Source organism: Lytechinus pictus, chromosome 4 (genome assembly GCF_037042905.1).
Source record: "Lytechinus pictus isolate F3 Inbred chromosome 4, Lp3.0, whole genome shotgun sequence".
NCBI classification, from domain to species: Eukaryota; Metazoa; Echinodermata; class Echinoidea; order Temnopleuroida; family Toxopneustidae; genus Lytechinus; species Lytechinus pictus.
The window spans coordinates 13,403,106-13,691,463 of record NC_087248.1 but is presented as its reverse complement, the minus strand read 5'-3'; the positions used below and the strand labels follow the sequence as shown (position 1 = coordinate 13,691,463).

Sequence of the window (288,358 nt, the reverse complement as noted above, 5' to 3'; positions counted from 1 at the left end):
CCCATCCTACTGGAAGTATGTAGATGACCTCACATTGTTGGAGAGTAGAAAATCGTCCGCTCCATCTAATATCCAATCAAGTGTGACCGAGTTAGAACAATGGACTCTCAATAATAATATGAAACTGAATCCCAAGAAATGTTCAAATATGACAGTAACGTTCATGCGTAACCCTCCTCTGCCAATCATTTTATTAATTGAGGGTCAAGAAATTACTCAAACAGATTGTATAAAGTTACTAGGGGTTAATATACAGAGTGATCTTAAATGGTCTTCACATGTAAATGAAATGGTAAAGAAGGCAAACGTGAGACTGCACATGCTGCGAAATCTAATCAGGTTTCGACTGCCAATTGACGATTTGGTTAAAATCTATGTTTCTTACATTCGACCGGTGCTCGAATATCGGGCTTAACTTCTACCCAAGTTGTTCAAATTGAACGTATTCAGAAGCGCGCGTGTCGCATGATTCTAGGATTTCAGTACACTTCCTACGAGAATGCTCTCCAGCGGTGCCGTTTGCCCACTCTGAGTCACCGCAGTGAATGCCTCTGTCTCAGCTTCGCGCAGAGACTCTTGGGTCCTAGCGCGAGGTTCAGACATTGGCTTCCCCAAACACGCGGTGAATCACACTCTAAGAATCTCAGAAACAATAACAAATTCACCGAAGTGCAATGTAAAACTGTTAGGCATAGAAATAGTCCTTTGCCATATCTAATCCGACTATTGAATGCTCACTGTAATTAATATATTTTCAACCACATGTAGTGAATCAGCTTGCAGTGCATGCGTCTTTCTAATTCTCTCATCCTTTTTACGTTTGCATTCCTTTAGTCTTTTTTTTTTTATCCACTTAATAAGTTTCCATCTTCTCTCTTAATTCGGTCTACATTTCTGTCTGTTCTTGGTTTTTTTTCTTTCTTTTGGTTTCCTATTTCATTCTTTTCTTTCCCTCTCTTTTTCCAGTTTTCATTAACTTAATTCTTTTAATAATTACTAATGTTTTTTTTTTCTACTCTCTGTTTTTTTTTTTCGTTTCTCCCTCTCCTCCATTTACTCATCTCTTTCTTTCTTTTTTTTTTCTTTCTTTCTATCTCTCTTTCATTCTTTCCTTCTTAAGCTCCCTGTCTTTCTTTCTTTCTTTCTTTCCTTTCTCTCTCTTCCTAGCTCCATTTCTTTCTTTACCCTTCTCTTCCATTTTATCCCTTCTACTTAGCCTTTTATCTATCTATCTATCTCTACTTTCTATGCCTCTTTTTAACTTTTCTATATGACGCATTGTTAAGAATTCATATGTTAAGACTGTTTTACGTGCTTTTGTCTTGCCCTTGGTTACAGGATCCATTTCACAGGCCTCTGTAGCTGTACATTAGGTTCATTTACATGACTGGAGTTACGTTGTTTTGTAAATTCTCAAATTTTATATAGGAAGTGCAATCAATTAATAACGTATCCATCTGTTGTACAATCGCAATCTCTCTCTCTTTATGACAATCTGTCTTTTTTTTTACTATCTCAATTCACCTCGTTGCTTTTCTCCTTCCTCTCTCCATCTTTCCCTTCATTTCTCTCTCTTTGATTTTCGCTCAATTTCCCTCTCTTTCTAATTCCTATTGTAATTCTCTCTGTCCTTTGCTTTGAGTAAACAACTTAAGATGATGAACCATATTATTTTATTATAACATTTTTAATCAGGTTATTACGGGAAAGAAAAAAACGAGTCTTGCCATTCAGATGTGAATTTTTTAATTAATCTGTACGATTTTTTTTTTTTTTTTTTTTTATTTTTTTTTTTTTTACAGCATTTTACAACAAATGCATGTACTATCAGTATCAATTTATTATTTAATTTAATTTATATCGTGATATAAGTGTATTTAAGATGTAGAATTTGTGTAAATTCAGTTGTTCTTTGTTTGATATTGATTGTATTTTTTATGTAAATGATTGTAAAGGGTAATGCAATTCGGCTTTTCAGCCGCTATAGACACCCTTGTTGAATTAAACCGCTTTAAAAAAAAAAAAAAAAAAATTCAGGACCTAATATTCCAATGGCAAAGTCAGTTGATAATTGTTGCAATTCGAAATTTGCTTTTCCAAACCGTTTCTAGAAATGTATTTGCAACTTGACTTTTAACCAATCAAAGGCGCATATCTGCGTTCGAAAGTTAAGAGTTTAAACAAATTCTTTGTGTAAAGGAAACAAATATGAAATATTGAATAAGTGAAATATTGATTAGTTTTATTTACCACAATCATCTGAGATTTACTGGAAGCTTTCCAAATTTTGAGATTACTATCTCTACCAATTTGGCCATTTTTTAAAATTCCTTTTGTGAATTGTGTATGATTCTTGTATTCCAAAATTGCTCATTTCTTATATGCACACGCTGTTTCGGTTTTCTTACACAAAAGGTATCCTAGGTTATGTATTGTAAATATGCTGGCATTTAACAAATGAAGTATATTTTCTTGAAAAAATATTAATATTCACCTGTACATGCATCGTACCAACGACCTAGAAGTCCCTCGCCTCCTCGTGGCCTATTGCCAGCAGTAGAAGACCAACATCGTTCATAATCATCGTATATCAACTGGCAATTCTTGTTGGCAATATTGCAAACTGTAATGAAAGATAAGGGAAATCGATGAACGCTAAAAAGCAAATATTATGTTATGCTGGGTCCGCTGGGAAAACAGCTTACAGCTGAGGGTGGCTACCCCGGGTAAATAAGAGTTTTTATCATTTTCATCACTGTTGCTGTTGTTATTATTATTGTTATTATTTTTATAATTAATATTAATAATTATTATCATCATTATTATTATTATCAATTTTTATATTATTATTATTATAATTATTATTACTTTTGTTATCATTAGTATTATTATTATTATCATCATCATTAGTATAAGGCCTATTACACGGCAAACACTTGGGTGTTGATTAAGCACCAACACCGGAACATATTATGTCCACACCAGAGAAGTGATACACAACACCAGTTTGGTTTTGGTCTAACATCAGATAGGTGATTATACAACACCATTTAGTATTAAAACAGCATCGGTATGATGCCAAACGTGTGTTGTTTCAATACTTCTCTGGTGTGGACATACAGTATATAGATACCTGGCTGGTGTTAAATTGACACCGGCGTTTTTGCAGTGTATTATCATTATTATTATCGTCATCCCCAATCATTCGGTCATGCAAAGTGTATCAAGTTAGAGAGTAGCCCCTAGAAAAGTCAGAGGGCATCAGCCCGTTAAGCCGCCATTACCCCCCTCGCTCACGCTACACTCTTAAAAAGGATTGAAGGCCTGTTCAAAATAATCACTGTGTTGGTATGTGTTCGAACGCCAAACACTGTCACAATTGACCAATTTATTGTTTAAATTTAACCAGAGTTTGGGTTGATATTGATCATTTTTATCGGTACACTGCAAAAACTCGGGTGCTGATTTAACACCAGCCCGGAATCTTTATATGTCCACACCAGGGAAGTATTGAAACAACACCAGTCTGGAATCAAACCGATGCTGTTTTAATACTAATTGGTGTTGTATAAACACCTATCTGGTGTTAGACCCAAACCAAAACGGATGTTGTTTAACACTTCTCTGGTGAGGACATAATAGATTTCGGGCTGGTGTTAAATCAACACCAGAGTTTTTGCAGTGTATGACACATATTATATTCACCAAGAGATTTGGTTACCATGGTTACTTTGACCGATCCTTGTTAAGAGTATCCAGCTGTACATCAACAAACTTAAAAAAAAAAAAATTTTGTTCATGATCATGATCATAATCACTTGTCGACCATGTTTTCATAATGAAATGTACTTTATGCGTTTCCCTTTCAAATTTGTAACATCGCAACTGGTCATAATTTTGAAATAGATAAATGAAGCGCTTGACAAGTAAAAACCTATAATCTAGTTCAAAATGGTTTTAACATGGGTCTTGATATCGTTTAAAAATAAAATAATCAGAGAAAAATCAAGAAAAAAAAAGCACCCGGGAAAAGCGCAAACATTTGCAGGCAGCGGTAAGCTCTTACATCGCATTTTTTTTTAAAACCCGACATCAGGGTTTACAGTAAAAAATGCCCCCTTCCAGATTTTGACGCTTATACACCAACAAACATGCCGAAAAGTTTCCATCCCCTCCCCTTTTTACGTTTTTTGCGGGCTTTTTTGCCACTTCTCCATTACTGCAAATCATCAAACTACCCACTGCTTTGTAAACGCAGAAATTTGTTACCCTAATATTTTTACACCATCGGTGTTAATTTGTCATGTATACAGTCTTCAGCTAGAATTTTCCCCCACCATGATACTCCCGATGAATTGCACGTCTGTGTCAAGTCCCCCTCATCCCCCATGCACTCCTGTCCCTGCAACCCCCTTTGCCCTCCTCCTTCACCCCCTCTCTCTTTCTAATTTTATACACGCTGTGTATAAATATGTACATATTTTATATTCTCTATGTGTGTCAAATCCCATTTTCATTGTACTTTGAACACATTGTTAACATGGATATAATCAAAGTTATTAATTGCCAGCCAAACAGACAAACCACTTCAAATGGCTTCCTTTTCAAAATTCAAAGGCGGATGGCTTAGGAGAATGAATAGTATGATATCATGATGTGTATAACCAAGCAGAGAATATTGTGCCAGTAAATAATGGGAGATTGAGGTCTCACACATTCGTTCGGTACGTCCTTACCCATTCGGTCAAAGGAAAAGAAAACCCTTATAGGAAAATGAATTGATTGAAAATGAAGGATATAGAGAGCAAAAAAAAACCCCATCAAAGTCGGTTCCGAAATGAGGAAGTTATAAAAAGTCAACATTTACTTTTTATGGCGATCCTAAATTGGCAACGTTGCTTCAAAGTAAAATGTGACTACTCTCCACGCATGTTACACACATATTTTTACATTTCCCCATTATCTCCCCAGGTGCAAATCGTCTCATTCATGTTATATTCTTATCATTGTGAACAAGTATTGGTCTCATGAAGACAGATAGCATCATTATAATAATATAGTATATTAAGGCCAGTTTGAGAATCGACTTTGAGAAATTAAATTTCTGGTCTGTATCGACTCTATACATTAAAAGGGATATACCCCCGATATTCTATTCTCCTTTAAACATGTTCAAAGCCAATGCCAAACGTACACATCATGCCCCCCATACCAGACCTCCCTCTTTTCACCTTCTCTTATTAGAAGGTGAAAAGAGAGAGGACTGGTATATTCGTGTGTATACTATCATGACTGGTAGTAATAGTATCATGACTTAAAAGAGTGAGTGTAGGGTTTTCCGAACGAATAGAACAAATAACTACTAGCGTCTAGTTCTAGGCTAGAGCTGTATCAAAGTTCGTCTACGTTATCATGGTTATGACATGCATGACAAGTTCCTGATCAATGCTTCCATTTCCTTGCATACTAGAAGAGTATTCATTGCAATCATGGCGTCAACGTCTGCTGGCCAAAAATCATATTTTGTGGAAAATAACCAAATGATTAGTGAACTCGAGGATCAAATCCAGTGTGCTATATGCCAGGAACGACTGAATAACCCTCGGGTCCTAGATTGCTTGCACAGTTTTTGTGAGGATTGCCTGAAACGCAGTCATAGATTGTCAACTCGCGAATTTATGGACTCGGATTCTGAATCCGATGAAATTGATTACCCGGTCATCAAGTGCTCATACTGTCGTGCAGTAACTGAGTTGCCAGAGAGTGGAGTTTCGGGTTTAAAAGCAGACTTTCGTGCAAATCGGATTAGGGAAATACTGGATGCTTTTGAGAAACGAAAAAGAAAATTTGCGGAGAGTGAATATTGTTGTGAGATATGCCCGTCAAGTGGGGAATCGGCCCCTGTTCCAGCGTCGGACTACTGCCAGAACTGTGGTCAGTTATTCTGTGAGCAGTGCAGTAGAGTACACAGAAGGCTAACAGATACGAAAGATCATTTCGTGGTGAAAGTCGCCGATCTCATGGTGGGGAAGGAGAAACTTCGGAAAACTGAGCACGAAAATGCGACTTTCAAGATGTGTCGTCAACACGCGGGAGAGCTGCTGAAGTATTTCTGCCGAGTTTGTAAGATCCCCGTTTGTTTGCTCTGCTCTACATTTGGAAATTGTATATCCCACAAGAAGGAGGTCAGTCAGTTAGGTGAAGCTGTCACGGAGATGTCGGGTATTGTTGAGATACTTACTGACCAGCTGAAGCACAGGCAGCGATTGATTAAAGAAATGCTGACTAAAACAAATGCAGTTATCATGACCACAGAGAACAGAAAGAAGGAATTCATTCAACAAATGATTGTGAAACATCAAGCATTTATCAGTCAAATAAAGCAGAAAATGCAGAAAGAAGTGGACCAAAGGGATAGGCTTTTTAATGGTAAAATTAGTAAAGTCCGAGGCATAGGTGAAGAGATACAGAAGATGAACAAAAAGTCAGATGATGCGCTGCATCTTGTTGATAATATTCGAAGGGAACCGAATGCCCATGGAACTGACCTAGTCACGGTTTTGGGATGTCTACAAGGGGCCTTGCAGATCATCACTTCAGAACAGATTAATGCAATGAATCGAGACTTATCCAAAGTTGAAGATGATGTGCAACAGATGCGTCCAACGCATATGGCTTTGCGCGAGCCTACACGAGGCGCTGTGGAAAACATGGAGCAATCTGCTCCAGGGAGAAGGACGCCATTAACTAGATCAGCTAATGATCAGGGCCACCAAGCTCGGGAGGAAGCAGCGCGAGGATTTTTCCTGCATCGGTTACCTTACTCTGTTGGGAACACCCAGAGTTTGAACATCCAGCATCCGTTTGGTGTTTCACGTCCTGCTCAAGAACGGCAAAGCGAGCCTGAGGTAGCTACTATCTACCAAGGACCAGTGGGCATTGGCACAAGACCGATGGGGCGACCGTTACAGGCGCGAAGAGTTCGCTCCATTTCAACGATTTTGAGCGGACCTGAAGCAACATCACAATCAGTTGATAACCCAACCCCAGAAGCTACCAGACGGTTTAATGGATCTAGCTTCACCTCTCCACAAACCATTGCAGATGACTTGCATCATCGACAATCAACAGCCCCTGTTGAATATTCCACTGCTCCTTTTCAGATTCCTCTCGAACCTGTCTCTTTCCCCAGTTGTTCTCCTGCTCCTCATGCTCCGGGATCACCTACTGTAAATGATGCATCCCAATCATCTGTTAATGAACAGCAACTATTATATTCTGGTGCAGTTGCTCCATTTGGGCAACTTCCTCATCTTGAAAGAATAAGGGACATACCGGACATGCCCGATCTGGGTCCAGATCTCTCATTCTAATCCTGACATAACCTTAAGATACAGTGGCAACATATTTCCTGCATTTTTATACGGATTTGATATCTTGTTAACCCAATTTGGTCTCTTTACCTCAACACCAAACTTTCGTACAAAATTTCCATGATATCCTTGTCTTTGGTTAGTCTGTTAATTGTCAGGGAATGATAAATTGACAATTATGACAAGCTTTATGAAATGGTGACCAGGATATCAGTTGAGCACCAAGACCTTGTCTCTCAGTCTCTTGTGGAAAACAAATCAGCTTGCTGACTTTTTGACTCAGTAGATAATCTTTCAAGTGTTGTCCTGATCCAAAGCCGGCTTTGGATCTCAAAAACATGAATATTGTCCCATTGGATACATTACTTCGGTGATAACCATTGTTATTCACACTCTCATGAGAGTTTCTGTCACCAGGTTTTGGTGGCCTCCTTCATTTTTTCCTTAAAATTATTAAGGATAGTGTAGATTACCATAGAATTCCTACTTATGGTTAGATTGATATCGATTGGTAACCTCGTTGATTTGCAGAAGCAATGTCCTTATATTTCACCTGAGTATTACAGGATTAAGTAATTCAAAATTCACATTCAGTATAACCTATATTCACGCTATTGATTACCTTTGGAAATTCCAATAAATAACTAGCAATCCAGACGCGTGTAGTGTATTGTAATTTCTACAGACATAAGTATAGTCTATATAAACTACATGTATAATAGTTGATCCGTTTACCGCTATCTGCTACTTGACTGTGTATACATAATTAAAATATTCCTTCAGTGTAATGGCACTAGAGTTATTGTAAATTCCAACATATGATATTTAGTACATTTATTTAGTACATTTAGCCCTATTGTTCTTAATTCAAAGATAGCATGGGAATATTTGGCATAATATCACATGCGATTAATTTCATTATTAATCAATGTTAATACAATTTGACTTCAGTCATATCTGAAATATATTGATTATTTATTCAAATGGGTAGGCCTATAGGAGTATAGGGCAAGTTTTTTTATTCATATATTCATAATTCATTCATATAACAGGTGCCACAGAACGGGTTTGAAAGTAGGAGGCTAAGCCAAAGTGGGGGGGGGGGGCTTACCATGCAAAGAAAAATCAGATGGTAATTTTTACGTTTTTGTACACGATTTTGGAAAAAAAATAGAGGGGGGGGCTGAAGCACACCCAGCCCGAGCCCACCCCCCCCCCCCCGTTTGCACGGCCCCTAAGTAATACTTGTAATCTGTAGGAAATACCCTACCAATAATTTGGAACAAAATACCAACTATGCGTTTAATATAATCCTATTCAGCTTTTAAAAATGACCAACACTTAATTTGTTTTCAAAGTATAAATGATAATTAACCCAACCGTTTTCTTCTTTGTATCTTGTACAGTGTTTCTTTGTCTCTTTGCTCGTTGCTTCTTTTTTATCCCCGTAACTTTCTGATGTAAAATATATCAACATGAAGTATATATATTTCTCTAGAACCTTTATTTTGCAAAGCCATATAAGATTTTTTCCAAAGGTTATCATCCTTTTCAATTATTAATCTACTGTAAATGAACATTCTTTATGTATTATTGTACACATTTCGAGATTTTTACATACAGTGTATATATACATTTTTTTAATACTTGTGGGAATATTTTAACGAGAATGAAATAAATAAATAAATACAGTTACTATATGTTTATGTTTCCTCATTCTCAGCCTTCATTAATGCATCTGTGCATGGACCTACTAGTAGGTCCATGATCTGAGTTAGTTTTCATTTAAATGAATAATTGCTTTATAAAGGAGGAAGTACGGGATAAAAAATATTATGAATGATTCAACCAGCCATCCATACAACTCACATAAAAGAGAAATAAGTTATGTATTCGTATGTCATTGGAAAATTCCCGCAATCGTTACCCACGGCTCCCGGTATGTCGCATTTCTCTTTTATATGTTTTGTCTGTTTGATTCAGTAAATGGAATGCATTTTGCCGTAGGTTGTTTGATGTTTATCTAAATATGATTTGGGATAATTCAGTATTTTTTTTCTCTGCGGGCGATGGAAATTGCAATACGAATGTATGATGATTAGAATAAATACTTTAAAAATCGGGATTGATCTTAATGTATATGGTACATTTTGTGCACAATGGCATAATTAAACCTAAATTGTTGGTATGATACGTTTGTCATGCACATTCTGAAAATAGGTTGTTTTAAAGATATCATTCCAGCTTCTTAATGTTTCAAATAAATTGTATATAATGCGGTTACACTGTTGGTTGGTTCTTGTCAATAATTCTAATAGGTTATATTCAATTAGAGTATGAGCCTGGTTTTAGTAGGCGAGGCAAGGAAAAATAATATCAAAATTTATAGATTGGATTTAAAATTGAAATGTCAGTTTTGTTTGTTTTTATTACTGCGTTCAAGATAATACAATAAATAATATCAAATTTGCTTACATACACAATTTACACAATCCATGATATAAACAATATAGTCACAATACAAAATAAATCCAAAATAACGATGTGAGCATAAAGTTCCCTTTTAACCAAAAAAAATAATTATATATATATATATATATATATATATACACATGTATATATATACATAATGCTTGATTTATTTACGCCTATATATATATATATATATACATATATATATGTATATATATATATATATATATATATATATATATATATATATATATATATATATCAATTAATGAACGCAGGAGACCGCGTAGATTCGAGTTGAACAGTATGACCATAGTAGGATCCATGGTATGACAATGAACATGGTCACAATGACATATTGATATCTGTTTAAATTGTATTCATCACATGTGCCCTGAAATAATTTTCAAAATGTTATTTCGTGAACCTACTCCACTGTCATACACGCAAGTAACTGGCCATTGTCATATAAGGGGGGGGGGGGGCGTCAATCAAAGACAAAAGTGTTTTAGCTTATAATCAAATAAAATGTTGGAACGGTTCCAAAATGATAATTGAGGTGACATACTCCCTTTTATTTGTAAATATTTTAGGGTTTAGTTTCCTCTTCCTTTTTCTGCCCTGGTTTGAAATTCTAAACTGAACATCCTTCATATCAGTTGAGGGTCTCATCCTGTTTTTAATCAGTTCCGAGGGAAAGAAAATATTGGTAAAATACTTCACACAATCCATGTAATACACAGTAAAAACGCTGTTTAAGATTTTATACAACGTTGTTTACTATATGAACCTTACAGTATTTGTTTAACCGTTTAATCAATCATTTTTAATTTGTTGAAGATTAGATATTGAAAATTAACCTTTGTTGTTTAAGATTCAAACACTTGTTTAAACTGTTTAAACAATTACTGTTAGGTTCATATAGTAAACAGCGTTGTATATTCTTTTTACTGTGTACCTTTATAATAGCTTGTGATTTTGTAGTCTTATTCTGTGTTAGTCATATACCTTGGTCACATTTGTTCTACGGCGGCCGTACGGCGAGTCGAAAACAGCCGTTTTAACATTTTGTGTACCAACTACATATAGGTGGTTTGAATTAAAATTAATCAAACGGCTGTTTTCGACTCGCCTTACGGCCGCCATAGATCAAATGTGACCAAGGTATTAATGTTAAGGGGAAGTTCACCCTGACAAAAAGTTTGTTGTAAGAACAACAGAAAAAAATAATACAAAATATTGCCGCAGGTATGAGATAAATCCGTCAAAGAATAATATGTTATTAGGATTTTAATTATTTGATATATGACGTCATATGCAAGCAGCTTTCCTACATATCTTATGGTAAAAAAATCAATGACATGTCATTTTCTCAGAAAATTTAAAATGATTTTTACTGTATCTTCATTATACAGTATCAATAGACACATTATTTCACACCCGTTCCTGAAACGAAAGCAAAATAAGTCATCACAAACCATTTTAAAAAATGCATGCGTTTTATATCCTTGTCATTGATGTTGATCATTCAGCCCATTTTACAACGACGTCATCATCCGTGCAATTTTTTATCCATACGATTTTGTCCATTTAATTACACGCGCGCACCGAGACCCCAGGCCAGCCCCGGGGCACCACAAGTAAAAACCATGGTAAAAACACTTGTTTGCAGCGCCGCGGTATGTACACGACGATAATCAAGAGGCCGAGCTCACACTGTGCAAAAGAGCATATTTTGCATCAAAATCCATAAATCTAAAATGACACGGATCTTATTTTTAGGTGTCATATACACCAAATAAAGATTTTTTTCGTTCGTGGAAGTGATACTTCATTCGGTGAAAGGTGAAATGAATGATCCATTTAACTCGGCTATGCCTCGTTGAATGGATAATCTTATCTTTCACCTCATGAAGTATTCTGTCCATTGCACGCATATACATTAATTATTTGTAGAACATATGGGACAGCTGCTCGTTTATGACATCAAAAGTCTAAAACTTGAAATTCTAATAATTTTTTTTATCTTTAATGGATTTTCCTCAAACCTTCACCAACATTTTTTTTAATGATGTTCGTGCTATATTTACAACCAACTTTTCTTAAGGGCGAAGTTCCCCTTTGGAAATAATTTCAAAACAATATCGCCTGAGTTATCATATAGGCCTACGCTACTGAAATGAAAAAAATGTGTAAAAATAGTTTTGGAATAATAATTACCAGCATTGATGATGTCGACATTGTAGCCCTTTATAGTTCCTGATGATTCGTCTCTGTAAATGCATACAAATTATTGTGGAATAAACTACAAATCAGTTACCATAATTTTGAAAAGGGCTATCTATTTGAGTAAGTAAAATCTCATTCAAATAAGTGCTATGTTTCTATTTATCGGAGTGGTTTTCATTCGTTTAGTGCAGATGATCATACAACATACTTTGCCATATTTTATATATATGTATGTATATACATATCTTAATTACATGATCATTTGTGCTATTTATAATACATGCATGCAAAGTAAAAAAAAAAAAAAAAACCTTACAAGTATTCTCGATTGACACCATAATGACCGATGGCAAATGTCCATACTCTATCGTTGGACCAAGGAAAACCACCCGGGAAACCTGCATGGAATAAAAAACAAGAAAGCTAAGACTTGAGCTTACTATCGAACCATAATATTTATCAAGGGGTATATAATGATGTCCTACAATAGGCCTACATGTAAACATATCCTTAACGTTGACATTATATACCCGGGATTCTCTATTCAGGTGATTAATGGAGATCCTTTTTTGGATGCGAACATCAATGATAATGGTTATTAGGGCTTAGCAATTTGACTTGACGGTTCATCGCTGGAATAAAAATCAGTCAAAATTACTAGTTAATCGCGTCAGCTGGATGAAACTGTTATTCTAGTCATATTTAACTATTTTCTTGTCGTATTTCACTAGAACAGAGCTATTTCTGACTAGAAAATACGCTAGATATGTGACTAGACATATCAGTTGCACCCAACTGACTATTGATTTAGTCAATTTGACTTTGTTTTTTGTTTTAATAGTTTTGTTTTAACCTTTACCGACATTTATCCCTCCAATATTAGTGGATCAAACGTAGGCCCATACCTTTGTGAAAGTTACGCATACTCCAATTAATACTTAATTCACAAATCAAACTTATTGTCTTCTTAATTTCTGTTTCGACTTGACTCCATATTTTCATAATTCCCCGGGTATATCTATTACACACAGGCACACACACACACACACACACACCCTTACAACCACCCTGCCAGCCCATCCTCTCAAGCACACGCGCGTGCACACACACACACGCACGCACACACACATGTTTGGTTTGAAACACATCTTTTATGGTGATAATCATCATTGGTACAAACAATGATGAACAAAACTAAGTACCAAATATTAGAAAGTTCATGACGTACTCTGTCCGTTAAACTCCTGTTCATATTCTACCTCCAGATGTCCTGGTTTGGCGAGGCTTACCAGGGCTAAAACCAACGCCCCGACGGCGACCACCACCACCACAACGACGATGATATCCTTTGCTCGCTGGCAACCCTGATCGGGATACGACCTCCTCCTGTTGAGGTCATCGTCGCTTTCAAGCCGGTGACGGGGTAGATCCGAGAGAGCTGTGGTAGACATGTTTGGTTATCAACGGACTGACTTCAACGTGCAGAGTGATGTGACGATCGAAACATAACCATGAAGATGAACTTAACAATGGAAACTATATTTTACCCTAGGATGCCCTTCCGACCTGGATACGGATGGTGCCAGGGAGTGCTATTAATTACAGAGGATGTTAAACCCGACCTTTGTACAACTTTCTTCTCGTCCATTTTATTGTTCAATTTGTTTCGATCGCTAGACGTTGTTTTCTTTCTTTTTTGTTTTGGTTTAAGCAGCTAGTGTTTTTTCACACCTTTTATTCGATTAGTCCCCATCCGGTCATTTATCTTAAACTTTATTATTTGTATGGAACTCTTTATATTAAAACTGATAATTCGTGTTAGGTTTCGAGATAAGTATAAACATCAACCACTCCTCCTCTTAAACATGTTGCTCCACTTGAGGTTGCCCCCCGCCCCACACAATATTCTTTTTCTTCAGCAGCCCCCGTGTTCTTGGTTTCCGTGAAATCTGAGCGGTATGTGATTCTTGTTTTGTTTTGTTTTAATGTCTTGTGGACTTTGTTCTCATGTTGTTAATCTTGGATACAATGAGGAATTCGAAACCAAGACAGTTCAGAGTTCTTCTTTTAGTCTGACTAGCAGTGATTGCAATTGACCTTGTTTATTTTACTCTTACTTTCTTTTGTTTATTTTGTATATAAATGTTAGTAATTCTGTGTTTGCTGTTATGCAGGGCCCCCATCTAAAACGGTATTTCGAGCAGTGATGAAGCTACCCCGCTGAAATAAAACTAAATAAATAAACAAATGAATAAATAAATGTATCAATACACTTTTACGAAAGATAGGATGTTGGATTATTACTGAACATGGTGAATGTATTCAAACTCGATCATAAGAGTAATACAGCCCTATAATGAATTACAGACAAAACGTATTTTATGTTTTGACATTGGACATGACAAGGCTTTTTTTCCCCATGTAACTCGTTCTTCTATAAAAGCAATACACCAAAACGCTCCCTACCTCATGTACTTTGTGTTGATGTATGGATTATACATCTTCAATCAATTTCATTTTCTAACCCTACTGTATAGAATAATTTGCAAAGTGATTTGAGAAACATCCACAGTTGAAAAAATATTCAGCAAATTGTTTAAAAGAATGCTGCTACAAGAATATGAAAAATAAGATAATATAATATACTGCCTAAACAAATAATTTCTTTATAAAGATTTTGAGAATAATTAAGATCTTTTCTCTGTATATAGTGTTAACATCACGTTCGTTAAAGATGACTGCAATTATCTGATTCAGTTATAAGTATAATTGATCCTAATTTGATGTAAAAATATTTTGATTAAGTTGAATTATTGTTCAAACTGTAAATGGCATTAAACGGAGCTAACCTCGATAAGCAGTTTGCTATCATGTTAGTTCCAATTATCAAATGTTCTTGTCATATTCTGTTTCATGTAGATGTACTTGACAGCGAAATTTGGTTATGAATGAATTCTAACTTCAAATTTGTTGTTTACCCTCTACTGAGAAGTCAGAATCCTGAAAAAAACCTCATTAACCACAAATGCATATTTTTAAAATTAAATATTTTGTAAACAAGGATACCTTCCGTGCTTCCACGTTTTTGAAGAGTGTACATTTAACCACCTCTATATGTACAAGTATAAAACGGCTCAGTTTTAACAAGATTATCCATAAAATAAAAATAAGTGCATGGAGCAGAGTCTCGATAACTACTGAAAATTTATTACTTTTTTACAAAGTTATTCTGCTACTTATCAGTCAATGTGTATGCGATAAATTTGTATAAGGGGGGGGGGGGAACTGGTCGTTCTATCTAAATAACGGAAAATTCTAGAATTTAACTAAAATAAAAGAACATTTTTTATGAATGTGGATATTCATGGCCTTGGAAAGCGGGGATGCTGGGGGTTCTGATCGAAGCAGAACTAAAAAAAAACCTTTGATGGGTTTTCACAAAATGAAGATGGAAGACGGAAGATCGTGTACCTCTTTAAAGCTGGGTTGTAACCGAGGAGAAAAACAAATAAATACTGATATCCTGCATTTACCCAACTCAGTCAAGGTGTAAGCATGACCTGATATAAAGGGCAGTTAAAATGACTGTGATTTACTTTTAAAGGGAAAAGGGTATTGTAAAAATAGCACCAAAAAAAAAAAGAGTAAAAATTTTGTAATGGTTTGAGGAAAATCCATCATAGACTTCATTCGATTTTTTTTGTTTGTGACGTCATATGCGAGCAGCTACAGGGCCCTGGGAACGATTTTTTAGTGGAGGTGCTGATGTAAATCTGTAAATATAAAATGAAAATAGATTTCGTTGTGTCTTCCGTACATTAACAGAAAAATTATTTTCCTCAAAGAAGTAAATTTGTATTAGTTTCACTGACGCCATAGATTGCGTTTATAGAGTATTCAACATGAAAAGGGTTTACCACTTTCCTTTCTGACAGAAATAGTTTCACCCTGAAATAATCAATCTAATTCATGGTATTTGAATGATTATACTCATCTTTTATTGCATTATTCCGCTCCATCATTATACGATTCATCCCCGTCATGATCTCTCTACTTTTCGTTCTCTCTCTTCCTCTCCAGCTCCCCCTTCCTCCTCTCTCTCCTTCTCTCACATTGTATATTTGACTATCGAACCAACATCGGTACAGCGGTAGAAAAATAACAACTACAAAATATTTCATAAAATTCCACCTCCTTCTTTTTTTATTTGCTCCCTTCATGACGTAACTGCCTACATTAGTATTTGGTATATGTACAAAGGTTTTATCAAAATCAGCTAAAAATTGATATCACGATATACAATATACATATCGGCAAAAAAAACCTTCATCGCAATGTTTTGGTACAGCTTGGGCAGAAAAAAAATACCCCTACATTCTACAGGCATGTGATGGCAGCATATCAGATATCATCCAGAATGGATTTTCAAACTGTCAAGTTTGCTCATATTTTGACTTCCTATGTAACTTGACTACCGATACAGACATTATATTAATAAAATGATGATTAAGTAATATATCTAAAAGTAAAAGTATACGAAAATATCACGCAAATTAGTTACACATGCAACACTGCATGATATCCAAGCTCCCAAATAAAACTCAGAAAATTCAGAGAATTCGTTATTCATATAAGCTGAACGACCTCAATTTCCTTTGAAATGGTAGCCAATTGCATTTTCTTCATTTAAGCGAAAAGTCATGAAGATTTTGATGCTCACATAATCACGAGCAAGTAGCATCACAAATATGATTATAATCACTATGGTATACATCTACATGTATAATAAGCCTACAACCTCCATTCCACAGAGAGCAAGACCTCTGAAGACTGCTGTAAGACCATGAAACTTGCTTGATCTTTCAAAAGTCTTTCAACGAACTTTCAAAGGTCTCCGAGGTCTTTCAGGATTCCTGGTGGATCTCTCAGTGGTCTTCATAGTCTCCATGAGCACCAAAACTTTTTTAAAAGGTTCATAACAATTTTTTCAGCGGTCTTACAGTAAATTGGTCTTTTGGTGGTCTTTCAGCAGTCTTTCAGTGGTCTTTCGATGAACTTTCAAAGTTCTGATTAGTCTTTCCATGATCTTTCGACAGTCTCTCAAGATTTTTGCGGAGATCACTGTAAGGCTCATGAGAGATCATTGAAAGACCAGGCAAAGCCCATGGAAAGAATTATGAAAGATCACTTGTTGCATAAAAGATCTCTGAAAGACCATTGAAAGATCTCTATATAAGACAGTCTAAGCCCAGTAAGACAAGAAGTACCAATCCCTTCTTCAGAGTTCCTTGATGGGTCTTTCTGAGCCATTCCACAGAGATGACGAATTTCAGTAATCTAGGAGACTGCTGTAAGACATTGCCAATTTTTTGGTCTTTCGAAGGTCCTTAAAGGTCTACCCTCTGTGGAATGGGGTGGTAGTACAAAATTACAATAAAAAGCAACAAAATATGTTGGCTAAAAAACGTTAATGGCCTCACAATGCGTTTTCCTTTCTTATTCAATGTGAAGCAAAACATGTATTCTTCAAAGCATGCATCATAAATCTTAGTTCCGGGAAAGATATCCATTTTATAGCCATTACCTTCCTTTTTTTAAAATACATTAAAATCACTTCATATTTACAATTATTCGAAAATAGTACAGGTGATATAAATAAAGAATAAAAAAGTTGACGACATGACTGAGCACTCGTCAGATCGATGGACATAATGTAGACGGAAGGAGATAATTAATTGGCTTGGGTCCACAGCATATGCATGGAGGAAAACGAAAACTATGTTTACGATTTGCCGATTAGGCTTGCATTTTTCAACGCTGCAACGCAATTCAACTGCTGAAGTTGTCGGCTATAACTGGATCTGAGTTTAGGTTTGTAGCAGGAAATCACGCCCTCTATGTTTCAGTTTTAAATCTATCATAGACAAACTGCCTACGCATGAAGCTATGTATGATTTTATTCATTAATTGCTGTATTTGTTATCGTAATTAATTATTTTCTATTCTTTCGTGTCAATGACGGGTATCATTAATATTTTGTACAGGTTTCCATGGTAACTTTGAAGCGGCTTGCGTTTATAAAAAAAAGAACATCTTCCAAAAACATAGCATATAATCATTATGTCCATAAATTATGCTCACATATTGTACATTATTTACCCCCCCCCCCTCTTTACGACGTACATAATTAGTATATGATTTATGCACTTAAAACGAATGAATTAACCGGCATGAATAGACGTCAATTAGTAAGTTTATAATAATTAACCAGTCACTTAAATTTCATGGAAATCCGAATTTGCTTGCTCCAGATTATCGACTCTGAAAGAAAAAAAAATCAAGGGAATGAGTAAAAAAAGAACATTTATTTCATTTTCAATTTCAATTCATTCAACAATAGAAAAATCAAAAATCATACGCTTTACATAAGTAATGGATAAATACAAAATATGGCTAAGACCATTGAACAAATCAAATTGCTTTAGAGAATGGCACAAAAAAGAAAAAATATAGTAATTCAGATAAGGCTATTATAACGGATATTAAACAAAATTGAAGGTAATATGAATTTCAATTTATATGAGAGAACAATATATTGGGATAGAGATTTACAAATATCTGATAGGTGTATGGTTCAATCCATGGTCTCATTATAAGTAACCCCGATAAATTTTATATTCTTCAATTTAGAAATTACAAGATTTATCAATTATAATATGTAATAAGTCATGTCGCGCTCTCTTGTTCCTTGATCTAAATATAATATAGTTTGTTTTGGCTACATTCAGAGATGATTTATTATTCATTATTGATAATTCATATATGTATGTTTTATTTTATTTATCTATTTATTCATGATGGAGTTGGAATGTGGAATAAATATGTTGGGTGGAATGCGGTGTTCAACGCGACACGCACAGGTAAACCTGCACGTTGAATATCTGGCTTCACGGGCCTAATCACTAGAGGCAGGCCATAGATATTCATTCGAGCCAACCCATTGCTATTTTTTTTATTTTGATATGGCTGATTGACAAAGTGTATGCATATGATTGTCCATCTAACACTGATTCTATTTTTGGTAATTACTGAACTTCCTTTTCCCAAATTGGGAAGAAATATCACCAATTCTGGACTATATTCTGACTGGCGGAAGGATTAGGGCTATTTTGCTGTTTGAGGTGATGAATCTGCTCCCCCCGACGGTGTCTTCAAACACGCCAATTTATTTTTAAAATGAGCCGGTCGAGGGACCCTTTTCTGGTCAGATATGGATTGCCAGACATATATCCTATCCACTGGTAGTAAACATTCGACCCCCGAATTTCATCCTTATTTTTTATGAATTTTTTAAAGTGCCAATTTAACACACGAGTCTATGGGGAATGAATTAGGCCTGTGATACCTATAATATAAGCCTTGACCATAGCCTACAAGGGGAATTCCCTAGTTGATGAAATATCTGCCCAAAAGGGGCCCAAACTCTTCAGTAGCAGATTGCTTTCACTAGTATACATGTTTCAATCATCAAGAGGTCCAAAACTGAACTTCATGGCTATATAAGGCTACATAGGGGGTATAACAGGTAACAAATTGTGATTAGTAACTCTGTGTTTGTGTACCTATAGGCTAGGCCGTGTAGGCTGTGTGTTTGTCTCTGTGATTCATGTTGTTGTGTGTTTTCGTATACCGACGAGCGCTGATGTAAATCTTGTATAGCACCCATCACAAGATGTAGTACACATTAGATAGCCCTTGCATCAATTGCACTTGTGAAATTGGTTCATGGGGAAGGGAAGGAGAAGAGAAAACTTTAGAATTTGGCTGAAGAGTGGTGGATTCAATAGGGAGGGGGGGGGGGTAGAGAAAAGCATAGTTAGTATGTTTGGTGGGGGGGGGGGGCTGAGAATGAGTGCTACTGCTATCTTGTTCAACTTTTACTGACTTCTAGCCAGACTAGCCCCCATCCATTTAGAATACAAGCCATCTAACCCCCCTCTCTCCCTGTCTCTCTCTCTTACATCCCTTGGCTTGGGCCCTTGTCATAGGAAGATGTGAATGTATAGTATGCTTGTATGTTGATTCTCATTTCTTTTTATTGTTATCTAATTTAACTCATGTGAATCTGGTATTTATATTTTGGGCAGATCTTGAATCCAGATATGCACACTATTCATATCTACAATTTGCATTATAGGATCTGGGCCCTAAGTTGCATCCATTGTTGAGCTACATATAGGCAGGTAGGATGTGTGTAAATCCATAGGGCACTAGACATTAGGAGTAACATTAAAATTGGTCATTACATAACACATCTGTATATTTCATGCATTTCTTTGTGATAAAGTGAGTGTACAGATGTTAAAGAAAAGCCAGGAAGGTAAATTAAAAAGAAACCTTCATGTGCCATACAATACAGGCTTCACGGGCCTAATCACTAGAGGCAGGCCATAGATATTCATTCGAGCCAACCCATTGCTATTTTTTTTATTTTGATATGGCTGATTGACAAAGTGTATGCATATGATTGTCCATCTAACACTGATTCTATTTTTGGTAATTACTGAACTTCCTTTTCCCAAATTGGGAAGAAATATCACCAATTCTGGACTATATTCTGACTGGCGGAAGGATTAGGGCTATTTTGCTGTTTGAGGTGATGAATCTGCTCCCCCCGACGGTGTCTTCAAACACGCCAATTTATTTTTAAAATGAGCCGGTCGAGGGACCCTTTTCTGGTCAGATATGGATTGCCAGACATATATCCTATCCACTGGTAGTAAACATTCGACCCCCGAATTTCATCCTTATTTTTTATGAATTTTTTAAAGTGCCAATTTAACACACGAGTCTATGGGGAATGAATTAGGCCTGTGATACCATCTACGCAATCAGGTATTTGTTTAAACTCTCAACCCCCTCCCCCTCACCTCTCCTCGTCTCAACCTACCTAATAGAAAATGATAGGCAGGTCATTCCTTATATCAGACTGTTCTGTGTTCTATATCCGTGATACATGAACATTGGTTATTTCATCAGGATGACCCAACCGGGCAGCTGAATTATAGGGGAAGGCGGCGTAAGTTGAGCATAGGGGCAAATTAAGCCACCAGCCCCAGGTCAATAATGAATGAGTCAGACATTGTGGTGGTGTCATGTATTGATGACCCATTGCATAACCCCTAACCCCACTACATTGCTTTCAACTTTGAAAAAAATAGTACTTATTTAGAGGGAAAATACATATTTCAGCCAAAAAAATTAAAAAGGGTGTGAAATAGATAATTGCTTTTTACACACACACGTCTTTAAATATAATAAGGACATGAGAACAACATGTAAGTCAAAGTATGGATCTTCATCCATGTCATAGTCGTTTACATGATGGATGCAAAAGAAATGTGTGGATGCGAAATTATCGCATTAAGTACGGAATGGGGTAAGTTGAGCCAGCCAACATGGGGCAAGTTGAGCCATGGTAATTCTTATGGTAATGTATATAAAAAACAAACAAACCTTAAAAAGCCATCGGTTTGCAGGCAGTAAGGAGCAGATTTACATGAATGTTCTTGTCCTTTTAGAGGATGTTAGTATTCATAGAGAATTAGCAAGTGAAAAGACTTTAAATAAAAATTGACATGCTGGTTCTTCCCCCATACATTTTGTACATAGTTTTTGTGGCTCAACTTACCCCAGAAGGTGGCTTAACTTACTCCACAGATGGGGCAAGTTAATCCCTTTGACATCTCTTTTTTTCAAAGGTGACAATGACTTTCAGTGTCGGGGTAGAAAGTCATACATAGGTGAAAAATATTTCAGAAGAATTAAATTTTAAGGCAAGGTACATATTTCTACAAGATTATTAATCTAACAATTCCAACATGCAAAAAGCAAAAAGTGTCACAACTTACCCCGCCTTCCCCCTACCCAGATTTGGGATTTGAGAAGATCAGACTGCACTCGTCAACAACACATGCAACCCTTGCAGCAACAACAGTCTACAACCCGAGTAATCAGAGATGATCTACAGGAAATAAATTTACCAAATTTTCTTGATGTTGTAAGGAAGGAATTTTATCTCTGAATGAGATGTTGCTTACCAAGCAAATTCTCCCTTCTGTATGCCATCGATTACGCAACAGGTGAAGACCATTGTCAGAATCTGAAGAAGTCAAAAGAGGAGAGAAATAGATACTATTATCATTATGGTATTTGTATAGAAATAAATGTTTCTGGTGTAAACAAAAGGAAAACCATATCAATTCAATACGCCAGATAATATCACATAGCAAACTATCACTATCGTTCCACGTCGCTCATTATATACACACAATCTATTTTTTACAAATTCCATAGTACCTTTAAACTCAATAATAGATAATTGATTGGGTAAAAGGTCATTAACAAAACTGGAACAAAAGGGGGAAAAACCCGGAACGCAATTGTGACTATATGGTATTTATGTACAAGTTATTTTTCTTGTGGGCTGGCCCCTACAGTGTTTCTTCCCCTTTGGGCGTTGCTTTCCTCACTTTCTTTGGTCCATATTATGTAAATTGTTAGAGATTGATTTTATGTATTTTTATATTTTGTTCTCTTGAGGATATAAATACAGGAAACTTGACAAACCTGAACCAAACCATCCCAGTAAAACGAGACAGTGGAGCCAACAGTACTCTAGATTGCAGGGCAGTTATCCTACTCAAAGCTTAAAAAGTAGAGGGCCTGACTCCTGAATTCCCTTACCCAGAGCCAATCGCTTCATCTCCTTTTGGGAATTAAGCCCTCTGAGTTAGGATTTGGAAAAAACATAACTTCCCGAAGTTACCAACGTCTAATCTGGACTAGGCTAACACAAACACCAGAGTGTGAGTAATTTGAGACTTACCTCAAATACCAAAAGAGCCATACAAACTGCGCCAATGAGAATAAAGTTGTCCTGAACTATTTCAATTGATGCTTCAACGCAACCCTAACAGAATTTGATAACAATAATATACAACGATATTAATCATTATCACGATGATATGATATTAATAAAATGATCATAGAAAAGTTAACTTTTCAAATAATGACGAGAATAGTCCGCACTTGTACAGCACATTATCGCCATGATCGCGTTATTTTTAAAATGTCTCTACGTGCTTACGAAGGGCTTTGGATTTTATTACTTTGGCTTTAGTCTGATAAGCCATTACGCAACCACTGCGCACAGGCATTTCAAAGAATTTGAAAAATTCTGTTAGGTTCCATTCACATCCCATGGGTCTAGTGCAGTACAATGTGGATACATTTCTTGGTGAAGGAATGAAGGTCAATGCTGGGATTCGAACCCACCACAGTCTCATTAAGAGGCGAGAGTCAAAACCACTAGACCTCGACGCTCTTACAACTTACAAAACCTCTTCCAAACATTTACTAACAACACATCCATGTGTATGAAACAAAGAAAACATCCATCCTTAAGTTTTCCTTTGACCATGTTCATGATATGTATCTTGGTCTTCTAACCAACTTTTCCTCATTTGATTTGCATGGAGACATACAGGATGAATTTCCACTTTCTCAGCTAATATGCTGTACTAGATAGCTGCATTTCAATATTCAAGATCATATCTACCGGTGTGCCACAACGAAGTGTACTCGTGCGGGCCAGAATTCTTCCCTTCATTTATATTGAAGAACTGACTTCCCAAGTAGAAAATGACCTTTACCTATTTGCTGATGACTCAACCCTGCATATCAAACAACTCTTGGTATTCTAAAAGAAAAACACTTACCACGCCATAGACGAGATCTGGATAAAGTGGCACACCTTTTGGACCAATCTTACATTGCACTAAATCTCCGCCGTCCTCTACTGGTATGCAGCACGACTCGGGTACCGCTTCGTTTATAGGACAGTTCTTGCAGCCTAGGTAATCATCGTATCCACTCGCACCACAACACTTCGACTGAAATAAAAACAAAGAGAAGAGAGAGAGAGAGATAGAATGCAATCCAAACAAAGAAAGTGCCTTCTGCCGTAAAAACTCATCTACACCCGGATAAAGAATATGCAAAAGGGGAGGTTGAACGTCTGTTCATCTGACGGTCAATCGGATCGGGTTCGCCCTATCCACTTCCCCGACTCCTAGGTCTACTGGTTGATGTATAGGCATTCTTAGCTGGAGCCTCGGTTCGATATTTGTATGTGTAAATAAAAAAATATGTGCCAAATATATCTCTGGAGAAAAATGCGTAATTGGTGAGAAATGAGCAAAATAAGCACGGAATTCCAATAAATGGGTATTTTTCGAAGCAATATTGATACACTGTTCCGCATATGTTTTTCTGTGTAAGTGATCATCAGAATTATCAATTTTGAGCTAAGATTTCATGATTTTCCAAAAATAAGTTTACATCAATGTACCAGAAATAGATGTATGATAATATTTTGACAATTAACCTTGATTTAAAAGACTTTCTCGTTGAAATAATTGTTTGCTGCATGCAACTACTGTATTTCATTTTTAAGCATGATTAATGCAAATTTCGATGTATCGGTTTCGAATTTTGCATTAATCATCTTACCGCTTCTTGGACACCGTCTACTGCTTCCCTAGATGCTTCTGTTTCTGGATAACTTTCATTAATAGTTGTAGTCATTCCTTTCAACATGCTTTCTTCAATCTGCAAAAAAATGGATGATACATTTTCAGGTAAAGTGACTAATACCTTCAACATGTTCAAAATAAAACACTTTGAAATTTGTTTTTAAAGGTATATTCTAAAATTGTATTCTGATATATTAGTCCTAGTCAAAATTGGAGAATGGGCTTTGCAAAAAAAATGATTGTTCTTAAGCCGGAGAACATTTCTTTTTACTTTGATTTTTCCTTGTAATTATGCCCATGAATATGCAAGGCATGCGTTTTATGATATTCTGTTCTATTTCAGCTGACAAATAATTGAGAATTCGAATACGAATGCTTGGATTTGCCAAAACTTGATCAACCCCTATGGCAGTTACCGGGGGCAGTTAGTATTCCTGTGATCTTACCTGTTCATTGTAAACGAATGCCAAGACACCTGCAGTAATCTCCCCGCAAATGATTAGCAGCATCAAGAACCAGTACTGCCAAATAAGAAGATTGGATTGAGGCAATGAGAGGTATTTTGAATTAGAAAACTATAACTTGATTGACTTTGTGGGGTAAAAAAAAATAACCCTCACCTTAAGCACCAACACACATCACACACTCGAAAACAAAATCATCTCGCCCACACCCATAACAATATATGTCCAACGATGTACCAAGAGTGTTCAAACAATTATCTTTACACTTTACCCACATGATGCACACACACACACACACACTCCCTAGCTTAGCGAAGATTTAAAATCTTCTATCAGAAAGCATCCTTTTCTTAAGATTAGATGAAAAAATGACACATAAATCATATATAAAAGGAGGCTACATGACGTCACGCAACATTGTTTTACTCCACTCAGAAGAGATTGTTTAACATTGACGAAGAAGGGAGATGGGTGACGGAGGTGGAGGTAGGAGAAGAACTTGGAAGAGAGGAAAAGGAGTAAAGGGGGAGACATCTGTCCATATTCAGTATCTTTTTTTTTACACAGAAAGGAGTGTTGTCCCAGCCGACTGATTTTCGGGTTAAATCTGAACGGGAAATTAGTAAGAATTTACATAAAATTTCAAGTAGAATTGGATTAAAAAAAATGCATTTATATATAAATATATATTAATCAACAATTGGCTGTTTTAAATTCTACCTTATGTTATGATCTAGAATATTATCACTTTTAGGAGAGTCATGCCGCCTTCATAGTTCCACAGGGACCACTGCAGCCAAATTTTGGTACCTCTTGGTCCCTTATCCCCCTTTTTTCAATATTCTAATCATTTCCCCAACTCACCAATTTCAAGAGGCAGACGCCTTCTTTCATTGCACCACAGCACCCGCAGAATCCCACAATGAAAGTGAAACATCCTATGGCTATTGTCAAAGCACAAACAATCACCAAGGTGTCCTCCGCAAATAGCTCTTGATAGTCTGCCTGTTTGGCAGTCACGTAGGACCCGACGGTTATAAGGGCGATACCGGCTGCCTGAGGAAACGATGATGCAAAGGTGATACTGTTAACATAGTTCATGGCGATGTCCAATTTAACAATGCCGTTGGTATTTTTGTCAAAGTGAACCAACATCTCGAGTAAGCCTGGGGCCCGCAACACAGAGTTTAATAGCAATCATCATAGAAGAATATATACACTGTAAAAAAATGAAGTGCTAATTTAGCACTTACAGTGCTTGCATAGTGACTGCACTACGAGTGCTGATTTTCTAGTTCAAATTTAAACTAGAACAGTGTATTTACGATTGATTGCATTGACTACATTGAGCAATCAATCGTAAAAATTAAGTGTACGGTCAATCGCTAACGTTTGTGTTTACGGTACCCTGGATGGGCTTGTTGATTAGAGGGATTTTTTTCGTTTATGATAATAATGGCAGTAGATGAAATAATAATAATGACAAGTTTTTCATGCATTTAAGGCAATAATTCCATATTTTCACAGTTCCATCTTCAAGGCTCTGGTTATGCTAGTAGTCCAGGATAGAAAAAGCATAACCTTGTTTTATATATATATATACAATATTTTATTATGGTTTCTTGTCAATTCGAGGGTGCTGATTATGAATCTGAGTGATGCCACTTGTGTAACCTTGAGCATTTTCCGCAAATTGGCAAAATCCAATATGGCCGCCAAAATATGCAAATTACCCATGTAAATTGTCCGCACATTGGCTATAAAATACATGAAATTGTGTGGCTGGAGTGAAATACTCTCTGAAAAAATAATCTGTGACAATTTTTTTTTTCTGGATATTCAAAATGGCCGCTGTCGGCCCCTGTATACTCTATTATCATGATTATGTACAATATGAATGGGAAAAACAAATTTTCACAAAAATGAGCACTTAACTGCAAGAAATTGCGATGTATGAACGAAGTAATGTATGCAAATCATCATTACTAACGAGATATATCATTAATTATGTCATCTATTGATATCTAAAATAGCCGCCACTGGCCCAAACAGTATTATAAAAAACAAGGTTTAGTCAATTTTCTATGGGGCCTATCCCGGACTATAGGGGATTTTCGGAAATACAGTGTATGTTTTGGTGTTGTTGTTGTTTTACAAAATTATGTTATATGTTTATATGTTATTATGTTTCTGTTATAAACTAATGCTATCTGACAATATCAATCAATTTGCCTAAGAAACATATTAAACGCAAATATTGTCAACCTTACTAACTCTACATCCACTTTCTTTCAAATAATGAATCATAAAAACACGCAACCATGTCAACATTATATTCAAACATAACAACTAGATATATGAATACAAATAACTCTATGAATATCACTATTGCCACTTCATTGAAAACAATATTATCAGCTCAAACTTACCCATATGCTAAAGTTGAAGATGAATAAGAAAAGCTTGGCGATTTTTGGTCCACAGCCGGCAACCATTTTGAATTTATTTCTATACTTACTTAGCCAAAAAAATACAATGAATAGTCGAATACAGACACACAAATTATATAGCTTAGTGAATAGCACTCCCAGTTCTGAATGAAGTAATTATCACAGACTGTTGTTTGGGTTTTTGCTTTCTTAGGGGCGTTGTTAGGGATACGGTATGTAGAGATATGACTCAAGAAGGTCACGTACAAAAAACGCAAACCACATGGGCGTTTCTCCACTACATTTTTAATTATTAATTTTTAGTGTGAATTATTGTAACTATTTTCTTCTTTGTTCCCTAGTTTCTTACGATAATTTACAACGGAGACCCGAAAAAAATCATCGACTTCAAAATTGTATGATTTCTTTTAAAAGAACAATGAGCAAATTGAATGTAGGAATAAATTAACCCATACAATAAATGCAATTGCTTATAATTTTTCTCGTTATCAACGAACTTTTACCTTTGCCTAATAAGATAGTTCGGGGTTGTCCATATCTTTCCATTTTCGTTAATGATTCATCTCCGTCAAGTGTTTGTAGATCCATACAAAATTAATATTTGATAGATGCATTAAAGAAAGGGCATATTTCCCCCATATAAAACATGTAGATTACGCGAAGGAGAAAGGTGGGGTGACGATTAAAATTAACTTATCAATTTGGTATGCTGAAGTAGAGTATCATGAGGTTTTAGCCTACACTCTGAGATCAAAATAATGTTCAATACCTTGTAATATTCTTTTTAAAACAGGTCAACTCTTGTGAAAATGGCGTCAAATTACATTTACTTTGGATGATTGTGGTAAACAACTATGAACAGAGGAATAATGTGGCACATATCCCGGGGAAAAAATCGTGTTCTGCATGTTCTGCAAGTGGAAAGCAATAACACGCTTTCACCATAACCCCCTTATTAAAAAAAATCATATCTAAGTCTTTTTTTATTCTTTTCCCCCTTTTTATTAAATCCTGCACTCTAAAAACGGTTTACCCAATATCGGGTAAAATGGGAACGTGCATGTTGGTTGGGTAAAAAGATACTAAATATTTTGAAAATTTTACCGCAATGTTGCGTTGAAATTTACTCTTAAAACATGCATTTTGCCCAATATGGGCTAAAAAAAATACCCAGCAAACATGCATGTCTTCTTTCTACCCACTATTGTGTTAAATTTTACTCAGTGTTTTAGAGTGTGACTGTTTTGCGCCACTGCAAGTGTAATATTCTAAAGGGGTTCAATGACTCCTTATTTTAAGAAGAAAACAGACAAATTAAATACATATGTTATATTGGTTAGGTTGGAAAATAAGTTAATTTGTTTTTATGAATGGCCGCCTCCCTTTTAACATGTAACAATTTCTTCTCCGTCGCTAGACCTACCCATTACACATTCATCTTATCATGCTAATATGAAATTTATCAAACCAAATATTGAGACAGTTATTGGTATGCCAATTAAATGGGTTTTACCGAACTGTTCCCCCCATTCCGACATGCATAGCCTCGAGATTCGCTCTGACGTCACACGATAATGATCATGATAATGCAAATATATTGTTAGAGATAAGATTTTATCAGATTTTGAGAGATGTTTTTCATATGAAATTAGCATGCACCAAGGTAACAATCGAGACATGCAGCGTGTCTCATTATACCTAAAGAGTATCTTGGGTCATCCGTGTTTGCTACCAACAGACAAGGGACATCGGGAAGGTTCACTGCCCTAAAGAAACATTAAAATAGTAATGGTTGATAGAGCGTGAAGGAACACACTCTCTTAATTGCGAGGAGGTACACTATGATATGCTACGTACATGAAGCTCAAAATCAACATTTGACCATCTTTACATTATTCTTTTAGTATTAGTAGTAGTATCGCCATCACCACTATTATCATAATCGTCATCATTATCATTATTACTATTCACACAAAATAGTGAGCTTTAAGTTTAATCCCCGCTCTCACCTTCTGACCCCTCGCAAACACGCACCCTTTTTTTAACATGTTTTTTATCAAGGATTTCATTCAATTAAATTCAAGATAAGTACAACGAAATTGACAAATCTTAATTTTACATCAACAAGACAATACGGAAATATTTACCAAAAAACTAAAGCAAATAAGGAAGGAATGAAATACCTTTAAAAAAAAATGTACATAAAAGATTAGCCTAGCCCCGACCCTCTATGTAACCTAATAATGATTTGCAGAAAAAAAAAATTATTGTTCCCTAATCCATTTTATATTAAAGTATACATCCAAAGAATCAAAAGTATTTCATAATTACTTTATGTGGTCATCATTGTAAAGTGGAAGTATTACTAATCAGATATATAACTTCACTTTTCAAAATAGTGATCAGAGATTGCAGAAATCAGCTCTCAAAAATGATTTATTTTCATGCCATATTTCTGCCTTCCACCGGTCCTCTTGCGAGCTCCAGCTGAGTGACGTCACACAATGAGCAGTGAGCAGCTGAGCTGACAGCAGCCCATTGGAGACGATCTTTCCAATCAGCGTTTTTTGCTCTTAGAATTGTTTATTCCTCTTAAGATTGGTCTTGTTATATAGATAAAAGTTTGAATTTACTGAACAGTGAAAAAAAGTGCACATTTAACGTATTTTGGTAACCGATATTTAGCTTAGAATTTTTTTTCTTTTTCCAAGAAATATATGTGAATAAACAAAGCATTTTTTCACGTAGAAATCACACTTGCGTCACATTAATGTTATAGTCAATATAAAGCATAAATATTCTTCTTTATGACTGAACAAAAATTATGAAATTTCATTAAGTAGCAAAGTCAGGAACCACAAAAAAAACACGGCAATATCCATCGCGAAATGACTGAAATTGCAGTTGAATTGCCGAAGCATTATTAGGAAACAGCGGCGAGCGGACTTTCTTTCATATATCTTAAAAATGCCTCCCCGTTAGGGCGATGGTCTGTGGCCAAATGCGTTGGCCATTGTTTTGTCATGTGTGAGGACCCTGGTTCGAAACTCGGATTTTTTTTTTCTGGGTATTTTTTTTTTATTCCTTCCCCGTCCCTACCCATCTTTTTTTTCTCTTTTTATTTTCTTGTGAAATTCTATTCAGACCTGTATTTATCAAATCTTGCTTCTTAATTGCTGCTTTTTACGGAACTGTTAAAATAGTAATTATATAAATTTGAATCAAAGTTTTTATGAAATTTCCTGCAATATATTGTTATTTTTCTTTAAATTCAAATGAATTTTTGATTGCGTGGACTTCTCCTTTACTCTTAATGTAGGGAATGCATAGCAAAATTTATCCAGAAACAAAATTGTCTTAGAATATGCAAATCAGTAATTGGACACATGTTCACTTTTCTTTCATCCAGGCCACTTCCTCACATCCACCAGGCTTTCAGTCTTATAACAAAAATGATGAACCATCACACAACATTCACAGTGCTTCACAATAAATATTTCACTTCTGTTCATACATGCAATAAATATTGTGGAAAACAAATAAAAGGCGTACCCATATTCAAATACCGTTTAAAAGGACAAATATATTATACCTTTCGAGAAAAATCAGCACGTTAAATATCTGATAACAAAACATAATTATGGGGCACTGCAAGAAACTTATGTTCAATTGCAAATCAAGCGTAAGTCTTAAATTCAAATTCAAGCGTAATAAGGTCGAGTTGCAATCGCAATTCAACTACATGTTTAATCAAAGGACTTACCCTTGATTTGGGACGTGTGATTGAGTATAACATTTCTCGCAAAATGCCCTAGTAACATTAAAATTGTTCTTTCGTTTAAATTGTGTGTTATTATTTTTGACAAGCTGTATTCCTGTCCAAGTCAAATTTCTTAGTTCTCTCCAAAACTGTGCTCAAAGTTGTTTCCAAGATTGATAAAGAAAAATGTTCTTTTGTATCATTATCAGTCCACAACTTGCAAACCGTAGGTCCTGGAAAGAGTGAAGAAAAAAATGGCTATACCCAAATCATAGTAAAAGGACATGATGGAATCTCCCAGATTGAGGTAGCAAGCAGAGACCAGAAGTCACCAGAGTCAGCAAGTGTGCAGATCTATGTGTAGAAGAGAGAAAAAAAGAAATAGTTTAAATAATCAAATCAAAGTATGAATTTAATTATCGTGATGATTGATGACGTGCGGTGGCATGTAATTCCCGGTCAACAACAAATGATAGTAGGTTTAGACACCTGAAAAGTTCCACTCAGAACACTGGTGCTCTACCTCAAGTGATTTTTGTGTAGGCCCCACTCCACTTCACTACCGCTACACTACCGTACATGTACGCCACACCTACCCGGGTAGGTGTGTAGCGTAGTGTAGGCTGTAGCAGTACTCCAGTAGTGAAGTGGAGACTACACGAACATCACTTGAGGTACGGTGCTCTCTGAGTCTCTGTGTCATTACAAAGATTGCATTTATCTTCATTGTTGAAGGCATTACGCATACATATATGCAGCAACACTCTAATCAGAAAGAAACACCAGACTCTAATTTTGGCCCACCCAAGGGTTCATTACATGCCGCCGCGCACAGAAAATTCAAGCCATAGAAGTCGTGGACCCAAGAAGTGAGATCCCAGCACGCGCGACCCACTAGTTAGAAATCCACTGCCAAACGCGGTTCGTGGTTAGTATACTAATACTAACCTCGCAATACGTGTGAGTAATTTTGGCCAGGAATCAGGGTAATCACTGCTGAAAATTTGTCTGGCTTCATGACATCGGCATCATGGTGATATAATTCTGTGTATAATAAAAACTTAAACATTCCTCTGAAACAGCAGATTTTCAGCCATGGTCCATACCACTCAGTGCTCCTAAATAATTTAATCGCCTGCCTGAGTCCTGACCAGTTTTAGAAATCTGAAGAAAAAATCTGCTGGAATTGTGCCACTCACACGTATTAAGTATACTAACCTCGCACCACGAACCGCGTTTGGCAGTGGATTTCTAACTAGTGGGTCGCGCGTGCTTAGCCTGGAGGCGTCTGGGATCTCACTTCTTGGGTCCACAACACACGACTTCTATGGCTTGATTTTTCTGTGCGTGGCGGCATGTAATGAACCCTTGGGTGGAATTGTGCAAAAACATTATTTCTAAAATAAAAACTTTTTAATATTAATAGTAGTTATGCCAAAATGCATGATTCTAAACTTATATCAGATCTGTATCTGTCATCTGACCTGAATGCATCGTCAGAACAAGTACAGTTTCCAAACATGCTTACCTTGACTTTTGACTGGATCAAACAGCGTAGCCTGCAACATGCATCGGGAGCAAGTGAATGGGACCGTGCAGCTTGGAGTTTTTCAATAGTTAGTAGAGGCTAGAGCAACACAACGAAGACTGTCGAGTGGACAAAATCGATCTTTCCAGTTCACAATTCAATAAAAAACGGGCAAAATAACACAGTTCTGGTTCCCTTATAGTCTGAAGTTGTCGAAAACAGAATTCGGATGTCACATTACATGAAGAAAACGGTAAATTCGGAAGATATTGAAGAGGTCAGTAAGGTGATTCAGTGTATTATGCACAGAGGGATGATAAGCTCGATGATTGTGTGACGTCATTATTCTCGACTGTTTTCACTGCGTGAACTGTCGGTCTGGGGGCGGCTGGGGGGCTTAGAATGGTCTCTAATAATTTCATTTCTTGCATTTCCACGACATCAATAATACTTTTTAGTGACATATTTGTGTATAAAAAGACAAGACCTTTCCATTCATATATAATTTGTCTATAATCATCACTTTCGTGAATTTTCTTTGGATGTATACTTTAAGCTTCCACATATACAAAAAACACGCACACACATCCATGAATAGCCCAGCACACACCCACATAAACTCACACACATATACCTTTAAATGCCGTCTACCGTCGACTTTGAAATTCATCTGAAATTCTAAAGCCAAACGAGGACCCGTTAAAGTAAAATTTTACTGGCTTAATGTAGACACCTCCTCCGGTGGGTGTAATATCACTTTCTAACAGTGGACTTGCCACTGCAACGTTATTATTATCGTTATTATCATTATTGTTATCATTATTTCATTCTTTTCTCTTTTTTTTTTGCTTCTGCCATATGCACGTGCAGCCTATTTGCATTCGTTTGCACTATTGATCTTACCGTGGACAGTTCAAGGCTAAGAGGTGTCCTCGATTCCAATGTGGTGTTTCAGATAAGTCGTGTTTTCGATGTTTAGTAATGCAAAGTTTAACCTTATACATGTTATAATTACGTAATTTAAATTAAAATATAATATACCCAATATCATTTTTCATCAGTCATTTACAAATCTATTTGGGGGATGAAACATCAGATGTCACCCCCCCCCCCCCAACAAAGGATAATCCTGTGCCCCTACGCCCATGTATCTAGTTCTTTTCCTCCTTTGGGGCGAGTGTGAGTCGGAAAGTTTATCTAATTCACTTTTTCGGCATCAGTATATACATTCACATCATTCTCCCTTCCATTTTCTCCCGTTTCTCTCCCTCTCCCTCCTCTCTCTCCCCCTCACCTTCTTCCTCAATTCATCTCCTCTCCCTTTCCTTCTTCCTCCCTCCATCGCTCTTTCTTTCGGACACAACAACGCATCACCCATCACCACAGCTCTCTTCCCCTGCCCCCCGTTTTTTGTCTCACGCTAACGTATTCTCCTCACCACTCTGGCACTCTCAAAATGCTCACTCTCCTCTATCCCTTTCCAACTTTCCCACCTTTCATGCTGTCCTCCCGTGTGTGTATAATATTCCTCAATCGACAATGTATATCGATCGTATATTAACGCTCAAGAACAATAAAAAAAAAATACAGAAATAATATAAATGCGTTGACTGAAATGTGTTAACTCGAATATTTGTATAAAAACTCAAGTTTCACTATTTATAAATAAGAAACAAGGAATTAAAAATGAAAAATAATATTGTTTCCTTTTCAAGACAATAGAATTATTTTAATACGTTGAACATTTTAAATCCATATAGAACCCATCAAATAGAATGAAAGAACAAAATATATTATTTACTTCTAAGCTTGTTTAGGTCAAGGATAATTCATGTTCACTTACATTTAACATGACTTTGTTTTCTAAGATTCTGATCGATTTAGCGCTGAAGTTGTACTTTTGATTTTAAAAATCAACATACACACGATATAGAATTATAGAGGAAAGGTTAAGCTAATATAAAGGTAAAATAGTGGAGCAGGTTGTAATTCTTTCAAAGTCATTCCTGATTTTCTCTTGTTCTTCAAATAAAGTAATATAAAAAAAACAAAATGCAAAACAAGTTTAGGTAGGAAAATAATGTTCCTTATAATAAGAAATGACGAGTGTTTCTAGTATCTGTCAACTTTTAACCTTTTAAACTTCATTTCAAAGTTAATTTTAATTCCCCGAATTCTTTACAAAGCTACAGCAATCATGATTATATCAACAACAATGAAAACATTAATTTATCCATTCGTAGAAATACAGCAATGTATAGTTTATAACATTAAGACTATTGGAAGAGTGGTCCTAATTTCTATGAGCCATTAGCAGAAGCAAGAAATGATGTACATCGGCAATTTTTTCCCAGTATATATTACATTGTTATCTTGTTTTCTATGTACGTTTATTTTTTATTTTTTTAATCTGGCTAATCTAACATTTCTCCTGGGTTGTGTGATTATTATAATAGATATATCGTATTTGGTATACATTCGGGTTATTTGACAGATTACGATATTGTACAAATTCCGACTCTGCTTGTGAGCCAATAAAATAACTTTTTTATCTTCAAAATGATGCCATATTTATAATCTCAAGTAGCACAATTGACCTGATCATGACCAACTTCAATCGAAAAAATGGGGATTTATATTAGAAATATATCACTACGAGGGGCAATGAAAAGGTACAATGCAGGGCCCGCTGGAACAACATACGAAGGGGAACGTATTATTGGAATGGTCCAGTAATACTTGGATAAATCATATAAGGAGATGGGTTTAACATAAACTTTGTCTCCGATCCAAGCTTGGTTGGAGTTCCGTTTATATTCATGATATTTGAACAGTTCTATCTTGAGGCTTCGGTTTTGTTGGTATTTTCGACCAAGATGAATGAGTGGGACTGTATCACCAACTTCCAAAATGAAGACAAAAATCCTTTATGCGTATTTTTCATAACTGTTGTCGATTCCTTTTATGACACAGCAAGCAAATACCATTGTTATAATCTGTAAAATGATAGGGAGAAAAAAGAATAATGTAGTTTTAGCAAGATTTAAGTTGGGTAAATGAACTTGAAGGTCCTTTTTATCATAATCAAATTCGAATCAGTTAAGGAAATGTTTGACAAGATTGACGCGAGGTATTTCAGTCTTTTAAATTGTTATGTAGGCATTTGTTTCGGATATCAATATTATTTTTGTATGAATGATATAGGCCCTATTCACATAATTTTATAGATTATTTTTCTCATGATGTGTTTATTTACAAGAGCAGCAAAAATGAATCAACCTGCAATGAATCGAATAACAAAAAACGACAGTATTTTTATTATGTTTATGAAGTGCTTGTCCGGCCTATAAATTTTCACATTATTAAAATGATCTTCTTTTGATGTATAATAGCAAATACCCCAACATTCAGATATTTAGATCATTTACAATGATTTGTTAAACAATATCTTTATCTCTGTCTTAATTGATCACGTTAGTGGTCAAAAATTCATTCCTTGCTATGAATATCATACAGAGTCATGGCAAAACTTATTTCAACACTAATATTTATCTCAATTTTTGTATGAATATATTTGATGAAAATACATCCCATATTGACAATAGTAGCATCACATTATGCGTTAATAATTGTAGCTAAGTTTGCAAAGCTTTACAATTATATCATAACTCCTTTCGCCAATTTGTCACCAAATTACTTCTTTCATTCTTCTGTTTTTATCAAGATTTTAAATGGAAGAAAAACTGGTAAATGATACCTCAAAAATAAGAAGACCGAACGCTGCTCCTCCTATAGCAAGGTAATGATTCTTGATGGTGTCTTTCGTGGCATGCACACAACCCTTTCAGAAAGAGAAATATATATATAAATATATGTTTTATAACTATGATCAAGAGACTAGAAATAGTTTATCACGAAGGTGGAAATAAGGTTTTTAGCTAAAAATTAATGACAGGTCGCGTAATAAAACGATCTCCTAATGGTTTCAGACATTGATGTTGAAACAATATTTTTGATTGGATGGTATATAATCAAACCAAATTTAAACGTACCAGATTCCTCTTTTCAATACTCGGCTATCCTCCTTATTCCATTTGCCCCTTAAATCTCTTCATTTTTTCTTCTTCTTTACCACTATTGTTTTTTAATCTGTTCTTACGACTTAAAAACCCTGCCTCCTGTAGCACCTCACCAACTGTATTACCAATGAACTTCTTGGTATTACTCACTTCTGTCCAGATTACATGTTGATTATAAGGGTTTCCTTTAGGTCCACTGGTATCGCACCCTGGCTCTTTACAGCACGATCCTGGTACAGCTAATCCATTCTGCAGGTGCTTAGAAGTCATGTAATCCCCGTATCCAGTAGCACCGCAGCAATCAAACTACAAAAATGGGTAAGAAATGACAAAGTACGTTTACCCTTTTTCCATATTACAACTGTTACTTGCTTTTCCTGACCAGTGTCATAGCTATAGATATTTTAAAGGATGATAATATAAAAATTCAAATTATTGATATTTCTTGAAGAAATGTGATAGTTTGCATTATATATACATCGAACATATTTCGCCAGTGCAGCATATACCTCGCCTCTCAAAAGTAGGGGTCAACAAATCAAAAGAAATATTAGATTGCCCATTTTAGCATATGACGTTCAATATTAAAACAATGATTGAAGCAAAACTTGACATTAGTATTAAAGAATCTTCTACTTTCCAATTTGGAGCCCTAATACAGGGGCGGATCCAGCCTTTGCCAATAGGGCGGGGGGGCCGGAATTTTTTTTCAGCCATATTTTCCCCGATCGGCCGCTCGAGGATGATCTTTGGTTTCTTTGAAGGGGTAGTCCTAATAGTCACTTCTTAGCTTTATTCTCATGAATGAACATAAAGATATAATATTATAATCCTTATCTATATAATGCGAGCGCGAAGCGCGAGCTAAATTTTTTGGAAATATTATGTATATGTTCCAAAAATTTAGAACATTCTGGGCAATGTTTGCTATCCTGAAAAAGATGTGTATGCAAATGAATAATGACTACGAACGTGAAGCGCGAGCATGAACTGATGGAAAAGGTATCTGTTAAAGAGTGTTTGCAGTTAGCCATGAAGACGTTACATATTTAAAAAATCAAATAATGCGAGCGCGAAGCGCGAGCTGAAAATTTTTGACATTATTTGTACCTAAGGAATGGCAATTCTAAGCAATTTTTGTAACTTAAACAGAATTGGTATATAACTAAACAATTGATGCGAGCGGAAATTTCGAGATTCAGACCTATTGAACGAGATACTCTGTTCAAGTTTTGTAAATCATGAAAAGGATGAATAATTGGGGATCTTCCTTACATTAATAATGCGAGCGCAGAGCGTGGGCAGAAAATTTTAATATACGTTTGAACTGATCGAAGTTCAAACGATCAGCCATGAAGACTTTACATATTTAAAGAATCAAATAATGCGAACGCGAAGCGCGAGCGGAAAAAAATCGAGATTTAGACCTAAAAACGGGACACTCTATTCATGTTTTGTAAATCATAAAAAGAATGAGTAATAGGGAATCATCCTACATTAATAATGCGAGCACAAAGCGCGACCAGAAAATTTTTGATATTGTGATCTGAAACTGGATAATGATTTAAATAAAGAACAAGTTGAGTATCTGAATAAACATGCGCGCGCGTGTTTCATATTTAGACCTAGAATCTAGGCATTCTAAATAAATCATTTATCATGGAAATCAAAGCGAGCGCGAAGCGCGAGCATTAACTGATTGATATTTCGATCTGAAAAAAAAATCAATTTCAGCTCTATATTTTAAGCACTTTGTAGGAAAAATGTGAGGTGGATATGGATTGCACTTAATAAAGAGCTGTTATTTTTCATTATAATTATTTTGAGTTTTAACGTAGGACCGGGGCATCCTTAGGACATGCATATGAAAATGATGACTATCTCCCTATTCCTCTTGCTAAGCGCGAGATGAAACAAAAGGGACAATTTAATTATTAAATTAATATCTTATTCATGAATACCTAATGAGTGCGCGAAATCTGATATTATGGCCTAAAAACTGGGCATTTCAAGCACTTGGTAATTATGAATAGGATGCATCAGTTACTCTATTTATTTCAACCATTAATGCGAGCCAAAATTTTTGATAAACTGTCATGAGAAGGGGATTTTAAGTAGTTTGTTGTATAATCAATTTTTGAGACATACATAACTCGCCAATCAAAATGCGAGCGTGCAGCGCTAGCTAATACGTTTTGACAATCAGACCTAAAAAGGGATATTTTGAAAACTTTATGGAATACGTGAAAATAATAGGTATCTGATAAATCAAAATTTGCGAGCGCGTAGCTCGAGCAGAAATGTTAATATTCTTACCATAAAACTGAAATTTTTACAGAAAACTTTTTAAAAATCAAATTGTAAATCACACAATATAATGAAAGTTCGATTTCCGAGGTGAAATATGTTATGTATATTGACTTCCAAACTTGATATTAAATCTCCATATTGAACAAGATATGAAATTTACCTAACAGGCAATGCGAGCTCGAAGCGCGAGCGAAAATTTTATATAGCTATAGTGACATGAAATATTTTTTATATTTTACTAGTCTTCCCCTCATCTTATTTTATTCACTCGTTTTCCTCCTCTTCTTTTTCTCCTCTCTTTCCCCTCTTTTCCCCCTTTTTTCTTTCTTTCTTTCCTTTCTTTTTTTTTTGTTCTGCCAATACGGGGGGGGGGGGCGGGCCCCTCGCCCCCCCCCCCTATGTAATACTTCCCAAAGGCGAGGTGGAATTGCAACTTAGACGAATGAAAGTCGTAAAAATTAATGGAAAGTTAATGAAAAAAATTATCATTTTGAAAATCACATGTTAAATTTCCTCAAAGTACTATGGAATTCGATTCAGAAAGATGTAGTTAAATTGAAACAAGATGATGTTTTGGTTAAACTATTTTGCCAACTGGAATGACGATCTTGAATTACAATGTTAGAATTTATTCAAATTTACCTTCAGCAAAATGGCTAAGAAATAAAACATTTCTGATTTTTTTATAATCATAATTTTTAAGTTACTAGATAAATCTCAAGTTACATTACCGTTCTCTGAACGTCATCGATCGCTTGGGTTGTGCCTTCTTTCAAACCATAATTCTCAGTAATAGACTCCTGCATGCCCTTGGTCATACTATCCTCAATCTAGAGAGAGGGAGAGGGGGGGTGGGAGAATGAGGCGGAAGGAAAGAAGAGAGGGGTGTACGTGGGAATGACAAATGGAGAGAGAGAATTACAAACAAAGATGAAGATGGGGAGGACGAGAAAGAGGGAAATATTAAAAAAGAAAGATTTTAAAAAACAAATGAAGTGAAAACGAGGATAAAATGAGATATTTGAATATTTGCAATAATGATCATGATGATGACGATGATGATAATAATGATGATGATGATAATAATAATGATAATAATGATGATGATAGTAAAAATAATAGTAATGAATAATAATAATAAATAGGATAAATAAATAGCAATAATACTAATGAAAATAATAACATGGTAAAATAATAATGATAATAATAATATCAATAGTAATTAAAATAAAAATAAAAATAATAATTAATAATAATAAATAATAACAATGAATACTAATAATGATAATAGTGGAATTGAGATCTTATTTATTCAATGAAAAGAATACATTTATTTTAATTCAAAATAAGAGGAAATCAGAAACAATATCTATTTTGTAGATGATTGCTTGATATGCCCATATTAACGTGCTGGTATTTAGAGAATGAATAATTCTGTGAATAGTTTTGATTACAACGAATAACAAAATACTTACATCACCGCTAAACACAAACGTAACGATCCCCAAAGAGCCTTCAGCCAATACTATCAGCAGAACAAAGAAAAAGTACTGCAGAAAGATAATGCAATAAGATGAGGCATCTTTGGTTAAAAATTGTAATGAGAGATTTTTTTTCCAATATTCAAAGAAACTTGTAAAAAAGAAATGTACATTACTCACGTGAAAATTGACGAAACAATATTAACCATACTTCCTTTCACATATATTGGGTACATATCGGATGGATAAAGACACAGAGCAGCTACACCATGCAAATAATCGTTATCATTAAGATTAAGATTAAGATTAAGATTTTATTTCCGTTCAACAATTTTTTCAAAATATAATCAAAGTAACAATATATATTCAATATAATCGATAATACAGACAAATCAATGAAATTTCGTAACAAATGTTGAATATAAATTAAACAAAACTACAATTTGTTGCAGTAATATTATCAATGAAAAGAAACAAGAAATGAACGGAGGGACTTGCCAAGAAAAGCAAAAGCTTGTAGAGAAGGCAAGCCCCTAAACTTATTGTGATTGATATCATCAGCTTCACCAAAGCTTACCCACCAGCATCACTATATATACCAACATTATCACATGACCACCAAATTTGTCACAATATATGGTTGTCGTCTTTATCATGTTCATGGTCATCATCATGATCATCGTCATTATCCTCCTACTCCTCCTCATCATCGTTGCCATGCACTTGATCATCATTATCCTCATCATCTTTATCATTATGTCCATCAATCTTGCCATCACTACCGTCAGCATCGGCATAAACAATTAAAAAGATCAAAAGGGAGGGAGCGAAGAGATCGAGTTTGGCACTTAATCATTTTGTTAATTGAAACTGAAGGTATTTGTTTACAACTTTGGTGAATTTATTGAAAATTTGTAGTGAAAATTTTTTCCAAAATTTCGGGGGGGGGGGTGGAGGGACTTGCCCCCTGCCCTCAATGCAGCGTCCGGCCATGCCCCCCCCCCATGACGTTAGATGTTCAAGAAGGCATTTGTTTAGTGTAGATTTGCTAATTATCATTCTTACCAGTTTAAGAAGGCAAGAGCTCTCTTTCATGGCGCCACAACATCCTGAGAATCCGACCACAAAAATGAACAAACCGATACCGATAGCGATCCACGATACTGTCAGAATGGCGTTGTCTGCAAAGAGATCTTCATAGTCATTGTGCTTAGCAGCGACATAACTTCCCCCACCAATCAAGACGACACCGCATAGCTGTTAAATTGAAGAAAAAATGATACATTTATTATAAGTCCTTTGGATTTTCCCAAAACTTTCTGCAAATCGATTCTTCCTCTGACTTCTGTGAGTGTGGCAGACTCCATAATCGTGTTTGAATGGATTAACATTTTTTTACCTGACTGAACATAAATCAAGACTTCAAAAAAAGGACAACACTAATCTTAAAGGGATGCTCCGGGCTGGAAATATTTCTATCTAAATAAACATAGTAAAATCCACAAAGTAAAGTGCTGAAAATTTCATCCAAATGTGATAACAAATAGCGAAGTTATTGAATTTCAAAGTTTAGCAATATATTGTGAAAACAGTTATATGCACATCATCATGAATATTCATTAGATGGCCTGATTAAGTCACGTCCCCACTTTCATTTGCTTGTGTTATTACATGAAATCAGAATTTTTAACTTTTTTTCATACATGTCTGAATGACATGTCTCCCTTGTAATGAAATACGTTGCAGCAATGAATATCTAATGCACATTTAATAAGTTGTTATTCCAATATTTCTGGTTCTTGAAGGAAAAAAAAAAGAATAAACCTAATTTCATAGAATAAAATACAAAGAACAAGTAGGGATATGACATCATCAGTTTGCTCTATGAATATTCATGAAGACGTGCCTAGAACTGTTTCACCAGAATAATGCAAATTTTTAAAATGCCATAACTTTGTTGCTTCTTGTCCGATTTTGATCAAATTTTCAGTGTTTTGTTTGTCTGATTTTTCTTTAATTGTTCAGATCATAATATTTTCAGCCTGGATTACCCCTTTAAAGACGTCTACAACCATTCATCCGTGACAAATTAACGTAATCCAAGATTTTGAAACTGAAACACAATGAAGGGTAAATCATTTCGAGACCTCACAACACAGGTGACGAAACGGGCATTTAGGGAGTCTTCAATTCAATGCTAGAGAAGAATTCTGAACATTTTGATCGTCTAAAATTGTTTTTAGAAATTCATTGTTAAGGTTAGCTTGTGAGTAATCTCAGTGTTTTTATTATATTGTTGGATTGAAAACTCAGGGCTTATAAACATTGTTTAACGAATACTAACACATGGCATGCAATAGGAACTGATTCTGCTGTCACATTTCCTCTACGGTAAGTCGAAAACGGCCGTTTTATTTATTTGTAATTTTTTAACGGCCCTTTTCGACTCGCTGTACGACCGCCATTGGGGAAATACGACGGCGCCATAAATGACCGTACATGACGTACATGTAAGCCACTTCAAGTAAATGCCATACGTAGCCATAAGAGTACTGTAACTGCATTGTTGATTTAAGTAAACCTACATGATATTAGTGAAAGTATAGGCCATACTCACCCAGAGACAGAAGTTAAAGATGAACAGGAAAAGCTTGGCAATTTTTGGCCCACAGCCCACAACCATTTTGATTTTCAAATCTAGAGCGGCGACTGGAACAATCAGAAAAGAATGAGCATCACAATGACCTCCAAAGTTGTCTCAAATAAAGCAAGATCAAGTGTCACTGTGCCAGTTGTTTCGGCGAGCTTCAAACAACGATTCACATAGTGTGACCTGCTGGTTATGAACACCTTGTTACACTTAGTTCCAATGCACTATCGGTCTAGGAGAGCGATGATATCGGCATGTAATGGCGATGATCGGGTAATTCGATGTTGGACTGTTTTTTTTTTCTTTTCCACTCGTGAGCTCTGTAAAAACTTCTCCTGATAAAAAACAGGGGGAATCAAAAAGGATTAGATAACCCCAGCCTAAACGTGCCAAATTAATGACATTATTTTATCAACATTATTTTGATTCCCCTTTGATTACCCTTCTTTAGAAAAACATGTATACCTTCCGCCTGTTTTTTTTTAAGTTGGTATATTTACTATCGTAATGTTTAGGGGTAACATCAAGTTGCGTGTGACTGGGGCTACATAAATCACGAGACACAAAAAAGCTGTCATCATATGCCGCATATGGAACACTGTGTAATTACAATAAACATAATTTTGCACGAGCCACTATGTTAATATTTGACTTATATTGTCGCAGACCTTTCAATATCAGAAATGCAAAGTACAAAGATCATCATTTATGGATATCGTTGTGTTCTGCAATAAATGATGAATTGTTTACATGTAAGGCTGTGATAGGGATAATAATGTAGAGAAATAAAATAAAAATTTGCACTATGGATTTGCTTAATGACCCCCCCCCCCTTGCCCACACGTACACATTTTATTAAATCTTGTTTTATATGCAATTCTCATGAGCCATTTTGATAACATATAACTGTATAATAAGAGTTGTGAGTGTCCGGCTGTGCGCGTGAATGGGGATGTGTGCGTCGAATTGTGTATGTGGGTTAGCTGGGTGTGTGTGGATCAGTAATTTACTGATTTCTTCTGTTTATTTTGTTTTGGTTTGAATCAGGGTTTTGTGTATTGGGAGAGTTTGAATGTCGTTAATATATCATCTACAAGTGTTTTTATTAATAATGTATTTGGGATTATACAAGTAAAGAAATGAATGATTGCACCCCCGCATTCATAAAATGAGTTCACTTACTCTTATGCATGGGAAAAATATAACTGGAGATCTATATTGTAAGGATGCTCATCCATTTTGCCCCATGCTGTTCTTTCTTTTCTAGTGATTGTTCGTGTGTTTTATCAAAAAATTACCTTCCCAGTCAATAACGAGATTCGCAAATTTGGAGTCCTGTAAAGCATATAGCATTTTATACTAAACTTTTTACCATATCTTGATTCTCCCAGTGCTCATTATTAGTGAGTTCCCATCAGGTTAATAATAAAATCAACAAAAGAATTAATTGCAAACCTAGATTACAATCTCGATTTTATATTATAGAATACTAATGCACATAATAAATATAGAATGAAATCACTGGTGAATATGATAAACCATAACCTCGTATCTCTGTCATCTGTGAATACTTCATCAAATTTGACCTCGATCAAGCTGCCTTTTTTTCTTTCTCACCCACATCCACCCACCCCAAAATCCAACTCCCTTATATGTCTCTCACACACACACACACTAACATCCAAATATATACAAGCACAACACACACACAGGGTCCCGATAACTATTTTTTTTGGGTGGGGGTTCAAAAGTTTCACTAAAAAAATGAATGCCATTTTCGTTCCAAAAAAATTGACAACCCCCCGAAAAAAATAAATAAATAAGGGTTTCAACACTAAATTTTTACACACCTACCGGAATTCTAGGGCCATACACACACACACTTTCATTCTTTTCTTCCCCCTTTCAAGCACATTTCTCTTTCCCTTCCCTCTTTCTCCCTAGTTCCTTCCTTTTCCTTCTCCCATTTTCCGTTCCATTCGTGAATTCTGATGCTATTTTTGTCACCTTTCTCTTGGTTTTATATATTTTCATGAACCAACAATGCATTAACCATGTTAACTTAAGGTAAAATACATAAAAACAGCACATACCAACCACTATCTTTGCATCATTTGAAAAAAAAAATATATTGTCAATCTCGTTTTCTTCCAAACAGCTAGGCTAATTGTTATTAGGATTTGATTTTTCATTGATTTTTTTTATCAAAGACATTCGTCGCAAGTACATTAAAAAACAATTTTGATTAGGATAAAATTTTACTTTATACCGTACATGGTAAATGATTGCAAAATCAATTGATGTGATCTAAATAAATTAATCCATCCTCGTTTAGATCTGCTGGTAACAGGGAAACAAGAACATCATTTATTCCCCCAATGGGAAGTAGAAATAACAATTACATCTTCACATACATCGTTTTTCTTTTTTTTCAGACAGTGCTATACAAATTAAAAAAAAATCTCAAATGTACAAATTCTAAATTCTTTCATTTCTAAAGAACAGATACATTTGTTAATCAGAATTTTGGGCTCCGTATTCTGTTTTCTCAGCTTGGTGCGACAAATACATCTAAACTATATATATATGCAAACTATATTATATGAAGTCAGACACTGCTGTGTCCTAGTCAAAGCAAATTAAGAGACTATAATGTACATAGACGTTATGATCGACTAAAATAATAGTTGCACACAGACAGTTAAGCTACTCATACCTAGTTTCATTTAAGAGAATGAGATACTTCATATCAAAAGTAGCTTGGGGGTCCAAAATAACAATCAAATTATCAGTTTTATTGGCCCGTTTAATTCTATATTGTCGTAAATTCTGGTTGGTACCTTGTCAGACTTTATAAATATTAATTTGTTATGCTGGAAGCGTAGATTTTGTATGTCACTATTAAACTTCTTACTTTGATATTCATACACAACCTTTATGTAGGTTGTACATTTTTAGCAAGTAAAGAAAGACTGTAAAGGATTACAACTGAACATGCAGCATATAAACATTAAAGCATTTTTAATGTAAATCAATTCAAATTAATTATCATCTGGTTCCATACCTACAATGATGTCGATAAAGCAAGACACAGATACAAGGGTTTAAACACAATTTGCATCCACTGTCCTTTGCACAGACATATTTACAAAGACTTTACAATAGTGTTATTTACAGAACCAAAATGAAGTGACAAGTATCTGCATTATAAATCTCAACCAAAAATAGCTATATCAATAAAAAAAAATATTGATGTGTTTGACTTACACTTATACAAATCCAACTTTTTTGTGTAGAAAAGAAAGCATTACCATGAATAAACATCTTCTACTGAATGTGTGTATACGCAAATCAACTTTAATAAAATAATACACAAATTTTTCGTAAAGGGCGTGTATCTTCTTTGAATGAAACGTAGCTTGTTTAAATCGCATTTTCATAAATGTGTTGTCTGGCGTTTATCGTATTCCAAGCTTCAGTTCATTTACTCTTTGTGAAATGCCTGTAAGAGAATACTGATTGCACCCTTAAGTCACTACTTTATCTTGTTTTTATTTTGAGAAATCGTTTTGTTCCAGCTGTAGTTTTAAATTTACAGAAAAATTTTCCAGTAAAACAAAACATTTCCAAAGTTTTTGAGACCGACAAAGATTGTGGAAACCAGGGGACCGTTTCATCAACATCTTTGTCCAACAAGTTGTCAGATCTGACATCTCTTCTTGATTCTGATTGGCTGAAAGGAACTGTTACTATGGTAACGTCAGGTCGTTTCATGAAACGCTCCCCCGCACGATCCTTTATCAACTCGATGTGAACGTCTTTGCCGACAGTCGATCTCCTTGATATTCTTCTTCACATCTTCGGCTTCAAAGAAGTGGAAATATTTTTCTATGCATATTTATCATATCCATCCTTGCTGATGCCACCAATGACACAGCAAGCAAACACCATAGTTAGGATCTGTAGAAAGAACAATTATAAAGAAATAAGATTATTTCAAGTACGGTAATGTTTTGATTGGATTTGATTTTAATTTATTTCTGCATTAATATCAGAGATATACAAGATATACAGAGGTGTTATAACAAATATTAACAATACTTTGGTCATAAAACAAGCAGTGAAAATAAATAACATAACATATCGCTCATTTAACGAAATTATAATTTAAAGCTTTCAAGGAGTATATTGTTGAGCACGATTTAATATTGCCTGTAAAATTGTTCCAAATATCGGGACCATAATGTCGAATAGATTTATAGGTTATATTTTCCGCATAGTAAATCCCATATCTTCCAGCCTAAAGAGTCCAGTTATCCGACATCATAAACGTAAAAAATCATAATATAATTGACCATAGAGATATACATCTTCTCCCGAGAAAAAATATATGGTCGTATATTCAACTTGACCATGATTACTAAAATGCCTATCTATTACAGATGTGCGTATAAAATGGACCAAAAAAAAAAAGGCAAACAAATTTCAATTACAAGGGCGTAATGAATTGTATCGATTTTTATTAAATTTCTCAAAACATCAACTTTGATTTTTGCTACAAAATCATGAGTGATTGTTTTGAAGACATTCTTTTTCTTCCATTTTCTTTTTCCTTGTATTCCAATAATTTCATCTATATAAGACTGAATTACTCTCTCAATGAAACTTATATATTTCCCGATTTTTACCATTGTTAGATTGCATTGTCGACACCGAATGCCATCCGCTTATCGGTTATCATTTTAAGTGGAAAAACTCTAAAGGCTATTTAGTGCAATTGGTATGTCTGTTCACTTCGTTTCTATATTCCAGTCAAGAATTGATGTTCTAGTAAAAAATGACTGTAATAGTCCTAACATGATAGTCATCCAACCATTATAACTAGTTTGCGTTAAGAAGGGAAAGGTGGAAAATGGGGAAAGACAAAGTAACATACCTCAAAGATGAGAAATCCGAAAGCAACAGCTCCAATTATGATGTAATGATTCTTTATCGTTTCTTTTGAAGCGTCCACACAACCCTTGAAAAGAGAAGAGAGAAAACAGTAATAAAAGTTAGTGATCATGGTGATGGGGGTGCATCTTGTCAATTTTACCGTTTAAAAAGCTTCTTCCTTACTTTCATAAAATTTGCGTTTTCTCCTTATACATTTAGTTCTTATGAATACATATGAACTGTAAACTCTTAATCAAATTGATAGTAATCTTCGTTCATTAGAAATACCAACACAGCCATGCACCACCAATAGAAACTTTTTTGCAAGTTAACAAGGGTGAATCAATTAACAAATTGACGAATAAAATTTGTTAGAGAATGCTTTATATAGCACCTTTGTCCCATATGCCATGTTGTTCACATCAATATTTTGTCTCATTACGCGACTGCTCACCTGGGATGTATGCTGGCAACATGATGGTAATCAATCAATGGTCACTGTTGTAAATATTGATTCATTCAATTAAACAGTGCCAGGTAGGAATGACAGAGGTAACAATGGCCTAGGTAAATTTGGCATGCTACATCGACAAGGAAAAGAGTGAGCCTTTCCCGTCAATGTCAGTCATATTTATCTCGATTTTTACAGGCCTTTCAAGATTGTGAGTAGACGTATGATCAATTACTCTACTTAATGGCAAATATACCAATTAGTAAATAAACAAGATACAACTCACATCTTTCCAAACAAGTTTAGGGTACGTTGGTTGACCTTTGGCTCCCATCGTGCAGTTGGCAATGATTCCTGTGGTACTATTCTTAACGCAGCATGATTCGGGTACTGCTAGTCTCTCTGAAAGATGTTCCGAGTACATGTAGTCACTATATCCTTTGGCACCGCAACATTCAAACTGAGAAGAGGAATGGATAAGACATTAATAAACAAACAAATTGGTCATGAAAGGATATTAAACATTCCAGAACAGGCACTTGTCATTATCATCTATGATTATCGTCATCATCATTATCGTCTTGCTCATCACCATCGTCGTCGTCATCATTATCGGCATCATCAGCAGCAGCATCATAGTCATCAGCCTCATCATCATCTTCATCACCATCATCATTATCATCATCATCTTCATCAACATCATCATCATCACCACCACCACCAATATGATTACGGTCTATCACCAGCATCACTATTGTTTGGATATTAGTCCTGGCATACATGTAGATGGCAAATGAAAGTAGCTATTGGGGACTTAATCGTATAAATTACAGGACGGGAATCTTCCTGATAAAGCCAAATTCTTCTTTTCAACTATTGAACAACCGTTCCTCTTCAATGCATGAGGCAACGATGGTTTGAAGTGCATTTCATGGCGTTCATATAACTAAATTGTGTTGGTTCGGTGAGGAGAAGGAGACATCACAACCCTCTAATAACTTGCATTTCATACATTACCTGTATAGGTATATATGCTCCATAAAATTATATATTGAAATTCTATTTAATGTTTGGTGTTCCTGGGAACATTCACGTCCTGTAACGTTAAATTCCTCATATTTTAAAGGGGCCATACATAATTTTAAAAACATGTTCGTCTTACCAATCTTTGGATGTCATCTACAGCTGCCGTAGCACCTTCCTTTAGACCATAGGTTTCGTTTATTGATTGCAGCATACCATCTTCCAAACTCTGCTCAATCTGTAATATGACAATGAACGATGGATAAATTACACACCTTTCACAACTTGCAATACATGGAAATCCATTACATTGGGAGGATGACCCATTAACTATATCAAAAGGTTGTTGCTCCGCCTAACTACGTTGGCTACACTCCCCATTACATAGTAAAATGCCAGGAATTGTAATAAATCCCCAGAAAAGAGGGTTATTTATAATGTCTATAATATTTTTCTCTTCGCCCCAGGTTTCTTCTTCTTTTTATTCTCTGCCTGTCTCAAACAATTCACTATTAAAATTTTTACAAATTTAATTAGTCCTGTTGGTCAATATTACCATTGAATATAAATTCCTTAAATTTCCATTTTTTAATGCTTTGCGATGACTTATTTTTTTGTTTTCTTCTGGAACCTGGATTTGAATGAAGAGCCATATGATAAATAATGGATGCACAAGTGTATTCATTCTTAATTCTCTGAGAAAATTGCCTTTTATAGAATTTATATGACGCTACCTAGGGCGGAGCTACTCGTATATGACGTCACCAAAGCAACAATTATGAAGAAACCTAACGCGGCTAATCTCTGGTGGATTTTTAGAAATTCCTCATCAATACGTCTCTGTTTTTCTGCTTTTATTCAAACAAACTTCACACCGGGTAAACTTGATTTCCCTTTAAATGAATGAATAAATAGACTAACATCATCACTGTAGACAAATGTCAGTATTCCCAAGGCAGCCTCAGCAAGAACGATGATGAGAACAAACATGAAATACTGTAAACAGAGAGAAAAAAACAAATAAAAAAAAATGTAATTCCTCTTGTCAAAATGTTGCTGACGTCATACAAGTCCATTTATATTAGATCTAGATTAATTCATTTTTCTGGTTAACAAAATACAACAAAATGAAAAATAACAATATCAACATGATCATTTTAATCACCATAATCATTATCTTCATCATTGACACCATCATCATCATCACCACTGCCATCAACACCACCATCTTTATCATCATCATTATTATTATCACCACCATCATCATCTCCATCGTCATCATCGCCATCATCATCATCGCCATCATCACCATCATCGCCATCATCATCATCATCACCATCATCAATATCTTCACCATCATTATCATCATCATCAACATCCATCATCTTGATCCCAATCATCACCCTCATCATTATTTTCATCATCATCATCATCATCGTCGTCGTCGTCATCACCATAATTCACAGTGTTCATTATCAGCATCTCCATCATCATCATCATTACTGTCATCATCATCACCATTACCAGGGTCATCACTATGCGTCTGTTTTATTTGAATTGGTTACGCCCCTTACCATTTTCAGAAGACACGAGTTCTCGCCGATGGCCCCGCAGCATCCCGCGAACCCGACAATGAAAATGAAGATCCCGATCCCGATTGTCGTCCATGATACAGTCAGGATGGTGTCCTCTGAGAAGAGATCCACATAGCGATTGTACTCAGCGGTCAAATAAGCACCTCCAGCGATCAGGGCAATACTGCAAATCTACAAAGAGCATTGAAATAACATTTACATTACATAAGTATCCAAGTACACACTTATCTATGACCGTACCAAGCCCCCCCCCCGGAAATTTTGAAAATCCTTCAATTCCACTTAAGAAAATGCAAAACCGCCCCATGACAAGCTTGGTTGCTTCACTCCCTCGCTTTCGGGTTTCAATCATTATTATGCGTCTTGCCCCCCCCCCCCCCCCCGAACAAAAATTATGCATACGGCCATGCAATTGTCTACTTCCCGGTAGTTTTCTTGTGATAGAGATATAAAGGCAAATGACAATGTAATTTCTAAGATGTTTTATAAATTTAAGATCGATTTTATGTTTTTTATTTTTTTTTGTTTTTTATGTTGTATTTAATCTCTCTGTCACACACAAGTGCGCACATATATTCTGGAGATTCAACTTTAACGTAACACTTTCAAATATTGTGTGGTAAAGTGTGGGTGGGATGGGTCCAGTAGGGGGTATAAAGCCTATGTCAAAAATAATAAAACAAGGGAAATAGTTTACATTTGTCAAAGATACCAAAAGTGTATTGTACAAAAATCTCAAGTTTGTCTGTGTTTTGTACAGTTACTGTTTCCTTCCTACAAGATAAGTAGGTGTGTTAAGACTAACCTGCCATTATATGTACATGTAGGTCTGTGTGTTTTAGAGACCTATGTGTTCTATGTATAGTGCTGCTGAAGTTAGATATAGTGTTTTTTTGTAATAAAATAAAAAAAACGAACCGGAGTGTAAGGGATATAATGGTAAAGACCATCAGAAAAGCTCTTCATTAAGGGGTGGATTCACCGTTTCACCCCACCGCCACAACCTGAACGCACTTACACCCACGCGCTTTTTTGCACGTCCTGCTGGAAGAGTGTTCCTCGTGACTCGGTAAACGATGGAAGTGAAACTAAAAAATAGACCTCGTGATCGTTCATAAATTCTATGACGTCACCAAAACACATCAAACAATCCTTGATTAGCATAATTCATGCAATCAAAGCCAGAAATGGAGGTCTATTATTCCACCTTAATGATTCAAAGACCTTAACGCCAATAGTGGAAAATACAACCTAATAAAGCGAACAATTACTATTATACATAGTCCTACACAATCATTTAAAAAAATGATTGTAAAAAAGTCAATGATTTCATCTGGGTATACTCACCCAAAGGCAGAAATTCAAGATGAACAAAAAGAGTTTAGCGATCTTCGGTCCACAACCAGCCACCATTTTGATTTGATTATGATATTTCTACTCCGAAGTATCAAATGTTCCAGTGCAGCTACAGCCTTCACTCTTTTCTGTAATGTGTATGTAGGCCAATATTAAACTATGTCTATGATTGGAAACGAATGTGACTGGAGTTAAAAGGGCGCGTAGAAGTCCTTATATACCAGCAATACCTCACAGAATCACGATACAGCTCCTGAGATCAAACAGTCTGAACTACAACATGTAGCTGATGTAATTTCCCTATATAGGAAGCGATGTAATGACCAGCGTGACTATGATAATATACACATACATGCATGCGAGGAATAAGCATATATATTACTCGAGTTCAAAGTCCATGTTTGCCAGGGTAGATGTCAAAGTGAAGATTAAAGACATTATCTACGTGTGATTAAATGGATAAGTCTTGGTATGATCACGACAATTGGGGAGTTTTGCACCGCAACGCAAAACGAATTTAAGAACACAGTAAATGCATTGATTGAAAAGGCAAATGCAAATCCCAATAAACAACTGGGAGGTCTTTGTCGGAAATTGGTGAACCGTAACAGGAATCTCGAAGCTGACGAAAATATATTGCAAAATATATCGCTAGTGTTTTGATTCACCAATTTTCGACAGAGACTTCTTGGGTGTTTTTTGTCGTGAAAGGCATTTGCTATGTTCTTGAAAGCGTTATATGTTTTAGTACGAAAACTCCCTACTATAATAGATAGATATAACTTCAAGACGCCATGACTTGTGACATACATGGTGATATGATCTGTATATTACAGATAAACCCTATTTATGATAAGATTTTCCATCTATACACTAAAAAAAGTCCCCCCTTAAACAAACATCCACAATTTCCGAACCACTGGGATTTTTATATATTTTTTTTACATGAGCGTGTAGGTATTTTTATAAGCTACCCTCTTTGTGAATGTTACATACTTTTTTTATGTCATGCTTCAGTGAGCACCGCCAAGGGCAAAATTGCCATTCTTTAAAAGTCACAAGCAAAATTTCATGACTTTCATTCCAGTTTATAGGAACGAATTCCACATTCTCACCATGAAAAATAGTCAGAAGGCCCGGGTCAGAAGGCTTCTAAAAGGTACCTTCTAAAAGATGATACAACCCTTTTTGGCTAATTTTCACGGTTGAATAAACACAGTCATTGATGAAAATGATCGAATATGGTGACAATTATTTTGGGGAAGAGTATCTTCAATAGTATTCATCATTTCACGGCTCAATGAGTATTAAAAAAAATTACGAATTTTAAATATCATTGGCAAGTAATGTTTTAATTTGGTTACTGAAATGATCTTTTCTCAACCTTTTTCGCGATGTTCATGACCAATAACATGTTTCAATGATTCAGAGGTGTTTAATTAAACATTCATGCTTGAATGAACATGTGGAACATGATTTTTTACGTTATTGGAAAAAAATGCAATTGCTTATTATATATCTGTTACTTACAAACCTCCCTGCATAGTTCATTTGATTGGATTTTTATGAAAATTCCGATTTTTAATGCTTCAGTGAGCACACAATATTCGAAAATTATGAAAATGAGATGAAAGTTCAAGGCCTTTGCCCCACTCTGTGCCGTATCGAATGCTTATTTTGGTGGGCGTGCCTTTTGGATAATGCCACCCTGAAGCCATCTGCGAAGTTTCATGAGAGAACTATTGGCATAACTAACAAAAACCGTCTGTGAAACAATCCTTATTTCAATTTTGTTAAAATTTTGAATTACTCTCTCATAGACATTATGGACACCTTGGGTGCACTTGTTTGAGAATAAGTAACCCCTCATTCAATATGGTGGAACTTTTTTTCAAAGCTGTCTTGACCAGTATCATTTGGCAGTAATATTTATCAACCTATAGGCAGAATTCTATGCAATCGATTTATTTATTTATGGATAAATGAGCACGCCTCAAAGGAGGAAAAGGGGCATTTTCAATGTCACAGACTCACTTTAAGTGGTTATAAAGTGAATAATGGGGGCAAATTTGGTTTAAAATGTAACTTATTTGATGTTGTTTTTATCATCCATCATTCTTATCACCACACACTTTCCAAACTTTTTAAACTTTCATGGTTGAGCGAGCACACTCGAAAACTTGGGAATTAATACTCTTTTTACTGCATAAGACTGTATACTTTCCTAACAATTTCTTAGGATCAGTTGAATTTATGGACAAATCGGTGTTTTATCCAGAATTTTAAAGTGGGGAGGTGCCGAGAAATTGGGGGAGGGGAGCCACTAACATTTTCTAATTCTAACTTGTTTTAAACAAGTTAAAGGGGATACTACCATAAACCCCTATGATGATACGTCACAAAAAGAATGTGCTCACTCAACCATGAACATACGTTATCAAAATCTTGTGTGGAGTGTCTAAATGCTGGATAGAAAAACAGCGTTAACACCATAAAATTCACCAAAAAAAAAAAAACCTTTGCCCAACTTTGTCATGTTTGTATTTACACAATCTGAAAAACGACTCTTGTGACTTTCAAAAGTGGTCATTTCTAATTCAGTCTTTGATTACTCATGCATGACCCAACCGATCAATCTCATTTTTCTCCAGGAGTTGCTTAATGCGTGTAAAAAAATACCTACGAAATATTATATTTCAAAATCATTCCGTTCAAAACTTACAGCATTTTTATTTAGGGGGCCCTACTTCTTTTTTGTGTATATATACTGAACATATGTACATCCATTTAAACTCTACCCTATAACCCAGATTAAAATCAAATTGACCCCCCCGCATATGTGGGTCTGAAATAGCCCAGTTAAGATAGGGTTAAAGGACGATACAACTTCTTTCTTAATTTCACGCTTGAAGCACGACTCAGAATTTGCTAGAATTGCATTTTTACTCATTTCTATTGCAAGAATATGATGACATTTAGTGAACAGAAAAATGCAGTTATCAAGTTTCTTGGGCAAGTATTGTTTCATTTTGAGCGCTGGAATTCTCTCAACTTTTTTTCGTTTATCTTCATGACCACTTTACATGCTTCAATGATTCTAAGGCATTTAATTGAACATTCACGCTTCATAGAACAAAAACTCTTTTTACGATTTTTTTTTTTTGGGGGGGGGATGCAACTACTTATATTGTTATCTATCACAGGCTTTCATGCATAGCTCATTTGATTTGCTTTTTATGAAAATCCCCGATGCCTAATACTTTAGTGAGCACACAATATTTGAAAATTATGTAAATGAGAAGAAAGTTTGAGACCCTTTAGACATACTCTGTGCCACAGCAAATTATATATTATTTTGGTGTGCGTGCCTTTTGGATAGTTTCACTCTGAAGTCACATACGAAGTTTCATTTAAAAACAAAACCTATGCAGAAGTAACAAAAATCTTCCATAAAACCTAACCTTACTTCACTTTTGTAAACATTTTGATTTCCTCTCTCATAGATATTGTGTATAATGTGGGTACATAATTATGTTCAAGAGGAAGTAACCCCTTATTCAATATAATTGTTTTTTAATTTAAAAATGTCTTTAGCAATATTGACAGTGAAGTTTATCAACCCAAGGGTGAAATTCTTATCAAAAATGAAATTTGTTCGTTTATTCATGGATGAGTAAGTACGCATCAAAGTGGGAAAACATCATTTTCAAAGTTGACAGACTCATTTAGATGGGATGTCAAACGTAATTGGGGCGAATTTCATTTCAGCTCAATTGTTTTTTTCATCCATCATTTTATCACCACACACACAGACACACTCCAAACTTTTTACACTTCCATAGTTGAGCGAGGACACCTGAATTTCTACTGTTCATATTGCATAAATTATGCATTCTTTATTGGCAATTTCTCAGGATCAGTTGAATGTATGTACAAATCAGTGGTGGATTCAGAATTTGAAAATGGAGAGGGGGTCCGAGTAATTGGGCCGGGGCGCCTCTAACATTTTCCGATTTTCCTACGATTGGAGTATAGAGGGTGCTACCCAAAAACCTCGTTGACGATGGTATCACGCGCGTAAAACATTCCCCATAGACTTATATGCGTTAAAATGGCACTTCAGAAAAATTCATAAAAAGATAAATGTGAAATTAGAGGGTTGAATGTTTACTACCTTTGGATAGGATATATATCTAACATTCCATATCTGTCCAGAGAAGGGTATCGTAGCCAGCTCATTTTAACAATAATCGCCATTAATGAAGATAACTGTGATGGGATCAAATTCATCAACTGAAACAGTAAAATAGCCCCAATTCTTCCGCCAGTCAAAAAATAGTTCCAAATCATTGATATATCTTCCCAATTAGGACAAAGGAAGTTCAGTAGTTACCATTTCTAGAATCAGTGTTAGATTTTGAATCATATTCATACACTTTTGCCAATCAGCAATATCAAATTGAAAAAATCGAATGGGTCGGGTCGAACGAATATCTTTAGCCCTCCTGATGTAATTAGGCTCGTGGCACCCGATACAAAATAAAATAATGTGCACACTCGAGCATGTACATATGCCTATACGTTTTCAATATATCTTGTGGAGCGGTTAAATGATGGAAGATGAAACAAAATAGCACCATAACATTCACAAGAAACAAATTACCCCAAACTCTGTCCAACCCCCGAACGACTCTTGGACTAAAATAATGCAAATTTTGACCTTAACCTTTGAAAACTCACGCATACCTCAATCAATTCCATTTTTCACAGCACTTGCTCAATGAGGGTAAAAAAAACTACTTGGGAGATTTTATATCTCACAATTATTCTGTTCAAAAGCTACAGCCTTTTCATTAAGGAGGGACTTACTTTTTGTTGATTATTATGATACCCATGCATATGGGACCCCTATTATTATATTTGTTAATGACCTACCTTCCATCTAAAAATACTATGAATTACTATAGTTTGTAAGCAGATAATACGATGGTTTGTTGTTCATGCAAAAGCCCCACTGGAATAACTTATAAGATTAATGAAGACCTAGCACATCGTTTCTCAACCTTTTTTTTTTAATCGAGGACCACTTTCTTTTTCGAGGCCCATCTACCAACTACCAATATTTTAAGAAAGCGTCAATTTTGATGAATAAATGTTTCGTGAGATTTGTGCACAAAGCTCTAAACAAAGCCTCATTAAAATTTAAAATGATTTCAGATTCAAATTGATAATACTCCATTACGTAATGTAGATGACTGTAAGTATTTAGGTGGCATTCTTGATTCCAATTTTACATGACACAATCGCATCAATTATGTGCAGAAGAAAGTTAAAAGGTGGTAAATTCATGCTCAAGTCTATATAGAATTTCGTTGACGAAAAGGATTTGATCATTGTTTATAATTCTGTGATTATGTCACATTTTAACAGTGATCATGTATGGGGTATGGGGAAACTGTGGCTGAATTCATGATAATGGTATCTTCCAAAAAACCTAGATAGTCTAGATTCTAGATGTTTAAGATAAGGACAGGACAGACACCGACAAACCGAACTGACAGATTTTAATAGTGATTTCAAGTACGGTGTTGAAATCTGGTGTTGCTGTACCCATGATATTGTATTATCTGTATTATGCGTATCATACTGTTGGTATTTTGTATGTTTTTAAAAAAATTTGCTTATATATTTTGTGCATCTCTATTGTACAGTCAACACCTCATACATTTAAGCTGGCACCGTGCCAACTGGAAATTCCCCGCTCACGTTCAGTCACACCAAGAAAAACGACTTCCAACGACCGATATTTGAGCCATTTGAAATAACATAATAGCAATGATCGGTTTGGATATTAAAGGTGTGGGTGATGAGACTTATTCAGCAAGAGCGTATTTCACTGCCATACCACGTTTTCAACTCTATTCTATTGTTTGGTTGAGAAAGCAATACCATAAACGAACAAAAAAACATGTCTGGTTATTTATTTGCTCGGTAGGCATTTTTAAAATAACATGTGAATTATGGTAAAGGAAAACCTGCAAGCATTGATCAAGCAACTTCAAAGCTTGTGACAATTTAATTGCGAAAAATGTGTCACACGGAAAAGCTCCAGCACAAAAAACATTAGTAAGTTAAGATTTCCATTTTTATTTTAATATTAAAGTAGTATAATCCAATGTGTATGTTGATTTACATGCTATGTTGATTGTGATTAATTGACTATACTTGATTGGAAACAAAATTATGACCACTGGAAAATAATTTATTTAGATATCTAGACCTATGTATAAAACACTTGAGCCTACAAAGAATTTTAGGAAGGCTTTGGCAAACCTGTTTTGAAAACACTCCAATGTAAAACTTGATAGATCATCATTCTAACCATCCTAATTAATTCTAGTAAATCGTAAATGTAGCAATATTTCGTATTGATTTCAATCATAAGCTAGTCAACAGAGCCTCTAATCGATGCTGTTTAATATTTTCGTTAATGCCCCCCCCCCGCGGGCTGGCGCCGCACTGAGGGGTGGGGGGGGGGGTCGGGCAAGATCACATAATGCTGATGTCATTTTTTCCGAGTTGAGTAATAAGGGTACTCTCAGTTCTTATAAGTGTGCTCATTACCAGTTGCGGTCGTCCACCCATTTCAGTATTTCGTTTGGTTACCCACTTTTTCTTTATATTAAGACAGGGCAAAAGCGATTTTGTGTCTCGCCCACTCATGAAAATAACCAGAAATATCGTGATTTGTGAGGGCAGACAACATAATTGTATCAAAACTCCATTGTGAAATGACTGGGATCATGGGATGGAAAACACATAAGAGCCTTGCACGTAAACTTTAATGTTGACCTGAAAATGACATTTGACCTTAATACCACGTGACCTCCGACTGCAGCATAACATGCAGGTCGCCTAAGTACATCTACTATCCAAGTTTGGTTGAAATATGACTTACGGTTGCGGAGTTAGGTGTCATAAGAGAGTATTGCATGTAAACTTTAATGTTGACCTGAAAATGAGCTTTGACCTTACAATGTGACCTCCGACTGCAGCATAACATGCAGGTCCCCCAAGTCCATCTACCATCCACGTTTGGTTGAAAAGTGACTTACGGTTGCGGAGTAAGGTGTCATAAGAGAGTCTTGCATGTAAACTTTAACGTTGACCTGAAAATGACTTTTGACCTTATCATGTGACCTCCAACTGCAGCATAACATGCAGGTCCCCCAGTCCATCTACCATCCAAGTTTGGTTGAAAAGTGACTTACGGTTGCGGATTTATGTGTCATAAGGTTTGTGACGGACGGACGACATTTGGATCCCTAGGGTTCGATCACCTCTGGTGGGCGAGACAAAAAGAGACCAACTTCTTCTTGGTTCGAAATCTAGTATCCTTAGTAACAAAATCACATTTTCCAAAAGACAAGGAGACCTGACAAAAAAGACTTACCGTCAAGTCACTCTGGAATATCAATTTTAGTCTGTAGTCTAGCTATACGTGGAGGAGCCGTGGTGTAGTGGTTCTGACTCTCGCCTTGTAAACAGAGGGTCGTGTGTTCGAATCCCACCGCGGTCTAGCGTCCTTTGGCAAGGCGTTAATCCACACTTTGCCACTCTCGACCCAGGTGCTAAATGGGTACCCGGTAGGATGTGAAAGTCATTGTAGCTTGTCCAGTACTGTGTGCACCTCACAGGCGACTGACGGGAATACTCCCCAGGGAGTGGAGGATGTGCACACATTGTGTGCGGGAATGACTGATTGAATCCGACGACCGGGGTAATAATATATCTCTAAAGCGCTTAGACACGTCGTTCCGATGGATTAAGCGCTATATAAAAGCGGATTATTATTATTATTATTATTATACAGACTTCACTCTCGTTGCGTTAACACCATGCAGTAGCCCGCCTTACAATGAGCTGCGATTGATACAAACGAAACAAAAAAACCTGAACTGTATGGAAATCCATCAGTATCATATTTTTGAAGGGGGGGTCTGAGGGCCTAATCCCTAATAGGATACTTTGCCATTTTGTATATGCTGTGTTGGCGTAGCTTCACCCATAAAGGTTTTACATGCATTTAAATGACGTGTAACAGATTTGCGTGACGTAGCGGACAAAGCCAAATATGAGGTAGGGAGAGAAATCACAAAGTATGAATCTAGAGCCACAATGCAAGCCCCCGTTCATTGACGTACCCAACATTGCTTGTGATCTCATTTTCAAATATGCGTACTCGCAATCAGAAAAAGGGAAATAATGAACTTCTCTAACACAACTCCGCTTAAACAAGATGGCGTCATATACATTATATAGCCGCTGAGTGGCGCAATAGACACAACAGAACCAGCTGTCGAGGCGAAAGAATATGAGTGATCTAAATGCAAGTATCGTCCAAGGCGGGTAGGGCTTGAAAATGCACGAAACCTGCTAACTTGTAATTTCACTTTTGCTTCGAATAAGGTCTGTGACAATACGTTTTTTTCTCTTCCATTCATTTGACTCATCAAATTCCTCTGAACCAGCAATCTTGAATTCCGGATCATTTTTAGATATTAAAATGGGTTGAATAAAAATATTGTTATTCATTTCAGAACGGAAACGAACCCATCAGACAATTCATTCGTTCCAGAACACCATGTATTGATGATATTTTGGATACTACGCAGCTCTTGATATTTTCATGTTGTGAAGAAAGGTGATAATCATTTTGACACGATAGCAATAACCATAACTTAGGATTTTATTTTAATTCAACCAAATGTATAACATTTTAAAAAATAAAGCGAACACATTCATAATTATGTTGGGTTACATGTCCAAAAATAAATAATTAAAATAACTTAAACTTGCACAGCGCTTTTCATGAGATCCATATCAAAGTGTATAATGTACAAAAAAAGAACTAGAAATTATAAAGCCAAAAGTAAAGTATTAAATAACTTTAGATAGAGTTATGTTGAATAATTTTATGCTTTTTTCGAAGGTAAGATTTCAATTTTATCTGAAAAATGTATCGGGATAGAAAGAATGGAAAATGGAAGAATATAACACAGACGTGGGGCCTTGAAAATGACCTATCACGAAATAAAAAGGTTTTTGATAATTAAGAAATATTGATTTGCAGAACGAAGGGACGTACGTACGTTTTTTCCTGGATTAATTCAGAAAGATATTTTGTAGCATGACTATGAACAGATTAAAATGTTAAGAGTAGATTTTTGAACTGTATGCGAAATTTGATGGGTAGCCAGTGCCATGGTTAAAAGTTATTGTAATATGATCATGTTTTTAGTTAGGGAAACTAGACGGGCTCTAGACGTTTGTTTCAAATGTTAAGAAGTGAACTAATAAGTTCAGGAAATGGGGACTTCAGTAGATGGTTTACAAAGATCTACGAACTTTACAAACTTTTTCTTCGGGCAAAGGATGCTTTACAACAGATACTGTTGACATGGAGATGCATTGAAAGATCTTTTTTTATCAAACACAACGTTTTAGCATAAATGTATTCTGGTCTGCTTCATTTAGCTACAACTGAAGCAATTTTTACTCTGTTGAAGATAACTGTAAATTAGAAGAAAAGAGACACCGACAGTAAAAGTCGATTATTCTGTGCTACTTTTGCGTCTTTTGATTTGTCATTTACAGTCCGTTGGTTATCCCCTCTTCTTTTCAGGTAAACTGTTCTCAGGATTCAGCATAAGGTTTGTCATCCTCTTCGAAATAGGTAATATCATCTTATTCAAAGTACAAATAATCAGGTGACCACGTTCGTGTCCCCAACATCCCAGATATTCCAACGGTACTAAAATACCTGGAGGCTGTGATCATCTTGAACTTTGACATTTGAACCTCTGTTAAGTCCGCAAATATAATTTAAAAATCCCCGTCGTTATACGTCATTTCAGCTTTATCCATCACTATTCTATGAAATAAATTACGATGGCAACTCTAAACACTTTTCTTGATTCTGTTATTTCCGATGAAGTTGAATGTGCAATATGCCTCAGTATGTTGGAAAGACCGCGAATACTGGAATGCTTGCACAGCTTTTGCGAGAAGTGCTTGGAAAAGTACTTTAAAAGCTCGAAAGATGACTCGTCCGGGTCTGGGAAAGGCAACCTGAAGTGCGCCATCTGCTGTGCACATACTACACTACCTGAAAACGGTGTCCTTGGATTGAAACTGGACTACAGAGCTACTCGTTTAGTAGCAGCTCTTCGGGAAAAGGAAACCAGAAAGAGCAAACTTGTGAATTCAGGCAATCACTGCGAGGTTTGTGGATGGACTGCAAGTGTAAAAGCTTCTTCGACTGAGGATTCGAATTTTACTTTCTGCAGCGATTGTTGCCAGGTCATATGTAAACGCTGCACGACAGTACACGCTGGTTTACGACTCACCAAAGCACATGAAGTTGCTAAGATATCTGATCTGCTTGCCGGAAAGGTATCAATAAAAAATAAAGACCACCAAATTCACTGTCCAAAACATGTCGACGAAAAACTAAAGATTTTCTGCGTGACCTGCCTTGAACCCGTCTGCCAAGATTGTACACTGTCTGACCATGCACAAGGAGATCACACGCTTAAATTACTGAAGGATTACGTCCCGACTATCCGCGAGGAGCTGAGCTCACGCCAAGTAATGGTATCCAAGAAATGTGATGAATTTACAGATTTTCTCAATTCGCTACATAAACTCCGAAATGATATAATAGACAACTCTAAGAAAAAAAGCAAAGCCATTGAGAAAGCTTCTACTGAATTTAATCGAAGGGTGAAAAAGACGCAGTTGCAAATGGAAAAGGAAGCACAGGACATTCTTGATGACCAAGAAAACCAGTTAGATCGACTGATGAAGAAAACAGAACACATGAGATCACTGGCAGATAAGAGCTTGTCTATGTCGAAGAAGCTTCTTGAAAACAAGGAGGATCCTGTTGGGCTGGCCTCCATGTACAAAGATCTTAATCAGGCCATGGATAGAACTATAGCTGATAAACCGGATACGGATCAGTTCCAACAGATAAAGAAGTCAAACGATGACTTGCACTATCATGTAAAAACAATAGAGGCGAAATTTGGGAAAGTCGTAATAAATTGTGACTGCAGAGAACACAACACTCTGACAGTGGAATGTATTGATGGACCAATAGATGTTCAGTTCTCTCGTGACGGAAGAATTTCAGCCATTGTCAAAGCTGAAGGCGTCACAGATGGACACACGAAGTATAAACCATGTGATGGTGCATATTGCATAAAGTGTCGCGATCGTTGTTTAAACACTTATTCAAAGACAGTTAGGAATACTGATGTGTCTACTGTTATTCGACAGACGGCTACAAGCTTACCTCACTGTAACGATTTAAGTTGGACCCGTTTCCTCGATCTGGAATACCAAAGCATCAGATGTTTTTCTTCTTTTTCAGACCAATACTTCATCATCGCAACCACTGATGCGAAGTTGTACATCCTTGGGGATAAACTGGACCAGATAGATGATAATTTACCAAATGGACGAAATATCTCTGGTTTGGCAACAGACAGTGCTGACAATATTTACATCACTGATCGCGACAACCATAAGATATATGTTCTTCGGTCGAGCGGTACACTGAAGGATACAATCGATGTGAAGGATATTTCACCGACCTGCATCGCTGTCCCTCATATAAAACCAGATTTGATTGCGGTCTTGCACGAACCAGCAACCGTGTCCATTCTAGACCAATCCGGAAAGGCACTTCGCTCTATCCACGACGATAAATGGAAGGAGGTGGCCATCGGGTGTGATGCTAATCGCTTACTATATGTATTATGGTCAGGCGAAGACACGAAGAGGACACTGGAAAGGTACTCCTTTCAGGGGTTGAAGGTGGATACCCTGTTTCAGGGAGAATCACACAGCTGTAATAGTCTCATTATAGCAGTTCCACCAACGGGAGAGTCTGCAGCCGCAGTGGCTACTGAAACTGGTAAAATAATGATTGTGACTCCCGACATGCCCAAAGATTCAAAGGTAAATTAGGTTCCTGATATCAGGAGGTGGGCAGTCAGTGGTTTTCAATGCCACATGTGTACATGATTGTGCAAACCTTCTACGCGAAAAAAAGAAGTGATTAAGCGAGTGCTCTGTCGGTTTTCAAAGAGCATTTCAATTGCACTTATGCTATACGTGTCCGTTTATCACTTTTCAAAAGTGAAATCCACCGAGTGATCCAGTAATCGGAATAACGTTTTCTTTAGAATGCAAATGAACTTTGTATACACGCCATCCTCTCTCAAGTGGAATATACATTCCCATCCCCTTGGATTCATTATTAGTAAGCAAGCGACAGAGCGACATTTGATGGTAATCATTTAAGCTTCATCATTGTTGATTTCTAGACTAGAGGTAGGGGCGGGTAGTGTTTGATACAGCTGTTGGATTCATTTCAGTTTTTGTAACCTTGGTTTATATCATAGTAGCAGCGAACACAATAACATTTATAAAACTATGTGCCCATTTAGTCGAGTGGAGCGACCGACCTACTTCCATAAACTAAAAAAAAGCTCTAGTGATTCTAGCTGCGTTGCCATGGTGATGTTCATTTCCCCCTTATGGGTGGTGTTGAGAGTATCATGTAGGACAATTCTCAACCGGCATTATCATGAACATGTGATAATTTGTCGGCAGTAACATCAGCCCTACTTTCTGTAACAGTGGGATGTGTTCACCTTCAGTTGTGCAAATCAACATCGTGCACAAGAAATAAATGCCTGAATCACTCGTCAAAGTGAACATCTTCACCTCAGTCGACAATTTGCTCATGATCGATTCACCGTCTTATGAGTCAAAATGAGTCAATCGTGTCCGATCCTCTCAACGAAATTGATTTTCCATTTCTGATAGCAAATACGCTTGCCCGTTTCGTTTGAAAAATCACGGACCGACAGTCTTGCCAATGTGAAAGCAACCTTTCAGCTACTTCAGGTAACAAGCCAACATTGGCTCAACGTTGGAAACTTGAAGTTGAAAGTCGTTGGACTTTGGAAAGACATGATGGATTAACGTTGAATCGACATTGGATATTAGATTGATGAAAATATGATTGACACCAATGTTGCACCAACGCTGTAATTGATGACTCGGCCTACATTGGACCAACGTTACTGGAAAACGTTGGAGCACTGATGGTGGACAACGTTGGACCGAAGTTGGAAACATTGTTGGTCTGACGATGCATGCGCGTGCACTCCTAATAATGTTGCAACGTTGCATACCAACGTTCAGGCAACGTCAGAAATATATATCTTCTTAACGTTGTTCCAACGTTTGTCCAACGCTGTAATTCAGCCAACATTGGAATAGCGTTGACAGACCACATTGAAGCATTGTTGCCAGACAACGTTGATATACATCGTCGTAAACTTTGTTGGACTGACGATGTATGCGCGTGCACTTCTATCGATGATGCAACGTTGGAGAAAAAATCCCAACTTTGTTCCACGCTGTATTGTTACCTGGGGTACAGTAGTCTTACTCTCGTACAGTGACACACATAACAGTGGCACACACAATCATACATTATTTTCACCTCTACTTACATGTAGTCCTACTACTGGTCATACATAGCCTAATAGCCAGCCAGAGCTAGAGTGCAATTACCCTCTAACAAGGGGGCAATTACATGCCACCAACACAAAAATATAGACACACCTGCCCATCACCAACTGGCTGTACTTTAGATGTTGTGGTTACGATCCCATTTCGCCAACAACACCCCACAAGATGTAGATGCCCTTTTCAACTACCAACCACCTGAATATGTAGACACCCTGTACACCCACTACCTAGATGTAACAATTCCAATCGATATTGATGCCCCACCAGACCTCCATCCACATGCCGATGTCTGCGCCCCATCCAACAAGTCGCCATCTACTAAGGATGTCCTCACCCCTCCGATGATGAGAACCCCTGAAACCCATAACCCTCTTCGCCCCAAAGTAGGGACCAGCGTATCCTCACCCCTCACAGCTCATGTTTTAGTTGTGATATTACAGTTTCACTCAATACCCTCGTGATGCGCTTCCCTTCCAGCTTATATGCCCCCCTGTCTACCCTTGACTCAATATTGTCCCCATTGTGGAGATACGCCTGTACTGTTGGAGCCGTTAAAATTCGTTGAATACAGCAGACAACCGTCCCCCAGTTTCGCGTCCCCTGAACTGTAGCCCCCCCCCCCACTCTTGGCCCCATCCTCCCAGAGTGCATGCCTTCCCTCCTCATCAGGCACTTGTTTGACCCCCCCCCTATTCCAATCATAGACTCTGTTTCAGTGGCGTACCTAGGATTTTCCACAGGGGGGGCAAAATCGGCCGCCAAAAAATTTGACAAGCAAAAAAAAAAAAAAAAAAAAAAAAAAAAAAGGTCTTCAAGCTCTTCAGGGGGGCATTAAAGGTCTTCAAGTTCGTCAGGGGGGGCAAAAAAAGGTCTTTTAAGCTCGTCAGGGGGGGCAGGTATATGTCTTTTGTATGGGTTGTGGCTCGTCATGGGGGGGGCAGAGTGCCCCCTCTGGCCCCCCCCCCCCCGTAGGTACGCTAGTGCTCTGTTTACATTACTATGTAATGACTTTTTTTTTGGGGGGGGGGTCATGTTGATTTTGTTACAATATTAATTGTATTCATTTTTTCTAAATCTCTTATACATAGTCATTTATGAATGTTAATGGTAGTTTCTTCTTTGACAATATCCTGTTTAGTTGTTGTAAATCTTTATATTAATACACAATTTACACCAATTTATTCTGTTTTTATGTGATGTGGTGTGTGTCGCTCTGAAATTGTACCTGCCGATTTGTTTGGTTGGTATGAACATGATGAATATGTTTTTTATTGCTGTATAGAGTGAGAAAATCAATTTGCTACTTGGTTTGCAGGTTATATGGTTATCATTTCATTCTTAATCATAATATTTTCCATGTTTTTGCCCATTGTTGTAAATTGTCTATATGGGTATTCATTTCGTTACATGATAAGCAGACCATTAGGATATAAAAATTATTGCTCTGCACTGTTAAAATAATGGTGGAAATTGAAATGACATAATTATTTGATGGATGATATATGCATTCGTTTATTTATTATGTTTTTTCTGTTGATGATGTTTAAAAGGTATAGATTTTTTCAACATTTCTTCCCCACGTGTATTCTCATATGTCATATAGACATCGTTCAATGTATTCTATTGTTTGATTCGGTGTCAAAGATAAACCTCAACTTCAAGTTCGTCTTAGCGGCAATACTGAATTCACATTACGCGAATGTATTGTTTTGATGCGATTTCTTCCATATTCTTTGCACTGATATCTTAGTAGTAATTCAAACAGTGTGTACAAGAGCCAACATATTTTTTTCATGTACAGTTTAGTTTTGTTATAGTTTTCATTCAGAAAAAAGAAACAATATACGGAAACATGTATAAGGATAGTAATGGAATTGTATCAGTGAAAAACTGTTGGGCTGTATTGTATATTGAAGATAGGTCTGTTACATGCTTCAGTGTGTCAACGTAACATTTATTTACAACGATGCATTTAGTACTTAAAGGGTTAATTGCAGTATTGGTAATTGTATCATGATAATCTAACAGCGTCAGCAAGTCCAATATACATGCAAATACATGCATAGAGAGTGTACTAAAATATCTTTGTTTTTTATTCATTAAGTATATTAGGAAACATGTTTATTGGACTAATTCTTAATGTTGAGGGTAAGTTGTCTGTGTCCGATTCGTTGGTAGGTATAAATATGTTTTTTTTTCTGTAAGAGAGAGAAATGCTACTTGGTTTGCAGGTTTTATGGTTATCATTTCGTTCTTTGCTGATGTTTTCCATATTTTTCCCACTGGTGTAAATTATCTATATGCGTATTAATTATGTTACCTGATAAGCAGACCATTGGTATGAAGTATAGCTCTGCATTGTTAAAACAAATGAAAATGCTGGTCTCCCGCGTTTATCAGTTAATGCTGTTTTTTATTATTACAAAGTGACGTTTATGCTCTCATCGAGTTTTTTTTATTTTGTTCTAATTATGTATTGTGATTATATTGTATACATTATGGATTATTTCGTATTATTGCAAAAAATGTAAATACTTTTGATAATATATCATTTTGAATGCATTAATAAAAATAAAACAAACAAAACAAACACATTGAAAAGACATTGAAAAGTTATTTGATGGATAATATATGGATTGTATATTGCAAATAATATATATACTTTTGATAATGTATCAGTTTGAACGCATTGAAAAATAAAACAAACAAAACAAGCACATTGAAAAGTTACGTGTTTCCCTACATATTATGTTATGCATTGATACTTTGGTCGTAATTCGGACAGTGTGTCCAAGAGCCTATATTTCTCAATGGTTAGCCATGTACAGTTTAGTTTTGTTATGGTGTTTATTCTGAAGAAAGAAATGAATAAGGATAACATAATTGTATAATGTGAAGTTGTGTGGTTGTATTGTATATTGCAGATAATCGAGGAGCCTGCTAAATGCTTAACTGTGTCAGTGTCACATGTGGTAGTTGATAGGCTAATTGCAGCGATTGTAATTGTAACATAGTAATCTTACAGCGTGAGCAAAAGAAAAATACATACAAATAGATGCATAGAGAGTGCACTGAAATATGTTAAATGCCAACTGTGATATGCAACGGTGTATTTTGTAGTTGAATGGTTAATTGCAGTGATTGCAATTGTAACATGATAAACTTAGCAATACAAAAATACATACAAATAGATGCATAGAGAGTTTAATTTGCTTTTTTATAAGATAACATGTTTATTGGACCAATTCTTAATGTTGAGGATAAATTATATGTTTCATGCATACTCTGTCACAGTATATTGGATCGGTTGTAATACAGTTAGGGTGTTGAATGCATTTGATGTTACAGGACTCGTTAGACATGTTATATAAGAGTTTGACACCTCGAGGTTAAGCAAATGCGTTTGAGTGATTTTAACCAAGATTTCATAGGTTATTATTACTAGTTCGTGATAAATTTCACCCATAAGTGTTTCTTTGTAGGTTTTTAAAAAAAATAGTTATATCTTGTCAGTTTTGATGTTTACTCTATATGGTCTTTTATAGCTATTAGTTTACAATTGTCTTATTAAGAGGATAAAAAAAGAAACGAAGGATATTAGCCGCACCATTGTTTAAGGTTGTTAATGGATTGTGTTTTCGATCCATTCAATATCCCTGCAATCCTGTGGAAGTGCAGTGGTCTGATTGATACCCCTTTCAGTAACTCGTTGGTCCAGATCAGGCCTCGGCTGAGTCGTAAACTTTTGAGTTTATGAATGGCGCGGTCTAAAAAAAGCCAGCGCCATGCCCGGGCTATTTTGATGCTGTTTTTACAACACCAGCCAAGCGCCATTGTAAAAGTAGAGGGAATCTCCTGCAGTTCTTGAACGCTTGTGCAGCGGACCAAAAAGTCATGAGTTACTGAAAACGGTATGATGCACCTAATCCCTGCAGGCTATACGGAACTACATCCGTAAGCAAAGCATTTTTCCAATAGTGCTCTTTCATCCTACATTCTATAAATTATATACACATTTGGTTTTAAAAAAAAGAAAGGATAATGGACGATCGGTCTTCTCGGCCATTTACGTTAATAAAACACACATTACGTTTCTATAATTCGCCTGGAGTTACTGGAATTCTTCTTTCACCCTTGCTTAGATTAAACTCGTATATTCATAAATAAATCTTTCAATTTAAAGTGCGGTAAAGGTGACATGGATTTCGAATATTGAGTGAGATGGGCGAGTGAATTTTATCCGTATTCATATCCATCGACGCGTTTTTCTACTCCAATATTATTACAATTGATGTCCGGATAATATTAATCATTATAATCATAATGATATTTTTTGAGAACTCAAAAAATATGTAACCCTTGCATAGGTTAAACCCGTGCTATATTCATAAATAAATCATTCAATTTAAAGTGCGATAAAGGTGGCATGGATTTCGAATGCAGAGTGAGATGGGAGAGTGAATTTTATCCGCATTTCATAGCCATTGACGCGTTTTTTTTATCCAATATTATTACAATTGATGTCCGGAAAATATTAATCATAATCATAATGATATTATTTGAGAACTCCAAAAGGAAGTTACACAATATATGTACAAAGTTAAAAAAACAAAGAAGATGAAATAGCACAAAAGGTATTGCCTTAACAGGAATTCAGAATGTTAAGATAATATGTCAATACATTTCTAAGCTCTTTCACATATTTTAACTTTGCAATTAATTTTATACATTTTTTTCCAACGCACTAGAAAAGGTTAGGTTGAGTCCAGTCTACAAAATATCATACACGGAACTAAAGACCATTGCCATTTTTTTTTTATTCTAAGTAAGATATTTGACAAATTACTCAAGTATTTGGAATATTTTTTTATAGAGAATAATGGATGTACGATATAATCATAAATATTCTTTCGACATAATCATAGCACAACATCACTGGGTTCGAAATCAAGATGATAAGAAAGTAACAGGAGTTTTCCTTAATTTTGCGAACATTTTTGATAATATTATTCATTCTACATGTTCTATACACATTTCTAACAGCAGAATTATGGTATTCGTGGTTGCCACTTGCCTCGTTCAGGAATTATATCTTCAACAGAGCACAATGGCGCCATGCCTACTTTTAAAGTGACCTCGTGTGGTGTACCACATGGCTCTGTTCTGGGACCAGCACTGTTATCAGTATTTATATTACTTACTAACAAACAACTCTAACATTTTAATAATCATCGATTATTTTGCGAATGCCTCTGATCTCGAATAAAAAAATATAAAGTGACTATAATCTCTAATATTTTTCATTCCCCCCCCCCAAAAAAAAAAAAAAAATCTAAAATAACAGATTATTTACCGCATGTAATCTAATGGTGATATGCAATTAATCAAAAAAAAAATCTTACCACTATTAAAAAATGATGTGATTATTACGGAGAGTTCAGTTGACTTGGAAGGTTGCACTCTTGAAAGATAAAACACAATACACTTTATGTTGGTATTTCTCCAACAGATTTCTTGGAAAAATCTTGTAATCGGAACCTCGTTAATGAAGTTGTGTTTCTCATAACTGGTTTCGGTCTTGCGTCTCATTTTATGCGGTGCACTTCCAGTTGAGAGTGATCAAGGCTGGGAGCATTTGGTATATGCATCATTCTACTTGGTGGTATTTTATCATGCACGAATTCCACATATGTGCTCATTCATTTTTTTGGGGGGGAAATGGAAAGTTGACGTTTGCCTGTCATCATTACAAAATGAATGATCAGGTTATCGAAACCACGGTATAAATTTATGTAGAGTTCAGGAAAATGCATTTAGAAATACACGTTAAAGAAGAAACAAACCTTTAATGAGACGGCAATCTTAGAAGTTACATTAATTACAGGTATAGAAGATGCCATGTATATTATTCAATCCATCAATATTATCAGAATTGAGTATGTCATGTGTAAAGTCTTGGTCCTGTGATACAGCACTTTATAATGTACACACACACCCTAAGAAATAAAACTTCATGTTTACGACGTGAATGAAACTTGCAATCGTGCATCCGAAGTGAAAATATGTACATTTCTATTCTTGTTTGGACTCGGAAATGTTCCTTTTTCAGTGAAAATGATATTTAGTATATAAAGATTGCAAATTTTAGCCTTCCTTAAACTGTATATTAGGGTGCTTAATGTAGCCATCTGCAACATTAAAGGTGCGTTTAAATGCAAAAAAGCAGCCCTTTGACCCTTGCTATTGCGTGATGAACTTTAAAGGTTAACTGAATCGCCATTTCTTAGGGTTAATTAAAATTACATGTGTATATATATATATATATATATATATATATATATATATATATATATATATATAATGTATATATAGTTGACGCCAAAACTATACATACACTCGTGAAATTCAGTGAAATTTGTTCGCTTGCCAAACATCGTAAAATTTACTGTATCTTTAGAAATAATACAACCATGACGAATTTGGTATCTCTTTCGCATTGACTGGGATGCCATTGGGATTAAAGTATATTTCAGGTGGAATTTTCTTTGAAGAAACAAAAGTAACATTGGTACCGAATGTGTTCTATTGTTATTATATTCTCAAACATCGTTTCATAGAAATATATAAATGTCAAATATATAGTGTACATTACGTTTTCTATCATATATCACCACTGAACAAAAAAGTGTTTTGTGTTGAGAAGTAACTAGCACAAATATGAATTGTTATTGTCAAGTTTTATTTTTAATTTGTCTAAAATATGAAGATTTGGAGGAAAATGACACCTAAATATTTTTCAGCTCCTTATGACAAAGCAATGCGATGAAGGGGCATGACATACTCATTTGTTTGATATCAAATTCGTCATGATAGCACAAATATTTTGTAAGATACAGTAAATTTATGATGTTTAGCAAGTGTCAACTTTTCTATGAATTTCCTGGGTGTATGTAAACTTCTGGCTCGCGCGTGTGGGGGGGGGGGTGAAAACTTATTTTACGAATTAGCCTGTCCTACGAGGATAGGGATAAAGGGGGTTCAGCTTTGTAATTGCATAATATTCAGTATAGGAAGTTCAATCTATAATCATATTCCATATCTCCTTGCTCATATCACAACGATTCCTCGTGACAATCTATGCAAACACTGGCTGGTATCTTATGATAGACTCAAAGTTTACATACGACAATCACTTTGCGTTGTGCATATACAGAGCGTATCAAAAAACGGGACAGATTTGAAAAGTCTATAAAATTTTTGTTTCAAATTATGATGTCTATATTTTGGTGTTAATAGGTGCTCTGAAGTCTTATTTTTCAAATGCAATTTAAAAATATTTAGTTTCGTTCATGCTTGAGCGAACACGGAATGTTTTTGTCTGGGGTTAAAAAGGAGGCTTGCGCCCAAATGGCATAAAATGATAAATATGATGATCGGACGTCTTGCTAATTAGCCGATTTCCTCTTAACCTTTTCATTATCTTTGCCATTATTTTCGAATTATGCGGTCAAAATTCATTTTCAAATCTGTTTATTTGCTTGAATTGTTCTGTTGTTGTTTCTTTTTAATATGTTCTCTTTTAGCTTTGAATATTTCTTCTTTAAGCAGAAACAAACCTTTTCAACCGAAGTATGGGAGAGCGTGTATTTTTTTTTCAAATCCTTTCATTGTGTGCTACAAAGGCTACGTTGCCTTTAAACAGTGGCATACAGGTGGGCGGGGGCTCGGGGGTGCTCCCCCCCCCCCCAATAAAAAAAATCATGACCAAGAAAAAAAAGGGGGAAAAGAAATAAAGGGAAAGATAGAAAGTGATATATGATTTTCTAAATATTATGTCAAAATCTATCACAAAACTATCAAAAATGTGAAATTTTTTGCTTGCTCGATTCGCTCGCTCACAACTTTTTAATACATTTTAATGATTTTATCCGATCTGCCATATCTAGCTCCTTCAAAATTGACTCAATACACCATTGCCATTGAAAAATATGAATCCCTTCCTGTTTGTCAAGCATATAATCAAACTTGGTCAAGGAATTAATAAACCCTTGAAAATAGGATTAATGTCTTTTAAAGGTACCATAACATAATAGTGCCACATAATAAAAGGATTTAAACAATTACAAGTTCTCCCAATTAATAATGCAAATCTTCTTGCTCGGGTTGACAAAAAGTCTTTTTTTTTTAACTTATGAAGGAAAATTCAAAGGTAAAAGAAGTTTAAATAAAAAAAAAAATTCAAGTAGATAATGAAATTTGACAGCATAATTCGAAAATCATTGCAAAGATAATAAAAAGGTTAAAAGGAAGTTTGTTGACTAGCAAGAAGTCTGATCATCAAATTTATCATTTCTGCCATTTTGGCGCAAGCCTCTTTTTGAACCCCCGACAAAAACGTTCCGTGTTCACTCAAGCATGAACAAAATTTATTCTTTTAAATGGCATTTCAAAGATAAGATTTCAGAGCATCTGTTAAAATCAAAATATATATATCATAATTTGAAACAATTTTTTACTAGACTTCAAAACTGTCCCGTTTTTGTATACGCACTATATATTGTGTGGATATATATCACATGCATATTTTGTAGGATAGTATTCTAATCATCATCATCATGACAATTATAATTTTCTCAGCCTCCTCCCCCACTTTCATCTTCCTTTTCTTTTTTCTTCTACTACATATACTTCTGGTATTTCTATACTACTACTTCTTCTTAGTTCTTCCTTTTTCTTATGTTTTCTTTTTCTTCCTCCTCTTCTTCTTCTCCTTCTTTATTGTTGTATTTCCTTCCACTCCACTTCCTACTTGTGCTCTTCTCATTCATCTTCATCACAACCATCATTTCCCATTACAATTATCATAAAATGAAGTATAATTACTCGTGGTAGTGGTATCAGTGGTGGTAGTAGTAGGAGTAGTAGCAGAAGTAGTAGGAGTAGATATGTAGTAGTAGTAACAGCAGCAGCAGCAGTAGTAGTAGTAGTAGTAGTAGTAGTAGTAATTGTTGTTATATTAGCAGTAGTAGTAGTATATTACATTTTACCTACATTTTCAATATAACAAGTGTACAAAATAAGAACCCCGGCCCGCGCTTACAAACACCGTGGGTTAAACTAGAGTATTTACCTACAGCTACTTTAATCTTCTAGATTGGTAGTTATTTCCTATTAGTCACTGTCCTGTGATCGTTTTTTTTCTTATGTAAATACTGAAAGGTTTGGCACGTATACACACACAAAGCGGTTTATTTACAATCTGATTAACTTTAACTTGAAGATAGGAATATTTTACGTCATAATTTGTTGTCATGAAAATAACTCCAATACGTCATTGTGTACTTTTGAGAATAGTATTTTCATTACTTTTCGTCACTAATGGCCATGACCGTGTGACCATCAATTTGTGTTATATGCACGTTCAGCCCGAGATTCAGTTAACCCACACCCCCACTCTTCCAAATTCGTTCAGCGCCTACAGTATGTGTATTGTACGTTAAGTATTTTCCTTCATATGGCTTCATGATTTCATTGAAATTTTCAACTTTTACTGATTCTTGTTCTAAAGACCACCCTTTCGTCATATTTTCAATGAAAATCGATCTCTACATATTATATCAAATATGGGTATATCATTACGGCTACGTTTTAATTGTCGGTCGACAGTAAAAAATTGATATCTTGATCCATTCTTCATATATTTTATGAAATTTCTCACAAGCTCAGTATTTTTGTAAATTAAGAAATGTATTTATAGTGTTGATCCCAAAGGTGAATCTTTTCTATCGGGCAAAACTATTTTAGCAGCCTTTTGGTCTGTTTTAAAAATCATTGGCAGAAATGTGGTAATAACAGTTTTTAACTTTTACCCGGCAAGCCCCGAAAGATTGATCCAATGCAATTTTTAAAATAATTTTACCAAGGATTTTTTTCCTCAAGGGGAGGGGCTATCTATAAAAAAAAATATAAGAATGATAACATTTTATTCTATTCAATCCATTATTATTAAAAAAGAAGCAAAAGGGATGCCGTGGTCAGGCTTCAAATCCATGACTTTCATGTGTCTTGTTATAGGCGCCTTATTAGACCGACCTTCCACGTCAACACCTCGGAAATAACATAAAAAAGAGAAGCTCCTGGTCTATGTGAGGCTCAAACTCACGACCCTCGCGTTATTAGCACGATGCTCTGCCGATTGAGCTAACAGACCTCAACTCATGTCGCATATGATGATATATCCATGACCCAGGGAAGGGGGGGGGGGGGTGCTGAAGCACACCCCCCTTAAGAAAAATCCTTAGGGGTGCTGCTTGTATTATTCTCCATAGGCAGCACCCCCGGGTATTCTGAAAGATGTGTAAAAAAAGGAAACGTACAACACCAAAATGACCTTAACTTATAGTTAAATGCCCCCTTTTTTTATTATTTACAACTTTCTCCGAACCGATTTTACCTCCAGTTTGTAGTGAAAACCTTGGCACCCTCACTCAAAAAATCGTTACCAGGCCCTGGATATATCTATTGTATATTAATCAATGGCCTAATGAGCCAACAATGGTGAGGGGGTCAGACACGGCGTATTTGGGAAAAGTTGTTTAAAACTCTAAAATTCTGACCGTTTTAATGCAAAATATTAATCAAAACAAGAGAAATTTAGACACAATATTTAAAACATGGTATGATATTTTAACCTTTTTCCTTTCTCTTTCCTTTTTTTTCTTGGTCGTGAAAAGTTGTGGGAGTCCATGGGCACCCCCCCCCCCCCCATCTGTACACTAGTGATATTAAATGAACTTGATTTTCCCAAAGAGTGTGGCTAATGTTACGGTAGGACTGGTGACAAGCTGTATTTTTGTTCTATGCAACCACTTATTCCACCCTATTAATTATCATGTTTTCTAATGTTGTGGTAAATTTCAGGGTCCCTGCAAGGATACATATCTTTGCAAGTAATTATACAGGTGATTTTTACAATTGACGACCTTGGTACAATTAGTATCTAGTCTGTGTGCTGTGGGACCGATAAGTGGGACCCAGGTTTACCAAACTCTTCATCAAACTGGAGTGGAGTTGGAGATTGTGAAGAGCGCCACCATATCGAGAATTGCGATTAATATAACCAATTACTTCACTTTTATCAATTTGCATTTGTATTATTTTGTAAAAAAGAATGATAATGAAATATTGTAAGATATTTGAAACTGTTCATTTTGAAGAAAATACTATAACAACCGCTACTTCTACTACTACTACTACTACTACTACTGCATCTACTACTACTATTGTTACTACTTCAACCACTAATACGACAGCTACTACTACTAGTACTACTTAACTACTACTACTACTTCTAATACTACTACTACTTCTATACTACTACTACTACTACTATAGTACTACTACTACTACTACTACTACCATCACCACCACCACCACTACCAAAACGGATAAAACTAAAAATGGTAGTACTAGCAGTAGTAATTATAGTAGTAGTAGTAGTAGTAGTAGTAGTAGTAGTAGCAATAGTGCTAGTAATAATATTAATCATAATTATGATGATAGTAATAATAATACTATTAGTACTGCTGCTACTACTATACTGCTACTACTACTACTACTACTACTACTAATAATAATAATAATGATAATAAAACTAACACCTTCAACACCAACGTGGCAACTAGGGATCCTACTATATTTACCTTAACTAATACTACTTTATATATGTCTTATTCTGTTGCTCTTATTCTTTTATTAACGTAAGATTATTATTATGCTCCATTGGCTAATCTAGAATGTCGTTTGGGGTATACATGCATGAGGTCTGTATTCTTAGACTGTAGAAATTCACTTCATCTCTAATTGGTGCCATCTCATCCACGTTAGTTTAAGTCTCGGAAATCATTTTGATCATGAAACTTCTTTGATCAAAGGGGTAATTTCAGTAGGTCGATGATTCTGTTGAAGAACAAAAAGAAATAAATCTAAGGCTCCTATCCTGTCAGTAACATGAGGCAAGTCTTTATTTTTTTAAGACGCAACAAGCATTCATTCCACATAGCCCATTCCCAAGATTTGTAATTTGACAAAGCTAAGTTGACGAAAGCATATAGGAATATAATTCGCAGTCTAACATGTCTTAAACTGTTTCTAGGAAGGGCAATTATATCATGTATATGGACTTCATCTGCCCAAAACCCCCCACCGCCGCCATCACATTACCCACAACAAGATGACTAATAAGACCACGAATGACTCTACGAATTCTCTAGAAAATATCTTACTCCTTCAGAAACAAGGGTATTGCTAGCGTGAAGGGACCTCCGGCGTTCCATGGCAAGTTGTAATCCAGACTGGACCATCTTCATCGTACCAGATGAGTCCCGTCGACTAAGGGCTCGAGTTTGACCTAGAATCACATCCAAGACGTTCTGTAGCGTTAGGAATCCGATAACAACCTGGAAAAGGGGAAGAGCATGAAAGGATGGGGAAGAGCATGAAAGGATGGAGAACAAGATTGCCACTTTCAAGCGTTTCAAAATGATACAGGACTGGATCGATGGGTAAAGCGAATCACGCTGTAGTCAATCAGGTCACTGAGCAGAAGGGGGCTTAAAGCAGAAAGACAGAGGAAAATTGGGAAAGAATAAGATAGATGGAGAGAACGATAAAGGAGAAGAGAGATGAAGTGAGAGGGGTAGAAGGATCATTGAAGACAGGCAGAGATGGGAGCCCCCAAGTGGTATCCAGTCTTATCAGTAGACTATGTCCCCCTTTTCAAAACATAAAGGTTCCGTCAATGCAAAGCGGCTGTGGCGCCTAGTGTCGCCAATAAGGTGCCTATTGGCGTGCAGTGACTCAATTTGCCTCCAACTGACGAGTGCCGGATTACTCGTAACAGCACCAATTGAATTTGGCACGCCAATAGGCACGTTATTGGCGAAACAACGCGCCACAACCGCTTTCCTTTGGGAGCGAACTGGCGCTGCCCAAGTGGACTCCTAGCATTAAAATATTTTAATTCTATGTGAAACGGGCACTCGTTTCATAAAGACTTTTAACAATAGCAAATGGCCAATGTCTATAACGAGTTTACTTTCAGCCAATCAAATTGAATGGCTTTATTAGCGTTTAACTGTTATTTAAAATTTGTTTTAGTTTTATGAAATGAGCCTCAGGTCTTGAAAACTTACCTCTGTGTCATCATCAAGCACGGCAGCTATTCGGTAACGCCCAAGGTTCATATCATCGAATATATCATATAGAGGTCTACTTGACGGAATGAAATGGAGAGAACGACCGAATCTGTTGAACGACGTAGAGATTAGCTCTTGGTCTTCGGGGTCGAGGAGAATTAGTTCCTTGATCACAAACTCGCCTTGGACGTTTTTACGGTGGTTCTTATAGACTGGAACGTGCGAGAATTTCTGTGTAGCAAGCTACTGAAGTAGGAGAATGGACAACAAAGAATCAACGACATTTGGTAAAATTTGTCATTTTGATTATGCTGGTATTATTAATATAATGCTTGTTGAAAACACTCTGTCGAGCTGCCACTGAAATGAAAGTGATTTTTGAAAGGTTGTTGCAGGCATGGCATTTGAGGCAAGTGACATCAACAATTACTATAGTGACTTTCTAGTAATAATAATTTTCAATACATCGTTACGAAACCTTCCAATCACCACAAACTTCTTCTATAACAAGTAAAAATCAAGAAAACGTCAGTCCTAGTGGTTACTCCCAACAAACATCGTCAGCATGGACAGTGCGACATATTTTTTTCATAAACTCTCTGATCTCCATTCTCTATCACTTACGCGTCGCGACGCTGGTATCAGTAATGCATAGTATTCCATTTACTTGCTGCGAGATACAATAGCAATGTAGATAAAATTCCTTGCTCATGGGCTGTGCACGGAATTAGACTCTGGTCTCTCTCATTATGTAGTCAGTCGCCATGACCACTCGGCCACGACACCTCCCAACACGTCACTTGATACACGTCTACACTTTGCCAGATCAACACACACACATACATAAACACACCTACAATCAAGCACACCCACGCAATCACAGAAGCAAACGCACACACACGCACATCCCCACACAACTCACCTATTTTCATCCCCCATCATCGAAACTATCAACAAAGTTATCCCCAACCGTTACAAATGCACTCTACTGCCGCCATCACCTACCTTCCTCACCACTACAAACCTTGCACAATTTACCTACCAACTGCATAGTCTTCCTGTCAAAAACCCCATCATAGTCCAACATGCTAACGTTATCCAGTGGTATCATGGCGTCCATGGCAACCTTACTCTCAGCATCCAATGCTCCCTTGATAATGTGAACTTCGTCATATGTCAGGGTATGCTGTTCAGCTGCAGCGTCTGGTGATGTCATCTGGAGCTCTATCAGGGCCTTGAGTTCTGAAGATATAAATATTCACTCTAAAAGATTTTAGAACATTTCTTTGTCCCGTATGTGGAACCTTTTAAGGTTCTCCAAGGAACCCTTCTATCACGTTAATGTTCAACATCGTAAGGGGATCTTGATAGTGTGAAGACCCCCACCAATTTTGTATAAGGTTCTGTATACATCCTATGGAGCTTTTTACACCACCAAGAACTCCATAGGATGTATAAGAACCTTAAAGGATTCTTTGCAGAGCCAAAAGTGCTCAAAGGACTGTTTAAAACTTCTTTCTTCTTCTCTGAAGAACCTTAAAATGTTCGATGTACGGGACAAAGAAAGGTTCTACTCGACACATTTTGTTTTTAATGAGTGTTCGATTCTTGTATATGGTACTCGTGTCTATATGATCTTGTGTTCCAAAATGACGTCCCCGACTTTAGCATCATCTCTAATTAGGTACTTCAATTAAGGAGTAGGCTCCCATTCTTCGTCAGCCAAAATAGATATGAAACCATTTCGGGAGCAATGTAAGTCAGTGTTGCCAGGCCAGGTCCACGCTGAAGAAATCACCAAAAGGTACTTGAAAAAATCTCAAAATTGGACCAAAAATTCCCACCTTTTCAAATCACTATAATTTCTGAAAAAGAAGACTTATGAATCATTATTTTTGTTATTGCCCCTAACTAGTAATTGTGTGCTCGTTTGTTCACACTAAATTCTTTTTAGTAGGTTTCGATGCAATGTAGATTGCAACAGTACCATTGTATCGAACAACTAAGTTCAGTTTACTTAATTGATCGGTTGAATTGCGTAAGACATGCGCTGAAGTCATAGTGGATTTTATCCACTATTGCTGATTCTATACATTAACTCTTTACAGTAGATCTGAGTATTAGCGTTATATTATTGAAAAAATGCGAATGTTATTGCTTGTCACCAAAAATCCCCTAAAATGGAAAATAAAAACCCAAATTTATCTTTAATCCCCAAAGATTTTTTTTTTCATTCCCATAGACATCTAATCCCCAAATGGCAACGCTGATGTAAGTTTGTTAATGATGGTAGGCCCTCCAAACTATTGGACCTAATCCGGGTAGATCCTATCACCTAATCTTTATGGTACAGACTGAGTGAGTTTTGTCCTTCAATTTCTTTCTAAAGACGATTAATGTCCATGTGAATATGAACTAAAAATTTTATCACGATCAATTTTTTTTTAGCAGAGGTACAGTGGCTCAGTGACTCTTTACAGAGTATCTAAATGGATTTTGTACTATATGAAAATTACAATGTCAGAAATAACGATGGAATACGGATGGATATATGCCTACATGCGGTACGCTGAATAGGAAGAGAAGAGGAAGAGGAACATCGGACGGTCTCTAACGAATACATTTGGCGGCACTTTCTTGACTCATGGAACGTTCTGTTTTAATCATAAATTGTCTTGTAACCCCATTTTAGTCGATATCAATTCACTAATAACGAATAAAACGCAGTTTTCCTCATTAATCACGCAAAAGCCAATATCAACTCTTTGAGGGAGGTACTAAATATCCATAACATGTGTCTTTGCATGTTCAGGTCCAAAATAGTTTGATGGACACCTTCATTTATGCTAATATTCCTATCCATTGTGATAATCCAATTCTTTCTTACCTGCTCGCTCGTAAAATCTGTCTTTCCTCTTCACGATTAACACTGATAGCAGCATGGCAACAGGCCAAGCTATGATGAAAAACACTGCAATTGATATATAAACGAACCTGGAAATGATTGAAGAAATTAATAATCAATTAATAATTAATTAATAATCATTCTTTGAAATATTTTGTTAACAGATTTAATCATATCTTACATGCATAATTTTGCTTATTGTTTCCATGATAGGTTCTAATTTCATTCTTTGAATCTAATTGATGAAACCTTATTAATCTTTGCTAGACGAAAGAATCCATACGTTACCATTATGTATTGCATTATCTGATTATGGCGAAAACTATCATGACTATTCTTTCACATTAGCCAGATGAGCTAGACTTGTAACATAAGAAACCTAATGTTGTTGATAGACAGGATAACAAAACAAAACATCAACGTTATAGGTACCAGCAATATCAATGGACATTAAATAGCAAGAGCGGGTAGATAAGGGGACATGGCCTTCCCATCTTGACGAAAATTACTTGGTTTAAGAGCTGATAATGAAAGACTTCCCCATTTGCCCACATTCACCTTTTTGTATTTCTTCTACATTATATGAACCATTTCATTATTTTGTCAACCACTCATAGTTATCAACTAACCCCCCCCCCCCTTATTGTTTTGACGACGAGAGTCCGTTAACCGCGGGATCGTTTAAATTTTAATAGTCACATCCCGTAAAAGTTGAGGGTATTTGGTAATATATATCAGATTAAATTTTCATATCGATACTGAGCTTTTTTTTTCAGTAAAGTGAAATTGATCCTTAGGCTTACATTCAAATTAGGAGATAGGCAAATTAATTTTTTATAAATTTATTCTTACCATGCCATATTTGCGGCAAGAACCAATCCATGTCGATCACCAACGAGCTGAGGTAATAACCTAAGAATTAAAAAGGAAATAGGAACACCCAAATAATTTTCATTACACGGCAATATTTCTAACGGATCATGCTGTTTACAACTATATTAATTTTTACAATTATTGGTGGTAATTTTCAGATTTAGATTTGATAATTTTGCTTTTCAGAAGACAATGTATAATGGAAATCAAGTTATTCACTCGCAGCAAAACAACAGACTTATTAAATGTATCCGACAAATGCAACTGGCATTCATAACTTAAAAAACAATTCCATTCGAGATCGCCTTTTTTCGATTTCTTGTGTCATATGTGTTGCCGATTTTATGGCAACTCTCCTTTGAGTCACGCCGCCGCCTCCGGTAAACACAATATGGCACGATAAGATCTATGTCTTACTTATTGAAGATGAAAACAGTTATTGCTGAAACAAGAACGGACAGTATCGGGCTAATAATGTAGGCTAAGACGATTGGCTGGCACACGATGGCGGCTACGTTACCCATGTTGAGCGTGACAATCAGTAAATTGGGGTACTTCAGAAGCCTCATGACCCGGGAGGCGTTGACCTTTTCGCTTCGGGTACCCTGGCGAAGACATACCTCAAGCCTGGTGAGGTCCTGGGAAAAGAAACTTGTCGTCAGGGCCGAGTATAGACCTGTATAATGAACGCAAATAAGTGATTGGGTTTTAAGAGAGCGGTAGTTTTGTTCATGATTCTGGACGCATTGCCGCTATGAGCATGAAGACTGTTGACGATGGGCGGTAGGAAAGTTAGCAAATTCCCATTTCTTCCTAAATTTTGTACTGCAGTAGAAATGACAGAAAAACTCTAAAGTAGTATCCCCCCTCAGATTTGTAGCATGGCTATTCATAACGGATTCAATGGTACAATAACACACACCTAAAATGGGTCAAATACTAATTTATGTCACGACACTGTGAAATTTAAACAAATCATCCTTATACCAAGACCATATACGAACCGTATATACAAGGAAGGTAAACCGACAGTGTTGTAGATATTTTCATCACCTTTAACACTGTTTAAGATTAAACATGTCTCATGCCTAATAAAACCGTGATTTTGAGTAGTATTTAAGTTGAAGGTACCGATGGTGAGCCATGCAAGCAATTGAACTCTCTTATTTTGAAATTGCTACTGTATACCGAACAGATGTGACACCGATCAGCAGTGACCAACAGAATGTAGATTAACATGCATGATAAATGAGTATTTTCTACCAATCACTTACCAGAACCAAAGGTGAAGATGGTGAAGAGTATCAGATTCACCCAGAACCATCCCTGATCGGGATCTTCAACAACAGGGGCAATCGGCACAACGGAAATATTGCACGTTGGTTCTCCAGAATGTTCCGTGATCTCACTCACGTTACCGAGATCTATAGTAGATGAAGACATGGCAGCTGTTGCCATGGAGCCAGGCGCAATTGTCGGTGAACTTCAGGCATAAGATTATGACCAATCACAACTCACTTACAAATTGCAAAGAGATTGTAGTATACTGTTCAGGTATAGAGGAACAATGCGAAACAGACAACCCGCAAAGCAGTTGAAATAAGGTCAGAGCGAATGACACTGCTGGTGTTCATTAAATGAAATTTGACAATGCCATCATTTTATTATCCAAGAACGTCTGAAAGTTATATGGATAAACTACCAGTCTTTATCATCACTTTAAAACTGTGACCTCTTTTATTATAACAAGTCTAAAGTATAATTTTTTCTTTGTCAACTAAGCGTCGGAAATCGTAATACCTTATTTTCCAAAGAAAATTACACACCGCCGTTGTTAAAGACAGGCATACAAGGTCGGTTTTGGAGTGATTCTCATTCTGAAATCTTAAATATTTTGATTTTCAATGAACTTCATTTTTTATACTTTTAAATTAGTCATATAGTTGCTGACAGAAAAAAATAATCATATGTCTGTTGTACGCTAGAATCCCTTTTTTTTACGTTAAACATGTGCAATATAGTTAATATCATTTGAAAAGACTGCATGGGGAATATTGTCCGTCTTAGGCATTCATTATTCAGTTGATAATTCAATTTCAATTCAAAATATCATTTTCAGTATTATCTATACAAAATCATTTGTAATATTAGATTATAAATATATATTTGAAAAAAAATCAGAAGAAGGCGTACGTAATTCCCCACAAAAAAAAGATTCACATCGTTCAATTTATCCGCTATGTTTTTCTTTGGAAAGGAATGTGCTTTATGTAAAATTACCAGCATATTTCTCAAATTGATAATTAATTTTATGGAGAAACTGTGTAGACCATATTGATAAAAAGGCGGTGTGCCGTACGATATACCGTACAACCTGGCTTGTGAACGTTTGAACTGCTTATCAATCAACGAAGTTTTGTCTGTAGACGCTTTATAGTAAATAAATGGACAAGATGACGTACATTAGACATGTTAGAAAAGGATTCGCACATTCTGCTAAAGTGATGACGTCACACATTTTCTTCAAATGCAGTGTTCAAATGCAGTGTTTTCGTCATCGTGTGTCGAATAAAGTCTAAGCACAAAATGGATGGGTTGGGGGTTGCCGCGTGAACAATACTGGTATCAAATTGGTCTTGTTTGCAATAATTACAAATATGGTTTAAGGGTGAAAATTAGGGATTTTGTGGCCATACTCAGGGTCCGGCTTTGATTGTATACAAGGGGGTGCTAACCATAAAGCACAGATTGATATTTTTCACGTTTTTCTCCACGTTCCTTTGAATTAGATTTTTAGGGAATATTATACCCACTCAAAATCCAAACTGCCGCTTTATCGCAGTACCCTCAATAAATTTAATACCTCACTCTCCCCACCTTCTAGTCCCATCCCGTCGTCTCTCTCTCCCTATCTATATCTTCCCCTCTCTTCTACCCCCCCCCCTCATTTGTCTCTCCCTTCTCTTCGTAAGCAATTCTTTTCAAAACTCTTCACACGCTGCATTAAGAGTTTCTTCACATTCAATAAAACTGTGAATCACCAGTCATCTTCATTTTCATTCAGGATAATAAATCATCATTTTATTTCCATCGCCATAATTTTTGTTCCATTTGTTAGAGCATATAAAATTATTTTTCAATTACAAGACTAAATATGCTTGGTACTTGGATATTTGACACAAAATAGGGATACCTCCCAAATCAAAACATGATTTTCTTTTTTTACTACGGGGTCTTTCTAAAAACCCCGATGGTGCTAGAGTCCCTTGTATGACTCCTGAAGGATTAAGACGCGAAAGGCCCACAACAGAGATTAAAATCCGAACAGAATTAAAGGCCAAGCGCATGTCGGTTGATATTCAGGGGCCGCGGAAGCGGGGGGGGGGGGGGGGGGGCTTCAGCCCCCCCCCTTTTTTTCCAAAACCATGTACAAAAACGTAAAAATTACCATATGATTGTGATTTTTTGCATGGTCAGCCCCCCCCCCCCCCCCCCCCCCCCACTTTGAAAAACCGTTCCGTGGCCCCTGATATTGGCCCGTTTGTGAGACTGGCATTTTGAAAATGTAGCATAGCACTGTGTGACTTCAGTAAAGCTAAATCATTACACTATTCTCATTAAACATGTTAAATATAAATATAAATTTTCCAAAGAGCGACTTAAAAGCCGAAGGACTAGCTTTACCTCTAAGTACAAACACGATATACAAACAGTCGGAATTCTTTCACTTGACCTTTAGTCAAACAAAGATCTAGAGAGCGAGGACATCTCAATGTAGTCCTTTGTGGGAACGTTTTGCATTTACGTTTATTTTGGCATGGTGGGCATGGTGGGTGAACCATGGAAATTAAATATGTGTGCATGTACAAATTTTGGTAAAATTCTAAACAAAGATTCAATTTATTATATGTGTAAATGAAAAAGACAATACGATTAACTTCATCCGTCATGTTCAAGCATGTAAGTGTGTCTATGAATTTATGAAAATATTAATGATCCCCGAAATCTCAAAATATAACTTGAAACCATATCTTCCCAAAATTAATTCACCTGAACTATTAAGTACATTATTCTGACAGGATTTTTAATTTGATGACCTAACGTTGTGATTATTTAATTGATGAATCTTGAAAAGATAATGAAGTCACATATTTCCCGTAACAAATTCCCTGTTCGCTTATGGTCTTAATGATTCTTATTTGAATTAAAACTTTTCATTTGATATTAAAGTCATGATACTCATGGTTTATTCTTGATGACCGAAATCTCTCTTTCTTCAAGAGGTTCATCAGCGACAAAGTGATTCAGTGGTTAAAGGAAGAGAGAACTTTCAATTACTAGCAGGAAAATACTCTCACAATATTTTTCCTAGTTCATTAGCAAATTAAACGAAAAATTATAAAATCCCAATCACCTGAATCAAACAATATTGGTCAGTTACTTCCAGTTACCATTAGTCAACAATTGAAAAGGGCATACACGTTCTTATGCATACTTTCAACAACCAAAACAAATATCCATACCTTATACATATAAACGATGACTTTTAGTGTGTACACCTGTTGGTACAATGGAAGCCTTGATTCATTCAACTACGTTTAAAGATAAATTCCAGTTTTGGTAACGATCTAAAAATGACTTTTTACAGAATCTAATATAATGACCACCTAAGTGTCTGTTTGTATGAATAAAAAATATGTGCCAAAGGATTCTGGAAGAAATTGTGTAATTGCTGAGAAATAAGCAAAATAAGCGCGGATTCGGTCACTTCCGTCGGGTCTTTATTTTAGCAATAATAATACAGTGTCCCACGTGTGCCTATCTGTGTTGGTGATCTTCAGTGTGAACATTTTTCAGCGTAGATTTCAAGATTTCACAAAGTTCAGTTTATGTAACTGTACCAGATCTAGATCCTCGATGATATACTGACAATTAAGCCTTGTTTTACAGACTTTCTCATGAAATCAGTGTTTACTGCAAATACTGGAATTTCTCTTTAATATAGTATAAAATTACATTCGATACATAAATATCACTGTTCACTAATCTCTTTTATATCTCCTCTACGATGTTATACGCTAAAGGACGGAAGCGTTCCAAAGGCAAGAACGCTAAATGCTTAACTCAGAATTCAGTCAGCATGCACATACAGGTAATGTATGAAGTGCATGCAAATCTGCCTGCACGTTGTTGATCAGTTCTGTTCCTATTGATACTAGCAGTATTCAGCGTTCTCGGGAATGTACCCGTCCAAAAAACGTAATGCCCCTATGATATCAATCATATCGAGCAACCTATATAGCCCCGGCTTATCACTAGTTGTAACGTTTAGAAATGGGTCTAGCCATGAGGGCCGGAGTACTGTCATTCTACTATGTTCGACATGATTAGTACTGGTAGTCCATTATTGAGAGGTGATCGGTCTGCCGTATCAGACCATGTTTCCTGAAGACAGAAGTGGTGTGTTTTCTGCACTATTCGGCTCGGGCTACAAAAAAAAAACGATTAGAAAAAGACATGTTAGTAGGTGGATTAGATGTAGAGAGAGGAGGAGTATCAAAGACGCAGATGGTAGGAAAGGGACTATCATGGTTCAACATGCAATCGCTGCCGGTAAATAATTGTCCGCTCCGAATAATTGCAGCTTCTAAATTCGCCACTGGCTGCAACATCGTCATCAACCAATCAAGGGTTTTCTGTTCTAAGTATTATTACTCATTCTCTCATTGTACCATCATTCCTCCCTGTTATAATAATGAGTCACTAGATTTTTATGTTGATTCAACTCGGAGTGTCGTCTCTATAAACTACAAGGATCATAGACCCTTTTCGAATCTCATCTTCAAATTACAATCCCTCCAATGCATCATGTCCATCAAACTACAATCAACACCATAGTAACCATTGCAACCCGTCTATCACCAACGACTTCTCGGGTGTTTGCCACACCATACATGCCATACTTACCGTTAGTGGAGGTGGAAATGAGTTGATGGAGCCTGTATTGCTTGCCGTGATAGCCGGAATCATGCTGTGTGACCGGACCAGTTTAACCTTACCCATCTGGACCTTCTGGCGTACACTGGCGTAGACGTCATCGGATGATATGATTGGCTCACCCAGAACCACCTCCAGGACATTCCACAGCGTGATGAAGCCGATAATGTCCTGTTGATGAAACAGTTATTAAGAGCAATTATCACCATTGGATGCAATGGCCGTGCCTGAAGGAACGGGCTTACGACGCTAGAATTTATCACATAGGTAGGATAGGTACGACTTCATCGTTGAAGTCATCGTCATCGATCATACTCATATAGACGTCATTATAACAAAATTTGTCGCTGAATTCGATGATATTACTGTAGAGTTACCGGTTCGCACGAACTTTGCGAATTTTGCTGGCCATTCCGGTAACTCCGGTCGTAAATCTGACCGGTGACAGCAAGGAAGATTAGCAAACAATATCGTCAAACTTCGAGACAAAAAAAAGTTGCAAAGTTCGTGATCAGAAACATCAAATCCTCAGCAATAAGACCTTTTAACAACCTAGCCTGATAACTTCCTAGGGAATTGATATTTGCAAACTTTTTTTTATTAAGATAGACTTATCAAATACGATGGCTATGAGAGCAAGTGGAATACTAAAGTGTAACCCTTAGAATATTACGCCATTAACAGACGTCTTTAATAATTCTTTGGCCGAAATAAGGGATGTTACTTTTATTACTTCAAGGGTTTTATACCATTATCTTAATCATCATCGTCATCAGCAGCAGCATGATCATCATGATCACCATGATCAAGATCATGACGATGTTGATGATCATCACCGCTTTCACAACTATAAGCATTACAATTATCATCACCATCTTCATAACCACCACCATCATCACCACCGCCACGATCACGCCATCATAACTATCAAAACCAACCAATATCTCCTCCAGGCCAGTAAAGTTACGGGTGTATATAAACAACTCCGAATTATCCAAACACATCTCCTACCATTCCAGGCTGTGACGTTGTAGTTGGTAGTGTTGGTGTACTTGGAGCGTTACTGTCAGCCTCGTCTATGGTCGGCAAGATGGCCGGAGTGTCGTAGATCGCCGCCATGCGATATTTCCCATCCATCATCTCGTCTAGAATGTTATACAGGGGCTTGGTAGCCGTTATGGAGTGGAGGGGGCGACCGTATTTCTCGAGAGATGCCGCGATGGGTTCGTTATCATCTGGATCGAGGATGATAAGGTTCTTGACCACAAACTCCCCTAGGATGTTCTTACGGTCGTCTTTGTAGACGGGAACGTGCGAGTATCCGTTTGCCATGAGCTAAACACAATTTGGAAGATTAAGCAACGTTTATAATTTAAGTTCTCCAAAATAAACTGCAGATACATGCATTGTCAATCATTAACAATTCAAATTTTAATTCAGAAAAATACGTCACTCCTGCAATTTAAGTGTAGGCATCATTGCTTTCTTTTAAATTATTAAAGGATTACCAGATGTGGAATATAAAACAAATACCACCGTTTTGTTTCAGTGGATGAGACGAACCATTACTTCATCCGTGATATGACGCTATTTTTCTCAATTTTTCTTCGGAAAGATAGCTACATCCATATTTATACTAGAATTGATAGTTTGACGCATCACCTTCACAAAAGGTAAATACCTTAGGTATTCCACCAAACTTTACCCCCAAACAGACCCTCTTAACCCGATAAATGTGAAATGCGTTTATTCCCAACCTGCTCCATGATCTTCCTATCAAGTATACCATAGTGGTCCAGCATGAAGGTCTTATCAAGAGGTATCATAGCATCCCTAGCAACCTTGCCCTCGGCATCTAGAGCACCCTTGATGATCAGCACTTCGTCCTGTGTCAGGGCGCTATCCTCTGCAGCAGCGTCGGGGGAGGTAGCCTGGATATCAATTAGTGCTTTTAATTCTGTTTAGAAAATTGATAGAGGGCATATTTTTAACCTGATAAGAATTTAACAGTAGGTGATCACGAACATTCAAGGTAAGCACAAAGGTTTCCAGAAGGTTAAGCAACATTTTAAAGAACAAGGAAAACGAGAATGGTGAGCTCATCGCCTGACTTGGGCCCACTTCCACTTCAGTGACTACAGCCTGATGTCCCGTTGAATTCAAACCTCCAAATAACATTCTTACAAATTCGTTATCTATCGCGATTTTTGTATGGGTTTTTTTTTTGCAACGGTTGATACCAATATTCTAAACATGAAAAAAAATCAAAGCCATATCTCAATGTACGAGATCTCAATTCAATGCCGTATTCCATCTGAAGTGCAGGGAGTTTCGTTGCGCGTGTCTCGCCGGATGATTTTTTGTTAATGTTTTAATAACATCGTAAAAGGGTAAAAACATGTTCTTGGTTTCATAATATTATGATAAAACGAAAGTGAAAACCGGGCACAACTACAGACCTGATCTCCGGTAGAAGGTCCCCGTTCCTTCTCCTAGAAGTAGAGTCAGCAATTTGGCGATTGGCCACGAAATAACAAAGGTTAGGGCAATGAGGATATACACAAACCTACAGAGAAACGGAACAAATAGTGATGCTGGTCAAATGGCTCAATATTAAAATGTTTTTTGATCGATTACATTGACTTTAAAGATTTTTAGAAAATGTCGCAGATCTTGAATGAGTAAAGATTTACAGGTGATTTTGTGAGGCCCCCGCATTCAAGTCGTTTAGATTTAAACATCTTAAAAGGCTTGCATGCTGTCATTCTTTTAACAGTCATTGATGTCAGACCATCTGGCAAGACTTATCAGTTCTATAAAACATGGGCGAGAGCAAAATAACACTCTCTGTTTGTCAGGTATAATTGTATGAAGATGACGTTGTTCCGCTTACTCTCCTTTGGTTTTCAAACTGATTAAAAGTAAGAAAAGAAGACCGAAGAAAAAAAAGACAATTTGATAGGGAATTAAGAATTAAAAAATAACAATTAGACTACAATAGTGCCCATTTCGGTTAAGCGCCACGCACACTTGAAAGCTCGTATACCGCCTTACATAGGGCTAGACTCAAATAATTCAGAATTAATAGTCAACATCACACGATGCGATGCTAGGTCAGAATCATATCCTTGTAGATATAGAACATACCATGCCATATTTGCTCCAATAGCCAATCCGTATTTTGAGCATATAGACTGCGGCAGTACTCTGTACAGGAATATAATAAACAACAATATAATAAGGGAAAACAGTATGAAATATAATAACTATAAGTTATTCAATATGAAAGATAAGGACTATAAAGAAAATGATATGGAAGATAATGATTCTAAAGAAAATGATAAGATGCAGGTATCAATGGGAAAGAGTGCTTAATATTGCAGTCAGTCAGAAGTTCATTGGGATGCGTAGTCCCTTGCATATCGTAAAATATATGAATAAATTAAGTCGTCATCTCTATACATTCAAAGAACTCTTCGATAAAGATCAAAAGTACATTGCTTTTTGGAAAAAAAGGGGGAAAAACAAAGTGTAACAACTATGGTTATGATGGGATTTATTAGTTCAGAAGCAGTAGAGTGTTGATTTCTTTTCTTTAGTGCTTTTTGCCAATCCAGGAAAAAATAGGAGGACTGTCAGACAGTATTTTGCGGGGGTATATAGGGGAAGAAGGTATGATTGATGATGGAAAAAGACTGGTGCACAGGGTTCAAGAAGTTCTCAATGAATTAACAGAGCGCGAAAGCCCCAAAAGTGACTTTTCCCAGAAGTGGCTTTTCATCACGAACCTTGCTATAATTAATTGACTCGCAACGACGGCCCGGGGGCAAAATGAGTTTGAATAATACAACTTGAATCCCTTAAAAGGGCACCGAACATGATTATACATGTGGGGCGTCGTGGTCTTGGTCTCGTGGTTAAGACTCTCGTCTTTCAATCTGGGGGACGCGAGTTCGATTCCAAGCCAGCATATTTTTTTATGGCGTGTTTCCTTCAGCATGAAATTTACCCACATTCGACTGCACTAGACCCAGGTGAGGTAAATGGGTACCGACAGCAAGTAATTCCTAGAAAGGCTGTGAGAACCGGAATCGGTATAGACTAGGAGCGCCTTGAGCACCGAACAAGGAGGGTACGTGCACTATACAAATTCTATGTCATTTATTTCTTTTTTATTATTCATACTCCTGCATTTTGTGAAAGGAAGGTCCAACAAACTTACTCTCCGAAAATGAGAACCGCCGTTACGGATACGACGACGGCGATGATCGGGTTGGTGAGGTGATCGAGAAAGATGGGCATAGACTCAACGGCCGCGGCGTTGGCAAGAATGAGAGTGACGAGAAGGAGATGCGAGTTCTTGACCAGTGGAAGGATACGGGTGGCATAGACCTGCTCACTCGGGGTGCCGGCCGTCGAGAGAACTTGTAAAGTAGTGATGTCCAGAGACAAAAGACCAAGGGTCAACCCAGCCATCAAACCTAAAAGCAATTTGGGAAGAAATTGTCTGGTCGAATTCGGACTTCTGCCATCACTAAAACGTAGAGGCATATATTGAAGATCGTAAAAATTTCAGGCTTTTGTCATCTTTTCTTTCATGAGCAGCGATTTTTTTTTAATCAAGGCAGGATGGGGTGTGAGGACACTTTCCTACTGGTTTCCATAAACAATTCGAAATTCTAGGAGGACACCCCCACCCAAGACGGCCGCGCTAATGATGTATTTTGGCATTGTTGCATTTAAACAAATGGGATTTGGGAAATAGGAGATCACAACGACGGTGATGCGCTTCCAATTTTCTTCCATGAAACGGAGGCACAATCATGATAATGAGTCAGATATGCATAAAAAGTAGCAATTGCTGGAAAGGAATTGCTAGCCAAGCAAAAGATCATGAATTAGCAATTGCTTTATTTCGTATGCATCGGCCTAATCCTTTACTTGTGCTTAAACCCTTTTCTTGCCTTCAGAGAGCAAAATTGCTAGCGGTTTTAACAATAAAAGTGACGTCACCTGGTGCGAACACGACACAAATGCTGGACTCGAATACTAGAGGTGTGGCAGTGCAAAATACACCTCCCATGTAACATCTTTTCCTTAGACTTGGTGTCAAACTATTCCCTTAACTTGTTTCTAAATGAAATTCATATAGTTTGTATTTGGTTTTGCACTTACTAGGAAAAAAAACATATATTCATGTATTGTAGGCTACTGTACACCTTGGAGTTCTCCCTCAGGTGCATTAACATGATTATAAAACGCGAATCCCCTGATCAAGCAAACGCTCAAGCTGCTCTGACGGAGCTTGAAAAACACAAGCAAATGCTAAATGTTCACTTTATGCTTACGCTTTTTGGCAAAGCATTAATTTTCTCGCTCATTTGATTTACATACGGAATCAAGCAAAAGCCTAGCAAAAGCAATTGCTACTTTCTATGCATCTGACCCAATGAAACAATCTAACCAGGAAGTAATCGCCGCCCGGAATCGCCGAAAGCTTCGTCTGGGATAATGGCACCTGAACATTAGTCTGCTGTGCAAACCCTTCACTCGAGTAAAGGGTCTGAATTGCAGCCTACTCATGCCTTGTGTACTGAAGGCCCTCTTAAAACAGCAAGTTTTGTATGTGTCTTTGCGTGGAGACCATGGGTGTCGTTCGGTATTCTTGGTTGGGGGGGATGATTGACACAAATGTTCTTGTGGATGGGATCTTTCAACATTACCCCCACTAAAATAACAAGTTAGGACATTTGTGAGTGGTTGATATGCATGGTGTTCTTGCAGTGGCGTACCGTGAGTCACGGCATTGGGGGGAGGGGGGCACCAGCAAAAATTTTGAGTCACTTATACCGTGTTTACACTTAATCGGCATTTGAATCGGCTTTTTCATAGCGTGTAAACGCGAGCAACTTGAATCGGCTCGCGGTTCAGAACCGGCAATTTGCACCACCAAAGTAGTAGGTTCTGAACCGCGAGCCGATGCAGAATCGGCTTTTTTACTACGTGTAAACAGAAAGCCGATTCTGCATCGGCAATTTTGCGCATTTCAATTACTTTACCATTGTGACGTTACTGTAAGCGCACTGATCCAGCGTTGTCTTTATTATGACGTATATTGTTGGTATGCGTATCATTTCAGGTTTTTGCATCGGCTCGCGGTTCTGAACCGCGAGCTGTAACAACGTGTAAACGCAATCCAAATGCCGATTCTGCATCGGCATTTGGTTCAGAACCAAATGCCGATTAAGTGTAAACACGGTATAAGTGTAAATACGGTATAGCGCGCGAAGCGCGCACAGTTGCCAGGTATACTGACCTAATAGGGACATTTTAAGGACAGTGCCATTAAACGGATATGTATCTCACTGCTCAAATAATGCGAGCGCAAAGCGCGAGCTGAAAATTTTTGATATGCAGACCAAAAAAGGACATTATAAGCAAATTTTTGTAATCATGATACATACCTGTCTAGCTAAACAAATCCATAAAGAGTATACATATCTCACCATAGTCATCTAATGCGAGTGCAAAGCGCTTGCTGATTTTGCTACATCTAAACACATGAAGCACTTTTTGTAGTCATTGTAATCATGATAATACGCATCTCACTCATCAAATATTGCGAGCGCGAAGCGCGAGCTGAAAACTTAGGATATTCAGACCTGAAGAGAGGCATTCTAAGGCCTGTTTGTAAGAATTCACTAAGACCATACGATACGTATTTCAATAAACAAATGATGCGAGCGCGAAGCGCGAGCTGAAAATTTTTGATATTCAGATCAGAAAAAGGGACATTTTAAGGACTGATTTTTAGGAATTCATGAAGAGCAGACATATCTCACCAATCTACTAGTGCGAAGGTAAGCACGGACAGGAAATGTTTTATATTAACACCTTAAAATGGGGCAATCACTTTAAGTAGTTATGAAAAAGAACCATATGTCACTACATAAATCAATAATAAGTCGAAGTGCGATGAAATATATTTGGTGTATATTGACTTAAAAACGTTAAACAGACAATGCGAGTACCGGGAATAATGAAGACATCTAGGCCTGAGCAAAATAAAGTTATGAAAAATGTTTCTTATGTATTATAACATTATTATAATATAACATTATAATGAACAATAATTTCTCCATTCCCACTACGTTTCTCTTCCTTTCTCCTATTCTCCGTTTTTTCTTTGGCCAGCCGATTGGGGGGCACGTGCCCCCATGCCCCCCTCCCCCCCCCCCCCCCGTAATTACGCCACTGTGTTCTTGGAAATTCTTTCATTGTTGCAGTGTACTGTACTTGTATAATTTTTTTGAAAATTCAATTTGTGTTACAAGAAAGCCTATTCTAAACTCATACGAAAGAAAAAATGACAAAAATTGTCTGGACCATGTACAAAGTGATCTGTTTATTGAACATGATGTATACAACTTCTCTCTTAAATCTAACCCGACTCGCAATATCTTTTTTCTTCTAAATGCATGATGATAAAATGCAGATTCGGACAAATTAAGACTAGCACAAATTACAAACTGTGTGGCTTCTCGCGCGCCATCGGGCTTACCGTCATTCCTTAGACGATTTTAACCCTGGATTTTAATATGTTTTAAATGCTTTATAAGTGCATGAAACAAAAAACAAACATAAAAACAATCAAAACTCAACTGTCTTGTTATGATATTTCTCCAACATTTTCTTAAACCATCAGTGTGTAATATCAGCTAATATATGTGTTAAAATGAAATTTACGTACCGCATGAGTGTGCTCATATAGAATGCAAAACTGTCATCCCTTTCCAAACTTAAAAAAGAGATTTCTTTTTGCCAAAATAAGAAAAAAATAATCAAGTTTAGTTATTCAAGTCCATAACAATAACAAGAATAACATGGGAAAAAAAATCCGATGTTCATATCCGAAGATACGCTTTAGAGAGAAATGAATGATTATTCTTTCTGAAACCATTAATTGATTTCACTTATTAAAAAATTGTAAAAATATGATCATATTACCACTGGTGGGATGGAACACCCTATCAACAAAAGTTGTTTTTCGTCGGGGTCCTTTTATGTCATGTGTTAAAAAATATCATATACATAAACATTTCATTCTTCTTCATTTTGAACCTCCATCCATCTGTTTAAAAGTCCTGGAAAGGAATGTTTTTATTTAATAACAACATACACAAATTGCGAGGGAAACAAACTGATTGATGGCATACTATAATCATCACTATAATCATCATGATCAAACTTTTCATTTTTTCATTATCATTATTATAAATTTTATACCCTAAATTATGGGGGGGTGATAATACAGGCCATCCCCCCCCCCCCCCCCGTGATCGACACCCATGGTGGAGACACACTTGTTGATCAAAGTTTCAATCAGGGTTTGTGCCTGCAGACTACCTGAACATAGCCGGAAGGATGTATAGTTCTTCAACATATACATGTCTTTGTCGTGCTTGGGAATCCAAGTGAAAAAAAAAACCTGTTCCTTGAAAATTCGACATCATGCCATTCTAATTTTAATAATCAAAGGAATTTGAGAGCAAGTCACAAATATCTTGTAAATAGTTTTTTGACTCGAATGATCCAATACGGTATTTTATTGTTTATATTGATCAATAGAGATGATAAAAAGAGGCTGAAAAATATTGAAAATTTTAATAAAGCCAAAATAGGTATAAACAAATAACTAAATTAAATTTATATTCTTATTTCTAAAGTTCATGAATAAAAAAAGGAAGTAGCTGTATAAAAGAACGCACAAATATAATCAACACAGCAAAAGGAAGTACAATACTTAATCAACAAGAGAAATACTATGAGGATATATCACGTTATTACAGCAGTCATTAAACAGGCATATTCGCTTATCGCCAATATTTTAATTAGCTTGGAATAAAAACGGATAGAGTGAAGCAGGAGGATTAATACTAATCCCGAAAACTAATAATAATCAGCCAGGGTAATAATATCCAAGTCCTTTGGAAGCGCATAGGGACGTTATGGCATAATGTGATACACGCTATATGAGCACGGTGTTATTATTATTATTAATCAAGGCAATGATAATCCTAGCCGGAAAATAAAAGTGTTTTTTTTTTTTTTTTTTTTTTTTTTTTTTTTTTTTTTTTTGGGGGGGGGGGAATACACTCCACCTCTGTAGACCGATAATATACTGCTGCATGGTACCACATCCCCTCCGTGCCCCCCCCCCCCCCGGGCTACCCCATCCGACACTCACCGGCAAAGAGCATCAGTGCGATGTAGACCCCTATGTAGATCCAGAACTGAGGTTCATCAGGTCCAATGGGCGCCTCGGGTAACTGGTAATCAGTTCCATTGCATTGGACTGTGGTATCATCGACTACCGTGCAGTTGATAAACATTGTGTTTGCCTGATGAAAAGGGATTATGGATGAATTTACATGATTCATGAAACAGCAACAACAAAACATTAAAAACCCCTAAAATAAACCACAGACAACACTATGGACTAACAACCATAATAAGTTATAACAGGAAGGAAGGGGGCTGGACAAACTGTGATCTGCCAAAAGAAAAGAACATATTACGTCATTTTAATTGGTAGTAATGTTTATGTGTGTGTGTGATAAAATTTTTCAATCAATAAATTTCTTTAATTTATCACTTGACATTTTTGTTTTGGTAACAATGGCATCTTTTTTAACGAAAAATATCTTCTTTTTTTTTAGAAAAAAAAATCTTTAAAAAAAAGACCAGATTTATGTGCCCTGGATCCATTTGCCTGAACCGCTATCCTTTGATGGAATTTAATATTTCCTTTCAGAACGTTCTGTCCTTACACTTACAAGGGCTTACAAGGAAAATAATTTATAATCACTGCATTGCCGCGGTTTTTCAAACATCACAATCAATTTCTAGTACACTGTATATGAAAGAATTCAGTGAAATACATTCATCTCACACAATGCGGTCACAATGATCATCCTCCTTCATTATACGTCCTTCAAAATACTGATGAAGACGGGAACACTTTTTCCCAAGAAGCAATCGGCCGCAAAAAAAGCAAAGCACGAGCTGAAAATTGTTTATATTCCGAGCTGAAAAATTGGCCAATATACAACATAATGTATTTCAATAAATAATCTGAACGCGGAGCACGAGCTGAAAATTTTAGACATTCCGACCTAAAACCTGGACATTTTAAGCCCCCTTTAAGCCCCCCTGGACATTTTAAGCCCACCCTCCCCCCCAAAAAAATGATATTCCTATCAAAAAAGGGTGAATTTAAGCACTATTTCCAGCACTCAGTAGGAAAATTCTGAAGTGGATATGGATCGCAATTAATAAATGATGCGAGCGCGAAGCGCGAGCTAGTATTTTTTCATTATTACTTTGACCAAGGAATGGGACATTCACATCGTATGAAAATTATAAATATCTTTCTATTCCTCTTCCTAAGCGCGAGATGAAGCTTGTCGATATTCCGTTCTGACAAAAGGCACAATTTGATTATTAGGAATTCATGAAAATGTTATTCTATCTTACTTATTAATCTAATAAGCCTAATGAGAGCGCGAAAAAAAGTTGATATTAAGACCAGAAAACTGGACGTTTTAAGCACTTTTTTAATTATGAATAGCATACATGGGTTAATATATTTTTAACTGAAATAATGCACGCGCAAATCGCAAGCCGACATTTTTTATAAACTGTCATGAAAGGGGGATTTTTAAGTAGTTTGTTAGAATTACTAATTATAGGTATACATAAATCACCAATTGAAATGCAAGCGCACAGCACTAGCTGATACATCACAATCAGACCTAAAAAGAGATATGTTGATAACTTACGAAGGAAACAGGTACTTGACAAATCAAACAATGCTAGAGCAGCGCGCACTGAAAATGCTGATAATTATTCAGACCAAAAAACTGACATTTTACAGAACACTTCTTTGAATCAATTTCTAAATCAAACAAAATAATGAAAGTTCGATGTCCGAAAACGGTTTTGTCTATTGACTTCAAAACTTGATATTTTTAAGCTTCATATCAGCCTATTGAGCAAGATATGTATCTTAAAGAACAGGCAATGCGAGCATGAAGCGTGCAAAAATTTCATATACACCTGTAGTGACATGAAAGATGTATTTCCCTCACCTAATTTTTATTCACTCGCCATCCTGATCTTATTTTCCTCTTTTTTCTCCTCTCTTTTCCTTCTTTTTCATTTGTTTCTTTCTTCCCCATTTCTTTCTTGTTTGTGCTCCTTCCACAAATAATGTGTGTGTGTGGGGGGGGGGGGGAATTTGATACTGTGTCTCCCCCCCCCCCTTTCCAAAGAGTGGGGAAACGCGTCCCCCCCCCCCTCAGATTTCCATCCATGCATCATACAATGTGAGTGCAGGCGAATTTTTTCCTTCATAATGAGCTGAAATCTTTCTTTTTTCTAATTATCCACTCTTCTTGTTTCATTCATTTTTCCATCTTCTCCCCTCCCTTATTTTCTTCTATTTTTTCTCTTTCCTTCATAATTTCCTTTGTTTTTTCACTGCCATTAGAGGAGGGGGGGGGGGTCTCTACCACTACGTCCCCTCCTTGGATCCACATGACTAGGAGAAATATATTTTACATTAAGACTTCATGGAAATATATTTCAGATGATGAAGTGAGCATCTATGAAAATTATATTTCACATGATTTAATAATCAAGATAAAACTGGCTAAAATCCCTAATGTGGGACTGATCAAATACCCTGGTACTGTCCCTGTATAATATCAGCATAAATATACTTAATATGGAAAACATAGAATTTTGTCTCATTTTACTATAAAACCAATCAACCAAAACTAATATTAGAAAAGTATAAATAGTATGATTTTCTTAATGATTTAATTATAGTAAATCAATGCAAATTGGAATGATTTAAGCATACAAGTGTTTAATGAAGCATTGCTTAGAAAATGTATAAAATGCATGACTACCGACAATCAAACTCTGAAAATTTGAGAAGTGTGTTGCTTACCATCTTGCTTGTGTAAATAGGCCCTTCTCCACAGAGATCCAATCGAAACCTTCTTTTCACACCCCTATTAAAGGATAAAATGAAATATTGAAAAAAATATGAGAAAGGAGTAAGTGAAATAGTCAACTAAACATGATACATCTTTTTCTAGTCATCCTAAAGTTACATTTGATATATTTTGTACCAGCATACCTAGTTCAAGGATAAATTGTAATTGTGATTAAATTTTATTGAGTGAGAAACATGATAGCAATAACTTATAAGGCAATTGGCGGCAACCAATCCCCCCCCCCCCTCTTCCACCGTGCAAAATAATAATTCAATTTTTTTTCAGTTTGTACTAGCAATCAAATAATTAAACAATGATAATTGTTTAATTATTTGATTGCTATAGCACTTTTACAATGTTAATATAAGCACTGCATACTGACATACTCTAGCTGTCTTCAGCAAAATAAATATTAATGACATCAGAGTTTGAATCAATTAGTACATTTTCTTCAGGGATTAAACAAGCAGGCGCAGATAGCACAGAAACAGGGAATAGGGGGGGGGGGGGGCAGTGGGACGTCCGATCAGGTTTGCCTCTTCCGGTCCTTTTGAGGCCTCCATCAAATTTAAGCTCAAGATGACGGTCTCACATATTTCTATGATGATCAGTGGCATACAAAAAAAATCACGACCAAGAAAACAAAGAGAAAAAGAAAGATATAGAAATGAAATATGATATTTCAATTAAATTCAATTTATTTTCCACATATTGAGTAAAAACATACAATATTAGTACAATCAAATACATACATAGATGATTACAATACACTTATAAATAGTTACTATATATTGCATAAAAAAGACATAGAAGATCAAAATGTGGAGGGGATTGATAAAGGCCATATTGGTATATCAAGGTTGACCAATCCACAATTTTTATATGAAGTCAAAATCACAAAATTAGATTTTTTACATAAACATTTTGAGATGTTTGCTGTTCCCCATCGCTCGCTTTCAACTTTTTACAATATATATATTGTCCGATACGTGATATCTGGCCCCCTCAATTTTTTTTTGGCTCATATTACACCACGTACTAGTTATTATTGTTCATATAGGCCTACATGTTTCAGCAATTATATTTGACTAAACTTTTTAATTAGAAAAATAAATGCTATGTATTTTTTATTATTATAATAAATAATGGACGATTATTAGTGATCATGTTCATTGTTAAGTGATGTTGAAAATGATTGTAGTTGCATACTTTTGTTATTAAAATGTGGAGATAAAATCAAATAGTTTTTTTTTTTTAAATAACAAAATACCCGGCAAAATACATGCAGGGAGGCTAGGGATATCCGGGATTTCGAGATCGAGAAAAGACGATCGGTACATACATTGAACACTAGATGGCGACAAACCGAAACGTCACATGGTTGCCATATTTGCGTTTCAAAACAATGTAATCGCTATGCTCGCAACGCCGAAATACCACAGGGCTTCATAGAAACTGTCTCGGAAAATCTGCGAAAATGTCAAAATGAAACGATTTACTCGGCAGGAAAATATACGTGAAGTCAAATAATCGTAAGGTATGCTCACAACATTAATGAATATTGCTATCTCTTTTGAAAAGGTAACCTTCGAATATTGCGAAATGCCAGTTTTTAGAGAAGAAGTCGATGCTCTGTCGATATGTTTTCAAGGTTGACCACTCCCCGTGGCTAGCCGCATAGCGATCGAGCAGATCTTCGCTGCTGTTTCTATTTTAGTGGACAAAAATAAAATTGAGTGATTTTCGGAGCGTTTACTTACCTTATTGACTTTTGGAAACGTCTTTAGAAGCTTTGGATGTCAAAGAATCATATTGCTCGTATGTGGAATGGTGTTTTGTGCAGATTGATGAAATTATTGTGAGTTGTTTTTTGCTCAAATTGGTTTACTCAATTTCCAGTCTTCCCCGGTCGCTGCAAATGTGAATTGTTCCGTGTACGTTTCCGGTTGAGCGATTAAGTCACAAAGTGGATATGGATGGATTTTTTTTTTGATTTGCAGATGGGCTAATCATGCTCTGATTTGAAAAGAACTACAGACATAATGCTGCTTTGCCATGAATATTTTTAATACCCCTCTCCTTGTTGTATTTAATTAAACTGAGCTGAGACTGAGTTATAATATATAACAAAAGCCAAGGCCCCAATTTCTTTACATTAATCATGACATCAGATTCAGACATCACTCACTCAGTCACCTCGCATGTTGTGTGAGTGGTCGTCAGTGTGATTGTCTTGTGTGGGTTGAGGTTGAGAATTGTTACATTATTGATTCAGTCCATCATGTCCATTTCCACCAATCTACTAGCTCAGTAGCATTACAGATCAAGGTGAAGAAAATGTACATGCATGTAGATCTACATCATACATGTAGTTCATACATACATGTACTATGTAGATGTAACTAAGTTAGACTTAGAGTTTCATAGTCATACTGGTACACTGCTACTGGTTTTGCAAATAAATCGAAAAAAAAATAAAAAATGGTGATCATTGTCATAGTAGGCCTATTTGTGATTGATGATGAAGTTGATGGTGATGATGATGATAAAGATGATGATTACTGCACTTGCCTCTTGGGAATGTTTGTTAAAATCTTTACATTGTAAGTAAGATTAAAATATTTCCTGGGCCCTGGCCTTGGTCTGGTACATCATTCATACATGTATAATAATAGACAGTGTCTTTGAAATATTACTTTTTTTTTCTTCCTTTTTTGCTTAGTTGTGGTACATGTAGATTTCCATTTTTATTTTTCTTACATGTGATGTAATCCTGTAACTACTGTACAATATGTAAAAAAAACCAGTCATTGTCTCTTATTCTGTAATTATTTAATTTGTTTTATTGTTAAATAATATAACTAATATGTATTAACATTTTTTAATTTAAATTATCATTATTTATTATTATTATTATGTTTCATTATCACATTCAACTTAAATTTCCGACTGTTTTATCATTTTGTTTTGCTTTTTTGTCTTCCAGAAATGCCAGCAAGATTTGAATACAATATATAAAGTGATGAGAGACAGTTTTTCATTGCTTTGATTTGAACAGAATATGACCTCAAATGCGATTGACTCATTCTTTGACTCTGATGGAGATAGAGAAGAACCTTTTACCTTGAAAGGAGAATACCATCGGGGCGTCACCCCGCCCACCCAATTTTCAAACTCGCCCCACGACGACAAACCCGACTCTGGGAGCAGAAAAACAGGGAAAGCCTCGCCCCATCACTCCCGATCCTCAACTTCTGGCAATTTCACAGGAGAATCGGACACCATGTCGAACAAGAGAGATTCATCTGGGTCATATCATGACCGCTCAAGGTCGAGGTCAAGGTCACCTTCAGCTAGTTACAGAAGGTCAAGATCAAGGACACCTGACTATTCAGACTCGTTTGACTCGGAGGATTCCATGCAGGATTCAAGAAAAGCGTCCCCGGCGAGGAATAAAAAATCAACTCGGAGAACCACTGCAAATGCACCTACAAGCAGGTACAGCTCAGGGACCAGCAAGGATAGTAGATCAACGTATCGGTCGTATGGAAGCAGCTATACAGCCAGAACAACCAAACCTAGTGTAAAGAAAGGTAGGCTTTTTTTTTCTTTAGCAGGTGATGAGGAGTCATTCAGAGATGTTAATGATTCATTTATGGGGGAATAGAAGTAATAATTCCGGTAAATAATGATAAAGATTTTCTTGATGGTTCTCTTTGTGTAGATAATGTGGCAGATGTACTGTACAGTACATGTAAGGATGAACGGAAACCACTTGCATGTTATCTGCTGATCTATCAATGGATTGCCTACATATGCTGGGTGTCCATCCATTTTGCCCTTTTTTTATTTCCCGAATATTATAATTGAAAACAAAAGCGAAAGGTTAAACCTCAATGAAGTAATGTTCTTTCCATTACATTCCTTTTAATTTGAAGGTGCTCCAAAGAAGAAAGGTGCAGGAAGATCACAAAGTGTGACTGGCTTACAGCAATCTCCAAGGAGCACAGAGGTGACAAGAAGAATGCTATCTGCCAAAGGACACACCATCAACAAACTAAGGAGTGACTTTGATGATTTGCGGCGAAAATACGACGATGCCATCAGGGAAAATAAGTTGATGAAACAACTGCAAAGGCGCCAAGAGGCGGCCCTTGCGAAGTTTGAGGACAAAGATGAGGAACTGCCTCAGTTGCTGCGGAGTCATGCAGCGGAAGTGGACAATCTCCGAGAGAGGCTGCGGAGGACACAGGACAGGGAGAAGGATAAGGATAGGAGATTGAAGGACAAGAATGAAGAGCTGAATAGGTTGAATGATGAAGTGAAGAAACTTAGACACTTAGCCGAGAACAATCACCTCCTTGACAGGGATAAGCTGCAGAGGAAAGTTGACAAGCTTCATGATAACTTGGATGAGAAGGAAAGAAGAGTAACTGTGAGTTCAAAATTTTGTTACTCTGTCTATGCACTGTTCATGTTTGTTTGGCAGGATCCTTGATGAATGAATGAATGACTAAATGACTAAATGGATGAATGAATGGATGAATGAATGAATGAATGGATGAATGAATGAATGTATGAATGATGAATATGACACCATGACAAAATGAATATGTGAACAGATGAAGACAAAATGAATGGATACATTATTAAGTCAATGATTGATACATGTATATAAATGCAATTGATAGAATTATTTGAAAGAATAGTGAAAAGAAAAACATTTTGAGAAAGGGGGACCGAGAGTCAAATTCAAAGTAATTTGAAATAGAAAGTGAAAAGAAAATGTATAGTTTACATATTACTGTAATTATATGAACATTGCCTAAAAAATAGAAGTTTGAACGATGTTATATTGCAATGAAGCAATTTGTGAGGACCAAAAACATGCAGGACAGTGTATTTTGTTTGTTTTCTGAGAATGAAAACTTAACACACTGTAGTGTAAACATCCATTTTCACTAACATTTGATATATTTGATCGTAAGAAGATAGCAGTTACATGTACATGTACATTGTCATTGTTTACCTTTATTTCCATGACTTGAATGAAATTTCTTGCTGTACTGTAGGTCTTTCAGTTTGACATGTCTGGTAATATTATCACGTTAGGACCCACTGGAAGAATAGTTTTTTTAAACTGAAGTGGCTACCCTTGGTAAAATGTGAAATTCTGTTTGCATGTACTTTTAATAGCAATATTAACCTCCTTTATTTTTCCTGTCTTGTCCTCTCTCTTAGGAGCTTGAGAAACACATTGAGAATGTCAAGAAGAATGTCAAGCATGACAGTGAGCAGTGGAAGCAACGTGAACGGGAGTACAGAGCCAGAGTTTCCTACCTTGAAGATGAAAATCAAACCATCAAATTCCAACTCAAAGTTAGTATCACTGGAGAAGTTTGTGCAAATTAAAGTGAAGTTGTCTAAAGTTTGGTTGTGCAAGAAATTATGAATTTATTATAGATAGCATATTTCGGGTTTAAAGTTGTCTATGTTTATCTTTGCTTGTTTTTTTCGTCCAAAATAAATGACATTCCTTTTTTTTAGGATCAGACTTGTTTTCCCTTCCCTTCTCTTTTCCTTTTCTTTTGTTTGTACATGTATGTCTGGAAATTCTCTAATGATTTAAAAATATGTCTGTGACCCTTCATTAATATGAATTCCTGAATCTGCTTCGTAATAATTTTCTATCAAAATAAGCAACTATATTTTATTTCTCTTTCATTCAAATTTTGTTCCATAGGAGAAAGAAAAAGAGCTTGAAATCAGGAACATTTACAGTAACCGTGTGATGAAGCCTCCCGCAAAACTCAACGCCACCTTCGACTCATCTCCAAGGCCGCTTGCTCAGACTCGAGCCACCTCAAATGACGACATCAAGAACTCCAAACCAAAGCCAACCATCAAGAGGTCATCATCGGCAGAGGAAAAGCGAAAGGTGGACCATACACCAAGGGCGCCCGAACCAGAGGTGAAGCAAGAAGAAAAGAAGGTTTCCCCAAGGAAAGAGAAGAAAAAGGAGAAAGAACTCTCAGAGCATGAAAAGATCTTGATGGATCTGGATGGCGGTTTCAAACCTGCTCCGCCCAAAGCTGGGAAGGACGACGATGTCCTCAAAGATTTGGACATTGAGATAAAGAAGAGAGAAAGGCAGGAGGAGGAAAAGAGGAGGGCAGAGGAGAGGAGGAAGAGAGAAAAGGAGGAGGAAGAAAAGAGGCGGAAAGATGAAGAAAAAGAAAGGAGGAGACGGATAGAGCAAGAAGAGGAGGAAAGGAAGAAGAAAGAAGAAGAAGAGCGGAAGGTAATGTTTTGGTCTTGTGAGATATCTCTTAAAGATATTTATGTCATGTGCTTGTAGGAGCAACAACGCATTTGACAAATTGTTTCAGATTTTTGTAAAGCTTATTTTCATTTGTAGCTTATTGATCCAAGTATTGCCTTACAGCTCTCTCATACCAACACTTTCTAACAGAACATTCTTTCACTTTAAATGAACAGGCAGACAAAATATATATATAATCATGATAGCTTTTGACAGATTATTGCCTACACATAGTATGCAATTTCTTTCAATTCTAATGAATCCCTAAATTCCCATCCATCCATTGTTTCTTTGGACAAAATGCAATTGAAAATTTTGGTAGGTTATATTATTTTCCGTGCCAATTCAATGTAACCTTTTTGGGAGCTGTCCATTAGTCCATTGCACATTTGCGATTTTAAAAAACTTCCTCATTTTCTGTTGGACGTTCATGAGACTTGCTGCAAACTTTGGTCTGTATTGCCATGGTAGCAGTATAAGGATGTTCAGGCCTTCAGGGATATACATGTAATATGCTTTTAATAGTTACAGTAAAAGTAGTCTCCTTTCTTTGAGCTTCGTGTTTGTTGCCTAGTAGATATAGTTTCAACCAACCTTCATACTGTTCATTTATCTCTGTAGATCACACTGTATACATGTAGTAGTAATTGTTTCTTTTGCTTTTTGTCTCACCTGCATAGCAGAGTGAGACTATAGGCGCCGCTTTTCCGACGGCGACGGCGGCGGCGTCAACACCAAATCTTAACCTGAGGTTAAGTTTTTGAAATGACAGCATAACTTAGAAAGTATATGGACCTAGTTCATGAAACTTGGCCATAAGGTTAATCAAGTATTACTGAACATCCTGCCTGAGTTTCATGTCACATGACCAAGGTCAAAGGTCATTTAGGGTCAATGAACTTAGACCATGTTGGGGGAATCAACATCAAAATCTTAACCTAAGGTTAAGTTTTTGAAACGTCATCATAACTTAGAAAATATATGGACCTAGTTCATGAAACTTATACATAAGGTTAATCAAGTATCACTGAACATCCTGCTTGAGTTTCACATCACATGACCAAGGTCAAAGGTCATTTAGGGTCAATGAACTTTGGCCGAATTGGGGGTATCTGTTGAATTACCATCATAACTTTGAAAGTTAATGGATCTGATTCATGAAACTTGGACATAATAGTAATCAAGTATTACTGAACATCCTGTGCAAGTTTCAGGTCACATGATCAAGGTCAAAGGTCATTTAGGGTCAATGAACTTTGGCCAAATTGGGGTATTTGTTGAGTTACAGCCATAAATTTGAAAGTGTGTTGGTCTAGTTCATAAAACTTGGACATAATAGTAATCAAGTATCACTGAACATCCTGTGCGAATTTCAGGTCACATGATCAAGGTCAAAGGTCATGTAAGGTCAAAGAACTTTGGCCACGTTGGGGGTATTTGTTGAATTGCCATCATATCTCTATAAGTGTATTGGTCTAGTTCATAAAACGTGGAAATAAGAGTAACCAAGTATCACTGAACATCTTGTGCGAGTTATAGTAGTTTTCAAAATCAGCACTGCTGCTATATTGAATCGCGTGATGCAGGTGAGGCGGCCAGAGGCATTCCACTTGTTTATAGACTACATTACATGTATATTGCTTGCTTCATCATATACTTACATGTACATTTTGCCTATCTTCTTTCTCTTGGCATGCGTCACGGGGAACAGGGTCAGCTAAGCTTCTTTTCGGGTCCTAAAAATCCTTATCAATCTTCCAAGACCAAGGCAAAAACCTCTGCTTTCGAGCCTTATTTCCCGTCAAACAAAATAAAGAGCAATGCCAACACCTCAAAGGCCCCGGGATCAAACTCTTCCAATGAAACGGGGTCGTACAAGCCTTCTTTTGCCAACTCCTCTAAGCCTCGGGTCATAGACCCTCCCAAAGAAACTGACTCTTACAAGCCGTCATTCTTGCCATCGACTAGCACATCCTCAAACAGGGAAGAAGTAGCAAAGAAGGAATTTGGTGGGGGTGGGAGGTTGGGAAGACAAGAAGAAAAGAAGCCATTTTGGTTGAGGACTGATGAGAGGAAGGACAGTCCCAGAAGAACGAGGGATATTTCACTGGTAACTCCTGCGTTACATGCTTTATTTTCAATGTTATGTGGTACTTGAAGTGTTGTGATTGATCTAATATGGGTTCCTTGATGAGATAGGGAATTGAAATATCTCATCAGTATATTGTTTGTGCGGAAAGTGCAACAAACATACATGTACTGTTGTAAGTCGAATTTTTAAAAAATCTTTTTTTTTCTCAATCATTAAATCTACTTTGCAACTGGTAAGTTTCAACAACAATAAATTTGATGCCATACTAATTATCAGTTTTTACCCCCATCAGACATCCTCAACAGGCATCTATAATTGTTGAAAGATCATATTTCAATTATTGAAAAAAAAAAGAAATAATTTAGGCTGTTATCGCATCCGTCAAAGATATTTACATTTATTTTCAATCTACCTTCGTGAATCACCCACTGAAGCTTGTGTCTGAAGAGGCATGGAAATTAGAATAATGCTTTTTTTCTATACATGTATGTGTGTGATATGACAGTAGACTAATGCATAGTTTTGATTCCTCCATAATTTCCCCTCAGTCTTCTTTCCTATAACCAGAATTCTGTGGTGTGCTATTATTTTCCTTAAATGATTTTTTCCCTTGATTCTTTTTTTTTAATGATTTTTATTACATTTGGTATTTACGTGCTGTAATTCTAGATTCATTCTCAATGGCTTTCTTTTTCGAATTGGACGTAACATGTATTTTCACATGCAATAAGAGTATTCATGTATATATATTTTTTTTTTGGGGGGGGATTCATACAAAATGATTTGCCTGCCATTGATTGCTAAAAGGCAGTAAATGGAAAGAAAAAAAAAATGTTAATTTATGCTCTTGTTCTCCACAATTTTCACTAATGTTTTCGTGTTAGATACCCCTGTCTTCCAAAATTGTAAATAATTCCTTTATCGTTTGCAATGACAATGGCAAGGGGACCTTTTTTATGGTAATCGTTACCCATTGATTTGTTTCACTTTTTTGTCAAGTTTCAGTGTTTTTTACAGTTTTTGTGTGATGGAGTTTACTGCTTTTTGTGTGGTACTAGAATAAGCTGAACTCCTAAATTTTATTTCATCACAGATAATATCTGCTTGCAAAGTAGACAAAATAATCTTATTACATTTTTCTTTGTTTTTTTTTAGGAGAGAGAAAGAAAACAGAAAGAAGAAGGTAGGTGTCAGCGTGTTATTGTTATTGGTTCATGTATCTTTTGATTTCATTATACAAATATTTGTATACTTGTACATGTAGAAACAGCTTTTCCAATATGTAATATCAAGTGACACTAGTAATGTTTATGGACACATTCAGGGACCTGTTTCATAAAAAATTTGATATTATAAAAAAAAATTGAAATAACAGTTAAAAGCTACTGAAATCTTCAAGCTGATTGGGTGATAGTATATTTGTTATAGAAACTGTTGATTAATGAAACCGGACCCTGATCTCACAGCGCATCAATGGTATACTCCATTTGTCATTTACATGTACATTACGTTGCATACATTTGCAAGTATGGCACAGTTCTTCACGACAATATTTCTAGTGATTCCATTGAAAGATAGCGGTACTTCTAAATAACTTAATCTTTCCAATGCCATGGCACACTTTCGTTGAACCTGAGATCTCCATTTTTCAATCTGAAAACAATTGTCTCTGTCAGTATTCTTTCATTTCAAACAGTTCATTAGTCAATCATTTGAAAAGTCTTTACATTTCCATTACATTTTATTCACTTATCCATCTTCTACATGTATGTACAGAGTGTTTATATTTATTTAGAAACTGTAGCGTATCAACAACCATCATAGTTCATCTTCATTTACACTATGCAAGCATTTCAACATTAGTTCAAGATGTATCAGAAACTTCCATTTTTAATCCATGGCACATCATTTCTTTCCGCTTCTATTTGGGACAATGTTATGTAAACCGTTGCAACGATGAAGATATGATTGTAGTGCAATGTGTGTAGCTTTTTCGGTTATGTGAAAACTGGCTTACAGATGTGTAATGTGCTTCATTTTTAGGGGCTGTTTTGATAAAAAGAGAGGCAAGAAATAAAAGGCAGCTAAAAAAAGGTGCAATAATGAAAGGGTTTTATAGAGGGAAGCACATGTTATTTTGATGATTCATATATTTGATTTTTGATTGACCTGAAGAGATTTTAGTGCTGAAAGTTTTCCTTTAAATACATTTTGAAAAAAAAATAAGTGTATCATCAATGCAGAGGCACAGTACTTTCTAAAACAAGATCATTTCTCTTTACAGTTGAATTCAATGCATGTTGTTGATTATTTTGTTAGGTTAGAAAGCATTTTAAAATAGAATAATTCAAATTTCATGATTCAAGTATATATTTCTTTCATTGAAAAAAATACTTAACAGGAAGTACATGTGTACTGTAGAGCAGTTAAAAAGGAAAGTATAAACTACTAGTATTACCTCCCATCTCACACATTCTAAAATATGAAATAAAGCGCACACATTTTTAAAATTGAAATTCAATAGGTCTGTTTCTACAACTTCATTACTTCCAGCTTAAGTTAGCATACAATTTTCTTTCAGTATTAGCTTGCGATCTTTAAAACCCTGTGACATTCATCCCATATCCAAAACACCAAACCGATATATATTTTATTTTATTTTTTTCCCCTCTCTATTTCTTCACCTTCCCCTTCAAAACACCAGCACTTGTCAAATCTTCCACTTTCATCACCAAGGACAACCCCTCTGCTCCCAAAACGCCAATCTTTGATGACGCCTCATCTGATGAGGAAGATAACATTCCTTTCTTTGGCTCCAAGCCTAAGAATGCCCCACCCTCCAAACCTAAGGGTGCCCCGCCCTCCAAGCCCAATAATGCTATGGCCGCAGTCAATAGCGTCAGAGACCTCCACAAGTACTCCAGTAATGTTCGGCAGAATAGCGGCAGTAGCAAGCCAGACTCAAGAGAGAGTGGCGATAATAATGGTAAATAATAGCACGTCTTTTTGCTGTTCATTGCCTTGGTGAATTATTCATTAGTGCATGTGTTTCCTTTCTGTAAAACACATTTCCTTTACTGATTTTTGCTACTTTTATATGACTTCCTGAACAGAACAGTCTGTTTTAGTTTCCTTGTTCTCTTCTCTCTTTTACTAAAAATTTGTAGTATTCAATTTCTTATCAGTGTGATTAGAATTTGTTAGTTTGCTCTTTACTACTTTTCTTGTTTTCTTCTCTCTATTATGTGACTATGTACAAGAATTTAACCTCTTTTGTGATCACTTGCTTATTCATTTTCATGACATTATCATATTTTTTCTTGTCTTTAAGATTCTTGCACTGTTTTTTGTCATGATATCACATCAAAGCTTTGAAACTTTGGAAATTGAAATATTTTTTTTAATTGGTCTCGAATCTGAGTTGGCTTTATAGAATGCTGCTCATTACAGAAATGTCTGTTTGGTTACATGTAGATGCAGTTAGATATCAGTTTTAGACTTGCATTTTATCACAAATCAAATGCTGTCTGTGTTGCCTTGTTTGTTGCCAGTTTGTTTACAGTGCTGTAATGGTACACCAATATTTCTGTGTGAAAGTTATTCTTAATGGCATATTGATTGTATCTATGAATCATAAATGATTAAGGTTATGTAAGCATTGTTTCCTTCCTTTTTTACTCTCAATAGAATAATGTAGATGGAATTTAAAACACTTTTTTTGTTCAAATGTTTGTAAAACTTTACCTGCATGTTGTGGGGGCGTTGTGGTCTAGGGGTTATGACTCTCGTCTTTCAATCTGAGGGACTTGGGTTCGATTCCCAACCATGGCATGTTTTCCTTCAGCAAGAAATTTACCCACATTGTGCTGCCCTCAACCCAGATGAGGTGAATGGGTCCACGGTAGGAAGAAATTCCTTGAATGCTTGAGCGCCCACATGGCAGCTCAGCTACAGCCGGGACAATAATACTATGATACCAAATGTAAAGCACAGTAGAGTATACTAATATACAGTAGTAGCTGCGCAATATAAATGGTCCATATTATTATGTACCTGTACGTAGTACGTTATCAAGAAAATGAAGAAACATGCGATGAAAATCATTGATTACACAAACTCTGTATACAAGGGGTTAAATTTGTTGATAGTTATGTTTTAAACTTTAAAAATAATTCATTTTCTATCTTTTAATTATATGTACTCTTTGATAAACCCTGGGCTACTGAGATTCTTTTTTCCTTTATCTGAAAATAGAGAGAAAACGAGAGGAAGAAGATCTGGCGTCACAGAGGAAGAAGCAGAAGGAGGAGTCTGAGAGGCTTGCTGAGGAACGTAGAAAGAAGGACCTCCTCCTTGCCAAGATGAAAGAGATTGATAACAAACCGGAATCAAGGGGCAGCAAGAAAGAATACAAGTAAGTGATAATCAGTGATGGCGACTAATCAGTTTGTATCTACATGGTCTATTAGGAGACAGTCCAGGGCCCGTCTTACAAAGAGTTGTGATTGATCCAATTGACTTCAACTATAGAAAGCCAGCAATGTCAACTTCTAAACTGAATGCTAGTTCAAAATATTTTCTAGATATGATGTATATTCATATTCGTCATTTTCTTAAAAATTCAGTGTGCTTCTCTTTGTTTACAACGGACATTGTAAACATAGAACTCTTTAAACCGTCTCTCAAAACTCACTTATTTCGGCAGATGTGTAGTGATTATTGGATGAGCCTGCGTCTATGAATGTTTTTAACAGATATATGGTGCAATAAAATGCTGTGGATCATCATCATTGTGCAAATTTCCTGTAGAAAAACAAATTATGACACTGATGGATTTCCATATATCTTAGGTTGATCGAATCAATCGTAACTCTTTATATAAGACGGGGCCCAGTTGACACTGAAAAGGTTCATCTGATTGGTGTGTGACATGGCAAAATTCCACAATCATGAAAATTTACTTTTACACTAATTTACATGAAGTCGGTTTTAGGGGGTAAGCTTTTTCTTGTGAGGCTGCAAGTTGCTGTAGACCATCATAGCTAGAGCTGTTGCTGGAGCAGCACAACGAAAGCTTACCCCAAAAAAAGGGGTAAGTTTTTGTGATTGTGGAATGAAGAATTTTTTCTCAAGTCCAGTTGTCAGATCTTCTGCTGCCACCATCACTAAATCCACTGGCCTGTATTCTGAACTCTGGTTTAATAGCGGTGGATCGCCAATTGTGTCACAGCTCTCTGACAGGCCTGGTTCAATTTACAAACAAATTTATTTTAAAAAAATGTTTATGATATTTTCCTCTCCATCAAACCCTAGGGAAGAGCACAGTTATTATAATAAAATATATAATGTAAACAAAATGTTGACATATTCGGCTCCCCATAATTTTAGCACAGAGTTAGACTGTTGCCTGAGTTAAATTAGATTTTCAAAATATCAGCCAATTGGATAACAATCAGTTTGGCCCAATTGCTATTCAGTCTGTCTCTTGGTCTAATACTCACTTGGTTTAACTGTCATTTAATCTAATGCCCAAGTGGTCTTCCTCTTTGCCTTCATATTTCTTTTGCACTTTATCATCTAAAAATTTGGTTTGTAAAAATTATTTTCGTGATAAAAAAACTGATCAAGAATAAGAAATAGAATTGTGCATTCATATTTGAAATCTTTCCAAACCTTTGTTTTCGGGGCCTGGATGTGAGAAAGGCATTCTTTCTGGGTGCCTTCTATTTTTTTAAAGGATAGACCTAATTTTCAGGGAATAGATTCATGTGTACGTATTTCATTTTCTTTTCTACTTCCCAGATTCACCCAGCCAATTGAGAATCTACACAACGGTAAGCCTTCCCATCCAGATCTTTTGGGATCCCCTCAATCAACACCAAAGAAAAAACCTGCAGCGGACTCTGACACTTCGTTTGGAGGTTACGCCCCTTCCTTCGGTCGACGTGCTGCAGCGGGGGATAAATCACCCATCAAGAAAGGCGGGTTGTTTGAGGATGATGACGACGACAGCGACGATATCTTTGCAACGCCAAAACCGAAGCAGGCAGATAAATCCAAGGACTTGAGGTCTAATTTTTTTTCGGACAATAAATCAACCACACCAAACAAAGGCAGAAATTCTTTTGAGGGTTCCATCTTCTCGACGTCGACAAAGGCGAAGCCGGTCGCAGACAGCACCACGTTGCCGTGGGAGAAGAAGACGCAACAGGGCAGTCTCTTCAATCAATCGAACAAACCAAACGGCTTGACCGTCAACGTGCCAAAGTCCAGTTTTGATGACTTTGACGACGATATCGAGGAAGTAATTTTATGATGAGGTCATGAAAGAGACTAATGCAGACAAATTATTGCATCAATCTGTCTGTATGCAAGCGAAAACAACTCATTTTAGTTTGTTTGCAGCAGTGCAGCATGGTCTTTCTCTGTAATGATAAGAATAAATATTCAGACATCTTTTTAACATTCCATGCTATTAATTGCCTTTGCACTTTGAAAGCTTATATGTAGAGGCACATACTGTATGTTGGTCAGCCTCTCCAAATCATGTCCAGAAAGTATTTTGTTTTTAATATTCATGAAGATTTGCAATCCAAAAAGCAAAACTTTGAAGGAGAACAGTATTGATTATTAGCCTGCTTCAAGTACTCTCTTTGATTTGCTATTATTCCCAATTCAAGCAGTGACAGTATCAATATATACATATTAAGCAAGTAATTGGAGACGCCTACATTTTTTATAAATACATTTATACGGGCCATGACTGGGTTAAATATCTTTCCTTTAATACTTATAATTATCTAAAATTTTTAAGAGATTTATTTTTCAGTACTGTGCATGTATGTGACATGTGTCTGAAAATGTTAAAATGAGAAAATGTGATAAATTTGAATGAGGAGATTTTTTTGAGCAGACAAGGCTGAAATTGTATGTGCCTAGACTCTTACTGAAATCATGTGTATAAACTTTGTAGAAACCAAAAGAAGAAAATTATATTGCCATGGCTACGAATGCATTTGTAAATGCTTTATTTTGCATTTTATACTTGTACTTACATGCATATGCTAGAGATTTCCACTGTTACATGTACATCTGATCAAGTACTTTATTGTGAAATCCTGTAAAGTAATAATATTTATCCAGAAATGTTATGTTACATGTACATGTGGTCTTTCTCCTTGATGACTGCATACTATCAGTACGTGTAATTCTACTCATTAGTGATGACATCCGCTGCATAAATCAGTATGCGCTATATAAATCAGTGTATTATTATTATTCTCAAAATTGATGGGAAATATTTAAGGTTTAATCCAAATGAGTGTGAATATGGAGATTTAAATGGGAATATATATAGGATATAAAAAAATACATAACCTAGCAGAATCACTCAATTTTGAATGTGAAAATGGTGGAATTACACTTTAAAAAAATGAAATCACATTGTATATTGTGTTATATGAGCATGGTAACATCAACGTTTATAGGAGATATACACATTTAATGGTAGAACATCGATATGCTGTTCTATTGTCAGTCTTAAAATCAACATTGGAAATGAATGGACATGTGACTTGTAGATGTGTGAGACTCCTATGAGATGAGAATGCACTTTCATAATTGAAATTCAAGTGATAAGAGCCATTTGGTGAGAAGCTACATGTAATCTATTGCAAAGTGACTTTTGTAGACAAAAGAAATGAAACCAAAATGTATTCATGAACATAACATTCCAGTAACAGGAATCACAATGGTTTTGTTCATGCAATATTCTGTGAATGGAATAGTGTATGGGTAATCTAAAAAAAAATGTATTCAGCTTTCTAATATATCAGTACTTAATCATGTCAGGCGAACATATTGATTTATACGCATTCCTGTTTTCAATATTAGTGTTTTCATATATTTGTAGTGGAAATCCTCCTTGTTCAAGTATGACATCTAACTCTACCACCACTCCTCCCACACCCCCTCCCCCCATCCTTCCGCAGAAAAGAGAGTTGTATGTAATCATTCATTTGCCACGAACAGCATGAACATTTCATTGCACAAAGGGATGCTATTGAATTTTAATCAATGGTGACTTGAATTCCCAGAGTTATGATTGTTTAAAAACCCATTTTTGCATCACTGCGCTTTGATATACAACCTATTAGAACAATGATAACGGTATTTTTTTTTACTTCACCTGAATTCCAACTGAACACGTACTGCAATTTCTGTGCAATGGTCAACATAATCATACCACATCAATCAAATTCATGTCTTTTGCATCGAAAAATCTGAGGATAATGGTGATTCAAATTTCAAAAGCAACACTGTGATTTTCACCTTTTATATTCAACAATGATAATTTTAATGATGATTATGATAGTGATATAGGATTCATGTAATATTTTCAAGTCGTTGTGCGCAGCATGTTAATATATAATAATGTATACTTGTAATTCATTCAACATGATAACCCAAACTCTCTGCCTCGATTACATGGCGATTAGTTTGAAAATGCTTCTTCTAATGGAAGCTTAACATATGGCAGGAACTATTAAAATGCAGTATTCACCCTAAGAATTGTTTGAAGTTTTCAAAAGGTTCATTACAGAAGTAAATGAAGCAAACAGGAATTGATTGTTGATAAGACTGACGTGTATGTTTAGTGTTTTATGGTGCCAAATATGTACTAATTCACCTTGTTTGCATGTTCAATTTATTTATGCACAATATAAAGTGCTTCTTTTATATATGGGCGTCTATATTTTGCAGCATGATTATATTAAGAAAAAGGAAGGAAATTATGTATTCAATTTGCATATCAATTTTCAATTGATGTACATGTATCCTTAATTTCAGGTCTAGGTGTACTATACAGGTGTATGTCAAAAAATACTTGTATTCACTATATTCAATGTATTGTGTATTCTCAGACAAAGATACTGCTAAAATGATGATTAGGAGATGACCATCAAATCATATTTCCCGATAGAATATCCTATATAGTGTTGTACTGTGGAACCTTGGTATAAAGAGATAAATCACATTTTGGGGGTTGATCTTAACTTGAGTAATTGAGAGACTAGGGGGTGTTTCACAAATATTTAAGTATGACTTAGAGTTGCACTTAAATGTCTAGTTGTGTGCGATATAAAAGGTAGGACCGCATTGGTCAGATCATGCCAAGAGGACGCGCACGACTGCGCATTGATCAATAAGATTGCACGTTGCATATCATGTACGCATTGGCATTTAAGTGCGACTGTAAGTCATTCTTAAATCTTTGTGAAACACCCTCCAGGGTTTTTTTTTTCACAAAGTCTGATTATAAATCGTGCCTACAATTGTGTGCTGTATAATGCATCACAGAATTAGTCACATCATGCCCTAGCCAAGGGACATGTGCTTACTGCCCTAGTGAGATTCTGTGTTAAATAAATAACACGTGAGCAAAGGCACTTGCAAATGAAAATAGCTATCTCTTTATATAACATCATCTTGGCCTCCATAACACAAAAATTTGCAACCAATTGTAGATTTCAACCGATTCCGATTGATAAAAAGTACATGTTTCACAATGTGCACATTCTTGTACAAGAAAGATCTTGATTATTCAATTTCCATTTTATAATTGATTGTAAACCTTTGTTACAGGGTAAACAGCTTAGATCAATTTCAAATATTGTGAATCACTTTTATTGAATCACCTCCGATACGATGGGGGCTGAATTAACATTAAATGCATACCTATCTTCATCAATGTGCGCTTAATATTTAAATGTAAAGATTCCTTTGAAAGCAAGGAAATTTTGTGGATCTTGTGAAACTGGGTTTGCACTAGACTATTTATTCTCACTACATATAACTGATGTAAAATATCTGTGTTGTGCCACTCTGTATATAGATGTATCATAGTATTTATTTCAGCCTCTGTCAGCTGTTCAAGTAAAAAGATGTAAAATATTCATATTTCAGATTCATGTCTGTATAGAATTTTGATATGCAAAGCTTTCTCTGTTCTGTCTGTTTAGTGTGGTTGCCTTATCACAGAATTGGGCCTAATCCTTTAATGTAGAGATGTTATTTGGAATATATTTCATATAATATTATACAAATCATGGTGTGATTAAAAGACAAAGCAAGAATAGTGAATTATTGTATTCATTTGCTTTATTTCGTTTTTTTTTTTTTCATTTTGACAGCGTAACACTTAACAAGTCAAATGCCACATTTGCTTTTTGCTCGGAAAATCGTAAATATTTTTCTAGTTCCATGTGTAAACTTGTAAAGCATGGCGCACTTTATACAATCCGTTTGAGAACTGATTTGGGGAAAAAAAATAATACAGGAGCATGAACATACCAACCAGTATTCTTGACAAAGTTCCCAAGAGCAGCAAACATATCAAAATAGAAATTCAAGGCAATTGCAAGCCTGCCTGTAGGAATAAAAGCTAAGTCAATCCCAAATTGGAGTGCCATCATAGCATTGCCTTCGGCTGTGCTTTGTAGCTGATTTGGACTTTACTCCGACCACAAGGCTTGTAGTAAAGGAGAGTTTTTATTTTAGTAATCCTGGAATGATTCCGAACGTCAAGATGGTTTTTACCTTTCCAACTTTCATAATTGATGCAAAACACCAATGTTCAAATTTTAAGGTCATTGTCCGATCACAGTGTAAAGCAACTAGCAAGCCGGCTTCATGGACATTCCACCTTTGCATTTCGAAGACAATAACACTGTTATTTATATGGAACTCATACGATGATATGCACCCTTGTTTATATAAATCCTAACATAACGATGGGTGTGTTGGCTCAGTTGGTAGAATGTCCGTCCCAAAACCAGGAGGTCGGTACTTCGAACCCCGGCCGCGTCATACCTAAAGACGTTAAAAGATGCGAGTTATTGCTACCCTGTTTGGCGTTCAACAATTCAAGGGATAGAGCTACTTCGATCTGGCGCTACACAGTGGCTGCCAAGCCCACGATCAATTGAGAAAAAATAATCTATTTCAAATTTCATGTTGAACAATCATGGATTTTTATTTTTTCATTTCATCGTGAAAGTTTCAGACCTTTTCAGTATGATGTGGTATTTTGGCATGTATTATGTTGCATCATTAACATTTCTAATGCAATGTCTGAAATGATACCTTGATATGATATAGTTATGATAAATATCATATCTCACTTCACCTAGCACAAATAGACCAACTGAACCAAAAACACAAATATGTTGCAGTTCACATTTATTTTCTCAATACGTCCATGTGATATACATGTATATACAATAATATTTTCAAATTGACAATATTTACAGGGATACATGATGATATATACAAATATAATTCTTTGTAAATTGGAAGGCCTGTTACCTGCAAGCAAATCATACCGTCAGTCTAACAATATTGATAATATCACATTGGATATCAGGAAAATGCATTACTTCTCAGAAATCATTACACAATATGTGACATGGCCTTCACAGAGGTAATCTTGATATCATACCATGTATATTACTTTAAAAAATCACACAAACATATTTAAGAGGAGTAAAATTATAACAAGTGGAATGCCTCTGGCCGTCTCACCTGCATCACACGATTCAATATAGCAGCAGTGCTGATTTTGAAAACTACTATAACTCGCACAAGATGTTCAGTGATACTTGGTTACTCTTATTTCCACGTTTTATGAACTAGACCAATACACTTATAGAGATACATGTATGATGGCAATTCAACAAATACCCCCAACGTGGCCAAAGTTCTTTGACCTTACATGACCTTTGACCTTGATCATGTGACCTGAAACTCGCACAGGATGTTCAGTGATACTTGATTACTCTTATGTCCAAGTTTTATGAACTAGACCAACACACTTTCAAATTTATGGCTGTAATTCAACAAATACCCCAATTTGGCCAAAGTTCATTGACCCTAAATGACCTTTGACCTTGATCATGTGACCTGAAACTTGCACAGGATGTTCAGTAATACTTGATTACTATTATGTCCAAGTTTCATGAATCAGATCCATAAACTTTCAAAGTTATGATGGTAATTCAACAGATACCCCCAATTCGGCCAAAGTTCATTGACCCTAAATGACCTTTGACCTTGGTCATGTGACGTGAAACTCATGCAGGATGTTCAGTGATACTTGATTAACCTTATGTATAAGTTTCATGAACTAGGTCCATATATTTTCTAAGTTATGATGACATTTCAAAAACTTAACCTTAGGTTAAGATTTTGATGTTGATTCCCCCAACATGGTCTAAGTTCATTGACCCTAAATGACCTTTGACCTTGGTCATGTGACATGAAACTCAGGCAGGATGTTCAGTAATACTTGATTAACCTTATGGCCAAGTTTCATGAACTAGGTCCATATACTTTCTAAGTTATGCTGTCATTTCAAAAACTTAACCTCAGGTTAAGATTTGGTGTTGACGCCGCCGTCGCCGTCGGAAAAGCGGCGCCTATAGTCTCACTCTGCTATGCAGGTGAGACAAAAACCCTATAATTTACTTTCTTTCTGATGATCATGGAAATGTTTTAATCATGATTATCAAGTTGTACTTCTACCTAATACCCCTCCAACACCTTTACTCTTTTCACATTGTTTATAGCAAACATGTGCCTTTGGAAATCTTTAATCTACATTTGCCTGTGTGTTTCAAAGGCAGTTTGTAAAGTTGTACAAATTAATTTTCAGACAACTAGAGAATACAGTGCCAAGTATGGCAAGACAATAGTTTTTGCTTTTATACATATAAAAGAAAAATTTACTGCATTTTAAGTGAATGATGTTAAACATGGCAAGATATATCCTTTACAGTACCAACAGGTTTTAACAGATAGAATATGTTTCTACAACCATCGACATGTAGATGTTTTAAAAGAAGATTACTGGCTTTCCACATTTAAATGGTTCTTCAAGTCAAGTTTTACTTAGAAATCAGTTTAAAAAATATTCCTCAAAAAAAAAAAAAAAATAGGTCGATGTGAATATCTTATCACTCGTCTCTGTCAGTAAAGTGAAGTTTATATCACTTGACTAAATGCAAAAATGACATATTGAATACGGCACTGCATAATTCAATATTTCATTAGCTATTCTTCACAATATACATTCTGGAATGGATTACTCATATTACTCTAGATAAACATGTACTAAACAAGGTCTATAAATATATTTGGTTCATATGTTGTAATATAAACACTGGAAAACTAAATGCAAACCTATCCACACACTACAGAACACATGGTTGTTCCTATATTTATGTAAAAAGTGAAAATGATCATTTGATAATATTTAAAGCTGGATATATCTGGAAGAAAATTTGTTTGTCTATCACATTTGCATTCAATAAATGACAAGCTTTATATATGTATTTGACGCCAAATAAAACTAATATACACAAATATATATTAATGTATGATATAGATTATCACAATTACAATAAATAGCAATTTCAACAATAGTTACAAAGCAATATTGCAGCAATACTGGGGTCTTTAGAGACACACTCTACATGCTAACATTTTGGCATACAGATATTTGTGTGATTCTTGACAAATTCAACATGTGCACACCTTCTATTTTTAGGATTCCAGTTGTGTTTGCAAATGCAATGCTGGCAATAGAGGTACATGTATGTTTGCATTTATAAGTCAACCTCCACAAATCGAATATTCGCCCAAGTCGATGCAATTTTTGAGACCAGGGCCTCGTTGCATAAAAGTGACTATTATGGTAACTTTGCCACAGAATGGTATCTTCCCTGAAACCATTGATTCTGATTGGCTGATGAGCACTGTTAACATGGTAATTACCATTGCATGGTAAAGCTGGTGGTAAAGTTACTATAATAATAACTTTTATGCAACAGGGACCTGACTATTACAGCAAAATTTTGCAGTAATAGTCAGGTCTCTGTTGCTTGTGTGATATACCCCTTCTAAGTCGAATAGATTTCTGTATTCCCAAAAGGTTTGACCTAGGCAGAGTTACCTGCATACAAAAATGAAAACTTTCAAGATGTTCAATACACAAAAGCGAAAACTGGAACCATCACTAAATTTCACCTTGTCTGTGCCGCGTCTTTTAACAAGAATCCCACTATACTGGCACCATGCATCTCTTCGTGGCGACTTTCCCACATTCCCCCATTGTTTGGTCTACATAATGAAGTGTAAGAATTGGTCATGAAAGGCTGCTTGCAGGATTTACGCTCAAAAGACACGGCTCTGACTTTTGTTAAGGTACCTCATGACGATTACTGAAAAACTTGCATAAAGATCTAGACAATATCATGTTCTTTATAGAATGGAAGAGAAGGATATACCAACAATACATGTAATATTAAAAGTCATCAATAAAATTAGATTAGAAAATATACCATGATGGAAGCTGTATCTATAATTTAGTAAGAATATGCTAACAATATGGAAGTAAAGACTGCATTATTTAGGTAGAAGCCTATGCTATTATGGAAGTCAATTCTACAAAGTATCAATTTTTTGTAAACATGATACTATACAAATAATTTATATTGAAAAACATCAAACCACTGCTCTCTTAATCTATGAAAATATATAAATTTAAAATCATACAATAATTTGCAATACATTGCACTGTCTCTTTTTTTTACATTTAAACCACATACATTGACGATATCAAACATTTAGTTTGTGGACGGATGCATATAATAGAAATTACCTTTAAAGACCTTAGCTTGCACACCGAACTCATTCTGGATCAATGCACGAGCCTGTCCCGGAAAGTGCATGAAAATCATGGATATAACTATTCCAGACTGTTCAACCTAAAAAATGCCCGTCTTCAGTTGTTGGCAAATTCTTAGTACTACCTAGTCTAATCCCAGTTTGTCTACTCTCCATTTGGTCTCATCCCACATGGTCTAATACTAGTTCATCTACAACTAGTTCGTCTGCTTTAATACCATTTTGTCTAATTTCCAGTTAGGCTAATACTTATTCAGTCTAATATCCACTCGGTCTAACACCACTTCATCTATATGATTAATTAAACTGTTTATGAAACCAAATATTCATATGACGAATTGCAAAATAATAAGTAGATGGAGTGGAAATTATACCATCTAGGCATCATAGTATGTGACTGTTAGGTGAAGTAAATATTACACCTGTCAAATTAATATTTGGACCAAACAGTAATCATACCAAATTTACAGTAGACCAAGTGACTTACATGAAGATGGTATAACACATGATCTGGGAATTAGACAATCTGCTGGTAGACAAAGCAAATACAAAATGTCTTGGTAACCAACTCAGTAACTGAAACAGAAACATGGGGATCACACTTCAGGTGATTTGATATGGTTTTGGACACAGTAGCCCGTATTCTGAACTCATGTTTAATCAAAACTCTGGTCTAAAGTAAGGTGGTTTAACCATGGAAAGCCAATCGAGTTAGAAATCTCAAACATGAAACATTCAATTTGACTGCACGTTTATAGCTCGCTTCATCATAACAGTTTTGGAATGATAGATAAATAGGTTTACTCACCATCGAAGCTCTGAAACAGAATAATAAATATTAGAAGTGTACAATTTTAACAATTTTGTCCACTTTCGGCTTCCCATAATTTTAGCGCAGAGCTAGACTATGGTCTAAGTTAAACTACACTTCAGAATACAGGCCAGTGACTCAGACCAGGTTCAGTGTGACTGGGCCTCTACACTCACGACCTTGGACCTATCTGGAGTGGAAGTTCCATATTCTGATCCTGTAGTCAGAGCATGCTGCAATGATCTTGGTCTTATCACAGAAGATGTTACTGATGTGGCTGCCTTTCCTCGACTTCATTGAATGCCAGCTACTATCCCTGAGTGCACAAAGATACAGTCCCAAATAATGACAGTTAACAATGTTTCAATAAAGGAAACACATACCAAGGAGGTGTTTCAATGGTGCGACATAAATTAAAGCCGTTAATTGGTGCAAATTAATGCGCATACAATATTTTGCACATATTGTGCAGTACAGCACAGTGTGTATGAGTGCTGCGTTCGTGCCACTCACAACTATGACTAAATTGAACTGCAATGGCTATGTTGAAGCCTTTGTGAAAAAAATTTTTTGGTCAAATGAATCATTATTTGAGAAAGAAAAAAATACAAGACGTTTCGGTCATGAATTTCATAATTTTTCACATTTTATTAGTACTCAATCACCTTCATGCAAATTTCAAATACATTCAAGTTTCGCATAATGAATGACCTTGCAGATTGGATTGACAGTGAATATGAAATTAAAATTGTTGTGTTAATGATTGAAAATGCACTTTAAGTCAAACAAGAATACATGTATATTGAATTCAAACATCAAAAGAGCAAACTTCCATCACAAATTAATCTTGATTCTATACTTACTTTTCTAGATCCCAGTACTTGACGATCCCATCTTGACCAGCACTGACCAGTAAACCTTGAGGTGTATCAGGGTAGGTGGTCTTACTGATTCGAAGGTTTAAAGTCTCAACTCTGTCAAAAGATAAATCATAACAGGAATAATAATACCATGACAAGACTATGACTCTGGTCATTATGCAACAAAATCTAAGCATAACTAGACACCAGTGTGTAATATTCAGATTAGTGATAATTACAATAAATTGTACAACATGATTAAAAAAAAGGAGGTAGGGGGAGCAGGGTCATAGGTATAGTGCTATTTACTCATAAGCATCTTTATGGTCCTTTAAAAAGTCCACATACACATGTCAAAACTGTTTGAAAGATTGGTTTTAATTGGAATTGAAAATAAGTTGTCAGATTCTTCTTAAATCTTTTGAAGTACAAACTATTGGATCATGTATTTCATAAGCTCAACTGCACTCAAAGCATGCATTTACTGCTCGAAACAAATCCATTTACAATGCAAATCATGTGCACATTATCACACTAAATTTGACAAATACATATATAATGATACTGTATATCCATCATTGGCATGAAAAGAAATCTACCTTTTCTCGTGTTCCTCAAACGTCTTAATGCATGTGGCAGTATCCAGCCGCCATAGAGATACAACCTCTCCTACTGAGCAGGCAAAGTATCCGTCATGATAGCTGAGGGCCATGACGGATGTCGTCTGGCTGATACGGATCACCCTCGTATGACGGCCTGTCTCAACGCTCCAGATTCTTACACTCTACGGTAGTTTGGAATACAAATAGACATTAGAGAATTAACGTCTTCTTCAATGCACCTCTAATTTCTAAATAAAGTCGTAAATATCGATTTGGTTACGGAAAATTTTTCATTTTAATACTTGGGATTAATATTCAATATCTAATAAAAACAACCTTCTATAAGTGTGCATACATGTAATACAGGGGCTCGAGCTGGATTAGACATGATAATTTGGAGGAGCTCACCACTCTGTACAAACAATTTGGCTCATGAAGTGGCATTTTAATCTATCCCAGCTTGACTTGATACTGACATGATACACAATGCATAAAGCATCATTATCAAACCTTATGCGATATATCTTGTCCCACAGTAGAACACTAATCACCTATAATCATGATAACAGCTATAAAACTATCTATAAAAAGGTGTATGTAGTAGTAGTAGTAGTAGTATGGTATTTATTCAATAAGAAAACTGGCAAAACAGTCCAAAGACTGAAAAATCCAGTGCAAATGTATTGTGGCTTAGCGGATATACATGTACTGCACAGCATTTGCATCCTTTGACAAGGCAACTCTCCACCCAGGTGTAGTAAATGGGTACCCAGTAGGAAGGAATTTGCTAAAATGCTTGAGCACCTGCTAAGGGTAGCCATGCTAAAGCTGTTTAATAGTATGCACCGTGGATAAACATTGCATTAAGCATTATATAGATGTTGCATATCATTGTCACTGCATCTAATGTAATTAAAGGCATTTTCTCTCACAAGACTTCTTGACTAGATTTCTACACTGGATTCAACATACCTTATCCGCTGACCCTGATATCACCATGGTACATTCTTCATCCATATCAACACAGAACACTGCTTGTCCATGACCCATCATGGTGTGTTTCAACACACATGTGCTAAGATCCCATAATTTGACCTAGGTGAAAACAAAAAAACAGAAACATTCACCTAGGATGTCACTTAAGACTTGGGTTATATTCATTGGAACAGCAATAATTAGATATTAGATATATTTGATCCAAAGAGAAATCATACATACTTATAAATGTTCTATGTATAAAAACAAAGAAAATCATTTATTAAAAGTAAGTGTTTGAAAGAGCAATAGTCCTTACAAGAATAGACTGGAAATAACATTAATAATTATTGGGATAAAAAAAATTCATATGCACAGTATATTAAAAAGCAAAAACAACTTTTGAGAAGTGTCAAAAACAATGTGGATCTAGCTGGACAAAAGATAAGATAAAACAGGAGTGAATATTTTAAGAGTAAAAAGGAATACTTTAATCCAATGAAAATGTAATACAAACACAAAATCAAAATTCAACATAGAATCTGTATATACAATTGAGAGAATAGCAGGGGATCATTTCATAAGTTGTCTGCTCTGACTAGTTGCCATAGTCCGACAGTTACCCTTGTAACGGATGGCCCCTGTTCCAATTCTCAGCCAGTCACAAACAGGTGGGTGTTTCATAAAGCTGTTCGTAACTTACAAGTGACTTTTGGGAAGAACAATCATCCTTTCTTGTGGTAGGTGATACACACCAGCTTTCCATTTGCATTGATTTAGTTCCTAAGAAATGGTCACCAGTTGTTCATAAAGTCGCTCGAAACTTACGAACAACTGTATGAAACACCCACCCAAAGAGTTGTCAGAGGGTGTTTCACAAAGATTTTAAGTATGACTTTATAGAGTCGCAATATAAATGCCTAGTTGCATGTGGTATAAAAGGCCTGACCGCATTGGTAAGATATTGCGAAGAGGACGTGCACTACTGCTTATTAATCAAGAAGATTGCGTGTTGCATATCATAATATGCGTTGACATTTAAGTGCGACTCTAATTGGGTGTTGCCAGAAACTTGTGATCAATTGCAGTTCTATTGTTGGTCCCTAAATCAACCATATGTCTTGCAGATAATTGCAAATTAGTGATTGATTGTTAATCTGCTCCTTGAAACAAGAAGTTTAATCTGATTTGCTACAGCTAGCGTTGATCTCTCAGTTGTAAAATTGCAACAGAATATTTTCAAACGATCGCAAATATTTTCTTGCAACTCCCCCTAAGTCATACTTAAATATTTGTGAAACACTCCCCAGATCTATAGCTTGTCAGACAACAAATATTAATGAAACTATCTACAGGAGGATGAGACACTGAGAGAGAAATTTTCAGAGGACAACATCAGTACCCACCAACAGAGTCTGATACATACCGTTCTATCCTGGGATGCGGTTGCTAGGTAATTCTTCTTCAAAGCCATGGCCCAGACCGCTCCTTCGTGACCTAGAAGGGTGCGAGCACACACCCCCTTCCTAAGGTTCCAGACCTTAATGGTTGCATCGTAGGATGCACTGATGAGAAGATGCTCAGTGAAGAAATTAAGACACCACACACCCTTCTGTTTGTGACATCAGAAATGAGAGAAACCACTGATAGAAGATTGCAACTTATTGAACTTTAAACCCTACTCGTACAGCTTCAGGAAATTAAAAAAAATACACCAGCAACTAGCTGAAATGCTTGTAGTGGTTTTAAAATTGTAACCTTTATTGTGTTGACGAACATGAAACTGATGACGTCAATGTATATGTCACTCTAGATAATGCCAATATATATTTGTTATTCATTACTATTTTCATCTTTATCTTTTCATCAATATTTTACTTTTAGATATTTCCTATATTTTGATTATTTCATACTGAAACCAGTACTTTTTTGCTTTTTGACATTTTTGGGATCATAATCTCAATGATATAATTCTGATACATTTATCCTATTCCCTGCGAATCCCTATGCTTCTATTTTTGTTACCATAGGGTAAAACAGTCGGAAAGCTGATGGCAGTATTCCATAATCAATCAAATAACTCAAATTAAACTACAAAAAATATTCATAGTAATGAAAACTTAAAAAGAAAAATCATAGAATTAATCTCTCCAAGAAATCACCCTTGTCCAAAATCATGATAATTTATGAATCAAAATGCAAGGATTGTTTCTTACTGTGAAGACTGGACATAGGAGATTTATCTTGCATCTCTAACACCTATTTCATCCTATGGAAAAAAAACCCAGTAATGAAAGATTCTTTAGGTGATACTGACCTGATGTCCTTTGAGTGTTTGGATGCAAGCACCGGTTCTAATATCCCAAAGCTTGACGGTCTTATCCGCACTCCCACTGGCAATACGATGCTCTCCATCAAACGTCACACAATGCACTCTATACCAAATGTGGATAATGTACAGAAATGTATAAAACAGTAAGATTCTTTGTGTCACTAAGAATTGATATATTTCATTGTCAAGAGTACTTCATTTAGTTAGGAAAGCAATGAGGAATGTATGACCAAGTGCAGATTTCATAGATGCATGGATTTTCAATCCTCTGTAGAAGTATATGGGGCATCAAGTATTAACTCATGCTATGAAAGGTGTTTAGAGGGTTGAGGGCAAGATTTTTGGTGTGCCCCTTCCAAAAGAGGTGGGTGCAGGGGGGGGGGCTAGTGGCAAGAAAGTTACGATGAAAAATACTTAAAAGTTTAATAGATGATAAAGTTTTTTATTTCACCATGTAGTCCAAGGTAGTCCTGAAAAAAGGACTCTTGGGTAATCTTTCAGATAATAGTTGTTATCCAAAAGGTTAATGTGATAAACAGCCAAAGAAGTTGTAGGCAAGGCACAGCATCAAAAGTTGAAAAGGGGTGGGATTTCAACAATTGCCCCAGAGTTTTTTACTCCTAGATATGATCCTACTTCACAGACTTCATTACCATACTTACTTTGAAGAATGACCTCTGACATCTACAGATTTAGTTTTGCCTTCATCCCAGTTCCATCTTAGAAACACATTATCTCTGTAGATCTTCTTCCACTGGAATGGTGTCTCTGGCAGTGGGATTTCTATTCACCCATTAAAAAAAATTGCAATGTAAACTTAATTGGTGGTCAAGAGTCTTCAACTACAGATGACTTGTTACAAACAAATATGCTTCATTTTTAAGATGAAAGCAATGGATAAAGACCTCATAAGGAAATCACTCATCTGTACATGCTACACTGAACTCTTTATTATTAGCAGTATTAGCAAAAAAAGAAAAATGCATACTGCTACATGTCTGTTCCTTACTTTAAATAACCTTTTACTTAGGTAAAAGTGGTCAGTAAATATACCTATGGATTGCCCAAAGTTTTATAAAATATTATTTGAGAACTGACAAACGAAAAATGCTGAACAAGAAAAGCTTTCATTATAGATTTGATATGACTTTGTCTGCACATTTCATTACGTCAAAACCCCATTTGGGGTGAGACCGCAGTTCGGATTGCAAACTGCGGTTTTAGACCCCATTTTTCATTTGAAACTCTCAATAACATTTCCAAGCCCCGATAAACCCATCTTGGCCAGGTAATCCCCGTTGTCTCAATTTCACCTCCACAGGCCAGTAAATAAGCATTGAGCCAAGGACGAAATGATAAACAACAGTTGTGCTATTACGTAAGACTTCTCTGCCTGTAGAAGGACCTTCGGACCGAGGTCAAGAAACAGGTGTTTTGATACTTAAATTGCATGCTTGGGGCAATTAGGGGTTTGTAGTACTTGAAGAAGAGAATTGATGAAAAGGGAAACTGGGGTATAGTGTTCTCAAATGGAGGTTTTTCGTCATGTGATATAAAGCAAATCTGTTTATTGCATCTAGGAACTGTGAAATGATCTAAACTTTAAATATTTACAATTACTTCAAGTCAATCTATTTTATATGTAATTTTGTCATATATGAAGTGCTACAGACCTATAATTCTGCTTCCTTGCACAATTGATTGTATTACTGATGTTACCTTGTCTGCTGTGCAAACCGTTTACTCGAGTTAAGGGTCTGAATATGCAGCCTACTCATGCCTTGTGTACTGAAACAGCAAGTTTTGTATGTGCTAGTTTTTGCATGGAGACACACTTGCTGATCAAAGTTTCAATCAGGGTCTGTGCCTGCAGACTAGATGTTACCTTACCCTAATCTTATCAGATTAACCCTCTGTCTAGACTATGATGGGTCAGTGATTCATAATTTACCTATTGCAACCCTAGAACACTTCTCCTTCCATATTTGATCATGACTAGCCCGACGGTTCCATGTCTTACAGACCTTGGCTGCCACTAGCAGCCATCTTGGTGTCAGGTATCCCAGGATCCTTAGCGCCAGCGGTAAGGGGAGCAGGGAGACAAAATCTCGTGATTGTTTCAGCTTGGAACAAAAAAGAAATATTACATTGTCAAACAAATTTGAATTGGAACTAATCCACAGCTAAACAAATTATTTTCCTAAAAAATTGCTCATATTTATTTGACAAAATCTTCAATTCTTGAATCCCATTTAAATACATTGATTTCAAACATGACATTCAAACTGTTCATATAAACTCAAAGTTTAATTTCAACTTATCAATTTTCATAAATATATATAAGGAAGAACAGCCCTAAAATACATGCCTATTAACATAATTTTAAGTCTCCTACGAATATTAAAAATATGACTGGTCTAAATGCATTTCCCTGAGAATATCATTGTGAGTCAATAGATCAAAGTTATGAACTTGAGAGATTGACAAAATATAAAACTCTATCTCATATATGATGGGCAAAACTAAACTCCATCACATAATTCTTTTTCACCAATTGGATGACAACATTCCTTGTAATCGTCTGTGGAATATAAAATACACTTTGCATTTATTTCTATACACGTATAAAATAATAATGAATTCTTCAATGGTTTAAACTTACTGCAGAGTGAGTAGATAAAAAATACAACTGCCGTTGATCCAACTTCTTCAAGAGTTTGTGAAGGAACTCATTCCTCTGGACGTCTACATGTATGAGTAACAACATATATTTCATACACTAAGCAAAACTATTTGACAAACAACAAAACTATGAAATTTGAGCTTATAAACATTAAAAGACCGATCTGTGATTAAGGGTTTTGTATCAGAAAAGCAACAGAAATGTTATCTTCTTAATTTTTTTTAAAATTCCCTGATAAACATATTAAATAAAGTCAATTGGGACTTTAATTAAACTTTCACCAATGAAGTGATGATTATAACCGTATAATATACTTTTCTTAGACAGAGGCAACAAACATTAGGTTGGTAGGATCAGGATAGAACAAGACCTATACTACAAAACTTTCTTCTGAAAAGTCCTATATAAGACTGTGGAACAGAAGGCTTATGTGGGCTCCAGGATGAGGAAAATGCAAAATATGATCAGGGTCCCGTAACACAAAGGTTAGCGATTAATCGTACACTCGATTTTCATGATTGATTGTACGTTGTAGTCAATGCAATCAATTGTAGAAAAATGTTCTACAATCATTGCTAAGCTTTGTGGTACGGGCCCCAGTAGAAACTTTTAAGCCACTGCCTTCTGAAATATCTGATTTTCATGAGAAATACGGCCCATAAGTGAAGGACTGCAAGAATTGGGCTCCGTTGATAAATTATTTGATAAGTGGGATCAATGCAGATATACTCACCATTCCAGCATTCTTGATACCAATGAAAGAGTTGCCAGGATTCCACAGGGACAGGTACAATGGGAGGTAACCTATCAACCCCTTTACCAGACTGAAACAAAATAAAAAAGAAAAATAAAGAGGAAAGAAATATCAAAACAATTTTACGGAGATATCACAATATTAGATTTAATAGCAACAAAACTCAGTAACATTTTTCACTGTTCATACATAGTGGCATCATTAACAGCAACACAGCTCAGAGAAATGATTGAGCATTGAGCATCTTTGTTTTGTTCAAGTCTCCTTGTGTTACTTTATACCCCATTCTCCCCTTTGTTTCAAATTCATTACTGGAACGAACTAGGGGGTGTTCTTAAAACATTTTTGCTATCAATTGCAAATACCAATTACAAATTTGAAATGACAGATACAGTTTTCACTCCAACACATCTATTTATACTTTCTGTTGAAAGACCATTCATCAACTGTAAAACTTATGACTGATGTGCGGGCTGATATGGGTACCTAACACAGTGGCATGAAGATGGGGGAGGCTTGAGGGCACTTGCACCCCCCCCCCCCCCTGCCTCAATTTTCAATACTAAGAAGAAAAGAAAGAAAAGGAAAGAGAACAGGGTGAAATTTGATATTTTTTCTAAATATTATGTCAAAGTCTATCACAAAATCGGATTTTGGCGCTCGCAACGTTTTATCAATTTTGCGAGATACACCATATCTGGCCCTCTCAAAAATGTTGGCTCATTACACCACTGATCAATTGTAAGACTGTGATTGATTTGGGTACCTAAAACTGATTTGCACTTGATATAAAAAATACCCCCTTTGTCTCACCATGGTCGGCCTATTCCAAGTCAACTGGACATCGGTCAATGCTTTGGTCAACAACGGAACATTCTTGTCATCAACAGGATTATAGCCCCTCCGTTTCCGCTCGTTTCTTGTAACCCTTTTCTTTGGAATGGAATGGCCGTCATGGTCCTGCATATGTCTCCTGATTGGTTGATCATCCCTGAAAGTAAATGTACACAAGGGTTATCAACTGGGATATCAAATGTAAAACTACACTTTGTAGAGGTGTTGTGGCTCAGTGGGTTAGTCTCCGGACTTTGAACCACTAGATCCAGGGTTCAAATCCCACCGCAGCACTCGCCTCCTTTGGCAAGGTGTTTTTCTACATTTGCCACTCTCCACCCAGGTGTTGTAAATGGGTATCCAGTAGGGAGGAATTCCTTGAATGCTTGTGCGTCTGATCAGGATAGCCGTGCTAGAGCCGGGGTAATAGTATGCAGTATCAAGCACTATATAAATGTTGCATATTATCACTATAGAAAATACCAAGCTTTCACCGATTTAAAAATTCAATTCAATATTTTTTGTTAATGTTCCATAGTTGAGTATCTCCTTCCCCAAGTCAGATATAACTAGAATAAAGAAACTTTCTTAAAGCAAAACATATTTAGTATACAATAACACCTAAAACATACAACAAAATATTCTCAGGGCTTTACCATGGTACAAACATGTGGACTATTCAGATTTTTGTACATAATCATGCTTATTTCATTATGTACACTTAGAAATGCCGAAATTGCGTGGAATGCATGCTTTGGGAAAAGGGTTCCCAATTTAAACGAGATCTGCATAAACCATGGTTTTGTGCAAACGTAAAATTGAAACTTCTTGAGAATACAGCCAAAGTATAAAATGCATTAATGTTATCAACAGAGGAATCATGTTATATCAAATTAACTATGAACTTGAAAAGCTTACCTCATTGGGGAATTTGGTGCTGATTTACTAAGAGGATGGTCAAAGGTTTTAGAATGAGTGACCGTGGGCAGCTTTACTAGAGGCATGCTGTTGGTTGGTCTTAGTCTGTCCCAGCCAGACTTAAATGAACTAGATAAAAGAAAAATTGAAGGAGAGAGAGTGACAAGCTTGAATTATTAACCGGTGTGTTGGCTCAGTTGGTAGAGCGTCTGTCTCACAACTGGGAGGTCGGGAGTTCAAACCCCGGCCACGTCAGACCATAAGAAGTTAAAAGGTGGGAATCACTGCTACACTGTTAACGATTCAAGGGATACAGCAACGTTGATCTGGCGCTGCTCAGAGGCTGCCAGGCCGACGATTAAGTGGGCAAGATGAATTTTTGGATGATTTCTATTTGTGATTTCTGTTTCGAACAATGAAATATGGATTTTATTAAATATACAGAATATGCATGTACATCAAAGAGACAAGGTTTGGAGGATATGAAAATTGATGCATTGCTTGATGTTAGAGAATTCTAGTTCTTTTATATGAATAACTTTATCTTAAATGTAATAAAGTTGTATTATAGTTGTTTGATGTATCTATAGGCATCTATCCTAAGGGAATGGGATTCCCAATTTACATTCCGATATCAATGACTCAAAGTTCTTCAGACATGAATGGGGTACTATTTGGAGCCAAACACATCAAAATTGGGCCCCTGGAGGTTCAAATTGGAAATTGTTACATTCCAGTTAAAACCAATTGAAACCAGTTGAAACCAATTGAAACCAGTTGGAAATCCAATTGGATTTTGGTCCTGGGTAGTAAGTGAATTCCTCCCATGAATGGTAACAAATAAGTTCTTTAGGAAAAAAATAAACAACTTGTGGAGAGTCAATGTGATAACTTACACTTCCTTAGGAACTTCCGAAGGCGCAGACTTGATAACAGGAAGGATGTGCTGGGTGTTCAATCTCTTCACATCGGTTTTTCTTTGTAAATGTGCACTACAGGTAAATATTTGAATAAAAAATGGATTTAGATTTACAATTCATAGGGTCCATTTCATAAAATTTGCTGTAATAACAAGTGTCCCATAACAGTTAAAATCTACTGAAATCTTCAATTTATGATGGAAGGAGCTTTAGGTGAAAAGTATTGGTAAAACATAAGCTTTATCATTATTTCATATAATTTCATCATTTTAATTTCCTGTTGTGTGAATAAAGGTTAATCATACCCGAGTAGGACTTTTTTTTTCTCAACATGTCTACTTTAGACCTACTGAAAGGGGTGGATCTGTTTTATCAATCATTTGATTTTTTGTGATAATCATTCAATGAATGAAATTTTTTATGATCACCTTTGTAAACCTTGTGATGATTTCAAGTGTCAAAGGTGTTGAAAGCTAGTTTTGGTGTCATCACAACACTCACATCAGCTATGACACTGTGCTCGAGATTGAGGTGCTGAATGTTAGCAAGATTAATTGAAACACTGAGCATAGAAGCTTGTGCTTGATTACAATCAACTTTTTATTTAGAAAAAAATGAATTTAAATGCCACATCAATGCCATCAAGATAAAGCTATAACAATTTGTCAAGATGGATTAGACAGGCAATATGATTAATACTAAAATGGCCACATGACACTGTGTAGTCCTAAGCATACCTGTGAGCATGATAATAGTTCCTGACTGCTCTCTTAGCCCTGGTCTCCCTGCTCGTATGACTGCTAATAGGCTCAAAGTCATACTCAGGGTAATGTTGTCTGGCCGTGTACATGAAGTCCCTGTGAAGGGCTGGTTGTAGGGTGGTCCATAAGAAGTTATATTGGGTGTAATTGCTGCGCTGTAAAATGCCTTCTAGTATCTGACACCGCTGACAAAATAAAACAAAATTGTGAAAGATTTTGAGAAAGGTAAGCAGATATACTATGGGCTACATTATACATACTATAACGAAATTTACCAAATATAACAGGTTCTACATGTAGTTCAAATTAGTACTGGACCACAAGTAGATTTAATTATTTCAATTTTTTATTAAAAGTAATCAAAATATGCTCCCATATTTTCTCTAAATATCACTTCATGAGCTATCAATTTTGACCAATTATTGAAAATTTGTAATATGAGCTCACTTTAATCAACATGTTGCATGGCTACACCTAATACCAGGTGGGTGTTACATAAAGCCGTTCGTAAGTTACAAGTGACTTTAAGAACAACTGGTGATCCTGCAGTGATACACACCAGATTTCCATTAGCCTTGATTTAGTTCCTAAGAAAGGGTCACCAGTCGTTCTTAAAGTCCCTCATAAAATATGAATAGCTTTATGAAATGGCCCCCCGGTGGTAAAAATGTGATTCACAAAGTTTGTTTCAAGTTTACACAACCTTGCGAATTTTAGTGAAGAAATTGTCAAGTTAACGATATGAAATAAGTTACCTGGTTGTGGTTCCACTTGTCCAGCCAGATATTGAAATGATCCACTTGTCTGTTAAACTCCATGGTACTATCACTCTCAATACCCCTCCCTCGGAATGCATGCCAGTCAGACAGCACCGCCACTCCATCCCCTTCTCCTCCTGGTCCACTCTGGCTCCTCCCAGACAACAGGATGTCTCCAAGCTGGAATCCGGAGCCTCCCCTCTCCTCTCTCTCCTCCTCTACCACATTCTGGTAACTGTCATTCTGTGCACCATCTCTATTTTCTGCATCCCCTGGCAGTGATATGTGCATGTTTGGAGTTGGGTCATTTGCCAGGGGATTGGAAGACACGGGGGGTAAGACATCCATTGCGTCCAACCTCCTCTCATCAAAGTTTCTTCAGCTTGGAAGCCCAATATTGATCTGAAATAGGAAAATGATGCTCAAATGTATCAAAAGTCATTATTCTTTTCATCTGGTAATTTACCCTGAAAATGGGTGTTGATGATTTTTGAAGGAGAAACAAAAGGAAATGATGAGCATGTATTTCAATTTTTTTTCTTTGAGCCAGGATAAAAATTTGACAATGGTTAAACTACTGCCATCTTGGCTTTTATCATGGAAAGCAGCTACAGTATGCGATGTCAACGGGCCAATCACTCAGCCAGACAACTGACACAATGCATGGCTTCAATTGTCTGTCTGGCGATTATGTTTGTTAGGCCGCCATATTAGTTTTTGTTTTTTTCTGTTGATTATTTGTTATGCCGCCATCTTAGGTTTTTTTTTTCATAGTAGAAGATGGCACTGTTTCCATGACAAAAACTAAGATGGTGGCATAACCATCAGCAATGTTTTCTCCCTGTTTAACTACTTTAAATATGGTACATGTAATAACAAGATTGGTCTAGAACTTTGCAAAGAAAGATCATATTGCCATAATCCTCTAACACGACAAGTAAGTTTTTACACAATGTTTTGGTTTTTTTTTTTGAAGTCTCGAAACCATGTTTACATGCAGAACTTTTGTGACATGTGATTGAAACAAACAAGGGTCAGGCATTGGAGATAACTGAAAAGCCTTGCATACATGTACAGTGTACGTGAAGAATTTTTACTCTCCAAAAGAGTCCAAATACATGTACATGTACCTAGCCAGGCGGCTTCTCGAGAGTAAAAATCATTTACTAACGTAGGATTACTCTAAACGAAGCCAGGGAGTCCTCCTTATTCCACTCACACTAATACGAGGTTAGTATATATACTAACCTTGTACAAGGGACCGTGTTTGACCCTGGATTTTAAGTAGTCGGCAAACATCACTTCATTGCTGAAGTAATATTTGCCGAAACTCCTTCTCGCTACGCACCGGGGCTCTTTCCGGTAAGTAGCAATTAACATAAAAAAATTATACATATGATTTTGAAATGATTTCATGATAAAAAGAGCAAATTTTGCTTACCTCGGCCTAGCAAGTGACTTCGTTTGTCTCTTCTACGGAAATACAAGGAAGCCCGTTGGTGGCGCTAATAAATTTCACAACCTTGATTCAGCTCCTCGGTAATTTCATAACTGTGTCTAAATTCTTTGAATGTGCAATTCTTATGATAAATTTACTAATTATGGGCACCAATAAATGAAATACCTTAAAAAATATAATTCAAGATTACTATTGGCGATGATAACACTTTTTTGCAATTAATTTAAAACGATGACTAATGAAATAAAATTGAAAAAATACACATGCCTGGAACGACCACAAGCAGTAAAAGCTTTAACGAACGTCAATAATACGGTATACCAAAGTCTATACAATGAAAAGATTGGACACTTCACGGACTTCGCATAATGCCTTGCGTGGATTTGCGTGTAAAATAGTGTAGGTGTCTAGTCTTTCCCTTGTCGTGTCTTTGATATGAATATAAATCGCGCGCCCTCTTTAGGAGAAAATTGATATCCACGCCAACCAATTTTTATCTCCGTGAAATCTTCACTAAAGATCAAGAAAATATACATATTTTTTTAAAGAAACTTCAAGGAGAAGTCACGAAAGGATCTAAATGATTCGGTAAGTGTCATAGCAGAATGTGAAATACCAGATTATGCGTGATATTTTATGTGGGCAAAAGCCCAATCTATTTTCAATGTGTCGTGTGAATATGACTGATATTCCTTCGCACGCGAGACGATATGAACCCATGGGTGTCCCTATTCATCTGCGTGTACCGCAAAAAACCCTGAAACTTTCGCCCCCGAGATTTCTACTTTCCTTCTAAAAGATCTAGCTCTAAATCATGTACATGGGATAAAACTTCATTTCCGACATTTCTACGCTCTCGTTGTTATTTTTAAACAAGAATTCATCCAAAAAAATGAAAAAATATTGTGAAAAGACGGAAGAGACTTGCCCGATGTTTACGCCGCCATCTTGTTTCTTATTGTACTTCCCCAACGTTACGGACGCGAGCGTCGCATAACGTTGGGAATTTAGCTCCGGCGACAATCCCTTTAAAGGCTTTATTTGTACTAAATTGTAGGGCCTATTTATTATTTCAATGATTATCCGATTCCACAGGCAAATTGAATTACAAAGTCCAACAAAACAATGGATTTAACACTCTCTATACCCTACCCATAAACCTAGCAAAAAACCCTAGCGCAACCCTCATGCTAATTGCTATATCTTAATTATTTGTCGCAGACGCAGCGCAGGCAGGCGCAGGAAATGGTGCCGTGCCATATCGAGATTAACATGTTCGCTATACCGGTACATGAAAAACATGATGTGGGACTGCACACTTGAAATTCACTTGATCTTCACTTCAGTGGTAAAATACTAGATCGACACCATTTCAAGGAAAATTCACATTTCTCAAAGATAGCACATATAATCCCTTACCTGATAAGAAACTCAATCTGAATATTAATCACCTAATAACTTGTTCTATTCAATTATTTGATAGGTATAAAAAAGTTAGTTACCCACAATGATTAATGAATGGATCCGCAGTTTGTTGTCAAGTCAACCACACGCGACGCATAATTGATTGATATAGCTGCTAGTCTTATAATAAAGACCCAATGTATACGTTAATGTTCGGTGTATTTTATTATTATTAAAGCGATGGTCCGGGCTGAAAATATTTATATCTTAGTATATAGAGTAGAATTCACTGGGCAAAATGCCGAAAATTTCATCAAAATCGGATAACAAATAATAAAGTTATTGAAGTTTAAAGTTTAGCAATATTTTGTGAAAACAGTCATCATGAATATCCATTAGGTGGGCTAATGATGTCACATCTACACTTTCCGTTTTCTTATGTTATTACATAAAATCATATTTTTTTCAGTATTTCATACTTGTGTGAATAATATGTCTCCCTTATAATGAAATAAGTTGTAGCAATAAATATCTAATGCACTAAATCAGTTGTCAATCCATTTGTTCTAGTTCTTGGAGGAAAAAAATTGAATAAACCTAATTTCATATCATAAAATACGAAAGAATACGTGGGGATGTGACATCATCAGCCCACCTAATGAATATTCGGGACAACTGTTTTAACAAAATATTGCTAAATTTTAACATTCAATAACTTTGTTATTTGTTATCCGATTTTGATGAAATTTTCGGCATTTTGTTCAGTGAATTCTACTCTATTCATTAAGCTATAAATACTTTCAGCCCGGACCATCCCTTTATTAGAAAACCCGAGAAAATGAGGAAAATGTATTTGAAATTGTCATCATAAAATGAAATATATGTTTTTTATTATGAAAAAGTGTTCGATAATATAGTTTTACCCAAAAATTAAAGACATGAAGTTGTCTTGATTTGTTGCGTTTTGCATATACTTTTTGTTCTTTTTCAGAGTAGAATTTTTAAGACTAAACGTACTATGCAAAACATATACGAGCTGTGAACTCTGTCTTCTCCTTCTTCTCCTCCTCCTCTTTCTTCTTTTTTTCTTTTTCTTCTTCTTCTGCTTCTTCTTCTTCTTCTTTTCCTTCTTCTTCTCCTCCTCCTTCTTTTTTTTCTTCCTCTTCTTCTTCTTCTTCTTCTACTTCTTCTTCTTATTATTATTATCATTATCAAAGTTATTATTATTATTATTATTATCCTCGTTTATTATCATCATTAGTATTATCATTATTATTACTATCCTTTATAGGCTACTGTATGAATGTTGCATGTAAATGAACTTCCCGCAATTCGTGGTAATTTTGTGATTTTGTTCCAGGGAAAATTTGACAAGCAAAAACAAAATAACAATGAAAAATAAAAAAGGCCTTACTTGCGTATGCATGACATATTCCCATTAAAAAAAAATGGGGGACCTCTCGAATGGGGGGGGGGGTGGGGGCACGGGCGGGATATTTTTATTATTTCCCCTACTTTTTCATCATCCTGTTTCTTCGTTCATCTGCTTTTCGATCTATTAACCTATTTATTTCTCCTTCTAATTTTAATACTTCCTATCCCGGCCCTTTCTCGATCTCATTCTTAACCCCCCACTCTTTTCCATTGGCCTGATATATCTTTACATCATTATTTTATCCCTCCTTTCAAGAACCTCCCCCTCACATTCTCATCGTTACCCCTCCCTCTCATCTTCTCGTCTACAAATCCGTCACGCTTTGAGTGTCATTCTCGATTTCTTTGGTACTTTTCCAATCTTTTTCCCCCGTTTGTTTTTTATTTTATTTCATTCATGGATCAGCACCCCAATACAATCTTTTACCAATTACTGCAGCCCTTTAGGTCTTCACGCGTATGATCAACGTAAAATTCCATATTGCAAAAGCTTGAGGCCAGATCATTTCTTCACGTAGCTTTACATTAAAAAAAATGCTTGTCGGTTGAGTCTTTCCATAATCTCAAATCTTTTCAATTACTTCTTAATTCTTTTGGGCATTTGAGCTCTCTACATAGAGGATTTGGTTCTTTGTAGGTCACCTTATTATTATTAGTAGTAGTAGTATTAGTATAGTAGTAGTAGTAGTAGTAGTAGTAGTAGTAGTAGTAGTAGTAGATAGTAGTAGTAGTAGTAGAAGTAGTAGTAGTAGTAGTATAAGTATAATTGTTATTATTATTATTATTATTATTATTATCATTAGTATTGCTATTATTATTATTATTATTATTATTATCATCATTACAATTGTCATTTTACTATCACTTTTATTATTTCACTATTATTATTACCATCAGTTCTAGAGTGAAAAGTTTTTTTTTTTTTTTTTTTTTTGGGGGGGGGGCTTCTAGGGGCTTGAGAAATTTTCGACGTTGGTTTATTCAATACAATGAAAATGGTCTATCGTGGGTAGCCTTATACTGCCAAAGCAGCTAGTCCTCCCCCCCTATAAAAACATTTCTTATATCATGCGAGGGAGCAAAGCGACCGAGCGAACAAAAATCACATTTTCAAAATGCTTGAGAATATTTCATCTGTCACATGCATCAGGGCCTGATGGGTGTTATAGATGTAGATGAGGGCATTTAACGATAAGGGGGGTGGACTGGTAATCAGCAAATGGGTTTGTGTACTTCCTCCAAGCGGTTTTTGAGATCGATATTCTCAAAATTTAGAGACTTTGAATGTAAAAAATGTATATATTAGATCATGGCAGGGGATTGTTGTTTTAACACATGAGTCTGCACAATAGAGTATTGTAGAAAATAGAGTCAAATTATATTCTACATGTTTTTTTCTGTCATGGGGTGGGGGCAGGAGGTGATCGCAATGAAAATATTGGGGATGCGACTTTCCCTGCCCAATAATTTTGACAAAATGAAAAAATTATGAATCCATTACAAAAATGAGTTTAAAAAAACATATAAAATTAAGCGCTATAAAACCATCAAATCAATGACATAGAACACTTTTAAACATATAAAATCAGTTGTAAATTTTTCGGTGTGCTTCACGTGCAAAATTCTGCATTATCTCTACGCGCCGAAAATTTTGGGCATTGCATTCACCCCCCTCTCGCCATTTGAAACATGGATCGACCTCTTGACGCTAAACTATGTTTTAAATAAGTTTAGTCTCAATCAGGGAGTATATAGCGACAAAGCCATTTTCTAAAAAGAATGACAAAAATTCGGAGCGCTTTTGACAAACACGGACACGTTTAGAGTTAAAATTTAATTTTATGGCATTTATTATGTTTTGTTATATTCTTGGTTAGTGAAGTACATAGGGAGAAAAAGGTTGCAAGGAAGTCTATTATCACTGACTTCCTATACTCTACTTTAAGAGAGCATTGATGTATTTTGCATTTAGATGTTATCCGAGCGAGAAAATTTCGAATTTGAATATAGTAAAGGCTTTGATTTAGAGCACTTGACGGCATGAATTGAATACTTATATATCGTTTATATTACATCGTGTATATATATTGTCTTTCTTTGTGGTCGAATTTTTTTGGGGGGCTTGATCGATTTTTTTTTTTGGGGGGGGGGCTTCAGTCCTCAAAGCCCCCCCCCCCCTAAAACAACGCCTGTCATCATCATCACTTAAAGTGATGGTGAGATAAAATATCTTGCCAAGACATGCTGACATAACTTTTTAGGTTAACTTGGCAAGATAACCAATGTTGCCACGTCGACAAAATATATGTCGACATGGCAATACAAAGTAAAACTCGCAATTTCCTTCGGTAGATGGCACTCTAATGCTTCTCAATTATCATTTATACAATCAAGAACAAAATAAAATAGACATTGATAAATATTATTATCTTATTCAAGTCATATTTTTTTAATTTTAGATCTCTATTGTATTGTCAAATCAAAAATTCATTTTCAAATCAAAGTTACACGATCATGTGCATGTCTGTATATTATATTTTATAAAATTACAACACAAATTATAACACATGTAATTATATTTTTTTTTATTCTGCATAATAATCATTTGCATATTGCATCATATCATGCTGCATCATTCTTGACATGATACTAATTATGATTGCAATAAACCATAACGGTGCATAGTCTAGGCATATCATTTCTATCTTACGTTCTCTCTGTTTTCTTCAATAAACCCCAGTGTCATGATTGTATAAAACAGTCATTTGTTTTCGATTCGAGTGACAACGGATTATGATTATGACACCACTGCTACAACACCAGTAACTCTCTCTCTCTCTCCTATGCGATAAGTTGTGTACTACATGTACCATAACATAAAGTAACGTAAGTAACATAACGTAACAAAACGAGAGTTTAACATGTAGTCCTATAGTTGAAACCAAGTGTATACATACATATCTATTAAAAAACGGTGTATATATAAAATGAGTAATTTCTATCAAATGCACGATAAAACTTGTTACAAATAGGAAGTACTGGAAATCGTTTTAAATCAATTAACAATCAATGTGATTGTTTATGCAGAGGCGTATCCTCGTAAAGACCCCCCCCCCCAAAAAAAAAAAAAAAAAAAAAAAAAACAGCACTTGCGAAATCAATCCTTTGAACATTAAAAATATCCAACAGAAAAGTGCCAAAATGCGCGCCAGTTCCATGTCTTTAGATGTTTTGTTTTGTCATGGTTTTTATAACCCCCGCCCTCCCCCTTCCTTCATATTCTGCCCTTTTGCGCCCCTAGAAGTGGCGTTTCTGGGAATGCACCCCATGCCCCTGAGATGCGTCATTGTATTATTGACATGTATGACAGTAAGCTACATTGTCCCTAGAATTGAGCTTTTTAAGGGGTTTTTCATAGAGCACTGAATTTATTTTTTTTTTCATCAATTTTGATGAAAGCACATTTGTGTAGCAGATTTCTCACACGTGTCATTTGTGTTTGTTTTCATAATCATTTGCAGTCAAAATTAATCATTGTCAGTAAAATAGAGCAAACTGGATATAGGATGAACTGGCACTGAACGCAATAATTCCCATGATAAATAGATAGAAAGCGACATTTAAAACTATAAAACTCTTCCTATACAATAATCGTGAAAATTATGGTTTTATCCCCCCCCCCCATTTAAAAAATCAATTTTGTAATTAAAAAAAACTATTGTAGAAACATCGCAATTAATGACGTCACAATGACGCAGATGAATGACGTAACAAGAGAGGCGGCTGCTCCGGTAGATGAGTCAACGTACTTTGTCTTCATCTCCACCCACTCCTTGCCCTTTGGTGTGAGAGAGGGTTTGATTTCATTATTGATTCTTTTGTTGTAGGCGTTGTACCATTCGATCTGGAAAACAAGAAGAAAGGTAAAAACAATAGTATTCCCTTTCATTTTCATCGCATCATAAGCTTTTCACCTTGAATTTCAAATTTGGTTTTATATATAAAGAGTTATTCCCATTTTTTAGAGTTAATATGTTATCTGAGCTGTCGCGCTTCGCGCACTAAAGGAACAATCGCAAATAAAATGCCTATACCACTCCACCCAGACCAAGCCCCAGCGTTGATTGCAGCCAAATTAGGACCAGTATATATTTTAAATGTTTTGGGAAAGCGAATCGTCACTTTGAGGAAAAATGTATTTCCCATTCCTCCAATTATTAATTAAAAATTGGGGGCAAAATGGTAGAAAATGTTCTTTAAAACCGCTCACAAGGGGCTCATATTGTGGGTTAGAAAATATTCAAAATATAGACAGTGACAGCAACGGACATCGGGGACGTTCGAAATAGTGCTATTTAGAAATTAAGGTCGGGTTTGCAGTTAAACAATGCAATTACCAGTTGAGTGCCACATCTTTATGATCTTGCATCTTTATTATATTAATTGCAAAAGGATAGACGGAAATTAACCATTTTTTTTTGGGGGGGGGGTTATTGTTTGCACCCATAAATGTTTGGTGGTCATAAGCCTAACATCGATGAGTGTAGGTTCGAGTGGTATCAGTGAGACCATTTCAAATGTCAAGGGGTGCAAGAGGGGTGCGGGAGGGGTGTGGGAGAGGTGTGGGAGGGATGGAGTGTCTTACCTGTTTCTTGGTCATGAGACTAAAATCGATGAGTGTAGGTTCGAATGGTACAAGTGAGATCATTTCAAATGTCATGTAGGTGTAGTTGTTGAATTTATGCTGAATGGGAAAAAATATTAAAAGTCATTTTTTTCACGTTTTTTTTCTTCACGTTATTACACCTTAGACATGGGGAGTTACTACGTGATATAAACAAAGGAGTAATATTGTAGGCATCTGTACTTTTTAATCCAATAGTAACTCATACGATAACATAATTGTTCGCTATTTTTCTTTTCTTGCATAGGATTTCTTTTGCTATTCTTTGAATATTTTTTTAATATTTATATTAATTTATCTTATTGCCAAATGTAACCACTAGTATTCGAAATCGCATTGAAAAGAAAACAAGCTTCAGTTTTATCATTGATAATAATGTCCTTATTCTATTCTCTTCATTTTCATTATTGTCACTTCCATTCGTTTTCTCTTTCCTCTTCTTTCCTTTTTTCCGTGGTATATTTTATTCCGATCCTCATCTCTCGCTCGAATTTACTTTCATTTTTTTAGTTATCAATAAAGGCACAGGCCTATACGCAACGAACAAAAAAACATATGCAATTGATACCTCTGTCGTTGCCTCTTTGGCGAACATGACATTTTCAATTCGAATTCCAAATTCGCCATCCTCGTAATAGCCGGGTTCTGTAAAAAATAGTATTAGGGATAACACAATATAATAATAATAATAATAATGAATTGCAATAAATAATAATAATAATGATGATGATAATAAAGATGATAATAATAATAATAATCGGATAATAATACTAATAATACTAATGATAATAATAGTAATAATAATAATATTTATATTGCGCTTAATACAATGTTTCTAAGCGCTGCGTACTAATACTCCGGCTTTTGCATGGCTACTCTTGGGCACTCGAGCATTCAAGGAATTTATTCCTACTGGGTAGCCATGACTACACAAAGGTGGGGAGAGGCAAGAGTAGATAAATGCCTGGCCAAAGGACGCCAGTGCTGCGGTGGGATGCGATCCCCGGACCTTGTGGTTCAAAGTCCAGAGACTTCTCCGTCTGAGATAATTTCATAGACAATTAGACATAGCATTTGATGAGAGTGAATTTGTTGAAATTGTCAGTGAAGACGCTCCTTAAACAAAAAATGAGTGTTTAAAATTGAAAACACTATTAAAATAAATTTTGCTTTTTTTTTCACACATTTTCAAACATGTCCAAAAAATTGTTCTTCGTTTAATCAAAATTATGACTAATTTGTGTAATTTAGTAATTTAGTAATTCAGTAATTCATGGCTGTTTTCAGAGAAGCAATCTTTGAAGTTTGCTTGATACCACTTAAAAAAAAATGAAAATAAAAAATATGGACAAGGTTTCATGCAGTTACATTTAGTAGAAGATTACGTAACAGGCGCTATGCTCATAGTGTCGCTTATTATCTAATTATCTTTTCACTGCATGTGCGCTTTAGAACATTTTAATATCGGTAAAAAGCATAAAGCGTTCCATAATGTTATAACTATTAAAGTCATAATTTACAGTTATTTTCATCAAATTCTCTGTCATAGGAAAATATGAAACAGTGGAGAACCCATTTTGGGATGAGCGCTCTTTAAAACTTATTACTATCATTTTCATCGTTACCGTTATTTCTCCTAGTTTTTCTGTCGAACAAAACAAACTATGAAACATTTGAAAGGCCAATGTGGTACTAATTTAGTGTGTCCTTTCACCCTCCCCCCCCCCCCCCTTCGATCCGTGCCTGTCTCAGTCATTATTAGGCCTATATACCTACTCACCATCTGAAAAGAACATGCCAAGAGAAATAGGTTTGTGTCGGGAGCTGTAACCAAGCGAAATACTGGCTGGGCCTACATGCAAAAATGATACATATACTTTGACTTAAAACAAAAACGAAAATGGCGCCATTTATTTCTTAGTCACACCTACCGTCTGAGAAAAACATGTTTAGATGAATTGGTTCGTGAGCAGGACTGTAACCAAGATTAATACGACCTGGACCTGATGACAAAAACACACGAAACAAACAGCGGAAGATGGATGAGCTTGAAGCATTATTGGCATGAAAAGCGGGATGATCGAAGTACGAGATTATCAGTTGTATTTTTAGCATCATTATCAAGCATGCATGTCTTTTGATTGACTTTAGTGCATGCCATTATGAGGATCACGAAAACACACGTGATTAAGTAAACATGACAATACTGGGGTGATGCGAATCCCCTGACCCGTAACCATGGTAACACGGTGTTACATTAAAACACAATGAAAAATCAATTAAATTCAATGTTAAGTGAAGTGTTATGATATGATGTGATTTAGCTGCGATGACGTGCAATGATATTCTTTCATAATTAACGAAATCCAAAATCCTCTCCTCCTCCTATTACTCCTTCTGAACCTCCTCCCCCTCTTGCTCCTACTCCTATTCTTCATCCTACTTTTCATATCCTCCTCCTCCTTTTCTTATTCCTCCTTCCCCTCCTCCTCTTATGCCTCCTACTACTCCTCCTCATAGTTCTCTTCCTTCTCCCATTCCTCCCCTCCTATTCTTCATCCTCCTCCTCACTTATCCCACCTCTTTTTCCTCCTCCTCCTCCTATTCCATCTCCTCCTTCCCAAATCACCTCTGAACCTCCTCACCTATAGGCCCATACAGAACCTCACCTCCTCTCCTCATCATGCTCCTCGTCGTATAGGCCTCCTCTTCCTTTTTCCTTCCCCGTCCTCCTCTCTTCCTCAATCTTTTCCCCTCCATCTCCTACCTCCTCCCTTGCCCCTTTCCATCCTCATCATTCACCGTCATTTTCCCCTCCTCCTGTTTTTTAATTCACCCTGTTAATCATCTTAATCATAAACTCTATAAACTATTCAAATAGATTAAATCAAAGCCAATGGAGAGTAGTGAAAAAGAATGAAGTGGGAATATTTCCCTCTTACCTTCGTGAACGTTCAGGAAGTGACCGATACCATGTCCAGTACCGTGTCGGTAGTCCAAGCCTCCCTCCCAAAGGGGCTGGCGAGCATGGGCATCAATCTCACGACCTAATTGGAGAAATAAAGTATATGGATATATTTACTTACTGGCGTAAAAATGAGGAGGCTTGAGGGTCTGGTACCCCCCCCCCCCCCCGAAAAAAAGTCCCACGACCAAGAAAAGGGAGATAAAATAAAAAAAGGGAAGAGAGAAAGTAAATATATATCATGTATCTTTTTTATTATTATGTTATAATCTATCCCCCCAAAATATTCTTATTACAAAAATGCATAATTTTTGCTCACTCGCTCAGGGCATTTGAGAAATTTTCCCCAAGCGCAGTTTGTTCCCCCTCGATTTTTTTTAATCATTCCGCCACTAATATTAGGTATGGCTCAGCTATGGCATAAATGCACAAAGATCTAATTCAAATATTATCTAATATCTAACACAAATATTCTTCCAAACTAAAATTGACTGAATACCATGGTCACCAAGCATTAGAGGGGAACTTCACCCTGAAAAAAAAATTACTGTAAAAATAGCAGAAAAAATAATAAAAGATATTAAAGGTTTTAGGTAAATCCATCAAAGATTTTAAATAGTTATTTTATTTTCTTTTTTTTGTGACATTATTTGCGAGCAGCTTCCCATATATTATCTTAATTAAAAAATATCAGTGAAATGTCATTTTAGTTTATTTCATTGTACCTTCATTATCAACACACAAATTATTTTATTTTACATACATGTAGGCCTAATGATGAAACAAAATTAGAAATAACCATTGTAATAATGCACTTCCCTCTCCCCCCAAAAAAAAAAAATCAAAACAAAACAAACAAAGAAACAAAAAAGCTTACCATACACTCCTGTCCTGAATGTAGCCGAGACCAGATTTATATGCCCCATCAGAACCCTAGTATAAGCTTCCTATAATCAATCCAATAATAAAGAATTCATATACTTAGATGAGCTGTTAAGATCATTTCAGCATTTCAGGCACTTCCACTGATGTTTTGAGAGACCAAGTGAGAATTATTTGAAATGGTAAATGAATCATTGTAAGCACATTGTTTAATCCCTTCACTCTAGCAGCTATTGCTTATATTTTTTTAAGTTCTGTTTTAAGGACTGTTTAGAAGTATAAACAACTTTTTTTTTTTTTTACTTTGACCCCTTCTTAGATTAAATTTCATTTCGAATAGGTTATAAATTCAACATGAGTGTTGTCATTTCTGATTTGTTTTTTTTTTTGTTCACTGATATTGCCTTCTGGGTAACGGGATGAATTACTGACACATAGATTTTGTATGAATTTTATATCAGATAAAAACGAAGATAATCAAGTCAATTATGAAAACATCTCATCGCAATGAAAACAATGAGTGACATTAAAATGGCGTTCTAATTGACGCTGACTGGAAAGAGGGAGGAGGCTAGGGTTGGTCATCAATTTTAACCCCCCAAAATGAATGATTTTACAATGAGGTTCATTGTCTAAGGAACTCCAAGTGATTGTGGTGAAAATTGCCTTGCAAATCGCCTGCTAACTTTAGATAGCGAAACCATTAACCTACCTTCATGAAGTCTGTTGGTTCTCCGAAGTGGAAAGAACGAGTAATGTCACAGGTTCCCTCTCTGAAAAGAAGACAGAATTAAACGAAATCAAGAATATCTCGAGGCGATTCAATGTATCATTTCGTTTTCGTTTTTTTTTTCTGATTTTGGCGGGAAAATGACCCAAGTGTGTTTTCATTTTATTTCTTATTTAACAATAATGTGAAGATGCATATCCAATTCGTTTTAATCCAGAACCATTCATTCATCAATTTCCCTTGCTTTTGCAAACATTTAATCACCTGAGAAACAGCCGCCCTTTATGCCCTAGCGAAATTAACCAAAAGCATTTCATCCAAACGAAATACAACCAAACTTCCAGTCGCAAATTGGAAATATTAATCTTGGTTGACCAATGCGAAAACCCGTAGGACTATACATATCTTTCCTGGTTTTAAATGGCACAAATTAATGTTGACCTTGACTGGTTCTTTACAGTACCGTAATGAGCCACAAATTTCAAGGGGCCAGAAATGGCGGATAGAGAAAAGTTCTTACAGAATTTTAACACAAAAATCAAAATTTTTGATAGATTGGGACATAATATTTTAAAAAATAATATAATATTTCACTCCTTTTTTTCTTTCGTTTTCTCTTTTCTTTCCTGGTCGTAACACTTTTTGGAGGGTTCATGGCCCCTAAGCCCCCCTCTGTACGCCAATATTGCCTAAGATTGGAGATAACTTTGCCCAACCCCCAACCCCTACCCTCATATCGTACCTCTTCCCCGGAACTATATTGTTAAAGGCAGTGAATTAAACCCCTTAAATATTAAAGCTAAATATTACGATGTTATAAAGATATTAATTTTATACTCACAGGTATTGTCCACCAGAGTCAAGGAGAAAGATTCCTTGGTTAGTGATTGGAACATCAGTTTCAATAGACGATCTGTAAAGATGGTAATATTCTAAATCATTATAATACCAAAACTATTTCCATTAGAAAATAATTTGTAGTCTTGCGATGTGTGTGAAAACATTCCATGATTTATGCCATTTTGATTTTGATTAGAATATTGAAATCTGCCTTGAATTTTTACTACTACCAATGCACTGACAACAATGCCGACAAGAATAACGTCAGCTACGACCCTGTTGATGATGATGATCAGGAGGAGGAGGATGAGGATGAGGAGGAGGAGGAGGATGAGGATGATGATGATGGTGATGATGTGATGATGATGATGATGATGATGATGATGATGATGATGTGATGATGATGATGATGATGATGATGATGATGATGATAATGATGACGATGAAGATGATGGTGATGATAAAAATGAAGATGATGAAAATAACAATATGTTAATAAAAATCAATAGGAATAATGATAATAATAATAATGATGATGATGATAATATAATTATACAAATAATTATAATAATAACACTAATGACGATAATAATAGCAATAAAAATGATTAAGATGATGATGACAATGATAATACAATGATTCTGATTATCATTTATAGGTAAATTTGACATAGTTGATCTTACGAGTAATGAATAACGGCTCCATTTGGTCCAAAGGATGAGATCGTCCCAAAACTCAGACCTTTGTTGCTATCGTGAACACTTTGAAATAAAGAAACAAAATATATGGATGTATATATTCATGTTTTTCAGATATAGAAAGAATATAATATATATATGTATATATTCATGTTTTTCAGATATAGAAAGAGGAAAACCTTATGTTCGATTCAAAAAGTATTTTGACAACTCAATGTAGAAATTACAGAATGTTGCTACATGACCTTTTTTTATATATATATCTAATAAGTTTTCAAGTAAAGAAAAATGTGAAATATCGGGATAGGAGGGAAATCTACAGCAATGTTCCATGCATTGTTTTCAGTCATGTAAGTGGGGAAAGTATACATTTTAAAAGGTCTTCTTTCATTACACAAAATTTGTGTACAACACTCCACCAAAGCATCTATAGAAAAAGTCTACAAGCTCTGCAAACACTATGAAGAGCATGTGGATTTAAAATGTGAATGAGAGGGGAAAATAGAGTATAAATGTATAAATTTTTGATCAACTATTTAAGACGACTCGATTTACAAACACACCTCCCCACTGAAATTCATATCACTGTGCATTTTTTATCAGCTCCTAACAATTTTCTTGTGAAATGAAAATTAAATAAAAATCTGCTAATGTTACATAATGTTAGGAAATATATTGCTGCTTTCATTGTATTTTGGATTTAGTTTTCGGCTTATTTGGTACCATGACCGCAACGATTCCGGATAATAAAGTAGATAGAAATAACTTTATAATGGCTATGAAGCAGAAAATTATTCTAAATGACATGTTACCAACCTTCTAAACTCTATTGCTTTGTCCTCGACAATAAGTTCACTAAGAACGCTTTTATCTCCGACTGCCGGATCCTGTTGAATATCAAGATGAATGGAAAACGGTCAAGAGAAATAAGAATTTTATGAAAGTATACAGTCATATCATATTACCAGGGGCAACGCCACATGGGGGGAATGGGGAAACTACCCCTTATGATTTTCAAAGTAGTAAAAACAAAAATAGACGAAACAAGGGAGAAAAGGATACTATTCAACTGAGGAAAAGAAATATGTCACGATTATAGATTGCCCCCCCCCCCCGTGAAACATCCGGGCACCATCCCTACACCAAGCCACGCTATATGAAATACATGATATCAATTGATATTCACATTCAAATAGGGTGATGCCTTATATACCGCTCCACCCCCACCCCCTTCCAAGAACTAGGAGGGAAATTAAAGAAACATTAACAAGATAGCAAGTGATGCGGTGATGGGGGAATGGACTACAATATTTTACAAAATTATGGAACTTTAGTAAAGTTTTATCTACTTTAATGAAATTCCCAATGTTTCACATATTTATTTCCCCATTTTATATTAAAATCAATTTCAGGATGGATTATCCTTTCAGTCTTCATGCCCCTTCCTGGTATCAAAAATACCCCCTCACTAAAAGCAAATATGAAGTTTTGGGGGAGCGTTGTGATCAAGTGGATTAGTCTTCGGACATTGAAACAAAGAGTCGTGGGTTCGAATCCCATCCATGACGTATTTCTTACCTCTAAGCTGTTCATGGTCTCCTGCAACCACCCGCCAAGCTCACACAGTGAGATAGAATCCAGACGCTGGAAAAAATAATACAACCAATAGGACAATGGAAACTCGATTTATTCGAAAGATGATTGGACCAGGGGAATGCAACAACTGGAGAGCGGAGTCGGTAAAGTCTCTTTGAGACATTCGCTGCGCCGCGTCTCTCTTGTTGCATATCCCTGATTGGACTATATCTGTTGGAAAACACACAATGTCCCGCACTGTGTGTTCACAGTTTGGGAGACAGCGTGGAATGTTCGTGACACTATGGAATTTGATCCAATGTGAATCAATTCTTCACATATCACATTATGTGGACACAGTGCACTCACACTGAAGAGGCATCCACAGTGTGTAAATGTCGTCACACTGTAGAATTTGATCCAGTGTGACTCATTTATTCACAGATCCTATTACGTGAACCATTATGAACACCCACACTCAAGAGGCATCCACGGTGTGTAAATGTTGTCACACTGTAGAATTTGATCAAGTGTGACTCATTTATTCACAGATCCCATTATGTGGACACATTGTGAACACTCACACTGAACAGGCATCCACGATGAGAATATGTCGTCACACTGTGGAATTTGATCGAATCTGAATCAATTCTTCACAGATCCCATTATGTGTACACACTGTGAACGCTGACACTGAAGAGGCATCCACAGTGGGAAAATTTCGTCATCCTGTTACATTTGAGCATTTTAAGTGTGTACCACGCTTTTATAATAGTCCACTATGAGAACACACATTGCGACATTTCTGTACTTTCCAGCAAAGTTAGAATAAGGATAATTACCAAGAAGAAACTATGTGATACAAGAAAAATGATTTTGTTATGAAGTTTGTATGGAAGACGATTGTCTGATAGTAGATTGCGACCATATCCCATAAAAAAAGAAACAAATGAAAAACATATTATCCTTTCCATATACGATCTTGACAAACAACGAAGAAAGACTTAACACTGAATATTTGGAAATACTAAAACTAAAATATTCACCATGTTTAAAGGACTTTCAGGACACCATTACAAAAAAAAAAGAAGATATAGACCTACATAGATTACAGGTTAAGAATACATTTTCCAAATTATTTGATATAAAGATTAGTATTTATTTTTGGCTTACATGGGCCTCTTTCATTCCTTCCACTTCTATAGGGTTCTTCTGCGCCTTGGTTAGAAGGACGGGCGATGCTGCAATATAAGCCTTGTCCTGAATGACGAAATGAAGAGATTGTGCAAAATAGGAAATGCTCAAACGGAACCAGCAATAATAATAAGTATCATAATAACAATAATAATAATAATGATAATAATGATAATAGCATTTTGAGTTTGCCTTCTATCTAGTTTCCTACTCAGAGGCGCAGAGGGAATTACTACACAGAAGGGGTGGGTATTTGAAATATGATGAGAAAAGATATGTCTTAAAAGGATGGTCCGGGCTGAATATATGTATATCTAAATAAATAAAGTAAAATTCGCAGAGCAAAATGCTGAAATTTCATCAAAATCGGATAAGAAATAAAGAAGTCATTGAATTTTAAAGTTTATCAATATTTTTTAAACAGTTATATGCACATCGTCATGAATATTCATTAGGTGGGCTGATGATGTCACATCCCCACTTTCCTTTTTCTTATGCTATTACATGAAATCATTAAAGTTTCATTTTTTCATACATGTGTAAATGATGTGTCTCCATATTATGATAAAATAAGTTCCGGCAATAAATAACTAATGCACTTAATCAGTTGTCAATCCAGTTGTCTTAGTTCTTGGTAGAAAAAAAATAAATTAACCTAATTTCATATGATAAAAAAACACAAAAGAACAAGTGGGGATATTACATCATCAGACTACCTAGTGAATATTCATGAAGACATGCCAAGCAGTGTTTAATTGGAATAATGCAAATCTTTACAATTCAATAACTTCGTTATTGTTATCCGATTTTGATATAATTTTCAGCATTTTGCATTGTAAATTTTACCTTATTTATTGACATACAAACATCTCCACCATGAACCACCACTTTAAGTCTGGCTTTGAGTGACTCTATTAGACTTGGCATGATGGCATTGCGTATTGATGAAGAGAGTGCATTCCACAAAGTGGGAGCACTATAAGAAAAGGCTAATTAGAAGCTGAGTAATGAGATACTATATCAGTGTTATTCCGTGCATGATTTCACATTTCAGAGCTCGATAAATGACATACTTTTTATCGTCATCATCATCCTTATTATTCAAATGTAAATAAAATTGGAATATTATCATCTATTCTGTAGGCCTATTAGTATGCACATGAAAATATTAACCATCAAGACAAACTGAAAGGTTCAATTAATAAACATGATCACATAACAAAACAAATATTGTGTAAGTAGGCCTACAGTATGTAAAATTATGACTGAATTCCTTAAAAAATAAATCTTCAAAAACCGTCATCGTTTACCATCTTACCTGTGAAATTGATGTGTAAATGAAATAATTTGAAACATCGCTAAACCAGATCTTTGCATTGGCATCATTGTTTAATGACGGCAACTCTGTTGCAAATTGATCGTAGTCCTTCACTGTAATGCATACTGTGTAGCGAAAACAAAATTTTAAGTATTTTATGTTACTTTTTTATAATTGAGGCAGGGGCGGGCGGATCCAGGATTTTCCAAAACGAGGGGGGCGCATTTTCCCTTGGAAAATTTGACAAGCAAAAAAAAGTCCTCACTTGTAAAGAACGACATATTCCCATTAAAAATATTTGGTGCGACTATCAACGGGGGGGGGGGGGTCGGATGTGCCCTCTCCCCCTGGATCCGCTACTGACTGAGGGATGTTATTTTCCCAGGGACCATCAAGACCTCCCAAATGAGACAAGAACGGATTTTCTATGAGCAGTTTGTCTTTCCAAAACATTCGTGTAATATTTGTTTTAATGGGGAATAATTTCCATTGAAACCAAACCTGTGTTCTTTGTGAACCGGTGATCCTTCTATTGTCATGATTGAGTTAAAGAAGAAGGGAAAAAAGAATTAGGAGGGAAAAAGAAGGAGGAAAGAAGGAGAAGGAGGAGAAGAAAAAGAAGGAGAAGAAGAAGAAGGAGGAGAAGAAGTAGAAAGAGTGAGGGAGAAGAACATGAAGAAGAAGAAAAACAACAAGAAGAAAAAGAAGGAGGAGGAGGATGAGAAGTGGGAGAACCACCAGCAGCAGGATACACTAGCAAAATTAGTCACTCATTCAGGGGATATTCATGTCATACGGAGAATATGTCTTAAAAGCTGCAAGCGAGCAAGAAAGGACACCTGTTTAATACGAAAACCTAACTTCGAGATATATTTTGACATAACATTTTAGACAAGGAATGTCATATTTAATCCCGTTTACTTTCTCTTTTCTTTCTGTTCTCATCATATTTTTCTCTTTGGCCCCAAGCCCACCCCCCCCCCTCCCCCATCTGTGACAGGAGAAGCATGATGCAGAACAATTGTACACGATGAAATAAGTACGTAGCCATGAGTTTAATGAGGAAGGTAAGAAAGTAAATAGGTAGGAAAGTAGGCCTAAGTAAGTAGTAAGTATTTAGGCAAAGAAGAAGCTCTAAAAACTAACCGCTAGTACAGGTCTCGAGTTTTAAGTGTGTCTTTATTTCGGCTGATGCATCAATCCTTCCAACTTTGTCATAAGCGTATAGTCTGGAGCAAAACAATGAGAAAAAAAAGAGGAAGTTCATCTTGATGAAAAAAGTTGGTGTAAAAATAGCAAAAAAAAATCATGACAATATTGGTGAAGCTTTGGGGGAAAAATACCTTATTAAAGGTAAATGATTGGACTGGTGACAGATTCGTAAAAGCGAAGAAGTATGATAATGATCGACAAGTAACGTTCATAAACAATGGGACGTGTGATTAGTAGATATTTTTTTCTTCAAATGTTACTTACGTAACGTCGTTCAATCCGACAACAGCATATGCGATGAACATAGGATTGTAAGGAATATCTTCTCCACGCAAGTTAAATAACCCTAAGAAATATAACAGAAAGAAACATTCGTAATCAAAAAATTTAAACGGTGAAATGGACTGGTACAATTAATGAAGAGACATAAATTGAGAACATGATAATTTATCCAGGGTAACAATTGGTATGAAACAACTCCTGCACCAGGCATTGGCTTGAATGGTTGTTATTACTAGTTTACGATCTTATGCAGATCACCAAGACATTTTTATGGGTATTTGAGGTATGACATAACCAGGGATCAAATCTATGACATGTCGTTCATAAGGTGGATAATCTGCCACCGAGACTCCAAATCTGCTGATCTCGGCACCAAACCATGCTAACTATCCTTTATGAACTTTCAAGTATTACGGCTGTTCCCCCCCCCCCACTACTTTTATTATAAGAGTGCCATTCGACTCTGAATTCTCTGTGAAAGGGCAATATCCATCTTCTATTTCCTGAAGTTGTAAAGGAAGTGCACTGTTGTCATGGTTGTGACCATAACGGAAATTAAATGGCCATGACTTTTTAGCATCTTTTTATTAATGGGAATCCCTGTAAATTTTGGTTTGGTATCAATGAAATAGGTCTGAGTTAGATGTAAAGCGATATGCCAACATGCACTGTCAGGGACATGAATCCCTCAATGTAACAAACGTGACCATTTTGTCCACATTTTTACATCCTGATTTTGTTAGCGACAAAATGAAAATTAATGTTTTGCTTATGCCAGTATTTCTTCGACCAATCTTTACTATATTGTATTCTGAAATAAACTTTAATGCTGTTTAAATGTAGAAAAGTTAAATTGTAAAATTGCACTTAAAAAAAAGAAGAATAAAAAAAAATAAAGCACTGTTTCTGCAGGTACTACTAACAGCTGCTTTATGAGTTATATTGTGTACTAAATTTGTCACTGTAGCACATACACTTTTCGAATTATTACATATTTCTAATGAAAGTAAAGGAAATATGCAATTACTCAAATACCAATAAAAAAAACCATGTATCACAAAGCAAGGCGCAAAATAATAATCTTTATTCTTTATCTCTTCTTTATCATGTTTATCTCTTTATTTACCCAGGGTAGCCGACTTTAACTGATTTTCACACTGGCCCTGCATAACGTACTTGTTTTACTACCCCTCTCTATTCTCAAGGGTCGAGCGCCCGACGGGAAGGCAAAGGGTCTTTTGGTATATGACTCGGCCGGGATCGAACCCAAGATCTCCCGTTCATAAGGCGGGCACTCTACCACTAAGCCCCCATCATACTTACAAGCGACTTCATCAAGTTTTGGGAGGATGAGTTTGGTTGCTTTAGCATCCTCCATCTGTTTTCTAACCTCAATTATTTTATCCTCCCACGATTTACCTGCCAAAACAGAGAGTCGGTTAAGAATTATGAATGGTTATACTATGTATAATATTATACTACTACTACTACTACTACTACTCTACTACTACTTCTACTGCTGCTGCTGCTTCTGCTGCTGCTTCTACTACTACTACTACTACTACTACACGACATATAATAATGATAACAATGATGATGATGATAATAACAATAATAATAATAACACATATAATAGCATTACAACTATTTATAGTAATAATAATGACAATGATAACAATAAAACGATAATGCAAATTTATCAATACCAACAACTATTTTATTGCCATCTAATTGTAAATAATCTTTTCTGAGAAACATTATTATTATTATTACGGCTGACTTTAATAAGCTCTAAGTTGTCGTTTTTCAAAGCTCAGTTCAGTATAGATTAAAAATAAGGGTAGCACGATATGGTTAACTTTCTTACTGAAGGAAAACACGCTATAACTGTAATTCGAACCAACAGTCCTCTTTAAAAAGAGAAGATTGAAACCATATGTTCATTTCTGTTACTTCATTCCTGGGTAAGACAATGGACCCTACTATGAATGGACGTCCGACGTACGCTTCGAAGAAGTAGTAGTAGTAGGGTCCATGTTCAGACCTATAGCTAACTGATTCACTGACTTGTGCCATCAGCGCTGATAGTTACCAGTATATTGCATGCCGAGGAATATCAAGGGCTTTTCTGGATAGCCTGGCTGCGTTCCGAGGTCATTCCATGTTAGGTCCACAAGGTTCTCCTCGACGTTGCCAACCATTGTCAGGTTACGACCGGAATTTTCAAGTGTACTCATGTAACTCTGGACTGTGCCTGGTTAGAGGAAAGTTGGAGAGGAGAAAATCGTCGTAACTGCCTTTTCTTGACCTTATTATAAAAGGGAGTATTTTTTTTTTTTCAGGACTGCTGGCAACCCTTAAACGTGACAATTACTCGGTGGCAACGATCTACGACACTCCATCCAAAGCCACAAACCCCTATGCCTTACAACCATGATAACAGCCAACAGTCGGTCTTATGTCTGGAGAAGCAGATTGGATATCTTGTCTTTGAGGGGCATTTGTCGCAAAGAGGCTTCCTTTTTTTCCAGAGAAAATTGTTATACCAGGAACTGTCAATTGCTTGATCAACCACAGTTCACAAAAGCAATACATTGATTTACGTCTTTGGTTATATTTTTATCTGTCACGTCATCAATTCTTACGTTCATATTCAGTCATTCAATCAATTCTGTTTATTATGTGAAATACATTCATTTACCTGGTAATGGTTTATTCATTTATCGTTTTTTAATATTTAATTTAGATATTTTATCAAATGGCTCGTAATTACGCTAAAGAATTCTACGTAGAAAAGACTAGCAGAAAATTAAAGAAAAAAGGGTATTCCAGATCTAAGATCTCATAATTTCAGTAACTTACTTATTGACATGAGTCTGGGGTCATAGCCAATCGTGGCTCCTTCCGGCAAGTTAGCTCCCATGTTAGGATCTGTATCGGTACTTGCCAGCCATTCGGCTGTGCTGGGGACTCCTGGCTGACCTGGTAATGAGAAAGGGTGTGGGGCAGAGGGATAGGGGAGTTAGGGAATAGAGAATATAAAGATTGAATGAGAGAGAGAGACAGAGGGACAAAGAAACTATTAAAGTGGGAATTATAGACAGCATGGACAGGGTATTGCGATATGGATGTGTGTGGGTGTGAGCGGGAGCGAGAAATCATGCAAATATTGTGCGTGTGTACAATTCCACGCACGCATAAGTAAGATGTGGGCACTGGCGCCAAAGGGTTGTGCATTCAGTGTTTGTATGAATTTATGCGCAATAATGTGTGTGTAAGTGGCTGGGATGTCGTTGTGTCTATATGGCATACATGTAGACAGGCAGGACGAAAGAGTAGGCCCTATCAACAATTTTAAATAGCGACCAACTTACTTATTGAGAATAATCCGATTTTTTAGGAAAATCAATTAGAAATTATGAAGAGGAAGGACGAGTAAGAAACTTTGCAAGTTGGAGTTCGTTATATTTTTATAGCTTAAAAGTAAAGAAAACATCTATTTTATCGGAGAGAGGAAAGTCCATGAAATGCATGTTCCCTAAATTATGGCTGATGAGAATTACGAGATTTGCCTTACCGCTCTTCATAAGAATCCAATCGCACCACAATTCCCTCTCTCCCTGAATGAAATAACGCCCATCAGTCCACACGGCAGCATGGTCGGCCGTAATCACAGCCAAGCCTATGAGAAGAGGAAAATATTATTCTTATACATAAACCAAACCAGAACAAGAAATGGTGTATGAATATTGGTGACTTAAAACAGAATATACCCCCCTTGATGAAGCATTTTTTTTTATATTATGGCTTTATCTCATAAAAAGCATAAGTCGTGATTAATATTCTCTATGTTTTTATAACAAGTTAGAACTTTGCAGCCATATAAAAACCCTATGCCTATATGTATATATATATATATATATATATATATATATATATATATATATATATATATATATATATATATATATATATATTTCATTTCATTTATTTATTTCACCACGGTTAAAAGCCCATTCAGCATAGCTGTTTTTCAAAGGGGCCGTGATACAATATACAATATTCAATACACATAAATGATCATAGTTTTTTAAGCAAACAAAGTAATTCATTAAAAAATAATATTACACGGATACAAACAACTAAAGTGGATAAATTAACATAACAGAGTGCAAGTGGGATATAAATTATTAAAATTCAGTTATCTTGCACTTAGGTATACAACTAAAAATATACAAATCGTTATTCCTTATTCCCCCCTTGTGTTTCCCCGCCCTTCCCAAGTGAAATCATTATATAAATCTCAATCAATATGTCTGATTAAAGCTTTAATCAAAGCACATTCGTAATGGTAGCTTCATTTAAATGGAGTCTTAGTTGTGATCTGAAGCTGAAGGTGGACCTTATTCCTTTCAAGTCATTTGTAAGATTATTCCAGGCAATTGCACCTCTATATTCTAATCGCCTTTTCCCATAATTTGTTTTTACTTTGGGGATGCAAAGACTATAATCCGACTTGCGGGTTCTATAGTAATATATTTGATAATTAAATCGTCTACTTATATATTCTGGAACAGCTCCAAACAAAATTTTGTGAATTAACATTATCTTTCTCATTCTAAGTCTTTCAGTGACTTTGTCAATTTTTAATTGACGATAGAGGTCTTCTGTTGGATACCTTAGGGATACCATCAATACTAATTTAAGAGCTCGTTTTTGTAACAAAGTTAGTTGTTCTATATACCCTTTACCCGTATTACTCCAGACTCCATCACAGTAGTCTAAATGACATTGTATAATAGTTTTATACAAAATTAGGGCATGATTTTGGGATATATAAGGTTTAATTCTTTTCAAAAGATACATACATTTAGCAATCTTGGATTTCATATGACTGATATGAGCTCCCCAATCTAGGAATTAATCTCTTACAACTCCAAGATATTTTGTTTTAGTAACTCTTTTTAGCAATTCGCCATTCAAGGATACAGTTATATCATTATCAACTTTATGTATACGATTTCGGGTACCAATAAGAACAAATTCACATGCATTTAGCTATATTCAACTTTAATTTGTTACATGCAAGCCACTCTGATACTGCTTGGAGATCACTATCCAATTCAGATTTTATATCAGTAGCATTTTTGTAACTGAAATAAATTCATGTATCATCAGCATGAAGAGATAATTTTGAATATTTAATAACTTTACCAATGTCATTTATATAGAGAGAGAATAGCAATGGTCCAATCACTGAACATTGGGGTATGCCACATTCAACGGTAGCATAATCTGAGTTGACACCATTCATATAAACGTATTGAGATCGGGAGGATAAATATGCCTTAAACCAATTGAGGTTGACGCCTCGTATACCAATAAAGTATATATATATGTATACTTATATATATGTATACATATACATTTATATATATTATCAAATTCAATTATAATTGAATCGTTTACCCATGAAATACATAAAAGGTGATGGTGCCTATCTAAATTCTGGTATCCCGCAAGATTAGGGTGTGGTTGATTTTTTGTTTACACCAGCGAAACGCTCTGTTTAAAGTGGAGTGTTTAATGAAACAGAACTGTTTTTAAGTAACCATAGGTCACGAATTGAGTTGAGTTGAGTATTATACTAAGAATTAGTTATTGAATCCACTGCCATTATAATGTTATTATATACTTTAATTATATTCATGGGAAAGAAAGAGACGGAATGCGTAAGAATATTTACCGGCAGATCCCGAGAAGCCGCTTATGTATGGACGCCTTTCATCAGGAGCAGCGATGTACTCACTCTGGTGTTATTGATAATGATATGATTTTATTATGCTATGGTTACACAGTATATAAATATAATATTTTTTTAAATCCCAAATTAAAAGTACGAAATACACAGAAACATCTTCAACAACGATAAAGTTGGCCTGGTTGGTGTTTTATAAAGCTGTCCGTAAGTTATAGAGCGACTTTGAAGAAAACCAAAATCCAGAAAGAGAAGCAATCTTATTGGAAAGAGTAAAATGAGAGGAATAATTTAAAAAAAGTTTCATCAAAATCGGTTATGAAATAAGCAAGTTATGGAAGTTTAAAAAGTCTTGTTGTACTTTCTATGGGGATCCTTAAATTGGCAAACGTGCTTCAAAATGACTGATTTTGTGGACAACTCTCCATTTGTTTTGTACACAAATTGTCAGATTTTCTCCTTTATTTTACATATTTCACATTATCTCCTCCTGACCATCACATATATGGTGTGAATTATATTTTCCCATGACATATGTTGTCCTCAGAAGGAGGCAAGATGCAATTTGAAAGATAGTGAGGAAAATCTGAAAATTTGTCTACAAAACAAATGGAGAGTTGTCTACAAAATCAGCTATTTTTTAAGCATGTTTGCCAATTTGAGGATCCCCATAGAAAGTACAAGACTTTTTAAACGTCCATAAATTGCTTATTTCATAACCGATTTTGATGACACTTTTTTTAAATTGGTCCTCTCATTTGACTCTTTCCAATAAGATTGCTTCTCTTTTGGGGTTTTGGTTTCCTTTAAGAACGACTGGTGATCCTTTCTTGTGGTAAATGGTATATTCATTGGCGATGGTTAAGCGCGTAAGAAAGATTCACCAGTCGTTCTTAAAGTCGCTCTTAACTTACGAACAGCTTTATGAAACGGCCCCCTGTAATTATTGATAGGCCCACATGTATGTTAACTTAGGATTCGTTAGGAGCAACGAATGTCTCTCATTATCTCGGAATTTTTATTAGAGTTTCCCTACTGCATATTCAAGTGCTCTTAAATCATGACTTTTCAACACAGCTTTAGTACCTATCAATACAAAAAAAATGAAAATAGAAACGGGTAGTTTTAGTCCGTCGAAAAAGAATAAGTATTTGTGATTATTTATTCATGTCTGAAATGGGTACTCATGCTTTGTTCATGTATCAATCTTAAATGCAGCATTTAAGAAAATGAATTCATAGATGTATAGGCAGCTTTATATTGAGATTTAGACCTGAGGCCAACCAAAGGATTCAATAAAACCCTTTTGATAGGTTTAAACAGTCATTGTGACGATATAATTTTTACCGCGATTAAAAAAATAAATATCGAACATTTGCTCAAATTTATACTATCCTCGAATATGATATATTAGGTAATTGTCTAATGGTATTGTCTTTTCATGAAATTGAATTGGTTTTCGCGATCTCTGCGTCATTTTTTTATAACTTCAAAGAGAGCAAAATAATGAATATAATGAAATTAAAATTTCTAGAACCGAAAAGAGAAATATTTGTATAAAATATTTGTTTAGAAATTGAATATGAAATCACACTAGAAACAACACTGTAAGATTTACACATTTGTCTTTTTAAATAACGTTCATTCCCTTACACCATTTCCATGTACGAAATTAATTCCCATTAACCAGTTAACGACTTTAAGAACCCGTAAATAATTTCCATAATGCTGGTAAATATCATAGAACTATCTTTGATTATATTAACTTACGCCATGGGCATCTTCACTTGGTACAATGTAGGCATGATAGTTATAGGTAACCATGTATTCTCTGATCTTGGCCAATTGTGCTGTCGTGTTGACAGCAGTATCTGGATGATGCTAGTATAAAAAATAGTGGGTGGATAGTAATAAATAGTAATTAAACGCTGTTAATCATTCCGAATTATACACAAATGAAAACAATTTGGATGTTAAACACCTTTCTGCATGCAGTCTTTATAGTCTTCGGGATCTGTTACAGTGGCAGTGTCGTAAAATTTTGTAGTTGCTATAGATATACATTTCGATAGTTTATTTATTTATTTTTATTTATTTAAAAATCTATATACAGGATAAGCATGTTCAGGTAAATATATACACTGTTTTTCAACATGGTCCTGTTGACATAGTAAACATCTAACAATGTACAGAAAAAAAATGCATTAAACAATTTAAATTCAGACATAGTAAATAGTTTTTAAAAAATGAATGACATAGGTATTAACAAACATAGATATATAAAAAAACAAAAGATATATGTGCACTGGGTGATGAATACTAAATTGAAAGTTGAAAACATAAACCGGCATAAAGATGAATAGAATGGAGAGCGGAGAGAGTGTTACGCGAAGTGTGTTTTCTTATATTTCCTTTTAAAAGTATCGATTGAAGTTGCATTCTGAAGTTCTGAATCTAAACTATTCCATACATTTCCTCCTGCATATCTTAAGCTATTCTTAAAAAACTCAATGTTCGGTTTAGTTAAGGGTAATTGAAAAGTGTGTACGTCAAAGATGAACAGTACGTTTTTGGCAATACTGCAATTAAAAACTTCAAAGAAGAATTATATGTGTTTGTATTGCAGCTGCTGCTGCTACTACTACTACCGCTACTACCACCAATACTACTACTACTACTACTACTACTACTACTACTACTACTACTGCTGCTGCTGCTACTGCTGCTACTACTACTACTACTACTACTACTACTACTACTACTTCTACCACTACTACTACTACTACCACCACTACTTCTTCTTCTTCTAATACAATTACTACTACTACTACTACAATAATGTTTTGTCATCATCATCGTCATTATCATCACTATCATTAAAGCAAAAGTAAATGATTATTATACTCTTCTTCATTTTCTTCACTGATCATATTTCGACTGGTCAACTTTTCCTATCCCTTCTGAACACATAATGATGAGCGTCTGATCTGATTCTATAATGATTTTTTTTAATCAATAACATTAGAGAGCTTTAGATATCTTAACGTCGTCCATGGCAAATAGTCTTCTCCCGCCCTAGGTTGCGTTCTCTTCCTAATTCTGCGTTGTACAATAGGAACTTAGGGCGTTTAAAGTACAATTGCTCCATCAAACTCACGCGCCGCGATTTAATTGAGAACCTAGGATTGCCTGAGAACGGTTGTGAAATGAACGGCGATGCAGGACGGACTAATTCTCATGCCGAGTTAAGCTGATTTTCTCAAGTCAAAATACTCCGCTTCACGCATGAGTAAACTAAAGCTAAGAATGTTTACCACCACGAGGTAATTATGTGTCCAACAAATTTCGGGCAGTATTTTAGCCAGTGCGGGAAGAATATTATCCAGTAAGGTTGAAAAATAAGCAGCAATTACTTTAGAATGGGTAAAATTCTCATCACACTTTATAAATAAAAATGCCCCAAAGAAATGCCCAATGTTCGTTGGACGTATAATTACCCTCGTGGAGCACTTTTACCCAATATTTTTTAGAGTGCGGAAGAAAGTGTTTTTTTGTCATTTTGGTGCTTAAGATTGTGGGGAAAGAGTATGGGTGTGTGTGTGTGTGTGTGTGTGTGTGTGTGTGATTAACCTTATATTTCATTTTAAGCTTTTACATGGAACAATATAATATGCAAAAGAACATTTGATGAGATTTGGTTTTGCGGGAGATAATTACTGTTCGATTTGTTGTACACAAACTGAATCATACTTTCATGTACTCATGATTATATGAAAGTTAAACCTCTCTGGCAATTTTGTATTGTTCATTTTTGTTTAGTTGAATTTAAAACTATGAATTGGAGGGGTATATTCTTAGGATTACCTGGAAATTCTAATAGAAATGAACATGTTAATTCTATTATTTTATTTATAAAAGAAGCCATTTTTAATTCAAGAGCTGAAGGCCGGGTACTCTCCTTTATCAAAATAGAGAAGTAATATTACGGATTGCATAGAGAAGTCGCCTGGCATCAAAGCCGGGCAAGATACGTTTACATAAATGGGATGAACTGAAGGTGAATAGAGATTTGAATTTGAACAGGTAGGTTGTGTTTATATAGTGTGGTGCGAGTGTAAATTTTGGTGTAACTGTTGATGATTGATTTTGTACTAGTTATTTTCAATTTTCCCTTCTCTTGTGCCAATCTGATTTGCAGATTCTTTTTTTCTGTACCCTATGTCAAAATTGAATGTTCATGAACATGTGTGTATATATGTTTATGTATGTGTATGAGTGTGGATGTGGATGTGCTGGCTGTGGATGTGAGTGTATGGGTGTATATCTCAAAGCACTTTTTTATTATTGTATGTGGAAGCTTAATGTACACTGTAAAAAGAAATTATTTGAAATTACTCAATAAAATTGTGCCAAAAATTCCCTTAATTTTTTTCAAGTATTTATCAGTTTGGCAGTTTTAAGTAAAATTTACTTTCTTTGCATTCATTTTTCTCAAGTAAATTAGGTTACAACAACTTAATTCAATTAAGTAAAACAATCACTAAAATTTTTTTTTTATCAAATGGGGAGTAGACTTTCGTGATTCGAAAGTCCGCTCCCCCATCGACCCACTTTCAGTGCCATTATATTCATCTTAGATATCTTTTATCCAAATATTAGACTTTATGCATTGTCATTACCTGTACATGATATACATGTAGGCACTGACATTAATATTTATACGCGATCGTTACATTCTAATAAATAAAACAGTGCGAATCATATTAAAATTGTCCGAAAACCTAAAAAGAAATCTGAAATTATTTAATGTTGCTCTTTCTTTGATTCTACAAAAGAATAAAAAAAGTTCGCACACTCTAATCCAAAACAACTTCAAACACAAATAGATATGTCAGTTATTAACAAAAGTTTAACATTTACTTTCTGCTGAGGAATATTCAGGTATTACTTAAATAAGGCGTTGATGGAAAAATATAAGTACATTCATCATCAATTTATACACTGTAAGTAATAATTATCTTTGCCTAATTGAGTTAGATTTACTCAATCGAAGCAGGCTAGCAATACGCGAATTTTTGTAAATGTCTATTGAACCCAAATGAATCAAGTAACTCAAGTAAATTAAAAGACAAGTTAAATCTACTGAAAAAAAATCGAGAAATAATTACAAATAATAAATTCTACTTGTATACATTAAGTGTTAACTGCCGACTCAGATTTTTTTTCAGTGTAAAATGGATTAGGGATGCAATGATAGGATTTTTTTTTTTGTTTCTGCAAATCATTCGATATTTTTTACATGTATTATTATATTGCATAGAGGGTCGGGGCTGAGCTCAGGTTTTCTTTTAAGTATAGACATATATTTTTTTAGGTATTTCATTCCATCATTATTTGCTTCAGTATTTTTTTTTTTTTTTCCTTGTTGATATAAAACGAAGATTTGTCAATTGTTGAATTTATCTTGAATTTATGTGAATGAAATCCTTGATAAAACATGTTGAAAAAAAGGAGTGTGTGAGGGAGAGGGTGTGTATGTGTGTGTTGAGGGTGAGTGTGTGTGCGCGTGCGTGCGTGGTGCGTTTGGATGCGATACTTGTGTTAAATTTGATGGCATACCGGTGGTGAAGAAGAACAGTCTCGCTCCGTACCTCCGGCATCTCGCCTTTCTCGAGACTTTCCTCTTCCGTGGACGAGAGGAACCTCATCAGCATCGTACATTGCGATTGGTTCCGCCAAGCATGATGACAGAACTGAGGGAGATAAGAAATTAGAGTAAGATTGAATTAAGTTGTCAGCGTTGTGTGTGAGGGAAGTGAGGCCGACGCTCAACTGATTGAAGCAAATGAAAATGGCAGTTCAATTTTAGATTTTGAATTATCCACTTTATTCACTTCAAAATAGATTGATCACTTTCTTGCATTCTGTTGGCAACATATAGTTTTGTTGAATTTTGTAGATTTTGTTAAGTAAGCATTGTTTGAAACTTATAATTCCGAATTCATTCTATAGAAGAAGTTGGTAGAAAAGACAGTCTGCCTAATATGGAAGATGATGATAAGTCTACATTTTAATCACGATCAAGAATGTCCATTCATCATCATGTTCATGAAAACAGACTTCATGACTGATTATATGGAGACGTCGGAGAACATAGTATCATGAAGATGACCGAGTACTCATGTACAAGACGGATGTTAAACTTTTTGCGTCCTATCGTTCGTGTGGCGGGAGCTCAACCGATTAGATTGGGCTTGCATGCCGTATACATGTCCAGTGCTTTTTTTTAAATCTAAATATACACAAATACTATTATGTTTTTAACAAAATAGGCTTTCTGGGCAAATTTAAGTTTTTAGTGCCCTCCTCCATCAGTCCGCGCGACGCCCTTTTGCTTTGTCTGAAGCGCGACGGAGATTCATTGGATTTTTCTTTGGTCATGACGTTATTACAAAACAAAGTCTTTTTGAATGGCTAAAGTAAGTTGAACTTTCAAAGCGAATCTAAAATTCCTGGTTCTAAAGTCCTCTGTATTTGTAAACAATCGAAAAGTTTTAGTTACTTTGAGGGATAAGCTGGTGAAAATGAGCCCGTTTCTGCATGTTTGTCGAAGTGTTCGGTATAGGCGAAACGCTTTGGAATCGGGGATAATCAAGGTATTTCCTTTTCATAGCAATGCATAAGGGATCCGCCCCTTAAATAAAACGTATGTATTGCCTCTCTGTTGACACAATAGCGTAGGAATGGGCATTGAATAAGGGTAATCAATGGGTAATTAATATCGATATGTCCAAGGCTCGATGAGGGTAAGGGTGGGATTGGTTATAACCTCGACTATATCATATGGAGCCAACATGGAGATACTAGAGGGTGTGGTACTGCAATGTCGGGCAAATTACTTCTCTGTGCAAACATAGTAAGAAAAAGATAACTGTATTGCATCATATCACATATGTTATTATCGTTAGTATACAAAAAAATGTTTGGAGCTTGTCAAATGCATACATGTCTTTTTCAATTGTGGCGGCGCCATGATTGTTTGAGAGGGGGCTAGAAGACCTTTTGTGACGTCATTTTTTTATTTCTTACTTACAGGGGTATTATGAAATTACACTGCTCATACCTCTTCTTTTCATACTCTCCTTTCATCCTTTTATTCTCCCTCCTTTTTTTTTCTTTATTTTTATCCTTTCCTACTTGCAAAATCAATGGGGCGGTCACATCCCTACCCCCCTCCCCTTGGTCCCGCCCCTGGCAGAATTTTGATATACAGGGAAATATTCAGTTAGTAGAACATGTAGAAGGGGGTAGTCCAATTTACCATGTGCAGATAAAAGACACTGTGTACTGGAGGCATAATAATGTTGAGAATCTTATCATATCAGAACGAAAAGGGGGAAAAATCTTTTATCTAAAACGTGTGGAACTTTTTACCTGTATAAGCATATCCAGAGGTCAATTTGTCAAGTATTTAACAGCAGTATTGGTTAACATATTACACTGTATTATGCGTTATTGGTTTGTTTTCAAGAGATTAAAAAAGTACAAACAACTCACAAAACAATCATGGAACTGAACCCTTTGAACAAGAGCCGCCCTAAACAATATTACTTTATATTGAGTGTAAATGGATACTCTGCAGGCTTAGATGATAAATTGGGGATGAATATAGTCAAAATCAATATCAGAAACACAAAAATCCATTATTATCGGATGTAAATTTCAAAGTTGTCTATAGCATTTTTAGGTTTTGCATTCTGTTCGTTGAGATGTTCATGCATTTCATCAAGAATGAGAGCTAATTATGTCATCTCGTCCCTATTTTGTGCTTTTATTGAATAAATATACAATTTTTCCGAAATTTCTCCTCCAAGAAATGTAACATTATAGCATTATCATCAGTGCTGCGATATCCCTTGTTAGAAGGAAGGTGGCTTTATAAAAAGGTATGAAACAAATAAGAGGAATATATAGGGAAGAAATATAAAATAACAAATTGAGACAGGACGTCATAGCTTTGCCATTGTATAATCATGAACATTCAGAGAAATGAATCATTGGAATGATTAAGTAATTTAATATTTTTTAAATGATGTTTTCATCTGATTTTGGTAACATTTTGGGGTTTTTTTCTGTATTTTATTTTTGTTTAAAGTACACCTTTAAAGTTTGTAACCTACAAAACACCTAGGAGGTGTTGCAAGAAAATATTTGCAATTAATCGAAAATATTCTGTTGCAATTTTACAATTGATTGATCACTTTTAACTATAGCATATCATATTACACTCCTTCTTTCATGGAGCAGATTAACAATCAATCGCAAATTTGCAATTAATTGCACGGCATATGCTTGATTTCGGGACGAAAATAGACGTGCAATTGATCGCAAGTTTCTTGCAACGCCCCACTAGACAGAAATCCTGCGTAACAGACAAAGGGCTGTATTATATTATTGGTATCCACCCCCTCCTGTCAACATAAGAAATAAACTAAACATGGAGCGTGCCTGTTGCAAAGAGAATTTGTTTAGACGTAGTAAATGACATGGACGCATGTCTGTCTTTTGACACCAGGTAAAACCTTTATTCATTTGTTTAGATTTTAACCGGGGATTTTAGTCATCATGAATATTAAAATGAATGTAGTCAATAGTATCTGCAATGTTTCATGACCCATAGAAATTCCATAAAAGTATTATTCTGAAACGTCATTTTATGATTCAACACCATACAACCCCCTTCGGCGAGCCAGCGATATCTCCAACGAGTTACCGATTCGAGATAAAATTATTTCAAGTTAAGGAGTTTCTAAAGCAAATATATTAGTACCCTTAATGAAAGGTCTCTCGCCGGGTATCTCAAGTGTATATACGGACTGAACGGTTTGATAAGTTCTACGTGATCCTTGCAACCTGCGTTCCCGCGTAAATCTACATCTTCTTGTTTTTATTTATGTTTATTTGATATTAAAACCCTTCAGAAGTCTTGATTTCATTTAGATTTATGTATTGAATTCACTAGTGTGCAATGTTGGACGAAAATAAAATGACTTATAGATAACGATATAATTAAAAAAATATTCTCATTTTCGATATGTTGAAATAAACCAATGAATATAAAAAAAAAGTCAAATTATCATTCAGTTTTCCGATGTACTAAGGCAATTTTATCCTGTTGAAGTGTTATAAAGGAATTTAAAGTTTCATTCATAAAGGTTTTCTGATAGTATTTTCTTTTCGAAATACCAGCGAAGATCCATATCAATATATTCTTTCCATATCAGTGTGTATTATTTTATGGTTATTGCAGGAAATTGCAGTTGTGCATCTATCATGTCTATGCATGGTTAAGTAAGGATCTTAATTTAATCCTTATCCATGGCGCGAAATCTTGTGGATAATAGCCGCACTGGGCATGAATAAGAGGAGATTCAGCGTCATGACTCATTGGCTAAACGTATTTGTCTCTTGTTGCGCGTGATGTGCATGGAAGAGTGTGTGTTATAATGTGTGCGCGTGTGTGGGTGGACTCGCGCGTTAAGGTGCATATTGTGTTTAATAATTTGTCAGTCATGTGATGTTTATGCTCGTAATATGGATTTCCTGCCAATAATTTTGTATGTTATCAACTGCGAGAAGATCGGGGTTTTCTTCCCTAGATAACCTAATCAATTTACTTTAAGAAGACTTTGCCATGTTTACCCCATACTTGCCATGCACATTTGTTACCATTTTGTTGACAAGGTCTAGCGAATATCAAAAGTAAATAATTACAAAACTCACAATCGAGCAAAGTGTGACCAATCAAAGTACATGTACATCTAAAATCATAGTATCGTCGTTGGTGTATGCATGTATATAGGGATTGATGTCATAAGGCATGCAAGGACTTTGTTTACATACTAGTAATTAAAATGCGCTTGTCACGAGCAAAATCCATACCTTACATTGTAAATTACCCTCATCACCCGAAATCATGACACTCGTACAAAGATGGTATACATGTAGGCCTGCCTAAAATAGTATTTTGAACTACCCTTGAATCAGATACCCATTGATCAGATCATGTCAATAGTCTTTTTTCTTCTTCTTTATACACTTAAAAAAGCCCTGATCTTACAGAAAGCAATAACAGAATCATTCTGTAAATTCATAAAACAGGAATTTTTCTGCAATTTAACAGAAAAGGTCTGTTTAAAAAGGGAAAAAGGGTGTTTTATTTAAGGACATTTGTAAGGAGGTTACATACACCAAATACAGATTTCCTGTTATTTTACGCAATCTGGTAAGATTACAGGTGTTCTCGAGACTCTGCTGCAGGAACTTCTTTTATTTTAAGGATAAATTTTCTAACAGTGTATACATTCTCAATTTTTAACATATTTCGTTATTTATTATATCAATTTCTGGTTGTTATACCCTATTGTGAGAAGAAATATGACATGATATACATATTTCGCCATTCTTCCAACTTTTAATTTCTGACCAGGAATTGTGTCCGTACTATTCAAAAAGTGTACTGATATGCATAATGTCAATATACAGTGCGTATCAAAAAAAAGTTTACACTTAGAAAAAATCCTGTAAAATTATACATTTGTAATATTCTGAAGATTTTTCCACATTTTAACATTGGTACAGATTCATTTAAGCAAATGACAATATAACTGTCGAAAAATATTTCCTCTTGAGTGAGCACCACTTACTTTTGAAAAGTTAGTGAAAAATGATTTGCGCAGAACCTTGAAATAGTTATGCGAATAAAAGTAGACCTTAATCATGGAGAACAAGTGTTTAGCAAGTAAAATTGATTTGAAGATACTTTACCTTTTTTAACTTGTTTCCTTGCCCAAAACACTTTGAAGAGTGCATTGCGCCCCACCCCACTCCCCACACACCGAGGCCATCGTGACGATATTTGCTTTACACTGAGCTGTGATTTACATGAATTTTTTTTATTTTGTTATTCATTGTCAAGCTTGGAAAGGGTGTGGAGAAACAAGTATTAAATAATAAATGAAATGTAAACCCACTTTAAATGATAAAAACTTAGTCAAAAAATGCTGGAGGTGTCTGATATAAACTTTTGTTCAGATTTAGTTATGCCCTCAGATCCAGCTGGCACAAAAAGGGTAAAGGTTGTGCTTACTAAGTGTTGTAATTTCAATTGGAGTGGCAAAATTGTTACAAAATGCTTGAGTGTATCTGTTTTATTTCAATTGACTAAAAGTGCAAGGGAAATGTTTGAGAAATGTTTCGCAGGGTAAATTTGATTTCACCCTTTCTCCTTGACACAGCGTGAAAACGAGCATTTCCGCGCAAACAGATTTCTGCGAGCTTTACAAAAATGGACAGTGCTCACTCAAGTGTAACATTCTGTCAAAACTTTTACCTTCATTGGATAGATGAGACCCAAACCTAAGATTATATGTGAAAAAATTACCCACACGTTGTATGCTTTTTTATTTCCAGGGCTTTTTCAAAGTGTAAACTTTTTTTTGATACGCACTGTATATTGAACAATATTTAACAAGTAATTAACATTAACATTAGCAAATATGCAGATGAAGGGAAGAGCACGTCATAGAACCCGATTAGGGTATTGTGGTTTGTAGATGTTGTATATATCGCTTTTTATCTTAGAGTACACAAGGACAACAGTTTTATAACTAATGAGGCCTCCCTGATTAAATAAAACTGAATATAAGATGCTGGGTAGAATGCCCTTGTTCAATATGACATAATTGATGACAATAGAGATCCACACACTACACTGTAAAATATATTGGGTACAATTTTAACTAGCACGAGGGTAATCATGTGTCCAACCAAGTTGGGGCAGTATTTTATCCAATGCGGGAATCATATTGTCTAGTAAGGTTAAAAAAATTAGCAGCAATTACCATGATTACTTTAAAATGGGCAACATTTTCATTTTTCAATACATAAATCTGAATGAAATCAAGACTTCTGAAGGGTTTTATTATCAAATTTTCAATAAAAATGCCCAAAAGAAATGTCCAATGGTTGGACACATATTTACCTTCATGGAGCATTTTTACCCAATATTTTGTAGAGTGTACATTTTGTTAAACATACAGTATAGCAGTCGGTTTCGCTTGAATTTTTTTTTTTTTTGGCAAGCATTAAAACCATATCAGTCTTATTAAAACCCACCACCACCATTTACTTCTGAGTCATCCACGAAATGTACACTCTCAAAATAGTTGGGCAAAAATGCCCAACTCTAAACAACCCTGGGCAACATATACTGTCCACACAACTATTGGTTAAAATATGCCCAAATTGGGTAATTAAAACTAATAATTGGGTATTAATTTGGATAATAATTGCCCAATATACAGTGCGTCCTAGAAAAAACGAAACCGAGATTAAGCGATGATTTATCATAATTTAATCACAAATACAATAGACAAATGACCTACCAATGTAAAGCTTAGAATCTCTTCTTTCATCTGATATTACTTAGATTATTCCCCATTCACGCATGAGTGAGCAAAAACAATTTGAAGAAAGGATACCAAAAACTCATTTGGCGGGGGGGGTCTGAATTTCAAAAAGAAAATCACATGCCATAAAGTTCAATATCTGCTCTTGTATTTGATACCTTAATCACAAAAAACGGTCAAGAAGTAAAAAAGTAATGTTCCTTCGAAACAATGCTTGTATTTCCATAATTTCATTAAATAAACGTGTTTTCACCGGTTTCCCACAGAAGCTATCGCATGGTTAACAAAAGACTTAATTCATGGCTGACTGTCAACAAAACGGATAGGAGTGTCAAGTGAGTTTGAACGCTAGTCTGTTGAACCTCTTAATTTTATGAAATTATTGAAATTCAAGCCTTATTTCAAATAACCAGAACTTTGTTATTTCTTGACCATTTTCTGAAATTGAGGTTCAAATTAAAGAGCAGATATTGAACCGTTTAAAAATGGGGTTTTCTTTTTGACACCCAGATATAGCCCGCCAAATGACTTTTTGGTATCCCCTCTTCAAATTGTTTTTGCTCACTCATGCGTGAATAATAATCTAAGTAATTTCAGATGAAAGAGGAGATTCTAAGCTTTACAATGGTAGGTCATTTGTCTATTGTATTTGTGATTAATTTATGATAAATCATCGATAAATCTCGGTTTCGTTTTTTGTGGGACGCACTGTATATATATTTTACCAACATACATTACCCAACATAGTGGACAGTATGTTGCCAAATATTTTAAGTGTGTACAAGTAAGTAGATTCCATTATGTTCAATTCGCCCCTGTAGGTGGTAATAAAAAGGATATAAAATATCATAATAAAGGTTTTCTTCAAACGTCTGCACATGTTTTTATCATATTTTAAGCATGTAAACATGTGTAGGCCTATGTTAATTACCACCTTTACATTATGTCCAGGTATGTACGTAAATAAAAAATAAAAAAACAATGATAAAAACTACTGCGATTGAAATCTTGTCACGCGATTGCTTTGTTAAACAACGCTGTGTTGAAATGGATAATACATTCAAGACGGTTTCAATCAAAACAAGTTGGTCGGAAGGTCATTCTCTGTATTTGTCTCGTGTTCCATATCATTATTGCTCTTGTTTTCAAACTAATTTTGGTTATTGTAGTTTCAATTGTCAGTTACTCATTAGTCGAGTTTAACTCGTTCATGACGTTAATTGAACAAATCTGAAAGCTGAAAAAAAAGTTTGATGAATTATCTCATTCTGCAAGTCTCCTCAAAAATTAATTTTCCCACCTTGTTCCTCTTTCAAAATCCATGGTTAATGTTTATTATAAACAACTTGTTCCTTGTCTTCAGACAGTGATTGCATTGGATAATTTCATGTAGGTCTGTTGAGCATGTTAAGTCTCCTCAAGTTAATTCCCCCACTCTATTCCTCTTTTAAATCTAATAGTTAATGAATAATATTTATTAAAGACTTGTTCCTTTACCTAAGACATACATTTACAAGGGTAACTAGATTAAATCGGCTTAAAAATACCCGTTTGTGGCAGGGTCATTCGTATTGATAAGGTGATGTGGTCATGTGACACTGATGGTTCAATTTCATTTTCACCATTCCCTACGGCATTTACTTCGTTCACCTTCCCTCAATAGTCAGACACAATTTTATAGTGAAGTGCACAGGACGTTAACAAATACGATGTCTGAAATTGTGAAAATGAATGAATAAATAAATAATAAGGTGAACAAATTAATAAAACGAAAAAAACATATAATTTCATCTCCAATAAGTTCATCACAATTACATTTTAAGGACAATCAACGGCATAATTATGATAATATCGAGTCTTTCTTTCTGCAGGATATTCATGATATTTGAGCCTCAAAAGGTGTTACATTGTACTACTGTTTTTTTGCAAATAATTTGAGGAATCGATCAGAGAATCTATTAAATTTCGTTTTGTGATCTTGTCATAGAAGTGTATGCCCATGAATAAAAAAAAGTCACACAGTTCATTACATTAAAGCTTTACTAAAGCTGTATATAGGATTAAATTCAATGGGACTGAATGTTACCCTTATTTCCGAGCGCAATCGACTAAAAAGTAATAGATTTAGCAGGCGACTCCAAACCGAAAAAACGTGGTGCGCATTATCTTTCGAAAACATATTTTTAATACATCATGTCTTTTAATGTCTTTAATCTATTCTAATTTTTCAAGAGTTTCCCAGTACATTTTTTTTTTACATATTTTAGCGGAGGCAAACCTCAGCAGGACAGTGACAAGAAAACCCCTGTTCATGCTGTTACGGCATATGTTTTAAGCAAAAAAAAAATCATTGTCAACTTTGTAAATCTTCCTACATGAATTGTGTTGTATGAAAAAGAAAATTAGGGCGGAAAATTAGACTTATCATACACCCCCCATACACACACTCCCTCACGCACACACCCAAACGCCTCTTTCTGACCCCCGAATGTGCGCGAAACGCCGTAGAATACAACCCCTCTCTCTCTCTCTCTCTTGTTTAAAACGTTTTTTTTTTTACCTGGGGCAACCCATGCTACCTGTTTAATATGCACTTCCGAGCCAGCTCATCGTTCTTCTTGGCAACCATGGCAAGTATTTCATGATTCACGGAGCTGACAGGTCGCTGTCTATCTGCATTATCTGATTATACCAACTGCATGGTGTCATCACACGTATTAGATCTTTGATACGAGGAAGGCTTACTGTATATTTTCGTCACCACTATTGATTGTAAGATTGGCTTGACTTTGTTGACAAGGCCTCTCTAGCCCAACCGGTTACCACTCCGTGTTTTTTGTGGTATGGGTGGGTTTTTCAATTGGCTGTGATCAGCCATACCCCCCCCCCCCCCGCGCAGCACCCCTGATGTAGAAATAAAAAGGACTAGGAAGGAAATTCAAACAAATATATATCAACGTTTGAGGAAATCGACTTCGATTAAAGACAATTTTTAATAAAACAAAATAAAGCTAGTAAAATAAGTCCAATCTGGTATTGGTAATATTGTTTTAACAGGAAATATGTCAACTTCCTACTGTGACTTGGATATAAAAAAAACAGGCAACTTAATATCATGGCCAAAAAAATGCCTTAGCCATCGGGCCGGAAGATAAATGAGTTAACAACTATAGTGAATTATGCATTTTTATAGTTATTAAATTAAACACCTAATCATTTACTGTTAGAAAACATTATAATAGATCAGAAATACCTGAACAAAATACTATTGATGAATAAATTAGAAACAATATCACAATTGCACATTTCTTAGAAAATGTTACATTATTCACAGATATGCAATGGAATATGCATTAATAAGCCAGTTCGTAGTTCCTTTCTGCACATGATCAACAGATTCTACGCATGATCAGAGGAAGGTCATTTGTACTAAAGTGACATGGTGGTTTAAAATCTAATGAGATAAGCACCAACTTTGATGTCTTGATTATTCATATATTCTTTTGAATTGTGGTTTTCAATTTCTTCATCCTGCTGTGTAAGGCAGGCTTACGTAATATTTTGCTTTGAAATCTGCCTATCGTAATGAAAGAAATGAAAGGTCATTTGACCAAAATTGTCCATGAAGTAACTACGAACTGGTCTATTTTGGCGAGTTGTTTAACCCATATTTTTTTCATCTTTGGCCCATATGTGTTCTTCTTTTACTACTCGAGTTGCCTATAGACGTATATATGGGCCCCGGCCAGATCCGCCCTCATTCGATTTTGCCATCATAATAATTGCAATCACTATCTTCCTCTTTATAAATATACTGATTGTCTATACTATTTCAGAACGAATCTATACCTAGTATGAGTCGTGCACTTTCAAAGCTCCAACAAAGAATCATTAAGCCCGCGAAATGACGACATAAAAGCATGAGAGGAATTGTAGTCAAGTAACACAGATATTTGGTTCTCAGGTATAAATTCACTTTGTTCTCATTATAAATTTTCAAGTTGGTTCTTTGAAATAAACATAAAGTTTACAGGGTAAAATATTAGCCCACACGTTTGAAAGTATCATTATGTAATCATCTTTCTAATTGTGGCTTTGTTTAAACTACTCCAAACCAGTCTCACGACTATCCCTATAACGCCATATTACGACTTTCTACTTTAACTACAATTTCAACATATTTCCTGACCTCGTCCGAGGACCAGAATCCATGCCAAGGGCAATGCAAATGACAGGACATCCCATGCAGGTCAATGTCAAACTTTTGTTAACCTCGAAAAGCAATGGGATTGAATTTGCGACACAAAATCTTTAACGCTTTCATCTGGCCCAAAATACTGTAATGGGCAATCGCATTACTCCTTTATCTTGGGTGGGGGGGGGGGCAAAGAACTGCGTCACATAATTGGCGTTTTAAACAAATACAGCTGTTGTTGTTTAAGGATGCAGGGAGATCTAATGGTTCACCTAATCCCCTTGAAGAAAACTAAACAATATGACGTCAGCAATGAAAATGAACTATTAGTGAAAAAAAAAGGTTTCCCTGGAATTCATTCATTTTCTTATTATGCAGTAAAGGGATAGTCTAAATGATATTGTTATATCATATTCTAATACTAGCCCTTATCTAGTGACCGCGTGCTCCTTTGTCGTAAGCATCTATAAAACTATATTACCTAGTTTAAGTGGTTTATAGGTATAAATAAAGGGAATGAGTGCATAGAATTACGCCAAATTACCTTTTATCTCTTTGATTAGATATGTTATCGTCCGCACACTAGTTTGTACTCCTTCTCAAGCCATTAGTAAACATTCATTTACCTACGTAGATTATACAACCATGGCAGTTTGATACATCTCTTTACGTGCGTTAATCAATTTAATGACTACATGAAGTTTGAAATTTTATTGGTATGGTAGTTTACAATTTATTAATTTACTTTTGTCATCGACACTCTAAAAATGCAATGTTAAATCAGAATTTGATAGGTTGGAAGATTGGCAACCTCTTCTATAGTATATGTTGTATTTACTACTTTAAATGTTTCAACCCAGCACGTAAATTGATGGGTGTAGCTTTATGCAACGTTGGATATTACATTTGTCACTCCTCCAACCTTTCAAATGTTGATGTAACATTTCTTTAGAGTGGATTCGTATTTTTATTCATTCTATTGTAAATAGTTCCTACAGGCATATCAATCACTTTTTTATTGCCAATTATCCACCAATTTTGCCATAAATTACAGATTGTCTATCATCAGATCCTTTACAGATCTTAAATATTTCTAAGGTAAGTGACGAAAAGTGGAATTTCTTTTCGGTATCCAACGCAAGGTGTTCCTTTTGTGTTTCTTACGTAACTGCGTATTTCGAGTTTTCTCGTTGCGCTAACACGCATATCTTTTCCATTCTCGGCTCAGCATTATTAGCTCGACTTCCCACCCCCCCCCCCTTTTTTTGTTCTTACGGCTTTCCCCTCACCCCCCCCCCCCTCCCCTGGTCAAACTTGCATTACTTAGTATTCTTTTTTTTTTTTTTGAATAATATTTTATTTTCTTCCTCTTTCAAATCAAGTTTACAATCACAATTCATAGATTCTTTGCATGTATACAGGAGCAAGGAGCAAGGGAGTGCGCCCTCGCTCGGTACCCTGGGACGCAACCACGTTTCCTCCATGAACTAATATGGGGGTTTTTCGTGGCCTCCGAGTACTAGTGTCTCGTACACTAGTCAGGTACTGGGCGCCTTGCATCCTCCTTATTCGTTTCCTGTCGCATTGTTATTCTTTTGATTAAATCTAGGTCTTTTGGATACCTACTTTTGAAAGAGTACATATTAAGCAGCTTTTGGTTCTACTCATTACTTTGTTTCTTGAAATTTCTCACTCTGCTTACTGTTACAGTATGTATGTCAGTCTTTCGACTGATTTCTTTTTATTAATTTTGTCTAATTGTCTTGCTCTCATGAGCTAACTTTCAGAAACATGGTCCGCCAAGCAAGACTCCATCTCCGATCCGCATCTACGCAGCCTAGCCGCTGATGTTCTTCCATCCCTACTCATGTCTGCCAAAGCTTCATCTACCACATCAAAATACAAATCCCGTTGGGACAAATGGGTCCAGTGGGCGAGCTCCAAAATAATCTCTACCCACATTTCCAGTCCAAGCGTACCACCTCTGTCTATACCTTTCCCACCTGTCTTCCGTTAGCGGAGCCAAGATTCTAGCAGATTCCCTCGTCGCGTCAGTGAAATGGGCGCACGGTCTCGCAGGCCTTCCTTCACCCACAGATGACCCTATGGTAAAAACAGCAGTGCAGGGGTATAACCGGACTCACTCTTCCCCTGTTTGTCGTAAGGAGCCTGTTACACCAGAAATCCTGTCCCATCTTCGCGCATCACACGGTCAGCTCAATGCATCTTTAGCTGATCTACGCATTTTGTTTATATGCTTCATTTCTTATGCTGGATTCCTACGCTTCGACGACCTTAGCAGGATAAGAAAGAAGGACTGCACTCTTCATCATGACAGGCTAGTCCTACACTTACCCTCTTCTAAAACCGATCAATTCCGCCAAGGCAGAGATGTTACCATTGCTAGGACATCCAACCCGACCTGTCCCGTCATTATAGCCGAGCGATATTTCGCAGCTTTAGGCGATCCTCCTCATTCTCACCTACCAGTGATTCGCAGGCTTGCTCGTTCCAAACGCGGTCTAGTCGCCACTTCTCAAGGTTTAAGTTACACAAGAACTCGCGAGATTGTCCTGGAGGCGTTGAAGCCCTTTGTTCCCGACGTCTCTAATTTCGGTTTGCACAGTCTCCGGTCGGGTGGAGCTTCATCCGCTAGTAACAATCGAGTTTCTCCCTTTCTGATTTCACAACATGGCCGTTGGAAGTCAGACAAAGCCAGGGACACATACATAAAATCGGACGCAACGTCAAATCTTATTCCTTCACAATCCCTCGGGATTTAAGCTTCAAATCCCAATCCTTTTTCATTGTTGTCGAGTTAATTTTCTTGGCTGTGTTTTTGCTTATGCATACTTTGCAATGTTCGTATCATTCTGAACAAATATGAGTCTATTGAATAAACAGCGAGCTAATAATCATTGCCCAGCTCTAACCAAACATGTTCAATCTTTTGTCATTGTTGTTATTTTTTCAGTATTTGTCACCTGAGGTAGATAAAGAAAAGAAATTAACTTTCCGACGTTGTAACACATAGGAGGAAAGTATAATATCTTACGCTGAGTTTATAGGTTCACAGGCAACACAGATCGACAGTGTTTATCATGACCGCAGAACATCATCGAATACATTCATGTAACTTAAAATGTGTATCCACCTGGATCCGGGGGGGGGTGGGGCGAGTCGACACTCTCCCATAGGCTCCAGTGTATAAAAATCAAAAATCGAATGAGGACACATCCCCTGCCCCCCCCCCCTTCCGAATTGCCGCCAATGGTTGATAGTATACCTGTTTTTCATTCTACCATGCTTCCATCAAACTTCCGTCTGATAATGTCAATGTTTTCAACAACAGAAAATGTTGATACCTTTGAACCAGTATGTCAGCGTGCGTGGCATCCAAGATGTTTAATGGGCCGGGGGAGCAAATTGACTGATTAACAGCGCACTCTCAGAAAAAAGTATATATATACACTAGTGTTGGTAAACATTATGAACCCCAGGCCGAGGACAGCGTTTTTCACCTTTATCAAAAACGCTGTCACTCCTCGGTCCTTTAGGGTGATTTATCCGTTTCCATCCTTTCATAAGTGAGAGTATAAGGGATGAGGGGCCAACAGGTAATGCTTTATTTTTACATGGTAATAAGCATGAACATGGAGAAAGATATGTCATAGTAAGATTAAGAAGGCCAAGACCTCATGTTTTTATTCTTATCTCCATTTTTTCGCTTCCTTTTTCCGTTTTCACTACCTAAAAAAGATGATAGGGGGTGATCGGCTCCACTGTAACCCCTCCCCATTCCCAACAGTAATATTCAAATTGCAAGCGACCGTTCCCTTCCCACCCACCGACCCCCCCCCCCCCCCCCCCCCACACACACACAGATACATGTATAGCATGCTTACGATCCATTTGGTGACTACAATCATACAATCCTCACATGTCATATGCAGCTTTGTAACATAGCTTATTGTAATTCATCAAACATTATACTACAACATTTGCAATACAATACATAATACTGTTTGATTTCATCTTGCCATATGTGTAATCTTATTCTAATGAGAGAAATTCATAGTATGAAATCAGCGATTTTATGATAACGTTAGTTCATATTCATGATCACACATATAAGTCAATATTAGTTCGATCACAAACATGACAAAAGAGAGTGTTTCTATTTGATATATCTATGCCAAAATCATGTGACGAAGTCGATTTATGGCACGGAACACTGTCTGGTTATTGATAATCTTTCAGTCATGACCATTATTTGTTTAATCTGACACTTGACCTGATAATACACCCCGTCAGACACTAATCCAAGTATCAAGGCATCTATATGTATCCTCTTCTGGGTTTCTCGTCTAACGATCACATTCATAATTGACAATGCTACATTAATCCCGGAGGGGCCACTTCCATTGACGAGTGGATACCATGCGCGACCATGGGGTCTCGAAAAGCACTCTAAACACGTATTTTCCATATTCTGAAAATGTACCCCTTAACAAGTATTGGCGTGTGAAACCCTACCCTTAACAAGTATTGGAAACAAAACGATACTATTGGCAAGTATTCCATGAATAGAACCCCTAAACATGTACAGCGATATTTCAATTGTTATATGTCACGGACGTCGGTCGTCTGTTTTACCGTTACCTACATCATTGGGTTCAGTATACCACCTCCCACACCTCGCGCAAATCGTACTCTTAACACATAGTGTTGACTCTTAATTGGGGCAAAAAGTACATCCTTTATAAAACATTTAGTCTTAATTTTGTATACCCTCGCAAATTTGACCCTAAACACGTAGCCTTCCTAGCGAAAATAGATACCCTTTTCATTGTTTTAGTATTTTTGACACCCTTATTACGTTACGTACGTAACGTGCCCTATCTTGAAAAAGACATCCTTTTTACGTGTTTTTTTGGTCGCGCATCGTATCCACTCGTCAATGTAAGTGGCCCCCTGGGACATTAATATCAAAACCATACTACCAAGCTATGCGGTTCGTCGGTTTGTCGATTGGGGATGGGAGAAATGTGGTCTAAATGTAATTTCTTTTGTTTCTTAGAGAACATTAACCTTATTCGACTCTTCAACACGCCTTCTCTTCTGTTCGGGTGTATTCCTCGCTTTCTCTTCTTCTACTGATTTCTTTATTTGTCTCTAGTAGTTGGAGCCCTACCCCTCGCTCTTATGCCATCACAAAATATAGTGCCAAACAGTCGCAAAATACAATAAATTGAGTATATTGAAAATTATGCATTTCCAGTAAAAGAGCAGACATTAGATTCAGAACAAGTAACTTCTGGTGAAATATACAAACTTTTCGACACGTAATCGGACACAGGGTTTTCAGAGGGAAGAGCGGACAATCTAAATTTATTAAATATTCTTTATTTTTGTTATTAACATGATTAATGAGAACACTACGGGTAGTTTGATTGCAAATTTTCAATACTTTCCTCCATCCTTCTGTTTCCACCCTCATTCTCCTAAGATTTATTCAAGATCTCTTTTAAAAGGCATAGGGAAATGATCATCGCTCGATCTAGCACCCCCCATCCATTTGATTCCTATAGGACAGTACAGACCAAAGGAAATACAAGAATTGGCCATACGGCATTGGACCTGACCCTAAATTTGCTTATTGGTGTTTTGATTTTTTTAAATATATATCGTGAATAATATGCCACTTGTCAAAAATATGCCGTTAGCTGATGATATAGGATTCTGTTAGGTCGTTTCCTGGCAAGCGGAGGTGAAAGGTTAATCGTAATTGCCCGTGACATTCGAATTACAAGAACGTTAAACGTCAACAGGTCAGGATAATCCTTTTTTCATATGGATTGTATTGTTTCATATAGATTGTATTGTCGAAAAGTTTGCCGTTACGACGAAGATTCAGACATGAATTTCCAAATAAACATAACAAATGTATCAATATGTCTGTCAACTGTCTATTTGTTTTAGGCAGAGGGTTCTTTAAAAACAAAAATTTTGTTTTTCCCTCATTTTATACATCCGAAATCCTCATGCCTGAATGTCATGAATATCATTGCTCCCTCTTTCTTCGTGTTATTTTGAGTATGCCTACACATGTGCATACCTTCATACAAGAGATACTGGTCTGACCTTTGCCTCTCGTGAGCATTGCAGACTAACAATCATTTCAATGCATTTCAAAAGAACACACTACAATAATAATACCGCAATGTGTTAGTACAATTTTTGTACGAAAAGGCAAAATCATTCAGCATACTGACATGCGTCACATACTTTACTTGATCTCATGCAGCTTACCAGCTCAAGTGAAATGCTGTCCAGAGCACTAAGCCGAACCGAACGTTTACGCACGTTAGGCATGTTAGGAACTCTAAATACTCCAGAATGAGTTTGTTGTATATAAGAAATCACTACATTGTAGATCGTGCCATGTTTTTCAGGAAATCCTAAAGGGGTGATGATTAATCCCAAGGCGAGAACCTGTTAATCAACTGTCCCTCAAAACTTAAAGGCCCACACACATCCCTTTAGAAAGTTGCCAACTTAGACACACAAGACAGGCTCGTTACTAAAGAGTTTTAAGTGGTTCGCGAGATGAATTTACTTGAAAGGAATCCAAATGTAATGGAATATTCGAGCCTATAAAAGTTCTGCGATTTTCCACGAGTATATTGAATATTAACAAATAAACATGATACTATTACGTACTGAATAGTGCCTCGAGCAAGAATTATTTTTGCACAATTTCCGAAAATATAGAAAAAGACAAGACACCCATGCACTGTTACGACCGCTTACACAATTTCTCTATTTATTTTACTGGATGAAAGAGCACAATGGATTTAATATGTATGTCTTACTTAAGAACATATTGGCCGCCGGCAGCGAACCCTTGACTTTAACGTGTCCGAGTAAGGCGCCTTAGATTTCTCGGGCACCATGGGCACGGGACTTCTACATAATTAAGAGAAGTGTGACCGATTTCACGAAATGTTGACCATGCGATTAGGAATTTCGATAGGTGCACAACAGTTACAAATAAGTTTAGCTGTCCTTAACGACAGATTGACTACAATGTACAATTAATCATGAAAATCAAGTATACGATCAATCGCTAACCTTTATGTTACGGGACCCACGAGCGTATAATGAAAACCGGGGTCAAACACTGGAAATACATGACCATGAACAGAAATTTCGACCAAAGACTCTAAGTTAATCTAGGTCAACATTTCCGTCGCCTGGAATATCGTATAACAAACAGGTCTTGATATGGATAGTAGGTAATTCAATAAACTCCTTGCGAGTCACGTATGAAGAACTAAGCTAATTTGTTCGTCAAACAATTAACCTTATTGCATTCTTTAAAACTTTTCCTCTCGACGCATATCGGCAGTTATAAATAACAATCGGCAGCAGCACAACGTGGAAAAGGCAGGAAGTAGCGTAATAAAGACTTACCCAAAATACAGCATATGGATATAAGGAGTGACTTCATTTTTAAGCCACTGGACTTCACGAGGGAGGATCCGATGAATGATAACAGATCAGAGACGAGCAATCCACAGATCCATTGCTATCTGTTATTTGATTTTGCACCCGACACTTAAGTACCTCCCAGCAGGGGAGGGTATATCTAACTTGTTAACCTCTAGTCTAAAGGGCACAAGCCTATCTGATTTTAAGTACACATTTTGAAGATAAACGCAGAGAAACTTTACTTTATGTGTGTATAGGGGCATGTATGAGGCTGATTTTTTTTTTAATCAAAAGGGACCATAAATATTTTGACGTTTTCATATCTTTCCACGTCCTAATTTCAAAGAGATATTGCTGTATCTATGTCGTTCATTTCATTCCATTTAAGAGTTGGTAAACACTGTGTTACGCGCTTGAATCCATTGTCAAAGATCAAATAAATAAATTAAAAATTTATTCTGAATTAAGTGTCCGTGGTATTAAGCCACACAAGGATGAAACAATATCATCTGGCACAATATATATAGGTCAATATGTAAACCGGGTAGTAATATTTTGTAAATCGGTCGGAAATTCTAGATATTCAGTCTCATATAAAGTTTCCCAGAAAAATCATAATAAACTTTTATGCATCATTCTAGTAATGATGGATGTTGCGATGGTTTAAATTGAGCTGAGAGGCCTATTCGGAGTGACCTATCATGTCGCTTCCTAAAACCGAATGACCCTAAAGTCGATAATTCAACCATGGAGAAAAAAAATCACCAGGCGCTGAAGCAATAAAAATGAGTAACGTTTACTCATTCCTATGGTACGAAAATAATCAATTTTACTCAAGGAGAAAATGGTTAAATTCTTTGAGAAAAAAGTCTCACAATTCACGAGATTTTGTAGGGATGTGAATTCAGCCGCGAGAGGACTTGGATAAATCTTGCTCATTTGCTCATTAACATAGGGGCTTGCAGACTGACTGATACGTGCAACCGACTGTTTCTTTGTTGTTTTTTTTTTTTGGGGGGGGTTATGTTGTTGCTATTAATTTACGTTGTGATTGCACGATCATGACGATAGCTACTCCTAACTACTCTTTGGCCCGTATTCTGAAGTCGGGTTTAATTTAAACCATGGACCTACTAGTAGGTCCATGCTTAAACTCAGGTTTAAAGTTGTGGTTTAAGTATGGATGGCCAACTGTTACATAAATCACTAACAGTAGAGATATCATATTTCAGCTCATTTGATTCTCAAATCATTCATAATTGTCTAGGAAGTATAAATAGATGATTGTCTTCACCATCGATGAATCAGGAAAAAGCACAATAAACCTATAAAAAAACTTACAATCTAATACAAATTTTTACACTTTTGGCTTCCCATAATCAGATAATATTAGCACAGAGTTAGACCACGGTCTGAGTTAAACCTGACTTCAGAATACGGGCTTATGTGTTCAAATACGTGGGGACATAGATTATTTGAGCGATCGGTTATAACGAAATCGGTTATTGCGAAATAATAATAATAATAATAGCCAATTTTTATAAAGCGCTTTTCCCAGAATGGCTCAAAGCGCGTTACAGCATATTATTACCCCGGTCATTGGATTCATTTCAATCCCGCACGAAAAGTGCACAATTTCCACTCCCTGGGGAGCATTCCTTGCATTCATCGCAGCCTCATTATGGCGCTGGCAAAATCAAACATACAATATCTTTCGCATCCTACCGGGTTATTGTTTTGTTTATCTAAATGGTTATTAGATCAGCAAACAAAACCATAAGTTAACGCTTTGTTCGACTTCAGTTCAGACACTTGTTGGCGCTCTTGAAGCCATAACTTATAGACAATTTTTTAGTTATTTTGTTCTCACCCTTTAGGTTGCACACTGGATCTTCATAAGGTCCCATGTATAGGCCTACGTAGATAAAAGGAAAGCACGCTATAATTACCGGCATACTTTTGAATAAGCCCCAGTGTTTTGGGGTGTTAGTTGTGTTGAGATATGAAGTAATACTTTGCAGGAAAGAACATGCGTCAATCGAAATACACCGTGGGTCCTTATGGACCGTTAACACGTCCGTTGAATACCTCTTCAAATTTTATTAGACAACATGCCAGGTTATAATATTTGGAGATGAAGCATTATTTGTCCGAGGTCTGACTTAGAAAACGTGAAATTGGTTTTGCATTTCAATTTGTAACTTCCCCACATAGCTTGGATTAAAGGCGCACGCCACAACGCCCAGTTACTGCAGAAATCGTTAATGCTGTCAATTTATTGCTTATTATTACACTGTATGTACAAGTTTAGGGACGTTCTATAGCTAAAATGAAATCCTTGTCATTTTCACCAATTTTTGCACAGAATTACTGTAGCACCTAAATATTCTAAATATGCCAAAATTAACATACATGTAGGTTCTTGTGCCTGAATTTTTATCGAGCTCTGAAGTTCACCAATTTGAAAGGTCTCGAGAAATACGCAATAAAAATTATTTTGCAATTTAAGACCACACGCAGAGCTCATACAATGAAAATGGAGGGTTACCTATTGTTTGGCAGACAAAAGGTGCCCCTCCATTTTCTTTGTCCGAGCCTGATGTTCCGCCGCCTCTGACCACACGAAATCAAAACGTTGAGTATAAACCTCTTTTACTCAGTCAAAATCCATCTGAATTTCACAAATGTTTACATTTTAGTTCAGAATTTTATACTTGAGATATGAAATCCACTCATATTGCTATTAGTTTGCTCTTTAAAGAGTAGCAGTACAATAAGTACAAAAGTACAATAATTGATGCAGTTTATTCTAAACTAATGTCGTTTTCACCAAATTTTGCTAGGTTGTAAAAAAGGGATACTGAAGAGGTGGGTTCATTACAAATTAGGGGTTCATGTGCTTGTTTTCAAACTATCAGCACTTTTGTTGGAGCAAATGTGCTTTTAAAAACACAAAAAACGCGTCAAAAGGCTTGTATCTACATAAAGAAAAATTGTACACCACTCTACCATTTCATCGAATGTAGAGGTCATACTCGTCATACTTTGCAGTTCTGCAGAGTAAAATATTCTGAAGAGGTAGAGGCGTTTAAAAGGTTGGTCCATAGATTACTTTCAGCTAATAGCTTCGTAAAATAACACATCAAGATTTGCTGTTAGAGTGCAGATGACTGGAAAAATCAGCTGATACCTGTAACTGATTACTCTGCTAAACTTTTGTTGTGACGTCAACGCGCGTGGAGTGAAATATGCGCTGATAGGATAATATTGTGTTCGACAACAATTGCATTATTATATACGCCTTACGACTCCCTTGCGAATGCATTACAAACGCCAAGAGTCATTCGCAAAATCCCTCTATAAATAATACACGACATTCATACGATCATCGGAAGAATGTAAGTCTTATAGAATTGTCTCTTTACCCTACGAAATCTTGCGTAGATGTTACGATGCTCTTACGACGTTCACACGGCGCCTTACGAAGAGAAGGTGTCACACGACGTTGAAATAACTTGTTTATTGTTATGTGAAAGAATGTACAAAAATAGTGCATAGAGAAAAAATTATTATTCGTCAAGGCAGCAAGTCACATTTCGTCTATTTTCATTTTTTTTTTAAATATCAATTATTCATTGATGATCGCATTTGATGTGGATGCAGTCTAATAAAGAGGGGGAAACACACGCACCTTGATTTTCACGACTTTAAAGTTACATCAAAAGCTCATTTATATCGTGTGCAATTGATCGTGTCAGGATAAAAGCTTTTCCAGCTCTGACGTTGTTTGATTTGCCTAACCATTCAAATGATGAAAAAAAAATGTAAAACTATCTGAAAATACTCCATTACATGTAAGGGTAAATTGCCAATTCGTCTACTGCCCACTCGTCCGCTCACCACATGGTCTTCTATATTTAGTCTAATGCCATTCCGTCTATCAAGATTTCGTCTTACGACCATTTGGTCCAATACAATCATCACTTCGTATAATCACAATTTCTTCTACGACCATTTCGTCTCATAACGAGTTGGTCTTATATCCATTTCATTTTCATTCATTTTGGACAATTAACACTAGGCCCAATTAGACCAAATGGTATTTAGACTAAATGGCTATTGGACCAACTGGTTATTAGACGAAATGGTGAGTGGACGAATTTGCAATTAGATCATGTGGATAGTGGACGAACTGATGGTAGACCAAATGATAGTAGACGAGTCGGCATTTGGACGAATTGGCTTTAGACGAATCGGAAATAAACCCATGTAAGTAGTGACGTAAAACGTGACTTCATTATTCGTTCATGTAAAGAAGGAAATGCATGAAACGTATGCACTGGATGATCATAACTTGGTTATACCTTTACAGAAAACTCGACTTAATCATGTAAGTACGAGAATGTACTTTACCTACGCATAAAGGTGAGAGGGGAAATTAATTACTTTCCATACTTGAGAAAGGTGATGAATTGGATAGGTTTTACCTTGCAATGAGGAATTAGTTTAAAGTACTTTGTAAGAATGACAGGACTCCACCTGGCATCTTTTTATTCTCTCGCTCTTTCTTCCTCTCTCTCTCTCACTCTCATTTACTTTGTCTTCATTTCATCTTATCTTTTGACGAATAAATGACTATGTTTGTGCGATTGTCGAAACTGATTAAATTAATTAGCAAAAGTAGGACCTACATTCATTTCATTCTTTCATAGTGTGTTAGATGCAATAACAAAATGCCTTCATAAGTTTCAACGTAACTATCTCTAAGTGTTTTGTAAATAATATTTATTTGCAGGAAGATAGAACGATTCATTTATGATTGCACGCTATTCTCCACTGAAGCGTCGAGCAAACTAACTATTATTCCTAAGTTGTTATGTACGACGGCAAGATGTGTCCTACACGGCTTACATCCGATGTGATGCTCCTCAGTGTTCTCATCTTCCAAATACATGCGGTACTACCAATTCTTTGGTGCAGCGAACCACAGGAACGTTCAATGATCAAAGCCGATGGTCAAAACATCACTACACTCTTTTATTTTGATTCAAGCATCTTACAACCGGAACAACATGTTATGTGGTGTAATCCAGAGTCCGGATACGAAAATGAATTTAATTTTTCAGCCGCGAAAAACTTTTCGTTCAAATCTGAACGCTATAATCTGGCTTTAAACAACCAAACATTAAAGTTGTCGATTATGTTTACTGAACAAAATGACACAGGACCGCACTCTCTGAGTATATACGAAAATGGACGAACTTTGTGTGACATATTCCGATTGAACTTGAGCGTCGAAATAAACAAACCTATTTGTGAAACATTCTACAGAAATGAAAATAACACGATACATATGTCTTGCCGGTGGATGCAAGTGAACGTTAGAGATCAAGTAAGACTTCTAGCGGGCACACAGGTGATTTATGAACATACAACTACAGAGATGAAATCAGAAGGTCTTTATAACATCACCAACGAATACAGCATATTTCTTTCTCCAGAAAAAGTTGTTGACTCAACTGTAATGCCAACAAGGTGTGTAGTTTTTGATGATAACTTAAAACGAAACAAAGAATGCCAGTTTCCAACATCAGCGGATAAATTGATTCAGATTAACTTAACTCATGGCCCAAACACTGAATGCTGCTCGGAAAGCAAGAACGCTTCCAATTCATCATGGTACACTATTGACGGCAAATCACTGCAAAGGATCGATTGTCGCGAAACGACGAACGTTAGTTTTCCATTTTTCTTCTTTGTGGAAGAGACAAAGAAGTCAACTGTGCAAGTAATTAAAGGCATCGGGTATCTGGACTTTGACGGTCTAAGAGATGGAAACTCAAGTACTTTCCACCTTTCTCATGAAGACTTTCAATGCCCAATTGGCCCGTTATATGTCGAGAGTATTTTGAACAGACCATCGCCTTGTTCTACTATCATAGCTTCTCCTAATCCAAAAACGATCTCTAAAGAAAATGTGTGGAGTGGAAATGAGAATAACACTGGCATTGATCAAACTATATTCAACTCCATCGGAAGTGATAATGGGTCGAGTGGGAATGAGAATAACACTGACATTGATAAAACTATCTTCATTTCGGTCGTTATGATTGTAGCTTTGGCTTTTGTGTTCAGCCTGTCTATCAACATTGTCACATTAGTCTGTAGAAACCAAAGTAGAAAGCAATGTGATCAACGAAGTGGGAGGAATCAGACTTTGAGAATGCAATCAGCTACTCATGTTACTGATATAGATAGAGATTCTGTAGAAATGAGACCATCTACTGGAGCCACTCCGTTAAGTAATGATGCTTCCTGTCTCCAAACATTGTCCAGGCTGGAGGCTGATCCAGAACAGAGAACAATGCGCTCATGTGGAGAAAGTCAAGCGAACATCTTGGTATCCCCTGAAGTGAGACAGGGCTCTGTGTACACGACACCCTTCAATGTCGAACATCAACGTGCTACTGCAGGAAAGTGTCAGCAGAAGATGGCATGTTCTACCCAGGGTGATAGAAACGTTGATCTTAACAATGAGCATATGGATGCCGTCATTGCAAGCACAACTGGCGCTGGTGATACGTATTATTCTTTAGATGAAGTCGAGGGCTGTGCTAGATCTCCAAAGACAGTAAATGCTAAAAAGGCATCATTGTCGTTCAAAGAGTCAGAGACAACACCTTTGCAAGAGCACAGTCTATTTTCTTCGTATGCGATTGCGATGTCCAAGACTTGCGCCATGAGAGAGATGCCATCACATGCACCAAAGACATCACCAGGACTTCATGTCAAAGACAACCTTCCTATTCCTTCTGCAGAGATGACGGCCATATACGCCAAACCGGATATGAGTCGAAAGACCAGGAAAATAAAGTCCTCTGCAGAAGCAGTATATGATGACCCAAGGGACCCAGGAGAAGACTTCTGGAAGCAAGTCCGTGCGCAAAAATATGGACAATAGTCACATTTCTTGAAAAAAAATCCAAGCATTCGAGAATTTATTGTATCATAGAATATCGCAATATGAAATTCGACAAAACAGTTAAAGTGTTTTATTTGTTTTAAATTATGCCAAAATGACAAACACTTTATCAAAAAAACAGACTCCTAACATACTAATAATTATAACAAGAACTTTTGTTTATGTAGTTTTCAATGAATCGCATAGTAAATTTACACTTGAAAATGGAAGAATGTATAGCGTCAAATGATTCTGTCTTTGATGCATTTATATATATACTATTCATTTATGAAAATGAATCAAATATGATGCCCAAATTTATGTTTGAGAACCAATCATCATTAAGAGGCAACGGCTAACACCTTACAGATGATTTTATTTTTCTTTCTGTTGGCATGTTTGCTTGTAAACAAAAATTGAAACACTTTTGGAAATGTATCCCCCTGGAGTTCTCATGTACTTATTGGTGTAGGTTGAAAATGACTAGTTTCACAGTATGGCCTTGCATTCTTTGGTTCGGTCGCTTCGCAATCTACTTTGAAAATAACTTTTAAAATCCGTTTTAGGGGAGTTGACATTACAGTCACCATTCCCTACTCCTCGATATACCAAATTGCACTCTGTAGCATAGGCTAACACGTGTAATGTACGATGTAAAGTTTGAAAGTTACAATTGACGAATGCTTTAGGTCAGTCTCTTAGCACTCTTGCATTAGAAAAAAACTGACATGCATGGCTCTGGAAAGGCTAAGGTCACAACTCTAAAGTTTAGCCTGCTCGGCGACCGGGCGGCGACAAGAAAATTTGATTAGTATTTCTATTTGACTATTTAGGGGGAGGTATAAAAAAATGTAGTGATTTTGGAGATTAAATATTAAGCATTGTCGTCACTTTTCTCACGCATTTATTTATTAATCAATCCCGCTTTCTCAATCCACTTGCCGGAATGGGTCTTAGGTATCATAAAATTACCATGCAATCACTTAGACAAAATATTCATTACCAATAAATACTGTTTAATGTCTATTACCTTTGATTTTAGAGTTATTGATATGCAATCAAAAGGGATATTCACACTTATTCGCATTTTTCAGACTATGCGTTTGTTCTAAAGCATTCGTTTGAGAAAAACACATTTAACAATAATTATTGCACGGGAGTGTATAAACTTTTATAATATCAAATATATCAAGTGAGATGAATGTAAGAATATTTGTTATGGCAACTATTATTCCAGAACTATTGCTTTTATCTGTAGTTTTACATTCAAAGTAAATAAATTTTATTTCAGTACTGTGTGCATCAAACATATAGTTTACAGCCATACTGATATTTGTAATTACTTGCTTAAAAGATGCTCACTTTGTAATTAGTGTGGCAGTTATGACAATATCGGAAATAAATTGCCATTTATGTAAAAGTTGTTTCATTATTGTTTTGCAATGCCCATTTAGATCATTTCATTATTACCAATGTAAGATGGTTATTTTTGTCATTTTCCCATGTTGTCTATTTCCTTAAACTTGTGTTTTCTTCAGCTGTTTTACATTTCTATTCCGTCTGGACATGAGTTAATTTGCATTTCTTTTCAGCATTGCCCTTGCAATCTGAAATTACGTTATATGAGTTTAATGATATTCAGTTGTCATTCATCAATTTCCACTTTGCATTCCTTTCCTCTGATTTTTTGTTGTCATTTTCATTCCTTTTCTATTCAGGTGTTCCACCTGACTCCTTAGTTTCTATTTCCATAATAAAATAATCACCCAGATATCCTCTATTATCTTCATCTCATTCCTTATTGGTTTATCTGATCAATTGGGTTCTTACATTTCAGTTCGATCCTTCCATTCTTCTTATTTTGATCGGTTGATTAAACTTGATTAAAATATAATTATACGAAATTTTACTTTGAACATGAGTTTAGCTGAGGCAAAGTAGCCAAGAGATTAGATCAATGCACTACCAGACTTCATCGAGTTGATTTCATTATTTTGTTCCTGTGTCTACCGAGTTCAGTTCCTCTTATTCTCTCCTTTTGCTTCAGTTTGATGAGTGATTGAGCTTTTGTTATCCCCCTTCTTCTGCTGAACATTGTTCCCCATAAACTGTATTATTTTAAACCCCACACCTCATTTTAGTGATTGTCTGGGTCATTTTATTCGTATATGCTTTATTGATGTGTGGGTTGTTACCCGATTATCATATAGGTCTTGTTATTGTTACTTTTTTGCACTTACTTTAAGGGTCATTGCTTATTGTAGCGGTGCATCACTTGTAAAATTATCCAAAAACTTGTCACAAACAATACTGTGAGAGCTTTCGTCGAACATTTTGCTGTATACATTCAAGTTGCAATCAGTGGCGTAACAGGCGGGGGGGGGGCAGGGGGGGCAAGCTGCCCCCCCTGGCGGAGCTCACCGGGAAAATAAAAAAAAACGGGAAAAAGATAAAAAGGGGGAGGAAAGGGAAAGGGAAAGGAAAGAAAAAAGGGGGAAGGGAAAGGAAAAGGAAAAAGGGTGGTGACAAAGAACAATTCGCCCCGATATACAAATACTTTAGCATGATTAGTAAGACAGGGAAATAAATTAAAGATGACAAAAAGGCAAACAAAGAATGGAATTAGCCAAAATCTAAATTGGAAAATAAAGAATAGGGACAAGATAACGTACACTACCGGGCTGCCGAGGATTGAGATAACGAGCGGGAAGAAAAATGGATGGTATATAGAATAATGTCGTATGAAAGTCTATCATAAACTTGCTAAATCTCCAAAGGCTCTGTCCAAGAGTCAAGACCCCGTGCAGTGGGGGATTTTCATCTGTAACCTTCAATGGGTTCTATAATGGGCCCCTATATGGACCCTTCCTGCATTAAGCTTTACGTTGAAGCACTGGCGTACCGGGGGGTGGTTCCACAGCCAAGGGGAAATAAAAGAAAATAAAGGAGGCAGCGAAATGAGATGAATGAAAAAAAATATATGACATAATATTTGCTATAATGATGTAAAAATCTATCACATAATTAGAATTTCATTTTAACAGGTCTTTTTTTTCTGGCTCGCTTCGCTCGCTGGCGACTTTTTACAAATTTTCCCCACATTTGCTATGGTGTGCCCCTCACAATATTTGGATGATTACGATACACAACTGCATTGAATTTATGTGTTGTGTTAAAGCTATATAAATATACACACAATTTGGTTAAAATAAGTGGCCATCTGTAAGGTTTAAAATGGCTTTGATATCAAGAGGTTCCGGGGCTCTGCCCTGGACCCCACCCATAAAGCACTGTTATATGGATGAGCTTGGACCATGGCCCCCAAAAGTTCTAAAACCAAACAAACAAAATGAGGAGAGAAAGGAAAGTGTATTATATTTTCCTGAATATCACGTTAAAATCTATCTATTGTAGCGGTGCATCACTTGTAAAATTATCCAAAAACTTGTCACAAACAATACTGTGAGAGCTTTCGTCGAACATTTTGCTGTATACATTCAAGTTGCAATCAGTGGCGTAACAGGCGGGGGGGGGCAGGGGGGGCAAGCTGCCCCCCCTGGCGGAGCTCACCGGGAAAATTAAAAAAAACGGGAAAAAGATAAAAAGGGGGAGGAAAGGGAAAGGGAAAGGAAAGAAAAAAGGGGGAAGGGAAAGGAAAAGGAAAAAGGGTGGTGACAAAGAACAATTCGCCCCGATATACAAATACTTTAGCATGATTAGTAAGACAGGGAAATAAATTAAAGATGACAAAAAGGCAAACAAAGAATGGAATTAGCCAAAATCTAAATTGGAAAATAAAGAATAGGGACAAGATAACGTACACTACCGGGCTGCCGAGGATTGAGATAACGAGCGGGAAGAAAAATGGATGGTATATAGAATAATGTCGTATGAAAGTCTATCATAAACTTGCTAAATCTCCAAAGGCTCTGTCCAAGAGTCAAGACCCCGTGCAGTGGGGGATTTTCATCTGTAACCTTCAATGGGTTCTATAATGGGCCCCTATATGGACCCTTCCTGCATTAAGCTTTACGTTGAAGCACTGGCGTACCGGGGGGTGGTTCCACAGCCAAGGGGAAATAAAAGAAAATAAAGGAGGCAGCGAAATGAGATGAATGAAAAAAAATATATGACATAATATTTGCTATAATGATGTAAAAATCTATCACATAATTAGAATTTCATTTTAACAGGTCTTTTTTTTCTGGCTCGCTTCGCTCGCTGGCGACTTTTTACAAATTTTCCCCACATTTGCTATGGTGTGCCCCTCACAATATTTGGATGATTACGATACACAACTGCATTGAATTTATGTGTTGTGTTAAAGCTATATAAATATACACACAATTTGGTTAAAATAAGTGGCCATCTGTAAGGTTTAAAATGGCTTTGATATCAAGAGGTTCCGGGGCTCTGCCCTGGACCCCACCCATAAAGCACTGTTATATGGATGAGCTTGGACCATGGCCCCCAAAAGTTCTAAAACCAAACAAACAAAATGAGGAGAGAAAGGAAAGTGTATTATATTTTCCTGAATATCACGTTAAAATCTATCTTCATGTTAGATTCTCATGAAAAGGTGATTTTTTATCTCGCTCGCTTCGCTCGCTCGGGACCTATATTAAGCTACTTCTTGCCAAAAGCGCCATACTCGGCCCCCTCAAGCATATAGAGCTTCGCCCTGATGCTCACAATCATAAGTTCATAACAAAAATCCTGTTCACCGTGGCGTACAAAAAAAGAGAGAAAAAAGGAAAGAGAGGAGGGTGAATATGATATCATCTTTTTAACATTATGTCAAAATCTATCACAAAATTTGATTTTTGCAATAAAGATGTCCAAAAAAAATTTGCTCGCTCGCTTCGCTCGCTCGCTTATATATATATATATATACATTTGCCCGATAGAAATTTTTGCCTTATGACGCCATTGCCTGTTCAATGATATGACCGGGAAATGTTTGGCTCTTGCCCCCCCTGGCCACCGACCCCTGTTACGCCGCTGGCCTGCTGGGCGACCGGGCGGCGACTTTTTAGCCAATTTCGCCCGGGCACCGACCGGCAGCCGTCCGGGCACCACTGGTTTTTTGGGCATCACTCGGTCGCCGCTCAAGATTTAGCGCGGAGTTAAAATTCTAGCTGCGCTTGCTCACTTTTCACTCGCCGCCCGAAATACGCTCGGCGCCCGGTTGGTCGCCGTCCGGGCGCCGACGTAATCGAGCGGTCGCTGTCGAACGATTTAGGTCAAAAATTTAACTCGTTGGATCAACAGCTGTCGAGTGGTCATCGGCCGGTCGCCAGCCGCTGGCTGGTCAGATATCGGTTGAATTTAAGATCGGACGAGCGATTACCTAAAAATAGGCCGGTGGCCTGTGGTGGACCGCCCATGATTTGGTGGGTCGTCAGCCGATCACTGCTCGGACGCCAAACAGATAAGTTCCCCGATTTGGCCTTGAGTAATGGGTAATCGACCGGGCACTGCTCGGCCACCGCTTTAAAGGGGAATCCAGCCTTGGCCATTAAATGTTGTGTTGGGAAGGAGAAAAATAAATTAAACAGAATGGTGAAAGTTTGAAAGAAATCGGACAAGCAATAAGAAAGTTATAGCTGCTTTAAAATTGAGATCACTAATACTATGTAGATTTCAAATTGGCAACTGGATAAGTAAATTATGACAAGGGGCAAGGACAACTTTCCCATAGGCCATGTACTTTATTATCAGGGATTAGTGGTTTTCTCCTAAGTACCCATTCCCCTGGGGCAGTAATCTAAATATAACCCAGGTAGTATATTGTTTTATGTCCTCATGAAAGAAAAATATTAATTTGAAATAAAACTTTTGGGAAAAAAAAAATCACATTTTCGCCATAATATGAATTGGAGTACATGGAAGAGTAGTCCTTGCCTTACATCACAATGACATCCCATATGCGGCCAATTTGAAGTCTCCATGGGTACAGTGATTACCAATATTTACAACTTTTAAAAATTCATAACTTTCTTGTTGTTTGTCCAATATTGTTCAAACTTTCACCTATCAACTTGTCTGATTTTTCTTTTCCTTATAAAAACAATTTTTTATTTGGGTTGGATTCCCCTTTAAGTATTTTTACAGCCCGCTCGACTTCTACAAAAATCGTTCGGCGATGCCTAAATTCCAGCGGGGCTCGAGCAGGCTACTAATCGGTCGGTTGCCGCTCTGAGTTGTAACTTAAGCCTTGAAGCGAGGGTTCCAAAAATTTCGTTGGGGATGCTGCGTGTATTATTCTCAATAGGCAGCACCCCCAGGTGATCTAGAAGATGTGTAAAAATGAAAAAATATATCCAAAATGACCTCCATTTCTTAGTGAAAACTTTCTTTTTCTCTTTCTTATTTTACAAATTTCTCGGGACCAATTTGATGCAGTGAAAACATTGGGTTTTTTTTGCTATTCAAATTTACATCAGCACCTCCAGTCAAAAAATCGTTCCTAAGGGTCCTGCTGACATGCATATTAGGAGTTCGATATTGGAGTACCCTCTCATTACTATTGTACATTGATGTACTGCGTGTTGATAGGTTTATTTTGTTTCACTATTTCACTAACCTTAAGTTTTGGGAGTTTCATTTGTCTTTACAGGTTGAAATGCCTTAGTTATTACCAAACCTATAATACCAAATATCATTCTTTTCTTTTTATTTCATTCATACCAAATATCATTCTTGCTCACATCCTCCACCACCCTCCTTCCACCTCAACGAGGTATCCCTGGATCTGTCCTAGAAAATGCACTTCAGTTTGTAGGTATCATAAAACGTGTGAAATATGCTATAATTACTTTCAATAACTTGTAAGAAGATTTTCATGACCAATTATGAACTCTTACCTTGGGAAATTTGTAATTAGCAGGTGTTGTTATGTGATCACAAGACATCTCTTAATTGGTATTGTTTTTTAATTTCAGAGTTTTAAAACGTTCATATATTCAAAAATATATTTACATTCTACGGTCGACCAAGTTTCCATTTACAATTTTAAAAAATACAAGGGACTCTATAATTTTAAACATTCTGGTGCTTTTCTACCATCTGCAATGTTGGCATTTCGTGGGTTAAACAAGAAAATTTCATTAGTATTTCTATTTGACTATTTTTTTGTGGAGGTATTGAAAAAAACATGTGATTTTGGAGATTAAATATTAAGCATTGTCGTCACTTTTCTCACGCATTTATCTATTAATCAATCCCGCTTTCTCAATCCACGTGCCGGAATGGGTCTTAGGTATCATAAACATATAAAAATACCATGCAATCACTTGGACAAAATATTCATTACCAATAAATACTTTTTAATGTCTATTACCTTATATTTTTACGGTTATTAATATGAAAGTCAAAAAGGGGCCTAAGCTTTCGATCCTAGCAGAATCTTCGTCGGAGGCAAAATGACAAACATATAAAGTGGAACAACCATAATATAGACCACAAACAAGCTACAACAACACTAGAAACAAGGAGACAAAAGGGGCATTAGTGAGTAGAGAAGACCAATCAGGTTAGTGAAGGGGATGAAAGAAAAGGAGAAGGCAGACACAAAGGGAAGTTAGTGTAAGTAAGGCCAGTAAAAGACCTCAAGCCAAGAGGGATTAAAATAATGAGGCAGGCAACATCAAACAGGATCTGGAACAAAACAGTGATAATGGGATGAAAAACAAGAGAATTAGTGAGAGGTGGGTCAAACAGGTTACAAAGAAAGGCTTAATAAACTGGTGCAAAAGAGTGGGGGAAAAAAAGAAAAAGAATGGGGAACAACTGATAATGTGCAAAAGACATATAAGTATATATGATAAAGCATTAAACAAACTAAGAGAAGAAGGTAAGTGTAAATATGTATCTATAAGTGATATGTATATAAATATATCCAAAAAGGAAATGTATATGAAAAAATATATAAATACACATATGGTGTAACTGATATTGTAATCCGCTAGGGTTATTAATATGCGATCAAAAGGGATATCCACACTTATTCGCATTGATTAGACTATGCGTTTGTATTAAAGCATTCATTAAAGAAAAACACAGTTAAAAATAATTATTGCACGGTAGAGTATAAACCTTTAATTTCAAATATATCAAGTGAGATGAATGTAAGAATCTTTGTTATGGCAACTATTATTTCAGAACTATTGCTTTTATCTATAGTTTTACATTCAAGGTAAATAGATTATATTTTAGTACTGTGTGTATCAAACATCATTTGATATAATTTACAGCCATGTACAAAATATTTGTAATTACTTGCTTAAAGATGATCACTTTTTAATCACTGTGGCAATATGAAAATATCGGGAATACATTGAAATATATGTCAAAGTCGTTTCTTCTTCATGTTTTGCCATGCCCATTTGGATCGTTTCATTATTACCAATGTAAGATGTTATTTTGTCATTTACCCATTTTGTCTATTTCCTTTAATTTGTGTTTTCTTCAGCTGTTTTACATTTCTATTCCGTCTAGACTTGAGTTCATTTACATTTTTTTTTCAGCACTGCCCTGGCAATCTGAACTTAGGTTACATGATATTAATTATATTCATTTGTCATTCATCCATTTCCACTTTGCATTCCTTTCCTCTTATTCATTAGTTGTCAATTTCATTTCTTACCTATTCAGGTGTTCCACTCATTGCGTCCCTCACCTGACTCCTTAGTTTCTATTTCCATAATTACATAATCACCCAAACATCCTCTATCATCTTCATCTCATTCCTTATTGGTTTACCTTATGAATTGGGTTCTTACATTTTAGTTCGATCCTTCCATTCTTCTTATTTTGATCGGTTGATCGGTTGACTTAACTTAATTAAAATATATATGTAAATTTTACTTTGAACATGAGTTTATCTGAGGCAAAATAGCCCAGAGATTACATCAGTAAAGTACCAGACTTCATCGAGTTCAGTTCATTATTTTGTTCCTGTGTTTACCGAGTTCTTCTTCTCTCCGTTTGCTTCATTTTGATGTGTGATTGAGCTTTTGTTATCCCCCTTCTTTTGTTGAACATTGTTCCCCATAAACTGTATTATTTCAAACCCCACACCAAGATTTCTTTTTAGTTATTGTCTGGGTCATTTTATTCTTACTTTCTTTATTTCTGTATGGATTGTTACCTGATTATCATAAAGGTCTTGTTATTGTTATTTTTGCACTTACTTTTAGGGTCATCGATTGTTGTAGCGGTGCATCACTTGTAAAATTATCCAAAAACTTGTCACAAACAATACTGTGTAAGCTTTTGTCGAACATTTTGATATAGACATGTAAGTAGCAATACCAATATACATGTATGTGTTTTACCAACAGAATATAATTGAAGTGATTTGTTTTATTAAGAAAAGTGTATCTAGTTTTACCATAGATAACTGATGTCTTAATATCAGCTGGTACTCAGTTCTTCTACGGCCACCTGCTTCTAATTTACATTAAGCCCCTGAAGCTTCAACCTGTTCAAATCATGCATTTCTCTGGTCACCTTGTAAACCGAACACTCGTGATAAATATTATGGATTTACTGGACTGGTTCTATCAAGACCCGAATATTTACTAGCGTAAACTGATTATGTTTCAAAAGGGGCTACTCCCGATCACCAGAAAAGCGGTTTTATTTTGTTTTTATCTGAAAGTACCCCTTTTAAGTAGTAAAACAGGACTTGTCCGTTTAAGTAAATGAGGAAATACATGAAATTCATGCGCTGGATGATCATAACTTGGTTAGACTTTAACCAAAGTTTAACCAACACTCAAAAGTGAGTCATGTTAGTACTAGAATGCACGTTTCCTTGGCTTAACCGTGAGAAGGGAAAATAATTACTTTCCACACTTGAGAAAGGTGATAAATTGAATACATGTATGTTTACCTTGTAATGTGGAATTATTTTCAAGTAGATGTTGTTTGAAGGTTTGCATGGTGGCATGTACAATGGAGAAGACGGACAGTCAACCTGCCCGAAACGTCGAGTCTCTCTATTACTCATCATCTCTACTCGCCGACTCAAGCCAGCATCTCCTCACTAGCTCTACTACTCAAGCTGTTCTCAACTCATCAATCTTTCCTGGTTTACAGTCCTTTTCAGGACTACTTTCAAGAAAGAATACTCTACTCTCAAATCTCCACTTTCTCGCCTATCCATTTCTTCTCTTCTCCTATCCACTGTTTCTACAACACTTCACATGGTGTACCGTAAACCACATCAGCGATTATTTTCAAGTACTTTATAAGAACGAAAGGACTTCATCAGTCATCTTTTTCTTCTCTCTCTCTCTCTCTCTCTCTCTCTCTCTCTCGCACACACTCACTTGCTCTGCCTTCATTTGATTTTTCCTTTTGACGAATGAGTGGCTACGTTTATGCGATTGTCAAAAGTTATTAAAATACTTGGCAAAGAAGGACCTACATTCATTCATTCTTTTTTTTTTTACGTGTACGACGCGATAACAAAATGCCTTCTTAAGTTTCAACGTAACTATCTCTAGATGTTTTGTAAATAATATTCATTTGCAGAAAGATTCATTTATGATTGCACGTCATTCTCCACTGAAGCGTCGAGCAAACTAATTCTTATTCCTAAATTGTTATGTACGACGGCAAGATGTTTCCTACACGGCTTACATCCGATGTGATACTCTTCAGCGTTCTCATCTTCCAAATACACGCGGTGTCAATGCTCTGGTGCAGCGAACCACAGGAACTTTCAATGATTAAAACCGATGGTCAAAACATCACTACACTCTTTCATTTTTACTCAAACAACTTACAACCGAGACAATATGTTGTGTGGTGTAATCCAGATTCTGGATACGAAAATGAATTTAATCGATCAGCTGCAAATAACTTTTCGGTTAAATCTGGACGCTATAGTCTTGCTTTAAACAAACAAACTGAATTAAAGTTGTCGATTATGTTTACTGAAATAAGTGACACAGGGACGCACTCTCTTCGCCTATGCGAAAAGGGACGAACTTTGTGTGAGATATCCCGATTGAACTTGAGCGTCGACATAAACAAACCTATTTGTGAAATATTCTACAGAAATGAAAATAACGCGATACAGATGTCTTGCCACTGGATGCAAGTGAACGTTAGGAATCAAGTAAGACTCTTAGCGGGCGATCAGGTGATGTATGAACATACAACTACAGGGATAAAATCAGAAGGTTCATATAGCATCACCAACGGATACAACATATTCCTTTTTCCAGAAAAAGTTGGTGACTCAACTGTAGTGCCAACCAGGTGTGTAGTTTTTTATGATAACTTAAAGCGATACAAAGAATGTCAGTTTCCCACGGCAACGGATAAATTAATTCAGTTTAAATTAACTCATGGCTCAAACACTGAATGCTGCTCGGAAAGCAAGAACGCTTCAAATTCATCACTGTACACTATTAATGGAAAATCACTGCAAAGGATCGATTGTCGCGAAACGACGAACGTTAGTTTTCCATTTCTCTTTTTTGTGGAAGAGACGAAGAACTCAACTGGGCTAGTAATTAAAAGCATCGGACGTCTGAACTTTGACGGTCTAAGAGATGGAAACTCAAGTACTTTCCACCTTTCTCATGAAGACTCTCAATGTTCCATTGGCCTGGTATATGTTAATGTTTTAACATATAGACCATCGTCACTTACTACCATAGTAGCTTCTCTTCCTCCAAAAACGATTTTTGAAGAAAATATTCATGTGACTTCCAGTACTGGTAATGGGTCGAGTGGAAAAAAATATGTTCAAAGGTACAACACTGGCGATAAACAACCTATTTTGATTTCTGTCGTTGTGATTGCAGCTCTGGGTCTTGTGTTGAGCTTGTCCATCAACATCGCCAAATTGGTTTGCAGAATCCGAACTGGAAAGCAATCTGATCGACGACGGGAGGGGTATCAGGTTCTTAGAATGCAATCACCAATTCATATAACCGATACAGATAGAGATTCTGTAGAAATGAGTGCATTTTCTGGAGCGTCTCTTTTAAGTAGTGATGCTTCCCGTCTCCAAACATCTCCCAGGCTAGAGCTTTATCCAAAACAAGAAACATTGCGCTCTTGTGGAGAAAGTCAAGCAAACGCCATTGTATCCCCTGAAGCGAGACCGGGTTTCATGTACAGGACACCCTTCAATGTCGAACATCAAAGTTCTACTCCAGGAAAGTATCAGCACAAGACCGTATGTTCTGCCCAGGGTAATAGAAAAGTTGATTTTAACGATGAGCATATGGATGCCGCCAATGCAAGCACAACTGGCGCTGACGATACGTATTGTTCTATAGATGAAGTCGAGGGCTGTGCTAGATCTCCAAAGATAATAAATGCTAAAAAGGTATAAAATGTCGTTCCAACACCTTTTCAAGAGCGCAAACCGCTTTTTAGTATGCAGTGGCAGAGACTTGTCCGTCGTCCGTCAGCATGCCGGCAGATGCGACGAAGACATCGCCCGAAGACATCACCACGGAAGCGTTTCATCAATATTTTCGTCTGACAATTTGTTAGGTCTGACAACTTTCTTTGATAATGATTGGCTGAGAGTCACTGTTACCTAGTAACTGTCAGATAAAACAGTACTCATGGTACTTGTCAGATAAAACATCGGACAAGTCCTCTCGTGAAACAATAACCAGGACTTCATGTCAAAGACAACAATTCTGTTTTCTCTGGCCGTTTTACGCCAAACTGGATATGAGTCGTAAGACCAGGAAAATAAAGTCCTTTGCAGAAACAGTATATGATGACCCAAGAGGCCCCAAGAGAATATTCTGGAAGCAAGTCCAAGCTCAAAAAGATGGACATTAGTGACATTTTTTGAAAAAAATCCAAGCATTAGAGAGATAATTGTATCAGAGAATATCGTAATATGAAATTGGAAAAAAGGCCAGAGTGTTTTTCATTATGCCAACATAAAAATAACAAACATTTAATCGAAAAAGCAGACTCTCAACGAAATAATAATTATAACAATATTTTTTGTTTATGTAGTTTTCAATGAATTACATGATGTAGTAAATGTCCACTTGAAAATTTATTTATTTATTTATTTATTTATTTCAAAATATTTATATTATGAATCTGGCGGTTGCGATTAGTCACTGTGGTGACTAAACATAGGTAAATGAGAGGAGAATTTTACCCCTTATCGCGGTCATTCTTTTTTTTTCTGTTGGCATGTTTGCTTGTAAACAAAAATTAAAGCAATTTTGGAAATGTGTCCCCCCTTAGAACTCTCATGTTCTTAATTGTATAAGTTGAAAATGACAAATTCCACAGTGTGGACTTGCATTCCTTGGTTCGGTCGCTACGCAACCTCGCGTGAAAATAACTTTTAAAATCCATTTTAGGGGAGTCGATATTACAGCCACCGTCCCCTACTCACTGATATATCAAATTGCACTCTGTGACATAGGCTAACACGTGTAATGTATGATGTAAAGTTTCAAAGTTAAATTGACGAATACCTTAGTCAGTCGCTTTGCTCCCTTGCGTAAAAGAAACTGACATGCATATTAGAAGGTCGACATTAGAGTACCTCTCACTACTATTGTATATTGATGTACTGTATGTTGATAGGTTTATTATGTTTCACTATTAACCTTCACTTTTGGGAGGTCCACATTTCATTACAGGTTGAAATGCCTTACTTAGTACCAAACGTATATCACCAGATATCATTCTTGCTCTCACCCTCATCCCACTTTGGTGGTTTCCCAGGTTTAGTCCTAGAATATACACTTCAGTTCGTGGGTATCATACAACTTGTGAAATATACAATTATTACTTTCCATTACTTGTGATAAGCTTTTTATGACCAATTATGGCATAAGGACTCCATACCTTTGGAAATTTGTAATTCACAAGAGTTGTTATTTGATCACAAGACATTTCTAAATTGTTATTGTTTTTAATGTAAGAGTTCATTTAATGACAGTTTGTTTGTATTTCACAGTCGACCAGTTTCCATACACAATTACTCAATGAATGCAAACATTCTGGTGCTTTTGTGCCATCTGCAATGTGCACTTGGTGGGTCAAACAGGCATATAAAAAAGAAGCCATGACCCCCCCCCCCCCTCCCAATTAGAGATCTGTGAAAGTTATTATCCAAAAATCATTTCATCAAAATATTTTTTTTGCATAAATCTTGAAAGATATCCAGAAAACTTTCGATTTAGTGTAATACCACGGTGACACTTAGTCATTTTGAACAATAGTTTCTGATTTCTGTTCACTATGTTTATAAAAATATATTTGTATATTTATATACATATATATATACATGTATATATATTCATACCGTAAGTTTGGGGAATAAAAATTACGCCGTCCCTTTTCTCACGGATTGGTATGTATATTTTATCCATAATGCTATTTCCTGATCCTTCTTTGGTCAGGGTGACTGTAAATTCATTTTGTAGGGATCACAAACACGATAAATTGTTTTTTCCATCACTTGATACCAATGAAATCTATTATAATGTCTCTAACCTGTGATTTTTGTTCAGTAATAAATACAAAATTAAAAGACATAAGACATTTTTCCTTGTAAATTGTTACTTTCTTCCAGAGTATTTGAGTGTTTGTTTTAAAGCATCCGATGAAGCGAAACCTTATATTACGCGGACGTGTAGGTCTATAAATCATATTTATAAAATTATAAAATTAGATTCAAACATTAGACTTTAGTCTGGGCACTATATTCATATACAGTTTTACATTGACATAAAGAATATGATATTTAAGAATAGTGTATAATATCAATGGTCAATGAAAATAGTTCACAAATATGGAAATATTTGGAATTTTTGTTTCTGTTTCTGTTCATGGTAACTCCTGTAGGAGCTCGGCAAGACACCTTTTTTTTTGCTGGTAAACGCCCAGCTGATATACAACTAATTACCAGAGGTGTGCAATCTTCAAGCAGACGGAACATGGTCCAAGACCTACATGAATTCTTACAAGACCTTACTTGCCAAACGTCCACTAACCCTCCCCAAACACAAACGCATACACCCTCACTCACAATTGCTTTAGTGATACTATTCTATTTCTATAAATTGCTTCTCTCACGTCGAAACAGAAGAAAGATCACCATGACACAAGGGCAGTCGACCATTGAAACCATGAATCTATCAGTTTCTTTGCAAGATACATTGCGTGTAAGATTTGGCTTAATTGCATCCGATTAATAAACATGACAGTTTAATCTGTGAAGAAGAGAATACTCACTCCTCATTCAATCTTCCGTATAATTCCCAGACCTAAAAGACAATCCACTCCCACTTCTAGAATTTGATTGACATTTACTTTTGTTCGAAAGGCATATATGTCATATCTTCAAGTGGTATATTCATCAACAGCAAAAAAAAATGGGCGGATCATTTTTAATGAGAGTAAGTTTCATTTGATTTCCATGCTAACTTTTGCGTAAACATTAAGATCATGACGTACATAGATATAGTTCGTCATCCACAATAGTGCTGTTCCGAAAGTCTTCATACAGTGATTGGGGGCTTCAAAGTCTTCACGAACAAACGGGGAAGCGAAGATTGAAATGATATTGTGCATTATTTTGGATCATCCGTGCATACTACGTCATACTTATTTTACTCTCTGATACTCAACGAAAAATGATGCACCGCAGAATCGGCAGGAGGAAGTGGGAAAGTCATTTAAATAAAACATTTAAATGAATGATAGGACTCTAACGATACCTAATAAAGGATACAGAAAAGGAACATGACCTGCTATTATGGTTATTCCTACCCATCATTGTTATTCTTGTACGTCGCTGTCGGCTAATATATGTTTTAGGATATGACTTCTGTGGTACATTTAAAGAACGGAGTTTGCTTGTTAATTTCCGTTGATAAACTTGCCATATTACTTGTGATTGTGGCACATGTTTGAAGTAAAGTGTACTCTAAAACATCAAGATGGAGGGTAGACAACGTTTTCCAAGAGTAAATAAATTGTTACTTTTGATCATTCTAGATACCTTTGTTCGAATCTATTCATTAAGTGAAAACACTGGCGAAAACTGTAAATACAAGTTTGAATCGGTCGAAGTATTGAATCATCAAGACGTTTTTATTTCATTCAATCTTCAATGCCCTATCCTTGAAAATCAAACCCTGAATTGGATAGCACCACATGCATCATGGAGTATGACCTGTAATAACACTCTGCAGTGTACAAGTAATGAGTCCTCTGTTAATTCACGTTATAGGCTGAATAAGTCATTCTCAAACTGTACCTTGGAGCTCCTGATTGCATCTGCACATCAAGAGGATTCTGGACAACACATCATTATTCTAAATGAAGAAGGCATGACAAAATGTACAGCCTTGATATTCACCTTGTCAGTTATTGATACCAAAAACAATTGTACCTCTTTGTTGGACCAACATAGAGCGAAGGTTGAACTGTCCTGTCAGTGGACACAGATTAGCAGTAACCACCACGCAGAATTACGAGCCGGTAATCGACTGTTGGCTGAAGATAGATCTACAGGTGAAAACCTGGATAACAATCCCAACCTCACTAATGGATTCAGTGTTTATATCAGTATTGAAGATATGGTTAACGATGACTATGTTTGTGTTGTTGCCAATGCTATAGGCGACATAGGAGAAACGTGCGCATTTGTCACTCCACAGCGCAGTATGGTAGAGAACAACAGAGGGGGACAGGTTAGACTTGATTGCTGCGTTGAGAATGAAAGTACTCCATTGATATGGTGGAAAAATGCTAGCTACGTTATGTTATCACTCCACAATGTCAGCAACAATATTGCATTCGTATGTCTTGGAAGCAATGATTCCGCGAAACCAATTATCCATAACATTATTATTTTAGACTTCTCAAAGTTTGAACGTGATCGCTTTTTTATCTCAGGTAAATCTGCAAGCGAAAGCAAATATCCACTCGATGCGAGAAGTGAACTAAGATGTGAAACCATTATCGTGAATGTAACAAATATGGATTTACAATCAACAACGGATCGGCCAAGTAAAGAAATTCATATCCCCGCAACCAGTGAAGGTAGCCCTCCGATAGAGTCGACAAATCCTAAGAACGTAGGGACCGATAGGCTGATACCACTGGCAGCCATTGCAACACCTGGATATATCCTAAGTATTACAATTATTGTTGTCATGTTATGTTTCTATTACTTTCAACGGAAAGGTAAATATCTGGTAAGAGAACAAAGGTCAAATGCTACGTGTACACTCGCGTATTTAGCTTCAGGGGAAGACGATGACGTTGATGATTCAAGACCTCATGACACGATCACCTTTTCATCGCAGCAACCTCAAGAAGACGTGGACATTGATACCGATGAGTCGGTCTCTCATCAGCAATCGACATTAGACATAAACATCCGAGAACCAGATAGAATGAAGACTAAGCTACAAAATCTCGAAAACTCTCAAATTCGTCTTATCCCCAATGACATGAAAGAGTCATATCCAGGAAAATGCATGTCTACCAATAATGTTTCAGTCATTCACACCACTGGTGATGGTAAGGGGGCAGGGGACCCATGCAAAAGGGACAATGTTGCAAAGCACTCTACTGACCATCTAGTATCGATGATACCAGAGTTGGACGGTGCTTATTCTTCAATATATGATAACACTACCAGGATCATCGGGAGAACAAACCAACCTCAAAAGGATTCGCCTATTCTGAGACCACTTCAATCACCTGAAGATAACGAAGGGGATCGTCTTGATGTTGACAAAGACAACCCCTTACCTTCGCCTGACAAAACACCAACCCCCATTGAAAAAGCTGTTGGAAACCAGAAACCATCTGCACGAGAGTTGGAAGCCATGTATGCTCACCCAGACATGTCCAAGAAAACTAGAAACACGGGGAAAGAGTCTCAATCTGTACCACAGAGTAGACAATATTGCGACCATGTAGATCATCATGTTCATGATATTACTCCAACTGATGCAACTACCATGACTAGAGACGGTCCACAAGACAGTCTTTCGCAATCTGATGATCATCTCTACGCATCGGTACCGACCGAAGACTTCACGAGCCACACGGATGACAGTGATAGAGACAACCGTATAAACCAACCTACATTTGATGCTGATCTGTACATGAATTCTTCTTCTTTTCTTTGATTTGAATAAATGCTCTTGGCTATATGATAACATTTCCTGAAGGAATGCGTAACTTGAATGCATTAATTCCCATCCCTAATCACAAGATTGAAGCTCACTTCAATGTAAATCCAAATCAATCCAAGCAGCACTGTAAGAAAACGAGCTTGTTTGTAGATGAAAATTGCATTCAATTGTAAATAAACTATATTATCCATCGCTTACTTAATTTAATTTTATCAAGTTTTTTGTGTGTGTGCGTGTTCACAAGAGCAATAGTGCATTCTAAACAACCGAATTTCTTACTGGAAGCATAATTTGGGAAGATTGCATGAGCAAGCAAAACTTTTATAAGGCCGAGGCGAAGCTTATTTGTTTTAGTTTTTAAAGAGATATACAATAGCTTAAATAGGATGCAAAGTTGTAAGCACAAACGCGTTTAAATATATATGTGTTGATTTGTAATCATTTTCTCACTCTTGATGTTTGATTTATTTTCCGTTCTAATTATGGTATTTGTATGTTCTACCTTCAAAATTCACAAATTCAATTCAAAGGGTCAAAGTTGAATGATTATCCAATGATCATAATTGCTAGGGATACCAATATTTTTTTCTTATGACATGTTTGCATACATTTTGTGCCTGTACATATTGTTTATTATTGTATTGTATTTGGTTCATTACTTGCCTATTATTATCATTAGTGACATTATTTGTTTATTTTTTTGTTAACAGGGCCACAATGAAGACCACCAAGTTGGTGATGTGTGCCACCCTGTACAAATATCAAAAATAAATAAATATATGTTTAAATGATTACTTGTGTGTATCATGAAATGGGTATCGAACCTGATAACTTTTTCTTGATAAATAATAAATAAGGTTTTCTTCTCAAGACTAGTACCCTTAGTGCATGGAAATTTGTTGTATACGTTTTCACTGCATAACTAGCTTAGTGTGCATATTCATGTTTACCATTATATTCGCATACATGTTTTATTACTCTATAATACTTTACTGCAACGTATTAAACATTGCCATGCCCTTGTGTGAAATACTCCTTTAAGAAATTGCATAATATGAATAACCCGTGCTATTTGTATCACGGAAAAGGTAATCAATAAGTTATTGAATAAAAATTCATTCAATAATAACTATCACTGTATACAATTGAATCACCGATTTAAAATTCGTTAAATGTATATTTATAATGATGCCTGCAATGCGTTTAAATTTGTGTTTGAATAATATATGGAATAGTTCGAAACCATCTTTGAACCCCCGCATTGCTAATTGACATCTCAAAACATGTCATTTTTAGTCATAACATTACAATGTGCAGTTGAAAACGTATCAATATGCAAATTCAAAATGTATTAAATAAATAAGATGGATAAACAATGTAATTAATCCTTCTTTGTGGAATGATTTACGCGTTTATAAACATAAAGCTTGTGGGTCGATTTAAGTCCCTGCTCAAAACTTGTCATTTCAACAGATGATGACCCACTTGAGAATTGGTAAATTTAGGTGGACTTACATGTAATTTATTAGTAGACCAAATTTATTAAGGGACCAGTTATAATATAGCAGAGAGCAGTTCACTTAGAAAAGCCCGTATCAAGCGCCTTATAAATATTCCGTACTATTATACATTGATAAAGAAGAAATATCTGTGGAAAAAAAATTAGTCGTTACTAGCATGTCTCATTTCTTTGCATGTGCTTTTTCCTATTTTGTTAGTAGTGCAGTTTGTCATTGTTTGGACAAGAGTGACCTCTTAATAACAGAAAAGCATTAAGTATCATGAAAAGATTGAATTGAAGTATGAATATATAACTTTCAACTATAAAACCTTATGATTTACGGCTCCAAAATCTAAAAAAACATCGAATGGTAGTTTGGTTTATTTTGAATAATACCCGAAGCAATTATAAGTTAGGGCGGTATGCTTGTGTGGTGTATACGGTGTTAGGGTGATTGCGAGTGGATGCGTGTGTGAGGAAGAGAGAGTGGGAGAACGGGTGTGTGTATATGTTGAAAAAGGAATATGCGTGTGCATTTCAGATGCTGCATTTTATATCCCTTTTTACTACAAGCAATCCTTGTGTTTTTTCTTTTACAAATAATTAAAATTCCCTCTCTCCTTGTTATATGAGGAGGAGAAATATAAACTTCGATTGATAGAGGGTTATTCGCGTGAGCAATCAGTGGTTTCTTCGCACGAACTATAACACAGATGCAAACTAATAATATCTCTGGAAATGACCACTTCCAGGTGGTTAGATTACATTTTTATGGAGTTGCCCGACTGCTTTCTCACAAATGATGACCAGCTGGGAAGGGTATATTGATAAATCGTTGAACAAAGTATGTGACTGTGTGGTGGTATATTCGGTCATCTTTAACAGCATATGCAATATTAACATCAATTCTTCAAACCAGAATCAGAAAATATTCACGAACACTGCAATTCAATTTTTATTCAAGTCAAATTCCAATCTTAATTCATTTCCTCACGAAAATCCATAGATTACATAACATGTCAAATTCCTGAAAAAACAGCAGCAAAGTATACATTTTGCTTAAGTATCAGAGTGATCACAAGAAAGGAACAACCTTATAACGAATCCTCTAACATAATATTAATTATTTCATGTAACACTTTATTTTTGTAGACGTCAGTACCGTGGGAAATGGCCTCTGCTTAATAAATTATGACACCGGAAAATAATGACCTTCGGTTTCACAATCAGATCATTATGATAACTGGTTTATGATGATAAATCAAATTAGAGAGATGCATATTTATCATCAATCCTGAGAAAATTGATTGCTTCCAATTTACATTAGGTTATCTATTTTGATATGCATTGATAAATATATTTCAACATTCAACCAATGATGAAAGGTGGAGAGGTAGGTCGTCTCTATCGGTCCACGCTCCGCCCATATACTTCCCCATTCTATAGGTTCATATCTTAATCTGATTTCCTCTGATGTGCTCCACATATCATTTGTATTTGGTAACAAAGTCTAGCGCTTCTCCAATGTCTGCTCAAAGGCTTACCTTCTACAGAACGACAATCCATATAGTGTTATTGTTATTTGCTGCACGTGAAAGGTTACCCTTGTTCATGCGGCTATTATGTATTGGCGCTCTACTTAGATGTACACATTACAAGTGAATTCTGGATTGTTCATATATTTTACAAACATGTTTCCAACGAAATACTTTTTAGCGTGCAGAATGCTTTTGACATTAATTGTCATGCAGACCACTTTTCACGCCAGTGTCTCTGATGACGATCCATTTTGGTGTGGCAAAACTCAGAATGAAGATTTGGACGTTTGGAGTGGACAAAACTTCTCTAGGAAATTTTATTTGAAAGATCCATTAGTCGGGACTCAGTCATTGGTGTGGAGAAAAGGTGAATCAATGTTGATTAAACAACGGAATAAGTCTTTAGATCAAGACGACGGGGATCTTGACGTAAGTCGTTACCGATTGGTCGAAGTTGCAAACGACACTTTTGATTTGTTTCTTCTATACATTGAGAGTAATGATTCAGGGCACCATGTAGTAACTGTTAACCACGGTACACAGTCACTCTGCACGGCTCTTCTGCTTAATATAACAGTCGAAATCCCACGTCCGAAATGTGTCACACAATTCGACGAAGAAAACAAAAGATTACAGATGTCTTGCCAATGGGTGCAAATGAACAAAGGGGATCGAGCACACTTTGAGGTAGACAATGAAATGATCTTTGAACATCAGATTGAAGAATCGAATTTCAAGGGCTCCTTCAATATAACACATCGTTTTAGTACATACATTGGCCTTGATGATATTCTTCATGAAATCCCCCTACCAGAGAAATGCATTGTTTCACACACAAATGGAAAGGGGAAAGAAGAATGTAAATTCCTCCCCCTTGTCACAGCTAAGTATAACGGACTTGATGTTAGTGAAAACTTAAAATGTTGCGCCAATGAAGAGAGCAGATCTACTATGCTTGTTTATAACAATGAATCACTTGTTCCTTTTTCAGAAAACTACAATTCAACAATTGTAAATGGTGTGATTTCCTTCTGTGTTTTGAATGAAGAGCAGCATTCAAACATTATTAATATGACATTTTTTGACATAAGAAAATACGCTAAAAATGAATGTTCAACTTCCAAATTGAACTTTCAGCAACTTTTCTTCCAATTTAAAGCAGACCAACAATGTAAAGTTTTACTGGTGAATTTTTCAAATGCTAATTCGATTTCGAGCGATATTGGAAACAATTTGGCAGAACCTACCACCGGTATATATAGTCCTACTACCACTAATAATACTGGCGTGCTAAAACCAACAACGAATTCAACAAAACAATTCATTAAGATAGCAGTGGCTGCAATATCAACATTAGCACTTGGGTGTGTTGCTAGTGCTTTCATCATGAAATGTTGTTTAACCAGAAACCTCAGTAAAAGGTATGTTTTAAGAAGGGATATGGAACAGGGTCTTCACAGGGATTCGACATCAATGGGTGACGATCAGACAGGGGCACTAGCAATGACAGCCGATAACAACCAGGGATCTTCTACTGTTGGGCTCCCACGTTCCTCATCGGAATCGGAGACCACATCTAGAGATGAAATGATGGCTACAAATTTACTAAAGCATAACTTAGATGCACTCTACGCGAAACCTGACTTGAGCCAGAAAACAAAGAAATCGACATCTGCGCAGAGAGGTGCGAGTAGAGGAGCGTTTCCTGAAGATGACTTTCTTCTTTTTCCAGAAGATGGCCTCCATCCACGTGCCCCGAGGATCGATCAAGAAAACCATATCTATGGCAACAACATAACGAATCCAACAGATGAATCAACAACTGAGAGTGACTTGTATATGAACACATCTGTGTAGCACTTCTTTTATCAACACATTCGACTGATTTTAAAAACCTTTATAGGGTCTATTGGGACAGGAAATGTTGTTAAGGTACATTTTTGGCAAATTTCACTTGATTTCAAACTTTACTATGCTTCGGGATTCTGTTATACGGATTCGTCCCTATTATTTTTTTTATTATTATTATTATTATTTCATATGTGCATTGGATTTGAAATGAGCTTCTTATTTTTGGTAATAAATAAATGCTGTAAAACCTCGCATATATTCTTTTACTTTGCCGATAGAACAATATTAATCATAGGGCTTATCACGTTTTATTTCATATTCTTGTTAAAATTATTTGAAAAAAAATGTTTGTCTTCATTTGAATTTTCCCTAACCCTCATATATGTAAAATTCCTATATCTATTTCCCCGGGACAGCTATGTTTAGATTATGTCGGGAACAAGCCGACCATAGAATTGTAAGAAGTGCATCCAATAACTTACAAAGATAAGAATGAAAGAACTATTATTTAATGCCTTGCCAGGGTAATGATCAGTGTAACAATATTGAATAGCTTAACAAGAAAGGGAAAGTTATTTTTTTTCTTTTTTGTTTAGAAAGAGCCCCATTTCCACAATATAAATATATATAAAGAAACATAAGCTCGTAACCATGAACGGAAGTTGCAATTGCCAGTTGATGAATTAAACGAAACTAAACGAGCGAAAAAGATCAGTACTCGTTCATGGCAATTTAATGATTTTGGTTCTCATTCTTTTGTGCGATATGCATTTAAAAAAATAATCAGAATAAAAACCGGAAGAGGATTGCTTGTCTTTATAAAAGGTCGGTTCTTAACTCGCGTTATTGGATATGAACTCTTATTTGTGTCGTACAATTGATTATTTCTGCTGTTTGGTTTTGGTCACGTGGCTTCAGGGGCAGTGATAGGATAGAATATAACACAAGCTCCTCCCCTTTTAAACATGTTAAGCAAGTCACCGTCTTCAACAAGTAGTAACATTGAAGGCTATGTTTCGCATTGCAACATTGTTTCCTAAGATGTCCCATTCTCTAGCGATCTTAGACCTTCACGTGATAGTTCAAGCAAAGTCAACTTTTCCATAACTTTTTATAAGTGCAACCGTCATGTCTCGACGGACTATCGGAGTTCAACATAGGGCAATATTTTTTCTACTTTGTTCTGTGGAATTCTTCATCCAACCATCCTTTTCTAATGACGATTCATTATGGTGTAACCAGAATCAGCAAGTGTCAAAGAAGATGGTTGAAGGGCAGAATATTTCTCTCAAATTCAATCTGCAAGATCCCGTCAAAAGCCCCCAGTCTCTTGTGTGGATAAAAAGAGAAGTGGTGCAGCGATGTGAAAAACTACTGAATAATTCTTTGCAATGCTATACCAACTCATCCCTTTATGTCAATCGTTACAAGTTGGATGAGATTAACGAGACCCAGTTAGAAATAGGTATCGTGTTCACTGAAGAAAGTGATTCTGGACAACATGTGATCAGGATTCAACATGATTCTCAGTCGCTTTGTATTCTTGCAAAGCTGAACCTAACAATAGAAAGTACACCACCTGTATGTTCTACGCTCTTCAATACAAGCAGTGGTAAATTCCTAATGTCTTGTCAGTGGTTACAGGTGAGAAAAGGGGATCAGGCTCAACTTGTAGCAGGTAATCAGGTGCTGTATGAGTATGAAACCAGTGAGATGAATTTCGGTGGTAATTTTAATTTATCAAATAAACTAACCGCACACATTCCTGTTCAAAATATATTTGACCAGAATGGCGTGCCAACCGGATGTTCTGTACTAAGTGGCAGGGAGAAGAGGACTCAAAAATGTGGATTTACTACGTTTCAAACATGTTTGATAAGTAAGAATCAATCTGTAACTGATGCTATTGGACGAAGCATATGCAGAAACTCAGAATTTTCGTTGTGTTATTTTGATACGCAATGTAACCTGCTTGCATCTAGTAATTCAAACAACGTACCTGTGATTGATATCGAGCAAATTGATGTTATCATTTGGGAAAAGAAAGGCCATTATCTTGTGATAATAAAAGATACTAAGAATCGAGAAAAGCTAAAATGCAAAAAATTGTGTCATGAGAACGGCACCAATATATTGAAGTACTGTGGTCCTAGCTCATGTGATGTAAATAATTGGAATGGGAGTAGTGTGAACGCCCCAACAAATCCACTTGCAACCCAGCAACCAGCAACTAAAAGGGATATATTGCTATATTCAGTTGTGGTGATATCAACAGTGACATTAATATTATCCATTTGTGGCTGCTTCAGCAAATGTCACAGAAACCTCATCATAAAACGGAATGAGAAGAACAATCATATTCACATCACTGATACGGTGGCAGTCCAGAACGAAAGCACTGATTCTGTTGGCATGAACCTTTCAATCCCATTGTCACGGCCGAGAAGTGACAGAGTCCCTGAACAACCACAGTCTGGCAATCAGCGACAAGTAAACAGTTGCATCAAAAATAACCTGACAAGGATATCCCCTAACCGACAAAACAATCCTCCGGAACTTCCCGAGCGGCGCACGTTGACAGCGTTGAATCAGAAACACGGCATCCGACGAGTAAATGCCGGTGACGAAAACATTATTCTACTGAATCGCAATAACAGTTTCGGTGAGGTTAAGACCGTTCACAACAACGCAATAGCTGTCCTTTCAACAACCGAAGGAGCGACAAATCCGGACAATACATACTGTACAGTTGATGATGTCCAGAAGGATATAATAGGTACGGGAATCGAGGTTTCACATTTGGGATCTGACCAAATCTTGCTTCACGCTACTGAACAAAATGTACATCACTCCAATCCATTGAACCTGAAACCGGAGGCAACATCGTCGTTCGATTTAATTTTGGATGGAGACAAACTCTACGCAAAGGCTGATATAAGTCGGAAGACTAAGACAAACATATCTGAGGAGTTTGAATATGACGACCCAAGGGTTCCTGGAGAAGAATTCTTTCAAAGAATCAAAGCCAACGAAACTAAAGAAGCACCTCTCGCTGAAGAGGGTGATAGCCTGCATGCGATTACAGCTCTAAGTACTTGATCATCAATATAATGGCAAACTTTGTACTGGTAGCACTTTCGAATATTTCAGCTCCTTCTGGGTTTTCCAGTTGCCCTATGCTTAAGAAGTAGAGATTAAACGGTTTTTCATGTTATTCTTCCAAATTAATCTAAGGGTTTTTTTAAGTTTGCTTAACTAATTCAAATTTTGCATTTCTTTGATTTTATAATGCCAAAGTTATGAAAGTTTTTTTTTTTATTAGAGTCCGATGCTTTACATATCAATGCTCCATCATTCTGGTTTTGCAAGGAAAATTTAGAACTCATTCCGCTAATGAAAACTAACTCTTTACAATGTTCGCGTCATTTATGGCAAGCTCCTTTCATTAGATTTATTTTAGGAAAAATATTTGAGGAGCTGTTGTGGCTGTGAACATTAAAAGGTTGTTGCAACTTTTCGCAATTACTGATTACGTTTCCTGCAAACATGAAAAGAAATGCATTAAAATATTAATGCAATAAAGCGTCTGACCAGGTCACTTTTTAAAAATAAGATCCGTGATACTTTCAGTGTTGTCAATAGGTGTGCAGAACACGCAATTTATCAAGTCACTGTTGTCTATATGGCCCATATGTCAACCAAAGTATTAAAACTGATGATTAATATGGTTATCAATTGGTAGCCTCTCAAAATAAATGATTTTGGAACTAGGATAACAAACGATCATGCGCGAATCTGGGGCCCGTAACACAAAGCCTAGCTATCATCGTAGAAAACTTTCCACGATTGATAGCATTCACAACAATACACAGTTTATCTTGAATATCAAGCGTACGATTAATCGCAAATCTTTGTGTTAATGGACCCTAGTCATTTTTAAGTTTTGCATTGCTGTGTTTTACATGCCATATAAATATGAACGGGATGCGCGGTGATTTCATGCCATTTTTCGTCACGACAGAGCGGGGGCGTGGCGATCTCTTCCCATAGGGCGAGGAACAAAACTCGAGAACACTTCTCACCCCCCCCCCCCTCATTACGTGCATGATTCTAAATGTGGGATCGCTAGTGACAATTTTACTTACATTTCATACAACCTGTAGAAGCTTTTATTTTTTTGTGTGTGCACCTCGCTCATTTTTTGTGATAATTCAACATGAATTGAATCAAGAATCACTACTTTTATGGTTTGGTGGCCTAACAGTTTCCAAAAGAATGAAAAGGTCTATCTATCACCTTCAAAATGATATCATTACAAATTTCATGAGCCTTTCCTTGTTTATATCTGATCAGGGCCCCGTCTTACAAAGAGTTGCAATTGATTTAATCAATCGCAACTATGGAAAGCCAGCAAAGTCAACATATAAAATGCATGTTTATTTCTAAACAAAATCTAGATATGAATGTATATCCATAAATTCATCGATTTCTTGACGATTTGATGTGATCTCCTTTATTTACAAAGGCCATTTTGCAAATTTCCTGTAGAAAAAATTATGACACTCTTGGATTTCCATAGAGTTACAATTGATTGGATCAATTGTAACTCTCCTCCTGCTCCTCCTCCTCATCACCATCATCATCACCACTACCATCACAATCTTTATCATCATCATAATCATCATCATCATCACCATCATTATCATCATCATCATCTTCATCATCATCATCATCTTCATCATCATCATCGTCATCATCAGCACCATCATCATCATCACTACCATCTGGTAAAAATGTCAACTGGTTTACGGCAAATAATAATTACAAACAGAAATACCTTGATATACACAGAACTACCATGCATGGGATCACAAAATTGTATATGTGTTGGGAGAAGATTTAAACCTTTGTTCTGAAGGCTGTAGTGGATAGCCCAAAGTTTTGAGGTTTCATTTTAAAATATTTTGTGAACAAATGATAAGTTTCATTAACTAGCACAAAATGTGTACGTGTACAGCTATATTTTATGAAATGACAAAGACTGTTAAATACAACTAAAATGGAGCGATACACCTTTATAAGCTTTAAAGCGATCAAGAGTATTTTCTCTAGTGAAATAGGGAAATGATATATTTATATATACAGCATTTACATATTGATGCAAAGTGCTTAACTAGCAATTGTTTCATATTTTTAATTACTGGTTTCACTTTTCATATTCTACAAACAAAAGGTATTGATTCGTGATGCCATGTAATTTTCCGCATATTATCAAGTCACTTCATTTGATTTATGGACTAACGAAACTGAGACTAGTTTTGATGCATGCATACAAACAATCATAAAATCATTGATATCTCTTATTTCTCTCTCGTAATAAGAGAGATATAACTACAACCGATCTTCAATTCGAACCACTCAGTTGTAAGACATTGCGTGTTACAGATTTATTGCATTGTTAAACCTTTCTGCTGTTCAATATGATACTTCATATCATTTCCTTGTATATCAATTCTGTTTATTTCATCGATCAACCAGGTTTTTTTTTTCTTCGTGCAGGAATTAAAGTTTTTCATGAAAGAAGTCATATCAGGATTTATGTGATCATAGAAGCAAAATATTGAACCCTGATGTGAGGAATCATTTCGATTCAACATGGCAATTACTTCAATAATTTATGTAATTGTCCTTCTTGAAAGCATCTTCCACGCTGGACAGTGCGAATATGTATCATTTTTGTGTGGTGCCAGGCAGGAACGCTCATTAGGAGCCGTAGACGGACGGAATGTTTCTGTACAATTCCTTCTTGAGGACCCCTTGAATGAGAATCAGTCAATCGTATGGGCAAAATGGGTAGATGAGAAGAATCAACTGCTCGATGATGTCGACAAAGAAACTATCAACAGGGACCGTTATAAGTTGACAAATGTAGCAGGAGAACGAACGATCAACTTGTCGATCGCTTTTTCTGAACCTAGCGATTCAGGAGAGTACGTGCTTAAAATTCATCACAAGGATCAAAAGCTTTGCACCATTGCGTCGTTCAATATAACCATCGAAAGCACAGAACCTGTCTGCTCAACACTCTACGACCAAGAGACCCGGAGATTGCAGATGTCCTGTGAATGGATGCAGGTGAACGTCGGGGATCAAGTTCAACTGCTGGTCGGGGATCAGGTTCTATATGAGTATGGGACTAGTGATATGAATATTGATGGAGATTTTAACTCAACCAACATATTCAGTGTTTACTCGTCTATTGAAGACGTACATAATGGTCGAGTTATGCCAAGCGTGTGCCTCATTAATAATAAAGACAAGTCTAACAATAATACCTGCTCATTTCATTTCGTCCAAGATCTCCGTCTGCATTCTTTTTTTGAATGTTGCCCGGAAGGAGAAACTGACGCTGATGTTCTTTGGTACACCAATGGAAGTATTCTAATTCCACTGTCACCGAACAACACTGTATCATTTGTCCATGAAGGGCGTCTTTCTTTATTTTGTGGACCAGGTGTGCCGAGTAAAAATAAGACAGTTCTCTTACGAAACATTGGCAATTTTATCCAAGAAAAAGAGTGCAACGTTTCACTGTCTACATTTGACACACCTGAAGGGAACGCAAATTGTGCAATCATGAATGCTAAATGTAAAAACGTATCCAACCGAAATAGTCTTGAAGATGTAGAATCAAACACCGGAAGTACTTCCACAGAAAGAACTGTTAGCAAAGTAGTGGACGAGAATTCCGATCGAGACATCGAAGCAAGGAAAATCCCTATTTGGGTTTTGGTTACATTAGGCCTCTCGATATTATGTTGTATTGTAACTGGCTTTATCACTTGTTTTTACCGTGCTTTAAGAAAATATCTTCCCTGCCTTGGAAAAACAGTGCACGAATCACTACCGACGGCTTCAACAGGGGTTTTCGTTAACACTCAACATTCTGACATATCTGGTGGTATGGTGAACTTAGACTTGTTATCGACCCGACATAGATCTCATAACACCATAATTCGAGGAGCTGTCACTTCTGAGGCTATAAAAGATCATGGAAATCTGCAGCAAAGTCAGGACGTAAAGGTGTCCGGTTCATTTCGTACAGATCATGAGGCGCTGGTGCACAAGCAGAGGGAACCCGAGAGCCACTGCTTTGGCCATCTACCCTCAAAGTCCACTTCAAATGATGGGGATCTCTCGGGTGCCATTGGGTTCACGAAGTATGATTCTGAGGCTTACCCTGATAGCCCGGATTCTGTATATTGTTCTGTAGATGATATCAAAGGTGCTCCTGGGGATGTCGATATAGACCAATTGAATTCACATGCGATATCAATCCAGCATCCAAGTCCATCACCAAAAGATCAACCCCATGTACAGGCATCATTTTCAGCTTCTGTTAGACCAGGCAAAATACCACGGAATTCTTCATCTGCGAGATTGAAGAAAGCCGCTCAAACGGACGCAGATATGGATTTGTTGTACTCAAAACCGGATATGAGCAGAAAGACGAACAGAATTAGAGTTTTAGAGTCAGACTATGATGACCCCAGGTCTCCAGGACTAGATCTCGGTCTAACCCGCAGATGCAAACTCAATGAAGAACCCAACATTCTGGAACATGATAAGGATTGTGGTATGAGTCTTACAGACCTCTATGAGAACAACATTGCAAATCCAACTGATGAATTAGTTGATGATGAAGGGCTTTATGTCAATTACTAATATTGCTAAAGCGTCACCGTCTCTCCACAAGTGAATGAAGGCAATTGAATTATTTTATTTTATTAATCATTATTCAGCTTTGGTTATTAATTTTTTTTTCAAAGCACTTAGCAATTCCACAGAGGTGTTTGTAATCCTCGAACTTTTACGGAACCTTGACCCCCTGAATTATCTGACAGCCTTAGAAATTCTAAATATAAGCAATATCATCTTACTGTGCGTGATATATAAGTATAGTTCTCAAATGACATCCGTTCTGTACTTTCTATGTGTAAAACTGTATAATGTTAACGGTACCTTTTTAGATGTATATACTTCATGATTGTTTTAGATAAGACCTTATAAAGTTAGTTCGTTCTTTTAAAGGTAAATTTTTCTCAGTCGTACACATTGGATGAAAAAGGTTACTAACGTGTTAACAATCGAATGTGGTATTTTTATGTTAAATTGATAAATTTTGAATGTTATGAGATTCTCTCACGCTGCGCTGTAAGGTAACAAACATCGTTTATGAGTAGGTGGTAGTGAATTTTAGTTAATGAGGCCTGTCTAGGTATGTTGAGGGTGTGCCAAGGGGCATCATGTTATTGTGTACGTGCATGTGCTTATTTTAGCTCTTATCATCCGTTGAAGCAAACTTTACCTACTTACACTATAAAGCCATATTTATCAAATTAATTAATATTATTAATAATATTCTAACAAATGTATATGTCTTTTTTTCTTTGTTTCTTTATTTACTTTTTATTTATTTTTCTTTCTACTCATCTTGCTACCTTGGTGTTCAAGACTTGTTTGGCATAGTTTGTAGCTGCAAACTGCTTGTCAATATTTACTTCGATTTAGTTAGAACGATAGTTCATGATATTGTTATTATTATTGAATCGAAAATATTAAAGCCACACCGGCCATCATGGACTGGCTTGTCGAAGTTTGTCGACTCACAAAATCCTATAATTGTTATGTGTATACCTGATTGATAGAATCAATCAATTGATCGATGAAACAACCGGTCAATGAATCTAAAAGAGAGTTCACTTATAAGTGATTGACATGTTATTTCACTCCACCGCCCATAGCAAGAGCACTTAATTACATTTATTGATTGTTGATTGTCGACATACGAGAATGAAACTCGGTTACCTGGGAAGATGAACCAACATGTATTGTAGGCTATTAAAACGAGACTGTCGATTCTTTTGTATAATAGTCCAGTTACATCATGCATATATCCATATATAAAAGTGTTAGATTTCTTTCTTTCTTTCTTTTTTGCATCTCTTAGACTTGAGTCTAAAGGTTCTTTGTCTATACATCTTGTATTATACTTACAGTCCCATGGCTTCCACTTAAATAAATGCAACGTCAGAAAAAGGGCAGACGCTGAAATGTTATGAGAACGAAAGGCTACGGCTTTACAATTATGAAGATCAAGCTTTCAAAAGATGGAGCTATTCTGGATTTATTTGGTTAAAAAATGCCGTTTGTACATCGCCAATGCTGCACACTGTAAAATAAATACTGTACATTTTGAAAGCTAAATAAATGGTGGTTTCATTGAATTTTAGTGGTAAACGGACTAAGTCTTGTACGATGTTTTACGGGATGCCCATGATAAAAATGACAAGACTTATGATTTTAATGATCGTTACTAAAATGATTATGATAATTAATCATGAAATAAGTTATGATTTGTCAGGGTGGTGATCATAATAAGTATGAAGCACAATGTTGAAACTAATAATGATGAGGAGAAAGAGGATGAAACGATGATGGAAATAATGAAGGTCTTAATGATGATGATAAATTTATATTAATTGTGTTGACAATAATGGATAGTGTAATGATGATTATGATTATAACTTTTACCATCGCAATCATTAAAAAAAGTGATGATGGTTGTGATGATGATAATGATAATGACATTGATGATATTGATTATTTCAAGATGACGGTGATGGTGGTGATAATGATGATGACTATAGCTATAATATTTATCAGATAATGATGACTATGTGTTCAGGATAATCATGGCGTTCAGCAATATTGTCTTAAGATAAATAATGATAAATTTTTCATAATTATCTTCCAACATATTTCTGTTTCCACCCTACCACATTGTTTTTCTTAAGTTTTCTCAACTGTTCATGGTCATAATCATCATGAAATATAATATTCAAACGATAACATCCTTTTGTTTCATTTCATTTTTCTAGATATATATCTATGAGGCCTAATAACATGTTCAATTATGAAATGAAATATATAAACAATACTCACACACTTCATTCCTTTTTCTCTTCATTTCCCATCATCATTATCCATCACATTCATAACGAGGATTCTTTATCTCTTTACACTTGGGACTACAGAAAGTGATTTTTTAATTAGGCTAATCTTCCAAAAGTTTCACAGCAGAACAGGAATTGGCAAGCGAGTTCATTGACCTCTGTCATGTATGTATGCTGGATCTTTCCATTAGATAAGGTAAATTCGTTTCATCTATTTGTGGAATGATGACAAAATACTTAAAACAAAATACTTATAAAAAAAATTAAAAAAAAGATTGATCAATTGAATTATGTTAATGAATTTCTTGAAATGATGTCATCATTTTCTTTTTCCCCACTAATAAGTCTACCCATCAGGATTACTCAAACTTCGTCAACTTTAATTGATAATATTTTTGTTAATAACTCATGTAACCTTTATTATGGTTCTGTTATCTGTGATGTTTCTGATCATTATCCAATATTTTCTATTTTTGATTATTCGTTGCCAACGAAGTCGAGTAAAAAATTTCATAAACGGCAAATTACTGAAGATGGCATCCTTAGGTTCTTACAAAGAATATCAGAGTTTGACTTTTCTTGTATTTATGACAGTCACAATATTGCTGACCCTAGCTTGCTCTATGATGAATTCATGAAAATTATTCTTGAAATATATGAAATTAGTTTCCCATTAAAAGAAATAGTAAGCCGAAAACAAAAGAATGATTGGTTTAATATTACACTCAAACGTATGTATAGAAAGAAGAACAGGTTGTATGCAAACTTCATAAAGAAACCTACGGATATTAAAAAGGCAAAATATAAATCTTTTAAGAATAAATATGTGAGTCTTGTTAGAAAAACTAAACAAGAATTTTATTACTCTAAATTTAATAAAGTAAAAAACAATCTTTGCAAAACATGGAAAGTTATAAATGGTTTATTAAACAAACAGAAACCTGAAACCTCTGATAATAACTTAGTTTTTAGGTATAATGAAATAGAAATCAGAAATGAAAATGACATTGCACTTGCATTTAACTAATATTTTACCAATATTGGACATACTATCACTAACAACATTGCAAGAGGCAATATTGATTATAGTTTTTACCTGAAAAACACCCTGCCTTGTTCTTTATTTCTCATACCAATTACAGAACAGGAAATTATTAACATTGCAAATTGTTTACAGAATGGAAAAGCCCCAGGAATTGATGGCGTTGAAAATGTTGTTGTAAAAAGGACAATTCATATTTTATGTAAACCATTATGCTTTATTTTCAATTTATGTATTCAAGAAGGTATATTTCCTGATAGTTGTAAAATATCACAAGTTATTCCTGTATATAAATCTGGTTCAAAAAATGTTTTCTCAAATTATAGACCAATTTCCTTATTATCATGTTTCTCCAAAATGCTGGAGAAATGTATTTATACTAGGCTAATTACATATTTTAACAATAATCATATACTTTATCAAAAACAATTTGGTTTTAGAGAAAAACATTGTACATCTCATGCTCTGATAGATTCTTTAAATGACATTATAAATGCTTATGAGAATAACGAAATAACGTTTGGAGTGTTCATTGATCTAAAAAAGGCGTTTGATTGTATTAACCATGACATATTGCTTAGTAAATTATCTTTTTATGGAATACGAGGTATTTCCCTTAAATTAATACACAATTATTTAAGTAATAGAAAGCAATGTGTTCTTTATAATTCATGTCATTCTTCGTTCAAGAAAGTATCAATAGGCGTACCGCAGGGTTCAATCCTCGGTCCTCTTCTTTTCCTTATATATGTTAATGATCTTCATCTCTGTTCTAATTTATTAAAATTTGTTCTTTTTGCTGACGACACAAATATATTTTTTTGCCACAGTGACATAGGTTATTTACAACAAAATATGAATATTGAACTTAATAAAGTACAGGAATGGTTCTCTGTTAATAATTTAGCTTTGAATATTCAGAAAACAAATTTTATGATCATCAGTAGAAACAATGTAGATAAAAAATCTGTTAAATTATATATTAATGATACTGAAGTAGAAAGGGTGGAGAGTGTAAAATTTCTTGGAATTCACATTGATGATAATTTAAAATGGAAAAGTCATGTTAACAAAATAAACTCCCTCATTTCTAGAAATATAGGTGTTTTAAATAGATTACGTGAATTTGTCCCACAAAATATTCTCTTAATGCTTTATAACACTTTAATTTTGTCATATCTCAATTATGGAATTATTGTTTGGGGGTCTTCAAATAAATATTTATTAGATAGAACTTTAGTTTTACAAAAAAGAGTAATCAGAATGATATCTTATTCTAGTTTCAGAGCTCACACTGCTCCACTCTTTCTTAAGTTTAAAATATTGCCTGTGTATGAATTATATAGTTACAATCTTGGTATCTTTATGTATTTATACTATAAGAAATTACTTCCAATAAATTTTGATTCTTTATTTTGTAAAAATTCTGATATTCACAATTATGATACTAGAAGAAAATCTGATTACCGTGTATCATGTGGGAAATTATCATTATCCCGAAAGTCAATAATTCATAATGGTCCTGTATTCTGGAACAGTCTCCCTGAAGATGTCAAAAGTTCTCTATCCCTTAATGTATTTAAATATAAACTTAAAACATTTCTTCTACAAAAACTTTAATTTCCTAAACTAAGTTACCTCAATTACAATTTTTTTTTTTTTTTTTTTTTTTTTAGTCTTTCTCTGCAAAACTCAAACTTTTATTGACAAAATTGGGATTATGTTATAAGTTTTTAACTTTTTAAATGATCCCCCACATTTACATATACTGTTTATCTTCTTGTCTGATTTAAGTATTGTTCATATTTTGGTATATTGTTTTGTGTAGTGTATGTTCTCTTTATGCATCGGAATATATTGTACTGTATTTTTTAATACCATCTTTACTCTGTATTGTTCTTTTTATGAAGTGTGGAAATAAATGAATCAATCAATCAATCAAAAATATCTAAAACACAATATCAACCATTCAATTACTACCTTAAGAGTAATGATTCTAACTCAATTAAAAGAGGATATCTTCCATCCCGCGTGGCCAAAAACATATATTCCTTGCCTCATTAGGTTCCTTTGCTAGTCCCTCGATCATGTCGATTCCTCTAATACCTGGTGTACAACTCCATATAATCAGCAAATATATTATGCAGTGGACCTCGACAAAGCATGTACCTACATCCATTCTGCCCTTTTCTAATCATACTCAGATCATATTTCCCCATTCTCTTCAAACATTTGTATTATCAAAATCAAAAATGTTTTAAATCATTTCTAAGATCAGGAAAGAAGAGAAGCTTCGGGGCGGAACACATCAATTGAAACCATGAACCGGTTTGGTTTCGTTGCGTGTGCATATCATTTATCTGATTAGAGAATATTCTCATCACCCCTCTCTCTCTCTCTCTCTCTCCTTCTCTCTATCACACACACACACTCTCTCTCTCCCTCCTCATATATCAATACTGCTCAGACTTTTGTGTACGTCTTTGAAAAGAGCTATTAAACAACAGCCAATAATATGAGGGACTATGGACTTAAAAGTTGGGAGGGTTGTCTGAAAAAGGCAGGAAATCACAATAAGCTGGTCATTTTTCCCTCGTTTTACACTTTGTTATTATTATTTCAAAGAGAGGATTGACACCCTCCCCCTCACTTTCGTCCGGTTACGACGCCCCTGCATATGACTCATATTCATTTTTTAGTTATATTATTCAACCAAGGATGAAACAATATTGTGAAAGTGCTAAGGTTGTTACCCACTACCAGCCGACGCAACGCCCTATACAAAAAATTATCAATTCTATGTGTTAATTTCTTAATCCAAATTCTCTTGGTATGCTGTTCTAGCTTTTCGATCAACCATTTACATTTTTTTTCGTTTTCCTCATCATGTTCAACCGTTGTTCTTTTGTTATTTTCGATCAATAATATAATAATAGGTAACTCTCGTCTTCCCTACTTTCACAAATAAAAAAAGATACAACAAATTAATTTCCTGTTAAAGAGACAAATAAAATCAATCAATCAATGTGTCTGTTATGTGCATATACCGTAAGTACACAAATGTATAAGCACGACAGTTAACCAACCATATCTGATAGTGCATTAGCGGGGTTTTTTCTATGACATTTTGACCATAAAGAAGAAACCCGCATGTAAAATGTAAAGACCCGGTCCCATTGCACTTACGGGTGCAAAGAGGTTGCAACAGGAAACAAATCATGCAATCCGCTGCAAAACGCTGTGCATCCGTTGTGTACTCGTTGCATACATACGTCATCAGTGTTCATACGCTCTATCCATCAAGCATCCGTCCACTGTGATAATTATATCATCTTTTAGAACGGATAAACTTTCCACCGTGTACGATGGAAATCCGCAACATACGAGCGTCAAACGTTCCCTGTCCGTTATTATCCGTTAAACGGCCGCTGTATCCTCTCTGCATCCCCGCAACTCACATCAACTTTAGCTGAACAACGGAAAGAGGGAGGAAAGATGAGGTATATGGAATGTATACACTCTAAAAAACGAAGTGCTAATTCAGCTCTTAAAGAGCGTGTATAGTGACTGCACTTCGGAGTGCTGATTTTTTAGTTCAAATTTGAACGAGAAAATCAGCACTCCGAAGTGCAGTCACTATACACGCTCCTTAAGAGTTAAATTAGCACTCCCGTTTTTAGAGTGTACGTCGTTAGTAGCATGGAAATATAAAGGATGTAAGCGTATGCATCCCGTATATAAAGAATTCAAAACCCCCAGTAACCCCTACGGATCTGTCATCCACTCCCATCCGCTTTCATCCGATACGTTTCCGATGAACATCCGTTCAACATCCGCGCTACATACTACACATATCCGTTCTTTTCTTTTATGTTTTCACAATCTTTTTTTTGTGTGCTAATTTTGTCCATTTCTGGAGCGAATGAAAACGGATGGAGCCACTCTCGAAATTTTGCTCACGGTCCGCTGTGTCCTTTATGAATACGTTTTGTGTCCATCGGTCAGTGGGACCAGGCCTTTAACACCTGAAAATTCATTTTTGAAAATATGTCACTTGCCCTGTCTTCCTTTTGTCCATGTAGGGCATTACTGTCTTCTTGAAAACTTAGCTACACTATGTTTTAAACCACTCCTTACATTTCTATATCCCTGTTTTAAGATATAAAGTGGCTACAATTAAAGTTGACAAGAGTACAGTCTCTAGTTTTACATTTCTCAGAAAGGACTAAACAGAAGTTTAAATTAATTGACAGAAGTGACTGTAAAGAGTTTGACACGTTTTGGAGCGGCTGTGTAAAATATTTCGCCTATGGAATGGTTCGATAATTTGACATTTTGGAAAAAAATTCCAGATTGCATGACAAAGCCCGGAATAAAGATGTAAAAGCTGGAAAAAGAACATATCACCATAACAAGACTCTATTTGAAATATCTAGGGAGACGGTATTTGTATGAGGAGAACGGTTGGCTTAATCACAGAATCAACCTCGAGAACATTACAGCGATGGATGTAATATATATTTATTGATTTAGTTCACAAACGATAGTTTTTATTTGTTTCGTAATTACATTGACATGATTGAGCAGAAAATTACCTATTTTTCTTTTAAAAATTTGAGTCTTTGTTTTGGGAGAATGTTTGGGTACTTCTCAGACTGACCAGGTATTTACTATTTATTACCTGATGGTATTCTTGATTTGGTCTATCCATTTAATTTGAAATATCAATTTTACTTTGAAAATTATCTTATGTCACCTTAAAGTCTTTGATCAATTTTTCGATTTTCAAGAGGAAAATTATGGTATCGACAATATTATGGTATCGACAATATCGTACTTTTGGTGAGGAGATCACGTCTACTAGCTGGAGTTACCTTCTCGAGCACCCGACCGTCGAAGATATGGCTTCTGATTTCCAGGATTCTCTTTCTCGGATGTTCCATCTACACTTCCCTTTAGTTAATGTCAAACGCAGATCTCGGGATAAGCCTTGGATCACTAAACGCATCTTATCGCTAATTAAGGAAAGGCAGTGTGCTTTCAAATCTAATAGGATGGCACATTATAGGAATCTTCGCAATCGAGTCAAACGTGAGGTACAAGTGCAAAAGGATCACTTCTATTCTCAGAAAGTCATGATTTTACGGAAATCCAACCCGAAAAGTTGGCATCAGCAAATTCGTAGCATCACTGGAATGAATAAAAGAGCTACATCCCTTCCTGGTTGTGAAATGCGCCCTATCGATCAAGCTAATCTTATTAATGGCCATTTCGCTCGTATTTGTAGTCAACTACCTCCGCTTGACATCTCTACTCTACAGTCTTTCTTACCTGCATCACAACCACCCCCTAGAGTGGAAGCATATCAGGTTCATCAAGAATTGCGCAAGCTCAATGCTTCTAAATCCTGTCATCATGATGATGTACCTGTCAGACTCATTACTGAATTTGCCCCGGAATTAGCTGAACCATTGGCTATGATCTTCAATAGTAGTCTGGAGTCTGGCATCTTCCCCGATTGTTGGAAGAACTCTGACATTGTCCCTATTCCCAAGACTTTCCCCTGTAACTCTGTTGATCTTTTAAGACCAATATCTCTTACCCCCACCTTTGCTAAGGTTTTTGAGTCATTCTTAACCAAGTGGTTGTATCAGGATATCAGAAATAAGATAGATACGCAACAGTTTGGTAACATTAAAGGATCATCAACCTCCCACTATATGATAAGCTTGATTGATTCAATCCTCAAAGGTACTGATAAACCTGGTCATGTTGCCACTTTATGTACTATTGATTATGCTAAGGCGTTTGACCATATAAATCACAATGTATTAATTGAGAAATTGATTGACCTTGGCATTAATCCCAACATTATTGTATTGCTATGTAGCTATCTAAGTAATAGATCTCAAAGTGTTCGAGTTGGGTCTATTCATAGTAATTTAGCAAGAATTACCTGTGGCGTCCCGCAAGGGACAAAGCTCGGACCCATTCTTTTTTTATCATGATCAACGACGTTGCTACGTCTACTCCCCTAAGATGGAAATATGCGGATGATTTGAGTGTTGCTGAAATCAGATACAAATCACAACCCTCTACCTTACAGGAACATATATCTTTGATTTCCAAATGTTCTTCTGATATGCAAATGACCCCAAAACCAGAGAAATGTAAAATAATGCATATATCCTTTTTAAGGAAACCTACTCCCATGCCGGAGATCAGTATTGGAGATGATGTTCTTCAGTCCATTGAGTCTGTTAAGCTACTTGGTGTCTACCTACAATCCGACATGAAATGGAATATACATGTGGATTATGTCATCAAACAAGCATCAAAACGATTGTATATTCTTTGTGTACTTAAGAGATACAATGTCCCAATGAGTGATTTGGTTGCTATTTATAGCATGTATATTAGGCCACTGGTCGAATATGCCTCACCAGTTTGGTCATCCTCCATAACTGCCAAGCAATCGGATAAGATTGAACGTGTACAAAGGAGGGCCTGTCGTATAATGTTAGGTTATGGTAACTATATTGATTATCTTCATGCCCTTGAGTGTTTGGACATCCCAACCCTTGCTGATAGACGCTTTCAATTACTTACAATGTTTGTCAGGTCTTTTGTACAATCAAGGCATGCACGCATGCTTCCACAGCGTAGAGATGCCTTGCCAAATTTCCGTCAGTTGAGAAATTCTGATCCTCTTTGCCGTATACCTTGCCGTACTTCTAGGTACAAAAATTCATTCCTACCTCAAGCAGTAAAGATAATCAATGATTTAAAGCTTGTTTGATTTCACTTCTAACTTGTATCTTTTGTTGATGAACAGTACTTTTATTTTTCTCTCTCCTTTTTTCTGTCCTTTTTTCTATTCTTTTCTGTTCTGTCTTCTGTTATTCTTTCTTTTCTCTCTCCACTCTTGGATTTCTCTGTCCCCTCCTCCTTGCTTCTCCTCCTTTCTCTTTCTTCTCTCCCCTCCTATTCCTCTCTCTCCCCTTTCCTCCCTCTCTTTCCTTTTCCTTTTTTTTTTCTTTCTCTTTTTCCTCTCTTCCCTTCTTTTCTCTCTCCTCTCTTGGAATTATCTGCTCCTCTTTGCTTCTTCCCCTTTTGTCTTTACTCTTTCTCCTTTCTCCCCTCCTCTCCTTCATCTTTTTTTCCCATCTCTCCCCCTTCCTCTTCTTCCTTTTCTTTCTGCCTTTTCTCTCCTACCTTTCCTCAGGTTTTTTTTTTTTTTTTTTTTTTTTTTTTTTGGTACTGTTTCGGGTTTTGAATTTTAGATGGTTTGCAATTTATCTACTCATGTGCAATATCAACACTGCTTCGACTTCCTTCGGGAGTCTACATGTATTTACTCAGCTCTACTTTTCCCTTTTTTGTGCTCGTTTCGATGCAACTACTAGTTTATTTACTTGTTACCATTGTTAAATGTCTTGTATTGCATAATTAGTTTTTTTTCTGAAGGTTGCCTCCTATTCTCTTTCAAATTCCACCTCTTGCTTTCCCTTCTCTTTGTCTTATCCCAATTTCTTTCCCTTCTCCCACCTCTTTTTTCTTCTCTCTCTTTCTTCTTAATCTTTCATTCCTCTTTTTTCTTCCTTGGTGACACTTTGTAGTACTTATGGCCTTTTGTATTTATTTATGATACATTTCTTTTTCATTTTTATGAATTTGTATTGTATTTCATATTTATTTATAATGTTTACATTATATTTTGTTATGATTCTATTTGTATGTAAACATTCACTTATTTCAGTCTTTGACTGCTTGTGATTGTATTTTGATAGTTTTTATTGCAATAAAAATCCAATATATAATTAGCTCAGCAAAGTAGGAACGCCAATAGGGAAAGTGAAAGTAACTCGAAACCATATTTTTCAATACGTCTTTAGAAAAAACAAAGGATATCATGCTCATGATGATTGATGGAAATTGTCAATTACGAAGGTTTAAGAGGAGAAAGGGCAAGATAACGCAAGATAATTGCCACTGAGAAACCTCAGAAAATGAAGCAGAAACTAGAGAGTGGTAGTACCTTTCTTCTGGTTTTGTTTTGTTTTTTTATCTAGGTCGTTCACTATCTGACGTCAATAGCTTCGCCCTCTTTCTGTTTGTCTGTCCAATTAATATTTGACGGCGCTTGGTTCGATCAGGGACGTCCCTTTTTCGAGCATTATTATGTTTGGAAGTAGCAGTAACTGTTGCAGGAGTAAGCCCCTCCCATTTGATGCGAGTTTCTGTCTTCATTCATGGCATTGGTAAAGAAGCATTGGGTGCTTTCATGCTCAACATTGTCTCCTGAGACGCTTTAGTCATCTACGTTTTGGTTTTCACTAACGGACCTTCTAATGATTGCTCCAGAAAAAGCCACTCTTCATTAACTTTTATTAATCTGATAAATCAAATAATTTAATGATCATCATGTCTCCTTATATCAATGGTGCTCTTCTTCGTGTAACGTATTTTCTAATCTATATTTTGCACTTTTTCGTCCAGTCGACGCTTTCTGATGAAAATACATTTTGGTGTAACCACTATCAGCAGAAGTCAATGACGGCAGTTTATGGACAGAGTCTTTCTCTTATATTCAACATTAAAGATACAATAGATAATACCAAGTCTCTTGTGTGGACAAATGGAGATGTAGACATTGTCATACAATTATGTGAAAAACAACGGAATCATTCTTTGGAATGCAATACCAACTCATCCCTTTATTCCAGTCGTTACTGGTTGAATGAGATTAACGAGACCCAGATAGAATTGCTTATTACGTTCACTGAAGAAAGTGATTCTGGACAGCATGTGATCAGTATTCAAGAGGATTCAAAATTTATTTGTACTCTTGCGATCTTTCAATTGACAGTTGAACATGTTGAAAATACAACACCTATATGTCATACGCTTTTCAATAGACATAATAGTAAATTACAGATGTCTTGTCAGTGGTCACAGTGGAACAATGGTACTCAAGCCAAACTTGTTGCAGGCAATCAGGTACTTCGTGAATATGAAACGAGTCAGATGAATCGTCGAGGTGGCTACAATTCACCAAATATTCTTACAGCATTCTTTCCTCTTGATAACATATTTGACCCAACGATGATGCCAACAAAGTGTGTTCTATTCAGAGGTCAAGGGAACATGACTAATAAATGTATTTTTCCAAAAATAAAGACACTTTCGTCTGGAATAGATCAAATAAAAAATGTCATTTTGGATGAATGTGTGAAAGAACACGCGAAGAACGTATCGTGTTGGTTCGGTAATGGTAGTGATTGGCATCCACTTAATGATTTAGGACCCAATCGTTTGTTTGATATCCCACAAATTGCCCTTATTTGTGGGAAAACTGAAGTTGATGGTCAACTGGTGGTCAAACATATTGCAAAAATACAATTATCAGAAGAATTGATATGTAATATTTCCTTCAGGTTTGAAAGATCAAATTGCTCTTTGGTAAACATTAACTGTGTAAACGCATCTGAAACTGATAATTCAAGCTTCTGCAATGATGAACCTAAGAATGTCGTAGTGCCAACCATCAGCCAACCATCAAGAGAAAGAAATATAATCCTCTACTTGTTAGTCGTATCATCAATATGGACATTACTATTAACCATTACATTGGCGATCCGTCGTTGCCTTACGAAATGTTGCCGAACCCTATTCCTAAAAAGGAGACATTTTAAGCGCGATATGGGTATTTCTAATATGTCTTCTGCGCCTAACGAAGATATTGAATCTCTAGATGTGACTGTCATCTCGTCCCACACTCAACATAGAATGGTACCTAATCTAGATCAATCTATAACCCACCACGGACAACAATTACAGCGGAATAATGGCTGTACTAACAATATATCGATGGGGACAATTCAGCCAAACACGGCTCCTGAACTGCCTGAACGGCGTATCCTCTCAGCCCTCGATGAACAATTCATATTTCGGCAGAATTATTTGGATGATACTGACCAACGGAATACAAATGACAATTTTAATAAAGTTAATAGCTCTCGAGTGCAAATTTCAGATGTTGCCCTTTCTACGACCATAACAACCTCAAACTTAGACAATATATATTGTACAGTCGATGATGTCAAGGAGAATTCCATACGGACAGTCAGAGAGACTGCGATTACTGATTCACAGACATCTGATCCATCTTCGCTTGCTGCTGAGAAGAATTCGGATTATTGCAATCCATTACACCAGACAGAACCATCTCCATCATCAGTCGATCTAACTCCAACTGCAGCATTTGATGACACCATTCCAGATCCAACGGACTTCCTGTATGCAAAACCAGATATGAATCGAAAGACCAAAACGGTCACCTCTGCGGAGCCTGATTACGATGACCCAAGGGTTCCTGGAATAGAATTCTTTCAAAGAATCCGCGCCAACGAAAGTCAGGAATGTCATGGAGGATGGTAATACTGTGTTGAACGCCTTATTGTCCGGAGTACTAGGCTGCGTTTATGCGACCTCAAGCCAGAATCATGATTCGAATCATGATTTGAATCTTGATTCAAAACACAAACATGAATCACAATACCACAGAATCAGCGTTCAGACGACCTTCATTTTAAAGCTGTTTTTCCTCGGATTCGGACCGATCCAGTGCGCATCACAGTGCGCAGTTTGACAGAGGAAGTTAGGTCAACTTTTTTCGCACGTGTTTTGGCTCCCGAAAAATCAATCCTGTACCTTCCGAATTCAGTCTATTATACCACAATTTGTTTACCTATTATTCTTCTTGTCGGTTTATCGATAATTGTGTTCGGATTTAAATTTTAGCGTAGATCCAATTTCATATTGACACTTGTTAACTCAGCAACAATTGATATCATTGTCTGTTCAGTTAGTTCATTTACTATTTCACTTGAAGTTGAAGACATGACCAAAAAAAAGATGAAAAGAAGTGGACGATGCGATGCCCAACACAGAAAGCATGCATATCATATTATGTATAAATGCACTGAGCATATAGCGCGTCTAAAGCTTGGCAAGAGTCAAACCTTAAGTAGCCCGACACAATGACGTAATAGAATCATGATTGTAATCACGATATCGTTTATTCGAACATTTTCGTACGTGATTCTGCAGAAACGTCTTTCCAAACGCCCCTTTTTTCGTGTTTCATGTTTGTGATTCTAATCATGATTATATCCAATTTCGACTAATCGTGATTCTGCAGAATCATGATTTGAATCATGATTCAGATCATGATTCTAGGGTAAAAAAGTGGCGGATAAACGCACCCCTAGATGAACACTTGCTTATTACAATCTGAGTGTTGAAATGACAGTGGCCAAACTGTTTTCCAAGGATACATCTTGATAGCGTATTTGTTTAAATAAATGCTATATTACACTTTTTTGTTGTCATGTTTGATTTGGAAGCAAAGCGTTACATGTAATACTTCACAACCATTTACGTTCCTTATAATTTTATTTACTGGTATTGTATATTTCCCCTTTCAATATTCTACTTTTGATATCATATCATTTAACATTTACATTGCAATTTAGTTGTCTCTAGGCTACTAATTATCTACTTCTTCAATTCTCGAATGAATTAGACGTGTTTCATATTTCAGAAACTTTGAAAACTGGCATTTCAGTACAGTTTTCCAGATTAGTTTATTTTTGTCCTCCTTTTTTTCTTTAACAACTATAATTCAGGGAAGAGCGCTATACAGGTAGGAAGTCTATGTGTAATTTGTTAAATTTACTATGTTATTTGTTTGTATACATAACACAAGGGCTGTCAAACGACTAATTTACTTGAACAAATAAATAAGTCAACATTTCAGAAAACAAGATTCAAGAGGCTTTCGGGTTTGTCTTCAAATTATTTCACTTTGGAATATTAAAGAAAGTTTCGACAGGTGAAAAAAATACGCAGATAATTAATCACAATAACGTTCTTTCCAAGCTGTCAAGCCCAACTTAGAACAGGTGATTTATTACTCCAGATGAAAAGTTATTATCTCTTCAATAGAATCAGTTTTGGGTTCCAGAATATAAACATCAGGTGCAGATCGTAATCAACTTTTAAGTGCAATGATCAGTCTTTCTCTACTATACTAAAGCGATAGGACATCTCATGAGCATTGTGCATTCAAAGTATTGCAGCCAGGAGTAAATTTCATATTGAAAGACTTGTTGGGAATTGAACATTCAAGCGTGAAGAATCATTATTCCTCATGCTTTGTAGGATTTCCATCTTCTGAAATGACTTTCTCGATCCTAGACTTCAAAATGTTGCGGATGACTAGTAGCCTGTTCATGACAACATCATTTGTCATTTTCTTTGTGGAAGTTCTCATCAGTCAGTCTTTTGCTGAAAGTGACTTGTGCGAATACAAATGGAAATCCGTGCGTGCTGTAAGATCCCACAATGTCACGGTTGGGTTTTCCCTCAAGAAGCCACTACCCTTAAATCACACCCTTAGGTGGATCGGACCAGCATCGCATTTTGGATACATTTGCTCCGATCAAAAGAAATGTTCACAGAACCATGCAAAGAATGTCAGCTCAAGATACGAACTGAATGACAAATGTAACCGAATGGAATATGAGGTGATTATTTTGAATGCGGATTTTATCGATTCTGGAACTTATATTATTACAGTATTGGATGGTAAAGATTTGGTATGTACACCTATGATACTTGAGTTAAATGTTGTCAGTGGAGTGCCAAGGTGCTCCACATATTTTCACATAAAGAATCGGATTCTCGATATGACTTGTGAGTACTTTTTTGGTGATTACGGCGATCGGGCAAAAATTGTAGCTGGAAATCGCACTTTGTACGAACATATCTCTCCAACGATGGATTCGGAAAAGCAGGAATCATTGACTCATCATAGATTCCGTGTGTTCCTTGATATTGAAGACGTGAACATTAGAAGGAGTATGCCAAGTACGTGTTTGATATCGAATGAAAAACTGACTTTGTCAAACTCGTGCAGATTTCCTCAAATTAAACGCCACACCCTTCAATATCATGATGATGATATTTTCAAATTCAATAACTGTTGCGAAATGAACGAGACCGTATTCCTTTCATGGTGGGTCAATGGCGATAGTATTTCAGAACCAATAAGCAGCCATAATTTGTTTGTAGTGTCCAGAAAAGGGTTCGTAGTTTTCTTTTGTGGACAGGAAAATACGAACTCTTCGTTGAATGTCCGTCACATGATAACTTTGAACGCTTCAGGAGGGAAATATAACTTGTCATTTTCTACCGAACACAATGAAACCATGCATTCCCGAATAGGCAGTGATATTAAAGAAAATACAACATGCCAAACAATCACCGTCAGTGCGAAATATGTTGAAGTTTCATCCCTCAATTACACTACACCCCAAGAATCTTCTACATCTTGGAAACCCCAAGATAATGACTCTTCGTCAGATTGTGCCGTGAGTGAAGTGATGAATGCGACTGATATGTCCAATGAAATAAATAAGATGACAATCTACATTTGGATAACGTCAGCAAGTGCATTACTAATAAGTATAATTGTGTGCGTTGGAATCTTCTTCAGCAAATGCTACAAACGGTCATTAATCAAATATCAATATCGAGTCAAAAGGGAGAAATCACATGGGATAAGACTCAACGAAATTCAAACAGTAGATGAAGAGTCGGTGGAAAGGAACGTGTCAGTTGGCGCTACCGCAAATGTGACAAACCCTGGTGAGCAAGGTATCAATGGCTCTCACATAAGTCCTATGCGTGAACCACAGGTACATGTATCTAACTTACAACATCGGGGCAGTCTACCAGAGCTCCCTCTACGACGTAGGTGCGTAGATACGGAAACGGGTTTAATTGTCAAAGCCCAGCATACAGGACATCCAGAAGGTCAAGATACTGTCAACAGCAACCTTTCTCTCAAAAAAGACATAGCAAAGACTACAGTGGATTCCTCAGAACGTATTCCCGGAGCCCTAACGTCAGGGCCAGATAACACCTACTGCTCTGTGAATGATATTGGTGACTCTGACGGCAATTATTCTTGTGAGTACAGGGTACATAGGATGTCTGCATCAAACGTGGCATCATGGCCACTCTCTCCCTACGGTTACGAGGAGAATTCCACAGATGGCGGAGAAGTTATCAACAATCTATCTTTTTGTGGTACGCCCAACATTAAAAACCGTAACATTGCAGTGGATAGAGATATTGGACTCACAGCCGATGTAGATGCATTGTATGCCAAGCCCGACTTGGGCCGAAAGACTAAGAATTTAGTAGGTGTCCCAGATCTTACTACGGAAACAGGCTTTGGCAATGAACGTTCCGATTCTACTTCAAACGTTGGTCACGACAAAACAGATAATCGCCAAGAGATCCCTGTGATACTGAGTGATGAAACTCCAACTGTTGGCCAAAGCGATAATGGCGCAGCTGTCATCATCGAAGAATCTACAGATGATGACAATTTGTATATGAATGCATCTAACGATACACTTTGTAAATGAAAATCTCAAAGAAAAAAAGGGTCATTTTATTATCGCTATGTGTCCTCAATTATTGTATCAACTACATGTGGGTTTTCTGATATTTCTGATTATGTTCCTTAACGGAAATTTGAGATCGAAACAATGAAGATTGAACACGAATGAAAAATACGATATTTATGTATTGACTATAAGAGTTTAACTAGACGATTTCCTTTAATGTTTTTATATCATGCTTAAATGTCAAGGTGACTGGTAGGATGGAAGTACGTTAATTTTAATCCCGACATCCCTGATAGAACTATCATAATGGTCACAAACAAGACGAGAATCATCAAGCCAGATAGCATAACCTTTGACCACCGAGATCATGTACATTCTCACGAAAATCAATCGGTTTGCTTTATGACATGTATCTATTATCATACATATGTGATTTACCTAATGGATAATAAACAAGAAATGTTTATAAAAGTCTAAATAATTAATACCAACAAACTAAAGTTAATTGGTATATCAAGCCATGCATTCTCAGTAATTTTATATCAATCGATATTCTATACATGTATTTTTCTTTCCTAAACCATGAACATGAGAGGTCAACGATACATGGCTTTCAAATAATTCGATAATGTAATTTACAATATTGGTTTCATTCTACAAACAGACAAAGAGCACTCACTTATGAGATTTCACTTCTTCAGCCATTATCTAACAACTTTATATGATTTATTTTTTGCTGTTGATACTTATGACAAACGAAACTGAAACTGATGTTGCCGAAGAGATCAGGAAGTCATTAATTTATTAACTCCTCCCAATAGATAAAAATTTTGAACAATAGTATCGAGAGCCTCCATTATTTTCAGTCATTTGTCTTTCTGATGGCATCCCGTGTTACGGTTAAATGTCATAAACAGAGTTCTCCATGTATAATTTTTACAGCTTACTTCCTTTTTTCGTCAAATACTTTGATCTTCGCAGAAGACGTTTTCCAAGCTCCCTTGTATGAAGCTGAATGTGTTTATAACGGCGACAAGGCACAAGGCCGGCATACTAACACCAAGCTAAACAGTTTATAAGGGGAAGTCTTTACCATGTCTGAATTTCAGTTTTCTCTGAAAAGGAAATTCTTTCCGATCATTTTTGTCATCATAATTTTTGAAAGTGTTTTCCACATTGGCCAGTGTGGGGATGAACTGTTCTGGTGCGGTAACAAGCAAGAAAGAGTAATGGAAGTGTTCAATGGGAGAAATGTTTCCGTGGGTTTTAATCTAGCAGAATTGTTGAGTGAAAATCAGTCAATAGTGTGGTCTAAATGGATTGAAGAGACTAATCAACTACGCGATGATATTGACAAATTGTTCGGTAACCAAGAGCGTTACGAGATGTTAGAGATGACAGAAGGACTTGAGCTTACCTTGTTCATTGCATTCTCTGAAATTAGCGATTCAGGAAAATATGTCATCATGATTCACCAAAACGATCAACCACTTTGCACCATTGCTCTTTTCAATTTAACCATTGAAGGCACAGAACCTGTCTGCTCAACACTCTACGACCAAGAGACGCAGAGATTGCAGATGTCTTGTGAATGGATGCAGGTGAAAGTTGGGGATCAAGTTCAACTGCTGGCCGGGGATCAAGTTGTATATGAGTATGGGAGTTCGCAAATAAGTTTTAATGGAACTCTCTATGCAAACAACAAAGTCAGCGTTTTCCTTCCTATCGAAAATCTATATGAAGGCCAAGTCATGCCTACCATGTGTCGGGTTTCCACTAATGACAGTTCCGTAAATACTTGTTTATTTCCTCTGATGCAAGCAATTTCTCCCGGTTCTGCATTCAACTGTTGCACCAGTAAGCTTTGGTACACTAATGGTAGCAATTTACTTCCATTTCAGCATACCAAAATGCTCTACGTCGTCAACGAAGGTCGCCTCTCTTTCCTCTGTGGCGTACAGAAAGAAAATAAGACTGGTCTATTGCTTCAAATTAATCATGTATATTTTTGGCAAAATAAGTGTGAAGAAAGGAATATTTTGCTGTCAGTATCAGGTCATTCTGACAGTAATCATAGCAATAACAATGAAAACGTTGAATGTGAAAACATTTATTTTGAATACAAAATAATAGACGACGTGATTCCAGTGGAAGAGAATAATACCGAATGCACAACTGAAACCATGGAAATGGTTACAATGGAAAACATTTTAAGAATTGAAAGTTATACCACAACAAATTGGATTTGGAGTTTATTAGCTCTTTCTATCACATTTTGTCTTGCAACTGGCTTTGCCAACTGTTATTATGTTGTTTTAAGAACATGTCGTTTCCGTTTTCAAGAATCAGACAAAGGAGTGTTGGAGATAAATCCCACAGCAGCAATCGGAGACACCAATCGGCAGTCTGAAGATATTGGGAATTCAGAGTTGCTAACCGACCAACGGTATCCCGACACTGGCAATCGAAGAGACCCTCATCCTGAAGTTCCAATTCTGCAGCATAACCGAGACGCAAATGCGCCTAATTCATTTCGTCAAGATGCGGCACTTGTGCACAAGCAAGGGGAACCTAGAGGCAGCTGCTCTGATCATCGACCAACTAACAGCGCAACAAGTGCTAGAAATAACTCGGGTGCTGTCGAAATCAAGAAATCTGCTCTTATCACAAATCCTGGCAGCCATGGCTTTCCAATATGCCCAGGCACTGAATATTGCTCAGTGGATGATGTCAAAGGCACTACTAAAGATAATTTGAAGGAACAATTACTTCCAAATGCACCATTTTTCCAACATGCCACATCACCATCAAAAGATCACTTAAATGCAGTGACATTTTCTAAATCAAGCAGACTGCAGCATAGTGCATCAACTGCGCCGGTAAAAGGAATCTCAGAAGTAGAAGCAAATGTGGATGCTTTGTCATGCTTGTACTCAAAACCAGATATGAGCAAAAAGACGAATAGAATGGCAGCTTTTGGGTCAGAGTACGATGACCCTAGGCCACCAGGACCACCTCTCAGTCGTGATGACCCCGACTCCACATCCAAAGAAGGCCATTTTGTCAGGAGACACGATATAGCTTCTAACGCGATTCATCATAATCATACAGACTTTTATGGAAACACGATTGCAAATCCAACTGATGAAGTGGCGAATGGTGAGGAACTCTACATCAATTATTGACATGATTAAAGGTATGATAACTTTCCAGCAGTCTTGGACGAATAACTTTAACTATTTCTGACGAATATAACAATTTGTAGATAAATTGATAAAGAACCTGAAGGTTCCAATCGAATGATATTTGATTAAGATATACATGTCTATGGCCTTTCATTAAATGGTTTGTGGTACGCTATGTAGAGCACAGTATTCTCTATAAAAGGGGGGAGACAAAGGGACTTGGAACATCTGGTGATTAGCATGTTAATATAGATCGAAGCACAGAAACACTCTTCAATTACTTTTGTACTGAACAAAGCATCTTCTTGGTCATTTAACAATATTCATGTTTTCAAATCAGAATTCATATCAATACAATACACGCTCCTCTTCATTAATTCATTTGCCAAGACACAGGACCTGTTCTTATCAACATAATATTCGTTTTATAGGTCAAAAAAGTGGAACAATTTACCTACAGACATCAGAAATGCACCAACTTTAAATACATATAACTTTAAGACAAAACCTAAGAAAAAAATCTTACGTCTGGTCGCTAAATTTCGTGATTTGCTTTATAGTTTTAGTTGTGGGATGATTGGTTTGACGATTTATTTTCTTTTTTCAAATGACATACTAGTATTTTATATAAAGTTGCCCTGCCCCCCCCCCCATTTATTTTCCCCTTGTTTTGTATTGTACTCTGTTTAAATAAGTTTTTTCATGTACTATGTATTTATTGTTTATGTCACAGTGCACTCATCACAAGCTGTGCTTTCTGAGTTGCTACCTCCATTGTTTGTTTTAAGTTAACAAAATGTATTGAAGTTTTTATCGTTGGAAATAAATGTACTTCATTCATTCATACCATGTTGGCAGGGGCGGCACCAGTGTTTTCCGCGGGAAGACCAGCATAGTTTTTCTTCACTGTATGCGTATGATGAAGGAGTATGATATAAACGTAGTTTGATTTTGCTTGGTCAACCCCAAATATTCTATGAAATGGAGCCTGAAAGGTTGACTGTATAAATGTGAAAACATATTCACAATAAATGAAAATAGTTTCAGATAATTATCGAAATGTAATGTAACCTAATGATAAATACAATGTAAATTAAAGTGAGATGATGTCACGATCTATTACTGTTTTCTCCAATTTTTGCCATTGAATACGATCTGTTAATGCATTATCAATGTACATGTGTATAATCATAAGAATGTATCTCACTAAGAATAGCAATATGTAAGAAAACTAACTTTTTCAAATTAATGTCAAGTGGTTTTGGAGTTATTTATACTGTAATACATAACTTATCTGGCTTCAGAAAAAAGTCACCAGTGCACCAGTTTCACGTACAAATAAGGAAGATGATGTATAAAGTAAGCACAACATTAAACTGCACTCAGGGTGAGCGTGTATGAGGTGTGTGTGTGTGAGTGTGTGTGAGGATGTGTGTGTGGGTGTGAATGTGTGTTTGGTGGTACTTAAAGTGAGAGTTCATTTGCTTCGAACTGGGTTTATCAAGAGTTTGAATAATATTTTTTCGAGGAAAATTTGGTCAGTTATCATGATCTTGAGTGTGAGAGTGTTTGAGGGTGTGGGGGTGGTGAAGATTGTCATTGTGATCACATTGATTGCATAAGTTCTGCTTTACATTTTGCGAGACTTATCAACGGTTTTAAGGATCGTCGTTTCGAGGGATATTTCGTCGATTACTTTAATGTAGTAATGTAATGTTACAGTGATTTTGAATGATTGTATAAAAAAGATAATGGATATATGTTAGAACAAATGTACAGATTCTCTGAAAATCCTTGGCCCAGAGGTTCGAATGTATATTATTTATTATTTTGGAGCCTGCATATTAGTAGGCCTAAATGTATATCGAAATATAAAGGCAGTAATATCCGTAGACTGAATGTGGTTTCTTGCCACAGTGGCACAATGGATATTGACCTAAGCTTTTATTCTAATACGCATACGCATGTTCGCATTAATTGAGATCCTCAATTTATCATTATAATAATCATAATTATAGATTCTATATTTCCAATGCTCCATATAAAGTTGGTGAATATGTGTCTTCTTTTGCTAAATACTTTAATGAACTTGTTCCGCTTGTGAAACTGTTCCGCTTATAGATTATTCTTTAAATGGCAACAGTTACCAACAAGTGGCCACCACTAAGAGTGTTGTTGTTGTTGTTGTTGATTGACTTTGTGTTTTTTAACAGCGCTCTCATTCCCAAAAAATATATGCGCACTGGCGTGCACCATTTTTAAAATTGAATGTTTTATCACTTCACAAAAAAAATTCCTAAACACAAACACAAAAAAACTAATAAATTTTAATTGAATTTGACATCGAACTTTCTCCCAGTCTGATTATTTGCTATCTCTTCCGTTTTATTGTTTCATTGAGAATCATTTTCTCCTAGTATTATGCAGAAAGTTAAATAATTACTATTTTGGGATCTTTTCAGCAAAGGGCAGTTGGAAAAGTGTTTGGAAACGAGAGAGGTTACATTTTCACAATTTGTACAATGCTTATCAAGCTAGAGCTATTCTAATGTTGCTTTAACATGCTCATGCTCTAGCAGTGTCGCTTTCTTTAGGTCCTGGGCCCCGTTGCGTAAAAGTAACGGTAAATTTTATATCCGATAGTAACTACCATGGTCAAATGCTGAACAGGGAATCAAAATAAAGGATTTAATGGAAAATATCATTGAATAGCAGAATCATATTTTGTAGCTTTTACTCAAGGTGGTCCAGACGGGTGTGTCATTAAGCTTTTCGTAACTTCCGAGCAACTTTACGAACGATTGGTTAACCTGTCTTTGAAACTAAATCAAGACTAATGAAAATCCGGTTTGCATTATTTACCATGCACAATAAAGGATACCAGTCGGTCGTAAAGGCAGTCGTAACTTACGAACAGCTTTAATATGAAACACCCACCAGGATGAACGACTTGAAGGAATATACATTTGAGGGAAAAATCATGATCATGATGATGGTGATGATGGTGATGGTGGTGATGATGATGATGATGGTGAAGATGCTGGAGATCGTGATGACGATGGTGATGATGGTGATGATGATGATGACGATGACGGTGATGGTGATGGTGATAATGATGATAGTGATGATGGTGATGGAGAACATGATGATGATGGTGATGATGATGTTGATGATGATCATGATGGTGATGATGATCATGATCATGATGGTCATGGTGATGATAATGATGATGGTGATGATTATGGTGATGGTCAGATGGTGATGGCGATTTTGACGATAATGGCGAATATGATAATATTGGCAGTATACTGATTATATAAATAGTGACAATTATCGTAATTATGGTTACCATGATAAAATACGATTGCAATTATGACAAAGTTTGTAATAGAGGTGGTGGTGGTGAGTTTGTGGAGATTATAGAATGATGGTTATATTGATAATTATCGTCATGTTGTGAGGATGTTGCGATTGTGGTAATGATGATTAGTGTGTTTATTATCAAGGCATTAACGATAATGATGATTAAAGTGAATAGATGATGATGATAAAAATGGTGATGAAGATTATCGTTGATTTTGATGGTAGATGGACTTGAAAAAAGTGGATAACGTATCATTTGGAACAACAGCCCTGAAAATTTACCATCAGATAATCAGATACAACATAATCTTCCATTTTATTTCTCTCCATCACACACATAAACACGGTCGCGCACAACCACACATACACATTCTCTGTTAGTTCTTGTTCTGTATCAATCGTAAGCAGTAAGAAATAATTTCACATATTTAATCATATTTGAAGAAATAAATTAATTTCGGTAAATGAGGTATAGATAGTATTATTACGTTTCCTTGTCCCGTTATCTGTTGAAAATCATTTCAAAACTAAGCAAAGATAAAGGGGTTAAACAGGCAATGCAGAAGAATATGTGTTAACTCATTGGAGACAAAGTGAACATGTTTCGTGGTCTCGCTCAATACTTTCGTATTCCTGGAAATTTTTATTATTATTTTATTATTATAGAGGCTGGGTGAAGAATCATGCAGTGGTCGTGCAGTCTTCGTCAGTTATATGCTTACACGAAATGTCCCACCGCCTCCACAATAAGAGAAGAAATTAAAAATTTAAATTAAATAAGATGTCTAAATGAAAAATAAATAAACGTAGTACTAAATAAATGAATAAGTAACATGGAAATGAAAAAGAGACATACGATCAATGGACCATAAACACGACCTTCCGACAACCTCTCAATACTCTTACCATGTAATAGGTCCATGCTCTTACGAGCCTGACTTAATACGGATATAGTTCGATATTTAACCTAAATGAAACACGGAAACAAGTAAGGTCCAAAATAAGGCATCACAACCGAAAGCATTTTCTCCTTCTCTGTTCTGATACTGCTCTATTTATTGAGGAATCGAGACAGCATGTAGAATCTAAATCTATTTTTTTTTAAATAGGCCGATTTTACTTATTTTGATTGGACTTTCAAAATAAATCATGTTCCAGCTAAGTCATTCTTCTAAAATCACAGCTGTTAGAAAATCATATTTGGTGATCACTACGGAATCACCACACCACTAGAATTTGTCGAGTTGTGAGTGCATGGTCAGGTTAATAAGCTTGGTGGAAAGAGATTATCCTTCTTAAATAAGTTCTATAATGATCAGTTTACTTGATGGTCATGTATTTATATATGAAATTGCTGAATATTGTGAGGATCGCAATGTGTTTCCCTGCTAACAAAATGACGCTGCTGAGTTCTTGACTGACTCCTTCTTGACTAAATAAATTCATCTTTTACTCTCCTCAATATATGTATTCATCTCGAAAATGAAGCTATTCCTCTTTGGACTGACTCTCAGACTGTTGGTGTTCTACCAACAATCTTCTTCATCAAACACTATTTGTGCATCCAAGCGTTATGATAATTTCCATGGAATAATTGATCAAAATATATCACTTAAATTCCAACTAGGAAAGCCATTGGAAAAGATATACAGTTACCGTCTCCATTGGACACGAGTTACTGAAATTACCGAATTATGCAACTTTTCCAGCTACGATTTTCGACACAATATGCATATTGGCATTTACAAAGTAGAATAAGGATTAGAAAACATCACCTTTGCTTTAAAGGTCGAACGCGTGCAAAAAAGTGACAAAGGGACACACTCTTTATCAATTTACAATGGAACAAATTTTGTTTGTGTTGCTTTAACTGTAAAGTTGATGGTTGATGATACCGGACCGACTTGTAATGCTCTTCTTGACAGAATAGAAGGTAAGGTGGAACTGACTTGTCGCTGGATCCATGTTGATGAAGGAGACTATGCAGAAATTGTGAGAGGGGAAAGTGTAGTATCTACGAATGAGATTATTAACAAATTTCGGGTAGTAAACCGATTTGGCGTTTGTTCGACGATCGAAAACTTATTGATTGTAAAGGAATCAACTTACAAATGTGTAACCTTTCATAAAAAGAGAAACGTAAATAAAACGTGTCATTTTCCACGAGTTATGCAACATAAGCTTGAGACAGAAGAGTCCCAGCCCCATGTATTGGAGAGTTGCATCCAAACGGAAAATAATTCCTATGCATGGGTGTACAGAGTTGATAGTCAATTGTTTCCTCTTGAACAAAGAGCAACTTTTACATTGTCTAACGTCCATCAAATAATGCTCTTGCATGGAGTGAAGGATGAATACTCGCGTTTCATCGTGCATAACATAGACAATGTCTATGTACAAGGCTACCTATCAATTAATATTTCTTTTCTCGTGGAATCTCGCAAAGGCGCGCAAACTCACGAAGATTCGGTACAAAATCGGCGATGTATAAACTTTTCCCTGACATTCGAGGTACCAACAACTTTTGCAAATGATCACAATTCTACTATATATCAGCCAAATGATCAGTTTACCGACATAGCAACGTCTGGAGAAATCGATGACAGTACAACAGAAAGTAGCATATACATGACCGTGGGAGTAGCATCAACACTCGGAATAATCATTGGAGTATGCTGTACGAAATTGTATATATACTACTCAAATCGAAAAAGATATCACTCAAATAGTCTACAACGGGATTCTGTTGGGGCAGGAAATTATGATAGAGATATGAGTGAAATGACCAATATTCCAACCCAGTCAGTTCCACCTGATGAAGGTTCTCTATCCAATGAGGTTGTCTTGAGACAGCCATTAGAAGAAGAATCAGATCCACATCTTGGTCGCTTACAGTCGGGTAATTTCAGTCATGACCTAAGTCTTTCGAGTTCTCGACCGTCTTTAGAAAATACATATTGTTCTTTGGATGATATTATTGAAGATTTGGCCCCAAAGAACGGTTGGGGTCCACGCCTCGTTAATGAAGATGATGTGCAGGAGGAGTCATCAGTCTTACCAGTGGTAGACCTGAATGCTCTTTACGCTAAACCTGATTTGAGCCGAAAGACAAGGTGGATACATCCCACTACTACAGCTACCATTGGGGGTATGGCCAAGCAGCATGGCAAAGGAAATAACGTACATGACGTCCAGGTAAATGGGAACAGGATCTTTCAGTCAACGCTGCGGTCGACGTCGAAGCTCTGTACGCAAAACCTGATATGAGCCGAAAGACGAGGAGTGTCCAACACTCCGCAGCAGCCCATTGTGTGACCAAACCCCATGACCTTGATGTAAGTGCTGATCCAGATGATGAGGGCTGGTTAAATGGGAAACATGATTCGTCAGTCAGCCACAAGGTCGAGGTCGAAGCTCTTTATGCCAAACCTGATATGAGCCAAAAGACGAGGAAGATCAGCCACCGAGAAGCTGCTGGTGTGGCCAAGCACCATGACCGACATGGCAAGATGTGAGAGATGAACATCTAGATGATGAAGACTTGGTGAGTGGGAAGCACAATTCGTCAGTCAGCCACAGGGTCGACGTTGAAGCTCCCTATTCCAAACCTGATAAAAGTCAAAAGCCGTGGGAGATCCACCACTGTGCTGTATAAGTACAACAAGCCCAAGATCTCGCCAAGCAACATGAACGATTGGAAAACGAGAACTTTGACATTGGTAGATCAGCAACGAGTCATATGGATCATTTTACAGACAATGATGTAGACCCAGCCGTTCTTTCTGATAGCCCTATCTTTTCTAACAGTGCAAATATTTCCGATCTTTGAAACTAATTTTTCTGGCGGCCAATGTCAGTGACGATCGGATATGACTACAGAACTAATGTTCGCTCTATTCCATGTAATATTTTTTTCTGTAGTTAACTAATTTGCAATAATGCATGATCTGGTGTATACGTTCTCTACTAAATCTAAGAATGTCTTTAATGCGTTTCGTGAAGGCAATTTTCTTGCCATTATAGAAAGTTGAGGGTCGTCTCTGTCATGTCTGTCGTGCAAAATAAAATGTTTTACTTTAAGCCTGTCTCACACTATGCGATCTGGTGCGAAGTGATTTTTCAAGAAATCGCATTTTGCATTAAATCTGAAAGTTCCAAGAAGTGAAATTATCTTATTTAAAGTTTGGCATATTGTTAGGAGAACTTAAATCATATTTTTACTTTGCGGCAAGCCGTGCGGTCGGAGAAAAGTCCAAAGCTGCTTCAAGTCGCAGCCAATGATGACGTCATTACAATTTGGAATTGAATTTGTTTTTATTAATTTAGGGAGGCTCTAACTGGACTGAATTTCGATTTCAGTAGTCCTACCACTATTCTGAACTCTGATCCGTAATATTTTATTAGTTGGAATATCCATATTATATGTTACCACATTTGGATCGTAACGAATCACATAGTGTGGTACAAACATTATAAACACGGTGGTATGAAGTATTTGCGATTCTTGTGTATTACTCCTCGCCTATATTGCATGTCTCTTGACTAGTGTCTTTTTATATGACATACCCTACTTAACAATACCTAGAATATGTAAAAATGTATTTTATGTTTCCTCATTTGGGGGAAAATAAGTGCAAGTACATTTTTATTTCCTGACTTCGAGCCATTTTGGAGGTATTTAAAATTCACATTGTAATAATCGCATTATCACCATGGTTGATAGTAGACTAGCATGACGATAGGTTTGTGTTTTGTCTGAATAGTTATGAGGTTCAATATTCATGGTATTGGCATGTGATATGAAATTTTAAAATGTCCTAAATAACTATTTATTGTCGTATTCCCTCGTGTTATCATTAACATTGTTCCAGGATCATGCATATGTTAACTAAAACGCAAAAAGTAAGATGATGGGGTAGATGTCTTTTGTTGTTGATTTTCTGTTGAAAATTTATTAGGTATACCAACGAATTGTCGGTTTTAAACATTAAAGTGTTTTCATCACCGCAGGGATCTTACAACAAGTAATTAATATGATCACCTTTTATTTTATATGTATGCTGGGAGGACATACTATCTTTCCACACAGTCATACTAAACATTAAAAAGACTGTAGTTTTGAAATAAAAGAGTATGGTATTATTGTTAAGAAGAGGGAGCAATAAAGCCGAAACAGATTTCAGCGTCGAAACCCGGCTCCATTTTGTTCAAGTGCTTTTACCAATTATTACCTATGGCGGTAACAACCAATCAAATTGTAAATTTTCTTCTTTATAATCGCCGATAACCAATCACAGAATACCAAGTTATTTTCATGACGCTGTTGTAAACCGATAGAATGTATATTAGTTGCTACTCATCTCATATCGTTCTCATGTCTTTATTTCAGTTTATATCGTGCTAACTACTCATTATCGACGTCGCACTCAAATAACAATTTAGTTCACAAAAAACTTTCAACGATGCATTGGACAGGCTGGCTCGTCTTTTCAAAGGCAATTATTCTTTTTCTCATTTCGACAACATTTTACAAATTCACGTTTTGTGAGGATAACATAATTGGATGCTCTGAATTTAGACCACCAGTAAAATATTTTCACTTGGTAAAGGGACGAAACTTTTCTTTGCGTTTACATTTATGGAATCCACTCCTCGGAACTCAGTCACTTGTGTGGACGAAAGGAGAGACTACATTAAAACGATACAATGCTTCTCTTGAAAAAGCAGGTGGAAACCTTTCTTTTGATGTGGGTCGTTATGGTTTGATAAAAGAAACAAATGACAGTTTCAAACTATTCAATGACTTCATTGAGGCAAATGATACGGGAACACATATCATTGATATTCAGGAAGTATACGGTGGACTAACACGAATTATCTGCAGACTTTTGATAATGAATATAATTGTTGAATCTTTAGAACCAACATGTTTAGCCCTATACAACAAGAAAACTCAGAAGGTACAGATGACTTGCCAGTGGGTGCAGGGCAAGGATGTAGAGAAAGCACACATTTTAGATGAAGAAAACCATGTGCTTTATGAACATGAGAGTCTGAATACAGAAAAACGACTGAATTTCACCAACAAAGTCATTGTCAACGTTGATCCTAGATATATTTTTGATAAAAGATCTGTGCCTGGAAGTTGTGTCACTTTTTTTTATAATGGCAAGAGTACTTGCAAGTTCCCGTATGTAGCAAGGCACACGATTCAAGATGACAATATTGAGAATGTAACATTTGAATGTTGCTCTAACAACAACAACCACAGTTCGACGTGGTGGTACAAAAAGGATAGAGATTTCATACCAATCAATTTCCAAGAAAGAATATCTATAACTGGTCAAACAATATTCATTTGCGGTGAGGAGCAAATTGAACTGAACTTAATAATTCTATATAGCATCGGGACTTTTGACACTGCTGTCTCGACGATCTCAGACATAATTCTGATCAATGACTCAACTGACGAAATGCCATGTTTAAATTTACTTGTGAATGTGAACACAAATTCGTCCCATTTAAAGAATTTAGGCGGGACAATTACACCCCAAGTTGTTTTAAAAAGGACTATGCTTTCAACAGAAACATCAATGAAAATAAGTGAAAATACAATCGGATCAAAACTTGTGTTAACCATTGTATCGATAATAGCTTTTTTGTTAGCTGTGTGTTTGTGCATCAATGTCATTCATATTTTTTACCGGCGTCATGGGAAACAAAGGCACTCTTCTTTTGAAATGAATACAAGGCCAGTAGGCGACGGAGTCAATACAGACGTTGGACTATCAATCTGTTCCCGCGCAAGCTTTCAACCAAGGAGAAATGTTCCACCTGATGCATCGGTCAATGATGATCATATAACGGGTCGGGCTGCCTTACAAACTTGTCAGGGTAGCCACTCTGGAATTCAGAGCTTCGTACAAGACGACTCAGAAGTATCAGACACCAGGTGCATTGATCATACCGAGATGAACGATCTGTCCTTTAAGAAGCACCTACCCAGGATAGGAGGTTCTTCAAAGGCCACTGCAGATAGCACTTATCACGGAGGCGCACGACCCTCCGCCATGTCCATTGTCGATTCCAGCGGATCATTTCAAGACAGGGCATACTGTTCTTTGGATGAGATCGAAGATATTCCAGACGCGCGGATATCAAAGAAGATGTCCATTCCTTCGTCAGATAACTCAAGTGATAAAAAATCGGATTGTCCTCGTCTCAGGTGCAAGAAAGCTTCTGCGTTATCTTCAAAACGAATTAAAAGGAGCAAGGATTTGTCAGTAAATTTGGATAAGCTTTACGCCAAACCAGATGTGAGCCGAAAAGCCAAAATAATCGTCACTCAAGAGTCCGATTATGATCATCCAAAGGTACCTCGGGACGCATTTTGCCGACACCTTTCCCACGTACGAAATTCTGAGACGGTAAAGAGTAATATCACAAACCCTGCTGATTATTCTAATAGTGCATTGTATATGAATACATCGAGTCACTCAAAAATGTGAGGCAACAGCTAATTTTGTGTAAATATTGCCTTAAATGTAACTTCCAGTTGTGGTAATGACTCCGAACAGAAAGTGATCAAATTAACATGCACGCTTTCGTATCTATCAATGGAAATAATTATGTGCGAATTCATTCAGGTTTGCATTCAGGTCGTTTTCAAAGTAAAACCAATACAGTGCGTACACGTGTTTATTTGTGTTTGTGATTTTTAGGGAACGTATATTAAAGTCTACCCCCAACTAAACAGATCAACATTCTATATAAATGCTTACAATTAACCATTATTTCTAAAATTTTCTCTCGAAATTATTGCTCAACTTTATTACGTGAGTGTACCTCAGAGTTTGCATTCAAGCGTTTATGTTTTTTCTGTATGTATATCATCTGTTTATATGCAAAGAGGCGGGACAATGTCTTTTAATCAAAATAATTACTGCACCGTGCACTTTGATCATAAATCGAGCAAAGATTGCTCATTTTATTCGTTATATCGAACTCCTAGGAGACTTCCATTAAAGTAAGAGTCCACATCTTGGTTCAATCAAACATTATCTAAATTCAATAATGTGTTCACTTCTCTAATTATTTAAATGATTTATCTAAAAGTAACATCAATGTCACGTCACCATAAAATCAGATCAGTCAAAGCAAACATATGATGTGTATCTCCTATCAGAGACGAACCCAGGACCAGGATTCACCAGATCGAAGGGAAGGGAACGTTCTTCAAACAAAAATTGACAGGCAAGCAAAAAAAAGATAAAGGGACCAGCTACCCCCCCCCTTGGGACTGCAACTACGTCTTATCGCACATTTACTCAACTCAAAATTATTCTGGTATTTATTCAATTATTCAACTCTTTAGATTGTTGTATTTAAGCATGGGAATAAAACAGGGAGAAATTTTATTTAGTATTTAATCGATAAACTTAAATTAATAAACAATAAATAAATAATAATAAATAATAAAAAAATAGATACATTTAAACAATAATTCAGGCAGAATCTGTATTCGGTACTTTACCTACTATATTTTTTAATCAAAATCCGGATATTGACATGGCCATAGAACAAAATGATCAACAAATCAGATTCTTTGATCGCTTGTCTTTTTTCTTTTTTTACTTGTCATAAAAAAAATCAAGAGGTCCCCTTTTAACTCGGCCTTGGAACTGTAGAAGAATTACACTATTACGTTTTCGTCTTTTTGGTTTCGGTTTATTCACAGCGTTATCCACATTTCACCCATAAAACATATCAGGGCAATGAACAAATTGAGTGTTGTCCTTTCACAGCCATTTCAAACCAAACCAAAAATTAGTTTTGAAGTGCATAAGCAGAAACTTGCAAAAATGGGACCAAAAATTGCAGCATGGTATTTCCTCGGAACTAAGAGCGAGCAAATGCATAAAAAAAAACACGATATAGATATATTAATTCCGAAATATTAACTTCTTAAAAGTAGAATGGATTAGACACGTAAGTAAATATGTACCTTTCAAAACAGCACAAATAAGATGATTCCACAGAAGAAAATACAAAATTTTGAAGGGCGTCACTTTTTTTTTTTTGCGAAAATAACTTTATACATCCGGGAAACTATGTTTTTCTTGTCATTTTTGTGCATGAAGTTGATCAAATTATTGATACTGCATGACTAAAGTGGAATCCCCCTCCCCCTCATCCAATCGACTGTCTGCACAAAATACAATCTTCACAAGAGCGAATCACTGCCGGCATGACCAGTATTTTGTGAGCATGGTGAGAGTGATGGCCACTTAATTGATTTTCTGTTGGTAGGATATTTGTGCTTATACGAAGTTAAGGCCTACATGTTCTATCCAATATTTATTTTAGTCAAGGTCATATCAAGTACAGTATATTGGTCATGCAGTATTGGTACCCTAAATATTTTTTGGGGGGTCACCAAAACTTCATAATTGCCAAAGTAAACTAAATACATCATGCATCTTCAAAAACAACGGTGTCTCGTTTACCTCTTTTTCGTATGTTAATTACAATTCATCGCGTGCCCGACATGCCCGAAGGCGCCTCATTCATGTTGCCAATGCACGATACGTACAGTACATTACATAACGTAACGTTTATGTGTACACGTATGCAACCTTTCCTGTGACAACACAATCATGCCATAACGTTGACTCATCAATTTTGCTACTTAAACAATCCATTTCATCATGTCACTTGACTTAAAAGACGATATAACTAATACATTTGAAGATAACAAGTAATTCTACTTACGTCATCGGCTTGGATTACGAAAATAAAACGAAATAAAATACAACTCTGTGCAACACTTCCAACGACGAGGCAAATTAGCAATACGCCACCAGCGGTCAAAATTCAAATCTTGTTATCTCCCCTCCTGACATTACAAATTCACCAAAAAAGCATTATATCAGATGAAAAAAAGAGCCTCATCCTATACACGAATATATAATTTGCTTTTTTTAAACTCGGGTCAATCGACTTGAATAATGAAGTAAAAATGTTCAATGTTGTAAGAATATCTTTTATATTACTCGAGTACTTTATAATGAGGATTTATTTTTCTCCTACAACGTCATTAAATAAATTCTCTCATCCATTAGTTATCAATTGTTAAAATGTTTGAAATGATATATAAATATATATGTCATAATTTCAGACGGTTCAAAAGAGAAAACATCAGATCAAATATAAACATACGTCATACGGATTTTTCATTTATACATTTCTAACTCTGCGTCTGTTAACGTTTAAAGTTTAATCATGCAAGGTTTTAGGTTGCAAAAGCGAAAAAAAGGGCAAACCACCCCCTTTTGACATCAGCTGAAAAGCAGTTTCAGTTGTTGGATTTTCCTAAAAATAATCGTTGACTCTACAATTAGTTTCTATGAACAACCTATCATACATGTCATATGCATTACTTCTTTCGGTTCCCAATATCGATCTCATGGAATGAATTATGAATGCACCGGATCTTCCCTGTGTAATAAGACTTTTTTTATTATAATGTCACCATAAGTATTATTTCAAAAAGTTGTTCTTTCACGCCTGTATTACTTCTGAAAACCAGCAATGACTGTAAAATGACAAAAGCATGGTTAATGTTCATTCTGTTACGTTTCCTCCATTGTTGAAGGGGTTGTGGATGTTTGTGGTTTTGCAAGGTCTACATCATCCGACGCTTTCCCAGGTCGATCCGTTTTGGTGTGATGGTCTCCAGGAAGGAAGAATATCAGCAAAGCACGGTCGGAATATTTCACTCCGATTCACCTTGAAAGATGCCCTTGTAATCGCTCAGTCTCTTACATGGATAAAAGACGGGGATTGGGTAGCAGAATGCGATCGTACTTTGGAGTGCATTCACGACGATACGTCCCTCCATCCTGGTCGTTATACGATATCTCAGCTATCCTCCGACACCGAGTTCGAGTTGGTTATCGCGTTTGTTGATGAGGATGATTCTGGTACGCACATCGTGAAAATAACCGAGGTTGGGACACGGTATATTTGCACCGTTTTAATTCTGAATTTAACCATCGAGGTTACACCACCTGTCTGCTCCGCAACAGTTGACAGAGAAGGTCAGAATATACAGATGTCTTGCCAATGGCTGCAGGTGAACGTTGGGGATCAAGCTCAACTTGTAGCAGGCAATCAGGTTTTGTATGAATATTATGCTCCTGAAACGAATATCACGGGTAGTTTTACGCTGATCAACAAATTCAGTGTTTACGTAGATCCAGAGTTAATTTTCGAAGACAGAATCGTTCCTGCCAAATGTGTAGTTTCGCATACAAGACGACGTCGCAATAAAACATGTACATTTCCGCCTGTTGAGCGACATATGATTCAAGATAGTGGCCCTGAAACTCAGCAAGTAAAATTTGAATATTGCACCCCAAATAAATTTATTCGTTTGTCATGGTGGTTCAACAACACTTACGATTTACAGTCTGTCAGCAATATGCCAACAGAACTAGTAAATCTCGGTGGTGATTGTTTGGGGAACGTCGTTTTCTATTGCGGCGAAGAGGTAGATTCCTCAATAATTCTAGTGCATGGCATCCGATATTTGGCCTTCCCAGACCACCGACATTACAATATTGTCGTGTCCGCTTCCGAAAGCGAGTTCAAACAGCCAAACGATTCGACGGACGAACTACGATGTGAAACCATCATCGTGAATGTAACAAAGATAGAAACGCCGTCGGCACCTGATGATGTGTCTGTGACTCAAGAAAATGGCTCTTCGTCAAATTGCGTCGTGAGTGAAGTGAAGAATGCGACTGCAGGCACCTCCGTCCGACAGACAGGCGTTCCGATGGGAACAATCCTCCTTTCTGTGCTAGTCTTGTCTACCTTGGCCCATGGTGTCAGCATCATTGCCTTCGTGTACTCGTTCAGAAATGGCGGCAATTATGATGTGAAGAAGCGTGAGTAAAATAAATTAGGGGTTCATGATCACGATGATGTATCAAGAAAAGGGCTCAAGCGCTTGTATTGATGTGTAAATTGCAACGGTTATACAATAACTGTTCAGTGCTTAAAGATTGTATCATGGGCCAATTTATGACCTATCAGTGATGATAGTTTTCAGATATTTTGTTCACTTCCGTATGAATGGTAAAAAGCATCTAAATTGTAAAATATATCTGTACTACAGGTCATCTGATGCATCGGTTTGTCCTCTGAACGTATCATGTAAACGACTATTGTATATCAATGTTATGTAAGTGATAATCATGAGAAATCTATTGTACAAAAATGTAGGATAATAATACTAATACTTTTGCAAATAAAAATTATAATTTCATAATTTGATCAGTTATGAGTTTACGTTACACGGAAGAAATGAAATGCACAAACAGCTAGCACGCTTCTATACGACCCCTAAATAACAGTTTTATTATATTGAGCCTGGAGAATTATATTGTTCGTAGGTGGCTCAAAAAAACCTCGTAGGCTTACATCTGTTCATGTAGTATATTTAGTCACCTTTTTTAGTTGTACCTTAATATACCAATTAAATGAATTCATATTAAAATTATTTTTTTTGTCTTGTCTTTTTTTTACCTTTATTCTAATTATATTGAAAGAAATAAATTCCATAAATCAATGGAGCCGATTCTGAAGCATACGAACGGCTATTCAATAAGATATGATTTGAAATGTATGCCATACATTATGGTTTATTTTGATGGACATGATATTTCTGAAGAAAAAGGTTAACAAATAATTTCTCCTTTGATTCCTTGTAGTTAATGGTTTTTCCAGAATGTATAAAAAATTAAAATGTATAAAAAATCAAGCCAATATTCCTTTTTACTCCCTCTGCAAATATGAGTTTCAGATTATTTATTTGAGGTTTCGGTTTAAATTACAAAATTTGCACGTTGTAAGGAAAGAATCGCATTTTGCTATATTCATTCACCAAGTGTATATTATAAAGATAATTCTAGTGTGCGTGGTATGTAGCTATTTTACTGAAAATGATCTTGTAATGTAAACGCTTCATAGTGTTTCAAAATGTGAATGTATATATTTATATATGTATGTATATTTAGTAGTAAGTAATGATGTCTCAGAACATTTAATTATCTCTGTGTTATCGAATTTGTCGAATTATGGGTGTACTAAAATAAATACATTATTAAAAATTACATCGATTGTGGTGAAAATGCATTTGAGTCTATATAACTTCAAAACCGAAATTGTCATCCTTACTAATATTGTAAATTCTTTTGAGATTGCATTTTGTGATCAATTCTCAAAATTTCCAGCGTTTTGTCTTAATGTTTGTTAAAAGTTTGTATCTTGAGGACATTGTGGATTTTTAATTTAATTGAGATGAAGTCTTTAACTGTAAGATTTTTGTTATCTCTTTCATTTAATGATAATGTCACAATATTAATCACACAATAATAAAGGCACACATATCACAACCAGGACACTTATCTATATCATTAGTCCTTCTTCTTAATTAAGATCTAGTTGCTTTTACTTTCATTTGTGCTTTGAATACAAGTTATGATAAGTAAATGGCGAGAATGAGTGGCGTGAGATGATTGATGCCACTTTGCATTCATAAGGAGTTGGTTTCTAGAGGCATTTGATATATTTTATAAAATGTACTTCCTCATTTAGATAGACCTTGCTATTAATTTGAATAAGACTCCTACTATTACCTTTAAATGGTGATCTTTGATATTTGCTGGTGGAAAGTACAAACGTTTTATTGTAAACCTCATCAACGTAGGTACACGCTTGGTAAAATAACGCGAGTATATCTCACATATTTGACGTCTTTATTCACAAGATACACTCCCACTGCAAGTACCCCCACACAAGATTAAAGCAACACTAGGAGATAGATCATTTCTGATGTCAGCCCCACGACTATAGAACAAACTTCCCCTCAACATTAGGAATTCAACAAATTTACATAATTTCAAGTTAAAATTAAAAACCTATCTATATCAATAGTATGTACAGCACCTAGGAAGCTCTTGCAGTGCAATATAATATATAGCAATAGTTTTTGTGCTATATAAATGTATATTATTATTATTATTTTAAAAAGAACATTTAAAACAAACGTTTCAATAATTATTCACAAATACATTCCAATAAGAATTGTGTAATCCTTCATCGGGCTCCACATGATCGTCGTCTTACAAAAAAAAAATAATGAAAAGTGGGAAATACTTGACTGGAAAGACAAGACATCTTGATACATTTTCCCCAAAACCGAATATTTTTGGTGGTGGGGTTAACTAATAACCGATGAGAACTTGTAGGAGATTGCAGAGTAATAGCACATGTTTCCTTTAAAAAAAACGCTGACACTCGGCTTCAAATAAAGTGATCTGGCTTACATCAAACACAAAATCGTATATGAGACCAATAACATTTACTTCAAAGGCAATATTCATGATAATGGGATTACATTTTTATATATAAGAGAAGCAGACTATTACTGAAATTAGAATAATCGTATGTGAGAACAATAATATTTACTTCAAAGGCAATATTCATGATAATGAGATTACATTTTTATATATAAGAGAAGCAGACTATTTCTGAAATTAGAATAGTCGTATGTGGGGCCAATAACATTTATTTCATATGCAATATTCATGATAATGGGATTACATTTTTATATATAAGAGAAGCAGACTTTTACTGAAATTAGAAGAATCGTATGTGAAAACAATAATATTTACTTCAAAGGCAATATTCATGATAATGGGATTACAATTTTTATGTATAAGAGAAACAGACTATTACTGAAATTATAATAATCGTATGTGAGAACAATAATATTTACTTCAAAGGCAATATTCATGATAATGGGATTACAATTTTTATATATAAGAGAATCAGACTATTACTGAAATTAGAATAATCGTATGTGAGAACAATAATATTTACTTCAAAGGCAATATTCATGATAATGGGATTACAATTTTTATATATAAGAGAAGCAGACTATATTACTGCAATTAGAAGAATCTGGAGAAGAATAAACGAAAGATCTCACCGTATTCAGCGAGTTTGAAAATGTGGATATTCGGAAGAAGAGTAGAGGTCTAGGAATGCGGGCACGCGAGCAATATAAATTGGGTGATGTTTTTTTTCTATATTTTTATTTTAAAAAAGACTCTTTTTAGTTGTATACTTCTGAGAGTTTGAAATGTCCATCATGTCAGATTTCACAAAATGTATCAAAAAGTTCTTTCTCAATAAGCCTATGCCTTTTGTGTTTTCTGAAGGTATGAGAAGATAGGTTACACTATTCGCCACTGACATGATGGACCTCAGAATATTTTCATTACAGAAAAAATTTGCTTTTTACACGGACAGAGGGAATAAAAATTACTGGCTTATTTCCTCTCAAATATTCGCGATCAGCAAAGACAGTATGATTACGGTAGCTCGTTAGCAGATAAACTAACTTGTAACTTTTTTTAATCTTCTTTTAAAAAGTTCGCATAGATGTGGATCTCAGCTTAAGAGAAATACTTTAAGCCAGAGAGATTGCATTATTATGTCTGTTTGAGGTTTTACTTCGTTATTGTTCGTCTCTCCGAATCCCGTTTTATATTACGTAACACTGAGCACTAAAGACCTTTTCAGGCGATATTCTTCTTTTGTTCCCGTCCCCGTTCCTCGGCACATTGGCCACTCGTGGGTAAAGGTCGCCGGAACATCGTTGAGAAAGCAAACACTCGTCTTAAAAATCATGAATAAAGTGGATATGTTAATGATACAGCGTTCGTATTTAAGTCGAAATAAACGACGGACGTGTCACTGTATTGCTATCTACCACCGAAAATTCCCACTTTCATACCAAACCCAATATCGTTGAGCTTAATTCAGACTGGCGTGATTGAGGAAGATCAGTTTTCCTGTTTAAGTGAACATGTGACAAGATTTAAAATGAATGGGACTGGCACCATCAGATAAGCAAGGTAATTATCAAATGTCACTGCAGATATCGCTGTTTTAATGTGTTAAGTTTTAAATGTGCTTTTATCTGGCCCTTAATTTCCAGACATGATGGGAGCATGTATGTGGAAATCATTTGTTTATTGGTGTATTGGGTGTGCCAGGTCCCTTTATCTACATGTATGGTACTGGGAAAGTAATGAGTGGCAGATTTATGAAAGCCATTTTATGAATAGGTGTTACCTGACTAGCATGATGTAAATGTTATGCAGTATAAAAAGGATCAAAATCACAATCTTGGCGGCGGTCTGCTATGAGTTGCAATGATACGCCCGATCGAAGTTTCAAAACCAATCTTTGGCGATATACAAAATGCAGTTATTTTTATCCATCTACGTTTGCATGCGGATGCCCAAGATAAATCCAAATTAACTTTTTTAAGGGGTTCGGGGATTTGTCGGTGTGATCTCTGGTGATACTCACACTAATGTAAGTTTAATATTATATAGTAAGGCATAAATGTGAGAGGCATATTTACCATGTTTCAAATTCTTGTAAATCATGTAGATACCAACGAACAAAAAAAATGACTATGCATTCCCTTGGCATATCCTGGTCATTTTTTGAATTACTTTCATGATTGAGCCTCTAGCGTTTATACAGACTGTACCTATTTCGGTATTGATGGCAGTTGGCTTTTTATTATTTTTCTTTGATTCAATAAATAACGTTCTATTCTTTGCCGTTGTCATTAATTGTAATCTCGGTGATTTAGGCAAGTAATCAACCTTATGATAACAATAATATTTTTTTTAATGACGTTACTTGTAAAGGGCATATCACTCACATAAGATAGCCCCTATGTGATAAAATATATAGAGATAATTATGTTAGAACATAAAAAAATAATAATTTCATGTCTAGTACTGTTTAACAATCACTTATGGTATGTAGTCGTCAACTGCCATGAGCCTCAAAATTATGGACATTAGATTACATTCAAATAACGTTTGTTACGTTACGATGGTTTTGCTCTAGTATTGGCCAATCAGTCATGCCAATCATTGAAAATGTCGAGTTATATACACCATTGTAGACAGGAATAATTAACATGAGGCACCTAATTATGATGATAATAAAGGCTGTAATAGTATAGGTTGAAGTTAGCTTTCTTTCAACAGCCTCTTTGCGTTTAAGATAATGGCGTGAGTTCATTATGAGACAATGCTTGCACGCTATAAGGAAATGAATATACATAATGCTTTAGTCTGGTTTAATATATACCGATGAAAAAGACACTCGTTTCCTGGGTACACAGCTAAGGGAAAAGGGAAAACGAGAACTACCAGATAATCCCTTGTATAGAACCCAAAGCTTTTGTATCTTATGAAGATAACTTTATTCTATAGTAAGGGCCTAATCATTACCAAGATTGACCAGGATAGTTTCATCAGATCAACTCAATCAGGTTTTGGAAAGAATGATCAGATTCTTTACAAGGGACGGGCGTCGGCATCCCCCACCCCTTACTCGACAAACTATTTTTCAATCTAATTAGAAACGTAACTATCTTAATCCGACACAGTGGCGGATCCAGAGGGGTACATCTGACCCTTGTCCCCCCCCCCGAAAGCCTTTAAAAATAATGGAAAATGTCGTGCATGAGCAAGATACCTTTTTTTTTTTTGGGGGGGGGGCTGCCAAACTTTTTCTATGGAATATCCTGGACCCGCCCCTGATCCGACATCCTCATAAATACTACATTCTAGCAGTAATCAGAAGTGTGACTACGGGTGGATATCTATTTCCAACTTTGTTCCATAAAGAAATTTGATGAAATACATTCTGACCAAAGATTTTGCCACAACAAGGCTCGAATGTTCATTTAGTCATATGCTCAGCTTCCAGGCTTGTTTTGTAAAAAGTAATATCAATATTCTTTTTGCGATAAAAACTCGAAAATAGTAGCATAGAACATAGGATATCAAAAGCAAGGGTAGCTAAAAAAAAAACTGTTTCCTTGGAATATGAACATGGAGTAGCTGCTTATAAACTGAGATACTATGGTCCAGACAGTCCGTAGACTGGACTAGTCTCCCTTTCATTGTTAAATAATTTTTTTTAATGATGATACTCATTCAAAATTACACATACCGCGTATCCTTGTTGTAAGAAATTGTGGCATAAAGATATTAGCTTCCTTGATTATCGTAGATAAATGTTCACTTGTTTCATCTTTTCTTTTACACCTAGAAAAGGCCAGACGATATGCCAAGATGCTGCACAAACCTACTGAAGATCGTTCACCAACAGAACTAAGTTTGCTGATAAGCTGGTGTAGAATATGAATGATATGGTGATGTAGATGAGGCTTCTCCAAAGACACCGAAATGGCTGAACGACCCCGATGAACATCTTATACGATACTTCTGAAGGAAGCATGGAGGCAATAATCATTAGTTTTTATATTTTCTTGTAATAATAATCATAATTCAGTGGACGTGGTCGGGTTCGTGAGGAGGCATGATCCAGTCTATAAATCAAGGGTTCCAGGTGTTTAAGAAAAAAAGACGCGGGCGTCTGTGTAAAGATTATTCCAGGAACAACATAGAAGATGAAAATTAATATATAAATATGGACTAAGAAAATAAGATCAGGAAGTGATTATATGAATTTCATCAAAGATACCTCGAGATTAAACAATAAGAGGGTGCCATTATTGGTATCACCTGGTCCTCCTGGTCTCTACAAACGGACGTAAATATGTATTGGACAATAATGTAGTAAGAGCTGATAGCGAGGGACTGTCTACCGTATTATTCATAGGACCTAGCAAGATACTCGTCAGTGACAATGCTCACCAGGACACTTCGTTTAGGTGCACTCCGCATTGGAAGAATTTTGTCATGTAAGTCGAGGTTCTGGCCCTCCCTTGCTCTAGTGACTATCATGCTTTATGTGATTGGATCATTGTCATTCATGTTGCAGGACAAATCTCTATCAAGTCTAGGCTTCGTACATAATTCCGATACAAAGCTCAGGGAACTTCTGGATTTACCAAGTCTTAAGGACCAACCGCTGTCGGCTTGCAAAGCTAAGATTAAGGTGATCGACGATCAGGCTTTAGGAGATGGTTGCTTCTTCCGTGACCGTCTAGAGTGCGACGGCATGCCGACAATCAATTCCGCTTTCGTAGACGTGGTCAATAGGAACGTCGTGTTTATAGGCACTCACTTCCAGAATGATTCGTGGATCAACGATACATTCCTTTGCGAATTTCCCGATGGCAATGTATCGATGGTAGATCCTTTGATTGTTGATGATCGCAGCATGGGTGCACAGCCGCAGTATGTCTTCGTCATGACCTGCCCGGTTCCGGCGTTCTACTTCATCTCTTTCTTACCACATGATCTTCCAGCCAAGCTTCAGGTAAATCTCATGAAACTTTCAGCTCCAGTTCAAAGCTATCGTTACATACCACTATGTAAAGCCGGATGGAATAAAGTCCATTATGTATCCATTTGTACGATGGTCAATAACGTCGATGAATACTTTGAAGATTGGTTGTTGTATTACCGTTACATGGGGATCGACCATGTATATGTTTATGACAATTCTAAAGATGGAACATTGGTAGGAGTTCTCGATCGCTTCATCAGCCTCGGGTTCGTCACCATCATCCCTTGGGCGCATACTTTCACATCGACAAAGACGTACCTCGAGGTCCAAATCGCTCATGAAAACGACTGCCTTTGGCGACATCGACACGACACGGACTGGATCCTTAAAATCGACGTCGATGAATTTATGCAGCCGATGTTCGAGGCACCCACCCGACTGGTCGATTTCCTGCACGGGTTTGAAGAAAAGCTACCGCCATCGGTAGGCATCGTCCGCGTTCGGAACTGGTTCTTTTCGCGTCCGTCGTCGAACGTTAGCAAGGCGATTGTGTCGGGACATTCCGTCATCGAGAGAAATCCTTGGCGGAGTCCCGAACCGACTCGAGAAGGGCGTGGTCGAGAAAAGTGTTTCATCCGTCCCCAATGGGTGCATTACTTCAAGATACACGCCATGAAACTCGGTGGTGACAGTGTGACGTTGAATCCCTATACTGAAATACGACTTGCACATTACAGAAGTGAGAATCCAAGGCATCGAAATTTTCACATTCACAAGTTCATCCCGGATGATAGCATGGTGAAATTATGGAAGGCAATAAATAGATGGGTCCTTTTCACCAAGGACAGGGTAGTTGTCTACGGGTATAGGAAACAGAGATATATAACATGATCAAATCGGTAACTTTACTTCTAAGGACAAGCAAACATGCAAGAATATTGCCACCATGCAGCGTTGACAAAATTCTGCGTTCTAATAGAATATTGAATTTTTATATTTGAATAAACATTTCAAGTAGAACTCAAGTGATCTAATCAATTGCATAACTTTATCCAAATGTTATTGGGATTTCGATATATGCGATAAACATGCTCAAACTCAGTATTTTAATGCTTTGCTCTGCCTTGGGAGTGTCTGGGGTGGGATGCAAAGATTTTCTTTTCCCGCTTTTTTTCGTTGATTGAAACAAACTTTTGAAATAATACTTTAACCTTTGTTTTCGGCAGCTTTTCAGACATTGTGTCGAATCCTAGCTGCAGAGACTCAACCCTTTACAAAGCATGTTGTCACGCATTCATTCGTATTTAACACAATCTGAAATGTATTTGAACCTATAGGCCTATAACTATGAAAGCAGGTATTCACCACATTCAAAAGAAATTTTTACATGACATATTTCCAAAAAATATATATATAAGCCGGCCACCATATAGCATGACCTTGTGCAAAAGAAGAGAACATTATATTACAGATCACGCCGTCGCGTCGCGTCGTTATAATCTTATAGAACATTAGCTGTAAAATAAGGATTCTCATTGACTTAAGTAATTTATTATGATTTATTATGATTATGCAAATTAATACCTTCTAGTTACAAGGGGTACAACCTGAAAATAAAAGGATGGAGAAGGGTAAAATACCATTTAGACCAAGGACTTACAAACGATATCATTCATCGGCACATTTCCCCTCTTCCAGTCTTACTCGTTTAGAGTGAACATGTAATTTTATGGATTATGAACACATAATTTAGCTAACACCAGGAGCTAACATCAATGCATGAATGAGAAATAGCCTGAAGTCCAATTTGGGGCGATATATATTGAGTTGAATTCCATTTATTTTTCTTTGGCCATAAGTCCATTAAATATTGACAATCATTAACAAAAATAAGTCAATGACGGAAGTATATTATGTTTCGCATTATTTAATGGTAAATACCTGTATTTGGCAACCGTATAGCAATGTAGACCGATCCTATAGAATTAAAATTAAATCAACCTCATTGAACCTCGGTCTATCATGTCTAGCAGTATCAGCGATTCTCGGTGGGTAATTTTCTGCGAATGCGATCAATCTGTTCGTGATAAATCTGGCAATTGAATGTTGACTCAAATACAATATTATCTTAATTTGTAATAATGTTTAATTCAATATATATTGTGTATAAGACCCACATCATTTGTACTAGAAATAGACCTCTCAAAGTTATGCACAAAATCGTTTTTGTTATATTGCCGTAATGAGTATGCCCATGAACTCATCAGCCGGTATACTGCAAGTTCGAGTCATAGATACTAGTAGCTGATTTATTTATACATGCACGGTTCGTTTTCACATAGACCTACCTCAATCTCACTATGTTAAAAGAAAAATAAATAAAACGAAATTTTCTTTGGAAATTCACTTACTGCAATCATGTAACTGTTTTCTTTTCTTTTTCATGTTTGTTGGCCTAAACTCTTGGTTATCAATTTTCACGGTGCGTTAGGTGCCATCTTCGCTTACTGGACTTTGAAGAGCTGTCGATAATGCGTAGGTGGATTTAGAGTCCGATGATCATTTATAACCAGGTTTTGTTCAGTTGAAATGTATTCCATGTCTTGTTGAAAAATCAATATATAGAAAAATATTAGGCCTACAAAATTATGTGAAACAAATGACAATATTTAATATATGGATGAGTGAGGGAGACAGAACCCCTTCGGCCGATGTCTCATCCCCTAAATGCCCCGCGATAGGCTAATTTACACCGCAGAACCATGAATAAACAAAATTAAACTAAACGAAAAAATACAAAGTTAAACAAAAGATAAACAGATAATTTGAAATATATATACATGTACATGATATTTACCTCAAATGAGTGCAACACTAAAAAAGCCCGAGGAGATCCGATGAGTTAGATATATATGCTAGTGGCCATCATACCTTAATTGAAAGTTGCGATCATTATGCTCCTGTGCCACTTGAAAGGCATGCAAAAGCACTTAATGCTAATAGAGTAGTCTTATTGTGAAAATTATCGTGTAAACTGATGAAACTTAAATTAATCAATGAAAATGCAACAAGGGGGATTAGATATCACTATTATGACCAGTTGACCACATGTTTTAATAGGGAAAATGAAAATATGCCTTAATGATAAAAATATACTGAGTGAAAAATACACTTATATATAACATTAATGCCATAAGTGAGTTGATTGATTGATTGAATGCATAAACGAATGATTGATTGATTGAATGCATAAACGAATGATTGATTGATTGATTGATTGGTTGATTGATTGGTTGGTTGGTTGGTTGGTTGGTTGATTGATTGATTGATAGATTGATGATTGATTGATTGATTGAATGAATGCAAAAATTAATGATTGATTGATTAGCTGATTGATGGATTGGTTTTATTTATTTATTCTAAATTGATTTATCTAATGATTAAGCGTCAACATTGCCGGTGATTGATTGATTGATTGATTGAATGCATTTGATTGACTAATTGACTGATTGATTGATTGATTGATTGACTAATTGATTGATTGATTTATTTATTGATTGATTGATTGATTGATTGGTTAGTTGATTGGTTAGTTGATTGAATGAATGATTGATTGGTTGGTTGGTTGGTTTGATTTATTTATTTATACTAAATTGATTGATCTATTGATTAATCATCAAGTGATTACATTGCCGTTTATTGATTGATGGATTGATTGGCTGATTGATTGATTGATTGATTGATTGATTGATTGATTGATTGATTGATTGATTGATTGATTGATTGATTGATTGATTGATTGGTTGATTGATTGATTGATAAAGTTTTTTTTAAGGGGCTCAAATGAATACAAAAGTTAAACCGATTATTCTTTCCAATTTCCTACAAACAGAATTTGACACAAATTTACTACAATATTAGTTGTAAAATGGCTATAGGAGTTGATGGTCTAAGTTAGGCCCTACTAATCTGCGGAAGTGATTGCGAAACCATTAACTATAGTCATAGAATTTCAAAACTCTTATTTGATTTTAAGGGTGCAAAAATCCCAGGGCAAAAATCAACCACAATTCTCAGGGGAGCTACAGAACATCCACGTTAAATGTCTACTTTTAAGTCCATTTTAATACTTCCCTCTTTTTCAAAAATCCTAAGAAGTCTGAAGGGTCCACATCATAGAGATAGGGCCTATATACTAATTTTAGTATGTATCTCTATACTCCACATTAAAAAAAAAACAATTTAATTAAAATATCGCAACGCATACCCCTCCTTTCGGTAAATACTCTTTGAAGATATTGAAGATTATCTGTTGAAAGTGCGTGGTCTTACATTGCATGCCCATTAGAATGAAAAATAATGTTCTTTTATATACTTCACACCACATTTTTCATGGGAAATAATTAATGTTGACAGTGTACACTAACAAGTTTTTTCTACTTTTCAATACTGAGGCGCAAGGGCCATCATTTTTTAGAAAGGATTATCGGCCGATATCATGATTAATGAATGAGATTGATGCGGGGCCAATGAGCCATGATAAAGAGACTTACAGTTAAATTAAATAAGATTTTTATTCCAATTTAAGCCTACGACTCATTACCTGATGCATATTAGATTATAATTCTGAGTTCAACGGAAGCTGATGTCCCTAAACGTCTTAAGCACATATGTGTTGATGGAGGGCTATAGAAACTATAATTATATATAACATAACGGACATAAGCTTATATATATCTGGTCATTATTTTTACCTATATCATAGCAATCGAATAATAAAGTAGGAAGGGTGCAGTTTGAATTTATAGCAGACGCGGAACCAGGGGGGCAGAAACCATGCAATAGTATGCGGCAGTCCAATTTTGTTGGTGTTTTTTTTCTGACAAATTCGCATAAGCACCCCGTAAGAAAAGTTCGATTTTAAACCCGCGCCTTTAAAGGGTACCTATATACATAATATAAACTTTAAAAGAAATGAAGTAATTTTACCAATGAATTTCAAAGGGTACATGACAATGGCGGATCCAGCATGGGGCACATATCAGGCCAGTGCCCCCGGCCTCCCCTCTCATTTAAGGCACCCATGTGTCATGCATACGCAAGTGAGGACCTTTTTTTCTTCTTTTTTTTTTTGCTTGTCAAATTTTTCTTGTACTAAAATGGCCCCGCCCTCCTCCCATTTTGAAAATCCTCTATCCTCCCTTGCTAGGCCTATTATGTTGAGAAAATTTATGCATTGCTTTTGTTCCGCTTTTTTATAGTATGGGTATTGGTATTTTCTATCCTTTTATATATTTGTGTGAAAAAACGTTGGAAGCAACTTACATGTCTGCATTCATCAAGGACCAATAAAATAACATAGCCTAATTATGTTTTTAATGCAATGTAGAACGCATATAAAAAAAACTCTTGCTGTACTATTAATTCAAAGTGCGCCCTCTCTTGTTGTAATGCGTAACTAAGTTACGTATCAACTGTGCCAGCTCTGATATCAATTCAAGCAGCTAGCAGGCAAGTGATCCTCCGGACCGGGTCGACCGTACCCAGCTTCTAGATCCTGCATGCATCCAGGCCACGTACGTACCGGTAAGCCCGGCGGCCGGCTATATTCGACTCCGCGGCGCAGTTAGCTCGTTCATTGTCGACTTCGACAGTCGCGCCGTTGTTTAACGGACTGGTAGATAGATGATGATGAGGATGATGTGCACGTCTGAGGTAATACGGGACGTCTAGAATTACAAACACGGCAAAATTTGAGAGCATGATGAGACCGAGATAGCGCCAGACTCCTGACTTTCGAGGTCGAGGCGGAACAACTTCGTTCACAGATCAGCTACGCTACAGCTTCAATCATCAGCATGTCTTGTCATTTTATGTCAATTGTCATTGCAAACAATTTCAATGATCTGCCAAGAGTTTAACGTGATGTGCATTTGTTGAGCATAGGCCTATATGTTATTGAGCAGACTATAAAGACAATTTATTCAATTTTGGTAAGAAACTAGCTATGATTAAATCTGACTCATTAAGACGTTGGACTAATTTGCCAACTGAAACTTAAAAGTGACGGGGCCAATAATGGGGTCGAGTGTCCGGACGTTAAACTTTTCTAATTTTGAAACCTTTTTTTTTTTTTTGCTTTTGTCTTTGACTTTGGCTCGGACAAAAAATATGAATTTAATAGTTGTAACTTTTTTGTTTTTTTCTCTATAATATTGCCTAAGACTTTTGCACTTTAATTGAAACTTTGCTTGTTAACTTTTTCAAAAAGACAAATGGCTGTTTAAAATAAAATTGATTGTCCGGACACACGACCTGTCGGGAAACATATTCGCTGGCTATAGTTTTGGCCCCATCACTTTCAAGCCAATTATTGGCAATACTATAGTAGTATATAACTTAGTTGGCTTGCCTGAAATTTGGGTGAGGGATTGGAAACAGAGTTCCTATTACTCCTATATTCTGACGCTGGCTCTAACGTTAGTCTTGACAATTTTGGAAAATCAAAACTCCTTTTTTAGTAAACTTAAAACTACAAAAATAAGGCCTGCTTGAAATTAATAGATCTGCCAGTCAAAATGTTGGTTGGTATCTGGTATTGTCCATCCGTTACCTATCTTTTCCCTTTCTGACTTCTCTCTCTTTTCTCAAAATCTCGCTTTCTCTCTCACACACACAAGCCTCAGCCATACATTACAATATTTACCTCTCCCTTTCATTCCATTCTCAGATCTGATATTTCTTGTGTGATGTCAATTCAGTGTGTGCGATTTACCTTCTTTATTTTTAGATAGATGTCCTTCCACTATATCTCATACATACCATTTTTTTGTTTTACTTCTGATCTATATGTTTTCTATGTTTATCCATTACGGTAGGCCTACTGTGCAACTGTATTTTGACAATGTTTTGTATTGTTTTGCGAAAGAGATTAAACTGGACTGAACTATGGACCCCATTATGCGATGAAATGCACCAGTTTTGTGCCATGGTACAATTAAAACCTCTTCAGAATTTGGGCCTTTTCTCATTGGGATGGTGAAACAATAGGTTTCTATGAATTAATTCATCTTGGTTTAATTTCCTTTTTTATTTCCTGGTTGAACGTCATGTCTTTTCCGAGGACACCTTATATTATGCATTTACAACTATTAAAGTGTGTGGTTTTTTTTTTATCTGCTATGACCATCTAACAGTAAAACCAACTTTCCTTTATGTTCTCCTAATTATGGAAAAGACAACGAAGGAAATGACTTTTCTTTCAAACTCATTTTCAAAGCATCAAGAAACACAAGAAAAATTGCCAACTCGAAAATTATCATAAATATGCCATGGAGTTCCTTCACAAGAATAACACTTTTATTGTGACTTTAATTTGCTGGGTCGGAGCTGGGATTTCATCTAATTTCTGACATCACATTGGATATTGTTTGTTTTTGCCTGTATGGGTCTAAAAAGTTCTGTCATCCTTCAAATGTGCTTGGATTGCGACAACTTCTATTTGTGTAGTGGCACTCATCATGTAGCAACATAAGTGTCTTTCATTTAGCCCTCTGGCATTATTTGTATTGTGTGTCTTACACTATGTAATATCTTTTGTAGTCCTTGAGCCTCCCTTCTAGTAGCCATTTCAGTGTGCAAACATATATTGATTAGGACCTACTCTGGCTAAGCTCAAAGCAAACTTGTTTGTTTATAGAGTGCAGAGCTTTTTCTTCACCTTCTAGTGAGAGATAGATGGGCAGGCATCGTTTCTTATTAAAGTTCTGCTATGTTCAAAAGTTTAAGACTGATGGAATTAAATGTGCCAAACTTGCATTAATAGGGTGCACATTCAAATATACCTTCCGTTTGTCCTACATGTACATGTACATATAATTAACCTAGAGCAGTCAGAAATTTCATTTTCCCTTTTTCTGTATATCGTTTTTGTTTTTCCCCCCATTTGAACAAGGTTATTTTTAAACAAAATTGTGCATATTTGTCTAAAGATTCTTAAATTGATCAAAATAATGAAAAGTATTCGATTATTCATCAATTTAATTTTATTTTCCTTTTCTTTCTCCATGTACAGATGGAAATTCTGTGTTTTGGATAACTGATGAACATTTATAATTGGTGATGATGATATCACGCTGTACAGAGCGTGATGGTTGACTGGTGAGAAAAAAGACAGAAATGTTGTCTGAGAATCATGGCTGTGCTTCTCCAAGCAACACAAAGCCACTGATTTTCAGAATCAACGAGAATGGTGTGGGACCTGAAGTGGTACGCGATGTCCTTCTGGATAGGGGATGGGAGGAGTTTGTGGAGGGTGAGATGGAAGAATTTGACTGGAACCTGTGGTGGCGCACCAGCCGCTTTCGCCTCTGTGACTATACAGACCTGATGCCATGGCAACGCTTGAACCACTTCCCAAAGACCATTGCAATCACCAAGAAGGACACCCTAGCAAGGAATATGAGACGGATGAAGGGTGTGTACGGGTCAGCAGTCTTCAATTTCACTCCAAATGGATTCAACCTGCCCAATGACTACACCAAGTTTGTTGCAGAGTACTCCAAAAGGCAGCAAGCGGATAAGGAATCTGGCAAGAAAACTTTGTGGATATGCAAACCTGCTGACATGTCCAGGGGGCGTGGCATCTTCATCTTCAAAGACCTATCTGACCTGACCTATGACTGCAGTGCAGTTGCCCAGAGGTACATCACAAACCCCCTTCTCATAGGAGGCTACAAGTTTGACCTTCGCATTTATGTGCTGGTAACCAGCTTCAACCCTCTGCATATCTACATGTACCAGGAAGGAATTGTTCGATTCAGCACAGAGAAGTTTGATCTGTCTTCTTTAGGGAATATGTTTTGCCACTTGACAAATACAAGCATCAACAAGCTAGGTCCTTCTTACACTGCTCATAAGGAAGGTGTAGGACCTGGATGCAAATGGAGTCTCACTATGCTGCGGAACTACTTCAATCAACAAGGTATCAATGATGAGGTCATCTGGCAGAGGATATGCAACATTGTAACATTGACCATGCTGGCTCAAGCACCTACAGTACCCAAGTCTCCTGGATGTGTGGAATTGTTTGGTTATGACATTCTAATTGACGATAATCTCAAGCCGTGGCTGCTTGAAGTAAACTTCAGTCCTGCGTTAGGGTTGGACTGCACTGTGGATCATAACGTCAAGAGACCACTTATCAATGATATTCTAGACCTCATGCATTTTGAAGAGGGAGATGAGAATCGCGGAGGGGAGAAGTTTGTGAAGCTCAAACAAAAACAAGTTTACAACTCAAATAGACACAGCTTTCTCATGCCAAGCAAGAGAGGGTTTATACCTAAGTCTGCAGTGAGAGATAAACCTATTCTTGATCCTGTAGGTAAAGTCAACAAAGCTGGGTCTAAATCATCCCTCTCTAAAGTTTCTTCAAGGAGTAGAGTTACGAGTGGTGCCAAGCTAGCCCCTATCACCATGGGCAGTGTTCAGAAGGTTCCTTCAAATTCAGCAGCTAAGAAACAATTATCAGAGGAGGACTATGATGATGAGATAGGGGCTGCTTGCAAGCGAACATCTAGTGAAGTAAGCTTACAGGATTCCAAATCATCACAAGACGAGCAGTCATGCAATGAACCCAATAGATCTCAGTTAAGTAAGTCTGGCAATGGCATTCAGAATATTCTACCAAGTCTGGAGGATGCCCGAAAGCAACTGGACAGCAGGAGGGAGTTGATACGTAGTCAGCAGCGAAAGCGCACTCCTCTTTCATCGCCTCGTCGGAGACCCTCATCCAACTCCCTGGGTAATCCTTCCTCCATTGAACTTGTTGGTGGCAGAGCGGAGGCATTATCGGGCATTTCTCTGAGCAAGTCGCAGAGTCAACTGCCCCCACCTTCCACAGGGTCATGCAACACAGAACCTATGCAGAGCAATCAATACGCAAAGACGTCCAGGAGAGGTGGCGTCCTTCCATCAGGCAACTCGCAGGGATCATCTTTAGATCAAGCACAGTTGAAGAAGAAACCTGCCCTGACAAAACCCTTGACATCCAGAACGGGTTTGAAGATGGGGGCCAGAGATGGTCCACCATCAATCATGAGAACTGAACAAGGTGTGCAAGGTTCCAAGGCGAAGTCTTCAATGACGCCCCTTCAAAGGGTTGGTGACTTTGTATTGACTTTTCCATTCAATGAAGCAACACGCCGTGCCAGTGCTCCATCTCTTGATATCCGTACCATCATCAAGGAGACCCAGAAGATGCTTCGAAGGACCATCTGCAAGGCTCAGTCCAGTAAGCAGTTGACTCAAGGCTTGTTGCGGGAAAAGCAAGTTTCTGGTGGAAGCGTCAAGCAAGAGAGGGAAGTTACAGTACAGTGGACCCCTCTGATATCGCAACCAGTTATGAGCTGAGAAGGTTGATGATTACTTTGATTTTGTTATAGAGATCTTTTGTACCAATGCTGCCAAATTGCTCTGTAAACTTTCTTGCAGATGAAATTCTTTTTAATTCCTTGATTGAAGACACTGATAAAGCAATACTATACAGTATATGTCACTCTGTTTGACTCTGTAGTAGCAAATATCTTCCAGCCTAAACTAAAGAGTGATTGCAAACTGATGGGAACTGACATTTTCTTGTTTCTGAAATGACATTGATCAACATGTGTATCACTTCTCACTTTTGCTTTTGACTTCATCACCTATGCAAACTACATGTAGTATCAAATAATGTCTATTCTTGTACACAGTACTTCCACATGTATGTACTTCACTGAAATTATTAAGATGATTATGTCTAATGTGGTTGATTCACAGTATATGGGGCAACCAACATGATATACATCTACATGTAAATTACAAATTACTGTTGCAATCTACTGAAATCGTGCCATTGGATTGGCAGAGGGCAAATTGTTACAGAATACTTGTGTGTTATTTTCAGGACACACTGCCCACATCAATACCTTTTGGAATGCAGTAGTCACCTACTCCCCCCCCCCAAAAAAAAAAAAATAATAATAATAATAAAAATGATCCATACATGTATAATACATATACATTATACATATATCACTGATAGTAATTACAAAATTTTGGAAGAAAAGGGAGACCATTACATATCCGTATGATATACATTGGGATTCATTTGAATAGTAAATCAATTATGCTACAAAAGCACTGCTTACACCAGGGGGGGGGGGGGAGAATTCCCAAATATTGCCAGAGAGCCCTGAAAAAAAATTGTAAAAGCCCTAAAAAATCCCCAGTCACTGCAGTGTTAAACATTATCTAATTTTGCAGATTTATGGAGTTGGTTGTGAAAATGATAGTCCCCAAAAATGAAAAAATTGATTTGCCTGGCTTACACTGCCCTCCCTAGTAGTTGCCATGATATATTTTTGTTGACCTTGCACAATTTAGTTTTTCACAAGAAATCAACTGAATACTTCAAAGATGGCTTTGTGAATTGTGAATCTTCCACATGACCATAGCAATACTAACTCTGATCTTCCTTCATATTCCTATATTGGACAAAAACAAATGAATGCTGAAGAGGAAACAAGCAATAAATTCTCTACATTTTTAGCTTTACCTTTTGAGTATAATAATATAAATTTTACATCAGTTACTATCAAATGGAAATTATAACTGTAAATATTCTATAGTTGATGTCTTCCTAGCATATATTGATTCACTAAAAGTTTGATCTGAAATTATAAATGTTGAAGTTTTGAAATAGATGTATGCCTTCTTTATAATATTGTAGGTATGGGGATTGTTTTTGGAAACTAAATATTTTAATTGACAACGATTGTCTATGAAAATTGAAATTCTACTATCTTCCAACAACTGCACGTTGACTTGACTTGACATAGATATTGATTGGGTTTTACATGGTTTTCATATGAAATGGAAAAGTTCATGGTGTTGACTGTAAAAAAATAATTCATGTGTTACCATGAAATGATTGGGGGGCTGAATCAGCTCATCTTCTGTAGACACTTTTCGCAATAAATTTGTAATATGAGAAGTTCTCATTTTTTAAACTTTTCTTTAGACACCAAATTCTGTGACACCTAGGTACATGTCTGAGGTTCTCAAAGTATGCATGATTCTGTATATCATGAAGACATGAAAATGCCATTTACAATCTCAATTTCAAGCTAAAAAAATATTTTTGCTATTCTGATTAGGCTATAGATTTGTCCATGTGCATGTAGTTGTAAGAATATACAGCACAAAATGTCAGATTTTCTTGATGAATTATAATGAGCACAGTTTTGTGAAAAAATGATAGGCAATATGTGCATCAATTTTCATTGCATAATCTACCCCCCCCCCCTGTCATTTTAGGTGTCTAAATAATCCAGTGTTTTAAGAGTTACATGTAAAGTGAAGATTATAAATATTTATTTGATTCTGATAGTAGTGCAGATATATGACTGCAGTACACATATACTTTGCTACGACTTCTGTGAAGTGTTAGGTCTTTTAGGTGCATGCCATTGTAGTTTGTTGTGTTGTTACTAATATGGTGAAAACGAGAAATATTTTTATGTGCACACAATGGGGGGGGGGGGTATATTTTACTTCATAGGGGAATAGCATAAGTCTTATCTGTACAATGTGGAAAATATAGAGTACGTTTTCTGTCTTGTATGGCCATTCCATGTACATGTAGGCTAGAGGATTTGAAAGGAAAATGTAGAGCAACTTGAAAAGTATATATGAATCAATAATCCAAACATACTAAACTTCCTTTTCTTAATGGGGACATCCATCTTCTTCGGGTCTTTAATAGTGGGGAGGTTCATGGAGTGCTTTAATATGCTTGCAAAATGAGACAATTCATTAACGTATCATGCAATTTGATATTGAAGAATAAGAGATGGCTCTCGTGTTTTTTCACTTTATTTTCAGTAGTTCCCCCCCCCCCTCAAAAAAAAAAAAGGACTTGTATGGGAGAAAAAATGGTATTGATACAGTATTACAGGTGAGCCGTAGGTATGTCTTGATGATAGAAGATCATATCATACCAGCAATAAACATTTCAATGAAGTTACATTAGCCCCCCCCCCCCCCCCCACTATAGTATGGACATAATTAGTAAACAGCCTGTATGTGTCCTGAAATGAAATGCAAAGAATTGGAGTAGCAAAAGTCCTCAATTTTTAATCATTACTATTATAGAACCCATAATTGACAACTGTCCCTATATGAAAGGGAATTCTAGATTTATTTTCTACCTCATTGATTTGTGTTAATTTATTTTGAGGGCCGGGTGTGTACAGTACATTTGTTGTGAAATTTATAGTTCTTCCATTCCATCAACTACTGCAATCTTGTACACAACATCTCAATATAAATCTAGGAATATAATATATGACTTACATGTATACTCATGTACACAGCTGATGTATTTCCGAATTCAAGCAAATCTACATTTTTTAGATAGATACAATATTTAATCTACGTTTGGTATGTACATATACGAGTACTATGTATTTGATTTCTTGACAGGGATTTCCTTAACAATTGTTGTTATCGGGGCAATTAGGATTGTATACACTATATTTATATTTGTTTTCTCATAAATATTTGTCATTGATTCATACCAATGAACTCTCATTCGGATATGATGAAATTTACTTTGTGTAAACTGTTGCTTTGTTGCTCTATAGGCTTTATAGCATAATGTGTCCATTTCTCACTTTTTGTGGTTTACATGTATGTGTTTCATAAAACTGTTACAGTGGATTTTACAGACAATGGGTACCGTAATCCTTTCTTGTGGAAAATGATACATACGAAGTATTCATTGGTGTTGATTTGGTTCCTAAGAAGGGGTCACCAGTCATTCGTAAAGTCACTCGTAACTCACGAACAGCTTTAAGACACACTCCACAGGTTAGACTGATTTCATGCAGTACATGGCTAGTTTGCAGACAACCGTAATCAGGATTGTTGAAACATATTACTGGAGAGTGGTCTAAATTATCAGACTACCAGTCTGAATGGGCTATTCATTTTGTTTTTGTTTAAACAGGGTAGTCCTATGTATATCTCTATGTAGAGGCAATTTGATTTTTCAAAACTTTTGTGGGGCCCTGAGGAATTATGATATTTGTTCATCATTTTAGAATAAAGCAATAAATAGGACTGAATAGTTAATCACAATTGATATATTATATGTTAAATGATTTTAAGAAAAAAAAATATGAGAGAACCCCCCCCCCCCCCCCCCTAACTTGAAAAAATTACAGATTTCTAAAGTCTGAGATTTAACTTATGTAAGATTTAATGATTCATATTGTTTATTACACAATGTATTTGTAATGCTGCATATTGTTTCAAATTTGATTTGAGTGAGATAGTACAATATTAGTGCATGGTTTTGTATTTGTTTTCATGGGCAATAATAATAGTGCATGGTTTTGTTATTTGGTTGCATGGGCTTGCCGCCTTGCCGTGATGTATTGTTGGTGGATTGAAAAAAAAACAGTTCTCTTTTAGCTTTAATAAATGCTAGATCAAAGATATATATTGGTATTAATGTTGAAATCTGTGTAGCCTCTTGTCGTTTGTCCAGTGTATACATACTCTGTATAATAAGTTTTGATTAGATACACATAAATGGTATAGATAAATGGTAAAATATAATGACTCTGCCATCATTGGCTAATTCCATTGTAAAACACTAATCAGCCAATCAGAATTAATGTTTCATTTGAAGTTGACGTTGAAAGCAATCAATGGTAAGTTTGTGAAACTAGGCCAAAGAAATACTAGTTTTGCATTGTTATGCCAGTGCTGTGTAACACAAAATAATACAATCGATTGTACAGTTATATTCATGTATAACTGTACTTGATTGATTGTAATAAAAGAATATTACAATCAATTGTAAATATTGATTTCAACACTTGATGTTCTAGGGTCCTGTTTCACAAAACTTGTTATGATACACAAATTTGCAGTCCTGAATAGTCTTAAAAGCTTCTGAAATCATTCAATTTGATTGGCTGACAATAAACTTGTTATAGAAATTGCATGTTTGTTATCATATCAAATCTTTGAAACGGGACCCAGATCTCTTTGCAGCTACTTTATTGAGAGATTGAGAGGTGTGACCAGAGAAAGAATATTGAGAAGATGAGAGGAAATTTATATGAGAGGGATAGAAAAAAAAGCAGGAAAAAAGTCAGAAAACATAATAAGTAAATGGAAATAGCTTAAGAGAGTGTGGATTGGGAAGGAAACGGACAAGCAAGAGGATGAAATGAAGAGAGAAATATACAGAGGTGCTAAAATGTTAGTGAACCCCACCAGAAAATGCACTCCTTCATGCTTAGTATTACAACACTACAATGTCCAGAGAAACAAACTATTGGATGTAATATTCTATCAAATGACTTCACAATTATCTCAAAGATCGTAGGATTGTCTGGTGGGATTTACTAACCCTTTAGCACCACTGGGGCCTGTTGCATAAAACATTTTACCTGAGAAAACTCTGGTAAAAACTGAAAACTAAAGTTAGTCTGATTTCTGTTAACACAGTGCAAAAACTCCGGTAAAAACAACCTGAGTTTTCTCCGGTAAAAAGTTTTATGCAACAGGCCCCTGTTATATCAAAGAGAGATTGGAGTGAAAAGATAACTAAGAATATGCAGAATAGAATTTTTTAAGGAAGAAAATTGATTGAAGATAAGGTCGATCAACCCAATTTTTTTTTCAAAGCTGAGTTTTAATAAGTCCGCATTTAAAATGATTACAGTTAGTCGGGATAAAACAAAGTAATGTTGTTGGATTTTATGTCTAACCTTGCTGAACAAGGCTCCAAATGGCTTGAAGATAAGGGCCTGATTGGGTTGTAACAAGATATCCTACTAATCCTCAATCATTTGTTTAGGTAGACCTTGATAAAAAGATGGTTGAATAAATACACCCACACTCTGCTATTCTTTCAAAACTTGTCTTTATTGCATTTTCTGCTTGTATCTGTTTTGTAATCTTCTCTGAAATGCTTTCTTTTTATTTATTTATTTTACAATATGTAGAATATATACAATACAATATCATTTCATAGCTCCAGTCAACAAATGTCCAATTCAAAACATTCTCTCAATCTGTGCCAAACATTTTCCTCCATTTGACTCAACATCCCCTGTTTGTCTTAAGATCTTCCTCTGTACAAATCTATGTATCGTTGTGACAAAGGAATGAGTCTGAAATAAATAAGTAAATTTGGCTAGGGTATATGATAAAACTTTTGAACAACATGGAAAGCAAATATTACCTTTATACAACACAATATGATTGTCATTTATGATGCAGAAGTGGGGGGAATGCAGCTTGAGGGAGATGGTCAACTATAGAACATTTAAATGTATTTTCAAAATACATGGCAAAGATGATTATGTTTGTTACATATACATATATGCAACAAGATTAGATGTTTTATGCATGAAATATATTTCATTGACTTACAATGTATCCACTAATGATTCAACATTATATTCTATGTAAAGAATAACCTGAAATGCCAAATTAAATTTTCGACCATTTGGGGGAAGTGGGAGGGGGAATTATATATATTTTCCGTGGCCGGTAAATTACGCTTGTCTTAAATGGCTTGTACACTCTGCACGTCATTAATGTGGCCTGTACTAAACATCCAACCATGACAAAATCTGATGTTTGAAGAAGCAGAATCTAATGTGACATACAAATAGCATCTTAGAATATGCAAAAATATATAGTATCCTTAGTAAATAAGATACAGTACAACCTTTAACACATAGCGAATTATTGACTGCTGATAACTATTTCTCAACATGTTAGCTTTCTTTTTCTCAATTATATATGTTGCGATATATCTATTTCTCTTTTCTCGATATACTTTTCATATTCTTCTGTATCAAATTGGAAAGTAGACTATAGTTTAGTTGCTTGGCAGTATTGATCAATGGAAAGAATCATATCGTAAATTTTCTTATATTTTAGACAAATCCATCAGTTTTTTACCTTGCAAAAAAAAAGCATGAATACTCATATTACGCTGTAAGTATAAATATATTTGCCAGATTTTGTAACAGAATTCTCTTTACATCCACAAAATGCATCCATATAGAGCATATTAAGTTTTAATGGTCTGTACATCCCGCCCCAAGAATCTGGTATCTTTTATCAGTTTAATAATTTCTCACACAAATTTCTTTGATTTTCAGTTTAATGCATGAAGATTCCCAAATTAACTTTTTAATATGATACATAAAATACATATTTTACCTTCAATTACAACCTAACCCCAACAATCTGATGATTCTTGTTTTTTTAAATGACTGAATTAAAAGCACCACTTGACTTCCCTTATGACCTCTCACAATAACGTCGCCATTTCAAATAACAACAAGTGGAATGCCTCTGGCCGTCTCACCTGCATCACGCGATTCAATATAGCAGCAGTGCTGATTTTGAAAACTACTATAACTCGCACAAGATGTTCAGTGATACTTGGTTACTCTTATTTCCACGTTTTATGAACTAGACCAATACACTTATAGAGATATGATGGCAATTCAACAAATACCCCCAACGTGGCCAAAGTTCTTTGACCTTACATGACCTTTGACCTTGATCATGTGACCTGAAACTCGCACAGGATGTTCAGTGATACTTGATTACTATTATGTCCAAGTTTTATGAACTAGACCAACACACTTTCAAATTTATGGCTGTAATTCAACAAATACCCCAATTTGGCCAAAGTTCATTGACCCTAAATGACCTTTGACCTTGATCATGTGACCTGAAACTTGCACAGGATGTTCAGTAATACTTGATTACTATTATGTCCAAGTTTCATGAATCAGATCCATAAACTTTCAAAGTTATGATGGTAATTCAACAGATACCCCCAATTCGGCCAAAGTTCATTGACCCTAAATGACCTTTGACCTTGGTCATGTGATGTGAAACTCATGCAGGATGTTCAGTGATACTTGATTAACCTTATGTATAAGTTTCATGAACTAGGTCCATATATTTTCTAAGTTATGATGACATTTCAAAAACTTAACCTTAGGTTAAGATTTTGATGTTGATTCCCCCAACATGGTCTAAGTTCATTGACCCTAAATGACCTTTGACCTTGGTCATGTGACATGAAACTCAGGCAGGATGTTCAGTAATACTTGATTAACCTTATGGCCAAGTTTCATGAACTAGGTCCATATACTTTCTAAGTTATGCTGTCATTTCAAAAACTTAACCTCAGGTTAAGATTTGGTGTTGACGCCGCCGTCGCCGCCGCCGCCGCCGTCGCCGCCGCCGTCGCCGCCGCCGTCGCCGTCGGAAAAGCGGCGCCTATAGTCTCACTCTGCTATGCAGGTGAGACAAAAAATGGCACCCAGCCAAATGTCAATAAATAATCTTACATTTTTTACATGCATGTGTATCAACTTTTAGAGAATTAATCAGCTATTAAGGGGAGCATTTCATGGAAATTTTT

General features: G+C 36.1%; 14 protein-coding genes across 29 annotated transcripts in view; 6 read left to right on the top strand and 8 right to left on the bottom strand.

Moving 5' to 3' along the window:
• LOC129258977 (arginine-binding periplasmic protein-like) overlaps positions 1-13,725 on the bottom strand; it is a 22,559-nt gene extending 8,834 nt beyond the window's left edge. Inside the window, exons 1-4 of the mRNA XM_054897238.2 lie at positions 13,303-13,725; positions 12,391-12,472; positions 12,066-12,118; positions 2,495-2,623 (exon numbers count right to left, since the gene is read on the bottom strand). Of these exons, the coding sequence (XP_054753213.2) occupies positions 2,495-2,623; positions 12,066-12,118; positions 12,391-12,472; positions 13,303-13,525 (487 nt within the window). The 5' untranslated portion in view covers positions 13,526-13,725. The remainder of the gene's footprint in view (positions 1-2,494; positions 2,624-12,065; positions 12,119-12,390; positions 12,473-13,302) is intronic.
• Positions 5,465-9,772, top strand: LOC135153877 (E3 ubiquitin-protein ligase TRIM71-like). The gene has a single exon (XM_064098437.1). The coding sequence runs from the start codon at positions 5,490-5,492 to the stop codon at positions 7,371-7,373; it is 1,884 nt and encodes a 627-aa protein (XP_063954507.1). The 5' UTR covers positions 5,465-5,489; the 3' UTR covers positions 7,374-9,772.
• A 2,327-nt stretch (positions 13,726-16,052) lies between the features above and the next one.
• Positions 16,053-28,140, bottom strand: LOC129258415 (CD63 antigen-like). Of its 4 annotated transcripts, none has more exons than XM_064098435.1 (8): positions 27,564-28,140; positions 25,999-26,190; positions 25,117-25,191; positions 24,648-24,746; positions 23,855-24,028; positions 22,963-23,046; positions 22,175-22,236; positions 16,053-18,395 (listed from the first exon to the last, which is right to left on the bottom strand). In XM_064098435.1, coding segments are annotated over exons 1-8 (753 nt in total). In that variant the 5' UTR covers positions 27,630-28,140; the 3' UTR covers positions 16,053-18,394. The 4 variants fall into 4 exon arrangements, 2 of the variants coding, with proteins under 2 accessions (XP_063954505.1, XP_063954506.1); XR_010293367.1 differs by having other exon boundaries at positions 16,253-18,395; positions 22,118-22,236; positions 27,564-27,733; XR_010293366.1 differs by having other exon boundaries at positions 16,254-18,395; positions 21,986-22,236; positions 27,564-27,732.
• Positions 28,141-34,391: 6,251 nt separating this feature from the next.
• On the bottom strand, positions 34,392-44,225 carry LOC129258978 (CD151 antigen-like). Its single transcript, XM_054897239.2, has 7 exons — positions 43,360-44,225; positions 41,808-41,999; positions 40,737-40,811; positions 39,993-40,091; positions 37,102-37,257; positions 36,630-36,713; positions 34,392-35,868 (listed from the first exon to the last, which is right to left on the bottom strand). The coding sequence occupies exons 1-7, from the start codon at positions 43,423-43,425 to the stop codon at positions 35,800-35,802; spliced, it is 741 nt and encodes a 246-aa protein (XP_054753214.2). The 5' UTR covers positions 43,426-44,225; the 3' UTR covers positions 34,392-35,799.
• Positions 44,226-45,502: 1,277 nt separating this feature from the next.
• On the bottom strand, positions 45,503-53,627 carry LOC129258416 (23 kDa integral membrane protein-like). The gene is made up of 7 exons (XM_054896694.2): positions 52,744-53,627; positions 51,376-51,567; positions 50,723-50,797; positions 49,941-50,039; positions 49,065-49,238; positions 48,329-48,412; positions 45,503-47,352 (listed from the first exon to the last, which is right to left on the bottom strand). The coding sequence occupies exons 1-7, from the start codon at positions 52,807-52,809 to the stop codon at positions 47,281-47,283; spliced, it is 762 nt and encodes a 253-aa protein (XP_054752669.2). The 5' UTR covers positions 52,810-53,627; the 3' UTR covers positions 45,503-47,280.
• A 5,045-nt stretch (positions 53,628-58,672) lies between these two features.
• LOC129259503 (tripartite motif-containing protein 2-like) lies at positions 58,673-67,142 on the top strand. Its single transcript, XM_064098936.1, has 3 exons — positions 58,673-58,878; positions 61,353-61,456; positions 62,438-67,142. The coding sequence occupies exon 3, from the start codon at positions 62,704-62,706 to the stop codon at positions 64,786-64,788; it is 2,085 nt and encodes a 694-aa protein (XP_063955006.1). The 5' UTR covers positions 58,673-58,878; positions 61,353-61,456; positions 62,438-62,703; the 3' UTR covers positions 64,789-67,142.
• Positions 67,143-77,087: 9,945 nt separating this feature from the next.
• LOC129258417 (uncharacterized) lies at positions 77,088-84,995 on the bottom strand. The gene is made up of 8 exons (XM_054896695.2): positions 84,615-84,995; positions 83,758-84,016; positions 83,320-83,379; positions 82,450-82,556; positions 80,605-80,804; positions 79,560-79,805; positions 78,651-78,824; positions 77,088-78,324 (listed from the first exon to the last, which is right to left on the bottom strand). The coding sequence occupies exons 1-8, from the start codon at positions 84,796-84,798 to the stop codon at positions 78,277-78,279; spliced, it is 1,278 nt and encodes a 425-aa protein (XP_054752670.2). The 5' UTR covers positions 84,799-84,995; the 3' UTR covers positions 77,088-78,276.
• Positions 84,996-86,759: 1,764 nt separating this feature from the next.
• Positions 86,760-103,334, bottom strand: LOC129258981 (uncharacterized). The gene is made up of 10 exons (XM_054897245.2): positions 103,163-103,334; positions 101,354-101,417; positions 98,585-98,738; positions 93,560-93,818; positions 92,485-92,544; positions 91,797-91,903; positions 91,095-91,294; positions 90,349-90,672; positions 89,308-89,508; positions 86,760-88,828 (listed from the first exon to the last, which is right to left on the bottom strand). Exons 2-10 carry the CDS (start codon positions 101,354-101,356, stop codon positions 88,772-88,774), a joined length of 1,365 nt encoding a protein of 454 aa, XP_054753220.2. The 5' UTR covers positions 101,357-101,417; positions 103,163-103,334; the 3' UTR covers positions 86,760-88,771.
• LOC129258979 (inner centromere protein-like) lies at positions 102,770-119,959 on the top strand. Of its 6 annotated transcripts, none has more exons than XM_054897240.2 (10): positions 102,770-102,939; positions 104,389-104,995; positions 105,341-105,837; positions 106,644-106,781; positions 107,146-107,703; positions 109,436-109,834; positions 110,972-110,999; positions 112,521-112,802; positions 114,071-114,230; positions 115,619-119,959. In XM_054897240.2, exons 2-10 carry the CDS (start codon positions 104,464-104,466, stop codon positions 116,130-116,132), a joined length of 3,108 nt encoding a protein of 1,035 aa, XP_054753215.2. In that variant the 5' UTR covers positions 102,770-102,939; positions 104,389-104,463; the 3' UTR covers positions 116,133-119,959. The 6 variants fall into 6 exon arrangements, with proteins under 6 accessions (XP_054753215.2, XP_054753218.2, XP_054753217.2 ...); XM_064098430.1 differs by lacking the exon at positions 102,770-102,939 and adding an exon at positions 103,029-103,730; XM_054897243.2 differs by lacking the exon at positions 109,436-109,834.
• A 1,081-nt stretch (positions 119,960-121,040) lies between these two features.
• LOC129258982 (F-box/WD repeat-containing protein 7-like) lies at positions 121,041-140,787 on the bottom strand. Of its 4 annotated transcripts, none has more exons than XM_054897248.2 (16): positions 140,735-140,787; positions 137,767-138,171; positions 136,988-137,196; positions 136,227-136,322; positions 135,331-135,459; positions 134,392-134,569; positions 133,558-133,648; positions 132,804-132,886; positions 132,093-132,264; positions 130,804-130,924; positions 130,127-130,244; positions 129,236-129,421; positions 127,807-127,929; positions 126,832-127,016; positions 126,236-126,346; positions 121,041-125,688 (listed from the first exon to the last, which is right to left on the bottom strand). In XM_054897248.2, exons 2-16 carry the CDS (start codon positions 138,115-138,117, stop codon positions 125,559-125,561), a joined length of 2,283 nt encoding a protein of 760 aa, XP_054753223.2. In that variant the 5' UTR covers positions 138,118-138,171; positions 140,735-140,787; the 3' UTR covers positions 121,041-125,558. The 4 variants fall into 4 exon arrangements, with proteins under 4 accessions (XP_054753223.2, XP_054753221.2, XP_063954503.1 ...); XM_054897246.2 differs by having other exon boundaries at positions 140,648-140,778; XM_064098433.1 differs by having other exon boundaries at positions 140,731-140,778.
• A 3,699-nt stretch (positions 140,788-144,486) lies between these two features.
• Positions 144,487-260,337, bottom strand: LOC129258983 (xaa-Pro aminopeptidase 1-like). 2 transcript variants are annotated; one of them, XM_054897250.2, is made up of 23 exons: positions 260,248-260,337; positions 169,824-169,957; positions 165,975-166,085; positions 164,193-164,256; positions 162,024-162,128; positions 161,309-161,428; positions 160,539-160,700; positions 159,770-159,865; positions 158,429-158,510; positions 158,099-158,181; positions 156,953-157,077; positions 155,614-155,700; positions 154,444-154,509; positions 153,682-153,752; positions 152,851-152,928; positions 152,169-152,240; positions 151,310-151,370; positions 150,593-150,662; positions 149,693-149,797; positions 148,682-148,753; positions 147,319-147,395; positions 146,712-146,810; positions 144,487-145,970 (listed from the first exon to the last, which is right to left on the bottom strand). In XM_054897250.2, exons 2-23 carry the CDS (start codon positions 169,923-169,925, stop codon positions 145,782-145,784), a joined length of 2,097 nt encoding a protein of 698 aa, XP_054753225.2. In that variant the 5' UTR covers positions 169,926-169,957; positions 260,248-260,337; the 3' UTR covers positions 144,487-145,781. The 2 variants fall into 2 exon arrangements, with proteins under 2 accessions (XP_054753225.2, XP_054753224.2); XM_054897249.2 differs by lacking the exon at positions 148,682-148,753 and adding an exon at positions 148,531-148,602.
• On the top strand, positions 224,043-227,649 carry LOC135153983 (uncharacterized). The gene is made up of 2 exons (XM_064098983.1): positions 224,043-226,819; positions 227,285-227,649. The coding sequence occupies exon 1, from the start codon at positions 224,043-224,045 to the stop codon at positions 226,110-226,112; it is 2,070 nt and encodes a 689-aa protein (XP_063955053.1). The 3' UTR covers positions 226,113-226,819; positions 227,285-227,649.
• A 5,833-nt stretch (positions 260,338-266,170) lies between the features above and the next one.
• LOC129258987 (uncharacterized) lies at positions 266,171-272,247 on the top strand. 2 transcript variants are annotated; one of them, XM_064098429.1, is made up of 2 exons: positions 266,171-266,465; positions 268,701-272,247. In XM_064098429.1, the coding sequence occupies exon 2, from the start codon at positions 269,296-269,298 to the stop codon at positions 270,730-270,732; it is 1,437 nt and encodes a 478-aa protein (XP_063954499.1). In that variant the 5' UTR covers positions 266,171-266,465; positions 268,701-269,295; the 3' UTR covers positions 270,733-272,247. The 2 variants fall into 2 exon arrangements, with proteins under 2 accessions (XP_063954499.1, XP_054753229.2); XM_054897254.2 differs by having other exon boundaries at positions 268,696-272,247.
• A 3,028-nt stretch (positions 272,248-275,275) lies between these two features.
• Positions 275,276-284,406, top strand: LOC129258986 (probable tubulin polyglutamylase TTLL2). Of its 3 annotated transcripts, XR_010293365.1 has the most exons (3): positions 275,276-275,834; positions 277,916-282,117; positions 282,294-284,406. XR_010293365.1 is itself a non-coding variant. In XM_054897253.2 (2 exons), the coding sequence occupies exon 2, from the start codon at positions 278,020-278,022 to the stop codon at positions 280,252-280,254; it is 2,235 nt and encodes a 744-aa protein (XP_054753228.2). In that variant the 5' UTR covers positions 275,276-275,834; positions 277,916-278,019; the 3' UTR covers positions 280,255-284,049. The 3 variants fall into 3 exon arrangements, 2 of the variants coding, with proteins under 2 accessions (XP_054753228.2, XP_063954498.1); XM_054897253.2 differs by having other exon boundaries at positions 277,916-284,049; XM_064098428.1 differs by having other exon boundaries at positions 275,318-275,427; positions 277,916-282,777.
• Positions 284,407-288,358: the final 3,952 nt, after the last annotated feature.

What these genes read in the sequence shown, in the direction of transcription:
- LOC135153877 (XM_064098437.1), top strand. Translation starts at nt 5,490, where the DNA reads ATGGCGTCAACGTCTGCTGGCCAAAAATCATATTTTGTGGAAAATAAC.
- LOC129259503 (XM_064098936.1), top strand. Translation starts at nt 62,704, where the DNA reads ATGGCAACTCTAAACACTTTTCTTGATTCTGTTATTTCCGATGAAGTT.
- LOC129258978 (XM_054897239.2), bottom strand. Translation starts at nt 43,425, where the DNA reads ATGGTTGTGGGCTGTGGGCCAAAAATTGCCAAGCTTTTCCTGTTCATC. An exon ending in GCTCTTGCCTTCTTAAACTG is followed by an intron (nt 40,812 to 41,807) that starts GTAAGAATGATA and finishes ATCTTTCTGCAG; the next exon opens with TACTTTTTCTTTGTTCTGCT. An exon ending in AACATGTAATCTGGACAGAA is followed by an intron (nt 36,714 to 37,101) that starts GTGAGTAATACC and finishes TCTTTCTGAAAG; the next exon opens with GGTTGTGTGCATGCCACGAA.
- LOC135153983 (XM_064098983.1), top strand. Translation starts at nt 224,043, where the DNA reads ATGGCAATTACTTCAATAATTTATGTAATTGTCCTTCTTGAAAGCATC.
- LOC129258417 (XM_054896695.2), bottom strand. Translation starts at nt 84,798, where the DNA reads ATGGCAACAGCTGCCATGTCTTCATCTACTATAGATCTCGGTAACGTG. An exon ending in TGCTTGATGATGACACAGAG is followed by an intron (nt 78,825 to 79,559) that starts GTAAGTTTTCAA and finishes CCCCTTTTCCAG; the next exon opens with GTTGTTATCGGATTCCTAAC. An exon ending in ATACCCTTGTTTCTGAAGGA is followed by an intron (nt 78,325 to 78,650) that starts GTAAGATATTTT and finishes GTTCTTCAACAG; the next exon opens with AATCATCGACCTACTGAAAT.
- LOC129258982 (XM_054897248.2), bottom strand. Translation starts at nt 138,117, where the DNA reads ATGGATGTCTTACCCCCCGTGTCTTCCAATCCCCTGGCAAATGACCCA. An exon ending in TCGGAAGTTCCTAAGGAAGT is followed by an intron (nt 135,460 to 136,226) that starts GTAAGTTATCAC and finishes TCTTTTATCTAG; the next exon opens with TTCATTTAAGTCTGGCTGGG. An exon ending in GTCAGAGGTCATTCTTCAAA is followed by an intron (nt 130,245 to 130,803) that starts GTAAGTATGGTA and finishes CATTTGGTATAG; the next exon opens with AGTGCATTGTGTGACGTTTG.
- LOC129258983 (XM_054897250.2), bottom strand. Translation starts at nt 169,925, where the DNA reads ATGTACGATGCTGATGAGGTTCCTCTCGTCCACGGAAGAGGAAAGTCT. An exon ending in ACTGTTCTTCTTCACCACCG is followed by an intron (nt 166,086 to 169,823) that starts GTATGCCATCAA and finishes TTTTTATACTAG; the next exon opens with CATCATCCAGATACTGCTGT. An exon ending in AAAGCAATAGAGTTTAGAAG is followed by an intron (nt 152,929 to 153,681) that starts GTTGGTAACATG and finishes TTTATTTCAAAG; the next exon opens with TGTTCACGATAGCAACAAAG.
- LOC129258979 (XM_054897240.2), top strand. Translation starts at nt 104,464, where the DNA reads ATGACCTCAAATGCGATTGACTCATTCTTTGACTCTGATGGAGATAGA. An exon ending in CCATCAAATTCCAACTCAAA is followed by an intron (nt 106,782 to 107,145) that starts GTTAGTATCACT and finishes TTTGTTCCATAG; the next exon opens with GAGAAAGAAAAAGAGCTTGA. An exon ending in GGCAGCAAGAAAGAATACAA is followed by an intron (nt 114,231 to 115,618) that starts GTAAGTGATAAT and finishes TCTACTTCCCAG; the next exon opens with ATTCACCCAGCCAATTGAGA.
- LOC129258416 (XM_054896694.2), bottom strand. Translation starts at nt 52,809, where the DNA reads ATGGTGGCTGGTTGTGGACCGAAGATCGCTAAACTCTTTTTGTTCATC. An exon ending in ACTCGTGTCTTCTGAAAATG is followed by an intron (nt 50,798 to 51,375) that starts GTAAGGGGCGTA and finishes CTCTGTTTACAG; the next exon opens with TATTTCATGTTTGTTCTCAT. An exon ending in CATTTGTCTACAGTGATGAT is followed by an intron (nt 50,040 to 50,722) that starts GTTAGTCTATTT and finishes GTCATATTACAG; the next exon opens with ATTGAGCAGAGTTTGGAAGA.
- LOC129258987 (XM_064098429.1), top strand. Translation starts at nt 269,296, where the DNA reads ATGCTCACCAGGACACTTCGTTTAGGTGCACTCCGCATTGGAAGAATT.
- LOC129258981 (XM_054897245.2), bottom strand. An exon ending in GACCTTCTACCGGAGATCAG is followed by an intron (nt 91,295 to 91,796) that starts GTCTGTAGTTGT and finishes TTTTCTAAACAG; the next exon opens with AATTAAAAGCACTAATTGAT. An exon ending in CAACGTCACAGCCTGGAATG is followed by an intron (nt 89,509 to 90,348) that starts GTAGGAGATGTG and finishes TTTCATCAACAG; the next exon opens with GACATTATCGGCTTCATCAC.
- LOC129258415 (XM_064098435.1), bottom strand. Translation starts at nt 27,629, where the DNA reads ATGGTTGCCGGCTGTGGACCAAAAATCGCCAAGCTTTTCTTATTCATC. An exon ending in TAGACGGTGTCCAAGAAGCG is followed by an intron (nt 24,029 to 24,647) that starts GTAAGATGATTA and finishes TTTTTATTTCAG; the next exon opens with TCGAAGTGTTGTGGTGCGAG. An exon ending in TGGCTCTTTTGGTATTTGAG is followed by an intron (nt 22,237 to 22,962) that starts GTAAGTCTCAAA and finishes TGACTTCTTCAG; the next exon opens with ATTCTGACAATGGTCTTCAC.
- LOC129258986 (XM_054897253.2), top strand. Translation starts at nt 278,020, where the DNA reads ATGTTGTCTGAGAATCATGGCTGTGCTTCTCCAAGCAACACAAAGCCA.